Here is a 230,000-nt window from a genome sequence, read left to right on the forward strand (position 1 = left end):
GGGAATATTGCAAACAAACTTTTAAAGTAGCCTTTGGAAATGTGAAATTAATCGATATTGAGCAACTGCATGGCCTGTTTCTCCCTCGAAAGTTTTTTTGTAAATACAATTTCACGATAAAATTGGAAACTATATTTGTTTGGCACAGTAATATTGATGTAATGCAATCGCAGATGTCTGTTTATAGAGCTTTTTACAACGGCTTTGAACGTGGCTCAGCCAATCGTAATCAAGGACTGAAACTATCCGTCTTATACTGTGATTCTACGCTTGTGATCTCCCATGAAAATGCATCCAAATATAGCAAAATTGAGCAATTTTACTGTATTTTTTAGGACATACAGTAAAATATTTTACTTTAACAAATACTGACACACCCTTTTGCCTTCACTTCTTCTCACGCTGCAGTGCCCCCCACACACACAGTTAAATCAAATAACAATAACAACAATCTAAGTCAAATAAGAATATTAGTGTAACTCTGACAGTTAAACTAATACTGGGTATTGTGCCGTCAGGCAGGTTGGTTGGTAGACCGCTCGGGGTCCCTCTGTCTCTCACCACCACTGTAGCTGGAGCTCAGTGATTTACACGCTCCACATGTTCAGGTTAGGCCCAGCGGCCCCAGAGAGGTGTAACACATTGTATACAGTACATGTACATGCTTAACTGTGTGTCTGCGGCTTTCGAGGCAAGCCCTTCTCAACACGCAATAAAACAGTATACGTCTAAGCCTTGGGAATGGGCCCTAGCTGGGACACACCGAGGACGGCGGCTATTCCTTGCATTTTACAGTAGCAGCGGTCCAGCGGCGCGGTATCGTCTGTGAACGCCACATACGGCTCTTCAATAAAGTGAAAGGTTTTTTCGTGAAAGTCAGCTCTGACAGCGAGGAATGTGACATTGTGCAGACGGGAAGGAAGGAAAGACAGTAGGAAACAGGTACCAGGCCATGTAGTACAAGGAGAAACATTGTACGCGTTGAGGTTTTGGAGGCCGATCGGGCCCTGTGGGGGTTTTGCAAACCCTGTCCAGCTGTCCAGCTGTCTGCTCACATCGACGTCGTACGTAGCGTAGCGCTCTATGTCCTGCTCTGTGTTACTGTAACAGGTCAATAGTGTTTATTATTTCTGCTTACTGCCGTGGTGTAAATTGCCAGGACCGTGGCACGTATACCGCAGTGGAAATGTGCCTCCCAGACTAGATCCTTATATACTTCCTCTACTCTCTATCTCTCGGTTTTCGGTCTCAATGCATTCTACTCAAACCCCCTATCCCTCCCTTCCCTCATTTCTCATAGCGTGTTAATGTTGTTCCAGGTGTGGAGAATGTTTACAGAGCAGATGCCGTCAGTCACAATACAGAATATATCTCTCCGGTGACACATTTGCACGAAGTGTTATGTCTTCTTTCTCCCTTTTATAGCTTACAGTGCTCACATTGCTACCCCCCTCTCCCCCCCCTCTCTCCCCCCTCCTCACCCCTCTCCCCTTCTCTGTCTCTTTTCCATTCCTGCGGGTCCCCCCCCCCCCCCCCCCTTCCTCTCTCTGACAGGCTTTACCTGAAGAGTCACAGTGGGACCGCAGGCCGACAGAGCAGCCTGGTGATCCATGGAGCAGACTTCAGCACCAAGGACATGGATAATGACAACTGCATGTGCAAGTGCGCCCTCATGCTCACTGGAGGTGAGCGCATAACATCTACATTCTAAAACAATTAAAAGTATACACTTCTAAAGGAATTTATTGATGTCTATGCACTGAATTATAAATGCATGTATATAATGTTCCTTATACGACCCACATAATTATAGTCATAAGAGAGGGAGAGAGGAAGAGCAAAGTTAGAGGGCTAGAGAGCCAATTCTTTAGGATTTCTGGTGATGCTGTGATTGTTAGGGTGATCCATTGAACTGCCGTGCACTGAGACTAGGGTTGCGTGCAATAACCGCCATATCGCGGTTGTGTAAGGCATACCGTGGTATCGAGTTCTGTGATTATTTCTTGCGCGAGCAGAGCGCAAGTACTGTTTTCGGCTGCGTATTTCGGTGGATTGTGAATTTTTGGTGTGTCCCCTCGGCCAATCAGGGATTGTTTATTTGTGATGGCGTCGCTCGGCCAATCAGAGCGCAAGTTGGCAGCTTGCCGCGTATATGTCGGTGGCCATTCATGGCCTACTTGTGTGCAAAGCGCAAGTTGGCAGCTCGACAGAGTGCATTTTCTATAGTTATTTTTGTATTTAAATTTTCATCCCACGATTTTGTATGCCATTTTTCATCTGGTGGGAATTGCCTAAACTGTAATACTGGGTGCTACCAACCTGGGGAGAGCCCCAAACTGAGCTCATGCTTCCTTCAATGCATGATATTATATATTGTTTTTTATTTAATTCAAAACAACATTTTTTGCGATATGGTTCAATACCGGTTCAAAACAGTGATTCACTATCGCGATAAAAAAGCCATACCGCCCCAGCCCTGACTGAGACAGTACTGTAAGTAGATTATAGCTGAAGCCCTTACAGTGGTATTTATGATGACATAAGCATTCTATCAACCAGTCCAAAAACACTGCTCACTGATTGGCCTATACATGGCCAGCTCCACTGTGTCCGTTCCCAGCCGCTGCCTTAGGTCATCAGCACAACGACCTGCGCTTAGAGGCACACATTGCATGAATAAGGCCAATTACGGCCCTAGATTTCCTCACCATATAGGCTGCATTCTGCAAACGGATCTCCACGTCAGCGCATTGTGGTTTGAAACCGTGCACACTATAAATGTCCCTGGGCCGGGCACCAAGTGTCAGAGAGATTTAGAATGACTCTAATTCTCCTGCTGGGTAAGCGGAGAGCTCGATGACCCAAGCTGTCACAAGTATGGCAGGAGCCCTATGGCTGCGTGAGCCCCCCGACCTGGTACTAATCAAGCGCCTCTTGACTGCAGAGCACAGATTTAAGGTCAGTTTTACCTCTTAGGTCATCGCAACAGTGACGGGTCAAAGAGGAAGTGGCGTGCCATCGTAGATCAATGACTCTGGTTCTGAAAAGGTCTGATAAATATGACCTGGGCTGGATTCTCAGCCCGCCATATATACGGCCGGGCAATAGGAGCAACACGCAACCCTTGGGCCACGGCCCGCTCGCTTTACCAGCGACCAAATGATCCCAGGCCGGGCTCAGCGCTAAGTATAGCTCATGTAGATTTTGATTTATCTCGTGCATTTACAGGACTGGGCTCAGGGTTTGATACACAGTGATGTAAGTCTCTGGAAAAGTTTGGAGAAAACACTTCTCTGCTATATTTATGAGCACAGCCGGAGTATGTCACATCGCTCGATATGGAGGATGTTGTCATTATATAATGGGCTGTTATATAAAGGACAGCCACAGACAAATGGGACACACACACACGGTATTGTGTGCATCTGAACGTACTGTAAAAAGCAGTGGAGAGAGGGGGAGAATTCAGGGTCAGCAACCCCAATGTCCTGAAACTAGAAAACCTTTTTAGACGTTCTGTTGTTCTAAGGGAAGACACCCCGAATGTTTTTACCGCCCGGAAGCTTGAGAGTTTGCCCCCGTGTCTGTTGTGCTTGTGAGTTCAAGAAGGAGAGAGAGAGAGAGGAGAGAGGGAGAGAGAAGGAAAGAGAGAGAGAGGGAGAGAGAAGGAAAGAGAGGGAGGGAGAGAGAGAGAGAGATATGTGCATGTGATAATGAACCATGAGCCAACCAGGAGGACGGGGCACTGGGATGTCTGGTGAAATGTCACGCACCACACTGGTATTCAGGTCTGTGGGGGAGAAACAGAAACAAGAGTGTGTGGGTACGTGGCCCTGTTGTCTGTCACATGCCGTAGATGGTCTACTGTCTGTACACAGTATTGTGTGTGTGCGTGCATTTATGCATGCTTGTGTTTGGGCATGTGTGTGTGTCTGTTGGAATGGAAAGTATAATGCTGGCACGCGTTCAGGAAGTGTAATTTGTGTAGATTGTAACAGGCCATTCAGGCATACTGTAGTTTGCAGCGCACTGATACCCTCCATGCAACCATTCTCTAAAATATGTACCAGGGGTTCATGAAATAAGAATATTGGCACCTTGTGAGTAAAATAATAGCCCTCTAAGCCACTCACTATAATAAAGTCCCCTTTGAGCCCATGCAATTTTACGCTTTCTTTAAATAGGATATAGTCCCTACATCAGTTAGCAACAGGTATTCGCAGCCCAGTGAACTGCAACATAGTGATAGCTTTGAAATGTGGTCTGAACCACTGCCAACGCTCATGGAACACTTTCAACCTTGCCATTACTAAAGGCACTGACAACTTGTGGGGTAGCAGCACCTTTGGTCAATCACTCTAAAACAGCCATATGCATTTCTGGTTCAAATTAGTTTATCTGTAAATGTTATTGCGAATATTTGGGGTTTCACATTGTAATTAAAGCTGATCCTGAATGAAACATTATTTGAACAAATCTATACTTTATGTCACCATGGCAGGAACGGTTACACTCAACAAAGGTTATGGTATAAGGTGCTGACCTTCGGGAACAGACTTAAACGAAAAGAAAAGTGTCGCACACTTTGGCTCGATATGCAGCAATCTATTTGTTGGCCAACATGACAAAACCTTAATCAAATAAATGAGGTGGAGGTGGTCTTCCTACTCTCCATAGAATGTTTTAACCCTGGTGTACTGACTGAAGGTCATAAGCACAATATCACCAATGACCCAGCGAGGAGTCTGTCTCGGAAAGGTAGACATGTAGTCTCGACTGTGGCTCAAGAGGTAGAGCAGGTCGTCCAATGATCCATGGGTCGGTGGTTCGAATCCCGGCTCCTCCTGGCTACATGTCGAAGTGTCCTTGGGCAAGACACTGAACCCCAAATTGCTCCCGATGTGCTGGTTGGTACCTTGCATGGCTTCCGCCGCAATCGGTGTATGAATGTGTGTGTGAATGGGTGAATGTAATGCACAATCTATGTAAAGCGCCTTGGATAAAGGCGCTATATAAATGCACCATTTACCATTTACCATTTAGTCTCTCATGTGGCAGACCTGGGTTCAAATCCCTGCATGTAGCTCATACAAGTTATGGATTTGCAGCTTTTGTTTCATTTGAAAGGATTACAAGTACAGTATCGTCAGTTTTCTCATCTCCTCTGTTCCCCACTATAGGCTGGTGGTTTGATGCCTGCGGTCCGTCCAATCTCAATGGCATGTACTTCACTCAGGGGCAACACGTGGGAAAGCTGAACGGCATCAAGTGGCACTACTTCAAGGGCCCCAGCTACTCGCTACGAGCTACAGCCATGATGATCCGACCGCTGGACTTCTCCTAGAAGAACTCACATCCTCTGAGCTTCTTTTCCCTCCAGAGGTTTGTGTAACGCCTTGGAGGAACACTTCCTGCTTTGTTGACCTTGTTTCATCTCATTACACTGACCATGGGAGTGATTTTTGTTTTCATTTCAGAAGACTGATTGTAGATTGGTCGAAAACGTCTGAGCTACAAGCAGCCAAGGCGCCGCCATGTGACGCGTTGTGAGCTTGTAGATCAGTTATTTTCGCCATGCGATGGCCATCGTCCGATAGAGTATTTAAGCATGGTAAAGCTGGTTTCACAAGCAGAGCCGCTGATATATCGAGATCTAAAGCTGTCGTTCCGATACGCTGCTGATCCCCCGTTAACAGTTTTACCTGGACTGCACTCGTGGCAGCCGTGGAGATGAAGAGAGGGGCGAGGAGGGCTTTTGGATTAAGGAGACATTTCACAGAGATGATTATCTGCACCGGGGGTATTTGGCAAACGGGCTCAAAGTATTAAAAAAGCGTTTGAACTCGAGCCACCTCACTCTCTGGACGAATTGTGTGCTATGAACATTCATTAATGTCAAACAGAAGATCCCCCGGTGAATTGTGGGACCCAAGACTCTTGCATCAATGTTTCTACTTTTGACCTGGACTTGTGTACAGTGGGTGTAAAGGGACTGAACCGAGCGCTTCTGAAACGGCGTGCAGATGTTGCATCACCGTATGGCGTCTCCACAGGACTCTCAATGAACTTCTCTGGAATGTTACGAAGACAGAAATGGGAGCCGCTGCATATATGTTTTGTATTAAAATGTTGCGCACTAAAAACAAAGACCATAAAAGTCACATAAATCATTTGTATTATACAGCGCGTTGTTATTTTTTGTAATCAATATTGTGGTTATCCCCGTTGTTGTATTGTGTTCAATGTGGGGCTTTACATCGCAAAGCCCTGATAGTTAATTTAACTCCAAAACTGACCATTTTTTTAAACACTCTGAGTTCAATTAAAACTGGTGATTTTGCAGTGTATGTATCTTTTGTACATGGTTTTATCTGCCTAATATACAAGAAAACACATGCTCACGTACATGTTAACTTGGCGTGGGTAGTCAAGTCAGTTTAAGCAATGGTTGGAAGGTCACTCGAGGTACTGTGCTCTGCCACTTACAGTAAATACCTGCTCTCTTGCCAAAGTGAGCTGTTTGTTTTCAAAGTTCAAGGTGTCATTATTATTGGATTAGGCCCTGAACTGGGAATTATCAGAACTTTCTTATTGGCTGACTTATGACCAGTATATGCCAAAACTCAAAGTTTGGTGATCATATTGCCTGTTTAGAATATGAAAACGGAGTATATTATTACCAAGACTCATGTAATCATTGTGGTAACTATTACAGCTGTGTATACATGGGAAACAGAAAATGTTATGTTCTTTTTTTTTTTTACCTTTTCTTTTTTTCTTTTTCAGTTGACAGCTGCAAATAATTGGAGGTATCCAAAAACATACAGCTCATAACTGTGGAATAGAGTACATCCCCATCCCATGCATATTGAACATTGTAGCATATGTTGCAAAAGTTTATCCAGAGTTTTCCTTTAGATGTAAATGTCTTTTTTTTAAGTTGGTACTCCATGTATGCAAAGATTTTGAAGGAATGTGGTTACAGTTGATGTATTGTATCTCATGTCTGACTTTACCGGCCATTATAGGGCCCCTGAGTCTGTCGCTGTCGCACGTGTCTGTCAGTATCGTGATGTTCTAACCACCGACCAAAAGACAAATCACTTACAGAAAAAACGCTAATGTTAAAACGCACCGAATGTTCTTCATCATCAGCTGAAGACAACTGCATCTCACTTCAGCTCGGCATCCAGGCTACTTCTGTCTTTCATCAGCGCGCCTTTAGAAGGAGGAGGAACGATGGGAGAAGAAGCATGAAATAAATGATTCCTGCAGTGCAAGAGATCCACTGGACTTGCATTGCATAACTCCCAACTTGAAACAACAAGGAATCTTTCGTGTGGTATTTACCAAAGGTACATGCAAAGGCGAGAGATTGAATGTATCTGGAACTTGTAAAAGTATGACGTGTAAGATACAGTACTTCAATGGTGTAATTTAACATGTGTACATGTAATGTACGTTTTCCTGAGGAAAGGTATTCATATTCTAGTTTTTATTTCTGCAGAAATCACAATGGTGTTGTTGGTTTTTTTTTTTTTTTTTTTTAAGTTGAGCATGAAACATAGAAGTACAGTTAATCTGAGAAAGGAATGTGCCTGGATAACTTCTGCTTTTACCTCATTCAAAAGAAAATGTAGATTTGCTGATTTATTTAAACTATTTTCTTTTTTTTGTATCCTGGTCAATGTTGTGTTGTTAGGTTAAATAAATACAAAACATGTGATGCACTAATGTGTTCAATCTGGGTGTAGCCTGAATGTCCACCCCCCATACACATGTGGTACATACATACAGTACTGTACACTATTGATGATGGACAAAGTCATTGAGTCAATGCTTCCACAAATCAATCTCATCACAGCTCTGTGCGTGTACTTAACGTCATTGTGGAGCAAACTCTAAACTCCCTTTCATGAAATATCTTCAAAATCAAGGCAAATAGTGCTTTGCACATGCTATGCCATGCGCAGCACACGCGGCGATGCAGAAAGACACGAGATAAACGGAGGAGATAGTCTTCGACAGATGTGAGCGCCCTGTTCCGTCTTTCAGGGCACAACCAGATGGCGCAAAGATTAGGCTTTCTTTCACGCCTTTTCAAGCAACGCCATCGTAGCCGTTGGCCCTCACTGGCTCGTTCCCTTGCTTGTTCACTTGCGTACCGCAGTGACAGATTGCCAGGGTGTCAAGCGATGCTGTCGGGACCTCCAGCGTCTGTCCATAGTTGACATTCCTGGGCCTAATCAGAGGTTAAACAAATTACTGCAGCCATGCAAACTGCCGCTTATCCCTCAGCGCCTGCGCTGACCCGACACCCTGGCAGGAATGTGTTCTGTACAGAGTCTAGACCAGAAGAGGGTGACGAATGTCCCACCACTCACTCACTCACTCACTCACACAATGAAGAGGATTGGGTCCGGGTTGGTATAGCAACTATAGTGGCAAACTTGATGCCGATGTTGGTCCGGACGGTGCCATGTCCTCCTTCGAGGTGAGGACACTCAGGAGACCTGGAGAAAAGAACTCAACAAGAAGAGAGCTTATAATACACATTTTATTTAGATTGGGAAAGAAAAGTGTTGTGTATTCCAAAGGAAAGGTTTAGACCACACTCCAACATCACTCACAACCGTGGCTAATCCCCAAAATATGCACACACGTACATTACAGTATGTATGCATGCAAACGCGCGCACACACCCACACACACACACACACACACACACACACACACACACGCACACACATGCACACAGTACAGTAACAGTATAATCACCGCAAAGCCTTTTCCTCCATGGCCAGTTGGCTGCGCTGAAGACAGACCATTTCCTGCATGTTGGAAGGAGGGGGCGACCGTGGTGGTGTGATGGGACTTCCAGAAAGACGGGGTCCGGACTGTAGACGGACAGTCCTGGGCCCCCGGCCAGATCAGATAATACAGAATACAGTACCTATAGTGTGGAGGACCCCCCCCCCCCCCACACACACACTCGCCCCCACACGGACACACAAGAGACCACCTACTCACATGGAGAATAATGAAAGACATGGGACAGAGATCCAAGAGGACGCGCGGACAGTTGCTCTGTGAAATCAGGACATCTACTACAGCACAAGTAGATAAATGTTTAGAGGCCAACATTCCATCCTTGATTCCAGTGAAGACAAAGTGACAAAATGACATGTAAGAGACCAGGGAAAAGCTGTTGTGAACAGCAAGTGGCCGTAGAGATCTAATGCCATGCAGCAGCACAAATCAGTAAGCTATAGCAGCTTGTTGCACCTGCTGCACCCTTTGTTAGTATGCAGGAACCAAACCCCAGGGTCTTGTTCCTATTTGGGAAAATAGCAGACCTGTCCTGTCACGTACATCACATGTTGACAAGAACGGATAAAACGATTCTCCGCTTATCGGTAAGCAAATTAAACAGCACTGAGTACAATAAAAATTCTAAACAATTTAAATACCTAACAACTGTTCAACTATAAATAAGACACCGGGCTTGACAAAGAAACCATGCAATTCCCAATGTCTTGTCACTGTACTGGGGAGTCTGGGGCATTACAAATCCAGAGATGTTTCGTGTAGACACCAGTGGACCTCCCATAGTGGGACAGTGAACCTGGGTTTGTCAAATTGATTGATTGATTGATTGATTGAATATTTCATTAACATTAACAACTGGAAAAGCACAGGGAAGTACAGTAGGCCTACAATAGGCTACAGGGTCTGCTAAAAGGATGAATCCAAGAAAGCCTTTCGGCTTGTTTCCATCGAGGTCCTCATGTACTCAATTCATCGAAAAAGGACAGAGACAGATCAAGTATGAATGCAAGGACAGAATGCAGGACAAGGCTGTTCTCGAAAGTAATTCTCAACTGTTCACTACTGCAGAACAGGAATGGTTTCAGTGAGAACATAAATGAGATTAGTATAGGCTATTCAGGATTCAATGCCGTAGCCATTTATTTAGCGTCAAATGTAAGCACCACGAGCATGAGGCCAGTTTAAAACACATGCATGCTGACTAGTTGGACTGAACATGTCAGCAACTTTAAAATTGCTTCATGAGTGTGAATAAAACAATATTTTACTTGCATTGGGAAACCTTTGGCTTTACATGATGAAGTAGTGTTTCTGACATTAACATGCTGCGACGGCATGATTTATTTTTTTGCATTGTTGTCTTATCAGATTTTGACTGTGCACACTAATTTGGTTACATCAGTGGGTTAAAATCGTTTAACCATAAGCAGCTGTTTGTGGAAAACCCCTGAAAATACAAACGGGTGAGTATGTTCTTGTGTGACCTTTTTATTTGTGCTGTAAAAATAGATTCTATGAACACAGCAGAAATGAAAAGAAGCTTGCTGTGCTTTGTGAGGTCACCAGTTCTTGACCAGACTGTCACATTCAATATGTGCGGCTGCCACAGGACAGCGGAGAGAGGGTTGGTTGCCCAGGGCTCAGAAACAGTCAAATGTTGAGCAAACAGTAAAATACAGGGTGATAATTTACATTTAGCCGTGCAGCATTGATATTTGGATATTTTGATCCAGTGGTGGATGAAGTAGGCCTACTCGACTCCAGTAGCCTACTTGATTATAGATACTCAGTCAATATTGTACTGGAGTACCTTTAAAATGCTTAGTATATTTCACTTTCAAATAATAATAATACATAAAAATCACGCCCCCCTCACGTATTATTAGAACACTATTAGAAGGACAGTGAAATATCCCTTTAAAGGACATTCATTTTCATTTATTTTTCTTTTCCATTTTTTTCTTTTAGGTTTTATGACCTCAATTACACCCCAAAAAACTGAACTTTGAACATTCAGTGGATTTTCTGTGGTCTGGAGTTTTCTCTGGGGTTTGGAAGCCTTTTGAGCTGCAATGAAAAGAGGCAAAACAGTGACGTATGCTGGCAAATCCCATTGACATATGGGATTTGCAGGCTGTGACATCACAAACAGCAGGAAAATCAGAGCACTTGTTTGAGCCAGCCAAAACCCCAGACCACAGAAAATCTACTGAATGTTAAAAGTTTTTTTGGGTGCAATTGAGCTAAAACATTGCGGCTCACAACATGCCGCAATGTGACATGCTGTGAGTTTATAGATCTGGTGTTTGTACACATGGGTTCATTTCCTTTGTCTAGCAGGGTTGGTATTGGTCAAGAAGCAGAGATAGAGGCGGGACCTGCAAATACCTGCAGTGTGCACAATGATGACCAATTCACCTCACCTGCTTGAGAGAAGCCAGGAGAAGGTAGGCATTGTTAGCATGAAGCATTGTTTTGCGTCTTCCTTGCCTTCAATTGCATTGAATTGAATTGCATTGAATTGAATTGGATGGGGCATTGGGTTGTTGTGCTAATTCGCCTATTTCCATCGCTCAAAAAACATTTTTATCCTCTCTTCATAATGTAAATAGTATCCCAAGCGGCACACTTTACTACTTATTTCGATGGAAATAAGCAAATTAGCACAAAAACCCAACCCCCATTGAGGGCTTATATGGTAGGGGAAATAGCCAATAATGCACTTTTGCACAAAATAACACCTGGACCTCTTTGGTGGGGACGTAAATACAAATAAAGGTAAGAAAGCCTTCTAGTCCAAAATTCTCCTTTAAGACTTATGCTTGTTTTTTTGTTTAGTTTTTTCTTTTTGTGGCAGGGGTTTCCCTTACGCTTGGTTTAATAATCTGAACATTAATGGTCTGATTTTGGAGAATAATTATACCAAAGCTAACCAGCTATTAAAGTCACTCAATCAACCAACCCCTTAACTGGCAAAGTCTACAGGCGATTAAGAAAAAACATTTTAAAAAGCTGCCATAAAACAGAATCGGGCTAAAAAGGCACAGGGGAATGAACTAATAAATTCATCACTTGCAAGCCAACCAGAAATTGTTACATCTAGTATTGACATCAATGCATACAATTCCAAATGGTTCCCTCAGTCATTCCAGCAGTTTGGTGAAATCCAAAACCAACCCTGTGGTCCCAGCAGAATTGTTAAGATGAGGTGTTAGGTCATGCACTTTCCGTTAATGGCTCTTTCTTAGGAAATAAAGAATCATTGTTTTTCTCCAAATGTGCTAAGCCATTTTTTTTTTAAATAAGACATTATCCATATCAAGTTAATGCATTCTGGAGAATTCCAAATCTAGCCTATTGGATCTGGACCATGGGTGAAACAATCCTCTGTCTCGTGAAACGGCACATTGCTGAATTATTGCGACACCAAAGTCTGCAAGTGAAATGATCTTTCAAGACAACCAAAGGTCAGTTATTCTGCATCCTAACTCTGTGACATTTGTTAAGAGTAAGAATGGTTGCTATTGGCACGGCATATTGTTTTTTAGGAATAATATATATTCTGTCCAACCATGGGAACAAAGCTCATGAGAGCACCGTGCAAGCATTTATGAAATGATGTGGGACTGTACAACGCCAGATTTGAGTAAAAACATTGTCATTTAGCAAAATAAATGTAAAAGAGTGAGAGTGTGAATGCGGTAGAGGTGAGAGACTCCCCCATGTAGAATACCTCAATAGGTGCTCAGTGTGATGGATGGCTTGAGGTAGTGGGAGTGACAGTTGGTTTAGAGAGAGTGCGTGAGGCAAAGCGAGACTCCTGTGGGCCCAGGCAGTATAGTAGCTTCTCGGAGTTGGACTAATAATATAAAAAGCTCTCGGCTGGATGAATTACCATGCAGCTTAAAAGCATCGGCAGTTAATTTCATGTCTCTTTCCTACGTGTTAGTAATGCTTGAATGAGACCCCTGGGACCCCGGGGAGACTGTGAATCATGTTTAAGACTCTGCTGTGACATGCACAGTTTTAGCAGGGAGCATTTAGTTTGTTGGTGTAATTCTCATGACGTAGACTTCTGTATAATAATGTCTCTGATGTTCTTCTACATTGCAAAGGCTCAAAACTGCAGAGAATGGAACAGGCCTAACATTAATCACTTCAATGTCAACGATAAAAAGTGAAACAATGAGTGGACGGGTGAACATTTTGTAGAGCAGACCAGGGCCTATTTTGGGATATTTTACTTCAGGGCTCCGCATTTATAACATTTTCATCATCATGAAGAATGAGAAGTGTGTAGCTGATTATGAAATGCTACAGAGATTTCAAACAGCCCAGCATATAGTCAGAGATAATGAGGTGTGATTGCTGACTTAAGAGGCACAAGCCAAAAGAAACACCTTTTTTATTTTAAGACCGATGTTTCTAAGACCAAGTCTATCAGCAGCTCTGAGGAATAATGGTGGCGTTTTTCGCTTTATAGAGTTGGTCAACGCAGTTGGTTGACAGAACATCTAGCAGCTACACAACACTACACAGGGCTGGACTGGCCACAGGTCGTACCGGGCATATTCCCAGTGGGCCGCGACCGTAGGGGGCCGCCATGACAGGCAGGCAGGCCAATAGGCGACAGGCCACCAGGAAAGGTCCGGGCGTGCTGCCATTCTGCCAGTGCCATCATGATAATTTCACTGTACCTGTATCAGTGAGTGACAAATAAACCCTCTACAAAGGGTTGTGTAGTTGTCTGTTGGTTTGTATCATTTATGTTGTTCTGTAAAAGTGGTGGTATTAGGGCTTGTTTGTTTGTGTGTGCCTCGACGGAGTGGGCGGTAGTTTCTGCTATCTGCGCGCTGGTTGTGGTGGGCTGGTCTGGGCCAAATTCACGCGAAAATGACCGGGCCGTATTTCTGTCCCAGTCCAGCCCTGACACTACACCAAGTAGGTGTGGGGGCTAAATATTGTGCGTAGCTAATAAAGTGGTTTGTGCATCTTCAACACTAACGTCAACAGCTTATATTGTATATTTGTCTTCCTTCACATGATGCAATGTTGACAATTATTGTACATGGCACATGCAGTTAGGGATGTAACAATATACCGTTTAAAGGTATATTACACTGTAGTAGATCAAGCAACCGTAGTCCTGAACCGCAAGGCCCGTAATACCGTGCCCACTGTATAAATTAACCCTACATTTTTATTATGTAAATGTTGCAATACTTTAATGCATGAGAGATGCAGTTTAAATAAACACATGCACAGGCATGCACACATGGTTTCAGTTCTATAAAGCACTTTTGTTTTGGGCGGTCCATACAGTATGTTTAATTAAACCATTTAAGCCTGAGGCCGCTTCTAATAATCACCTTCTAAATCCTGATCCTGATTCTGAAAACCTTCAAAAATGACAAAAAATGTATGTTGCTATATATTGTACGTAGCAACAACTACCCCAAAAGAAGTTCCCATCCTGAAAGGTATATAAAAAGAGGTTCCCATACTGGGTTAAAAGAGGGATACATGTAATGTCAGGAAATACCATATACAGTACCGTGGCATTTTGGCAGATACCATGCTGTACTGTAAAAGTTTCATACCATTATACAGTATACTCTGCAGTCCCTACAGTCTGTACCTGATATTCTTGGATGAGAAGTGCTCGTATTCATATTCACTGGCACATTTATCAAGCAACGCTGCAAAAAGCCAGGCCTGTATACTGTACGTTATTAAAGCCGTCATCCAAAACCCTCCCAACAGCGAACATGTTTTAATCTTCTTCAGTCTTCAGCCCCATTCGTATTCCATCCACAAAAGAGAGAAATCCATCACGAACAAGGCCTATAAATCTAATTTAAGCAGCTTTAGCACTTCTTCCGACTGTTAATGAGATCATCTGGCTTCAGAGTCTCTCTCAGTCATGCTGTCGGTCTCCCTGCAGGGGATGATGGGATATTCTCTCTGCTTCCTGGCCAGCCCCGGCCCCTGCTGACCCTTGTCTGTAGCTAAAGCTAATTTACTTTATACATCTTTATTTATGTGGGCCAAAATGTAATCAATAACACACAAGCTTTGGAGTGAAGTATTAGTCGATTAATGGAGCGCTCTTTCATAAAAATTGATTCCCTGACAAGGTTTACTTTTCCTTGGCCAGGACACATGTATTTGTGCGGCTGCCATGGCTCTTCTTGTTGGGGTCACCACCGGGGTGGATGTGCGGTGTAGTTGTGTAGAGAAACAAGAGGATAACATTTTTTTAAATGCAGTTGGTCAAGTTCGCGCATCCAGATGATTTGTCAACAGTGTGGTGTTTGACAGTTGTGGATGTTATTGGAGATGATACCAAATTCATCAGAATTGGCTGTGTTCAAAACAGGAAAGAACACCCTTTGATTCCTGGATACAGCTGTTGCATTCCCTTCTACTGTAATTCAGTTGCATGCTGTTGTGAATAAAGCTCACCATTTAAGTGCAGAGAGGGCTCTAAGCATCTGTCACATGTTCAGACGTTAACAATCATGTTAATTATTGGCTGATTGCAGCAACAGAAATACAATTATCTTCAGGCCGTCCGCTCAAACCACCTCACAAATCAGCATCAGTCTAACGCGAGGGTCCAGAGAAAGAGAGGCGGTCACACAGTTTCCAGTTCTGCACAATTAATTCAGATGGCCAAGCCAAACAATACCACGGGCTAGTTGTGCACTCTGAGGAATACAAGATAAACAAAAAGGAGAATATCATCAGAGTTATTGATATGCACCAGGAAACGCAGGTGTTTCTCCTTCCAGTTCTGGAGGTCGATGCTCAGCTGGACGTTCGTGTGAGGGACCACACAAAAGTCCAGGTGGACCAATATAGGCCTAAGTGGCCTCTCATTAAAATATGTGTAGCATTTACACCTGCAACTTACAATGAAGCACTGCTAAATGGGATTAGACTTAGGTTTGGGGCGAGGGTAGATATGGCTGTAAGCAAAGTCTAAAGGGTAGAAATAAGCAGATTTCTCCGATATCGCTATTGTTTTTGGACGAGTTTGATATGTTCTTGCAGTCCAAGAGAATGCACGCACATATGAATAAAGATTTGAACAGGTGCAGGATTAAACAAATAAATAAACAAATAGTGTAAGAGAAGATAGGATATCCGCATACTCCTTTTGATGCTCCCGAAGTGAGTTTTATTAAAATGTTTGTTTCAACCAAAATGTTCTTCATCAGAGTTTGTGACTCTGATGAAGACCGTGCAGGTTCGAAACGTTAGTCATTTCTTTTTGTTCTAGCACCTACAGTACATAAAAGGCTTGAATTGTCTGTGCTGCTTCAGTGTCTTCTACTTCTTCTGAAACTGTTGTCCCCTGATGCACCGGACCAGCTGTTCCTGGCTTGAGGCACGTTGGTAGATTCCCTTTGTTCAGGGTACTAGTACCCTTGGAGGTACTTTGAGGTACTTCTGGGGGTAAAGAAAAACAATATCGGTTTTGTCTGATATTGGTTATGACCAATGTATCCCTTGTTCAGATTTTTTTTTTAATCTGGAAAGTAAAACTATGATACACGTTAGAAATAGTTTTTATATGCTATGATACAACCTCTTGCCAATTCACGTCAGCCCGTAGTAAATCCAAGTTGCCAGCTAACTTACTGCAATATGAAATATGAAAGCCAAAATAAAAAAATATAAGTGGTTGAGACATACAACTGCAACCAAGGACAACGAAGGAGAAGGGGGGGGGCATTAAGCTAATTTCCAGCAAGATTTCAATCTTTTATATAATGGGATGAATCTAGAGTTGCAATACCCTCCATTGACTCCCTACTCATCCAATTTGCGTTTGCGATCTGCTTGTATTAAACAATGTTAAACTCACCATCATTGCAGCTCTAGGCCAAACTTGAATTATCCTCTTTCAATCTGCCGAGCTTTTGTTTCATAAAAATCCACCGTAGACATGTTATGAGCTATACTTTCTGTCAAGAAATTCTAAGCATGTGATTCTTTTTCTAAGTGTTGCAGTTTGGAAGCACTCGTTTTTAGTAACGGGTCGCGCTGCTGCCTCCTGCATTATGTGCAAATTCGAAACCGGTGGTTCAGTGACTTACGAAATTCCGGGGCGACCGTTCTTCACTTTTCGCGGGGGCGAGTTGGAAAAGGGGCGAGTGTACCTGTTACCGTAGGGAGTCAATGGAGGGTATTGCAACTCTAGATTCATCCCATTATAAAAAAATCTAGAGTTGCAAATTGCGGCTAGGCAGGTAGATAACTGCCCACAGCCCACCACTGAAAGAAAATGGAAATGGTACCAGCAATACCTAGCACCCATTGTAATAGATTAGGTTGAAAATTATTATTTGAGATATTTGTACTTTACCTGAGTATTTCCAATTTCCAATACTACAAGTAAGACGCGCAAACGCGGGAAGCGAACGCAGCTCGTAAATTGCAATAACAACAATTAGAATAAATTACGTACTTTTTAAGGTTTTTTTAAGTTAAGTTTTTTTAAATTAAATGTTTTTTCAAGTTATTTTTTTAGTGTGTGTATGTGTGCGTGCGTGCGTGTTTCTTTTTTAGGTTTTTTTTTTTTAAGTTAATTTTTTTTTAAGTTAAGTTTTTTGTGTGTGTGCGTTTTTCCTTTTGAAGTTTTTTTTTTAAGTTAAGTTTTTTTTTAAGTTAAGTTTTTTGTGTGCGTTTTTCCTTTTTAAGTTTTTTTTTAAGTTAAGTTTTTTGTGTGTGCGTTTTTCCTTTTTAAGTTTTTTTTTTAAGTTAAGTTTTTTTTTAAGTTAAGTTTTTTGTCTGTGTGCGTTTTTCCTTTTTATGTTTTTTTTTTAAGTTAAGTTTTTTTTTAAGTTAAGTTTTTTTTTAAGTTAAGTTTTTTTTAAGTTAAGTTTTTTGTCTGTGTGCGTTTTTCCTTTTTTTTTTTTTTTTTTAAGTTAAGTTTTTTTTTAAGTTAAGTTTTTTGTGTGTGTGCGTTTTTCCTTTGTAAGTTTTTTTTTTAAGTTAAGTTTTTTTTTAAGTTAAGTTTTTTTTTAAGTTAAGTTTTTTGTCTGTGTGCGTTTTTCCTTTTTATTTTTATTTTTTAAGTTAAGTTTTTTTTTAAGTTAAGTTTTTTTTTAAGTTAAGTTTTTTGTGTGTGCGTGCGTGCGTGCGTGCGTGCGTGCGTGCGTGTGTGTGTGTGTGCGTGCGTGCATGTGTGTGTGTGTTTTTGTGTGTGATACAGCTGCGCCCTCTGTTGGTGGGCGGGTGGTGTTACAGCGTGACACACAGACACACACACACACAGACGTGATCTGCTGGGTCTCATAGTAAATGCTCACTGCGTTCGCAATCACTGCGTTCGCAATTACGTCTACTCCACTACATCTCAGATCCAAATATTGTACTTTCACTCCACTACATTTATTTGAAAACTTATTTATTTAGATTTTTATTACAAAACATACTTTAAACACTTCAAACCTATATATTTCTGCCATTTGAAAATAGCAGATCTAGAAGCTCACAAAGTGTCGCAAAGTGACCCTATTTTCAAAATATTTGTATACATTTGAAAACTTTGATACAACAGGTCGACATTCTGCATAAATGAGTAGGCCGTACTTTTACATTTTCGTGTCAATACTTTCGTACTTTTACCCAAGTGAATTCCAGAATTCCGGACTTTTACTTGTAACAGAGTAGTAACAGTATTGGTACTTTTACTTAAGTAAAAAATCACACCTGTGTGAAGTGAGGGGCGCTCTTATCATACATCATACAAAATCTCATTCTGGCCAATCAAACTTGCGTCCTCCCTTTGTCTTTAATGTTTGTGTATACGCAATGTCTGTGTTTACACAAACCTTCAAAACTGGCCATTCATTGTCAATGGCATTCAATGTTTACAATGTTTGTGTTTACACAAACCCTCAAAGCTGGACATGGGAGGGCCTAGCGCCCCTCAAAAATGTGAGTACTTTACCCAGCACTGCTGAGATGTAAAGAAGCAGTTGGACCCTCTTAATGCTATACAGCCTTCCAACACTGACCCTATGCTGACCTCTACTGGTGATCTGGCTCCCTCACATTCATTTCTTGTGAATCCTGTGCTCATGACTCTGAACAGTGATGGGAAAAAATACTCCAATTCTTTACTTAAGTAAAAGTATCAATACTGTAATATAGAAATACTCTGTTTCAAGTAAAAGTCTGCAACTTGATTAAAATTACAAAATTATTGTCATCAAAATGTACCAAAAGTAAAAGTGCACAGAATGTCCCATTTAAAGTTTTCAAATGTATAAAAAATCAGATCTACAAGCTCACAATGGGTCACATCGTGATGCTGAAGGACTGAAGTGGTTAATGTATGTTTTGTAATAATAATCAAAATCTACAAAGTAACTAAAGTTTTCATATGTAGTGGACTAAATGTATAATATTTGCCTCTGAGAAATATATAAAAGTATTGGAAATTGGAAATACTTAAGTAAAGTACAAAATACCTCACAAGTACAGTATACGTAATTGTACTTTACACCATGATTCTGAATTCTGCTGATTCTGCCCCTCAAAAATAATAGTTATGAACTCATTTTCATGTTTGTATTTTTTTCAGGATGTTGAATGAAGATGCAAGGAGAGTATTTGACACAAGGAGGAGTGCTAAGTCTTTCTCTCTCAGGTAGGAAGAGGACACGGTCACACTGATAGTGATAGTAAGCTCTGCGACACACTTCCAGTCTGCAAGACAGACTGCATGCCAACAGCTGTCACTTGACACGCACACACACACACACACACACTCAAACACTATTTATACTCAACTTGTGCACGCAGCTATCGAATTCTACACTACACTACATTCTACACAGAAATAAACATGTCAATGTTAAATTCATGCTCTTAAACCGGCACTTAACACTTGAACCAAACCTTAATTCCTCAGCCTGCTAATAGACAACATATATATGATATTAATCTACAGTAGCAGGCATGACACGCAGCAAAGGCCATCATGGATCAGGACTCGAACCTGCGATACGCTGTATTGCAGCTATAGGTGCCCGCACCGCTACGCCAGCAACTCAGGCAGAAGATTGAATACCGGTACTTAAAAGGTAGCAAAATACTACAATCTAGAAATGTTCTCTTTCAAGTCCTGTATTAAAAAAAGAAGAAAAAAAATCTTGAGTAAAATTACAAAATGATTGACATCAAAATGTACTTTTACAGTAGCAAATGTAAAAGTTGCCTACTCATTATGCAGAACGACTCATATTATTGGGTAGCAGTCACTACTAATGCATTAATGTGTTCACCGCTTTAATGTTACAGCTTAATGACATCATGTTTAAACTATCATAATATGTAGGCTAATAATAATGTAAATATGCAAAGAGTAAAACATTCTAAGTACAAGTACAAGTAAAGTGTAATTACTTGTAAGTATTTACTCAAGTACTTAAGTAAATGTACTTACAGTAGCACCACTATCCAATTACAGTACAGACACTGTCTCAAATGTGGGGGTTTGCTACAGTATGTCAGAGTCTGATATAAAGCCTGATTTAAAGCCTGATTCATTGGCTGATCTACAAGCTCACATCATGTCACGTTGCGACACGTTGTGAACCTGTATATCTGCTATTGTTTTGTAAATTAAGCATAAGCCTATATCTGCTTTCAGTGGCCTCTACTTGTGCGAGGGAATGATGATCTCACCAGGTGCGCTGCAAGACTAAACCCTGCTTGCGTAAGCAGGCACTCCTCGTCTTAGCTCCAGGTGTCACATTCTTTCCGAGTGAAAAAAGAAAAAGCCCATGCACCTTTTCTCGCCTTATATTAACCCATTTAGACCTGAGGACGCATGTGTGTCATATTATAGCTTTAAACCCATTTTGGGCGGGAACCCCTTTTGGTGTTTTAAGCCTTACGTTAAACTTTAGCTATTGAAAAATAGCAGATCTACAAGCTCATAGCGCGCCACCGAGTGGCGCGCTATGAACTTGTAGGTCTGCTATTTTTGAAAAATCGTTAAAATGTGCCTCAAATCTTTCCGAAAATTGTCATGATTTAGAAAACTTTTATTTTTAAATTTCGACGTCAGGCCTGCATGAGTTAAGTGTCTGCTTGTCAGATTAAGTGTCTGTGTGGCACTGGCAACCTGTGTGACTGGCAGACAAAGCTCCCGTCGTGCAGCTGCATGCTTCCCCAGCCTGCTGCCTCCAGCAGCGGCACCGTACAGAATTACAGATGAGTGTGATTGTGTTCGTTATTCAGAGGCTGCCTGAATTTCGTCAGGTGATGTTTGCGAGGAATTGTCTGTAACAGTGGAATTGAAGGTGGGAGCACAGTACATTCATATATCCCCATCATGTTAAGTAGTTGGGTTTGCTGTTCCGCTGCCTCTGGTTGATGATTATTATAGAGCGGTGCCCGTTGGGCACAGGACTACATGGAACGATACAAGTTGGAAATACATGCTTGCCCCACCCAGATATTATGTGTTGGAGCCTCTACAGCTGTGCCTGTTGGGCACTGGCCTACTTGGAACGATGCAAGTTGGCAAATGGATGCCCCACCCATGCAGATTTATGCCCATATATGGAGTTCTTTGTCAGTCATGCCCAAATATGGAGTGAATATGGAGTCTATATGCAGATGTCAGAATGATGTCAGAAGTTGGTGGGACAAACCCGTATTTAGGCAATATGGAGTCTGACCCGGGCAGAGACCTGGTGATGTCAACTGTGTCCCCTTGTATGCCCATATATGGAGTTATTTGTTAGGCATGCCCAAATATGGAGTCTGGCCCAGGCAGAGGCCTTTTGTGGCGATAGTCTGGCCCGGCCGGGCAGAGGCCTTTTGTGACGACACTGAGTTACGTGGATTAGAGACATACAGACGTACAGAGACTTGGTGCATTTATAGTTAGATAATTATTATTACCGTATTATTATTATTAGTAGTAGTAGTTTCTCAACCGGCGTGAAAATTAAGGCCCGGCCCAACCTGGGCCCTCATCAAACCCTGTACACTCAAGAGAATGTCCCCGCTACCACCCTTACATCTCCATATACTGTATGGAGCTCACCTGTTCTGACATTCCATATGTTGATTTGACCTCATCAAACCCTGTACACTCAAGACATGCTCCTTATATGGCCAGTACAGAATTCATTCCATGTTGATCTGACCCCCCATGCCAAAGCGCCAGCGTCCGCCCAGCAGTCTGCCTCAACGAGGCAGTTGCGTGCACGCGACCTCGCATCTCGGGAGTTCTCGCCCTCAGGCATCTTACTGGTATTAGTATTATTATTATAATCTCATGTTATTTTGTCACTGGCAAGAAGCTGCAGTAACCTGGCGTCAGCATTTCCAACTGTTGCTGTAAATATTTGATTTGTCCAAGATTGAAAATTCTACTTCTTGGCCATCTACAGTAACTCCATGGATATCAGAAAGAGGAGATAGTATACTGATAGTGTTGTCTTGTCATGTGGTTCTCTGCGTCATTCCACACGTTAGTACAGTAAGAGCCCTATGCAGTGATATTATTCTGGCATGCCAGGCTATAAGAGCCCTGGATGGTTCAAATATATGATCTTCCTTGCCATACTTGATACATTCAGACCAGGATAACAGAGCTGCCACACAGGATCATTCCGTTATTGATGTATACGAGGTCATCTGGACTTTGATGGATGTCACACCTACAGAGAATGTTTTTTTCATTTACCGTAGATAGGTGTTGTGATTTATACTTGGCTGCATGTTGTGTCTAGCACCGGAAAATAGCAGTTATTTTTGGTGTCGGACACCGCCATGCAACTAAAGTATAAATCAGGCATTAGAATCCTCTGTTGTGAGCACTGTTGTTGGTCCTTCCTTCCTACAGTGTCGCACAGTGTCGCACAACATTTCTGAAGTTCATTACACACATTTGCACAAGCCACATTATATGTGTCCAGAAGATACAGTGTGAGTCATGGCTGATACAGACCTAGGCAGAAGTAGGGAATTGTCATGGAATTCTGGATCAATCAATAATCGATGAGGCAATATAGGAGTCGAGACGATATTCTCAGGTGGTGATGGTTATGCTTTATGTACATGATATCATGGGTAGTAGTATACAATAATACTCAGGTCAGTGGTACCGTAGTTCTGCCAGGAGAACAGGGCAGAGAATCATAGTTATACTGTGGATGCTTCAAGGACAAACTGAACCATAACAAGATGGGCTGTAACATGAACAATGGCTATTAGGCTTATTAGGCTTCGGTAGCTTGTAAGAGCCTAGGGGCCCTATTTTTGTCAGTGCCTTACCCCTTATCCCTAAAAAAACATTTTTTAATAGTTCAAATAGCCAATCTACAAGCTCACAACATGTGGATGTAGATCGGCTAGTTGAACAATTTTAAAATGTTTTTCAAAATATTTAAACGAAGTTTAGGGATAAGGGGTATATCATGGCGAAAATAGGGCCCCTAGGCTCTTACAAGCTACCGAATATCACAAGTCATGAGTAATGGTAAAATATAAAGGCTAGATATAAGCAACCATAGAATTCTTCCACAATATGAATAGACATAGAAAACGTGATGTTCTAATAAGAGGATGACAGTTTAAATTCAATATTGACACTGTGCAAGTATCTTGATAAAGGAGAGCACATGGCATCAGAAACATAATGTATCTATATGTTTAGTTAGTTAGTTAGTTAGTTAGTTAGTTAGTTAGTTACTTTATTGACACAAATGTATAAAACATTGGGCCCAAACAATAATAAAAAACCCATGAATCAAAAACTTTAAAAGGTACAATACATTAAAATATACAATACACAATACAGAATCCCTTTAAAACAGGAGGGTTCTATTGCTCCACAAGTGACAGGCAGGCATGTAGCCTGCCTGTCACTTGTATGTTTACATACTGAACCTTGTGAACCGTGTGTATTACAACAACAGGTGATGGGCCTACACAAATAAGCAACAGCTGGTCTGATGTGCAAGTGTCATATACTGTAACACAAGGGACTTGGTCTTGAATCCCTGCATGGCTAAAGTTTAATTTGTGCAATACTACATGCAATATACTGTATAGCAAAGATGGATTTGTATGTGAATATTATTTTTAATAACATTTTGGGGAAAAAACTAAATCACTAAGAGAATGTGGACAGATTGACTTTGCACATGTTGCAGTTGTCTGTCTGCACATACTGTGTTGACCCAGTCCACTCCTGCAAGCTTGGCACCTCCTCTCCTCTGTCTGGTCCTTTGCCCATGCTTGCCTCCTCCGGACATGGCTCCACAATCATCTGTCTGGTCCTTTGCCCATGCTTGCCTCCTCCGGACATGGCTCCACAATCATCTGTGATGAAACGTGAGCCCTCTGGGTCAACGAGTGTCAGGGAACAACGATCAGGTTGCTTGCCTGGGATGACCGAAATACTTTCCACCATCATGTTAGTTTCCTCTCCCCATTTCAGAGCCATTGCTGCTATAGGCTGGCTGCAGTGGGCAACACAGCCAATACAAAGAATGAATGGAATGGAGACCGCACCTTCATGAATTTCGGAACTCTCAGGTGATGGGCAGCTGGCAGGGAAGACCAGGAATTTTACGTAGACTCATTAAACCACAAAGTCATGTCCAGGTCACAGACTACGCAGACCTGTGATAGGAATTCCCCTTCCAACACAAGCATAAGGAAACTCCGTTCGTCCAGAATGGTGTGCAACCTGACAAAGAGCTGGCAAACTTGGGTGAGTGAGAGCGAGGGCAAGGAGGCCAGTGAACCCTGTGGTTGGCCTCCGACTCCGCCATGTCTGGGAGAAGCAGCGGGGGAACCCCAACAGACATGGACGTCCAGAATGGTGGTGTCTCTGACACCTTATCCCCACCCGGACCAAGCAACAGCTGCTTCTCGGAATCACTTCCAAGTCCATCCCTTGGAAAATCAGAAGACATCACCTCGTGCACAGGAGTTGTCCCAAGATGGTTCCACTCAGGCAACAGTCTGGCCACGTGAGACTAGGTCAACTCGGACAGAGGGGGAGGTTGAGGGTGAGACCTCTGCAGTGCCAGTGGTGGAGTCCCGTGTCAAGACCAAGAAGGTGGTGAAAACGGTGTCCACTGGGACTCGGGAGAAAAGTGCCAGCACTGGGAGGATAACTAAAGAGCCTTTGTCATCCAGTGAGGAAATCGACAAGATGAATAAACAGAGCTCACCATCGCGCCGCACAAAGTGTTCCAAAAGCTGGAAGCAGGTGGAAAAAGAGCAAAAACCTGTGGAGGATGATGAACTTGAGGAAGCAGACAAGAGCCTGAAGACTGAGGCAGGACAAAAGACTGAGGCAGGACAGAAAGATAGAACAAACTCCTGTATAGAAACAGAACACAACGGCTCACCCAAGGAAGATTCTGAGTCGGTGTGGGTAAAACGTCCATCTTTGCCAATGTGAGTATTAACCTCAGTAACACTTTAGAATTGTTGTGCTGCCTTTTCCAGGACTGATGCTGTTAGAATAGCAGGAGGAGTTTACTTGAAATGTCTGTTGTTAATCAACTAACAAAATTCTCAGACATTTGGAAATAGTTTACTAATAGCTTGTTCAAAGGTATGGTTTTAAATAATGAACAAACACACACAAGTAATTCATAACTCATTAACAGTTAGTGAATTGTCTATTAACTATTTATAAGAGATCATTTTTCTAAAATGTTAAGGGCTTTTCACACCAGTAGCGACACCTGTGTTGATCTGTGAGGTAGCACTGCATTGTTTGAACACAAGTCAAGTCAACGCTTGATGCAGGCACAGGTGTGTGTATGAGACGAGCAGGAATGCAACGATTTCGTGTGTGCGTGTGCGTGTGCGTGTGCGTGTGCGTGCGCGTGCGCGTGCGTGCGTGCGTGCGTGCGTGCGTGCACAATGTGCGCCCCAATGCTGCTGGGTGAGTGTGTTTGGCAGCATTGGCACTTGAGTACGCCAATGCTGCTGGGTGAGGTGTCACTGTTACCTAACACAGACCAGCACACACATGCACGCACACACAGGCCAGGAATGAGGGTTCATTACAACCCCCCAAAGCCACCGCTGACTTCACATTATGGTGTGATTATTATTTACATTTTTTGGTGTGTGTGGACTGGACACACTGAACGTGTTTCTTCTTCACAGATACAGAAACAAGGATGCTGAAGATGTCAATAAGATCAATGCACTGTCCAAGAAGTACAGCGCCGTGGGCAACCTGAAGAGTCGCTGGCAGAACTGGTCCTCGGAGCACACCGACAGCCAAAAGCTGAACCCCTTCAGCGAGGAGTTTGATCAGGAGTACTCCATGTCGCAGCGTCTCCACAAGGGCCAGGAGGGGTACGGGCACGCCAAGGAGGGCACCATGACAGCGGAGAGGGCCAAGCGTGCCGAGCAGCACATCCACAGCGAGATTGCTGACATGTGCTACTATATCAGGACTATGAAAGATCCAGATATGGACGGCAGGACGCGCGTCACCTTTAGAGAGCTGTTTGATAGATACGTGCGTATCTCTGACAAGGTGGTGGGAATACTGATCAGGGCCAGAAAACATGGGAAGGTGGCTTTCGAAGGGGAGATGCTCTGGCAAGGCCAGGATGATGCTGTGATCATCACACTGCTTGTCTGATGTGATCACAAAGTTTTTACTGAATCATCTTTTTGGATATTCATTTAAATGGATCTGGTACAGTGGAATTTATGGAATAATCCCAACATGCACTTGTCCAGGAACACTGGCACTTGAACAAAGCAAGGAAATGCAAAGTGTTTTCAAATACAACTTGACCTGGATATTTTCTGTGGTGGGCAAGTGCAAAACGAAACAGGACAAAGCTGTTGAAAAGAGACAAAGGCTATTAATCACAGTCAAACTTGCATGGAAATGGATTATCTGAAGGTTGTTTGTTTGCTGCTGTATACTGTATGTGTATTATGTGAAGACTGTCAGTCATCCATTGTGAATATTATATGTAATTTGAAGCTGCTGAGTTTGCTTAAATTATTATTGTTAGATATGTGCGAATCTAAGATTTCAATGAATGCCTAACTGAAACATACTGAAATATTGTATCAGATACAGCGGTAACTGGACAATCTGTGCAAGCTTAAAGTGGATGAACAGTCTCTGTGAGCAACCTCCAACATGTCAAACTTACAAATCACCCAGCAAACACAATACAACTGCACAGATGGTGTCATAGAATTCATTGCTGAGATGACACTGGTGGTTATCTGGTCATAAAGGAAAAACCACACCCGTGTGAAGTGAGGGGCACTAATATAAGTCTAACTCATGTTGATTAGGTGATGTAATGGTGATATAAAACAAACCAAATCAAAAATTCTCTTAATTGTTAATGGCATTTAATTTTTGTGTTAGGGACAAGATGACGTAAATTTTCCCTTCATTGTCAATGGTGTTTTTAAAACAAACATTAAACCTGTATCTAGGAGGGGCTAGCGCGTAGCACCCCTCAAAAATCACACCCGTGTGAAGTGAGGGGCGATCTTATCATCGTACATCATCTCATTCCGGTGTTAAGCAATGTTTGTGTTTACACGGACACTCAAAATTGTCCATTTATTGTCGATGGGATTTAATGTTTGTGTAGGAGGAAGTTTTTAGCACATACACTAAAAGCTGGACATAGGAGAGGCTATCGCCCCTCAACAACAGCTAGCGACCTTTATCATTCAACATAATACCAACAACGGTGAGGCCTGTCCGCCCGCTAGCAACACCTGTTGTTCTCAACTTCTCAGCAAAGATGAATAATTGATTAATTATAAGCGTTGATAAAATGGTATTTTCTCATTGTCTGCGAATAAAGGCTGATGTGATCACCCAGCATTCATTGTAACCAACCAACCAACGCTGGCCTGAGGTTGGATAACCTCAGGCCAGCGAATGCCCGGGTGATCATCTGTGTATATTAAGTTAAATATATATTGGATTGGGTTTCAAGGAAATGGACAACTGCCTGCTCAGATAGGCCTACACATTGACATATGTCATATGACTCATAGACAGTTGAGAGCTGTTTTTCCCACAATGCCACAGCATGCCAGATAAAAGATTGAACAATTGGATAACAATTCCTTGGAATGCCCCTGAAGCCTAATTCAGACAGGACTGCATCAATGTCTTGGTACATTGTCCAGATGTTATCTGCTTGTTTTTCATCATTGACATCTCTTTAGATGGTCAAGAATATGTGCAACACAAATAATAACAGATGTTACTTGGTATAAAACTCTGCAATGTCAACACTGATGCCAACATTCTGGAGTCAATACAATATAAGGCTATTGATTACAGAGAAAACGTTGAAAGCAATGTTCATGAATCAAACATTTGGGGTATAATTGCTTTGAACTGAGTCATGGATTCAATCAATTAATGACTCAGTGCCCACTGTCCAGATATTGCATAGACGTAATCACACATGTATGGTTAATATTTACAGAACACATTCATAAAGAATACAGGTAGGTTCTGCTAGAGTTGAATTACATTATTATGCTGGTTGTTTCAGAATCAGAATCAACTCTATAAAAGAGAAATTTGTTTTTGTGCAAGCTCCACCGCTTTTAAAAAAAGGTTTCCATAAGAAAGTGAAGAAGATCAATAAACAAACAAATTCTATACATATTTACACATGGTACCGGATCTCTATCCGGTGTGCTAAGTACGGTACGTGATGTAAGACATCACACGTGTATGTCTTGCATAAATAGCAGCCAATATATACTGTACATGATATATGCTATAGACCAGGGGTGCCCACACATTTATGACGTAAGATCTACTTTCAAAATGACCAGCTCAACAAGATCTACCCACTGAAAAAATAAGTGTATCATTGCTGAAAATAGTTTAAATATATAATGTACCTGGGGGGGCTTTGGAATAGGGAGAAATTATGACGGGCAGTTTCTGCTGTCAAAATATGTCCCCCCCGTATTTAACTTAAACGCCCAATGCATTCTCAATGGCAATAGCACAAACTTTGCCATGCGACTAGTCCTACATACTTACACCTAGAAACCCCATTCAAACCTATTTAGGTTCATCTTACGGTGGACATGTTTTCCTGAAAATAAATCTTTGAAATGTTTCATAGTTTTAGAAATATAGTGCTTTCAAATTTGAGAAATGTACAATGGGGCTCAATGGCAGCTCTATGGCACGTCAAAACATTACTTTCACCTAGAAACTCTATTCACACATTTTATAATTCAGCTTACTGTGGAGACACATACTGGAACTTTTTACTTTGAAATGATTTGTAGTTTCCGAGTTATTTAACTTAAACGCCCAATGCATTCTCAATGGCAATAGCACAAACTTTGGCATGCTACTATAGGTTCATCTTACGGTGGACATGTTTGCCTGAAATGGAATCTTTGAAATGTTTCATATAGTTTTAGAAATATATAGTGCTTTCTCAAAAACAAAATCACATCACATTATTTAGCTGCGGAAAAGATGATGTACTGGGACCCCTGCATAACAGGAGGATTTGTCAACATTGGTCGCAACAGTGGATCTGCCATATTCAAATTGTCGAACAATAAAGTAGGTCCCTGGCTCCCCGCCTCCCCGGACCCCACTTTCAGAACCAGTGGTTTAGAAGAAGATCTATTTAGTTAGACATATTTTGTTACTTTTGTAATCATTTTATTTATCTTTGACAGTATCTGGCTATCTGCAGTGGTAATCAGAACAGAGGTGTGTCGTTTCAATGACAATGTGAACAGTGAAGCCTGATTTGAGTATAAATTAAGTATGAGGCTGCAGACATTGCTGTTTTCACGGCCACCAGATTAGAGCATCTTTTGGTTGGCATTTATAGTAGGCCTAGACACTTACTGGTAATCTCTGATACTTGAGTATTTCGTCACTGTCATGTTTCTATTTAATATAACCAAATGGACTATTTCAGTTACATTTGTAACACTTACAGTATACACTCTCAGTCACACTATATATGTATACATTAATGCAGAGGATTTTGTAGTGTATAATTTGTATGAATTAAACTTGTATTAATTTGTTTTTGTTTTGTTTGTTCCAAAGTGCATCGGTGAGCTCCAATGTTTTTAAAACGATCACTAACATACAGTATTTAACAGCTTCCCCTGCAATGTATCCCTTGGCTACAGCACAAGACAATTACTCAGACAGGTAAACATTTCTAAGGTTCTCTTACTTTGCATAGCATTTCATCTGTGACTGTGACATACAATATAACGATATAGAAAGTTTAGTATAGTTTCTAGTACTGTACTGTGTACTTGTTATGTGATTACTGCATCATCTCTATCTGTCTATCTCACAGAATGCAGTATACGTTGTGCGCTTTGGTCTGCTCTTTGCCACGGTTTTGGTTGACCGTAAGTGCTCAGATTACTAATTACTGTGCTGTACTCATGTCATGTCATGTCAGATACAGGGGCTGCTGCATGCTGTATGTGACCCTGTTAACTGTTAAAGAATGGGGAAACAAACACAAGGGACTATCTCACCAAAGAATCTGAGCAGGAAACAGTAGCCACTAACAATCACCTTTTAGTCATGCTATAGGAATCTGTGCTGGAGGTTTATCTGTGATGAAGTCTACAGCTGAGTTAGACAACAGCATACAGGTACATATTGATGCTACACGGTGTGAGAGTGCTCTGTTTATCCTGAGGTCCGGGGGCAAATACACACACAGAGATTACCCACTACCAAAGCTTTGATCTTCTAAATCATTCCACCGTACAATGAAAGGCAGAACTCAGTGTTACCGATTAGCCCTAGACCGGCATATATTTATTGGTTACACGGGGGCATTCCCCTGGGATGAATAAGAACAGCATCTGAATATGAATAACATATATACGACCTGTTATTTCGCGAATCATATTCGCTCCATATCAGCTCGTCGGTCGGGGCCCCTGGAAGCAGGACAGAAGGCTTGTTCTGTCATGGAGAATTCTGACGTGTCTTCCCTTTCTCAGACACTATATAGAAAATCTGTCTCTCCCTCTGTGACCTTGCTGGCTCGCAGCTAGTGTGTACACTCTTGTAAGTAACGGTACTTACTGATAAAGGTCACTTTTATACCACCAATATGTTGCATGCTGTTAACAACGATGCAATCTGAAACTTATTTTAATGAACGAATAATATACTGTAACTAGCAAACTGACTGCAGTGGTTGGGGGTGGACTCCGTGACAAATTTAGAATAGACCCTTTGCTATGTTTTCGTTCTTTGTGGTCACAAATGTGTCAAAAGTGAAGACGTTTACAAGAATACATTTGATGCCTGGAGTAAATTTACCTGCCATATGATGAAAACACTACTATATTTTATTGATAAATGATATAATTTATACAAATCTGGTATTGTCAAGTACTGTATCACAATATACAGTATGCCATGGAAATAATGGAAAACTAGAAAAAGTGCCCTTCTGGGCACAGGTCTCCACCAGGAGGATAGGAGTGTGTGTGATGTTTGGCAAAATGTTTAGGAGTAATATAATCATGTTTGTGTGTGTGTGTGTGTGTGTGTGTGTGTGTGTGTGTGTGTGTGTGTGTGTGTGTGTGTGTGTGTGTGTGTGTGTGTGTGTGTGTGTGTGTGTGTGTGTGTGTGTGTGTGTGAGACACAGCTTGGCCTGTTGTAGCGCCACCATGAGGCTGATTTGAAAACTGTCAAGTGGCATTTCTTCCTCAGCCTAGTGGGAATATGCATGCACAGTTTCACCGCGATCGGATGCTGCGTTGAGCGATTTGTACAAAACGGGTACAAAGCGGGCTACTCCTGACAAGTTTAGAAGCCAATCCTAGGCAATGAAGGTGGATTATGAGAAATCAAACAAACCCGTCTTGATCACATGACTATGGAGAGCATGTGTACCGATTTGCGTGACATTTGGATAAAATCTGAAGGAGTAATATTAGAAAATGTGTTTTACATATGTCGGCCTCCTGGTGGCGCTATAAAGAGCAGATGTGAAAAATTCCAGGCAAAGGTTTTTCCTTGGCCTCTAGGGAGTTGGCATACAAAGTTATCCACAGATCCGTGCAGTTAGAGGTAAAAACACTTTTTGGCGAGTTATAGCGCCACCATGAGGCTGAGTTGAAAATGTTCACGTGGCATTTCTTCCTCTGCCTAGTGGGAATGTGCGTGCACAATTTCACGGAAATTACACGATGTGTCCAGGATTTGCAGCATTTTGTTTGAAACTGAGCACTCCTGCAAACTTTGGAAGCCAATCTTAGCCAATCAGGATGGAGTCTGAGAAATCTGAAAGACGCGTTTCGTTGAATGGCTATAGAGAGACTGTGTACCAATGTGCGTGATGTTTGGACAAAATCTGTAGGTGTACTGTCCAAAAACTTGTTTTGCACAAAGTGGCCTCCTGGTGGCGCTATAACAGGCTGTTCTGGAAATTCTGGGGCAGAGGTTGTGTGCAAAATTTGACATCGACCAGGTTAACGGTGCCGTAGATTAGCTGTTCACAGACGGACGGACACACACACGGACGGACACACACACACGGATGGACGGACGGACGGAGTGCAAAACATACTCTCTCCCCATGCCTTCGGCCTGGTGGAGACAATAAGACCATTACTACTGTGAAAATGCAGTCTAAGTTGTAACTACATGGTTATACGAACAGATGGCAGCAATTCTCTCTAATTAGAAAGCAAGGCCAGTCCTACCATGGGAGAAAAGTGTCCACACACACAGGCCTACCTCGTTCTTTTTCATGTCAAGGACCCCCACATTAATATGTATTTGGCCGTGGACCCCCATCTGATAATATGTTGTACTATAGGGAGGGACCCCCATACAAGATTTGTGTTGAAAAAGTATTTAAAAACTATTTCGACCGTTTCATTTTAGTTTCAATATGTTGGGGAACCCCCGAAACCCACAAGTTCACTAGAACTAACATGATGTTACAATGTTAGAGCCTCAGGGTCAGCAGAGAGGTTTTGGGAAGTGACCTGATGTACTTCCACCCCCCTACTCCACCCCCCCCCCCCCCCCACCCTGCGCGTGCACGCACGCACACGTTTTTTTGTTTTTTGTTTTGTAGGTAACTATTGTATAATCGCAATATTACTCACAAAGGTGTGCTTTACCATAATTATTGGCACTTCAGTGATGCTTGGGACCTCGACTACGTCTCGTTCCTGACAGCATCACTGTCGTGCCAATGTCACGGTAAAGCACACACTCTCGTGTAATATTGCTTAAGTGAATGGACTGAGGTAACATTAATACTAGTTGAATCAACACACAAATAAGTGCACATGCGCATGCACGTATGCATGCATTCACATTGTTTGATTAAAACATCGTATTGATAATTATCATATCATTTCATTAACTTTTACTTGGTGTTGGTTCTTCATAATGGACAGTCGTGAGGATTGAGTAACTTTCGAGAGATGATGAAAGACTGTGGTCACCTCTAGCTTCCGTTAGTATAGCCTACTCATTGTGCTTGGTAGAATGTCATCTCATATCCGCGGAACAGGTTGTATACCACAGAGCCTAGCAAAGGAGTGTGTGTGTGTGTGTGTGTGTGTGTGTGTGTGTGTGTGTGTGTGTGTGTGTGTGTGCGTGTGCGTGTGCGTGTGCGTGTGTGTGTGTGCGTGTGTGTGTTACTCTGAAGGAGTAATATTAGAAAATGTGTTTTACATATGTCGGCCTCCTGGTGGCGCTATAAAGAGCAGATGTGAAAAATTCCAGGCAAAGGTTTTTCCTTGGCCTCTAGGGAGTTGGCATACAAAGTTATCCACAGATCCGTGCAGTTAGAGGTAAAAACACTTTTCGGCGAGTTATAGCGCCACCATGAGGCTGAGTTGAAAATGTTCACGTGGCATTTCTTCCTCGGCCTAGTGGGAATGTGCGTGCACAATTTCACGGAAATCACACGATGTGTCCATGATTTGCAGCATTTTGTTTGAAACTGAGCACTCCTGCAAACTTTGGAAGCCAAGCTTAGCCAATCAGGATGGAGTCTGAGAAATCTGAAAGACCCGTTTCGTTGAATGGCTATAGAGAGACTGTGTACCAATGTGCGTGATGTTTGGACAAAATCTGTAGGTGTACTGTCCAAAAACTTGTTTTGCACAAAGCGGCCTCCTGGTGGCGCTATAACAGGCCGTTCTGGAAATTCTGGGGCAGAGGTTGTGTGCAAAATTTGACATCGACCGGGTTAACGGTGCCGGAGATTGCAAAACATACTCTCTACCCATGCCTTCGGCCTGGTGGAGACAATAAGACCATTACTACTGTGAAAATGCAGTCTAAGTTGTAACTACATGGTTATACGAACAGATGGCAGCAATTCTCTCTAATTAAATAGAAAGCAAGGCCAGTCCTACAATGGGAGAAAAGTGTCCACACACACAGGCCTACCTCGTTCTTTTTCATGTCAAGGACCCCCACATTAATATGTATTTGGCCGTGGACCCCCATCTGATAATATTTTGTACTATAGGGAGGGACCCCCATACAAGATTTGTGTTGAAAAAGTATTTAAAAACTATTTTGACCGTTTCATTTTAGTTTCAATATGTTGGGGAACCCCCGAAACCCACAAGTTCACTAGAACTAACATGATGTTACAATGTTAGAGCCTCAGGGTCAGCAGAGAGGTTTTGGGAAGTGACCTGATGTACTTCCACCCCCCTACTCCACGTATGCATGCATTCACATTGTTTGATTAAAACATCGTATTGATAATTGTCTCCACCAGGCCGAAGGCATGGGGAGAGAGTATGTTTTGCACTCCGTCCGTGTGTCCGTCCTTCCGTCCTTCCTTCCTTCCGTCCTTCCGTCCGTCTGTGAACAGCTAATCTCCGGGGCGATGCCAAACTTTGCACACACACTCCCTGGATGCCAACGATGAACCTCTGCCCCACATTTTCCAGAACGGCCTGTTATAGCGCCACCATGAGGCAGCTTTTCACATTTTGTACCTAAAACTGCACCGATCTGCGTGAAATGTTGCATGCACACTCCCTAGAGGCCAAGGACAAACCTTTTACCTGCATTTTCCGCATCTGCCTTTTATAGCGCCACCAGGAGGCCGACTTTTGTAAAACACATTTTTTGATATTACTCCTCCAGATTCTGTCCAAAAATCTCACAAATCGTTACACAGTATCTCTATGGTCATGTGCTCAAGTCGGATCTGTCTGATATTTCATATTCCATCCTAATTGGCTATAATTGGCTTTCACAGTTTGCAAGATTGCCCCGTTTTGAACAATAGCCTCAAATCATGAACGCAGCATGCAATTTACGTGAAATCTTTCACACATTTTCTTACTAGGCTGAGGAATATATCCCACCCTTTTCACATTGGCCTGTTATAGCGCCACCAACAGGTTGATTTTTGCAAAACACATTTTTGGAACAAAATGCCTCAAATCGGTACACATGATCTCTGTAGTCATGTGATCAAGACGAGTCTGTTGGATTTCTCAGATTGTACACTGATTGGCTAAGATTGCCTTCCAAAGTTTTCAGGAGTGGCCCGTTTTGTACAAAATGCTGCACATGTCCTGCTCATCCAGAATTCTATCCTCAGAGATGCTATGAGTGATCTGGCTCTGCATTTCCTCAACAAAATGAAGGAAAAAAAATCCTCCTAAACATTTTGCCAAACATCACACACACTCCTATCCTCCTGGTGGAGACCTGTGCCCGGAAGGGCACTTTTTCTAGTTATCATATAATTTCATTAACTTTTACTTGGTGTTGGTTCTTCATAATGGACAGTCGTGAGGATTGAGTAACTTTCGAGAGATCATGAAAGACTGTGGTCACCTCTAGCTTCCGTTAGTATAGCCTACTCATTGTGCTTGGTAGAATGTCATCTCATATCCGCGGAACAGGTTGTATACCACAGAGCCTAGCAAAGTGTGTGTGTGTGTGTGTGTGTGTGTGTGTGTGTGTGTGTGTGTGTGTGTGTGTGTGTGTGTGTGTGTGTGTGTGCGTGTGTGCGTGTGTGCGTGCGTGCGTGCGTGCGTGCGTGCGTGCGTGCGTGCGTGCGTGCGTGCGTGCGTGCGTGCGTGCGTGCGTGCGTGCGTGCGTGCGTGCGTGCGTGCGTGCGTGCGTGCGTGCGTGCACGTGATGTACAGACGTGTGAGTGTGTGTACGTATGTGTGTGTGTCTGTGTCTGTGTGGTTTATTTTCATTGGTGCACAAAGAGTGATCTGTCACATGTGAAAGAAGTGCCATCTACGTTTAGGGTAGTGAGGATACAGTATATCTTCAGTGTGTTGTGAAGAGGTCAAATACTTGCAGGAAGAATGAAGTCATAAAGGTACAAATGGCTGTAGCGAGGCATTCTGAAAACATTGAGGTCCAAGATGAAGACCAAGACGATACAAACTACGAGAATGAAACCACCGTCACTCCAAGAAGAACTAATATAGAAATGTCCGAAGAAGGACATTATGAGTGTCTTGATCTGCAAAAGAAAGACGATGCAGTCTATGAAGATCTTCGTGCCAAGACCTGCAGGAAGGACAAAGGCCTACCGAAGAAGATACGGCAGTCTGGTGAGATTATTGAGACAAAAAATGCCCCTTTAAAAAAGCGTTAAACTTTTAAAGAAGAGGTTCAAAGATTGTAACTCATCTTACTTCCATTTAGCAAAATGATGCGTAGCCTTTCTGTGAGCCAGTTCAGGAAGATGAGTCGCAGGGTCAGGGACAAAAAAACAACACAAATCTGAAATAGGCCTAATAATTCAAAATTTGATCTTTCAAAAGGACTTCATACAAATAATTAATAGAATTAAATATATGGGGAAATCCTTGAATAAAGTAGTGAGTACTTTTCAGAAGTAGTGAAAATTGTTAATCTACAAGCTTACAACGTGTCGCATTGCAACGCATTGTGAGCTTGTAGATTGTCTACCTTCACTTGTTTGGGTCCCAGGGAGACATCAAATGTATACGTTTTGGGTCTCAAGCTAAAACATTTGGGATCTACTTTCAATGTGCTGAGCAGGGATAGCAGAGACCGCCAAGATAAAAGAATATTCACATTGTTGCATTTACATTTTAAATGTTTTATCTATTTGTGAGTTGTCTGACTGAGAACTCAACATTTAATTATAACTACTTATCATGTAATGTGAAATTCTGCTCAAGCTAACGAGGACAGGGGTGTAGCCTAATATTAAAGATGGACATGGAGACAGAGGAGACATGAGGGACACTGAGACTGAGGACAGTGGACAGTTAGAGAGTGAATAATGTAAAAGTATTGTTGGAGGTCATTTCAAAGCACTTTGGTCTGGTTGCGTTTAGAGTAGACTCTTATCTTGTTTTTGTCAAACAGGGAGAAGGCCTTTCAGAGTGGTTGCTGTGTGTCTGGGGATGCTTATACTGCTGGGTGTGATCATAGCCCAGGCTGTGCTCTGTGAGTTTTCCATGTCACTAAACTACCACATCACTCACTCAGGGAGTTTGTTGTCTGATATTTTGTAGCTGTGAGTATTAAAGCCACCACAGTATTAACCCAGAACTTGTGACTTATTTTTATTTTCTCATCGTTTCTTTTTGTGTGTGTTATTGCATGCATCTGAAAAGTATTATGAATAAAGTAGTGCTGACAACAAGTAACAATGCACATTAAAAAAGGTTAAATTAACAACATTGAGTTTTTCTTCTTTTCAAATCAAACTTTCCACACACATGCTTATTGACCTCATCATGAACAGTAGCAACAACTGTCTTTTTCATCCATTTCTGTCCTTCGCAGGTCGTTCACCCTGCAGTAACATCATGACCAACGACACCCTGGTGCATCATTATAACACGCTGAAGTCCATCAATGATACCCTGACCCAGGAGAACAACCGGCTTCAAAGTGAAGTAAACCATCTGAAGACACAGATAACAGGTGAGAGAAGATACAAAATAACTGTTAAATAGTATATTATTGACATTTGAATTATTATCGGGCATATAGAGGTAGGAAATCTTAAGTCATCACTGCTGGTGTATGACAGCTATCATAGAACAGTAATTATTCTTAAAGAAGCACGTCACCCATTTTCAAGCTCATCTTCATATAATATATTGGTCGTCACTAATGCTCATTATAATATAGACAGCAGGTGAGAGAAGATACAACATAAATATGAAATAGTGTATTATTGATATTTTAATTAATATATGGGATATAGATCTAGAAAATCTGAGTAAAGTATGGTCGTCACTAATGCTCATTATAACATTGCATCATTTCTGTCTACTCACTCTGTGTCTCATTGGTGGGCAGTGTGGACAGTTCAGAAACCTGTCTACCAATGACATCATCAATGGGGATGGCTGCTACTTTACAAATCTAAAGTAACTAAAGCTATTAAATAAGTAAAAACTACAATATTTGCCTCTGAGATGTAGGGGAGAGGTATAGGAAGTATAGGCTTATCACAAAATGAAAATACTTAAACTGAAGTAAAAGTACCAGAAATCTTTACTTGAGTAAATTTGTGGTGTAAAAACCCTCATATATAGATGAATAGTTTTACCCTCCACTCCACTACATCTGACTACTATTATTATTACAACTATATCTGTTAGAATTGTTTATCAGTACAGTGAAAATCCATCAGTAAATCTCCTGTTTGGTGTTTTTAGTTTTTAAGTCCTGTGGATGTCCCTGTGGATGGACGACGTTTGCAGACAGCTGTTACTACAGAACTACTGAATGGAAAACATGGCAGGAAGGTAGAGATTACTGTCTGACTCAAGGAGCTCATCTGGTGGTCATTAACAGTAGAGAAGAACAGGTTAGTGTGTGTGTGTGTGTGTGTGTGTGTGTGTGTGTGTGTGTGTGTGTGTGTGTGTGTGTGTGTGTGTGTGTGTGTGTGTGTGTGTGTGTGTGTGTGTGTGTGTGTGTGTGTGTGTGTGTGTGTGTGTGTGTGTGTGTGTGTGTGTGTGTGTGTGTGTGTGTGCGCGCGCGCGTGCGTGTGTCCAGTGTCCATCATCCTGTATTGGATACAATCAATGATGATCCAATCATGTACAAATAATCAGGTATTCATCAATGGATTGAACCCTGGGGGTTATGCATCATCATGGATTGGTCTGACCAGGACTGAGGGCAGATGGACGACGTGGCTGGATGGAACACCACTGACAATAAAGTGAGACATTTGACATGTTTTTATATTGTAATTCTATCAAAGTCACTGTATGTGAGTGACTGAGTGGATGTGGTTCAATACATTGTTGTTTATTGTGCAGCTACTGGAGAAGTGGATATCCTGATAACGATGAAGACAAGAACTGTGCAGCAGCCTACGGTTACCTGATTTACACTGGAAAATGGATTAATGAGTTATGTTCATCTACAAGGATGTCAATTTGTGAGACTGAGAAATAATGTTTGTTTTCACTTCATTGATGAAACTGCAGCTCAGTTCTGCTACAGTAGTAATTAGTAGTGAAAATGATAAAAACTAGCCATAATCACTTTATCCCATTTAAAATCTGTCATTTTAGATTTAAGAATGAGATATTCAAAAATAGCAGATGTACAAGCTCACAGCGTGGCACCCTTGTACATGCTATTTTTGACCATTTTCTAAAGTATTTTTAAGTGTTAGAATGACTGATTCACTCACTCTTTCTGTGACCATAACGTCTTTAACATATTTTTAAGTGGTGCAACCACTTCCTTAAGTGACTATGTGTGTGGGTGGCTGGCTGGGTGGCTGGGTGCGTCTGAGCACAAAAACAGCATGGTTGTTTTTCACCACCTGTGCGCAACCTAACACACACACACACGCACATATTAACTGTATATATGGTGATTTCGGGTGTGACAGTACAGTACAGTGACAGTACAGTACAGTACAGTAGAGGGACCCCCACACGGTAACTTTGTCATTTCTCAACCGTTTCGGACGCGGGGGCTATGTCAGTGGTGCTCAATTATCTGTATTTGGCCGCAGACGCCCATCTGAAAATATGTTGTTCCAGGCTAAAAGTATAACATAATGCTTAAAACACCTAAAGGGGTTCCCGGGTTAACGTCTTTTTATATTTTTATGCACACAGACTAGCCTCGCATCCACGTACCGTAGGCGGGTGTTCTTTCGCTAGAAGACGATTTCATTCCGTTATGGTGGGCAATTACATTTTTCCCCCCTTCATTCACTCCTGTTGTAAGTCTTTAACAGCGTTCTTTCTCAGCTTCGTTTCTCCATCCGCACCTGGGTTGGCAATTAGGCGATTGTTGTAGCTCAATGAAAAATCTCCTCTGCTTCACAGTTATAGCAGCACCGAAGGAGCCCTATATAGGGTGACACGAACATGGCGGATTACGACTTCCAGTTAGCGGCTCTATAGTGTCCTGGTCCATTCATTTTACAGAACGCAACTCTGCTGTGCGCATGCGCGGCACGTAATTACTGCGGTAGGCTTAATACAAACCACCATTGAACTATGATGCTGTTTATTCATTTTGCTTTCACAACTTGAATATGCTGGGGGAACATTTACCGAAAATAGCAGATCTACTGTAGAAGCTCACAATAGGTCACAACACGATGCATTATGAGCTTGTAGATCAGAGGTTTATTGGGTGAAAAAAATATATTGCCTCTTTCTTAGGTTATTTGACAATTTTGCCAATGTTTGACCCGTTTTTATAATTTTCGTTTTTGATTCGTTTTAATGCAGAAAATGTTTTTTTTGTGTGTTTTTATTTTATTGCTATTGTTCATATACTGTAGTAAGCTATCACAATGCCACGTGTTGTTGTCGTATTGTTATTTTTGATCTTTTTTATATTTCTGGAATAATATATGATTGAAATGTGTTTAAAATGTATGAATATTCATTATTATGTTTAAAATGTCTGAATATTCAGGAGGTCAGCTATGTCCCGTAACATTCCACTGTTCTGAAATACTTAAAAGTATTGTGCAGTTTGAAAGTATTGTCTTTTACAGAAGGTCCTTGCATTTATATAGGCTACCTGAACCTGAATATATTCCTGAACGAATTGCACTGATCTGTTCAGTACCACCTTGATAAAAAAATAAACAATATTTTGTTGCTTAAGCTTATGTATTTATTCACTATTTATTGCATTCACTCGTATACCAAAATCCACTTGAATTGAAAACAAAAGGCTTCTCAGGTCAAATATTAATATGCGATTAAAATGGGATTCATTTTGATTAATTAAAGCCTTAAATTGGTTTCAGGGTCTATTGAATGTGAAGGAGGAGGTGACAAATGAGTCTACGACACACAGTATGGCAGCACTATAGTTCCAGGTGTTCGTTCAGGCACACAACGAAATACTGTGGCCAGATGTAGGCTAATTTCCTGGGGTCTAGTAGGACTGTAGTAAATAACAAAAAATAAATCACCCTACATTTTTCTAAATAAAGACATTAGCGACTTGTTCGAATGCCCCCGCCCCGAAAGAAAGAAAGCAGCAAATGAAAAAGATTTAACACTCACCTTTTACTTTCTCTATAATAACAACCTAAAACATGAACCTTGGTTGAAAGACCTAAAGTTGTCTCCACTTACCTCAAAGGAAATGTTATACTTCACTACAATTATTTGACAACTTTAGTTGCTGATTGATTGATTGATTTATTGAATACTTTAACAGTTTGCAAGTTACTTTGCAGATTAATCAAAGTAGCATATCAATAAAAGATAGACATAGATTTTGAATTGCATAAAGAACAGACCTGAATACTAGAAAAAGTGCCCTTCTGGGCACAGGTCTCCACCAGGAGGATAGGAGTGTGTGTGATGTTTGGAAAAATGTTTAGAAGTAATATAATCGTGTGTGTGTGTGTGTGTGTGTGTGTCACGGCTTGGCCTGTTGTAGCGCCACCATGAGGCTGATTTGAAAACTGTCAAGTGGCATTTCTTCCTCAGCCTAGTGTGAATATGCATGCACAGTTTCACCGCAATCGGACGCTGCGTTGAGTTGTTGTGGCGATTTGTACAAAACGGGTACAAAGCGGGCTACTCCTGAAAGGTTTAGAAGCCAATCGTAGGCAATGAAGGTGGATTATGAGAAATCAAGCAAACCCGTCTTGATCACATGACTATGGAGAGCATGTGTACCGATTTGCGTGAAATTTGGATAACATCTGAAGGAGTAATATTAGAAAATGTGTTTTACATATGTCGGCCTCCTGGTGGCGCTATAAAGAGTTATCCACAAATCCGTGCAGTTGGAGGTAAAAACACTTTTCGGCCAGTTATAGCGCCACCATGAGGCTGAGTTGAAAATCTTCACGTGGCATTTCTTCCTCGGCCTAGTGGGAATGTGCGTGCGCAATTTCACGGAAATCACACGATGTGTTCATGATTTGCAGCATTTTGTTTGAAACTGAGCACTCCTGCGAACTTTGGAAGCCAATCTTAGCCAATCAGGATGGAGTCTGAGAAATCTGTAAAACCCGTTTTGTTGAATGGCTCTAGAGAGACTGTGTACCAATTTGCGTGATGTTTGGACAAAATCTGTAGGTGTACTGTCCAAAAACTTGTTTTGCACAAAGCGGCCTCCTGGTGGCGCTATAACAGGCCGTTCTGAAAATTTGGCATCGACCGGGTTAACGGTGCCGGAGATTAGCTGTTCACAGACGGACGGACGGACGGACACACGGACACACGGACGGACGGACACACGGACGGACGGACGGAGTGCAAAACATACTCTCTCCCCATGCCTTCGGCCTGGTGGAGACAAAAATCAATTGAGCTATAAATGTTCAGCCAGTTGGATAATTGTATTCTATGTTTTGTCCATTCGTTTTGGTTTCGTCTGTTATATTTTAACCTATTTTGTCTGTTCTGTTTCACCTATTCTGTTCTGCTCTGTTCTCTGTTTTGTTTTGTTTATTCTATATTCTCTCTCTCTCTCTCTCTCTCTCTCTCTCTCTCTCTCTCTCTCTCTCTCTCTCTCTCTCTCTCTCTCACTCACTCAGCAGACAGTCCCCAGTGAGGGAGTCATCCAATTTTTGGCTGGCAAGCAATGAGAGAGCCCCCTCTGCTGGTTATGAAACACCACTGGAAGATGTAGGAAGGTGTAGTTGTACTGGCTCGAAACCTGGGTAAATGGGGAAGTTTGTAAAACACAATATAATAAAGCCCTTTAACATTGTTTAGATTATTTGTTTTCATCTGATATTTATGTTTGTGTTCGATTAAAGATTCAATCATTTGAGAGCTACATTAGCCTAAACTGCACCAATGCCCGGCCTATACCCTCTGTTGTCATTCTACACCTGAACAATGAATGGTCTCTCCTTCAAACAAGTTTACCTCCAGGTTGCTGATGTTATGGCCGACTGTTTGGGTCCAGATATCGTCATAGCATAAGCATAGCTAGCTCAGCTGACAACTGAACTGGGTGAGACAGATGCAATATGCTATGGATTTGTATATGCTGTAATCTTATCTGTTGTCATTATTGCACCATGACAGACAGACGGACATACTAATAGACTGCATCCACTAAAATGTCAAGTAGATGATCTTACTGAAGGTGCATTCTACTTGGGAGCTCCCATACTCGCACCGTGATGCGACCATTCCCAGATATTCTGTACCCGAGTCCCCCACAGCCAGGGTGTAGGAATAATTAGCTGCTGGAGCTGTTGTGTACACAGTCAAATTTAAGTCAATTTAACCAGTACAGTGGTTGCATTATTTTGTACACTGTCACAGTTACAAATTAATACAATTACCGTGAAGAATGTACCCTGGCTTATGGGATTCATTTAGGCACTTTCAGAGTCCAATTTTGTGTAGACTCAAAAATATAATGGCATGCATGCAGCCTCTCAGTTCTCTAACAATCATATTCCATTTCAAGTCATTCAAGAAGAACTTCCCCACACAATTACTGTACAATTTCAATAAGAAGATGTGCTGAATGTGGGGGGAAAAAGGAGACTGAGAAGAAATTTAAGGACAGCAATAAAATAACAGATGTATAATTTACATGTGTACTGTATGGCAAACATACAGTATGACACCTTTGTATTGTAAGTTATAGACTATCATAGACCTAATTATCAGACTCCACTCAGTGGAGTGGGGGTGGTCTATGGTCTGGAACCATGCTATGACTAGTACTACCACCAATTATAATATATAGAATTGTTGTGAATTTGTGTTTTCTTATTTTCATTATAGTTAAGTTAACTCCCTAATCCTAAATTGGATTGTTCTACAGTGGATGTGAGGAAAGGAATTTAAGGCCATGTTTCTTCCCGTGAAGATTTCACTGCCTTTTAGAGCATCTTGTTTATAGCAAACAGTTTGCTGCAAGTCATGCATCAAACAGCAGAATGTTGTTTGCACTATTGTTCTTTGCAAGTGTGAAAACACGGTGTGCGGCAGTGGCACACAGTGTGTATGAGGAAGATCAGCCTTTGTTGACTTTTTGTGAAATGTTTTCCACAAGATTCTGGATAATTTGTCACTGTACTCGTCTCGAGAGGTTTGAAGATGCATTGTGGCTTTGCTGTGAGAGATGTTTGTTTTATGATGAAATGTTTCACCACGTGGAAAATACAACAGAAAGGTGTGTGTCATCACTGTCTTATGGGATAGTTTCACTGGAGAAATGAACACCCAATTCCAAATTATTCAGTTCTTTTTTGCTGGAAGTTGCTGATTTTTTTCTTTCAGTCTAAGCATGCTATAATAAACAACAGTTCAGTCAGACAACTCACGAATGGTTAAACCAATATTTATTGCAGAATGAGTAACAAGTGTGCATATGATATTAGACTTGGCGTTCGGCTCTGCTGGATTTCTCCCTGCTCGGCATGGTTAAGCAATAACACAGAATATAAAGAGCAGGGAGATAGATATACAATAACCCCCCATGGGGAATGATGTAGCAGAGCCCAAGGTGGTGCTGGGGAGGCGGTGGGAGCAAACGGGCGCATGCCAACAGACCGGGGACAATGACAGCAGGAAGATGACAGCAGGAAGAACAGAGACTGAGGTGAGCTTAAATAACATGGCAATTGGTCAGCTGACCGCCACGTCAACGTATAGCAGTAGGAATGAGCATGAGTGTAGTACCTTAGTAATACACGTGTATATGCGCCCGTGGACGTGGCAAGAACCCCCTTGAGTGTATCTGCCTGAACTAACTCCGCGAGCTACGTCTCATTTCAGTCAGACAACTCACGAATGGTTAAACCAATATTTATTGCAGAATGAGTAACAAGTGTGCATATGATATTAGACTTGGCGTTCGGCTCTGCTGGATTTCTCCCTGCTCGGCATGGTTAAGCAATAACACAGAATATAAAGAGCAGGGAGATAGATATACAATAACCCCCCCAACACACCTACTTTCGGTGAACTCTCACCGTTGATCCGGGCAGGTGACCCACTATGGATACACAGTGACGAAATGCAAATATGCATTTCTGGAACCTGCCGGATATGCCAACACCCCCCAACAAAGCAGAACCGGAACGCCCTACGGGAATACTCAACCGGTACACATCCGTGCAGATGTCCCACTGAGAATAGTGACGAAATGCAAGCTATGCATTTCTGGATTTTGCACGGATATTTTAACTTTTATGTGAGCTATGTGTAGCCATGACTGCACGCCGAGCCGTGAGGCTTACCTCTTGAGAAAAAATAATGTGTGGGGCCCCGGCCGATCCCCTTTTTTCTTTTCTTTTTTCTTTTTTCTTCTCCCAGCTGAGAGACAACCATCTGGGATCGGCTGGGGCATACTAACCTTAAGCTTAGCTGAAAAAGGCCTGCTTGGCTGCGCTCGCCGATAGGCCATTCCTCTATTGCCAATAGAGGAATATTCTACGCTGCTGCGCGCGTGTAGTGCAACCATTCACCGTTATGCCGACGTCCTCAGCAAGAGGAACGCCACCGGCCCTCTGTCAGCAAGAGGAACGCCACCGGCCCGCTGTTTCTCAAGCTTGAGAAGAGAAGCGGTATGCTGCTATAGCCATTTAAGCTTGAGATAGCGACCTGTAAGCATTTCACCCAGCGACCACCAAATATGCAGAAACAATTTATTGTACTCAGAAGAGAATATTACGGAACACTTGTACTCATTAGGTTTTGGGCCAGCACAATCTCTGCCTGGTTTAGGCGCACGTAGCGTTCATATGCATCTGAAGACCACCGCCCCAAGGATTTTAGGGTGGCGACCGGCACTTTCAGGGCTGCTGTAGTGGCCGCTCCAATGCGAAGGGAATGAGGAGAGTAGAGCTCGGGAGACAGACCACAGAACTGGCACAGCAACTTCAGCTTTCCTGCGAACCAGGACCTCGACATGGGTTTTGCACCGGGGGTGAGGAACAGGGGATCATGGGGGCGAGCCGTGGCTCGGTAATGCAGGTAGGCGGACATGGAAGAGAAGGGGCAGAAATCAGAATTAGTTCTAGAAATAACGACCGATACCCCTTTTTTACCTATATCGGCTTTAGAGTGCTTAAGAAACAAAGTGAACAAATTTACATCGAATTTAATATCAGAAATAGTGAGGTCATGCTGAGAATCGAAAGAGAGAGAGAGGGTGGTGAATTCCCCGCACCTTAAGAACCCATAAAAAGCAGTGAGAATAATGGCTTCTAACATTTTGTCCTCGTAGATAGAAAAGCACCCCAGCCTAAGCTTACACACCAGCTGGTGCACCAGAGTGAGAGTAAGAGGCAATCTTTTATCTTTCCCTTGAGGTTGGTCTTTTTTGAGGCCGTTGAGCAGCAGGCGGATGGAAGGATGGCTGAGAATGCTACGTGAAGCGGGGTCCAGGCACCGAAGATGGAATTGGACGCCGGCTAACATGGCTTTGATAGAGGAGGGTTGCAGTTTGCGAGATTTTGAGGAGTGCACTATGAATGCGCATATGATGGGGATGTTTACTGGAGTTGTATTAATAGAGAAACTTGAACAGAAAGAGGAGAAGAAGAACCATGCGGAATCGTAACTTTTTAATGTATTTTTTGACAACCCTTTTCTCATGATCTTGGCAGCGGAGTTCAAAAGATCTTGCAGATAACATGAGTTTAGTCGAGGATCGCTCGGCAGAATGGAGGGCACGGCAGGCTGGTTGGATTGGCATTGGGGCACAGCGCTTTGAATTCCTGGAATTTAAAGCGGGACAGAGCATCGGCTATAGAGTTTTTATGGCCCGGAATATGAGCAGCGTGCAGAATGAAATTATCGTTGATACAAGTCCAGGTCAGTCTCCTAATTAATCTATTAATAATGGGCACGGAGGAACGGCCTTTATTAATGATGCTGACTGCTGCCTCGTTATCACATAGAACCAATATGTGTTTGCGCTTCCATTCTTTTCCCCAGATCAAGCACGCCAGGACGATAGGGTACAATTCGTAGAGTGCGATGGATTTTTCGTTAGGAGCCAAAGCTGTGATTTCGGGAGGCCAATGCTTAGCAAACCATTGATTGTTGAAAAACCCTCCGAACCCGACGGACGGGGCGGCATCAGTGAAAAACCGTAGCGATGAGGAGGACTCGACGAAATCATTATAGAAAAACGAAATGCCGTTCCACTGATCCAGTAGCGCGGACCAGAAGCGGATGTCGGATTGGCAACCTTCGTCTAGAGTGATTAAATCATGAAGATTGGGAGCTGATTTAGCCATATCTAGGAGTCGAGAAATAAAAGAGCGGCCCTGGGGAATGATTCGCATAGCGAAATTAAGGTGGCCTAGGAGGGAAAGAAGCTGGCGTTTTGGCATGGAAGTTAGCTCTAAACTATTTTTAAGAAATTCCCTGGTGCGAATTAATTTCTCGACGGGCAGAGAAGCTTGCATGAGAATGCTGTCTAGAGAGATGCCGAGGAATTCTAGCCTAGTGCGAGGGCCTATGGTTTTTTCCTCTGATAGAGGGACTCCTACTGCTTTAAATAGGTCCCTCAAAATAGAGATGCAGCGAGCTGGAGGTGAACGAGCGAAATCTACGACCAGAAAGTCGTCTAGCAGGTGGAGAACAAACGGCAGTTTGAACGTGTTTGACAGAATCCAACATAAAGCCTCTGACAGTGAATCAAAAATGCGTGGGCTACTCCGGCACCCGAAGGTTAATTTGACAGCAAAATAAAATTTCCCACGCCATTTCACCCCGAAAATATGCCACTGGGAAGGATGAAGAGGCATGACTTTAAAGGCGTCCGTTATGTCTGCTTTACCCAGCCAGGCCCCTGGGCCTGCGGACTTGATCATTTGAATGGCATGGTCAACAGAGGCGTAATAGAGGGAAAAAGGGTGCAAAGGAATTAACTCGTTAATACTAGGAACTGAGCTATCATGAGGGGCGGATAGGTCGATGATCATGCGCTTTTTCCCAGAATATTTGCGAGTTGCTACTCCTATGGGGCTGACTCTGTAAGGGGAAAAAGGGGGTTTAATAAAAGGCCCGATCATATGACCTTTTTTAATTTCCTTTGCGAGAAGCTCGTCGACTACGGTGGGTTCTAGAACCGCGGACTGGAGGTTTTTGCAGACGTGGGATATTTTGGGGAGCCAGCATAAACCGGCCAGAAACCCTTGGACTAAACCAGACAACAAATAGTTCACAAAAGAGCGATTGGGGTGGTTCTTGAGGGCCTTGGACAAAGCATGAACGTTCACAGGCGTGGATGGATGCTCCTTTATTATTTCGCTGATTTTACAGGTGGGCGGGCTCTCCGCGGGCAGACTGATCTTGGGTGGGCATCCCCGCACCAGCTGCAAATATGCATATATTTACAATTATTATAAGAGCATACATTTTCGTTGAAGTTGATGCAGATAGGCGTGTTCATCCCTGGCGAATAACGCACCTGTTTCTTTGGGGTCCAGGGTTTTGCGGGAGAATTATCTGAAGTAGGCCTATGACTGTTACTGCAAGCCTGGGGCTGCTGCTCCGCCTTTGGCTCTTTGGCGGGCATGGTTCTGGGGCAAAGGTTGGCCGAGTGGTTAAAGGAACCGCAAATTTGGCAGGCTAGCATTTTATGGCCGGTGAAAAGTCTACTAATTAGAGTCAAATCAACCACTGCCCAGTCCACGCGCTGGTTAAATTTCTGAATATACAAGGCTGCTTTGGCGGAGAAAGCTTTGTGGTACTCGTAAAACAGAGACCCGCCGTATGTTAATGCCAGATCTGAAATAATGGCCAGATAGGTATCCAGCTCCTCTCTGCGCTGGGGGAATACGTCACATATACAGTCTCTATAGACGCCAAAGGCAGAAACAAATTCGGCTAGGGTGAGGGACTTGGTCAGCCTGGGATCCGATTCTTTTAACAGAAAGGAGATATCTCCGCATTCCACCAGTCTCCTATCAGACGCATCCGCGTTAATCAGGATCTTTACCAGGTTAACGTCAAGCCCTGTCGAAAAGCGGACAATTAGAGGCGCGCTTTAATACACAAAACTTATGCAGCTAGAATAACGCTCAGCTCAATGCTTTACCTGCGAGGATATGGCTCCTGAGGCCCTCGGGGATAGCGGCAGCTGGAGGGATGAAAGGAGAGCCTGCGAAGGGGGCCGGAACCGCTGTTCCCCAAGTTTTGCGTGGACACACGCCGGTGAACGAGCTGTGAGTTGGAGCAGCAGGACTGACGGGTTGGAACAAAAAAGGCGTGGAGATGCTAGCGGCTGCCGGGGAAGCTGTAGCCGCTGGGAGGGAGCCTGCGGGCGGCATAGGTGGCCCGGACGGCCCTGGGCTGATGTTGGCAGTCTCGAGTGCGCTGATCCTGGTGTTCACTCGATCTAGCGACGATTTTAGGCTTAACAGGGTGGCCACGATGATGTCATCATTATTCCTGCTGGTCACTGGAGCCGACACGGATGGAACAATTTTGCTCTTTTTTGCCGCGGCAGCGGGACCGGGGGGGCGGCCTGCTGCGCGTTTTTTCACGGGGCCTTTCCCTTTGCCAGCATACGTGGCGGTGGGTGCCGTGGCTTGCTCGCCGGCACGGTTCTCCTGGACCTGATCCTCTTCTGCGATGACCAGAACCTGCAGGAGGTCTTCGTGGCTCAGGCCTATGGGGGCGGGAACGCTACGGGCGTACAGGCTTTCCAGAATCCGTTCGACCGGCCAGTCGGCTAATTTCTTTAGCACCAAGCGGGAGCTGCGTCTTGGAGCCGGTTCTATTATTTCGACCGCCGTTGCCGTGACTAGCGACGGCGTTGAGGTTAAATCGATACCGGCATCTTGATCTTGGCCATAAAAAATAGCGTCGGGATCAGGATCGATTATTACGCCGCCGTCGTCCGACTCGGAATGAGCGGAAGACATGACGATGGTGAGGATAACTAGAGCTATAGCAAACGGGCGCATGCCAACAGACCGGGGACAATGACAGCAGGAAGATGACAGCAGGAAGAACAGAGACTGAGGTGAGCTTAAATAACATGGCAATTGGTCAGCTGACCGCCACGTCAACGTATAGCAGTAGGAATGAGCATGAGTGTAGTACCTTAGTAATACACGTGTATATGCGCCCGTGGACGTGGCAAGAACCCCCTTGAGTGTATCTGCCTGAACTAACTCCGCGAGCTACGTCTCATGTATCTGTGGGCCTATTTAACGATGCCATTTACTTTTCTTAGAAATGCTGGATTTCCTTAGACCACGACACCAATGCCCATATGTTAACTACAGGTAGGCTATGACACTACAATTGTTTGCCAGCTTTTTACCTCCATATTAAAAATGTTGACCCCTGTCTAAATAATGTGTTTTGTTTTTCCTGTTCTTTCTTAACCTATGCCATTCAGTTGGAACTTATGTTTGTGGAATAATGTCTTGCCAAATATTTTTCTAGTGTAGAAATTTAGGCTTGTGTAATTTGTGTATTTTCTTAATTTTTTCTTTTTCCTTTTAGATTATTTTTGCTTTATTAGTTTTCCTCTGACTCTGGACCCCAGGCCTAATACTTGGTCAGCTCCTTTTTTTCCCCTGACAATTGGTCCAGCAGTGCTGGAGATTACCTGCTAACAGTCACACCGACAGAAGGACGGACATAAGCAAAATAATCTATAGAATGATATTTGTGGCAGTGATAGTATTGTTTTTGAGCGGTGCCTCCGCTCCAATACGCAGCTATGTGTGTCCCTATGTATGTCTGTCTGTAGTAGGCTACAGCATAGAGTAAAGTGGCACAGATTACACTACAGTACGAGCCCTGGCCCCTGGGTGCGTTCCTGGGGGTCTGGATGTTCCGGGGACCGCCAAACGGACCCCCCGGGGACCCCCACACGGTAACTCTGCATTTCTCGACTGTTTCGGACACATGGCGGCTCGCTGGAACCAGCTGGCCGGCACCCTGGCCGTGTTCCTGGGGGGCTGGATGTTCCGGGGACCCCCACATGGTAACTGTCATTTCTCGACTGTGTCGGACGTGGGGCGGCTCGCCAGAACCGGGCCGGGCCTGGGCACGTTCCTGGGGGCCTGGATGTTCCGGGGACCCCTGGGGGACACACGGTAACTCTGTCATTTCTCAACCGTTTCGGATGCAGGGCGGCCCCGTCGGAACTGGACTGGCACCCCGGTACCGTTCCTGGGGCACGCATGCATGCACGCACGCACGCGCACACACACACACACACACACACACACACACACACACACACACACACACACACACACACACACACGTCATGTGTGTATTAATATAGCTACTAAGAAAATGTATTTACTTTGCACTTTGAGTAGGAGTATTTACGTTAGTGTAATTAGTAGCCTATATACTTTGTCCATCAATTAATTCAACATGTCCTGATGAGAAGCCTTGATCGTGCTGTGAGCATGCAGTGAGACTACACTCCCCAGAATGCTTTGTGAGGTGGCGGCAGGCAGCTGTGCGCTCGAGCTTGCTGCCCGCAGCAAAGTGCTCATAAACGTGCGAAACAAGGTAATGAGAGGAGAGCATTGACTTAAACATTTCCTCAGTCAGCTCCCTGCGATTCTGCGAATGATGCTCAAATCTATGGAGTAGCACAACAATGGCTGTCGAAGGTAAGGCTCATTCATTTAAGCGTTTCAACGGACATTGTCAATTGCTTTATTGGCGCTTTATTAGGAGGTGTTATTGTATCATGAATGATGTGAAATAAATAAATAAAACGGAGAGCTGCGGCTCAATAAAGACGCGCTGTGCACAATCAAGTCAGCTGTGATTGGATGATGTTGCAGCCTAGTCTGCTCTCCGCGTTTAAGAATGGCCCTGGTCATTTTTATCACTGTGCAGTGCACCATTCATGTCTCATGATGGACTTCACTGTGCTGCTGCTGCATGCATGTTAAATTTCATTAATTGGCCGTACAGTACATGCCATAATACAGAAGATTGGTGGTGTTAACTCGGCTCAAGCGTCACTTTTGTTTATCTGTGTGCGTCTGTGTTCAGAACGGAGTGGTTTGACTAGATAGATTGATGGGAAGACAATTTGCTTTAACAGGTCTGGCAGAGACAGTGTTGCGGGTTCATTGGGTTCATATAAACGAGACGAGAGCAAAAACATTTAATTGCATATGTGAAGTAGGCTATTAATGGTCTCTAGTCTTCGTCTGTTTTTCATGAGGATTCCGTGGAGTCGTACGTGGTGAGACCAGAGCGCACGACTTCCGAGATAAAAGAAAAGAGAACGCACTAGGAAAATAGCCGATCTGCAAGCTCACAACGCGCGGCAATGCAACACTGTGGTCTGTGGGAGCTTGTAGAACGGCTATTTTCGACGATATTGCACCGCCCGTCCTACGACGAAGTATAAAGTAAACATATCATTGTTTCCATTTGCAACACGTACGTACAGCGCAGTCTCTTTCTCTGAGTCTATTCAGTTTCTTGGAGCATCAGTCAGGGTCGGATACGTCTCGCAGCAGGTGGCATGGACAAAAAGTCACATTGTTGTCAACAACAATTCTCGTAAAGGACATAGAATAGTCAATAGCCTGTTATTGCTGCTGTTGGTGAGAGATTGAAAAGTGTCTACTCCTGCTGTCAAACAGTGTCAGACATTTCTCCCTAGTGTTCCGGGATGCTGGGCCAGTCCCCTCACCTTGTCGGAGGCATCTTGTGGATTCAAAATCCAATGAGAGGTAGGCTATGTGAACTTTAGTGGTTCGGTGTTTGTACATTCCCTAAAACTGGATTTTCGTTCTTTGTTTTTGGTTTGCTCAGGAGTCAGGTACGTTTGGTATGTGACAGTTGACAGCCCTACATTAATCTCTCTGGCTGACGGCGACAATGAATCTGCTTTATTTGTCCAGTCTTTGTAGCCCTTAAACTGTACGATGCTATCAGTTTCATTTGAACCTGTCTCTCCTGTTCCTATTTTTTGTTAGAAGTGAGCCTGCAAGCACACCACTGTTTACCAGTTAAATATTTACATGCACTGATTGGAGGCTTGCAAAGGTAGATGGAATGTCGAGATGCATGCACTGCTCTCTTTGCTCTCTTTCTTCTAAAGCCACACAGTAAAATCCTCAGTGTTTTAACTCTGTGTAAAAATGGACCCATAATGGTCCCGTAGAGCAGTGGTTCCCAAACTTTTTCATGTCAAGGACCCCCAAATCGACACTCATTAGCCCGCAGACCCCCATTAGAAAATATATGCCAAGGACCCCCAAAAGAGAAGATCACTAACTGTGCTTTTCAACACCCATGCAGGTTTGACCTGATCTGAATTAGGCTACGGCCCCCATTTAATGAAATTTCTATCTCTGCGACCCCCAATTTATATTGTAAAATCAATGTTAATGTAACTCTGAGAGTGTACAAATGGAACCAAATGGACCTGTTGGGGTCCATTTGGTTCCATTTGTACACTCTCAGTTACAGACCCATAAGGGTCCATTTGGTTCCAAACTATAATTTAGCTGGGGACCCCCTGGAACTCTCTCGGACCCCTGGGGGTCCCCAGACCCCACTTTGGGAACCACTGCCGTAGAGCAGTGGTTTTCAACCCTTTTCATATCTAGGCCCATTTATTATTGGGCATTTTGAGCCACGGACAACCATTTGTTGACATTTAGCCTTTCAGACCCAAAACTGTATTTACCAATAATAATAATAATAAACTTATATAATATTTATATAGGACCTTTCATACATAAATGCAGCTCAAAGTGCTTCACAGAGCAGACCACAAAAATAGAATACAATAAAACACAAGCAAATAGTTAAAATGATAGAACAATGGCAAAGATCAAAATAAAAGTGTAAAAACAGAAGAAAACTAGAAAAAGTGCCCTTCTGGGCACAGGTCTCCACCAGGAGGATAGGAGTGTGTGTGATGTTTGGCAAAATGTTTAGGAGTGATATAAACATGTTTGTTTGTTTTTTGCAACACTTTTCTTCATTGTGTTGAGGAAATGCAGAGTCAGATCACTCATAGCATCTCTGAGGATAGAATTCTGGATTGTGTCATGTCGTCCTCAGCCCAGTGGAAATGTGAGTGTATAATTTCACGGAAATTGCACACTGTTTGTGATTTGTGGCATTTTGTTCGAAACGGACCAATCATGTGAGCTTTGGAAGCGAATCTTAGCCAATCAGGAAGGAAGATGGGAAATGGTGCAGATCCGTGTTGATCACATGACTATGGAGATAGTGTATACCGAATTGTGTGATGTATGGATAAAATGTGTAGGAGTAATCTACAGAAATGTGTTTTGCCTAAATCGGCCTCATGGTGGCGCTATAACAGGCCGTTGAGGAATATTTGGGGCAGAGGTTCGTCGTTGGCATCCAGGGATTATGTGTGCAAAGTTTGGCATGGATCGGGCCAACGGTGCCGGAGATTAGCTGGTAACAGACGGACGGAAGGAAGGAAGGAAGGAAGGACGCACACACACACGGACGGAGTGCAAAACATACTCTCTCCCCATGCTTTCGGCCTGGTGGAGACAATAAAACAACATATGCAGCAAATCAGTCAGGACAGAGTAGGAACTAGGAACGCAGATATTAAAACTTAATAGGAGAGATAACAGGCAAACGTTTATGAAAAGAACAATTCTTCTACATTTTTCCAATTGTGTAAACTTGTTGTAAATTAAGTAATGCAGATGTTTAACAATAATGTAACTCTTGAGAATATAAAATTAAACCAAATGGTGTCATTTTACACTCTCAAGAGTTAAAAGATCTAATAAGGGTCCATTTGGTTACCAACTGTCAATTTAGACCACCAGGAACCCCCTCAAGCACCACTGTTGGTCCTCGGACTACTGGTCGAGAACCACTGCCGTAGCGTAGTCAATTTGTGCACTCGTCCGGATTTCACTATGCGTTGATTTAAAATCAAAACCATCTTATTCAGGCCACTCTTGGAGTTAAAGTGTAATCTATCTAACATTAAATAGCAATGTCAAAGGCATGCGCTATTATCTTTATCATTGCTTAGCTTTATCAGAAATCACCGTTCTGGGCTTTCCTTCACAGACATTCTTTGTCCTCTGATCTGTTACTGATCAGTGCTCATCCACTACTTTATCGAAATAAAGCCCTTTTTATATTTTACCCAAGACAGTGAAGTCTATGCTTTAGTGCACTGGTTCACAAACACTGCGTTGGGACCCATTTGTGGGCCGTGGACACATTTCTATGTGTCCCTTCATTTTTTGTTTCCTATTCCTATACATATTGTTTTTAATTATTATATCAAAACATTTTCAAAAAACATTCCCAAAAAGCAAAGTTTTCCATGAATTAAAACCAAGTTGAAAGATTTTCTTTCAGTAATTTCATGGAGAAATCAAAACAATCAAATAAATTAGAAAACAAATGTTAAGTAGTGAAAAAGGCCGATCTACAAGCTCGCAACGCAGCGTGAAGCGACACGTTGTGTGTTTGTAGATCTGCTATTTCCACTAAATTGGGTCCAGGGCAAACGTCTAATCTCTCTTTCTATTCTGGTCTTGGCCTGAAACGTTTGGGTCGGGAACCACTGCTGTAGTGTACTTGAGCCTGTGGCCTGGAGTTTCTTTTAAAATGTTGCTTTGCAAACATACAATACTCATAACAGTGCGGCGTTGAGTCAATCATGCAGATTTAGAGAACAATTCATTGAATTGCAATACGATTCACTGCATCTTTGGCAAAAATGGATGAGATGTGCCATTATCCACTGAAGCTGCAATAGTTAAGTGTAATGCCATCTGCCATGGATGAGCACAGAGTGCAGAAAAACTGCCTTTCCAAAGCGACAAGGCCAGATCATATTTTATCAGAATAGCCTAAGCATTTGTGTAATGCATAGTAGTTGGAATAGGACACCTTGAAGTCTGTTCTTGTCAGGGAGTGAGGGGCCATGCCTCAGAGAGAAACTGACACATTGACCTGAGGTGACAGTTATTATAATATTTGCCCCTTTTTTGGAACTATAGTGTTACCAATGCATGGAGCTGCCTCTTGTTTTTTATGCTTTGCTTTTCTACTAGGGATGGTCCGGAAATTTTTGGGACCGATCCCGATCACCAATTGTTTTTCTCATGATCGGCAGATACCAATACCGACCTTGTGCGTAAGGGGAAAATTTGAATATTTCCATAATTTATGTCAAACCCATGTCAAAACTGTTCCTTGTGTGTCGGGAGGAAGAGGAGAATGTTTAGGCCTGTCAGAAAGATGCAAAATGATATTATACTATATATATCTGATTGACATTTATACCACTTGAATGGTGTAAAAGATCGGTTTCTCCAGATAGGGTAAATTGCCGATCACCGATTGAGTCATTTGGAGTGAATATCGGCTGATCACCGATCGGTGGCCGATTATTGGAGCATCTCTATTTTCTACAATGTAAAATCCTCAGTATTGTACTTGTGTATAAATGCGTGTATACATAAAAAACCTCTTGTGTGTATAAATACAGTCTCGGTTAAATTAAATCTGCAATCTCTAAATTTCATGTCTTGTGTACTGTGTAGTTTGGTCTCCCATGATGTGTGGGAGACCAAACTTGCTGCTCTGTCAAATAGGCATCCCTGCTTTTCCAGGGGAGATATTGTGCTTGTGAGTTTCAGGCAGTGCTACCTTTTCAAGTCGTCGTGCTAGTTTATGTTGGAGAAACAGTGTAAATTGATCGGCATTACTATGTGCCAGAGTTTAACAAAACAATTATTGTTCCTATTTACAGTATAGACTGTGCATGATAAATTATAGGCCTCATTACATTGTTTAATTCTTCAAGACTGAAGCAAAGCTGACTTATTGTATAGTAATAGTTATGATGCAGTGTAGATAGAAGAAAATCACTGCAGCATTTTGCGGCGGTGCTTTTATTGACCATATGAAATTTCATAAAAATTGTAATTCTGCAGTGTCACTGTTTCTCGATGTACCATTCTACCAGCCCTTACGTATAAGACAGTGAATATAGGGCAAGTGCATGAATCATTAATAACGTATGAGAAGACAATTAAGCCTACCTCTTCAGAGTCCTACAGCAGCTTTGTGGCTTCTTTGCTGCATTTGCATTTGTCATGATGTGAGCATTAGAGTATTTTGAAGTTCACCGCTGCTAAATGTAAAGCGAGGGTTTGAAGGGGTCTGTGTGCCTGTCTTCAGGCAGCCCCATGAGAGTGTGTTCTGGGTTAAGCAAGGCTCACATTGCTAGAATTTTGGGATGATTGTACCCCCGATTCAGTTAAATTTGAACTTACATTGTACCGCAGCCTCCGCTGTAGGCTACTGGTGTGTACTTGTAAAATGGTGGGTGAGTTACAACCTCTGTCAAAACGAGAGCCTTGGCTTGTGAACTGCAACATGATGTGTGTCAAATTGCACAAAAGGCAAAGAAGTTTAGGGATAAGGGGTAAGGCACTGGTGAAAAGAGGGCCCATAGACCTTTTTTTTTTTAGACCTTAAAGGACCTCTTCACCACTTGAACCTATCTTCATATAATTGGCCCACTCCTTACTAATCATGATAAAATAGCACAATTATTTTCTACTCAATCTGTGTCTCATAGGAGGGCTGTGGGCAGTTCAAACCCGTCCACCAGTGACCTTCAAGCTAATATAAACTGCATGCTTTCTATTCCTGAAAAGTTGCAATGCGAAAAAGGAAGCCATCGTTCTCACGATAATAAAAGTCTATAAATATAACAACTCCGGGACCGGCCCACACTGTGCCATCTGCGGCCGAGCCTGCCTCACACTTGCTGGTCTTCGCAGCCACAGCAGAAGCTGCGTCAAGACCTAACTCCCAGGCACAAGATATCTATGGTCTTCCAAGACTGCGATGGGGATATATATATATATATATATATATATATATATATATATATATATATATATACACACACACAAACAAAATCTACCTAACGATTATGTCACTGGTTTCTGAACTGCCCGCAGCCCTCCTATGAGACAGAGTACTAGAAACAAATTGTGGTATTTTATCATGAACATTAGTGAGGACCAATTATATGAAGAAGTTGAAAAGTGGTGAGGTGGTGACAGTCCCACCCCCTGCTATTCATTTCAATGGAAGTTACTCAGTGGCGTTTTGATGCACCCGGAAGAATGCTCTACTTCCGCAGTTGGCAAATGCAGAGGTGCAAATGAGCGCTCAATGTTAAACCCCAGCTGTGCAGGGTTTCCTCATGCTCTATGCACGGGCCTGCCTGCAGTTCCAGCTTTGACCAGTAAGCTTGATGGCTTAAATGTTGGCCAGTCGTTCTGGGGGCTTGGTTTACCCCTGTAGCTGAGATCTTTAAAGGGACACTTCACCCTTTTTGCAAAAAAATACATGTTAATGACGTTTAGAAGATTTAGAACACTTTCCTGGGGGTCTTTATGTGGTTTTAGATATTTTAGCAGTGAGCCCAGTGTCTCTGATGTCATGGACACTGGGCTCACTTCCTTCCTGGACTACAATTCCCATAATGATTTGGTGCACTGCTCCTCCTTGTGGATAGGGGGAGGGCTGTCTTACTGAGACAACATGTAGTCCAGGAAGGAAATGAGCTCACTGCTAAAATCTAAAATATCTAAAACCACATATTACACACATAAAGAGTCTCCCTTTAAGGTACCTCCACCAGCCTGTTTGCTTCGCCTCTCCAATGTCCTGCCCTCTCCTGCATGTCTGTGCATCCATTCAGAAAGCTCATTCTGAAACCATCCTCGGGGATGTAGCTTAGCAACAGAAGTAAATTACATAAACCAAACCAAGTGGGTTTGGTGGTTTGATAGATTATATACATCTCTTCAGTGGCAGTGGTGCTATTGGATTTCCTGGAAAGTGTATCTACGACAAGCAAATGCAAACTTACAGTATAGTCTTGTCCTTCCAATTCTACCGGACGGTTCTTCCTTCTACCGGACGGTTCTTCCTTCTACCGGACGGTTCTTCCTATTCCCAAGTCCAGAATTCAAAATGTAATGAGTAAAAGTACAAAAGTATTAGCATTAAAATGTACTTAAAGTACCAAACGTACTCATTATACGGAATGTTTTCAAATGTATACAAATATTTAGAAACTAGCAGACCTACAAGCTTTAATTTGTAATAATAATCCAAATCTACAAAGTAACTACTAACTAAAGTTTTCAAATCATTGTAGTGGAGTAAAAGTACAATATTTGTCTGAGATGTAGTGGAGCAGAAGTAAAAGTATTGGAAATTGGAATTACTCAAGTAAAGTACAAATATCTCAAAATTGTACTTAAGTACAGTACTTAAGCAAATGTAGTTGGTTACTTTCCACCACTGCCCCATGTGTCCTAGCTAGTTCAGCTGGTCTGACTGACTGTCCGCTTGGGAGGGGAGAGGCAGGGAAGGACCCAGGGCCTGGGCTGATGATGAACATGTCAGGCTATTTTGTTGTCCAGCAAGTTGGTTTCTTTCACTTCATTTAACCCAGGCTTTGCAGGGAATATAGAGTCATATCTTCCCCACAGCACCAAGTGTGCTGTTCTCTAGTCGTCCATGCTCTTTGAGTTTTACGTAACATTCTGCCTGCAAGTTGGTTTAGTGCGGTATGATAGATGTGTGCTGCTTAAGCCATTAAAAATATAGAGTTGGTGCATGCACATTTTCTACAGCAGTGGTTCTCACTTTTGTTTTTAGGCCAGGACCCCCAAATTGATGTGTTTTTGGCTCCCATCTGAAAAGAGTCTTGTGGTGGTCCCTGGCTCTTATGCCAGGGCCAGAGGACTAGGAGCAAATGTGTGTTACATCTTTCAAAATGATTTCCAAACTTTTTGAAAATGGCTGATCTACATCTCATCACGCCTCGCTTCTTGACTGCATGGTGTGTGATGTTGAGGTATAAAATAAAGGATAACCGGTTTTTGATGCATGCGCTGTAACCCCAGGGGACAGCCACGTGTCCCCTTAGGGCCGATTCATACTCCTATTTTACCGCTGTTTCGGCGCTGTAGTGCCGAAATGATTTCGGCTCGTCAGAAATTTTCAGTAGCACCGAAGAGCCGACTTTAGGACGGTACCCGCCTCCCCGAACCTCAAATGACGTCATATTGTAGGCTCTACAGAGCCGAACCGACTTTTATTCGGCTCTAAAATAGGAGTATGAATCGGCCCTTACCCCACTTTGAGAACCACAGCTGTGTCCAGGTGCTTGACAAAGGGCAGGTCAACAATTTAAAAAAAAAGAAAAGAAAGTTCACACACCGTTTATCAACATCACTTATTTACTGATGCTTAATGTCTTATCACAAGATCATCACCAAGAATTAACAAAAAAATCACACTTGTGTGAAGTGAGGGGCGCTCTTATTATACATCATCACATTCCATGCTCAGCCAATCAAATTATCACATTCTGTGGTGCAAACACAATGCTGTGCATAAAATTGATACGTAGCTTGCAACGTTAGTTCAGTCAGGAGGGTGTAACAGATAATACGCTGCATTACTATGTGGGTATATACAGTGTTATGCCAGACCCATACATCATACGCTGACGTGGCAATCAGCTGACCAATTGGGCAAGGTATTTAAGGCCACTTACAGTAAATCTGTGTTCTTCCTGCGTACCTTTCTACCTTCAACCCATCTCCTCGGAGTTGGTTGTTTGCGAAAGCAGCCCAAAAGCTGGTGGTAAACTCCATCAAAGACTAAAACGCCACCCTAGAACTACCGGTGGGCCGCTGCCCGCCACCCTAGCACCACCGGTGTGGGCTCTGCTATTCCCCATGGGGAGGGGGGGGGGGGGGGTTGTTATTGTATATCTATCACCCTGCTTAATGTTTAATGGCTGTCTAATTGAGCACGGAGATAAAAAAAATCAAACCTGTGTGAGGTGAGGGGCGCTCTTATCATCATGCATCATTCATTCATTTCTGTCACAATCACAATCACAATCACAATTTATATTTATATATATTTATATCTATATTATATCCACACTTGTATTCTCATTCTATAATAAAATCTCATTCTATAATAAAATATTGGTTCAATCTATTCGTGAGTTATCTGACTGAACTAAAATTCCTGCTTAAAAAAAAACATAGCTTAACTGCCACAGCTTCACTGCTTGTCAACCGTGGCAGGGTGACGTGCAGTAGTTACAGGTAACGTGCTGGTTTTCTACACTTCACTCAGGACTGCAGCTGCTCTGTAGACGTGTACCAATGGAACAACCCAAGTGGGACACACACCACCGCACAGCAGACTTGTACTTCTTGTGCATTTGAAATACCTTTAGAAAATGTTGGGTGGAATATTTTTTGTGACTTTTATGCTTTCCAGCTTTGAAGATGTCGGCAGATATTATGCAGTCCTGTGATAGATTCTTATGGTTGTGGAACAGGAATAGAATGTAACTTTTAGGCTTAGAGGAATTGAATCAGTTTCTAGGTTGTGAGGGGAATGGGGAAGTATGGGTGGGTACCTCTGGGAATACGCAAGTGTCACTTAGTGTGATATAAAGCTACTGAAAAAAACATTGTTTCTATATTTACCATATGAATCGTCAGCACCTGCGTCAGTGCTCAATATGAATTAAGTAAGCCACATGTTGTGTTTTACACTCCACTCAAAATATATTCATACTGTGGTAGAATCACAAGGATGAAACCGAACGGGTGTCTACTGTATATTTAGACCTGATGAACAAGCATTTGAGGCCAGGGAAAGCTGCAAAATAAGCCACTTCCAGTGCCCTTCACAGTATTAGGCCAGTAATCCAATTTCTTCACAGGGATTTATTGACAAAGTAGCTCATAACATGTCTACAGTGGATTTGTATGAAACAAACACTTTTTGCTTTTTGTACAGCTGCAATGTTGGTGAGTTTGACGTTGTTTAATACAATCAGACTTTTCTGTTTTGATGTATGGGCTGTAAATGGCAAATTGCGTTTACAGTAGTTGCCACCCTGCCATTAACTTAACTAGAGCGGTGTCCGTTTGAGCCCTTTATGCCCATATATGGAGTTCTTTGTCAGGCATGCCCAAATATGGAGTCTATGCAGACGTCAGAATGATGTCAGAAGTCGGTGGGACGAACTCGTATTTAGGCATGCCGGAGTCTGGCCCGCAGGCCAGCTCCATTTATGGACACTGGGCAGAGGCCTTTTTGTGGTGGTTCTGGACAACCGTGGGTCCGACTGACTCAACACCGTGCACTGCACTCCCTGTGGGTGTGTGGAACGTGTGTGTCGAATTTGAAGTCGGTGGGCCGAACGGTTCTTGAGTTACGTGGATTTCAGACACACACACAGAGACTTGGATGGCAAGATGGCCGTGGTCTGCATAAAGTAAATTGAATTCAGAACATTGCATTGCAAACACCCATGTCCCTGATGACCATGAATTTCAATGAACTCTGTACAGCTGACTGATTAAGGCCACTGAAGTGTGACGATTGGTTGTCACTGATATTACAGTGGATGTGGAAGGAAGAGAAGGGGTCAATGTCAGGTGAAGTGAGTGTCGTGAGTGCCTAGCTTTATAACGGCTTTAAAAAGGGATAGTTCACAATTTTTTTAACTTAAGTTGTATGAAATACTTGCCATATAGTGGTTGCAAGTTGCAACTGTATTAATTGATTGCCCGAGTTCTGTGGTGGGAGTTCTGCTTTGGCTTTTGCTAAACACATTACTCATTAACAGATCTTTGTCACACACACAAGTCTCTTTATATTCATGTGATCAAGATGGATCCTTCCCATTTTTCATATTCCATCCTGATGGGCATCTAAAGTTTGCAGGAGTGGCTCGTTTTGAATTTGAACAAAATGCCTCAAATCATGAACGTCCAATTGCCGTGAAACTCTGCACGCACATTCCAATTGGAATGGAAGAATGGCCTTTCACATTGGCCTATTATAGCGCCACCAAGAAAACATGGGGTTAAGAAACCCCATGCCCTTCCATTTCTGATGCAATAGCTCATGGCACTTTGAGGTTTCGCAAGTTGAGTTGAATTGTGTTTTTTGTGAAATATTTATAGCCTTTCCTCATGCTCCAAATTACGACAATTCTATTTTTATTGTGCATACTCTCTGCCTTTGATGCAGGAAGCGTTAATAACTATGTGTGGGTTCTGTGCTCCCTGGTGGACCAGAGTGTACAGTAGTTAAATTTAGCTCATACTTGGTTCTGTTAAAAAGTGGGTAATATTTCTCTCTCTACTGTACAGATTCTTTCCCATTTTCTCCAGATGTTCTTTTGTTGCTTGCTTCTGTCCACCTCCCTGGTCTCCATCCATTATCTGTCTCTCTTTCCCTCCTATACGTTAAGTTAAGTTGGTGTCCATCAGATTATCACTTAGAATAACTATAAATAGCAAACCTTTTCATGTAAATTACATTGGACATGATAAACTCATTAAAACGCGGAAGACAATTAATAGAATTCTGTTACATAGAGTTAGTATAGAGTATATGTTACAGTCTGTGCTGCCATAACACCAACACTGAATCCCCTTTTATATGATTTTATTTGAACACTTGCTACCAACTTGCTAGACTCAATTATGTGGTCCAGGAACCACCAGGTTCTTTGAGGGAGTGCTAGGGGTCCTCTTAATAAACGATTGATAGTTAAATAGGAACCAAATGGGCCCTTGCAAGTCTGTAACTAAGAGTTTATACACCATAAGAGTCCAAAAAAAGAGTGAGGTTTTAGTGTAGATTGAGGTTCTCGGGATAAAAATTGTATCAATTGGGTGTCCATGAACTAATGTTTTTCACTGTTTCCCAAACTATTTTGTATGGGTTGTATGGGTAAGAAATGATTAAAACACCTCATTAAAAGGCAACAGCAAACACACAGACCGACCAGTACCTTCCAAAAGCAGCGCTGTGACATTCCAATCTGCGTATGCGGACTCATGTACTGTACCTTTGACATGAGCAATGACCCACATTTCTCTGTGCCAGTAGACGACAAGCTGCCCTTTCGATCTTATCCGCCGCTAATGAGGGAGAGGACAAAAGTGGTGCCAAACCACCTCTCTCTGCATTATTGTTTTTAATATTGCAGTGACCGTGTTGAATCATGATTCTTGGAGCTGTGACAGAAAGCTGATCTGCTCTGGTCTCGTCTTGTGTTATGCAAGTGTACCCGGGCAATGTGAATCATGGCCAGTGGGGACCAGGCAACCGTATTCGGAAACGGTTCGAATGAAACGGACTCAGTCCGTCTCGGTGTGAATCCCCTATCAGTCTCACCCACCTGAGGCCGAAGCATTTTTTTGGGTCACTTAAATTTTTTCACTTAAATTCATTTTTTTAAACGAATCCCAATATGAAATAAAATAAATAAAAACACATACATAGGTACATAGGCACTTCATAGGTACCTCATATGTCAATATCTTTTGTATCTGATCATGTATCATTTTCCAAAAATCATCCATTTTGGGACATTTCCAAAACGCATGTGAGTGATCCAAATTTACATCTCCACAACCTCTCCAACATTGTATCCGTTTCTTTAACTGTTTACTCTTAATCTTTGGTGTTATAAAAAAGAGAACTCCCTCCATATCCGTGAATTGGTATTTGGTAGATGGGTGGTGAGGCCAAAGCATTTTAATGCAATTGCAGGACAAAAACAGTTTTTACAATACATGTAACATTGACTCTGATAGTTTCTGCATCACCATTTCATACAGTACAAATTCTGTCCCTTTTCTGGCTTGAACATTCAGCGAAAATACCCAATCTACATGCTCACATTCGTGACGTGCTGTTTTCGGCAAAGAAAAAGAGAGGGCCAGGGCCTAGACCCTGGGGGACTCCACCTCTTTAGAAAACAGAATACATTTTCAGTTCAGGATATTTTATCTCACAAAGACCATAACCAACTTCAATGTTATAGTGTTCTTGTTCCAGTGTTGTCCTGCCTCCTGTATGAGTTGAAATCCTACTATAAATGCGCCACGTCTCTGCGTGCGTGCGTGCGTGCATGCGTGTACGGTTGTAATGCACGTAACTCGAACCGTTTGCCCCACCGACTTCAACTTCGACACACGCGTTCCACACCCCCGCAGGGCGCAGGTCGGACCCACGGTTCTCCAGAACCACCACAAAAGGCTCTGGTCAGGCTCTGCCAGTGGGCCTAATGAGCTAAAGTCCCCTCACCTGTGCAATTTCCAGCCTCTGCCTCAGCCAATTGATTGTCATGGCAACCCCACACCTGCAAAGATTACTTAACCACTCCACTTTTCACAGTCAGTTTGCACCCTTAGTTCAGACACAGGCAGACTGGCAGATACAGAGATCTCCATATACACTTATACAGTATGGGGTAACACTTGCAGATACGGTTCATGAACTAATGATTAACTAATGATTAACTAATACATTAGTTAAGCATTAGTTAATCATTAGTTCATCACAATTCATCATGAATCATGATGAATTCATCATGATTCATGATGATGATGATTCTGATGATTCATCATGAATCGTCATTAGTTAACCACGATTTGTAGATGATTTATAGATCTAATTTTTCCGCCCAAATCTATGCCCAGGATGAGTGCTCATAGGCGGGTAGGTCTCTCAGTCTCTCTGGAGGTCATTCCTGGTTGTACCCATGGGTCATTTTACTCAATTCTTTGCCCACGATGGGTGCTCAAAGGTTGGTAGGGGTCTGTCCGGAGCTCTCCCTGGTGCTTTATGGATCATTTTTGGACCCCCCCATTTTGCCCAAATCTATACCCAGGATGAGTGCTCATAGACGGGTAGGGTTAGTGAGCAGACTCGGTCTCTCTGGAGGTAATTTTTCTCAATTCTATGCCCACGATGAGTGCTCAAAGGTGGGTAGGGGTCCCTGGTGTTTTATGGATAATTTTTGGACTCACCCATTTTGCCCAAATCTATACCCAGGATGAGTGCTCATAGACGGGTAGGGTTAGTGAGCAGACTCGGTCTCTCTGGAGGTAATTTTTCTCAATTCTATGCCCACGATGAGTGCTCAAAGGTGGGTAGGGGTCCCTGGTGTTTTATGGATAATTTTTGGACTCACCCATTTTGCCCAAATCTATACCCAGGATGAGTGCTCATAGACGGGTAGGGTTAGTGAGCAGACTCGGTCTCTCTGGAGGTAATTTTTCTCAATTCTATGCCCACGATGAGTGCTCAAAGGTGGGTAGGGGTCCCTGGTGTTTCATGGATCATTTTTGGACTCACCCATTTTGCCCAAATCTATACCCAGGATGAGTGCTCATAGACGGGTAGGGTTAGTGAGCAGACGCGGTCTCTCTGGAGGTAGTTTTTCTCAATTCTATGCCCACGATGAGTGCTCAAAGGTGGGTAGGTCTCCCTTGTAGAAGTCTCCCTTGTAGTTTATGCGTAACTTCTGGACATTATCATCATGAACTACCATTACATTTTACTTACTTACTAGAGAGTTGGACTCTATTAATGATTAACTATCATTAGTTAATAGCTAGTTAATTGATATTTGCACCCCAAAGTAAAGTGGCAACATTATCATCATGAACTACCATTACATTGTACTTACTTACTAGAGAGTTGGACTCTATTAATGATTAACTATCATTAGTTAATAGTTAGTTAATTGATATTTGCACCCCAAAGTAAAGTGGCAACATTTTCATCATGAACTACCATTACATTGTACTTACTTACTAGAGAGTTGGACTCTATTAATGATTAACTATCATTAGTTAATAGTTAGTTAATTGATATTTGCACCCCAAAGTAAAGTGGCAACATTTTCATCATGAACTAGCTGTAGTTAACAGTTAGTTAATGGTTATTTGCACCCCAAAGTAAAGTGACAACATTTTCATCATGAACTAATCATGAACTCATGATTAACTAATCATGAATTCATCATGAACTGGATATATGGACACAAAGTCACATCAATATAAATAATAGTGAATGCAAAACAATACAATACTAACAATACATTACAATCTGAATCCAAATGTACAATTACAAGCCACCTTCAATATTGCCAATTTTTGCCATTTTTTTATTTACAGCAACCCCCCCCCCCCCACCACACACACACACACACACTCTCTCTCTCTCCCCCCCCACACAGAAACTAAAAAATAAAATACACTTAACACAAACAAAAATATACCACAAAATAAATAAAGTATTATACAAAATACAAATGTAAAATACAAAAGAACAACAAAACAAAAGCAAGGAAGTAGGCAGAGGAAACAGGCCGAGGGGCAGGCCGACACCAGCCACCCGGGCCAACAGCGGGTGAGCTAGATACAGCCCTGGCGCAGACGCCAATGGACTGGCATCCACACATCTGGCCCACCTGCTGCCCGCCAAGGCAAGGCCTTTAACAAAGCCAACAACAGTGCTTATCCAAATCAGCAGCACAATCTTTCCTCTCAACTATAAAACTAAAGTACTTGTTAAGATCATTGCTTATCCAATATGGTTTGACACAACTATGAAACAAAATGACCTGGCTCTTATAAATATAACACAGTCAACAATGAATAGTAATTACATGGCCACTTATTATTACCAAATAGACATAGAAAAATGACTACAACAGTAATATGAAAAATAACAAACAAAAAGAAAAGCCGGAAAAAATATGAAAACCCTTAGTTCCCAAAGTTTGTTTTTGTTCTCGTTGGGGCTCTTTTATCTGAACTGTGACAGTGTTCGATTGGTCTTTGTCCTACCACACAAACCATGGATCTCGCCACCCAGTATGCACTGGGAATCTATCTGGGGAAACGTTGGGTATGGAGACAGTGGAGCCTCACATGCACCTTGGCTCCTCGATGGATGGGAAGGGAACCGCTGTCCTCTTCTCCACGTGAGATGCTCCAAGGGATGAGGATGGGATCTAAAAAACCTGACCTATGATAGATCAGACAAGATCCAAAACCCCACGAATTAGCATAAATTAACACCTTTTTAACTTGCATTAATTAGCTTAATCATGTTCTTTCTATAGTAATCATGTATTTAAAATACATTGAAAACCATTCAAAATAATTCAAAACACTTATTTTCTTTTACAATGTTTAATATTCAATGAACTGTTCCTTTTCCACAAAAATAAAAATAGTATGAAATGCTCCTTTAAGTATCACAATGTAATGAGTTAAATTGCATAAAGTGCACATTCAAAAGGTTTACAGGGTGTTTTGTGCAGTAACTAGGAGGTATTTATGACGCAAATGTGCTTAGTATGTACCCTTAAAATGTACCTTCAGTCAAACCCACAATTCTCATGTACATGCATATTGTATTCCTTCAGTAACAAACTGTCTTTCAAAATGTAACATGAACTTAAATACTTAAATGTAACAATAAATCATTGGCAGGATGTATTGTGGCTAAACACCATTTAAGATAACCATCTTTGTTCTACATTGTCTCACTCACCACTTCATGAATGCTGAGACTGCAATGTCACCTGGCTGCTCAGTGATTTGCAACACTCTCACACTGCTCTGCAAAGTTCAAAATGACACAATACACAAATCAGGAGTTGCCTAACAACATTAAGAATGTGAATGATTTGAATTGGAAGATTATGTTTTAGTCTTACCAGGCAGATTGCAAAAGATTGTCTCTCTGTGTTTGTTTACAACAGCACATGAAGAACCAGCCATGTGTTCAATTGAACAGGGAAAGGACGTTTTCCTGCTTAAATACTAACAGGAAGTAGAATCACTGGTAGGCTGGACACAAATGCTTACAGGCTCACTGATTGGCCACTGGCAATCACAGAGCCAGGTAATTTGAATCCTTTAAAACCTGTTAGACACCCTGTTTGTTTTGCATTTTTTCTCTTTCGTGTAAATAGCTTGTTTTGTATTTTAAACAGACTTGTGGAGCAACATTTTAGAACTTAAATGTGTGTTATTTCAAAAGCATTTTAGATCGTTTTTAACACTTGTAAATTGGCTGCCTGCTTTCAAGCCTGGGTAGGCTGAATTAAAAAATAGTTAATAGGATACATACGTTCATTTCAGTGATTTTTTTTACAGTGAATGAATGCATTTAAGTTATATACAATATATCTAAAATGTTGCTCTACAAGTCTGATTAAAATGCCAAGAAGCTATATACATGAAAGGGAAAACAAACAAACAAACAAACAGGATGTCTAACACGTTTTTGCAAAGGGTTAAAATTACCTGGCTCTGTGATTGCTAACCTAAGTGGCCAATCAGTGAGCCTGTAAGCGTTTATGTCCAGCCTACCAGTGATTCCACTTCCTGTCAGTATTCAAGGATAGTCTAAGAAGGATAAGACGCGAAGACCGTACGGGCGACGCCATGTTGCTTTGGAAGGAAAGAAACATGCGCAATGGGCTATATGCAGCCAACACTTCCGCGTTCAGCTTCCTTGGTCTCAACTGCGCATGTTTCTTTCCTTCCAAAGCAACATGGCGTCGCCCGTACGGTCTTCCCGTCTTATCCTTCTTAGACTATCCTTGTCAGTATTTAAGCAGGAAAACTCCCCTTTCCTGTTCAATTGAACACATGGCTGGTTCTTCATGTGTTGTTGTAAACACACACAGAGGAACAATCTTTGCAATCCACTTGGTAAGACTAAAAAATAATCTTCCAATTCAAATCATCCACATTCTTAATGTTGTTAGACAACTCCTGATTTGTATATTGTGTCATTTTGAACTTTGCAGAGCAGTGTGAGAGCGAGTATTGCAAATCACTGAGCAGCCAGTAGTACAGGTGACATTGCAGTCTGAGCCCATTTATTCATTGATCAGTGGTGAGTGAGACAATGTAGAACAAAGATGGTTATCTTAAATGGTGTTTTACATTTTGAAACACTTATTCCTGTACATGAGTATTTTGGGTTATGGTGATTGAATGTACATTCTTAGTGCATCTCTCACCTGATGCTAGCCAGGGAGAGATATACTAAGCACATTTGAGTCATGAATACCTCAGTTACTGCACAAAACACCCTGTAAAGCGATTGAATGTGCACTTTATGCAATTTAACTCATTGCATTGTGATACGTGAAGGAGCATTTCATAGTATTTTTGTGGAAAAGGAACAGTTCATTGAATATAGTGAATATTTGAAACATTGTAAAAGAAAATAAGTACTTTGAATTATTTTGAATGGTTTTCAATGTATTTGAAATGATTACTATAAAAAGAAAATGATTAAGCTAATTAATGCAAGTTAAAAAGGTGTTAATTTTTACTAATACATGGGGATTTAAAAACATTTTACACAGAGTGTGTGAATAACATGCTATTGGATCTTGTCCGATCTACCATAGGTCAGTTTTTTTTTAGATTGGGTGATCCCCATCTTCATCCCCTGGAGCACATGGAGAAGAGGACAGCGCTTCCCTTCCCATCCACTGAGGAGCCCAGGTCCATGTGAGGCTCCACATTCTCCATACCCAACAATTCCCCAGATAAATTCCCAGTGCATATTGGATGGCAAGCTAACGGATCTAAGTCTGGACACTGATGGTGCAACATTGATTCCCCTGCCTCACGGTTTGTGTGGTAGGAAAAAGACCAATCGAACAATGTCACAATTCAGATGAAAGAGCCCCAATGACAACGGAACTAAGGGTTTTCATATTTTTGCTGGCTTTTCTTTTTGTTTGTTATTTTTCATATTACTGCTGTCTATTTGGTAATAAGTGGCCATTTAACACTTTGTTATTGATATACATCACATTTTGTTTTTAGTTTTCTGTGTGGGGGGAGGGTGTGGCTGTAAATAAAAAATGGCAATATTGAAGGTGGCTTGTAATTGTAATTTTGGATTCAGATTGTATTGTATTGTTAGTATTGCATTTCACTATTATTTATATTGATGTGACTTTGTGTCCAAATTTCCAGTTCATGATTACTTCATGATTAGTTAATCAAGAGTTCATGATTAGTTCATGATGAAAATGTTGTCACTTTACTTTGGGGTACAAATATCCATTAACTAACTATTAACTACAGCTAGTTCATGATGGAAATGTTGTCACTTTACTTTGGGGTACAAATATCCATTAACTAACTATTAACTACGCTAGTTCATGATGAAAATGTTGTCACTTTACTTTGGGGTGCAAATATCCATTAACTACAGCTAGTTCATGATTAGTTCATGATGAAAATGTTGTCACTTTACTTTGGGGTACAAATATCCATTAACTAACTATTAACTACAGCTAGTTCATGATGAAAATGTTGTCACTTTACTTTGGGGTACAAATATCCATTAACTAACTATTAACTACAGCTAGTTCATGATGAAAATGTTGTCACTTTACTTTGGGGTGCAAATATCCATTAACTAACTATTAACTACAGCTAGTTCATGATGAAAATGTTGTCACTTTACTTTGGGGTGCAAATATCCATTAACTACAGCTAGTTCATGATTAGTTCATGATGAAAATGTTGTCACTTTACTTTGGGGTACAAATAACCTTAACTACAGCTAGTTCATGATTAGTTAATGATGAAAATGTTGTCACTTTACTTTGGGGTACAAATATCCATTAACTAACTATTAACTACAGCTAGTTCATGATGAAAATGTTGTCACTTTACTTTGGGGTGCAAATATCCATTAACTACAGCTAGTTCATGATTAGTTCATGATGAAAATGTTGTCACTTTACTTTGGGGTACAAATAACCATTAACTAACTATTAACTACAGCTAGTTCATGATGATGATAATGTCCAGAAATGACCCATAAACTACCAGGGAGACCTCTGAAGAGGGGAGTCCAAAATTATCCATAAAGCACCAGGGAGAGCTCCGGAGAGACCCCTACCCACATTTGAGCACTCATCGTGGGCATAGAATTGAGAAAAAATACCTCCAGAGAGACAGAGTCTGCTCACTAACCGCTACCCACCTATGAGCACTCATCCTGGGTATAGATTTGGGCAAAATGGGGGAGTCCAAAAATGATCCATAAAGCACCAGGGAGAGCTCCGGACAGACCCCTACCCACATTTGAGCACTCATCGTGGGCATAGAATTGAGAAAAATTACCTCCAGAGAGACCGAGTCTGCTCACTAACCCTACCCGTCTATGAGCACTCATCCTGGGTATAGATTTGGGCAAAATGGGGGAGTTCAAAAATGATCCATAAAACACCAGGTGGTTTAGGTGGGTAGGGGTACCCACCTTTGAGCACTCATCCTGGGTATAGATTTGGGCAAAATGGGGGAGTCCAAAAATGATCCATAAAGCACCATGCAGGGAGAGCTTCGGACAGACCCCTACCCACTTTTGAGCACTCATCGTGGGCATAGAATTGAGAAAAATTACCTCCAGAGAGGCCGAGTCTGCTCACTAACCCTACCCGTCTATGAGCACTCATCCTGGGTATAGATTTGGGCAAAATGGGTGAGTCAAAAAATGATCCATAAAACACCAGGGACCCCTACCCACCTTTGAGCACTCATCGTGGGCATAGAATTGAGAAAAAATACCCTTGGGGACAACCAGGAAGGACCTCCAGAGAGACCGTCTGCTGACTAAACCTACCCGCCTTTGAGCACTCATCGTGGGCATAGATTTGGGCGAAAAAATCTGATCTATAAATGAAATCATGAATTCCATGAATCATGATTAACTAACTACAGTTAATTCATGATGAAGTCATCATTAATTCATGATGAAATAATGATTAACTAATGCTTAACTAATGTATTAGTTAATCATGAGTTAATCATTATTTCATGACCCTTATCTGCAAGTGTTACCCAGTATGGGCACAAAAGGGACACAGACAGATAGTTAAAATGGGTGCTATGACAAGTTGACAACGGGTATTATTAGGTTCCCAAGTTGCATCGTTCTCAAGTAGGCCGGTGGCCGACGGGCACGTACAGGTATAGTTGGATTAAATTAGTGTCCTGAACGGAAAAAGTATTTACCATTTACTGTGTTTAAGGAGCTGGAGAGATGGAGACACTACAGAAATGATTGCTATCCGTAATCAAAATACATACAGTATAATACAGTTATGGCCATACTGTTAAGAAAGCAAGGGGAAAACTGACCATGTTGGTGAATGTTAAATGGTGATAGATTGGCATATATTTTTACAGTACAGTATGGAGTACTAGAGAGACATAATGTGTGTTTGGGTAACAAAGTTGTTGTCCTAATTTATCTCTGTGCCACAGAGACACAAGCACCTGACTTGTGTAGTTTTGCTATTTTGCTGACATAGCTTTGCGGTCTCATTTATCTGCAAAGAAAGCTGATATAACGATATTGTGCACACAGTGTCACAGATAATATGGATAGCTATAACAATAAAGTTAACTCACTCTGCATCTTGGAGAGAAGAATCACCCACATAGGAAATTCACTTCACGACAAATGAGCTTAACTTACCTTGGGAAAAGCGCCCACGTTTAATCTCATGTAGTTTCTCACTGTAAGCAAAATAGGATGAAATATATCTTAATTAATTTCCCTCTGTCTCCCTGGCTTTGAAAGCTATTTTTTAGAGAAGCATCCTGAGGTAGACTCCTGTGAGGCACTATAGGCCTCTACTGTAGAGTTGCTGCCCTGTGCAAAATGGCAACATGAAACGGCAACAATGGAGCGATAATGTGTGTGGCCTGCGATTGCGAACTACTCCAGGCACTCGAGAGGTTAACTTAAAGGGCCACTAGTGCAACCAGAGCTTATTTTAATGATGTTTAGTACACAAGAAACACTTTCCTGTGGTTTTTAATGTGCTTAAACGGTTAAACCTAACCTTATTCCTAACCTTAACCTCAGTAAAACTATGCCTAAACCTAACCCTATACCTAAACTTAACCACAATTTAACTATGCCTAACCCTAAATTCAGTGCTTAATTTCAGCCGGAGATTGGCTAAAAATATTCCCAAATTATTCCCAAAAAGGCCTCCACCCACACTGCGCAAAGAACTACGTTCAAAGAACGTACAGCTACGTTCTTTGTGCAGGGCGGGCGCAACTATGTTCTTTGCGCAGTGAGTTTACGCTGCTCATAAAGGTGGAATCTTCCGTCACTCAATAGCGTACCTTAGTGATCAGAATCAGAACAAAGTTATTATTCCAACCACGCGGAAACGTCCCCCTTTCAAAGTATTTTTGCTTCGTTGTAATCGGTTCAGGTTCAGACCGGAGAGTTTATTTTTAGAAAACAACACGGAATCTATCAGTCATCATGATTGAAGCGACTTATCCGTTCGTTCAGGATATGAAAAAAGAAAAGGCTTCAGACTGAACTATACGGGCAGCAGCAATCAGGTAAATAAACTGTCAACTTGCAGCCTTGCAGTGTTCTGTGCTGTGAATGCCGGTTGTTGTTACTTGTTACTTGTTCCAAACGGAGTGGAATCGGGTGGTCAAAGTGTGTGTGTTTATGTGGGGGGGTGAAGGTGTTGCGACTCACAGTGAATGGTGGTGACACGCCTGGTGGTTGTTGTGTGTTGTACAGGCTGAGCCACGCTGGTGGCTAGCAGTCGGGCTAGCACAGCAGTACTGCTGCTGCAGTTTGTAATCAATAATCATCTCTCTTATGATATGAGTCTTATCATGACATGGTGACTCTGTGGCTAGCCTGTGCAGTCTGATTTGTGAAAAAGTGTTTGGAATACCTACTGTCTGGCTGTCACTCTGGGGCGGAATTACCACCAAATAACCGGCATAAATACCCCCAAACCCGACGAAAAAACGATTTTTCGGCACATCCACTGGCACGCACGCGCACGTGCGTGCGTGCGTGCGGGAGTTGAGCTCCGGCATCCATTGAGTTAGAAATTAAGCACTGCCTAAACTTAATTCTAACCTTATTCTCAGTAAAACAAAATAAAGAATACAAGAACCGTCGGACCGAGCGGTCGGCGGAAAAAACGAGGGGCGAGATGGTTTAGGGGCGACCGTACCTGATACCATTTGTATAAGTGAAATGTATACTTGGGGAGTAGGGACAACATATTCCTCCTCAAACACAAGACTTTATATCTTTCTCTCTCTCCCGCTCATTCCATATCTCTCAATGTTCCAATTTGCACTGATGGGAAGAGATAACAAGGGTGTGACTGTGTGTGATCATGTCTCTGGTGCTGCTGGTATAGACACTGGAAGGAAGAGTGCACTCCTGTGGGTCCTCAGGCCAGGCAGCGGAGCACGCACGCGCCCACGCACGCGCCCACGCACGTGCACACGCACGCACGTACGCACACACACACTCTCTCTCTTTTGGAATGAGGAGCGGATGGAAGTATTTCACAGTGCATACCAATTTGCATACTTTTACTGGTAACTGCTAGGCGATAATGAGCGGTGCAAACTGTAAGGGTTGATGATTTATGGTTCTGCTTCATAATGTTTTTCAGAATACCTCTTTGTGAAAGCCCGTATTCAGTGATTTACTTCCTTAGCCTACTTATAGCGTGTATAAGAAATATACCACTAATCGGTCCATTGATTTGTGAGATTAGCCACAGACAGAGCCTCTTTCAGATGGCTTGCCTCCTATGAGGCACGCTCTAAAAACAACTCCTTAAATAAATAAAAAAGAGGGGACAGATTTCCATGTAAACCTCCAAAGCTGCTGTTCTTGCATATCAAAAGAGCAACTGCTGAGTAGATGTCTGCTGAGGTGTCATTTTGCTGATGCCCTTCCATGTTCCCTGCCAGCTTCAAAACCCCCGAGGGCCACAGTTGGCACTGTCGGCAGAGCCGGGGGAACAAACGCACCCATGTCCTTTTCGTTCTGTTTCTTGCCTCCTTGTGAATCATGATTGTGTGTCACCTTTTGGCTAAATATCCCATAAACTCATGGTGGACCGTGGAACAGGGGGCCGCTATGTTTGTACTACACCGTTGTGTGACAAAGCTTTAAAGCAGTGCCTAAAAAGGTAATTGATAATAATAATAAACTTTTAAAGTGCTTCACATACAATACATAAACAGGCAATTCAAATCAATGGAAATTAACAAAAGCAAAAGGGCAATAGTAAAAGATCAATACAAAAATAATTAAAAATAAGATGATAAAGAGAAAGCAGAAACTAGATGTTCATTCAAACTAATTAAAAGCCTTTCTATAATAATGAGTTTTTAAAAGTCTTTTAACTCTTTGAGAGTTTCAAGGATTTCTATATAGTTTTTAGACTTCTCTATGGCAGAATGGCGTTTTTGAATGATTTATTGAAAATTCTCTGTTGTGAATGTGTGACAACGAAAGACCTTCAGAGAAAGCTTGGCTTGTCTGCTTCCAGGAAAAAAATTAACTGAGTTGATAAAATGTTTAGTTTTTGTGTTGGAAGCCATTTAAAAGAGCCTGCATTTACACTGGGTAGTGTTTCTAGGACAACAAAAAAAGTTATGCCCGGTTGAAGTTTTATTTTCTAAATAACTTTTTTTCTGCTGGGCGTACATAGCCATGCAATATCTCATTTTAAAGGGTGAGTTGTCTAGTTCAATTAAAATAAAATAAAAAGTTTCTCACATGTACCACTGTAGATATTTTGCCATCTATAAATAGCATGGTCAGTCATGATCAATCTGACCTATCCAGCTAAAAGTCCCCCTAGCTCTGAAATGGAACATCATATAAACTCAATTCTTTTTTGGGGTAAAATTAGACATTCTAACGCACATTTTGATATATACCATGTTTACATAGTCTTACCAGTACCTTGTCTATTCATGCATGTATCTCAAAAACCTGTTGTGAAGAAACAGTTTTGATAAAAAACACATCCAAGGACATTGTTTTGATATGACTTTGTGCCCATGATATGTATCAAAATATAGACTTGAATGTATACTGTATTATAAAAAAAAATTGGGTTCTTACCATCTACCGTTACAGAGTAAATCACAGTTGAAACTCGCTTAGTCAAACCATAAACCTCAGAATAGTGAACAAAATAGCCATGACAGGTCTAACTCATTGTAAAAGCGTCTTTTATTTTTTATGACTACTAACATAATACAATTATAATAAATATTACAGAAAATAAATAGGCCTACATACAAAACAGTTGTCCCCAAACTCCCCAGTGTCCCCAAACCACTGCATTCCAGTTGTTCTTGACGGTGTGTGTGTGTGTGTGTAGGCTAAATTAAAAAAAAACAACAACTGAAATGAATGAATGCATCCGGTTCAGTGTCGGAGAACTCCATCGCAGTCTTGACTCTTCGTCTTCATCATCATCATCATCATCATCATCATCCTCCTCCTCATCTGATGCCAGTTCTAAATATATAAAAATAAACATTTAGCTGTAGTCAGCCCGGCCAATAGTCAGTGGGGGGGGGGGACGGGGGACGTAGGCTATCTGACATCATCGTCATCATCATCATCACACGGAGACACACTAAACAATGTACAATCATGATTGTATACAATATACAATGAATGCGATTATCATGCAAGCTCAGACGTCAATGAAACGTCATACAGATCTTATATAATACGCTACTGTTAGCTTCACTCCCCGTCCCCCCTCCGATCCTTGTAGCAAGGTCATCATAACCACACGTTGCTTCAGTAAACGATGCATGTTTGTTCTCCGTCTTTGTAGACAGTAAATAAAAGGAGCGAACATTACTCTAAAGATCAGATCGCCTATAAGGCACGCTACAATATAAAATACTTGTACTGCCATGCGTGCATGCCTGCTACGATACATTTGTACTGCACCAACCAACCGATCGACACCAACCCCCCCTCCAGCCATTAGCCAGCACCAATGCACCAACCCCCCCATTAGCCAGCACCTTTGGTGCTGGCTAATGGCTGGGGGCCATCGTGGTGAGTCATTCTGGCGTCATGATCTGACTAGTAGTAGTAATTATCCAAGCATCTATTTGTAGCGATCATCTTATGATTTCTGATCACTATAGAAGGGCATTTTCTACAATAAGATTACCTCAAAACATTCCGGGTTGATCGTCTTCTTCAATGGTTTCCCGGTATAGCTCATCGGACGACGATGGGGAGACAATGAAAAAAGGAGGGAGGGAGCAGCGAGTCTCGCTGTAAGCACTGGACCAGGGCTACTCCGCCTGGAGAAGGCGACTGGGACGCGTATGGATCAATACTACTACCACAAAACTCGCTCAAATAAATAGTACTGCTTTCAACTTTTTCTGCTAGAAAATCGCTCGGGCGAGACGGCAAAACAATAAACTATGAAGACTCCCTCTGCCCCCACTGTTTACAGGGGGTGGGACCAGCTTCCAATGGCAACACGTACACGTGTGTCACGTGACACGGGTTTTCTGGGTAATGTAGTTGGAATATAAGCTCAGGAATTTAAACAGCGCTTCGGAGCATATTAATATGTTTAGATTAATCAAAAACTCTGAAGACGCCAATTGGCGTCATTGATCATTTACGGAATTCTGATGAAGACGCCAATTGGCGTCTTTCACCTTCTAAGGGTTAAAAGTGGACACTGACGTGGTCTGTCTAATTTCCAGTGGTAGTTGGTTCCACAGCACAGCCCTACCAGCGAAAGCCCTGTCACCTTCCGTCACCAGCTTTGTTGGGGGGGACAAGTAAAACTTTGTCTGCTGATCTAAGATTAGTCAAGATAGTTATGTTAATAAATAAGGCTATGGGCGTGTGATGAATAAATTGTTGCCTGACTTTTGTTGTTATCCAACCTCGGTCATGGCTTTATTAGATATGCCTTCATTTGGATACACAAACTCAGGGAATCGACTACGAATAATCCCATGCAGGAGACAATCTCCCTTGGTCGATCTACCAATCTATTGATGGATCGCTGCAATTCCCTTCTTTCACTGCCCAATGCAGAAACATTCTGGTGTGTACAGACTACAGGCCACAATGTATACCCTCTCTCCTTTGCACCTGACAAAACCTGGTCAAGAGTAGATAATCCCACTGTATATTGCTGGGACAAAGGAAATTGAGATGAAAACAAAAAATAAACCCCAACATAATTTTGTATGCTGATCACATACTTGCATAATGGCCCCCTGAAAACTGGGCCATTATCTTCCAAATGCTGAGAGATGGCGGTGCCTGTGTGTTGGGAACCATATCGTCACTCTGGCCCAAGCCATCAATCTGTCTCCCACCAAAGATGGTGAATAGCGCTGCAGTAAGTAATACATCCATGTGTAACGTTCATTCAGTTTCTCTCCCTTTTTTCCTCTGCATTTATGCCGTCTCACTGAGGTATGGAGAAGAAAAAGGACATGGGAGGAGGGAGGGAGACTTTCTTCCTCATCTGATGTGTTCCTCTTGCAATGCACGTACACGCGGCGCATGTCAGGAAGAAGGAGGGAAGGATGAATGTAATGCTGCTATTTATAGCAACTGTTGCTAAAAAAAAAGCATTCCTATCTCCTAGCCCCCAGCAAACCCCATGTTGCCCCCCTTCCCCTTCCATTCATCAAGCAGGAGAGAGGACTGAACCCGTCTTTCCCCTATCGGTCTGCCCTTGCCCCCTCGTCTTCTTTAATCACAATCTCTCCGTCTCCCTTCATAACCTCCCGGTGCATTGTGTTGTCTTGTTAGAGGATGTATAATTCATTTCTCCTCCAGAGTTGCTGCACACCACCAGTCATGCGTTGAGTTAGGGTGATGCCAGGATGGGGATGAGGAGTGGAGAGAGAGTGAGGGAGCAATGCTTTCGTGCCGTGCATCTCAAGTTGCCTTTGGTTGAAACATGGCTTACTCATGCGCGTTTTCCTCTATAACTCAATAATTCTCAGAGGCCCTTGTGTAATTTAAACGAGGCACATTCTCCTGTGAAGTCATGCTAGTTTTACTGTGAGAGATACAAATGTAGTTGAGGGAAATGAACACAGAGGATTGCACTGTGCAGGAAGTTGTTCATCTGAACTGTCTAGGAACAGAGATGGTTCAGGGGGAACCGGTTTGAGAAAGCAGGGCTGGAAGGGATTTGGAGACATGGGTTTTGTTTTCACATTTCAAGGAGTGACTCTGCTTGGCATACTTTCATGTGTTGAGGTCTTTTGAGGAGGAAGCTTTTGCTACCTAAGTTTCATCAGTCAATTTTCCATTTCTCAGTTGGTCCATTCAAAAGTCTTTACCACCTAAACCCCATATGTACTTAATTAACTGCATGGGGTCCCCTAAGGCAGTGGTTATGGCCCAAAGGTGGACCGTTAGGATATAGCAAAATAGGCCCCCAAATAATTGGTAAAACACTAAGATTGTAATGATATTATAACATTAATTTAAAACTAAGTGGTATTTTAGTTTTTTTTTTAACCTTGAAAAATTGATTGAGTGATACCGGTAAACGTATGCTACGTTCAGTACCATTTCCATTTATCCATTTATTCCATTTATCAAAACTGGAACACGATTGATCATTAAATTAAACAAATGCTCTGAAAGTGCATGTGGTGTGGCCCACCCATCTGACCCTCTTGCCGAAAACAGCTGATCTACAAGTTCACAAGGTGTCGTGTTTTGACACCGTTTTTGTTCCCTGAAATTTGATTTCTTCCAGAATACATTGAGACAAAACGAATCAATTCTAGAGATTAGGACAAGATTCCCCCCCTACCCCCACACTACCACCCGATAGTAGCCTTCATACTGTCTCTTTCATCTGGAACAGTTTTGAAGTTATTGTTTACAAACCGTTTTGAATTATGTCAGGCTTGCGGTCAGTAATTGCCCAGCGACGGTGGCCTGTAACGAGCCCTTGAGTTGGGCTGTGCTCCAAGGCTGTGTGCGTGTGCGGCCCGCCAGCGCGGCAGGGCTGATTTATGGAACTGTCATCTTTTTCATCTATATGCCATTGCCAGAATCCTCACGGAAATTAATGCAACCAGACATCCTCACATTTATGCAGCCGAGACGTTTATTAAATCAGATGGTTTACTCAGCTCATCGTCCACCCCAGAAATAGCCATTGGTCATTATGAATTTAAGTAGTGTGTGTGTGTGTGTGTGTGTGTGTGTGTGTGTGTGTGTGTGTGTGTGTGTGTGTGTGTGTGTGTGTGTGTGTGTGTGTGTGTGTGTGTGTGTGTGTGTGTGTGTGTGTGTGTGTGTGTGTGTGTGTGTGTGTGTGTGTGTGCAACCCGTTTAAATGCTCACCTTCTCACTTTCTGCCTATTACAGTAGCTGGCAAAAATGTGCAGCCCAAAAATGTGCAGCCTTTCAAAAATCTTACTTTGACCCCTACCCTGCAGGGTAACGGGTATGGTCGCCCCTTTTCCATCTCGCCCCATTACTTTACCTAGCTGTAAATAACACACATAATTCATGTTGGTGATTATATAAAAGGTATTACCATATTAATTTATCATTGTTAAGTTCACTCTGTATATCGACGGGCATTGATGATGCCATTACAAAACATGGGCTACATGGAAGAAATGTGTTTAATAAAACCAAATTAACTGCTAGAAGGTCCTAAATTAACTTAATTAAGCAGTCACCGTCTCTGTGTCATGTTGTTCTTTCTTAATTTTACAGAGTATAGAGATCGACTACTATACAATCAAATAAATCTGTATACAAGATAATTTCAGAGAGGGAGGAAAATACTAAATTAACTGTTAACTACATTAAAACATTTCGTGGGGGCGATGTGGTAAAGGGGCGAGTCGTTTGGTATTCCACTGCAGTACACCATAAAATCTGTAGTGATCATTTAACTCCAAGTGGACCATTAACGGCTCCATTTGGTTCCATTTACACTCTCTGAGTGAGGAGCTGCAGGCCTTTCCTGCAAAAACAGCATTTTGCTTCCACACAAAAGAGCTGATGGTTTGATGATGGAACGATGTTTCTTTCACTTTCACCTGGCAGCTCCCTGCTAACATCCTGTTCTCTCCTCCATATCACGACCGGAACTAAAACAAGGCCTAAAAATAGGTGCCTGTAAATCATCAAAAGAGTAAGTGTAACAACCTTGGCTGTCAGCATTGCAAAGCACATCAAAGTGCTGTGAGAAGTGAGAAGTGACTTCCAAAGTGATGACACCTTGTACAGTATGATGAAAACCTGATTGTGTGGTTTTTAGCCTGGATCCTGTCTAAAGGCTTGCTACAGATGGTGTCTGCTCTGCTACAACATCATCTCTGCTCACTACTGGGCTTGTTCATCGTTTTGATTCACTTGACTGAAGCTGTTTTCCATTAATTACATTTGATGCATTTAGATCAGTGGTTTTCAACCAGTGGTCCGGGGACCACCAGTGGTCCTTGAGGGGGTTCCAGGTGGTCCACAGCTGCGGAGAGTTGGTAACCAAATGGACCCTTATACTGTAGATCTTGTTCTCTTGAGTGTAAAAAAATGAAACCAAGTGGACCCTTACCCCCCTTATCCCATTTGGTTTCATTTTACACTCAAGAGTTAAATTATATTGGCCTGCTTAAGTTAATTTACAAGAAGTCTATACAATTAGAATGTATAAGAATTGTTATTTTGATCAACGTTTGCCTGTTATCTCTCCTATGGTACCAACATCAATACAGCATGGAATGTGGACATATTTTGTAGTTTTGGTTCCGAGAGTTTTGGTTTTGAATAAATAATGGGCCTTGATATGAACGGGGTTGAAAACCACTGATTTAGATGACAGCCACACAGTATCATGCAGATCCTCTTTAGCAGCAGAAGAATGAGCTTAGCTGTGTATGAAAATGTCTGAGATTTGTTTGGAGATACAGGCAATGTGTATCAGATAAAGTGAGTTCCACAGCCATGTTTACAGCCGCAGGGCTTATATTTTCAATGATTATAGGATAACATCTGAAATATAACCAAATAACTTCTGGTTTGAGGCCTTAATTTATGCATTGATTGATTGATGGTGAAACCTAGACAAGCTACTCTTCCACCATCTAATGCCATCTGGCGCCATCTAGTGAAATTTCAGCAGTGTGACATCTTTTGGCATAACTTCTGGATGTGTGATGACTGAGAGATCGTCAGAGTTGATTAGGCAACGATTCACTCAATTCATGATACGGTTCGAATCACGATATTAGGTTCATGATGAAGATTGTTCAAGATTTTTTTTAAACAAATTTATTTACTAGACAAAATTAATGACCGATTATCATTTCTGAAATCCAGTATTTTTTTTCTTTTTCTTTTACAACACCGTTTGTTTTCAATACTGTAGCAAATGAAAATAAAATTTACAATATTCTTACCCTATTTTCAATCCTGAGGTGGATAAGCCAACTGTACTATCCTCTTTTCAATACTGTTTTTACTAAATCGATTTAAATTGTCACCAGTTTAAAAAATAAATAAAATGATATATATATATACATCTACTGACATTATTTACCTCTCCCTCTTCTTGTCCTGCCTCAAATTCTTGCTCTCTTTCCTCTCTTCCTTTCTCCTTCCTTTTCTCTTTCTTGTCCGCCATCCCTACTTCTCTCACTCTCTCCCTCTTTTGACCTCCATGTCCCTCCCTCCCTCCCTCTTTGTCTCCTTGTCTCCTTCCCTCACCACCCTTGCATCTCTCCTTTCTCTCCTTACAACCAGCTGTTCACTGCAACCTGAGCCAGAATGGGATCGACCACCAGATGTGCCCCGAGGACAACATGACTTCACAGCTGGAGGAAGAGGAGGAGTCCGTGGACCAAGGATCCGTGTTGCTGTTGGAAGACGACAGCCCCCCGTACCGGGAAGGCAGCCCCCCCGAGTACCCCCCGTACCGGGACAGCAGCCCCCCCAGGTACCCCCCGTACCAGGACAGCAGCCCCCCCAGGTACCCCCTGTACAGGGACGGCAGCCCCCCCGGGTACCCCCCGTACCTTGACAGCAGCCCCCCCAGGTACCCCCCGTACCAGGACAGCAGCCCCCCAGGGTACCCCCAGTACCGGGACGTCAGCCCCCCCAGCGGGTACCAGCGACACCCTCCACCACACCGCTCCGTCTCGGAGTCTGAGCTCACACGGGTAAGAAAAACAAAAGCAGCCTGAGATGTTATAACCTCATTAACCTTAACCTTAATTTTAAGTTTTAAGACAACTTTATTTTTTTTGTTCTCAAATGTATTTTGTATTTATTTCTTTCTAGAAATTTGCTGATATACAAGCAATATTGCAGATCTGCTATCTTCCCTATTTGTCAGACAAAGTGTAGCCAAAGGATTCAATGGTTAAATACCAGGTCTTATGACTTAACTTAATACTTTCAGCGCCATTGCTGTACATCTAGGTCAATTGACACTACGCTTACAGCCATTGCCGTTGATTAATGGCAATTGCGTTTTTATAGTGCATTCGATCGATCGAGCCATAATGCTACTTACGTTAGCCGGTTAGCTAGCTATGTTGTTAACACAGCACTGGATCGCCCATCTTAGATCGTCGTCGCCATAATAATCCATTCTATCTGTTTCTTTCAATCGCCTGTATCTCCTATTCCTTGTCCCAGATGGCATTTTGGTCAAAACAACGTTTCTTTGACAGCACATAGCCGACGATGTGGAGCACTCCAGTGCCCCGGTTTGGATTCATATTGTAAACAAGGCCTGCAGGCTCCGTTCAGCGTCCTAGGTTAATACTACTTCCGGTAGACTGGAAATGTGGCTTTTCAAAATAAGAGCTCGACTGGAAGAAATGCTGACGTGAATTAGATCCTAATGTTTCAATAAATGCTAGCTCTGTAAGGGTTAAGACATGGAGGCGTGACCAATGCGATTTGGCCACTCAAAATAGCTAAACAGCATTTACCACGTCTTAAATTAGACGTGGTACTTAAGAGACACAAAATAGGGCCCTTAACCTCTCACGGATCTCCCATGCATGCACTCATCTGAAAGTTTTTGGTGTGTGTGTGCACAGATAGACACTAGATGGTGCTAGAGCACCTGCCCGTTGCCCTCTGGACAGCAATGTGCCCTTTTTTTGTACACTGTACAACAGTATATGGCCCATGATGACATTGTTTCTTGATTCTTATTTATGCCCCAAATCTATAAATCTCACACTATTAAGGCAACCGGTCGGTTCCATGCGCTGCACAAGGTGCCCTTTTTTACTTTTTTCACCCTCTAAATGTATGTGCACGCCACTGGCCGGAGCTGAACCAGATTAGCAGCCTAGGTACCCGGACCGCTAGGCCGGCCCGGGCCACATCAGTGGTTTTTAAAGTGGTGTCAGGTTTTCTTGGAGGTTCCAAATGGACCCTTACAGGTCTGCAACTCTGAGATTGTAAAAATTGAACCAAATAGACCATTACGGGTCCATTTTACACTCCGAGTTATGGGAGCTAGTTGAAATTGAAACATTATTTTGAGAACCATTGCTGTAAATGCAATTTCCACTCCCCCTAACGGCCAGAAAATGCCTTTCCTTTTCGGTTTATTTATCCAAATTGATGTGATTGAGATGAAGGGAGATTAGGTCTGGTTACAGTAGCTTGCTCAGTATGATGATACACTGAAAGGTGAAAATCGACTTTTTGCATTTTTGATCTGGTGTAAACTAGGAAGTGAGCAAGGATGTAATATGGAACGCTGCGGTTTCTGGCACTGCGTGCTTCAATTGTTCCTCTTCCTCATTGTTACTAACTATAGATCAAAGGTTTCATCAGAAGCGATACAGACTGAGTAGCGTATTTCCTCTCCAAAAATAGACTGCGGTTGGGATGGTGGGGAGAGATGAGTGTTCATAATACACACCGAGATACAGAAGCGTGCGCGCGTGCACACACACACACACACACCACGATCTACCCGTCTTTCTCGTCCAAGAAACCAGGAGTGACAGTTATAATTGGCTGTCAGTCAAGCTAACTGGAAGTGCGTTCAGTCAAACTGTGTCCTTTGTGTAAACCCTGGACGAGCCTTTGAAATGCCAGCCTGTAGAACTGTGTTCAGTTATCTCATACATACACACACACACACGCACACATGCATGCATGCAGTCACACACACACACACACACACACACACACACACACACACACACACACACACACACACACACACACACACACACACACACAGCACCCTGTGTCATGTGCCTATTGTAACTTTAGGGTGAGTCTGTAGGAGCTCAAACACTAAAGAAACCATTCTCTTGTGTGAATTTGCTACGGGTGTCATGGGATCATTCTGTTAGGAAGGAGTGCAAACACAGATCCAGTGATACTACAGTATACAAAAACAATTGCGTGTAAATCTGCATTTTCTGTGCTGGGTGTTCGCCCCTCAGAATAGAGATGTTTGGTTCAATGCAATCAAAAAAATAAATAAATGAAGTAGAAACAGGAACTCATGACTCCTTCGCTTTCTTAACCCACTTCCTCCACGGGTGCTCTTTGTGTATTCCTACTAACAACAGCACTACATGTTTAGGGCAGTGGTGCTGACAGATTCTGCTGTTAGCACAATCTGTCTTGAGAGATCAGGTTTCACGTGGTTAGTCTTCCGCTGTCTGTTACCTTTTCATCTGCTCTCCATGTGGTCTGTGTTGCATTGCATCATGGTTCAAAGGACTGCATGGATGAACATGGTATGACACATTCCACTGTGTGTAAACTAGACCTGGCTATAATGCTACTATAATACAACTTACAATACTTACTTTGTATAGTAGTTTGTTTTGTCACACTGCCGTGTCAGCTGGGTGGGGTTGGCCATATACACAGTAGAATTTCTCAATGACACTATTTCCAGTGTCAACGACCGGATTAAGGTTAGCGAACATGCGTAAAGGTTGGCGACCGGATCAAGGTTGGCGACTGGATCAAGGTTGGCGAACATGCGTTAAGGTTGGCGAACATGCGCTGCTCCGTGCTTGCGGTTATGGTTAGGTTAGGGTTTCAGGTAGGTTGTCGTTGTCGGACCAATGACTGGTCGGAACTTAGTACTGCACCCGTGTTACAGTATAAGCAGATTATAATGCATTATACATTATTTTTAAGTGGCTGTAAATAGAATTTGATTCATATGAATCCATAACTAGAAAAGCAGTTCCTGCAGAAACTGTGTGGGCTCGCTGAAAACCTGCAATGTATATTGTACAGTAGAAAATTCCCTGATTCCCAGGTTTGAATGTGTTGTTATAGCAACGCTGTATTCGTTGTTCTAGCAACCACAGATACCCTCTGTGTGAACCTAGAAAGATCTGAGCGTTCCTCATGCAAAAACGTTTACAAAATTAAAATTAGCAAAAAGAAAAATACAAGCATAAATAACTGCATAAAGCTGAATATATTAAATTGAAGTATGTGGAAGTAGTTAGATGCCAAAAAATAGACTTTAGGGCTATCTACAAATCTGAAGGTTCCCTGTTCAATCCCGGGCCCCCTCTGGCTGCGTGTCAAAGTACCCTTGAGCAACTTGACACTGCTCCCCAATGAACAGGTTGGTAACTTGCACGGTTGCCTCTGTGAATGGGTGAATGTAATGCACTTTGTAGTGCTTTGGAGAAAGGTGCTATTTAAATGCACCATTTACCTTGCAGGGCCATTTCAGCTTGACTCACCAACACTTTGAATGTAGAATATAAAAACCAAGCCCCAACGGCTAGTTGGATTTGTAACCAAGCCCACACAAACGAAAGGAGGTGTCATTCACTGCTGCCATTTCCCCTCATTTTTCTCCTTTGTGCATCGTGTTTGTATTGGCTGACTATTGTGTAAATGTTTTATGCTATGTTGATGAATACTTTAGCTCCATTGAACTGACTTGAATACATACAGTGGATTCCATTACCACAATGGAAAGTAAGTATTTTTTGTGTTATCCTTTTAGCCTTAATGTCTTACTGTACCATGTGCTGTTTGCATTACTTGTAAAGTATTCACTCATGGGTCAACTCACACTGACAACATCATACGTAAAGTGTTCTTGGTTTGACACTGTATTAACTTGACTCTGACACTGTAATTGGGTTGCATTTGTACCCTCTAAACTTTACTAATGGATAAATGAACACCAAACATTTTACTGTGCACCCCGTGTGTTATGGACCCAACTAACTCCCAAGGTCAATGAATTACGTTCTTTGATGTGCCTCAGTGAATTCGGCAGTGCCTGTAAATCCAATTTCAACCTGAGGCGTTTTTTAAAAAGGCTTATTAATTCAACCAGCGCAGTGTTATTCTCCCCGCAACCCTCCACACACACACACACACACACACACACACACACACACACACACACACACACACTTGCACTGCATGCACACAAAAACACAGTCCCATCCTTATTGTCAACCCCAGTCCCTGTGTGTAACAGAATAATTAAGAAAGGGACTTCTCATCTCCTCGTAATGCTGTCACGGAGAGAAAGGGAGAGTTAGATAGAGACACAAAGAGAGAGCGAGCAAGAGAGAGAGAGCTTAAAAGACAAGAACAGAGATATGGAGCGAGAGAGAGAGCCATATCGCAGTCATTAATTAACTGGGTGCTGGACAAAGTTGGAGCTGACACGAGGCCTCCTCCATGTCTCAATGGATATTTACTCTAGTAGTGCGTGTTTCTGGACACTAGGTGTCAGTATGCAATAGTGAATATGCCTTCACCATGGCAGCGGATAGCCCAGACGAATTCTCCAGCCAGGTACTGCATTATGGAAGAGAACAAGGCTTTAATCAATGTGACATCATATCATGTAGCCTAGACAGCATTTAGTCACCCTGATGAAGGCAGTTGTGCCGCAACACGTATACGTGCATTTTAATCGCAATGCATTAGCCACTTTTTTTTTTTGCATACATTTTTTTGGACTATCCTCAAGTGGAGTTGAGGTGAATCCTTTACTGACCCAAGTTGTGTTTGTCCTTAAGCTCTTAAGTAGAAAGCATCACTCAGCCTGTTGTTTTAACCCTATATTCTTAGTTGGCCGGGGTCCCATAGATCCTTTCCAGTGGTTTTCAACCCTTTTCATGTCAAGGAAAAGGCCCAGTTTTTTATTAGGCATACCACCATTTGATGAGATTAAGCCTCTCAGACTCAAACTAAAGAATATTTTGATATAGTTGGATACGATTTTGTCCACAATTCCATGGTTTATTGATGTGGCACTGGTACCATAGGAGAGATAACAGGCCAACGTTGATCAAAATAACAATTCTTCTACATTCTCTAATTGTGTAGACTTCTTGTAAATTAAGTTATGCAGATGTTTAAAAATAGTGTGTAATATGAATTTTACACTCAAGAGTTAAAGGTCTATAAGGGTACATTTGGTTACCAGCTCTCCATCAGCTGGGGACCAACTGGCCCCTCTCAAGGACCACTGGTATTTCACTCTACGCCAAATAACCTTTGCCAAAAATAGCCGATCTACAAGATGGCTTACAATGTGTTGTGTGAGCTTGTAGATCTGCTATTTTCGCTGAATGTTGGCCCCAGAATAGGGATGCTAGGATTCAAGTGTATAAATGGTGTTGGAAGAGAGGTTAAAGAAGACCTATTTTACTGCTAACATTACAGTGTATTTTACTGCTAACATTACAGTGTATTTTCCTTAACATTACAGTGTATTGAATTAATTGTATCATGTGACGTTTAAATTGTGTCAGAAGATAGAACAACAAAACATTTCAGTCTTGTTTTAGCACTAAAATTACATTTTAACATCTAATTTTGTTGTTTAAATTGTGTCAGAATGTCAGAAGAGAAGTCAGAGAAGACCCTTTTGTCTGGTTTAACACAACATAATTAGGCTAGATTTAATTTTATTTCATTTGCAATTATATTCAGTTTTACTCTGTTCTGCTACCAGAGAGAGTGGTTGGAATAAATACATCCACAGTGATCCCTCAATTAGCACTCATATCAAATGAATCTCCAATCAATTAAAAATATATATGCACCAGACCTCAGATCAAAATGTATCTCAAATCAATTCAATTCACACCAAACCTCAGAGCCCACATTCCTTTTCAAGGTAGAGTATTAAATTATAACCATTCTGCTTCACTTACTACGTCTCTATTTCTCAGGTATATCTTGATAATAACCTTGTTCAAAAGCAGAAATATCAAAATATCCACTGACCATCATCCTTGATATTGCTTTGCTCTGAAAAGAGGGTAAAATTATGTCATTATTATTTGAGTTCCCTCTTCGATATGTGAAGCATCTCTTTCTTTTAGGATGTATCTGCCGGGCTTGCTCCTCAATTCAATTTCTTTCTTTTTTCTTTTTTTTTCAATCTTTTCACTAAATGGATTTCCTTGAAAATTTCAAAACTCTATCTCGGTGCCGTCAAAAGAATCCTTGTGTCCGATCTAAGAAGAAATGGCTCTTATCATTTCTGGAATGGAACAAAAAGACAATAGTGACCCCCTGGCCCTTGTGTCAGCCTATTACCGAAAAATGATGAGAAGAGCGCAATGTGTCTGGAGAATGGAGAATGGAGATATGGTTTGCACACACATTCAGTAACCGCGGCCACTCTTGTACAACAGTTCAACTGGGGAATTTACTCTGGGAGTCACGTGACCTTCATATCTGGAAAGACACAGACTGATCTATAGGCAACATGTCTTTTAATTAACCTCAGCCCTATTTTATACTTTTGTCGTATGTTGGTGTAGCGCTATGAAACTAGCTGATCTACAAGCTCACAATGCATTGCAAGCTTGTAGATGCTACTTTACCTATTTTTTGGGCGGAATATTTTTTGCCTGTAATGAGATTTGTGCCTGTAATGACATGGCCAAAGTAGGGACGACAGGTTTGAAAGTGGTTAATTACTCCATCACCACTCTTATAAAAGAAGCATGTGGTTGTCACGTTATTAATGTTCCCCGAGTACATCCATAATGGATATTTAAATGGTTATCAGCCTAATTGCAATTATGGTTAATTATGAGCATCATGCGTGTTTCCACAGTGGTTGCTACGTGGTATAATGTTTGTGCCTCTGCGGTATGGCTCTGTTTCCCTTGTAGCTTTGTTTTGTTGTTGTTGTTTTCTTTTCTTTTTTAATGTCCTTGCTCTGTTGCCAAGGTAACATGAAGAATACGTGAACTGAGACTTGCGTACCGGTATATCAATTAAGCCAAGCAAGGACAGCGTGTCACAGAAAAAGCATGTTGATGAATAATGTGCATGTCTTGTTTGTCTTGTGTGCGTGTGTGTGGGTGGTTGAGGGGTGTATAAGTGTGTGTGTGTGTGTGCACATGCTGCTTCTCTATGCGTGTGCACATGCTGCTTCTCTATGTGTGTGCAGTGTGTGCACATGCATGCTACTTCTATGCGTGTGCGTGCGTGTGTGTGCATGAGTGCACCACCCATCCTTACGCGAGTATGCACTATGCACTATGAACGCCCTGCTCCCAGACATATTCCACTTAGAAATAAAGCAGGCTTCTTCTCTCGCCCCCCCTGAGCTGTCAGTCAAATCTCTTAATTGGGCCAGGGTCTCTTGAACGTAGCTCGCTGCTCATCACGATTGTGCCGTACTGTTTTCTCTTCTCCTCTCCGGCATGCAGGCTGGCAGGAATAAGGCTCACCTATTGTACCAGCCAGCCTGCCTCAGGAACACTACACAGCTCTGGGCCACGTACGTCATGGCACAATGTAAAACACAGATGGCCATTGACTCAGGAATGAGTTCATAAAAACAAAAAAAAGAAAGTGAGAGAGAGAGAGGGAGGGAGTCGTTGGCAAACTCTTTTCTTTGCAATCTGGAACTTATTGTAATGAATAAAATGTTATTTCTAACAAATCTATGTGGTAGAGTAGTATGTTGAAGCTGCTATAAGCAATAGTATGTCAACATTTTAATGACTTTTTTTTTTTTTTTTTCGTATTCAGACAGCCAGCAATGGGTAGAAAATGTAGTCTCTGTGACACATTTAGGGGCCGCAATCTGCATTCAAATATTTTCCTAGAAGCTTTGTCATTGGTCGATTTGCCTGTCTGCTTCCTGATTGGTTAGTCATTGCGACCGGGTTTTTTTCGACCAATGACAAAGCTTCTAGGAACATCTTTGAATTCAGATTGCGGCCCCTAGATGTGTCACAGAGACTACAATTTTTTGGGAGCGTTCTACCCATTGCTGGCTATCTGAATACCAAAGAAAAGGGTCATTAAAATGTTGACATTATTGCTTATAGCAGCTTTAATACAACATCATCTGCTGTGGTTGGAGGTGGTTCTACCACTAGAAATGTAGACCCTGGTGTTGTCGGGTAGGAAACCCACTGGTTGAGAAGTAGTCCTGCCGGAAGCTCATAGGCCCAATATCTCATCGGAACAGGTGGGCGTCGCCGCGCCGCCCCTCGCATGAGCTGTAGAAACGTGGCGCCTCGTCCTGGGGAGACCTGCGTTCGGATCCCGGGGTAGATCGTGATAGTTACGGATTGCAGCTTTAACTCTGAACGCTCCGGATTTTGCATGCAGTCACTTCCTCCTTCACACAGTGTGTTGTTTACTCCGTCCCCTCTTCTCTCTCTCAATGCTTAAAAACATGCACTCATAAATCTCTGGCTCTCTCTCTCTCTCTCTCTCTCTCTCCCACCAACCATCTCTCTCTGCCTTGCTCTCTCTCTTGTCGCTTCGGGCTAGCAAGTCGGGGTTAATTAGCATTGAGCTGAGCTGTGTTTAATGGTTAATGTGGTTTTCTTCCTGCAACAGCATTAAGCTTCCTGCAGCGTTGCTCAGCGCGGAGCGGCCGCTCCCTGCAGAGCCTGTAACTATGCATGATGTGCCCAGCTCAGCATCCAGATCATGTGGCCTTACCTGCCTCCCTAACCCTGCAGGGGTTATACCAACCACCCCCGTGCCACGGCCAGCATGCAGAGCAGCTCCCCCATTCTCATTCTCTCCCTAGGAAGCCATGCAGGTAGAGATGAGTCTGAGGGACACGTTGTACTGTGTAATAATAGAGGGGGGGCGGGCGGGCGTGCAAGGCAACACGGAGATGGCAAAAGATGAAAGATTCAATGTGAGTGCATATGAGGGCGGGGGGGAAAGACAATGTGATAGATTTGACAGGGACAGCGAGCGATTGAACACGGGGGAGAGATGAGAGATGGGGAAGTAGCTAGGCGGCAGAAAACAGAGGAAATAACTGGCAGTGCCTGTTTTTCAGCCTTCCCTAGGTGGAGAGAGAAATGTCTTTTGATTGCCATTCCACACCAGGCTGCAGCCAGAGAGAGACACAGAGAACAGGCTGAAGTGAAGGGAGTGGATGTGAAATTTTAATCACTTTTTTTCTTCTTCTTTTCCAGTTTGTAATTGCATTAGCCTCTCAATCAAAATCATAAGCACGCACTGTGAACGCTTTGAAGTCAAAGTGATCCAGTTGCAACGCAGCATGCCTGCCTGCTCTAACTCATTGTAACAGGAATACAATAGCGTGTGTACCGTATGCGTGTGTGTTTGTGCGCATGTGTCTGTGTGCATGTGCGTATACCATTACATGCAGTCCTAACATAGATTAATCAATACAGGGCATGTTTTTTGTCCTGCTGGATTAGCGCTACAGAATACTTGACTATTTGGCCCTATCATGTTCCCCAACTACCTCACTGGGTCACAAGACACTGTACTTATATTGGGATGCTATGAATGTCTGGGTTAGTTCATACATTTCTGCATTACCTCGAGACTGAAGCAAGACATCTTTTTGTTTTTGTTTTCACTTATTTGTTTTATTGAGAAGAAAGGAAAAAAAGACAAAAACATGGGGAAAAAAACAGATTAATATTTGAATTCCTCATACATTGACCATGGGCTGGAGGAAGAGATCCTACTTTCCCCACTGTGTGAAACATATCCTCTCGTAGTCTGAGGCAAGACGTCTTCTTAAATAGAAAATGGGTGAGATAGGTACTTTGTTGAACCCAGAAGGGATGTCGGGCTGTCCCACAGCGGATATATCCAATATAGATTGGACAGATAGAACAGTACAAGCTCTTAAAACGCGACATGAATAGACATGTGCACAATCAGAAGCAAATGACCACAATAATCCCCTGATAAGAGCAGCAAGTATGCACACAGATCATTTAACAGCCTATATTAACGCAATATTTGTCAAATCTCGGGTTGAATCATTTATACCTCCTTTGCCAATCCGAGAAATCTCAGGTTTGATATCATCTTAATTAATCTTTTTTATAATTTTTTTGTACTTTTTTTGTACTACATCCGAATCCTCCGTGCACGCGGCTGCGAACGCAGTTATTAGTGCTTTTTCTGCTCAAAATGGGACGAAGTACCATGTTTGGGAGTTTATAAAACATTAATCCGTAAAAGAAAAAAAAATAAAATGTATCCACCGCGCGTTGGTACAGTGAGGCTATAGACTACAGCTATGGAGGACAATCACTTCTGGCTCGGGCGGATGAGGATCTTCTTCTTTGCTTATTTTGTGCATTACACTGGCACTGGCCTCACAACCCCGCCTATGGTAACGGGAGGGAATGACACGGTGTTAATGACACAGTGGTTGATATATTTTAGAAAACACTGCACCCATAATATTGCATCGTACCATTTTGGTGACCAAGGCTAAGTCATTGAATTTTTTTATTTATTATTTGTTTCATGTCATATGAAAGCCGGGAATCATAGCTTCAAATTTACATATTGTTTTTTCTTCTGTGGACTAACATTACACCTAGCTACATGTTTAAGCGTTTAAGCATTTATTTCATATTTACATGTCGATTTCAGCTCTGACATTTATTTCAGACATGCTCTGGTATGTGAAGAGTCTATGTGCTATTAACTCACTTTGGCACAAAAAAGGGATACAAAATAAAAATAAATAAAAAAGTCTCCTCTGGTAAAAAGTTGGAGGCTGCTTTATGGCAGCCCCTCAGTCAAATGATCTGGTCACATTTGATGTATGGGAGAAACCGTACCGCCAAAAAAGAATATGGCAGTTCTACATTCACTATGGTTGATTTTCTAAACTCTTTGTTATAATTTAACAGTGTTCAAACCGATGTGTTTCCTCCAACTAGTCGTCCTCCAGTAGTCTGCTGTGTGTCTCTGAATGTTGTGCTGAAATATTGACGCCAGTGATGTCACTGGAGATAATTTTCTGATTTGCTACTGCATTGTTTTAGCTGCTACCCTCAGTGGCCATGACATTGTGTTTGCTTTTATGACAAAATGGCGATCTTGACCTCCTATGAGGAATATGAATCAGTTGCTGTAATGGCGCTATAGAATGTATCTTTGTACCAGGCCAATCCTTGCCCATGATACATCCCTACTACGACAACCACCATGGAGTTCGGAGTGTTAGACCGGGGTCTCTTTGCACACGCATGCTCCAAATAATTCCACATTTTCCACAAATCTTCCTCAGTATTCTGGCTGTTATAATAGCCGCATTCTGCAGCCTTGGTGTACTTCCACCATGTCCAGTAAGCATAACACTGCCTTATTACGCAATACTTTCGCTGGCTACTTCCTGAAGTGGTGGAACGTCATTTTCGTCATCACTTTCGAGCTTGAGTCATGGGAATTGTAGGAACACAAAGAAAGGCATAAATACTTATTTCTGTCAATATGGATTGTATCATACAAGTTTCTATAGATTATGATGATGTAAATAAACATCAATAGATAGTATCCCCTCAATAGATTATGTCTTCAAGAGTGGTTGTTTTCTTTGTCTGCTTGCAGCCGGGGAACGTGAAGCTGTCCAAGCCGGTGGCCCTGTGGACCCAGCAGGACGTGTGCAAATGGCTGAAGAAACACTGTCCCAACCAGCACCAGATCTACAGTGACTCCTTCAAACAGCACGACATCACAGGTACCACCAGCCAAGGCACCTACACACTAGGCTACATTGATGGATTCATTCCTTTACTCTAGTGCCACCCAAAGGCCAACATTCCCACTTGAACACACAAAAAAGAAACAAGGATGACGAGTCCTAACTGCCAGGTGCAGAAAGCTCTCGTTTATGTACATCTACAGTATATAATCAGTGTGTGCCGCTGCTGCAGCCTCTACCACAGATCATGGCTTCACGTTGCAGCGTTCAGAGTATGCAGCCAATATGGCTTCACGTTGCGGTGATCAGAGTATGGGTTTTATGCCGTTCAGACTATGGGTTTTATGGGTAAGTCTCCCATTGGCTTAGAGGCAGCCTAGAGACGAGGCAGCCAATCGTGAAAAAGTGTCCACTACGGTCGCTACCAGAGGTAGTAGTGCATGTAGGCCAGGATGCTTTTCAAGCACCTGGCAAAAACAATCTACTGTCTGCGATACTTGTTGAGTAATTTCATGCTCCCTGGAGAACGGCCATATTGAGTGACCCCCATGACCTTTCCTTTAGTGCCACCATTTATTGGCATTTCGAGCCAAGGTTCTTCATCGGGTCAAAACTGGTTGAGTTTTGACCCGATGAAGAGCCTGGGCTCGAAACGTCGTCGATACATTACGTTGGAGCAGATGAGTGTGCGGGTTTATTCTTTTTCTCCTTTCAAAATAAGGCATGCATACATATTCATAATGACATGGTTGCAGGACAACAGCAGCTCACATATCATGCCAACACAGATAATAACATCTATTATAATATTATCACCCACCAATTATACATTCAGCTTTCAGTCAGTGTGTCCAGTGAGGCATATAGATACTGCCTGAATGCGTACTAGGGAGCAGGAGTATAATACAGCCATCGTCACAAGTCGCCCATGCACACCAACATCCTAAAGCAACGCTGTCCATTTTTAGCTCGGATCTGATCTGTCATACAGCCGGCCCCTCCAGTCCGAGTGCCATAGCCTTCCCCCTCTGACTGAATACAGAAGAAGCCATAATTGTCATTTCATGCTCTCTGTGCAGCTGGAAGTCATTCATAGCAAAGCCAGGTGCTCTCTGCACCCGATGTGCTCCTCCGGCTGTCGTGCCCGCCCGCCTCGCCACAAAGCCTTCCCGTCTGTCCGTCGTCTGTCCCTCCATGCCTCCTGTCACCGTCACCGTTGACAACCGTTACCGCGTCAATCATCCCTCTTTAACGAGGCCATTCAAGGTCAGTCCTGGCGCTGCTAACGACTCTCCAGCCACATAGCGAGGGGACGGCGGCTAATTGCCTCGCGTTCTACCTCTCAGGGCACGACGGAGCCCATTAATATGTTTATTTGCTGCTTCCAATATCCTCATTGACTATGCTGGCCTGATGAATGGCTCAGCGGGCGATGATGATCATTATACTGGTTGGAAAATGCAGCCCCCCTCCCCCCCATATATCTTTGTGATGTAATGCATATAATTGGATGAAGGACAAGGCAATGAAGTCATGTCAAGAACAGCAGCAGATGAGCCTGTGTCATCCTGTCATGCATTTGGCAAAACCTTCCCTCGTGAGGGATGTATGTAAGCAAAATTAATATGACTTGAAAAACACTTTAGTGTACCTGATGAGCCTAATGTATTCTTCTGTAGTCTGTAAATAAATTAGGTTCTCTCTTATTAGCCTTTCAGCAATGGAAAAACAGCAACCCAGCCTCCTAATGAAGTATTAACTTAATGACCTGTGTTTGTTATTGAGGTGTGGTGGTGTTACAAGGATAGTAATAGTGCAGAATGGGTTAACTAAACGCACGCGCACGCCCTCGCGCAAAAACACACAGACACTACAACCCCAATTAGGAGATAATGACATGCAAAAAACATGCGAGTAATTCAGTTTGTCGTCGCATCAAGCATTAATTAACAGAATGCAATTAAAACAGGCCAAGCCATACCAATTGGGCTCCCTCACTCTGCAATTTGCATCGCAATCAATCTTTGAAATATCATGCAGCTCTTTTCTCTGCTCTTCCACTCTAATAGAATAAACAAGGGAAACAAATGATGAATGGAATATTGTGGTGGAAAACAATCATGTGTACACAAACATACAGAGTATGAATACATTTATGAATGCACACAGGCATACATCAGTGAATATCTATTTATTCAATGTGCTTGTCATGCTCTAGATGGGACTCTCAGAAAGTGGAAAACTGTATGCTTGCGTGCAATCGGCTGCGTGTGTGTGTGCGTGCGTGCGTGCACGCCATTGCCGGTAGATAAGACTTGTGTTTTTGATTCACAGCTGTTGGTCTTCCCTGGGCCATAGGATTCCTCTACTGTGTCCGTTCCTGTCCGTTCCATCCATAACAGAATACTCTTTTTCCTGCTACCAATAGCACTCCATTCTACTTTGTCTTGGCCACATCACAGTACTTTGAAGTAGTAGTGAATCAATAAACAGTCTCTATTTCAGATCATAATTCAAACAGCCATCTTAATTGTCAGAGATGGCAGAGAGGGAGATGCACTCTCTTTTTACTACTGTACGACTGGGGGCTGTACAGTACAGTACGTCTGCTTAATTTATAGCCGAAAATAGCCGATCTACAGGCTCACAACGCGGCGTGATGCGACGCGCCGTTCGCTGGTAGATGATCTATTTTTGTCATGCGACACCGTTGTGTGACGAGGTATAAATCGGGCTTTAAACTTTGAATGGCCTCAGTATGCAGCAGTCGCCTCTCTGCCAGCCCCCCCCGCCCCCCTAACCTCCAGCCAGAGAAATCAATGTTTCCTATCCTTTCCCACTAGCCTATGCTGCCAAGAAACACCCTCCCTCTCAGCCCACCCCGTCACTTTCCTCACCTCCTCAGTCCCCGCGGAGACAGCCCAGAGCCTGACTTTAACACCAAGCTGTCATTAAAAATGCATTAAAGCATATTAAGGCGTAATTAGATATTAGTCCGTAATCCTGCACACAATTACAAAAGGCAAAACTCCTTTTGCACAGGAAGATTGCGGCATTGCAAATGAGTTGAGAACACAATTCACAATCACCTCAAGTGGAACCAGTGCAGAAAAGGTGTGCTGGTATATACAGTATAATACAACAGAAACAAGAGGGGTTATGTGACAGTTGAATTATACTTTTCTGTCATGGAAGAAGAAATTGAATTAGAACATGGAAATTCAATCGACTCTCTGCAGGCATACAGAGATGAGAATTAGATGCAGCTGTAGCTACAAGCCTGTCAACTAGCCAGCAAGCCAGTCTCTCAGCAACCAAGCCAAGTGATTCTGCCATTTGGCCAATTTGTTAAAAAAAACAAAAAACAGGCAGGTCTCAGGATTATAGTGCAAATGAAAATGGCAACGTGCGAATAGGGACCGGGGTACTCGGAACCCTCCATCCATTCTAGAAGACCACTCCGAAGGAATAAATGGAAAGCTCAGCCCCCATAATATCCGTTGATGTATGGTGTTATAAGGCCTTACTCTGAATAATTAATAGCCTGTAATATTAGCGGTTTAATGAAGGGCAGCCTGTATCCAGCAGTTCACAGTACGGCGGTTCAGACCTTTAAAGGTCTGTGCTAACCCACCTCCCCACATCCATCCACCCCCCAACCCCCCACCCCACCCCACCCTGGGTGCCAGAGATCCATCATCTCTCCAGTAAGAAAATCACAGCAGCCTTGTGTAGCTCTGGACGTGTTCCTCTTTGTGGCCCTGGTCTCAAAAGGGTTAGCAAATGTATATTTGATGAGCCCATGGAAGGATGAAAGGTGAAAAATGCCATTTTTAAACCAGCCCATGACACCGGGCGATAGGCCCCAAAACAGCACTTGAGAGATGGGACGAGGAGTCCCGCAGGCGTTAACGCGGAGTGACCTCCATCACTGCCGCATTGATGTGTCACCGAGGAGCGGACGGGCGCACCGTCAAAATGGTGGAGGGGGGGGGGGGGGCACATGGCTGCAACCATTAGCTTGCAGGGCCATGAAACGACTCCGCCGGTGGCCATTGTTTTGTGCTTCTCCGGAAAAGGACACTTGAACAGCTCTCATTTGATGAGCTGTCTGGGGAGCCGTTGAGCTTCCAGACAGACGGGATGGAGCCATGGTTAGTATAAAGACTGATTTGTACTTTGTCCTACAGAGGACGGTGACGTGTCCCCCACCAAATATAGGCCGCGTCGCAACGCAACGCAAGTTTGTAGATCAGCTATTTGGGCCACAGGGCACCATCACTTGACATACACAGTATAACTTGAGCATAACGCTGTTGGCAAGGTGATGCCACTGATACACTGTAGCTACTCTCTGGCATATTATATTTTGATTAGATTATTATAATGGGATGTTTAGAATGTGGCTGCTGGGAAATACAGTATACATCAGTGCAGTTAAACAATTACAACAGACTGTCCAATCTTTGAATGGCCTCGACTCAACACTAGTTATGAATTCTATAAAAATCCAATACCGTAATATAATTTTATTATAATGTACAGTATATCCTCTGTCAGAGGATAAAAGAGACTTATTGTTTTGATGTGCATTTTAGTTAATTATTGATGGTCATCATAGTCTATAGAACCAACAATATTGACTATGCAATCAATAATTAGTAAATTGTATCAATAAAATGTTATAGTTTGATCCCAGCACTTAACATTGATCCGGTTGCTATGGCAACGCCCCGTCACCACCAGCTATGGGCTAAATCTTAAGTCCATTTACCTCGGTTACAAGCAGGATTTTCAAACCTCCATAAGTCGGAATTTTGGAGAGCTGTCCTTGGTTCTGCCATCCAAAGTTCGGATGTCATTTGTGACTTTGTACCGCATCGCTCCTGACATTGCTCCCGACGTTTCTGACGACAGGTAAACGGTGTGCGCTGGCGCTAATGATAGCAAAGTGTGTGTGTTGAGTGTGTGGGGTGGGGGGGCGGGCAAATCCCTTTTCTTAAAGTGTTGGCACAGCTTAACTTCATTCATGCTAATAGCTAGCAGCAGAGAAATAATTAAGATACGTATACAGTATGTTTAAAATGTTGCATACAAACTCACACATGCTTTGGTTTTGTGACAAATCAGAGGATATGGAAGAATGGATTTCAACGCTGCAGCTGCAAAGTGGCTTTTACTCACCAATTGTATCTTTTATGTCAAATATGGAAAATATCCCAACAGGATGGAACATATTGTTTCTGCTTTAGTTCAATAGTGAACAGTTAGGAAAGTGTCTACATTTGTGGGAATCAGTATATTATTCGTGTATACAGAGGCCAATGTATGAAGCATTGTAACATAATCAGTTACCTTACCTGCATTGTAAAACACACACACACACACACACACACACACACACACACACACACACACACACACACACACACACACACACACACACACACACACACACACACACACACTTATTGTTCGTTATTACTTGTGTACTGTATCTCTTTACCCATACCTGTATCTGTGTTCCATGCCAGTGTGGTGCTCCTACAGTATGCGTCAACTGGCTTTTCCCCAGGATCAATAATGGGTCTGTCTAGCTATCTACACATTCCTCAGTGACCATATTAGACATACCCTACTAGTCTTAGCTCATGCAACACTGTGATTTGATCACAGTCTGGTCACAGCTTAATTCAAGGTGATGGGAAGCACCTGTGAGGCTGTGACAGCTGGTTATCTGAAACCGTAGCCTGCTAGTCCTTTCGTAACGACCACAGTAAGCCGTGATTGACTGTATGGCGGGCTTACGGGCCGTGTAATCCCCGCAGCGATTGCACACAGTGATCTCTGTAGCGGATCTCCATAATCCATAGTGATCTCCCAGTGCTGTTAGCGCCCCGCTGCGCTGTCCACAGGTTGTTAGCGGTGGCTAACCAGGAGAGGCACTGTATAATGATCAGATAGCTACAGTGGAGATAGATCAGTGCTAGTGAAATCAGCATGGGGGTATACTGCTGCTGAGAGGAGAGAATAAGCTTTGAGGCACCTTGGTGTGTGTGTGTGTGTGTGTGTGTGTGTGTGTGTGTGTGTGTGTGTGTGTGTGTGTGTGTGTGTGTGTGTGTGTGTGTGTGTGTGTGTGTGTGTGTGTGTGTGTGTGTGTGTGTGTGTGTGTGTGTGTGTGTGTGTGTGTGTGTGTGTGTGTGTGTGTGTGTGTGTGTGTGTGTGTGTGTCCCACTTCTCTTTCCATATTCCTCACTGAGTCTGCCCTAGTCCCCCAGCTTGCTGTGGCCCGGCTCCATTGCTTAGGATAAACCTCGTAAAAACATAAACAAAGACTGTGATCAAGTCGCTTTGCAGGTTGCTGATCCAGTCTGGATCTAGAGCGGATATAGAAAGGGTTTGTGTGAGCATGTGCTCTTATGTTCCATATAGCTACTGCTGAAAGCCTGGTGGTGACGTGCTCTTATGTTCCATATAGGTACTGCTGAAAGCCTGGTGGTGACGTGCTCTTATGTTCCATATAGGTACTGCTGAAAGCCTGGTGGTGACGTGCTCTTATGTTCCATATAGCTACTGCTGAAAGCCTGGTGGTGACGTGCTCTTATGTTCCATATAGGTACTGCTGAAAGCCTGGTGGTGACGTGCTCTTATGTTCCATATAGGTACTGCTGAAAGCCTGGTGGTGACGTGCTCTTATGTTCCATATAGGTACTGCTGAAAGCCTGGTGGTGACGTGCTCTTATGTTCCATATAGGTACTGCTGAAAGCCTGGTGGTGACGTGCTCTTATGTTCCATATAGAAGGTACTGCTGAAAGCCTGCTGGTGTCGTGAGGTTATCTTCAAGATAATAACTGTCCTTTTCTTCTGCAGCCAGGAATAGCATTAGCATCTGATCACAGGAGCTCAGTGGCTGCACTTTGCTAGGTGGCTAAGGTGGCTGATAATAGATAATTAACCATTCACATTCTAGTTATAAATATTAAACTTGAATATCTAAGGAGTTTAAAATTTCACATCTGCTTTGATTTATAGGGGGGGTAGCTACATTCTCAGGATTTGTATTCATAAGTTATACTCTGATCCGTCCCTGGCCTTTTTCTTTTGCTGTCGTCGGCGAATAGTTTTTTGATAGCGGCTCACCTGTAGAGCACTGAGGGGAGTGTCTTGCGTCATGGCTCAAAGATTTTTGCTTGGTTTGCTTTTGTGTAGCTTTTATGTTGAGCATCTCACGTTGCTTCTGTTTCTGTGCCAGAGTGACTGTGGTGCCGTGTTGGGAGTGGGTAGCTAACCCATTAAGAGCTGGAACGCATTTGTGTCACCATAGCTTTTAACCAATTTAAGCATTATTTTAAACTTTAGCTGTTTTCTACAAGCTCATAGCTCAAGCTTGTATATCTGCTATTTTTGAAAAATCGTGAAAACGGGTAAAAAAAATCTTTGAATATATATTCTTTCACAGCAAACGTTTTTACCTCGTATCTTCGCTTCTGGGTTGGTCCCTCGAACAACATTTTCAGATGGGGGTTGGCGGCCAATTGGATATAATTTTGGGTGTCCTTGACATGAAATAGTTTGTGAACCACTGTTATAGAAACATTCAGAAAACTGTTATGATTTAGAAGATATTTGTAGAATGTGGTCTCAGGTCTCCATGGGCTAACCAGATGCTGCTCGGTGAGACAACTGTCCCAGAGGACAGTACTGACAGACACACACAGCTGCCGCAGGAGTACTGAAATATGTGTGACCATCATGGAAGATTCACCTGGGGAGGTGAATTCATATAGTGGCTGGAATACTAGTCTGTTCCTTCTATTCTCAGTTCACCCAGCACGCATGCCCAGAACATGTCACTTATGAAAAAGGGCTATACAGTGGAAAGGAGAGCCTAGGTTAATCTGCTGCCTTCGTAGTAATGTCCTCTATCGTAGCCATGGTCCTCACAGCTGGATTTAGAATGGTGTGTGCGGGCGTACATGCGTGCTCACGCGCGTGTGTGTGTGTGTGTGTGTGTTCAGTGCACACTTACCATTTTGCACTTTCACATCCAGTGTGTGTGTGTGTGTGTGTGTGTGTGTGTGTGTGTGTGTGTGTGTGTGTGTGTGTGTGTGTGTGTGTGTGTGTGTGTGTGTGTGTGTGTGTGTGTGTGTGTGTGTGTGTGTGTGTGTGTGTGTGTGTGGTGCATGTGTGGTGCATGTGTGTGCATGTGCGCAATAGGTTCTCCCATTCATCAAAGCTGTGGTTGACTGTGCCAGACCATAGCTGTAGATTAATCTGCCCTCAGCCCAACACCGAGGGAGGCCTGCTGTCCCACCACTCATTAATCTAATTCCCTGGGAGAGTGTGTGTGTGTGTGTGTGTGTGTGTGTGTGTGTGTGTGTGTGTGTGTGTGTGTGTGTGTGTGTGTGTGTGTGTGTGTGTGTGTGTGTGTGTGTGTGTGTGTGTGTGTGTGTGTGTGTGTGTGTGTGTGTGTGTGTGTGTGTGTGTGTGTGTGTGTGTGTGTGTGTGTGTGTTCCTGTGAACCACCAAATTTATAGGTCTGCTCCAGTCTGCAGTTGTTGATACATTAACAGTGCCACAGTGCAGCCTGACTCTCTGATGGAATTCAAGCTGTTGGATGATATGGCATCGAGAGAAACCGCCGGTAAAAATGGCAAACTGCAGTACAAGAAACATGAAATGAAGGAAGCACACAGAGTGTCTAAACAACTGACAGGTGGAGCACGTTTTCACACAAATTCCTCTGGCGAGGATGTGGTGAATAAATAACTTTCCCTGGTTCTAGTTCAGAAGATGTGTTTCCTCGACTCACTGGCCTTGGAACGTCTCGGGATCCCCCAGGAGGAAGTCACTAATGTTGCTCTGGAGAGGGAAGTCTGGAGCACTCTGGTGGAACTGTTGCCCCCGCGACCCGACTACGGATAGGTGGTTGAAGATGGATGGATGGATGGATGGTTAGTTCAGAAGAGTACACAGAAAAATCCTGAGTGCTACATGGACACCTGGCTGATGTTCCTCCTACAGTATGGTCTATACTGTAGGTGGAAAATCAGCCATTGTTCTGATATGAGGAGATCAATATTGTTTTAAAAACCACAACCTATAGCCAGATAACGATACCCAAATGCCTCCTCTCCTACTCCAGTATGACAGTGTTAGAAGAATGTTGTTGGGACTCAAGTATGAGAAGAAATAATAAAAAATATACAGTGAGAAACAAATGTAAGGCACATTAGCTTATCAATATGCAGCTGTTCCAGAAGCCTGGAGGTAATATGCATATGCATACATATCTAACTGTGCAAGTAATTTGTATGTACATATCTAACTGTGCAGGTAGAATAGAATAGTTATTTTTGTTACTGTAGACCTACGCTGTAGAGTGCATTGCTGGAATTTGGCAGAAGTACAAATCTGTTTAGATTGAACAAGTGTTGTGATTAGTCGAAAAATATCGTATCCGGGGGAAATCCATCTGACGGATGTTCCGGCCCTGACCTCCTCACTGGGGTTGATGTTCCGGCCCTGACCTCCTCACTGTGGTTGATGTTCCGGCCCTGACCTCCTCACTGTGGTTGATGTTCCGGCCCTGACCTCCTCACTGGGGTTGTGGTCTATATGTTCCGGCCCTGACCTCCTCACTGGGGTTGTGGTCTATAAATGTTCTATATAGATGTTCCGGCCCTGACCTCCTCACTGGGGTTGATGTTCCGGCCCTGACCTCCTCACTGGGGTTGATGTTCCGGCCCTGACCTTCTCACTGGGGTTGATGTTCCGGCCCTGACCTCCTCACTGGGGTTGTGGTCTATAGATGTTCCGGCCCTGACCTCCTCACTGGGGTTGTGGTCTATAAATGTTCCGGCCCTGACCTCCTCACTGGGGTTGTGGTCTATAGATGTTCCGGCCCTGACCACCTCACTGGGGTTGTGGTCTATAGATGTTCCGGCCCTGACCACCTCACTGGGGTTGTGGTCTATAAATGTTCTATAGATGTTCCGGCCCTGACCTCCTCACTGGGGTTGTGGTCTATAAATGTTCTATGTTCCGGCCCTGACCTCCTCACTGGGGTTGTGGTCTATAAATGTTCTATAGATGTTCCGGCCCTGACCTCCTCACTGGGGTTGTGGTCTATAAATGTGTTCCGGCCCTGACCTCCTCACTGGGGTTGTGGTCTATAAATGTGTTCCGGCCCTGACCTCCTCACTGGGGTTGTGGTCTATAAATGTGTTCCGGCCCTGACCTCCTCACTGGGGTTGTGGTCTATAAATGTGTTCCGGCCCTGACCTCCTCACTGGGGTTGTGGTCTATAAGGCCCTGACCTCCTCACTGGGGTTGTGGTCTATAAATGTTCTATATAGATGTTCCGGCCCTGACCTCCTCACTGGGGTTGTGGTCTATAAATGTTCTATATAGATGTTCCGGCCCTGACCTCCTCACTGGGGTTGTGGTCTATATGTTCCGGCCCTGACCTCCTCACTGGGGTTGTGGTCTATAAATGTTCTATATAGATGTTCCGGCCCTGACCTCCTCACTGGGGTTGTGGTCTATAAGGCCCTGACCTCACTGGGGTTGTGGTCTATAAATGTTCTATATAGATGTTCCGGCCCTGACCTCCTCACTGGGGTTGTGGTCTATATGTTCCGGCCCTGACCTCCTCACTGGGGTTGTGGTCTATAAATGTTCTATATAGATGTTCCGGCCCTGACCTCCTCACTGGGGTTGTGGTCTATATGTTCCGGCCCTGACCTCCTCACTGGGGTTGTGGTCTATAAATGTTCTATATAGATGTTCCGGCCCTGACCTCCTCACTGGGGTTGTGGTCTATAAATGTTCTATATAGATGTGGTCTATAAATGACGGATGTTCCGGCCCTGACCTCCTCACTGGGGTTGTGGTCTATAAATGTTCTATATAGATGTGGTCTATAAATGACGGATGTTCCGGCCCTGACCTCCTCACTGGGGTTGTGGTCTATAAGGCCCTGACCTCCTCACTGGGGTTGTGGTCCCTGACCTCCTCACTGGGGTTGTGGTCTATAAATGTTTGGTGGTTATTGTGCCCTGTATTGTCTGTCTTGATGAAGGTCTAATCGACCGAAACGCCGACCCAATAAAGAGCAACATTTTGGCAAGTGTCTGACAATGTGCAGGACCTTTTCTTTGTTTTTCAAAGATGCCCTTTTTAATGGATGTTCCGGCCCAACACTTCCGGCTATGCACTCTCTGCCTTATAGCTTGTGACCAGGCTTTTCTCTTCGCAGATGAGTAAGGCTGGGTCCGAGTCTTGCTCGGTGGCCCGGGTCGGCCTAGCGGTCCGGACACCTAGGCTGCTAATCCGTGTCGCGGGTTCAACTACCGATCCCGACGACCTTTCCTGCGTGTCACTCCCGATCTCTCTCCCCCCATTTCCTGTCAACGTACTGTGAACTATCAAATAAAGGCAGAAAAAGCCCCCCAAAAAATATCTCTCTAAACAAATTTAAAAAAAATCTTGTTCAGGGACACGTATAGACACATTGCTGGCCTGTCCTGGAATCGTACCTGGGACAACCAGGGGCTCTGTCTCTCCAGGCGGGCTCACTAACCACTCAGTAATGTGCATATACTGTACATATCTAACTGTGCAAGTAATGTGAACATGCATATCCTAATATAAATGCACCATGTCTCTGTGTGTAAACATACGTACGTGTGTACGTGATCCCTGCTTGGATTGGCCGAGCGACGCCACCAACAATATACAATCCCTGATTGGCCAAGGTGACCACCTAAATTCACAATCCCTGATTGGCCGAGCCAGTCACGACATACGCAGACGAAAACAGTACTTGCGCGCTCTGCTCGTGCATGTAATAACTGGGTGGGGCATGCAATTCCAACTTGCATCGTTCCAAGTAGGTCAGTGCCCAACGGGCACCGCTCTAGTACATAGAATGAGAGTCATTGTCAGTACCGTTAATTTTTTTTTTTTGTCCATATCTTGGTGTTACAGTGAAATTGGTGACCTGCTGAAATATCTGACCATCTCGTAGACTTCTCATTGTAATAAGTGGCCTAAATACATCTAATTTAAAATTTGTTATTGAACAAACAGCAGTGATTTTGACTTTTATGTTTGAAGTCCACAAGTCAGCAGGTCACCAACTCCAATGTAACACCACCATGCTGGAGGACGGAGGAGGTGAGTATTGGGATCTGGCCTTGCGTTGTCGTCTATGTATTTCTCAGCTAAATGGAAAAGATAACATCAAATACATAGAGGATTCAACTGTGTAGGGCTAAGTAAGTATTAAGTATACACCACTATCAGTTTCTGAAGTATTGACTTCCTTGTCTATCAATCTAGGTGAGTTTTCCTAGTCCAATTTATACTGTGAATAACGCTGGAGAAACTGGACAGAGACACAACTATTTGAGATTACACCCTCTGTATCACTGCTTCAACCCTCTGTATCACTGCTTCAACCCTCTGTATCACTGCTTCAACCCTCTGTATCACTGCTTCAACCCTCTGTATCACTGCTTCAACCCTCTGTATCACTGCTTCAACCCTCTGTATCACTGCTTCAACCCTCTGTATCACTGCTTCAACCGACGGTTCTGAGATGACACCCTCTGTATCACTGCTTCAACCCTCTGTATCACTGCTTCAACCGACGGTTCTGAGATGACACCCTCTGTATCACTGCTTCAACCCTCTGTATCACTGCTTCAACCGACGGTTCTGAGATTACACCCTCTGTATCACTGCTTCAACCCTCTGTATCACTGCTTCAACCGACGGTTCTGAGATGACACCCTCTGTATCACTGCTTCAACCGACGGTTCTGAGATGACACCCTCTGTATCACTGCTTCAACCGACGGTTCTGAGATGACACCCTCTGTATCACTGCTTCAACCGACGGTTCTGAGATTACACCCTCTGTATCACTGCTTCAACCGACGGTTCTGAGATTACACCCTCTGTATCACTGCTTCAACCGACGGTTCTGAGATTACACCCTCTGTATCACTGCTTCAACCGACGGTTCTGAGATTACACCCTCTGTATCACTGCTTCAACCGACGGTTCTGAGATTACACCCTCTGTATCACTGCTTCAACCGACGGTTCTGAGATTACACCCTCTGTATCACTGCTTCAACCGACGGTTCTGAGATTACACCCTCTGTATCACTGCTTCAACCGACGGTTCTGAGATTACACCCTCTGTATCACTGCTTCAACCGACGGTTCTGAGATTACACCCTCTGTATCACTGCTTCAACCGACGGTTGAGATTACACCCTCTGTATCACTGCTTCAACCGACGGTTGAGATTACACCCTCTGTATCACTGCTTCAACCGACGGTTCTGAGATTACACCCTCTGTATCACTGCTTCAACCGACGGTTCTGAGATTACACCCTCTGTATCACTGCTTCAACCGACGGTTCTGAGATTACACCCTCTGTATCACTGCTTCAACCGACGGTTCTGAGATTACACCCTCTGTATCACTGCTTCAACCGACGGTTCTGAGATTACACCCTCTGTATCACTGCTTCAACCGACGGTTCTGAGATTACACCCTCTGTATCACTGCTTCAACCGACGGTTCTGAGATTACACCCTCTGTATCACTGCTTCAACCGACGGTTGAGATTACACCCTCTGTATCACTGCTTCACCCGACGGTTCTGAGATTACACCCTCTGTATCACTGCTTCACCCGATGGTTCTGAGATTACACCCTCTGTATCACTGCTTCACCCGACGGTTCTGAGATTACACCCTCTGTATCACTGCTTCAACCGACGGTTCTGAGATTACACCCTCTGTATCACTGCTTCAACCGACGGTTCTGAGATTACACCCTCTGTATCACTGCTTCAACCGACGGTTCTGAGATTACACCCTCTGTATCACTGCTTCAACCCTCTGTATCACTGCTTCAACCCTCTGTATCACTGCTTCAACCCTCTGTATCACCGCTTCAACCCTCTGTATCACTGCTTCAACCCTCTGTATCACTGCTTCAACCCTCTGTATCACTGCTTCAACCCTCTGTATCACTGCTTCAACCCTCTGTATCACCGCTTCAACCCTCTGTATCACTGCTTCAACCCTCTGTATCACTGCTTCAACCCTCTGTATCACTGCTTCAACCCTCTGTATCACTGCTTCAACCCTCTGTATCACTGCTTCAACCCTCTGTATCACTGCTTCAACCCTCTGTATCACTGCTTCAACCCTCTGTATCACTGCTTCAACCGACGCTTCTGAATTGTATTATCTGTGAAACGTTAACCCGTTTAGACCTGAGGACGATTCTACAAATGTCTTCTAAATCCTGACAGTTTTCTGAAAAAAAACATGTTTCTACAGTATGTCAGTGGTTCTCAAACATTTTGTCAAATGTCAAGGACCCCCAAAATTATATGTAATTGGCTGCCGACCCCCATCTGAAAATATGTTGTTCCAGGGACCACCCCCAGAAGCAAAGTTTTGAGTTAAAAATGTTCGCTCTGAAAGAATATACGATTTTTCAAAAGATAGCAGATCTACAAGCTCGTAGCGCGCCACTCGGTGCCGCGATATGAGCTTGTAGATCTGCTATTTTTCAATATCTAAAGCATAACATAATGCTAAAACACCAAAAGGGGTTCCTGCCCAGAATGGTGGACAGAGTGGAATGTCATCCATGAGTGAAACACATGCAGTATCCACCTAATGTTATGTGGATGTGTTGAGTATTCTGAAGGCGTTCAAAAAAGGGAAGGGAGAGAGTGGATGAAGGTAAAAAGGTGATGAGGAGACATCGTAGGTGTTCATAGCTTGGTAAGCAGTGAGTCAAGCACACGGCTCTGTGGGAGCCCCTGCCTTGGAAAAGGCCATCAATGTGAGAAGTGAAACACTGGGTGAGAGGGTGGGAGTGGAATTCAAATCCAATCAATATTGTACAAGCGAAATAGGCTAAAGTACATTAAATTATTTTCTCAAGTCAATTGGCCAAAGATAAGCGCGTGGAGGCGAGCGAGAAGGGGGGCTTTGTTCCTATCATAGAGAGGAGATGAAATGATTACACACACACACACACACACACACACACACACACACACACACACAGTATCAGAAGTAGCTTACTTACAACTCAGTCATGATAGTGCTGGGAAGTAGGCAGTAGTACTGTAGCAGTATGTGTGGGAAGGTCTGTCTGTCTGTCTGTCTGTCTGTCTGTCTGTGTCTGCACGTTTGCGTGTGTATGGGGCTCCATTCGTGCCAGAACGAACGTTTACGCGGCGCATAAACGCATAGATTTCTTTGACGCGTGCCTGCCTGCCTGCCTGCCTGCCTGCCAGGACTTAGTGTCAAGTGATTTTCTGTCATGTCTGTTTCTATGTGAGTCGACCCACTGAATGAACTGACCCACGGAAGTGACAGTAACGCACTAGAAGGTCCCAGCACACCATTAAGTGGTTGTTATATTTCTTCTGCTGCAACCAAGCAGCTAGTATACAGTAAGACACTCTGCTGGTCGGTCGGTCTGGCAGTCAGTCTGTCTGTTTTGGGGCGTCAGACAGACAGTCTACCGCCCCAAAACGTTCAAGCACTGCCACAATACAAACCCGTTGATCGGAGCCCCTGTGTCCCGATTGGCTGAAAGGGTAGTACGCAACATAATAGACCTGTATTGATCCCATGAGGGAAATTCAGTCGTCATATAGCAGCACTGCAGAAACACAGGACGGATACAGATTAGCACAAAGATGTTATACTATTAACTAGTAATATACCGGATGTAGAAATAAGATCTTCTGAGATGTATCTCTTATAACCTTTTGTATGTGAGCCATTGTCTGTCTGTGTATTGTATCTGTAGTACAGTATGTTGTTGTGAATGATTAGTGCTAATGTGGTGATGGGGATCCATAATAAATTAAAGTTAAGTCAAATTAAGCTTCCGTCAATTCCTTTAAGTTTCAGCTTTGCAGCCATACTCCCACCGGCACCCAAAGACTTTGGTTTCTTTTCGTCTGCACATAAACCGGCTGTGATTTGCATGAGCTGAGCTATTAACCGACTAGGAATATAAATGTAGTCAAAGTATCAGTGAATATTCTGTCACCAGCAGCAGTATGGAAAAATATTTAGAATCAATCTACATTGGATATAAATGACAAATATATCATCTAGAGTGTAGAATCTACACCAAACGTTTATAGCAGTTTGCCTTTAATCCATTTTGGGCGGGAACCCCTGTTGGTGTTAGCATTATGTTATGCTTTAGCTATTGAAAAATAGCAGATCTACAAGCTCATAGCGCGCCACCGAGTGGCGCGCTATGAGCTTGTAGATCTGCTATTTTTGAAAAATCGAACGACTCAGAATGACATAGCAACATAGCTTTTTCAGAAAACTGTCAGAATGTAGAAGACATTTTTAGAATCTGATCTCAGCTCAAAATGGGTTAAGGGACTCTCATATTCATATTTTACCATGTCCCCCCCCGCCACCCCGCTGAATATGTCTACACTTCACTTCATTTTTGCATAATTTCTACCCTCTCTTCTTCATCCACTTCTCCCCATTATCTCTTCACTGCTCTTATCTCCCCCCCCCCCCCCCCCCCCACACCACACACACACACACACACCCGTGTCTTCTTCTGCTTGTGTCCATGCTACACTGCTTTCTGTATTAATTATGGCTTTTGGAAATTGGTGGGATTTTTTTGGAGCCAGTGACTCAGAACTGCAGTGGGGAGGGTGTAGGCCAGGGGAGAACGATGGAGAAGGAGCGAGTCAGAGAGAGACAGGAAGTGCATTTGTGTGTTGGTGGGGCTGAGAAAGACCAGAGAGAGTTAGAGAGGAATTATGCTTAATTTATACTTCATGGTTGCGGGCCAGTGTTGCATGCTGACCAAAGCAGATCTACAAGCTTGTACTGTATAGATCAGTTATTTTCGGCATGCGATATGGCAACCAAGTATAAATCTGTTGTTTTTCTGGTGTAGGCTATGAGGAGTTAATGGCAGCAAATTCCTTGGGACCATCATTTATTCTCGTCTTAAATGGAGTTTCAATGCAAGGCTTATTGTAAAGATCGCCCATCGATTGTTCTTTCTGAGACAACTCAAGACGGTTCAGGTGTCAAAGGCAGTTAGCCTGGGGTTCCAGCCTGATTTGCTGCATTCCACGGACCTGAAAATGTGACTTCGCAACTCCGTCTGGACAGTCTCCTAATCTCAAACTTGGTAGGCGGGACATATGAAAGGTTGAAATGGAATGGAACCATGGCTTCTGATTGGTCTGTGGTGTGGGTTGAGGAAAAACACCAGTTTGACGTATCAATGCGCACTGTACTGCTGTTGTCCTGCAACGTCCCCTTATCATTCACTAAACTCACCCCACACAGCCATCATTGTTTTTGTACTACTGAATCTGACAGTGGACTACTGAATCGTTTACTTTTTACCATCGTTTTTGAGTGGTGTAAACCACTCCTACGACTGGCTTTGTTAGTTTGTCTGTCTGTCTGTTCGTACCAAAAAATGAGCATGGTTGCTACGGTCACCCAGTTCACCCGGGTGTGATTTCATTACGTCAGACATGACGTCAGATCAGAGCTGATCAGGCTATATAATACCTTACACCACTCGGTTCACACGGGTGTGATTTTTTATTTATTTACTCTCACGTCTCGAACGGCGCTATTTTTTGCAGTGAGACAGTGGACAGCTTCTAACAGTGAGAAGCATGGACAGAGTGGCGCTGGCTGATGACATATCAGCAACAACGTGGCTACGTAACAGTTGATGTTATGAAATGCGAGTCAAGCAGCCTCTGTCCAGACTGAGTAGCGACTCAGCGAGTGATGATTTAGAATCACGGAACGCACGATTCAAGCTAGAAACGAGTGACTCACATCCTCTATCACAGTTTGGTATGGAAACTGGCAACTGCTCAGCTGACACAAGAAGGACCTAAATAAGGTAGTAAAGGCGGCATAAAAAAAATAAAAATAATCAGGATCTGCCAAGCATCTGTGATATTCATAACACCTGCATTCTAAGGACGGGTCTGAAGATAATCAGGGACAGGTGTTTTTTGTTCCACTTCCTTCAGGAAAAAGATTACAAAGCATTAAGAACAAAACTACCCACAGCTTACAGTATAGGCTACAGTATCCTGACAGAGTTAACCTCTCATCATTAGTTCAGAACATTAACTGAACTTGTTTGGGATTTTATTTTTTAATGCACCAGCGTTTTCATTTTTTATACTATATTATATACTATTGTATTGTCGTGTCCACTGAGCTCGCACTAAATCAAATTCCAATCAATGTCTCATTGAAATGGTAATAAAGTATTGATGCCCGAATCTTCATTCACTTCATGAATCCTGGAATTCCTGAAATAATTGGTCCCAAAGCCGAATTCTGAATCCTGTCCTGTGTGTTTCAAACCAGAGTTTCTCCAGAAATATGTGTACATTCATAGGATAAGGATACAAATCAACGTTGAATATTCAGATCTATTACAAATAAAACATTAGACATTAGAAAAAATCAATATGGACAATATAACAAGAAAAGAAAACAGCAAGAGCATATCACAATAGTAAAAGTTTATATCACAAGACAGTAAACCTCTAGGGAAAATATTGAATGCACCCAGGTTAATTTGGCAGACCATATGGAAAGTATGTGGTGGTTAAGTGATTTTAGAACCTTACTTGAATTGGTGAGAAGATAACTAGATGTAAAGGCAAATAATTCCAAATATTAAACCCTCTGAAGCCTGAGTTTGAGACATTAAGGCCTTTTCAGGTCTTTGAATGTTTGTTCATGATTGTCTTCATTTGTCACTGTCCAACGCACCTGCATCTGCATCTGAAAGATATACGAATACTTTGTTTGTTTTTGCAAAAACTCTTGAGTGTAAAATTGGAACCAAATTGAAGGAGCCATTATTTTCGTTCCATTTGTACATTCTCTGAGTTAAACTTACACTACAGGTCCACTAAGGGAGTTAATTTAACAATGAACATGATTTGATTTTGTACAATTCTTGCGGTGCTACTGCCATCTATACCGATTAATAATGTTCTTATAGTTATTAGGCTACTGTCCTTTGCTTGCCGGCTGTTAATAATATTCTGTGTTCAGCTCGGTGTGACTTAAAAATGCATTTATTTAAACCACAAGCAGCACTCTATGTGGACGCATTAAGCATAATGAATGGATATCGTGTCTCTCCTGATGAGAAAAAAATGTATCTGAACGTACCCTGTGGAGCAGGTGGAACGTCAGATTGACGCAACACCGATTGTGATGCAACGCAATGCTCTTCGAGCTGGCCATGCCTGGCATATAAAGAGTACAAATCTTGGCTTCCTTACAGAGGCGTTCCATCCCACTGGTATCGCTCTGCTGCCTACCGACCAGAAGGACTAGCGCGTTGGTACCACCTGCCAAGAACCTGGCAGCTTGTTCACAAATCGTCAGCATGCCTCCCATCTTTCACCACACTGCCCACACCTACACTATACTCATACCTTCCATTAGCTGTTTGAAGATCTTGTCAGTGATTTATCCCTATCTCTATGACATGCTTAGAAATGGTGTTGGCCAAGAATCACATGGTGAATGAAATGTACAGTAGAGGGGAAAGGGGGGGGTTTAACCACGTATATACCTAGTTGACTGAGTCCCCCAGGGGGGTCTGTAATTGGCCTCCCCCTTTTAGTGCTCAACACTATCTACGGCAAAAACTGCTATTTTCACTGAATGTTCGCCCCCAGAATTGCTGCTCTATTTGCTATTTAAATGTGATCATGTTTTGGATTAATGAGGCCAAATGTTCTTTTGGAGTGGCACTAAACAAAGATCAATAAAGAAGCCTTGAACTGTGTGTGTGTGTGTGTGTGTGTGTGTGTGTCTCTCTCTCTCTCTCTCTCTCTCTCTCTCTCTCTCTCTCTCTCTCTCTCTCTCTCTCTCTCTCACACACTGTGTGTGTTGTTATTATTAAAGATGGTTATTATCGAAGCGTGGAGAATGTGAGCCTCTGTTGCCATGCCGATCTATCTTTGGTTACATGATGAGGTGCCAAGTGATGGTTGGTCAATATTTATAGAGCCATAACAGCATGCTTTGTGTGCACAGTGGTTGTCTCTGCCAGACTGTATCTTGTCTCTTCTAATGCTCATCGTTTCTCCTTTTTCTTTTCACTCCCTATTTCCCTCTGTCTCTTTTTTCCTGCCCAACTCCTCACTACTAATCCCTGTATCTCAGTCCTTCCATTTAATATTCCTTTTCTTCCTCACTTCCGGGCCTTTGCGACTGGAGTTAGCTCCCCAGTGTTTTTGTAATGGGGAATGATCAAGCCATTTCACGTCGGAGCATCTTAACTACGCTTGGCATTTTGCCCCCATCTGGACTTGTGCTGAGTAAAGTGCTTCTTTTGTTAACGGCAGGAAAATTGGTCTAACACAGTCAACTCTAGTGTACTTCTAACACTTAAGGGTACTTAGCTTTCCAAACGGCTCCCCTTTGTACTGCGCCAGCATGCGCAACGTAGAATGGGGGGGCACTGTCCTCAAAGAGCCCACAATAAATCTTCAAAACAAGTCAATAGGCATGAAATTACAATGTGTGTCATTCTGTGTTGTGCCGTTCATAAGGAGGCACATTGAATAAGAGTGAGTATACCAATTTACGGATGAAAATTGGATTCTAATCTCACGCCATTAACGGCTTCAGTGGCTTTTTTTTCCTGACAAGAAATGGAGTCACGGAATGAGCCGAGGCAACCGGAGAATGAACCCTCACTGTGAGAGACACTGTGTAGGAGAGACTCAGGAGCACGCCATAACACCAGACACAGACACCAGGGAGAGAGAGAGAGAGTGCACTGACAAATATTTCACGAAAAAGGAAGAGAGAGGCAGAGAAACATATGGGAGAGAGAGAGCGAGAGCACCAGTGGTGAAAAAAGTGCAGTTTTTTTTACTTAAGTAAAAGTATCATCAATACAGCATTGTCGAACTATTCCGTTACAAGTAAAAGTCCAGAATTCAAAATGTACTTACCGGTTAGTACCAAAAGTAGAAAGTACTCACTATGCAGAAGGTCCCATTTCAAGTTTCCAAGTGTATACAAATATTTTGAAAATAACAGATCTACTAGCTCACAATGCGTCGCAATGGGTCTCATCGCGACCCAATGTGAGCTTGTAGATCGGCTATTTTCAAACGGCCACAATGCATATAGGGCTGAAGTGGTTAATGTATGTTTTGTAATAATAAAAACTAAAAAGTAATTAGCAACAAAAGTTTTCAAATAATTGTAGTGGACTAAAAGTACAATATTTGGCACTTAACCCATTCTGGGCGGGAACCCTTTTTGGTGTTTTAAACATTGTTATAATTTAGCTATTGAAAAATAGCAGATCTACAAGCTCATAGCGCGCCACCAAGTGGCGCGCTATGAACTTGTAGGTCTGCTATTTTTTTAAAATTGTTAAAATGTGCCTGAAATCTTTCAGAAAATTGTCATGATTTAGAAAACATGTTTTTTTTTAATTTCGACGTCAGGCCTGAATGGTTTAAGTAAATGTACTTAGTTACTTTCCGCCACTGGAGAGAGAGAGAGCAAATATTTCAGGAGAATGGAAGAGAGCTAGAGGCAGAGAAACATCTGGCAGAGAGAAAGCAGGAGAGATCTACACGGTAGCATGTGGCCGTCGGACTGTGGCAGCCCCGCTGTGAGACGATAAACCACAAGAGTTTAATGGGCCCGTTAGCCTATGAGGAGTGATTGGCTGTCAGCCAATCAGAGGCTCTGCCTACTGGGGCCCTCATTAAGGGGCAAAGGAGTAAGGGGATCTGCAGGCAGGGGTCCGACCTAACGCACAGTAATTACTATGAATTATCTTCTTATCTTCTCCTCTCTATCCTACATTCTACAAAGCCACCCCGTGACAAGCATTGTTAATTAGACCCTTCTCCATTTTCCTTTTTATCAGCAGCAGAAATCCCGTTTACAGAAAACGATTGGGAGATTAAATTAGTGGATTTCAAACGAGTTGAAAATTAAGAGAGAGACACAAGAGGGTTTTTTTTTGTTTCAGGGGATATGCAAATTATTATGTTAAGATGAGAATTGTGTGCCCTGCTGGGAAGAAAAATCAGATCAGAGCAGTTCGATGTAATAGCAACAGCCAGTTTATATATAATTCAGTGCAGGACTTGACAGCATCAAGAGATTTGTACGACTGAGGGAATATTGTAGGTTTGGGCATGTAATACAAGATTTATTGGGCATTTTTTCTGTCCTTGCATCATGTGGGCGAGCGCTTGCTGCTGCTGCGTGCGTGCGTGCTAGCATGCGTACGTGCGTGCGTGCGTGCGTGCGTGCATGAGAAAGCGCCTGCGCCCACCCTTCCTCATACATTTCCTGTGGTGACATAAATTCTTTGTCTACATCTTTCTGCCCTTAAAGGACCACTTCACCACTTTTCAACCTATCTTCATATAATTGGTGCTCAGTAATGATCATGATAAAATAGCACAATTTTTTCCTATACTCAAGTCTGTCTTCACCACTGGTGGAAACAGATGCTTGCCTACCCCCTCCCTAATACTATTACCAACCAGTAGGGGTCAGCAGCGACAAGAGTCTATAGTACAAGGGGTCTATATACAAATATTAAAAAAAAAATAATAATAATATTGTGTAAATAAATAATGTAAATGTAGATATTGAATATTGTTGAGTGTTCGTTATTTACGAACGCGGGGGGCTGATTTCCCCCCGCGGAATAATAAAGGTATCTATTTATCTATCTATCTAACAATGTAACTAGTTTGGAATGTGAAGACGGAATGTTTTTGTGTGTTCATTCACAATGAATTTTGTAAGTGTTATGGCGTAAACGTCATAGTACTGTTGTTGATAATGATGATGGAAATAAACTAAATGAACAAACTCACTCGCTTCCCTCCCTCACTGTGTCCGTCTGTCCTGCAGGGCGAGCTCTGATGAGACTGACGGACAGGAAGCTGGAGAGAATGGGCATCATGCAGGAAGCCCAGAGACAGTACATCCTGCAACAGGTCCTGCAGCTCCGCGTCCGCGAGGAGGTCCGGACCCTTCAGCTCCTCACGCAAGGTACCAGAGCCGTCCTGGACGGCAAAAAAACACGGCATTAAGCAGTAGAACTCATGAAGGAGTCACGGTAGATGGTAGATGAATGAATGGGTCCACATTTGGTTTCATATTTGTACACCCACACTCAAGTTCAGTCAGACAACTCACGGAATAGATTTAACCAATATTTATTATAGAATGAGAATAATAGTGTGCATATGATATTTATCTTGGCGTTCGGCTCTGCTGCATTTACTCCCTGCTCGGCACGATTAACCATCATAAACATTAAGAGCAGGGAGATAGATATACAATGAACCCCCCATGGGGAACATAAATAGCAGAGCCCACCGGTGGTGCTGGGGTGGTGGTGGGAGCAAACATCACATAACAACCGGGAACCATAGCAGAAGGAAGGCAGGAAGAGCGTGCAGACTGGTGAGCTTAAGTAGCCCGCCCAATTGGTCAGATGACTGCCACATCAGCGAATGACGTGTGGGACTTGCACGCACTTATACACCCACATAGAAATTCAGCATGTTAACCCCTTGAGTATAGAATGCGCCTTTGAGTACAGCATGAATTCCCTCGAGTGTAACTGACTGAACTAACTCTGCAAGCTACATGTCATTTATGATGGATGGATGGATTCACACTGAGGATATTTACTGTGTATTAGGGCTGTTCGATATGGCGATAAATATTGTCTGGACGATACAATGTCTCCACGATATGGCTTTTTAGAGTTATCGTTTCCATCACGATAAATTTGCTGCATCAGATGCAGTGAATGCACATTCTATGATGTGTACTTCTGCAGTACGACGGTTTTGTTCACCAAATATAACAAATCTACAAGCTAACAACGTGCCGCTACTGCACCGCAATGCAAGGCATTGTTTGCTTCTAGATCGGTTGTGTTCTGAGCACTCCCAAAGCACCCGCCCCCTTTCTTCTGGGCAGAGAGGGAAACAGGAGCGCATTGCGCACTCATTCACATTTCACTCACTGGCACTCAGGCACTGCGCTCTGCACAGAATAATATGTAAAGAAATGGACGGCCAATTATACTCCGATGTCGAGCGAGTGGAGGTTGAGGAAGGGCTAGTTGAAGGTTCCCAAAAATAACTATGTCAGTGGTATGGAACTATTTCGGATTCTCGGTAAGGGACGAGGACCAAACGAACATTTTCAAACGGCGACTTCATGCTTGCATAAAGTGTGTGTGTGTGTGTGTGTGTGTGTGTGTGTGTGTGTGTGTGTGTGTGTGTGTGTGTGTGTGTGTGTGTGTGTGTGTGTGTGTGTGTGTGTGTGTGTGTGTGTGTGTGTGCGCTGTTCACCGTCAGTGTTCTCCTCAAGAAACTTTCATAATGACAATTTAAAGTGAATCCTACTTGATGTGACGTGCGTCCATTGATGATACTGCTTGTAAACTGAGTTTCAAAAACGCATCCAGCAAACAAACTCCTCAGCAAAATGTTATAGTATTCCATGGAAGCAGATGGGATCAACACTTGCAAGGCACATAACATTTTAAATCCCTTTTAGAGGGTAAAACCACAACATAAACCGGAGTTTCACTTCACTAAGGAATTTTTTTTTGCCTGCAGTAAATGAGTGCAGTAAATGAAAGCAGAGTGTTGTCAAAGCTTTGATTTGTTTTGCCTTGAAAATCATGAAAGGCAGACGTTTTGCATGGCTCTGCTGTGCTCACTCAAGTACCCCTAAATTAATATGTATTTGACTGCGGACCCCCATCTGAAAAATATGTGTGAGCTTGTAGATTGTCTATCAAATAGCCAATGTGTATGATTAAAGTGGTTAAATAGATATTTATGATATTCATAAATGTAGCTTGGGACCCCCTGGAACTGCTGGACCCCACTTTGAGAACCAATACCATAGAGTGTAGGACAGGTTAATCACTTTTTTAAAAGTGATTATATTATATCATATTTTGCATTTTTTCGCAACGTTAGCAAATTCCTACAATTTTGCCACATAAATTCACATAAAACTGCATATTCCATTTCCATCGTATAATCAAGGACTTTTGCCCGCGTTTTTCTGGAGGGTCTACTAAATGGTATTTATTTTAGTTTTTTGTTACGTTGTACTGTTAAAGGAGAATTCCATGCTAGAAGGCTTTCTTACCTTTATTGTCTCCACCAGGCCGAAGGCATGGGGAGAGAGTATGTTTTGCACTCCGTCCGTGTGTGTGTCCGTCCGTCCGTGTGTGTGTCCTTCCGTCCGTCTGTGTACAGCTAATCTCCGGCACCGTTAACCCGGCCGATGCCAAACTTTGCACACACACTCCCTGGATGCCAACGATGAACCTCTGCCCCACATTTTCCAGAACGGCCAGTTATAGCGCCACCATGAGGCAGCTTTTCACATTTTTGACCTACAACTGCACCGATCTGCGTGAAACGTTGCATGCACACTCCCTAGAGGCCAAGGACAAACCTTTGACCTGCATTTTCCGCATCTGCCTTTTATAGCGCCACCAGGAGGCCGACTTTTGTAAAACACATTTTTTGATATTACTCCTCCAGATTCTGTCCAAAAATCTCACAAATCGTTACACAGTATCTCTATGGTCATGTGCTCAAGTTGGATCTGTCCGATATTTCATATTCCATCCTAATTGGCTATAATTGGCTTTCACAGTTTGCAAGATTGCCCCGTTTTGAACAATAGCCTCAAATCATGAACGCAGCATGCAATTTACGTGAAATCTTTCACACTTTTTCTTACTAGGCTGAGGAATATATCCCACCCTTTTCACATTGGCCTGTTATAGCGCCACCAACAGGTTGATTTTTGCACAACACATTTTTGGAACAAAATGCCTCAAATCATCAAAAAAAAAAAAAAACATCCTCCTAAACATCCTTGCCAAACATCACACACACTCCTATCCTCCTGGTGGAGACCTGTGCCCGGAAGGGCACTTTTTCTAGTTTGTAGTTGTTACGTCCCCACCAAAGAGGTCCAGGTGTTATGTTGTGCAAAAGTGCATTATTGGCTATTTCCCCTTATAATATAAGCCCTCAATGGGGGTTGGGTTTTTGTGTGAAAATAAGTAGTAAAGTGTGCCGCTTGGGATTTGATTGATTTGATTTTTGAGCGATGGAAATAAGCGAATAGCACCCCAATGCCCCATTCAATGCAATGCAATTCCATTCAATTCATTGAGGGCTTATGTTAGGGGAAATAATGCGCTTTTGCACAAAATAACACCTGGACCTCTTTGGTGGGGACGTAACAACTACAAATAAAGGTAAGAAAGCCTTCTAGCATGGAATTCTCCTTTAAGTAACTTGAAAATAACCATAAACGTGCGAAAGATATCGTGATAATATCGTTTATCGTGATAATACTTTTGTCCATATCGCCCACCCCTACTGTGTATCATCATCTAAGCCGTGATCTTACTTATCATAATAAACAGCTTTGAGTCATCCATACATTTTATAGAACCATTTTAAGATACCGATATATTTTTTTAGGCCTTATTGATAGTATAGTCTGACAGAAAATGGAGAGAGAGATGGGGTGATGAAAGGTCGTGGGGGTCGGGACTCGAACCAGTAACACGCTGTCAGGCTGGATTACCAGCCTACAGTAGGTGCCCAGACGGCTACACCAGCTGTCCGGACAGGCCAGAACCATTTTATATGTATGATTTTGTTATTGTGGATTACACTGAGATATCGGTATGAGTTGCTAAGCAACTCCTTGTGTGTTACAGAACACAGCTCTCTGTCAATTGTATTGCTCCTTCTTGATCAGAACCCAAGGTCAAATAAAGACTATAACGTACTGTATAAGCCTACAGGCTTCACATGTCACCATAACATGATACATCTAGTATACTATATGAGCCTACAGGCGTCGCATGTCACCATATGATACATCTAGTATACTGTATGAGCCTACAGGCGTCACATGTCACCATAACATGATACATCTAGTATACTGTATGAGCCTACAGGCTTCACATGTCACCATAACATGATACATCTAGTATACTCTATGATCCTACAGGCTTCACATGTCACCATATGATACATCTAGTATACTATATGAGCCTACAGGCTTCACATGTCACCATATGATACATCTAGTATACTGTAGCCTACAGGCTTCACATGTCACCATATGATACATCTAGTATACTATATGAGCCTACAGGCTTCACATGTCACCATAACATGATACATCTAGTATACTGTATAAGCCTACAGGCTTCACATGTCACCATAACATCTAGTGAAGAACGTACTGTATGTAAGCCTACAGCGGGGTGCATGCTTTAGTTCCGACATACCATTGGTCCGAACGACAACCTACCTCAAACCCTAACCTAACCATAACCGCAAGCACGGAGCAGCGCATCCCTCACCAACCTTAATCCGGTCGTTTTAACGCATCCCTCACCAACCTTAATCCGGTCGTTTTAACGCATCCCTCACCAACCTTAATCCGGTCGTTTTAACGGATCCCTCACCAACCTTAATCCGGTCGTTTTAACGCATCCCTCACCAACCTTAATCCGGTCGTTTTAACGCATCCCTCACCAACCTTAATCCGGTCGTTTTAACGCATCCCTCACCAACCTTAATCCGGTCGTTTTAACGCATCCCTCACCAACCTTAATCCGGTCGTTTTAACGCATCCCTCACCAACCTTAATCCAGTCCGTCCAATGCTATGTCGAACCAAAGTCTGCCTCCCCCTACGTCGGTCCCCAAACTTTTTGGGCCACGCACCCCCTGTTACCTCCTGACCTTGCTGACGCACCCCAACACCCAGTTTCGTTGTATTTGGCCAAAAAAAATATATTTTTTAATATTATACAATAATCACTGCACTGAGAGACATGCAGCTGCTGTATACTCTTGCAGCTGCTCTATACATCTCCTCACAACAGTGTTTTACAGGATTTTGCCGTTTGTAATAACACCATAAAACCGCCATTAGCCTTTTCATGTGACGCACCCCCTAGAGGGCGTTCGTGCACCACAAAGGGTGCATGCACCACGGTTTGGGAACCCTTGGCCTACACTACAGGCTTCACATGTCACCATAACATCTAGTATAACGTACTCACTGTGTAAGCCTACAGGCTTCACATGTCAGTGTCACCATAACATCTAGTATAACGTACTCACTGTGTAAGCCTACAGGCTTCACATGTCACCACAACATCTAGTGGAGAACTAATACTCCTTAAAGCTGCAATCAGGGTACGTATTTGAATGAATAAAACGTTGTTTTATTTTTAACCCATCTATGTGGTAGTGTAACTAACACATGTGCAAGTGTAACTAACACATGTGCAGTGGTAGCAGGTGGTGGCTCTCCCTACACGACTTGGTGTCGGGTAGGACACTTACAGTACTGATTGACAATGACACGAAATCAGTGGTGTAAAGTAACATGTACTCAATTACTGTACTTAAGTAAACATTTCAGGTATTTTTTACTTTACTGTGGTATTTACAAATGTCTGTACTTTTACTTTTACTTCTACTCCACTACATCTCAGAGGCAAATATTGTACTTTTACTCCACTACATTTATTTGAAAACTTTAGTTATATACTTTGTAGATTTGGATTATTGTACGTTTCAGGCATTTGAAAATAGCCGATCTACAAGCATAATGAGCATATTTACTTTTGGTACTCAAATTTTTACCTGTAACAGAGTATTTCTGCATTGCAGTATTTGTGGTTTTACCCAAGTAAAACATTTGAGTACTTTCTTTCCACCACTGCACGTAATACTGCCTGAAGCCCATGCACAATATCTCCCCTGAGCAAGCAGGGATGCCTTCTTGTCAGTAGTGGTAGACATTAAGGTCTCCCACACGGGAGATCTGGGATTCAATCCTGTGTAGGACATGACACTTACGTATTGCATTTTTAAAACATGGATGAGGTCTGCATGGAACTCATCTGGTTCTCCTCTCCCTGACAGCGGTTTCACCCCAGGGTATTGCCAGCTTACATTACAATACTTTGAATTCACATGCCAGCTGTTGGCCTAGAAATAATTGCTTTGTTTTTGCATGCATCCCTTTTGGAACATTTGGTCTTTACTCATCATCGTATAGTAGCTGTTGTGTATACCTTGATTTTATTTAAGAAAAATAAATTAAAACATTTGCAAAACATCACAACGGTATGACAACTTGAGTGACACAATGATTGTGTCATGGTGTTCCATAGCTGCTGCTTTTTATACTGCTGTGGCATCTCATGCACAATACATCACTACGCACTAATATCCTCAGTGTTCATTTATCTGTTTGTACAAATGCCTTACGGGTCCATTTGGTCCCAATGCACCTGACGAGATACATCACACGTAATACATTATTACCACTATTTAATACCACAGCTCACATTATTAATATCACATCTCTGCATAACACCAGTGCAACCGCAGTCATCGAATCCCCTCAGTAACATCCACTTCACAATAACGGATAACATTTCCCCATGAGAATCAGACCTCCTCCATTCTGTGACAATTTCACCCAAAAGCATCAATAATTTTGTGAGAGCTGAAAATGTTCCAAAATGTATCCATAATGTGTCTCTCTCTGCACTCGCCAGCATCCTGCCACTTACCACCATAACACCTCATTTTCTGTGGTTGCCAGAATTCATTGGGCAATAACATCCACTGCACATCTCAGAATAACAGCCAATCAGCAACACTCTCCCTCTCTCACGTCCAGCCTTTTCCACTTCTTCCATCTCAGGCAGTCATTCTCGGCAACGCATCCCATTTTCGTTAGCATCTCTCAAATTGCTACCTCCGCCCCCACTGCCACCACCAACTCACAAAATACCACATTACCATCACTACTATTAACAAAAGATCATGTCCACAGAGAGACAACACTACTATTACCAATATTAACCCTGAGCGGCAAGGACAGAGTTCTCCGTTCAATCAATTAGTAACGCCCAGCGCTCAGGACAGAGATTGATAAAAAGGACGGAGATTATTGATATAAAAACCGATCGCATTGCTCCACAGGCTGGGAGCGTCTGTTGTGCAACATTCAATGTTATTTTCCGTTGGGACGTCATCGAAAATGTTCCCCCCCATTTTAGCCGACGAGACTGAAAATCTTAAAACGTGAATAACTCTTGATCTACCGGTAAATCATTCCGTCCAATTGTAAGCAAAGATTATGTGTTAGACGGCCCATCATGGTCCCGTCGCTAGTCGCGTTAGAATGAATCATACCTCCCGTTGTTGTTGTTCGCCTCGGGAGTGTTTTGGCTACATCAAGCTACTTCAGCTACATCCGGGATAGCACCTGGTCCGTCTCTAAATGTGCTCCACTGCTATAAATCGATGGGCGCTCTGATTTAATGGATTAAATAACCCTGGGCGTTCGGGGTGTTAGCGCTTGTCCACAGACACACACAACAGACATTACCATCACTACCACTAACAATATTAACAAGCGCTTGTCCACAGACACACAACAGACAACATTACCATCACTACAATTATAAAGAGCCTGTCCACAGACGCACACAACAGACCACGTTACCATCATTATCACTAACAAGAGCCTGTCCACAGCAGCACTACAGAGACTACATCATCATCATTAGCATTAACAAGAGCTTGTCCACAAGTCCTCAGTTTCAACAGGCTTCACCGGAACACTCCCAAGACAGTAAATAGCAATCATTTGGCATTCAGTTGTAGAACACGATGTTGACATAACGTATTGTCACTCGCCATGGTTTGGCTCCCGTGTCGCATGCACACTGCAAAATCCAGAATGCCAATTTAACTCTGAGAAAAACATAACCGCGGTTAGATGAACACGAGTACATTTGGAGAGAGGAGTTAGTTAGCTGTCTTTCCAGCATCCCATCTCCCTCCTCTTCTGTTCTCTCCTGTCCTGTCCTGTCCTAATCGGAGGTGACGTTATGGGAGGTGACAGGCCACCAGGCCCGGCAGACACAGGGCTCCAGCCTCAGTAAGAAGCTCTGTTAGTGGAGTCGGCCTGGGCCTCGGGGAGAGTGGGACCGAGGGACAGTGGGGATGCAAAGGGCAATGATAGATGGTGGGGGGGAGGGGGGGGGGGGGGTAGGAGGAGAGGGGGGTGGAGAGAGAGAGTATATATGAAGAGAGACGGAGCAAGAACGTAGTGTGTGTAATCGAATGTGAGGGACCAGGATGCATTTGGCGGCTATTAACGTGTCTGCACACTGCTGCGTTTTTCCGCAGTTTTACCGAAAAACGCGTTCAGTCTGCAAGGACCTTAATAACTCCCGTTTTGTGGTAAAATAAACACCACCACCAAAAAGAAAAGAAGAAATGTTGAGAATTATAAGGGACAGAGGAAGAGGACCAACAAACATGGGGGATTCTTAAGCTGTCGCTTGTGGAAATGCTGGTGGGTGAATGAGGAATAAAAGGGGAAGGAGGAGAGACAGAATCGTTTCCAGGCCCAGGGCCCGCACTTCCTGTTGCTGTTGCTATGGGGAAATTCTCCCGTAACAAGTCGGAAACTGAGAAAGAAAGAGAGAGGGAGGGAGGGAGAAAGATAGAGGATGAGAGAGGGGGGGGGGGGGGGTATAGGTGGTGTAGTGATGGGAGGAGAGATGGAAAGAGAGAAGATGGAGCTATAGTACTGTAGTTGGGAAGTTGTGCCTGGCTGTGTGCGTTCGTGCGTGCGTGCGTGCGTGCGTGCGTGCGTGCGTGCGTGCGTGCGTGCGTGCGTGCGTGCGTGCAAGCGGTGGGGGTGAGAAAAGTAGTAGGTGAGAAAAGGAGGTCCTCGTTCCTCCTAAATGCTGGAGGATTGAAATGAAGACTGATACAGGAATGACAGAGAGACTGGTCCACTGGGGGGGTGCTCTATATGCACACGTGTATATGTATATAGAGCGAGGGGGGGAGGGGAGAAAGAGAGATGGATAAATGATGGGGAAAGAGAGTGACAAGAAGGTGCAGACATGGACCGAGAAGCAAGAGGGAAAGATAGACAGACAGTGCTACACTAATAGAGCAGTGATTTTCAAACGTTTTAATTCCAATGAACCTCAGTTTGATATGCATTAGGCCACAGTCCCCCAATGAACCTCAGTTTGATATGCATTAGGCCACAGTCAGTCCCCCAATGAACCTCAGTTTGATATGCATTAGGCCACAGTCCCCCAATGAACCTCAGTTTGATATGCATTAGGCCACAGTCCCCCAATGAACCTCAGTTTGATATGCATTAGGCCACAGTCCCCCAATGAACCTCAGTTTGATATGCATTAGGCCACAGTCCCCCAATGAACCTCAGTTTGATATGCATTAGGCCACAGTCCCCCAATGAACCTCAGTTTGATATGCATTAGGCCACAGTCAATGAACCTCAGTTTGATATGCATTAGGCCACAGTCCCCCAATGAACCTCAGTTTGATATGCATTAGGCCACAGTCCCCCAATGAACCTCAGTTTGATATGCATTAGGCCACAGTCCCCCAATGAACCTCAGTTTGATATGCATTAGGCCACAGTCCCCCAATGAACCTCAGTTTGATATGCATTAGGCCACAGTCCCCCAATGAACCTCAGTTTGATATGCATTAGGCCACAGTCCCCCAATGAACCTCAGTTTGATATGCATTAGGCCACAGTCCCCCAATGAACCTCAGTTTGATATGCATTAGGCCACAGTCCCCCAATGAACCTCAGTTTGATATGCATTAGGCCACAGTCCCCCAATGAACCTCAGTTTGATATGCATTAGGCCACAGTCCCCCAATGAACCTCAGTTTGATATGCATTAGGCCACAGTCCCCCAATGAACCTCAGTTTGATATGCATTAGGCCACAGTCAATGAACCTCAGTTTGATATGCATTAGGCCACAGTCAGTCCCCCAATTTATACCACTTTGTATCTCTGGGACCCCAATGAACACTGTACAAATCGTCTGTGTTCATTTAACTCTAAACGTGTACAAATGGAACCAATGGTTCCATTGCCCTGTATAGACTGTGACAATTATGGACGCCATCTGTAATAAATTGGGACAATCTTTTCATTTTGCTTTCATCATTTGGTTTCACCCTGGAACACCCTCAGGGACCCTTGGGGGTCCCCAGACCCCACATTGAGAGAGAGAGAGAGAGAGAGAGAGAGAGAGAGAGAGAGAGAGAATCATGGCAGAAGAGCGGGGAGAGAGAGGTAGATTATAGACAGAGCGAGACAGCAAAAACCGAGGGAGCAGCTAGGGAGCGATGTGTCGTAATTACTCCAGTGTAACCAGACAGAATTAGCCAGACGGACAGAGATTAACCTTTAAGGGTTGCTGGTCCACAGGAGGAAAATAATTAGATTTCCCCTGTCTCCCCCTGCATGCCAGCGGCTGACGGCTGGGAGCGGAGTAGAGGCTCATCCTTTATCACTTACAGTCAACAGAGACAGGGAGTTACAGGCACTCCAAATGGAGAGCGATAGCCCGGACGATGTCTGAGTGACGAGGACATCTGGCTCAAGTCGAGCAGATTCGCTGACACTTGCAAGCACACTCTGGACATGACGAGTGGCACGGTGCCAAGATATGGTGGAATGGCCAACGCGTGCATGCTGCCTCTGAAATGGCACACTAGTATATTGTGTCATACACAGATTTGTATTATTATAATTGATTCCCCTTTATTGCCTGTTAAATCTCATAGGAGCATCCTGCTGTACAGTATCTAGGGTATGTATGGTTGGTTCCACGCGTTGCATCGCAGCAACGCGTTGGGTGCTTGTAGATCGTCTGTTTTCTAAAATGGTGCTTATGGTGTAGTCACGTAAAAAAGTACATGTCTCTACTTGTTAGCTAAATGTAAATGTGATGAATCTGGTCCTCTGTGGTGCTTCCTCTTGAAACCTCCCTTGACACCCTACCCTCTGTCTCTCTCTCTCTCTCTCTCTCTCTCTCTCTCTCTCTCTGTGACAAGTTCCCACCACATTCTCAGCGATCTAGAATGACTAATCGTTTCCTTGCTCGCTCTTTAAAAAACCTCTCTGGTTTATTTACTCCTCCCTTTATTGACCCCTCTGTTTGTTTAAACATGGTGTGTACTACTGTCTACAGGCCTATTTATGTCAGTTATTGTCTGCATACCAGACAATAACGGGGTTGACCAGGACACTACCAGCACAAATCTCTCCATCCCATGCCTTAAGTTATCCATAGAAGATTGCGGGTGCAGTCCTCTATGAAATGCACACCCACCACTGTCCCACGAGCCTCCAGGATATGCACACAGTGGTGGAAAGTAATTAAGTACTACATTTAATCAAGTACTGTACTTTAAGTACAATTTTTAGGTATTTGTACTTTACTTGAGTATTTCTAATTTCTAATACTTTTACTTCTACTCCATTACATCTCAGAGGCAAATATTGTATTTTACTCCACTACATTTATTTGAAAACTTTATTTTCTAGTTCATTTATTATTACAAAATTTGACATTGTGAGCTTGTAGATCTGCTATTTTCAAAGGATTTTTATACATTTTGAAAACTTGAAATGGGACATTCTGCATAAAGAGTACTTTCTACTTTTGTTACTACATTTTGACGCCAGTACGTTACAATACTTTTACTCAAGTAAATTTGGAATTTTAAACTTTTTGCAATACTAATGCAGTATTTATACTTTTACTTAAGTAAAACATTTGAGTACTTTTTCCACCACTGCATATAGTCTGATCCATCACAGACACTGGCCTTCGCGTTCATGGTCATCTCCTCCTGACCACCCCTCGCCTCGCATTGACTGTTGAGCTTCACTGAACCGTATGATTGACCAAATGGATAAATGGATAAATTATCTGACTTGTCTATTGTTCGCAATTCCATCCAATATTTTAGTTTAAATCAAGCTTTTTTTTATATAAACCTTGACAAATGAGTTTTCATTGCGATATTGCTAAATAGGAATTATACTATGTTGGTTACATTGAATAAGGTTGCGAATACAAGCGGACAAAATGAGAGATAAGGTGAGAAGTTCAGGCGGGAGAGACTCGGAGTAGAGTAGTAGTAGGTGGTTCGGGAATCAGGTTATAGGATGCCTCTCGAGCCTCTCCCTAGGGAGGTCCTCGAGTTACTTCCCATTGGGAGGAGACCCCTGGGGCAGACCAAGGATGAGATGGAGGGAATACATTGATTCACTGGCCTTGGAACACTTCGGGATCCCCCAGGAGGAAGTTACTAATGTTGCTCTGGAGAGGGAAGTCTGGAGCTCTCTAGTGGAGCTGTTGCCCCTGCGACCCGACTACGGATAAGCGGTTGAAGATGGATGGATGGATGGTTCCATTGATCCAAGCTGTAACATGTTTTGTGTAAAATAAACATGCTCTGAAAATGCATGGGGCTCACCCATCTGACAACCTAACGCTTTTGAGATTTTTCAAGAAGGCCCTGATCCAGAAAAGTTTGGGAACCAGAACCACTGCTGTATTATGTATATTGTATGGTCCCACTGTGACTGAAATACAGAGTTTCCTAAAGGAATGAATGAAGAGCTTTTATTGAATTGCTTTTTATAATGAAAAACTTAATACTGAATATGAAATGTATTATATGAATTGAGTGAATTGATTTCACAAATGAGACCCAGCTGTGATCTGTCGCTTAGCTAGCCTATATATATGTCTTCTCTGTGAGACATACCCTAGTTTGAAACGCTGAGGAAGGCCTGCGTGCCGAAACACGTTCGTTTCTCATTATCTAGATGGACTGATCATGCTGCTTGTGATGTCATGAAATAAAGAAACTCAAACTTTATTAAGAGAGTGCGGATATTCCCCTTTTTCCCACTGTGACTGAATTTCAGTCAGTGGGAAAAAGAGGAATATTCAGTGACTGAAACCACCCCCATGGTTTACCTAGCATCACCTAAAAACTTCCCTGGCATTCTGCCAAGTGGCAAGCGCTGTGTGCGCCACGTCCTATCTATCGTAGCGCCGAACAAAACTTGTAAATCTCAGTGCTGATGGGTTATGTCGTCTGTGGTTGTGTACAACTCAGAGAAAACTAGGCGTGAGTGGTTATTGGCCGAGGGTCCATTTGTGTCCATTTGTGCACTACATTCTAGAATGTACAATGGCCAATATGAAAAGTAGCTACTGTCAACAGATGATTTCCCTGAATTTATGTAGCATGACATAGTAGCGTCATGTCCAGGGGGTGTATCATGTCCAGTATCAAGCTGCCTCACGCTACAGAAACAGGAGATAGGCTCCTACCCTATGGGCCTCAAGGCTCGGCAAGGCTTACTTACTTTTTACTTATGTAGCATGATTAGAGATTGAAAATCTTTGGAAACTTCTCAATAAAAAAAAAAATACATATTATTAAAATACATTTTATATTTACATAGACACAGGCATCATTGCTGTCTCGCAGGCACCGACCTTATTGGGGGGGCACCAAATGGCAGGGCATAAGACGCAGAGAGACGGCAGCACCTACAATATGGCTTCAAGTCAACTATGAATAGAAGTGTGGCCTGGCAGACAGCCCAGCATGCCAGTGTGGCGAGCCTGAGCAGACTGCAGAACACGTATAGTCACCACCTGTCCTCCTCTGTACAGACCACCTCCAGAGGCCAGCCTCTTCCAAGTGGAAGAGGCTGGGCGCGGGCACAGCGGCTACACCACACTGAGTTGGACATTTGACAATGATAGGCGAAAGAAGAATATCCCATTAAGAGCTGATGACCCGATTCTACAAATGTCTTCTAAATCCTGACAGTTTTCTGAAAAACATATCAGTGGTGCTCAAACTTTTTCATGTCAAGGACCCCTAGCATTATCTGTATTTTACGATGGCGTATTACTGAAATCTCTCCCCAAATCATACCTTAGAAAGAGTCATATTTTGACAGCAACAACTGCCTGTCATAATTTCACCCCCTCCCTATCTACAGTATTAGGATGTTGATATTCAATTTGTATTTATCCTTAGGGCCCCAAATCACACCTTAGTAAGCATAAGTGTCTATTTCAAACACAACGTGTTATTTCGACAGCAGCAAATGCCTGTCATAATTTCACCCCCTCCCTATCCAAGTATTGGACAGAATTAATATGTTGATCTTTAGGGCCCCAAATCATACCCTAGAAACCACTAGTGTCTATTTAAAACACAAAGTGTTTTTTGACAGCAGAAACTGCCTGCCATATTGAATTTTGTATTCATCTTTAGGGCCCCAAATCACACCTTAGAATATACATTAAGACTGCCACCCGGCAGTCTAGATCTACCGGAACGCACGGCAGCTGCCGTCTTGGCCAGCACCACCACCCGTCAGATCTGAGCATGCATTCATATTCCTATATTATTTCTGAGGTCGTTTTGTAAGCAATGCATGCATTATTATGCATTTTCACGGTTTTTTACAACAGCTAAAGTTTTAAGTAATGGTTAAAGTGGTTAAAAGAGAGGCGTTCCAGGTCTTAATGGGTCGACCTATGATCTGTGAACACATGGGGCGAGACGCTGTTCAGTCGAAGCCCATGTGTGATTAACTGCTGCAAACTAAATGGGACAACATTGACGTTAACAACAGTATGTCAGACAGTATAATTATTATTATTACTGAAGCGGAAACCCTGCATAGATTTGTGCTCCACTAAGGGCACCTTTTTACTTCTATATTCAATTTCATGGTAATAACCATTTCAGAGTTTTTTTCAATAGCCTCCCTCTTTATTATGGACAAAATAATAAATATGCCAAATCATTACTTTTAGGGATGCTTGAATTACACAGCTGAAAGAATTTTATGAAAGTGGTTACAGGCTATACTGTGTTACCCTCTGCATGCAGTATACTAATAAGGAGCGAGTTGAAAAGGAATGACAGAATTTATCGAGAGACAAAAGTTTCAAAATACTTTATATTGGTTGAAATAAGCTCTGCAGCACACCTAGATATGGTCACATGGGAAATCCTACATTATGGTACTATAAATATAACTTCACCTCTGATTAGAAATAGCAGTGTAAGCTAAACTAGGCTATAGCCCGCAGTATACAGCATAAACATGTGGAATTGGAAGTGATGAAGCAAAACATATGAGTATACTCATTTTGAACCGGAATACTAAATGTGTGGGGTTCTCCCTCCTGATGGTATGAAATTGTTATCCTGGCTTGAACATAAAGCTTTAATTGTGATAGGCCATAAGATGATGGAGAAAAGACACAGCCTGAATGAGTATGCCTCAGTTAATCCATCCATCCATCTCCAACCGCTTATCCGTAGTCAGGTCGTGGCGGTAACAGCTCAACCAGAGAGCTCCAGACTTCCCTCTCCAGAGCAACATTAGTAACTTCATTCTGGGGATCCTGAGGTGATCCAAGGCCACTGTGGAGATATAATCCTCCCATCTTATCCTTGGTCTTCCCGGGGGCCTCCTTCCAGTGGGGCGTGCATCGAGGACCTCCCTAGGGAGACGCTCGAGAGGCATCCTAACCAGATGACCGAACCACCCAAGCGAAGAACCAACGACTCTACTCAGAGTCTCTCATGCGTGTCTAAACTTCTCACTATCTCTAAGGGATATGCCAGCTACCTGCATGAGAAAACTCATTTTGGCCGCTTGTATCCGCAACCTTATTCTTTCGGTCCCACACTTCAGTTAATGTAAAACATAAATAAATAAATTGCAAAAGGAGGATTTCTTTGAAACACAAATTACAAATTCTTCTCATCTTTCAAAATCCCCTTTAACTCATTTCAGTCTCAAAATATGTTTTGCGGTTCTTTTATTATGTGAAAATAATAGTACTACTAGTAGGATTAATAGTACATTTTCTTAATTACTTATAATATTTTGCTCTTTTGATAATGCAATGTGTGAACCATTTTTCCCTCTTTGCAGCATTATAAAACATAATATAGAATGTTAGCCGAAGGGTATATAGGCTAAAGTTCTATCCTAAAATGGTAGTAGTAAGTGCCCCATGTTTGGGTTTAAAACTTAATGTAAGTTGCTGGTGCGGTTTTAGTGGCTTCCCACTGACAAGAGAAGCAATCTTGAATAATAAATGTCTAATTGGAGTCTTGGGGAGAAAAGGTTTATGAACAGCTTTAGTAGAATACTTCTTGAGCTCACTGTGGCCTGGGGGTAGTAAGGGAAGGGAGCATCATGCGTAGTTTAGTAGACAGTAGTTCCTTTGCTCTGGGCACTAGGATGAATTATCTATTTTTCTCCCATGGTTTCTTACAGCAAATGTCTTTAGTTAGAAGATCTTTAGAAAACAAATGTTTCATGCCAGAATCTTTTTCTTTTCAGTTAATCTACCATAAGAGATTTGTCAGATTAATTCTTTGTCTTTAAAAAAAAACTGAATTGAATTTGTGTAGTAGGTACACACAAAGTGAGGCAGTGAAAAAAAGAAAAGGCAGTAAATCCAAGATATATTCTTGCACTGTGCAGACGTGATCATACATTCTGGTCACTCACTCACTTATTCACAAGGTTGGTACAGTTTTTAATGCATTTCATAATGTATATTTTATATAATCAATATCTAAGCCTAAAAAACATCAGGCCCATGAGTCATACTAGACGTGTTCTGTATCCACCAGTGTCGCCACCTCATCTGTCAATGTCTCGGTGTACTTGAGAAAGCCTGCACTGTATTGTGCTTCACGCTTGTTAGTCCCTGGGAAAAATGAGCAGTGCTTTTTGTTTCTATTTGACACAGTATTAATAGTGTTGACCTTTACATAATATTGTCTGCCTTGCCTGTCATCATGCTGGAAAATCAAAAGAAGTACTAATAACCTTGTAATGCTAACAGAACTACGTTGCTATTGGGTTAGCTGTATCCCCAAGTACCTTGAAAACGTGTATGTGTACAGTATGCATACTGTAGTATTAATTTTACTTCATGAATACTGTATACTTGGAGTTCTTTAGTTTGCAACTGTCAGGTGCCTTTACTCATAGCTAAAGTCTCTGCACCTTAGGCTACACTGCAGAAGTTATGGTAGGCCTATAGGCTAGAACTCACTCTGGGGTCTTCAGTCAAAGGAGGCATTTTCAGTAAATTAGATGGTGGATGTCCATTTGAAAAATCTTTCAATAGTGTCCCTGCTGCAAGGCCTATAGAGAATGAGAGTCACTTTATATGCTTAAGGAGCCTTTGGTGACTTCTATCCTTCCTTTGGGCTTTTTAGTGAATGGGATATCTTGCTGTAGAGTGAGAGGAGCTGAGTGGTCTCATTATCCAGGCGCTCAGCGGGATCTTGCCCTCTTGTGGAGGCACTTCCTCTTGAAACCTCCCTTGACGCCCTCTCCTCCAGCCACCCCCCCCCCCTCCAATTCTCTCGTTCTTTCTCTCTCATTCTCTCTCTCTCTGTCTATCTCTCTCTCTCGTTGTCTTTTTCTTTCCCCCCCTCGAAAGGAAGGTCAAATTAATTCTTTTTCATAATTTCCTGTCAGTGAGATTCCCCCCTCGGAGACTCTGTCTATGGCTCAATGCTTTAAAGAAGTGATTAAGAGAGGTGTGTGTGTGTGTGTGTGTGTGTGTGTGTGTGTGTGTGTGTGTGTGTGTGTGTGTGTGTGTGTGTGTGTGTGTGTGTGTGTGTGTGTGTGTGTGTGTGTGTGTGTGTGTGTGTGTGTGTGTGTGTGTGTGTGTGTGTGTGTGTGTGTGTGTGTGTGTGTGTGTATAAATTGTATAACACCATTTAGCTGCATAGCAAATCACACTTGTAAAAGTCTCCCACAATTGAATTTTCAATTTGAATGTGAACAAACTGTGGACGCCTGGCGTAGGTGACTCTGCACATTATGGATTTGTACGTGCAAAGGTTGCGTGTCTTTCAGAAGCAAATGACTGTACTGTTCAGAGGACATGGTCTGCCCTAACGTTGCTCATTAGCACACCGCGTGTCACCAGAGGTCTCAAAGCCTGGTTAGCCACACACTCAAAAGGTAGCTGCACACCTCAGACTGTAATAGTCGTTTGAAATACCGAGCATACTGTACGTACGGTAATTGTGTCTCCTATTGCGAAGTCAAAGGGCTCCGTCGGTTAACCCATTATAAGGCCTGAGACCACATTCTACAAAATGTCTTCCAAATCCTGATGGTTTTCTGAAAAACGAAAAACGAGTGGTGCACTGGTGCTCAAACATTTTCATGTCAAGGACCCACAGAATTATCTGTATTTGGCCGCGGACCCTCATCTGTAAATATGTTGTTCCAGGGACCCCCCAGAAGCTAAAAACGTTAAAAATGTTCGCTGTGAAAGAATATATAATTCAAAGATTTGCACGTTTTTCACGATAAAAAAAAAAAAAGAACAGCAGATCTACAAGCTCGTAGCACGGCACTCGGTGCCACGCTATGAGCTTGTAGATCTGCTGTTTTTCAACAGCTAAAGTATAAAATTAATTCTGGTTAAAGTGGTTAAACGCTGAGGTGGCACAGATGCGTTCCCGGTCTGCATGGGTTAACCCATTTAGGCCTGACGTCAAAATAAAAAAAACGTTCGCTCTGAAATAATATATACCTATTCAAAGATTTGTGCCGCATTTTTACGATTTTTCAAAAATGGCAGACCTACAAGTTCATAGCGCGCCACTCGGTGGTGCGCTATGAGCTTGTAGATCTGCTATTTTTCAATAGCTAAAGTATAACAGAATGCTTGAAACACCAAAAGGGGTTCCCGCCCAAAATGGGTGAAGCCGAGCTTGTGTGTGAACCAAGACCGCTCCTAATAATGTTCTTACTCAGGTGTTTTTAAATGCCAAAGAATTTAAATGAGGCTAATTCCTGTGCGGTATTAATTTCCCTTAATTTCATAGTCTATAATGCCAATAAAAGACTTTTCCTCACTATCCAGTCTCCATTGCTTCTAATGCAGGCCATTCTCTCTCTGTTGCGAAACGAGCAGGGATTGTAGTAGCGTCATTGTTTTACCCAGGGAGAAACACAAAATACAAGAATTCAACAAACCTGCTCCCCATCTATCTATCTCTTTTTCTTGCTTTCTCTCTATCTCTCTTTCTCTCTCTCTCTCTCTCTCGCTCTCTCTCTCTCTCTCTCTCTCTCAAGGTCATCAGAGCGGGACGCAGACACGCAGTCAAGCATGTACATCATGTGCGGATGTCTTAATGAAGCTGAAAGAGAGAGGGGGCATTGCTAGAATTCAAAATATGAAGAACAACATGGGGAGAGCCATAAGAGAAAGTAACAATATACGATGGCCCTAATTTTCAAGGGAGTGTATAAACCAGCGTCGATCCGAGCCCAGGAATCATCCCATCATGACGGGGCTCACGTGTGATACTGTGATTCATAAAGCGGTCGTATCCTGTCGATCACAGATTGTAAGAATGAACGGTGTCTGCACTGCTGATTTAAATATCACACCCATCAAATCAAAGTTTATTTACCGGTATATAACACATTTTGACCGAGGACAAACCAAAGTGCTGAACAAGAACATGTAAAAGCAATAAATGACGTAAAAGAGCAAAGAGAAGGAGACGGCTGTATATAAACAGGGCTGCACACAACTTTTTTGGTCTAGTACTCAGAGGAGCACCTGGAGGAGTTACTTGGTCCTCCTAAAATGCGGCGACCCGTCTCGCCGGATGGATAAAAGAGGGATGCATGAATAACTTATAGCAAAACGATATTTATTGGGTGATAATAATTAATATTATGAGTGGGGAGTCAATAGATTTTTTTTATAATGGGAGGAATCTAGTTTTCTCCGTAGTAAACTCCTCTCGTCCTCCTCCTCCCAGCAGCGAGCAGAGCAGCATGGAATCCTCCCTCGTTTGAGTAAGGACGTGCTGTGATTGGCCACAATGGCCAGTGCACTAGTACAAGACGTGCTGTGATTGGCCAGTAGCCACTTTGAGTGGCAGTCGGTGGGAAATGCTCTCGCCACAGAATGTACTAGTATTCTGGCCATAATAATCATTCTGGGCGGCCCCAGCTGTGGTACGCAGAGGCGCTTCCCGGCGCTTGATTGACAGCGCAGAATTAATTTTGACGACGCATGCGCACTGGCAGACCGCCTGTGTGCAGCCCTGTATATAAAGGTATATGCATAGTCAAACAGCATTAAGAGCCAGGGAGAAAAAACCCTTGTTTCAGAGGCCTCGCCCTGCGACTTTTGCCGAGAAAGTATCGAAAGCCAATGAGAAAGCGCTAATTCTCTGGTGGAATATAACCCCTCCAATCATATGAGTGGCCTCACACACACCTACCATAATTTGCATACAGAACCCAGACGGGGCACAGCAGAGTCCTAACGGCATCTGTCCAATGAAACAAACTATGGGGCGGCCATAGCTGAGTGGTTATAGTGAGCCCGTCTGGGGGAACCAGAGCCCCTGGTTGTACCAGGTTCAATTCCAGACCAGGTCAGGTCAGCAATGTGTCGATGTGTGTCCCTGAGCAAGACTCTTAACCCCGAATTGCTCCCTGAGCGTCGGAATGGCTGCTCACTGCTCCTAGTTATAGGATGGGTTAAAAGCAGAGGACGAATTTCACCTATGTGCATATATACTATATATACATTTAATGTGACAAAAAACACCCCCAAAGGAGTGGGGACTATTCCATTCTACTATTCTAAACTATACAGTGTCATAGTCAGAACAATGTGGTGTGGAAGAAAATCATTTGGTCATTTACAACTAGTAAATCACTAACTAATAGCCATCATTGACAGTTTAAAATATATAGACTATCCTCCTATTATCTCCTGAAACACGTGTTACATGAATAAAATATATAATAATCTTTAGTAGTTGCCTATCACACTATGCATGTTAATGCCTGGAATATGTTTTGAATATTAATGTCACCCAGCTGCGTTGCGCCTTGGAGACATCCGTGGGCTGTGTTTATAAATTAAAACCGTACTGTAGATCTTCTTAATGGAGTCGGGCGACGAGATATCCGAATGACTGAATGACCGATTACGCATCTAACCTGAGACGATAGATTGTTTTAATACCTTGATTGTCACCGGTTAACGCCGCAAGTGCAACTATACCTATTTATGTTGGGGATAGATATAGTTAGATATGATTAGATACGGTACATGTTTAACCCATTTTGGGCGGGAATCCCCTTTTGGTGTTAGCATTATGTTATGCTTTAGCCATTGAAAAATAGCAGATCTACAAGCTCATAGCACGCCACCGAGTGGCGCGCTATGAACTTGTAGATCTGCTATTTTTTTTTAATCGAAGAACCACGGACATAGAAACATAGCTTTTTCAGAAAACTGTCAGGATGTAGAAGACATTTTTAGAATCTGATCTCAGGTCAAAATGGGTTAAGTGAATGAGTGGCTGCCGCACGTTTAGATACCTGTCAGATTGTCAAGCAATGCTGCACTGCATGTCTATACATGGGCAACCTTCACTTTATGCAGCCCCCAGGTCACTATCCCAATGCTGATATACAGCATTATTGATTTCAGCTATTACAATTCCAAATATGCAAACATGACCCTGCTTAAATTACTTCAGTCTATATCCGTAGCTTAATAACTAGTAATAAAATGATGTTGTCTTTTTTTTTGTCCAATGTATTTGTATTTAAAGGTATATTCAGTGATTTCACTTAATTCAAATATCACTTCTTTTTTTGTTTTGTTGTGATAATCCTCCCAACTATAGAGTGTGCTGCTAGAGGGGCCTTCCGCCAATCATGATCGAGCAGAGGCGGGCCTTGGTGTGCGTGCTGTTGGCCTGTTGTGTCCCCCCCCACTGTAGAGCGTGTGCATGTGCACATCTTGCTACCGGGGAAGACCGGAGGGTTTTCCAAATCACCCAAATCACTGAATGCTCCTTTAAGTTCATAAGGTATACATAAGTATTACTAAATGCATTTGAAATTAAATGAAAATGTCTTCTCTTTAGGATTCCAAAAATGGCAAAAGATTCCAATTAAAAAATAGCAAAAATAACCTTAATCTACAAGCTCAAAACCCATCGTGTGAGGCGTTTCGAGCTTGTAGATCAGCTGTTTTTGCTACTTTTGTGTGACAGAATGACGAAGTAGGGCATTAATTTATGAGAAAAGTGACAATATGCAGATAAGAGGTTTCTGCCTCTGGAGTGAGTGTGAAAATATAGTGGCCCTCTCCATCATCAAAGTTGCCCCTCCCCTGTTATATAAATATAGTGGCCCTCTCCATCATCAAAGTTGCCCCTCCCCTGTTATATAAATATAGTGGCCCTCTCCATCATCAAAGTTGCCCCTCCCCTGTTATATAAATATAGTGGCCCTCTCCATCATCAAAGTTGCCCCTCCCCTGTTATATAAATATAGTGGCCCTCTCCATCATCAAAGTTGCCCCTCCCCTGTTATATAAATATAGTGGCCCTCTCCATCATCAAAGTTGCCCCTCCCCTGTTATATAAATATAGTGGCCCTCTCCATCATCAAAGTTGCCCCTCCCCTGTTATATAAATATAGTGGCCCTCTCCATCATCAAAGTTGCCCCTCCCCTGTTATATAAATATAGTGGCCCTCTCCATCATCAAAGTTGCCCCTCCCCTGTTATATAAATATAGTGGCCCTCTCCATCATCAAAGTTGCCCCTCCCCTGTTATATAAATATAGTGGCCCTCTCCATCATCAAAGTTGCCCCTCCCCTGTTATATAAATATAGTGGCCCTCTCCATCATCAAAGTTGCCCCTCCCCTGTTATATAAATATAGTGGCCCTCTCCATCATCAAAGATGCCCCTCCCCTGTTATATAAATATAGTGGCCCTCTCCATCATCAAAGTTGCCCCACCCCTGTTATATATTGGCCATTGTGCACCAGTTGGTAGTCCTACATGACAGGTTGTGTGTGTATGTGGTTCCTGACCCTTGAGCCAGGGTGTGAGGAAGCAGATTGCTTTTGACAGATCCACTGATGTCCTGTTCATTAGCCTGGGTCTCCCTTGGCATGCCCGGTGTGGTCAGAATAGCTTGACACATTAGCTTATGTCCTATAATGACTCTCTGCCATTGTGGGAGATTTTAAGCGAGCATAGCCACATAGACACGTTGGTATAGATGTGAGCTCACGCCAGAAAGGCCACGTCTCAGTAGAGGCTGGAAAGAGTCAATAATCTAGACGTAATAGAGTTCATACATCTTCCTACCAGGATTGAACTTTGCGGAACGGGTACTTGGCGAGAAAAGTCGCGGCCTGAACTTTGCAACAACGGGCGACCCCACAGGTCGATTGAAAACCGAGCGCTCGATATAGTTTGTTCTATTATCCCTTTTTAAATCAGCCGGGGCGGGTAGCGGTTTAATCCATTGAGACCTGGAACGCATCCATGTCACGTTAGCGTTAGCGTTTTAAACATTGTTATAATTTAGCTATTGAAAAATAGCAGATCTACAAGCTCATAGCGCGCCACCGAGTGGCGCGCTATGAACTTGTAGGTCTGCTATTTTTGAAAAATCGTTAAAATGTGCCTCAAATCTTTCCGAAAATTGTCATGATTTAGAAAACTTTTTTTTTTTAATTTCGACGTCAGGCCTGAATGGGTTAAGTTTCGCCGCGCGGAGCCACATTCATCAGTTTATGGCGAAATGAGGAGGCATTAAAAAGTCATTGCGCTGCTCGGCTGGCAGTTTGGCCGGTTCCACTCAGTCTGCTGCCGTCTCGCTCCAGCCTCCTCCCCGACCACCACCACCACCACCGGACACTCAGGAGCCCAGACGGTATACAGACAGGCCAGACTCCTGGGCACACGCCTTCAGCTTCCCAGCAAACCGCTCACGGTCTTACCAACCTGGATCGATAGCCCAAGACACTTACTGTACTCTGAGACCAGGCAATTACCCAATAAACATACTCCAGCACTGGCTCCAGCCATGGAGAGGATAATGGAGAGAAGTAGAGGCCACTCAAGCTGCAGTTGTTTGGTTTGTTGTTTGTTGCCATGGTGGCACTAATGCAGTTTTTAGGTAGATTGGCGGTTGGCAGATTATCAAGTTATCATATATATATATAGTTGATAACTTGATATATCAGCCAATCTACCTAAAATGTGTTGTGTTGTGTTGTGTTGTTTAATCTGAAGAGGCTCACACAAAGATAGCCTATAGAATATTGAAAACATTGGATTTTGATATGAAACGTTTGGTGTCTGGAGGAAAGGGATAATTATTCATTATATTATTTAATGGCAAGCTGGGTGTAGCGTGGCCGTGGACGTCTGTCGAAACACGTTGCCGAACCTGCAGGCAATGTCTGTCAAAACATCTGACGGACATAAAAAGAACATTTGTTCATTGTGTCATTGTCAGTTTAGGAAGCACTAATAATCGTCGTCTCCTCAGGAAGCCCAAACACATTAGCATAGCGAGAACGCAGAGAGAGCTCAAGGACATTTTGCGGGGAAATGAGGTGCATCGAGTAGGAGCATAAAAGGAAATGATGTATATATAATGCCAGTCCTGGATCACGGTTTGTGTATCAAGAATTGATAGCAGCATACGTGGTGACAGGCCTACGCCATTCCTGATCATCCATTGTTATTGTAACATCTCTCTCTGTAGGGTCACACATGATGGATGGCCAACTGTTAATGGCTTAGATTTGAAATGATTATTAGCCCAGCAGATGAAGGTCACATGCTGAGTAAAGATGCGGTCTTTGTAATGTCTAAGAGTAATTTAACTTCTCATCCTTTGAGTGCGGATGTGCAGTATACATCAGCAAGAACATCAGCGACAAAACAAAGAATCAAGACATTTAAAGATGGAGTGCCTTGATTTTTGTACATTACTCTAATAGCCCCCAGGTGTGGTTATAATATTCAAATATGTCTTTCCTGTGTATTTTAGGCCCGATCGAAATCACACCACTTTTGTAACATCATAACCCTAAGCCAACCCCTAACCCCTCCCACATTATCATACACATCTGTGGGCGAGGCTTAAGTTCAGGTGGGTGGTGCTAAGGTGAAAACTAGGTGTACTTAATGTACTGGTGTTTTTTTTTAAAACATCCTCCTAGTATAATCATAGTACGATCATGATTATAGATCATGTTTTTGGAAATCACGGCACTCCATCTTTAAAAATAAACTACAAGGTTCATCTCATACTCTGTTATCCTTGAAGTCCTTGAAATGTTTTTATATACCGTACTTTTAATTTTACATTTTGTACCCTGTTTTCCATCAGCCACACTATGCACACTATGCACACTATGCACACTATGCACACTATGCCTCCTTGGTTTGAGTTGGTCATCGGTATAAAGTGCATTCCTAGCCGTGGTAGGACAAAAGACTGTACAGTCCTACTCCTTGTGCCCTAGACTTCACTCCTTGTGCCCTAGACTTCACTCCTTGTGCCCTAGACTTCACTCCTTGTGCCCTAGACTTCACTCCTTGTGCCCTAGACTTCACTCCTTGTGCCCTAGACTTCACTCCTTTTGCCCTAGACTTTAACACTGGATGGGTCTCAGCTTCACTTTTGTGTTACTTCATCCCCCCATGTAGTACGCAAAATACACACTCTCACGCACGCACGCACGCACGCACGCACGCACGCACGCACGCACGCACGCACGCACGCACGCACGCACGCACGCACGCACGCACACACACACACACACACACACACACACACACACACACACACACAGCTCAGGCTGACATTGAGTTGTAACTTAACACTAAAAACAAATCGTTTCTTGAGTAAAGCACATTGATCAACAGCCCCATCATCAAATGTAATTGGTGCTTAAGTGCTTTTACTATGTATTGTTTTCATGCTTGATCGCCTGACAAAATGGCAAGCTAGCTATCTTTTTTCTTTCTGTCTTGGTGAAATATTAGTAATTTACACAATTGTCTTCTTTGGGACAAGTGACAGTCTGAAAAATACAAACAATCAAAAAACGTTTTCCTGCTATTAAACAGTACAATTGCACAGGCTTGTATTTGACACCATGCCTCTTTAAATTGTGTGAATAAACATAACAGGTCTGCAAGCTCACATGTCTGCTTGGATCGGCTCTTTTTGTATTGGAGCTTTGGTGTGTAGAGGGAAAAAAGTATGGGGCCAAGTATAGACGCCTGTTGGACCCCGGTCAGAATCAGAACTTTGTTGTCACAGCAGTACCCGTGGATTGAATCCACTGCGGTGCATTTGGCTTTGTCAAGCGTCCATGCAAACACAATTGGCCCGTGTTCGGGGGTTGGCCCCCGAGCGGAGAGGGTCATACAGTATTTGTCACTGCACATACTGCTACAGTCTGGGGCGGCGCCTGTCAGCGGGGAGTGGTGGGCGGGAGGAGAAGATCGAAGGCTCTATGTCCTCCTCCTAATGGGGGCTCCTCCCCACTGACGGATAAAGCAGCAGTGACGGATCCGAAATGTGTGTGGGGAGGAATGAATTGGCTTAATGGCTAAATTGGGGAGAAAGAATCACAGGTTTACAGGTGTAAAGAAGAGCTTGAGCTATATATATATATATATATATAGTTGTATTATTATTATTGTTGTCTCCACCAGACCGAAGGCATGGGGAGAGAGTATGTTTTGCACTCCGTCCGTCCGTCCGTGTGTGTGTGTGTGTGTGTGTGTGTGTGTCCGTCCGTCCGTCCGTCCGTCCTTCCGTCTGTGAACAGCTAATCTCCGGCACCGTTAACCCGGTCGATGCCACATTTTGCACACACACTCCCTGGATGCCAACGATGAACCTCTGCCCCAAAATTTCCAGAACGGCTTGTTATAGCGCCACCAGGAGGCCGCTTTGTGCAAAACAAGTTTTTGGACAGTACACCTACAGATTTTGTCCAAACATCACGCACATTGGTACACAGTCTCTCTAGAGCCATTCAACGAAACGGGTCTTTCAGATTTCTCAGACTCCATCCTGATTGGCTAAGATTGGCTTCCAAAGTTCGCAGGAGTGCTCAGTTTCTAACAAAATGCTGGAAATCATGAACACATTGTGTGACTTCCGTGAAATTGTGCACGCACATTCCCACTAGGCCGAGGAAGAAATGCCACATGAACATTTTCAACTCAGCCTCATGGTGGCGCTATAACTGGCCGAAAAGTGTTTTTACCTCTAACTGCACGGATCTGTGGATAACTTTGTATGCCAACTCACTAGAGGCCAAGGAAAAACCATCTGCTCTTTATAGCGCCACCAGGAGGCCGACCTATGTAAAACACATTTTCTAATATTACTCCTTCAGATTTTATCAAAATTTCACGCAAATCGGTACACATGCTCTTCATAGTCATGTGATCAACACGGGTTTGATTTCTCATAATCCACCCTCATTGGCTACGATTGGCTTCTAAACCTTTCAGGAGTAGCCCGCTTTGTACCCGTTTTGTACAAATCGCCACAACTACTCAACGCAGCGTCCGATTGTGGTTAAACTGTCCATGCATATTCCCACTAGGCTTTGGAAGAAATGCCACTTGACAGTTTTCGAATCAGCCTCATGGTGGCGCTACAACAGGCCAAGCCGCGTCACACACACACGTTTATATTGCTCCTAAACATTTTGCCAAACATCACACACACACTCCTATACTCCTGGTGGAGACCTGTGCCCAGAAGGGCACTTTTTCTAGTTTTCTCCTGCACCCTTCATCATTTTGTAGTTTTCATGAAAGGGAGGAAGGATAGAGAGAAAAGCAAGGACAAAAAGCACAAGATAGAAATGGGTAAAAAAAAGAGAGAAATTCAAGACATGTAAATACAGCACACTGTAAATACAGCACACTGTAAATACAGTACACTGTAAATACAGCACACGTAAGCATAAATAATAGCAGCGAGGTTAGACATGAGGTGCAACAATAAGGTGAGGGTAAAAATAGCAGTACATAAGATTCAGCACTAGCAGTGACAGATGGCAGTCTCACATGCAGGTGACATAATCCACACGGGGTAAAGTCCACCTATAGGAAAGCCAAAGAAAATTCACATGAAGGATAATCTCTCGAGAATAATCTCTCGACAGATTCAGAGCAGCGCTACTGAATCTGTCGGCAGGGGCATTCAGAACATCGCGTATACGTTGTTGTTAGTGGTAATGAAAACATAGGCGCCCCACCAGAAGAGGAGGGCTCAGGGCGGACCAAACGGTCCAACATCATGTTAGCCACATTCTATTGGGCGGCACCCCAAGGGACCAGTGAGGCTTTCCAACGTTGAAGCACCGGCGAGCTTCGCGCCAGATCAGTCTCTATCCTTTTATATACTCTATGCGGCACCCCCAGAGGCAGATTCAAATGGAAACAAAGCAGTTCCCAGATTGCATGAAGGAAGGTATCCAACATAAGGACAAGCAGTGTGGCAGGCCAGCCTGATGGTGGCCGGGAAGAAACTGTTCATAAATGTGGTGGTCTGGCTCTTCATACTGCGGTAGAGCTTGTCTGTCTGTGGTGGGAGTTGCGGCGTGAACAAATTGTGGCTGGGGGGGCTGTCCTTTATGAGACAATGAGCTTTGACTACGCACTGCTTCTCAGACAATTCCTGGAGGGATGCAGCTCACCTCCCACGATGTGCTACGTCCACTCCACACTACACTCTTTGACTCTTGTCAACGAATTATAGGGTTTAAGTGTTTTAAGACACAACATTGCATTCACGACAGCCAGTTGCAGTACATGTACATTACTTTGCTGTCATTACAATAAGCAGTTTTGGTCCATAATATGCATACTGTAGGCTATAGAAGATGGAGCTTCACCTTATCACTAATTAATTAGTTTATCTTCTTTAGTTATTTAGCTATTATTGTGTGGATTCACTGGATTGCATGCATATAGTAATAGTCATACCGTAGGTTTTATATCCAAGTAAAGTAGCAAAGTAGCAGTAGTAAAGTCTTTGTATCACCTACAGCAGGGGTTCCCAAACTGGTGCATGCACCCCGGTCCCTGAGCCTTACTCATCTGGTCCCTGAGCCTTACTCATCTGGTCCCTGAGCCTTACTCATCTGCCAAGAGAAAAGCCTGGTCACAATATAAGAGAGTGCATAGCCGGAAATGTCCGTCAGATGTATTTCCCCCAGATACGATATTTCCCGACCAATCAGTCAATCAAGTCATTTTCTTGAGTGGTACTTCCGCCAAAATTACAGCAATGCACTCTACAGCGTACAGGTTGGTGTTGTCCAGCGTGGTATGCGTTCAGTTTAATCTATGGCTGGCAGTTGGTTGGCACGTACGGTACTGTTTATTGACAAGGCATGGGCATAGTGAAAATGAAATAGAAAGATCTGCGCACCAAATAGCTCCCAGCAAAATTATTTTTCAATACAAAGAGTGATAAGGCTCTTCCTCAGACGTCTTGTTATTGTACATACACAGAGGCATGGCAGACTTTTAATTTAATTTCTTATCTGGCCTGTGGGTATCCATCTATTGACCCTGCGCGCCTCCTTGGTTCATATGAACAATAACATTATTCCCCCAGCATATTGGAAACAGAACATGCTTTGACCTCTGGTGGGGTTTTAAAAGAATTTATAGTAACTGAGCTGTGCTGCTTTTCACTATCTACAAAGTAACAAAAGGAACCAGTAGATAGTGCCCTGAGGGCTTCCAAGACTTTTATTTATTGACTTTTATTGTCTTTATAAATATTAACAACCCAGTAATGGCAGGAGGGTACAATATAAATTATACTGATATTTTGTCAATAACTGATGACATGAGTCTCCGTGTGTGTGTGTGTGTGTGTGTGTGTGTGTGTGTGTGTGTGTGTGTGTGTGTGTGTGTGTGTGTGTGTGTGTGTGTGTGTGTGTGTGTGTGTGTGTGTGTGTGTGTGTGTGTGTGTGTGAGACTGCGTGACTGCATGTGCGCGCGCCTGCAAACTTTTTCCACATGCTGCATTCTTGTTTGTTTGTTTGTTTAATGCAATACATGAGCCAACATAAACAGTCTCTCTCTCTCACACACACACACACACACACACACACACACACACACATACACACACGATTCTCATCTATCTGTCATATACTGTATACATTACATTTCCTCAAAGCTGAAGTGATGCACATACTGTGTCTGTTGTCCGTGTGTCTAACTGTATGTGCGTGCGAGTGACCGTGAGCTAAGCTTACCCTCTATGAAAGATTTAGCTTGTTCACAGAGGGGAGTTATTAGAGGCTGGTGGGTGGGGGGGGGGGGACTCCAGGGCCACATCAGGGCCAGTTTGTAGTATTATCGGGAGATTAAAGCCAGTTCATTGAAAGGTCTCTTAGCTATTCCACCAGATTGATCTCTCCCTCTCAGTCAGTCCGCTTTGATACACAGCCACCAGTGCCAGCTTGTTCTTTATTTTCTTACCCCCCGTTTCCATTTCTCTCTCTCTCTCTCTCTCTCTCTCTCTCTCTCTCTCCATCCCTCTATTCAGCTCCATGCACCGTATCTATTCCCTCTACCTTTTCATTGTCACTTCTCGCTCCTCCGGCTGTTTCTCCTCCCGTCGTGTTACAACAGCCGCCGTGTTGTTGCAGCATCATCTCTGGGACTGCTGTGAGGCCAAGTGAACATTTCTACCTCATCCTGCCATCATTGTTCTGCCTCTCTCTAGCCTTTAACTCCTTCTTCTTCCCATCCTTCTGTTCTCACTGGACAGACACGCTCCAGCAACAACAAAAGGGTGACACATCTCTCGCACACATCTGTGTCTGCATTTTGTGCTCACTCTGTTCTCTTGCTAATCCCTCTCGCTCTCTCTCTAGCCATGCTTCCTCTGTCACTCACTCATCTGCTTTTCTCTCTCTTGTGGATACATTCTGTCTGTCTGTCTGTCTGTCTGTCTGTCTGTCTGTCTGTCTGTCTGTCTGTCTGTCTGTCTGTCTGTCTGTCTGTCTGTCTGTCTGTCTGTCTGTCTGTCTGTCTGTCTGTCTGTCTCTCCTAGCCCTTCAGACACCGCTACTGCAACCACTAATGACTAATGAGGGATGCCTGATGCTTCCCTCTGGCTAAAGATTTGATTCATTGTTTTGCTGTAATTACACCTTGGGCTAAGTCTTCTAAGTGTGCATATACACTTACACAGTAATGGAAAAGCATTCCTATAAATTGTGTACCTGGGAGATATCACTGCCTTTCCTCAGGAAATCAAGGCTTAAAATGAACTCACTGCCTTTCCTCAGGAAAGGCAGTGAGTTAAGTTTAAGCCTTGATTTAAAAGAAGACAAGGTTTGGGCAGACCTCAAGGCCCAAGTATTGCTGAGGTTTGTACCAGACCTGAGGTGCATAGAAAATTGAAAGCTGAAAGCTTGAGTATGTTTGGTTCTGACCCTGGGGACAGTGAGCAAACCTGTCCCAGATGATCTAATAGCTCTGGATGGCTCATAACAGAGCAATATATCAGATATGTGGGCCTCAATCCATCCAGTGCTATATAAGGCATTAATAATATTTGAAATTCAATTATTTTGATTGATTTGAAGCCGATATAGCTGTCCTTTTTTGCAGAGACCTGTAAGACAATACTACAGGCTGTAATCAAGCCTGCTATAAACAGAAGCATGAACGGGATTTGGGTGATTTGGGGTTTGAAAAGTACTGGCATTTGATTGTTCTTTTTTTGGCACCAAAAAATGTATAATTCTGGCACACTCAATAATGTATTTATTCATTGCATTGTTCAGTAACTGTATATGGGTCCATAACCATCTGGATTTTTTGTTATGTTGTTTTCCAAAATGTGAACTAGTGGTAATAGCTAGATAGAACCAGTGAGAATGGACCCTTGGGGAACTCCAGATGTCAGATTTGTACAGTTGCTGGCAGTTGGTACAGAGTAGTCTCTATGCTTCAGATGGGATTTAAACCTGTTAAGGGAGACTCCCACACAGGGTTCAGTCCAGTAATATCTTGTGGTCTACTTTTCTGAATGCATCACTGAGACCCACCAGTACTAAAACAGAGACTTTGCATTGTGTGTTTAAATGGATGTTGTTTAATATTTAGCAAGTAATAGATAGCAGTAATTCTGCAGTGTGATGTCAAAACATTTATTTAGTGCCAAGAAGTATGGATGGACTGGGTACATGATTAACAATAATACTAATTCGTATAAACGTTTATTTTTAATATATATATTTTATATATTTGTTACTCATACAATACTACACATACATTTCCACATTTATATGCATTCATTAGTGCTTGGTTCTAAAGCGAGCAAGACGCACACTATTTGTTATCTCAGTGTCGACACAGTATCACTCCTGAATTTCCCTGTGGGATCAATAGGCCTGTCTATCTTATCAGCATGTCAAAAGTTGCAAATAGGCAGGGAAGTATTGCTATTTTGGTAATGATTTGGTAACAACTTTTTTTTTGTCTGCCGTTTCTTAGTTCTAAAGTGTGCTGCTCACACAATATTTGGTGTTCTATTGGCTCGAACTCTGAATGGGGAATTCCGGGGAAAACACATCTTCTTTCTTTTGCCGCTTTTTTGTTTGTTTGTCTACTGCAGCAACATTAAGACGTGCACCGTGTGTGTGTGTGTGTGTGTGTGTGTGTGTGTGTGTGTGTGTGTGTGTGTGTGTGTGTGTGTGCGTGTGCGTGTGTGCGTGTGCGTGTGCGTCACGTGTGTGTGTGTGCGTGTCACGTGTGTGTGTGTGTGCGTGTGCGCGCGTCTACTGTGTTACTACTACTCTGATAACGGATATTACACCAGGAATGACAAATGTCATTCCTTGTTTTGCTGGGAAATAAAACCTGAAACAGGTGAGAGTCATCTTATATTCAGGCCAATACAGTACAGGTACAGTATAACAAAAACAATGTGATACTGTACAGTGCGCGCGTGTGTGTGTGCGTGCGTGCGTGCGTGCGTGCGTGCGTGCGTGCGTGCGTGCGTGCGTGCGTGCGTGCGTGCGTGCGTGCGTGCGTGCGTGCGTGCGTGCGTGCGTGCGTGCGTGCGTGCGTGCGTGCGTGCGTGCGTGCGTGCGTGCGTGCGTGCGTGTGTGTGTGCGTGCGTGCGCCTTCATAACTAAAAGTTAAAGTCTTCCACCCAGCTTGATGAATATGTACAACTATACCTGGCTTTCATGTTTGGAGGACCATCACCCTTCTCTGACATTGATTCATGACCAGCTCTTAAGGCGATCTGACAATGATTGACAGGAGACAGCGACTTTTGAAAAGATTGTGTAGTGTGTGAATTATGTTCAAGGATCTAATCTGACAACTTCACTTATCCATCAGACACACAGACAGGCAGGCAGTTTGATTAATTTGTGCTGAATTTGAAAAGGAAAAATGGGATGGCATTGGTAGCAGTGATGTAAATAGGTTTTCGATGTAATGGGTCCCAGGACCCATTACTTTTAGATGGGTCCCATGGACATTTTATCCCTGCTTCAACGACGTTAGGACTAATGAGTCATATTTTGTCAATTTTACAAATTGCAGCATTTAACTCACATTTCATCTAGTATGGTTATAAAATGGTTATATTCATGTATAAAATGTATACCTGAAAGAAATAAAGACAATTCTAAATCTGACAATTGCAAAGAGTTATGCAAACAACAGTGCAAAGTATATGCAAACATAAAGTAAATTATATAGCACCAAATTACAGTACAGTAGTGCGTCCATGGGACCCACAGATGGGTCCATTATCAATAATCTGTGTTTTAATGCACCCTATTAGCATCACTGTGGTAGATGAGGGGGTAAATGGAGCTTGTACAAAAATGAATTTCACCCATTGATTTGAAGACAAAGCAAAGAATCTACTTCCTTCGCCGTCTAAGATCCTTCTGTGCTAGATTCTTCTTTTGTTCTTCAACCACTTCAGAGACTATACATCCACATCTGATAACAGCATCCTAAGGTTAGCAAGGAATATCACCTCAAACACTAGCCATGTGATGTATGGAGAATATAGGTTTCTACCTTCAAGAAGGAGATATGGTGTCCCAGCATACAATAAGGTCAGACGAATGAGGTCCTTTGTCCACCAGTCGACTTTGAGGCTTAATCAGGAGTTGTAGCCAGGGGTTATCTAGGCGGTGGACATTGCTCTTGTATGTATGTAATTTTGTTTTGTTCTTTGTACTACTGTATGTCAAATGTGTGTATATGTGTTCTGCATACGTACATGGCTGCTGGGTCGCAAGACAAATTTCAGTGTGAATAAAGTACTATATCTTATCATAATCATATCATACTAATTATGTCATTAAGGCTCTGTTCCATTTAGTGTGCAGTGGCTCTCAAACATTTTAATTTCAAGGGCCCCCATAACTCTGAGAGTGTACAAATAGAACCATGATTCCATGTGTACACTCTCAGAGTTACACACCCGTACGGTATGGAACCCACTCAAGGACACTTTGAGACCCATTGAGGTAGCAGAGTGTTTCCAGTGAGCCAACATCCACAATAGCAGCACCCTGACTCTGTTTGACCAGGATGGAACAGAGCCTCCTTTAGTATCAGCGGTAACACCTGTGAAGGAAGTTTAGGAAGGGGCTCAAGTTCTTTCCAAAATGGCGTGTGTGCATAGAGCCCATTGGCCCCCGTGTTCAGGGGAGGGGAAGGAGGGAAGCCAGCCGGTGGACGGTGATAATTGTCATTGCAGGTACTACTACGAACTACGGGCTGGCTGGAGCGGCACATGTCAGCAGGGAGTGTTTGCGGGGAGGAGTGGGAGTGGGTCCCGGTGCGACTCCTCACTGATGGGGGTACAAGAAACTGTGTGTGGGGAGGAATTAATGGGCATAACGACTTAATTGGGGATTTAAAAAAAGGGTCAAATCAATTGTCTAATTTTAAATGAAGTATTAGAAATAAATTGAGTATTAGTACATTTATCAATAGTATTAACACCTTGGAGGCGCAAGACGGAGATCACCGTCAAGTTCAAGTGCACGGTCAGTTGCCCGAGACGGAGATTGATTAATCTCCGTCAAATTAGTGCTATGAAAACTGATCGCATCGCTCTACAGCCTAGATGCGCTTGTTGCGCAATCCTCGGTGTTGCGCAACAGTGACACGTCATCGAAAATGTTCCCTGCCTGTTTAGCTGACGACAACGAAAATCTTAAAACATTCATAACTCGCGATCTAAATCATCCCGTCTAATAATTATGAAAAAAGATCCTGTGTTTGACGGCCCTCCACTGTCCAGTCACTAGTCGCGATAGATTTATTCTTACCTCCCGTTCTTGTCGATCGACTCTAGAGTGGTGTGGCTTTTGTTAGCTGCTACACACACATTCACAACAACTTCCGGTCCGCCGGTAAAAGTGGTCCGGGCGCTATAAACGATGGGCACATTTTATTAATGGATTAAATAGGCCCGAGCCCTCAAGGTGTTTACAGCCTTAGTAAATGTAGTAAATGTAGTAGTAACAGCAGTATAGAAGAGGTAGTGGAAAAAAATCAGTGTGAACTGAGTGGTGTAAGGTCTTATATAGACTGATCAGCTGTGGTCTGACGTAATGTCTGACGTAATGAAATCACACCCGTGTGAACTGGGTGACCATAGCAACCATGCTAATTTTTTGGTACGAACAGACAGACAGACAGACACGTAAACTAACAAAGCCAGTCGTAGGAGTGGTTTACACCACTCAAAAATAAGATGAACAGATTTTTATAGCGGATTTACAAGACAGGTAACACAGTAATACAGGTGGTAATGTTCATGTTTATAGTGTGTGCATAATGCAGCACAATTGATGGGTTTGCACATTTTCCACAGAGCAGCGATACTTGTACAGCTGGTGCTAAATGGCAGGTGCACAGAGCTTGGCACATCATCTTCTGGCTATAGTCAAGTAGGAGGGAAGTGTGGAGTGCAAGATAAATTAACCCTTTTTAGCAGTATCTGGTCCGTGAAGTTGAATGCTGTCTCATGGAAACAGGTTGTGGGAATACAAGGTTTGTTTAATTAAAGAGATTATAGTAGCATGACAAAAATTACTATTGTATTTCCAGCTAACTGGAATGACTACGTGCTGTATGCACGTAGTATCTCTACTTTGAAAACCTATCCTTCCTTACTCATCCCTTTATTAAATATAGACTGCTGTGTATTTAGTATTTACTCTTGGCCTAGTCAGATGAAGTGTGTGTGTGTGTGTGTGTGTGTGTGTGTGTGTGTGTGTGTGTGTGTGTGTGTGTGTGTGTGTGTGTGTGTGTGTGTGTGTGTGTGCGTGCGGCCTCCAGTAATTACATTCGGTATAAATAAAACGTGTGAATGTCAACACTCAATTACCTTTTTATTCACTAAGTCAACTCTCTGACATTAGGAAAAAGAAACACTGTGACACATGACTTGTACATAACGTATAATTATATTACATGAAATTAATGATATTATTCATCATCGTGTACTGTGGTAGCATGGGGTGCATGCATCTGTCTGTGATCTTTTCCGTGGCTGCCAGCAGTTTCCTGGCCTCGCAACTGCATCTCCCGCTAACTTCATCGCACGCACGCTGATATTCCTCATCTATCTATGCACCAAGTGTCTGTCTGTCTGTATGTCTGTCTGTGTGTAATCCATCGAGAACCGTTCGAGCCACCGACTTAAAATTTGACACACGCGTGCCACACAACTGCAGGGGGTGCAGTGCCCGGTGTCGAGTCGGTCGGACCCACGGTTGTCCAGAACCGCCCCAAAAAGGCCTCTGCCCGGGCTCTGGACAGGGAACATGCCCAGGGTCCATATATGGAGCTGGCCTGTTCTGACATCCTTCTGACGTCTGCATAGACTCCATATTTGGGCATGCCTGACAAAGAACTCCATATATCATCATCATCATCATCATACTATAATCATCATCATCATCATACTATAATACTCCCACTTTTCACACAGTCATTGACCATAATAATATGGAGTTCCAGTACCACAGGCCAGTGCCCAACGGGTACCACTGTAGAGGCCCCACGGGCACCGCTCTAGTGTATATAAGGACATCTGCTGCGTCAGCCTACAGTCTGTCTCAAGAGATTACTTTTTATCTGCAGTACCAGTTCTTGTGGATCAGAATTACACAGTGCTATATCTGTCGATAAAGATGACGTCATGTGTACAATTGTGTAAGTCAGAAGGGGGATATTACTGTGTGCTCATTAGGTCATCATTATTGTTATTAGCGTTAAGAGAGCATTCATGTTTTTACGACGTGGCGGCGCCTAATGCTTGAGTTAGCACTTTATTGGGCACGGGTGTTATGTGCCAAAAATAGCAGAATCAAGAGAATGTATTTGTCACTTACTTAAACAGGTAAGATTTTACATGTAAGATCTCTTTAATGAATCAACGTGAAAACTACAAAACATGGGGGAAGGGGACAAAGAGACATGCAGCGTCAATAATCACAAACAAACATTTCCAACTCCTGTTGGGCCGGCTTTAATATAGTCATTTGGTCCCAGTAGCCTACCTTCCGGAAGACCTTTCAAATTAAAAGCTTTTCCATTCCGGGTCCGTTACACACAGTAGTGTGGCGAGTTAAAGGTAGGGTAAGTGATTTTTTTAATAACCTCTATATTGTGATTGTACTCATTGCTATAGAGTTTTTGTTCAGTAACAGGAGTCTCCATGTCTCTTCAGCTTTTTATTAATCAGAAAATGCATTTTCAGGTCAGGATACCATTTTTTTTGGTGGAATTGTAAGTGATGGCACACAATAAGCCTATCTCACAGAATTTCCCCGCCCCCTTTCGGGGCTAGTGGTGATAGCGTGACGTCACTCCATAGACACTACATGTTAACAGAGGTTATTTAAGAAGTCTACAACTTTTGTTTTCTCAAGGTAAGGTTTGTTCTATCTGTTCGAGCTGATTTACCATCTTGTTTGCTTCATAATAATATTGGTCTGTCACATTTTTACATTAGAAAATGTACTTAGATTCTCCAGAGAAAAAAACGTGTAAATGCTAATGTTAAATGACACCACTATCTACCGGAAGTGGGCGTGGAAAGCGGGCTGTGAGATAGGCCTATTAGAACTGAAACACTATAAAAATTAAGCTGATAAATGGCTACTCTCTCCTGATTGGCTGACATTTTGACACCCACCTGAACATGTGCTTTCTGTTTATTAAAGAGCTGGAGAGACAGGGAGACTTACTGAGCAAACACTATAGCAATGATTACTATCAGAATATAGTGCTTTTGAGATTTTCAAAAGGGGACGTCATATCCCATAGGTCCGTATATATACGGACCCCGGCGCTAGGGGACGTCATATCCCATAGGTCCGTATATATACGGACCCCGGCGCTAGGGGACGTCATATCCCATAGGTCCGTATACGGACCCCAATGTATACTCCGTCTATATAATGGTTGAGTCCCACGGCGGCTTTTAACATTGGTCCGGTTGCTATGGCATAATGTGTACTTTTCATTTTGGTACTTTAAGTACTTTTGTACTTTTACTCGAGCACATTTTGAATTCCGGTAATTCCTTGTAACAGAGTATTTCTATATTGCAGTATTGATACTTTTACTTAAGTAAAAGATCACCCCCCCCCTCCCTGTGTCCGTTCCATTGAGTGGGCTCACCACTGCATACACAGCAGCTTTTCCACAACAGTGTGTGGGCGTGTGGGCGTGTGTGTGGGCGTGTGTGCGTGTGCACGTGCGTGCATGCGTGCGTGTGAAAAAAAAATGGTGCTCAGGGTATATCATAAGAAATATTAAAAGTAATAAAATTCACTTTGGGAGCAGCAAGAACGGCATGCGGATAATCTATTATTTTCTTGTACTATACAGTATAATAATTTTTTTATCCTGCTCCAGTTTAAATTCTCGCTTGGGAGAATCCAACCCAGTCTTGGACTGTGTTTAATGCATATTCTACCTGTTCTGCACCATAAACAATGTGTGATACAGTCTAGCCCTTTCTCTCATTTAGCATAGGAACATATTGGCCCATTTAGGACTGAAGCCCATTAAAAAAAAAGTCTTCTAAATCCTAAAAGTTTTCTGAAAAACCTATGTTTCTATGTCAGTGGTGTTCAACCTGTTTCATGTCAAGGACCCCCAGAATTATCTGCCGCGGACCCCCATCTGAAAATATGTTTTTTCCCCCCCAGAAGCAAAGACTCAGTCGCTCTGAAAGAATATATATTCAAAGATTTGTTTCACATTTTAACGATTTTTCAAAAATAGTATAGATCTACAAGCTCGTATATATAATTATTTCTACTGTATGTGCAGTACCTCTCCCTGCTAGTTGTAAGGTCCAGTGTGTACAACATGGGTGTCAGTACCTCTCCCTGCTAGTTGTAAGGTCCAGTGTGTACAACATGGGTGTCAGTACCTCTCCCTGCACGTTGTAAGGTCCAGTGTGTACAACATGGGTGTCAGTACCTCTCCCTGCACGTTGTAAGGTCCAGTGTGTACAACATGGGTGTCAGTACCTCTCCCTGCTAGTTGTAAGGTCCAGTGTGTACAACATGGGTGTCAGTACCTCTCCCTGCAAGTTGTAAGGTCCAGTGTGTACAACATGGGTGTCAGTACCTCTCCCTGCTAGTTGTAAGGTCCAGTGTGTACAACATGGGTGTCAGTACCTCTCCCTGCTAGTTGTAAGGTCCAGTGTGTACAACATGGGTGTCAGTACCTCTCCCTGCACGTTGTAAGGTCCAGTGTGTACAACATGGGTGTCAGTACCTCTCCCTGCAAGTTGTAAGGTCCAGTGTGTACAACATGGGTGTCAGTACCTCTCCCTGCTAGTTGTAAGGTCCAGTGTGTACAACATGGGTGTCAGTACCTCTCCCTGCTAGTTGTAAGGTCCAGTGTGTACAACATGGGTGTCAGTACCTCTCCCTGCAAGTTGTAAGGTCCAGTGTGTACAACATGGGTGTCAGTACCTCTCCCTGCTAGTTGTAAGGTCCAGTGTGTACAACATGGGTGTCAGTACCTCTCCCTGCAAGTTGTAAGGTCCAGTGTGTACAACATGGGTGTCAGTACCTCTCCCTGCTAGTTGTAAGGTCCAGTGTGTACAACATGGGTGTCAGTACCTCTCCCTGCACGTTGTAAGGTCCAGTGTGTACAACATGGGTGTCATATTACCAGTGGTGGAAAAATGTACTGACATTTTTTACTTAAATAAAAGTATAAATACTGCACTGTAAAAATACTTTGTTACAAGTAGAAGTACGGAATTCAAAATGTACTTTGAGTAAAAGTACAAAAGTATTGGCATCAAAATGTACCAAAAGTAGAAAGTACTCACTGTGCAGAATGTCTCATTTCAAGTTTTCAAATGTATACAAATATTTTGAAAATAGCCGATCTACAAGCTCACAATGCCTCACATCGCGACGCACTGTCGTCTATTTTCAATTGGCCGAAATGTATATAGGGCTAAATAAGTGGTTAAACTATGTTTTGTAATAATAGTAAAGTACAAAAACCTCTAAATTGGACTTAAGTACAGTACTTGAGTAATTGTACTTAGTTACTTTCCACCACTTACTGTTACTGTAGGACATCAAAGTCCATTGTCTACCACGTGCCGTGCGTACGTGCGCGTGTGTGTGTGTGTGTGTGTGTGTGTGTGTGTGTGTGTGTGTGTGTGTGTGTGTGTGTGTGTGTGTGTGTGTGTGTGTGTGTGTGATTGTGGGCCCACACAACGTGTGTGTTTTTCCTCCAGTTACATTGTTGCTACAGTTTCATATGGTTATAGACAGTAGACTTAGGTCTCTATTTGGGTTAGATTGGTTATGGTTGGGGTTGGGGATTTGGAATGCATGGTCAATGCATTTTGCCCATATAAGTCTGTAAGTCACACAGTGTGTAAATACTAAAAGACACTTCGAAACGCAGCTAGAAGGAGCTGGATATCGAACCGGGAATCTTCTGATTCCGAGACGCTGGATTCACTTGAGACAATTCTATGTCTGTGTATGAGAGAGAGAGAACACTGCAAGTGCAATGCAACACTGAAAATTGTAAAATCACCACACACAGACCCACACACACGCACGCGCGCGCGCACACACAAGACCACCACGTTTTACATGACTCTTTAATGTCTTTCCATCTAATGGTACAGTCACCCATGACAACTTTATTACAGCTGTAATGTTGAACTTAATTACAGCTTGGTATCAGTTATGTTTGTGTGCGCGCACGCCTATCCGTGCCATGTCGTGCACACGTGTGTGTTTGCGTATCTTCGCGTGCGTGCGCACAAGTGTGGTCTGAAGAACTCTCCCGGGCTGTGAGGGGGGTTTAATTTCTTGTCCACCCTGCACACCACAGCTCTGTGTCATTAAAACGCCTACAGTACATAGTAAAAACCTCAGTGTTCATTTATCCATTTCTAACTCAAGAGAGTCTACAAAGGGACTCTTACGGGTCCATTTGGTTACATTTGTACACACTCTGACTTAAATGAACTCTCGGGATTTCACGGTGTAGTGGCGGGTGCGCTTATTGCAGAGGAAACGCTGTTAGTGTTTAGAAGCCTCAAAAATATCAAAGGACAGTCCATGACCTCCTCTGGCTTGGACACACAAACTCTCTCGCACACACACACACACACACACACACACACACACACACACACACACACACACACACACACACACACACACACACACACATTCACAGTTGGTGGTTTCCTGGTTGTAATTATGCAGATGGAGAGAAAGTATGTGGCCAGTGAGCAAGACTTTAATTTGGACTGTGCCTTTCACCCTCTGTGTTCCTCTAATAGTTCCATTTATTGTAATTTGTTCCGCCTGAGGCACTGAGTCATAACAAAGGCATTTGGATGTAAAACAAATGGAAGACCCACACACATCGTGTGCGCACACACACTCGCATACATTGGTTTTGCAAACTTTTTACTTAGGACATTGCATTGATTTTAACATTCATTCTATATCCTCTAACTGTAGTCGTAACCCCAATCCAAACCTAAACCACTACCCTATGAATCTTAAGTAAAATCTAATTGAGGTTATAGTCCTATGTGTCACATACATACTCGCTGTATGCGAGATTTGTTCTCCGCATTTGACCCATCTCTTGGAGTGGTGAGCCACAGCCGTACCGCGCTCGGGAACCATTTGTAGTTGATCTAATCTCCCCCCCAATCCAACCCTTGATGATGCTGAGGCATTGGATCCCCTTTATTCAGTCTTTGGTATGACCCGGACCACGGATCGAAACCCGACCTCCCAGTTTCAGGGTGGACACTAACCACAAGGCCACTGAGCTGGAGGACACTAGTTTATCTCCGATGTGACAATGTTCCTGACATGCTGTAAAAACTCAACTGTTGTAGTATATACGGGAAGGCTGTGTTTGAAGTGGTACTGCCCTTTTGAGCAAAGAATGTAGCTCTGGAGGACTCGCAGACAAGGTCATATTGACCTCAGAGGGCACTGAAGGCTAAATTGAATATAAATCAGCTGTGTGCGTGTGCGTGCGTGCGTGTGTGCACGTGCGCGTGCATGGATGAAAGCACAGGGTCGCTGGATGTGCAAGCGCGGGCGAGTTTCTGTGACTGTATGCGTGTACACAGCGCTCTCTGTGTTGCTTGTACAGTATGTGCATGAGCTGATAAATGTATCCAGGCCATGTGGTACTAGAGACAAACACCCCTGAGACTTGACGGAACGCCTCGTGGGTCCGTCATCTAAATAAATCAGCATAGAAACATCAATGTGCTGAAGGCAACGAAAAGTGACTCAGTCACACTGGTGTGTTTGTACGTTGTGCTCACACAGGCACAAACTAAGACGAGAACAACAATGATTTAATAATGCAATAATACAGAATAAACTTTCACTCGGTAAGAGCAGAATAACCTTTCACTTAGTAGGCGTTGGCTAGCTTGACAATGGCCTCAACATGTGGTTTTGGGAAGATTGTAGACAGTACGTAGGTGTCTCACTCGTATTTTCTTTTTTCTATGCTGCATCTTTGCTCTCAGTCACTCCAAAGGAATGTGCACAAGTCAAAATTTATAATAAATTCCTAAATTCAAATAATGGCCGTGAAACAAATCCTCCAAAAACGGTGACAGATTGAGATGAAGTCATCTCTCGAGGTATAGTCTGGTTCTGTACAGAGACCCACGGAGCCAAAACAGTTAGTTTTAGTGTTAAAGCTACTCAAAAAACATGAACAAGTTCCAACGCCGTAATAGGCTAATAAAACTGCAGGGGGATCAAAAAAATACAGTTTTTGAGAATATTTGCGGCAAAAAAGAAAAAAAAAAGAATACCCCAAACACTAGCCTAATATTTCAAATGATGATGATTTAATGTGCGCACAATGAAAAATAATATATCCCTCATAAATATTTGCCCGCGAGGTTTGCTGTCATATGCCTCCAGTGTGTACGAAGCCAGGGCCGTAAATGGTTGGCATATTGGAGTACGGCCTTCCTGCCTCACTCTAGCCCTTATGGGTTCTCTGGGCCACGTTTTATAGTGACGCCACTTAAAAACACTGACATGCTATAACTCCACATGTTCCACCGCCAAAAGCTTAAGCACCACGCAGTCGTGTGTGTGTGTGTGTGTGTGTGTGTGTGTGTGTGCGTGTGCGTGTGTGTGTGGTTAATGAGAAAGTCGTGCGTGCGTGCGTGCGCATACCGTTCTCGCTGCTTTCAATGTGAATAACATAAGAAAGAAAGTAATAAAATTCACTTCGGGAGCAAAGTTATTTTCTTGTACTATATATTTTGTATTATTTATTTATTATTTTATCCTGCTCCGGTTGAAATTCAGGCTTGGATGTGTGTGTACTACTGTATCTTTGACTGTGTTTATGCATATTTACCTGTTCTATACACCATGAACACCGTGTGATACAGTGTAGCCCTTTATGTGTTTAGCATATGAACATAATGGCGTGCGTGCGTGCGTGCGTAAGTGAACATTCACTGAAATCTCCAAGGACATAGTGTTGACAGTAGGGATTCACGTCTACTGCGCAAATGTCCTTAGCAATTATATTGATTGACAATAAATAGTGTTTTGTCCATCAGCAGCGTCTACTCCGCATTTAATAGATCTTATTCTATGGGTCACTCTCGTCTCCCTATAGAACCAACCCCCTTGGTGATTGGCTTTGCCATTTCTTGCTAACATACTGTATCTATGAAAGGCTGTGGGCCTATAGCCTACCATGTCTGTGGTATTGCTCCATAGTTATACCTTTTATGTGGAATTACATTAGCAACATAACCAGGGGTGGAAAGTAACTAAGCAATTTACTAATTTTACTTAAGTACTGTACAATGTTGATTTTTTTTCCCATCACTGAACATAACGCAGTTTACCGTTCTTCACATCTTGCTTTATTGGGTTCAGAGGGTGTTTTGCAGGGATCTCCATCTTGGCATTAGTTGCAACGCAGCGTGTTGTGAGCTTGTAGATCTAGCTATTTCCGGTATTCCTCCCATGACAATGTACTGTATACAGTATATGGGGCTTTTGTTACATTATTTAGTAACGTGAATGGAAAGTGGAAACCCGGGTGGGCCGAGGGAAGAGTGAGGGTCGTCTCAGGAGATGGCGGCCGTCGCAGCTCTGCTCCTGAGGGTCACACCACGTTTAATGTAGCGTCTCACCCATTCTAATGTTTAATCAAACACTAAGGGAACCTCTTGACCCGGCCCGCATGCTTAATATACTCAGTTGCAGCCACATGGTTTGCTGTTTGACGAAGCAGGCTGTTTTGCATTAATGAGAAAGTCTACCTAATAAAGTTGCCACTGAGTGTGTTTTAGAGTTGGATCGTATTGTCTGGCCGTGAATTGGACACCATAATTAAAAGTAGTGTTAGAAAGTGTTCTTTTTAAGTTTGGTAGAGTAGAGGCAGTTCATTTATTATGGATGGAATGGACAGGCAGACAGAAAAGATAGACAGAGCGAACAGACAGACCTTTATTAATCCATCTGTCTTCATCCACTCATCGGTTGTGGGGTTCGCTTTAGCAGTTCGAGGAGTGAATTCCATACTTCTCTTTCCCCTGGTCTACCTGGGGCTTCCCGGTGTTCCTCTGCCAGCATGATGATATCATTCTCCTGCATTTGCCCTGGTCTGTCCCACCCCAATACAGTCTCTCACGAGGAGCGTATTGAAAATGCTGCTAGCTACCTTAACCCATTCTGGGCGGGAACCCCTTTTGGTGTTTTAACTAAGCATTATGTCATACTTTAGCTATTGAAAAATAGCAGATCTACAAGCTCACTCGGTGGCACGCTATTTTTGAAAGATCGTGACAATGCGGCACAAATCTTTGAATATATATTCTTTCAGAAGACTTTTTTTCTTATTTCGACGTCAGGCCTAAACCTCTTAAACCTCTTCAGAATCTTTTTACTGGATGCGTGTCATGATGACGATGCCAGCCAACTGGGTGCGTGTCACGATGACGATGCCAAACGTGTATACCCATATACTGTATGAGGTTTCTAATTGAGTCTGATGTCAGTGCTGGATGTCGCCGTCGTCCTCATAAATGGAGCTCTAGGCTGTCTCCCTATATGGAGCTCTAGGTGAAAGCCTTCGTTACAACCATCCCTAAGGGACGGAAACCAGACACCCTCCAGAGGAAAAAATAAAAACATTTTGACATAATTATTGTACCAGCATTGTAATGACCATCATTTCATGTCCAGACTAGGAATGAAGTAAGTGAGTGAGTTCCTGCGGTTCCCTGCAATGAGTAACTTTATTGATCCCTGTGGAGATATTCAGCTTTCATAGCAGCATCACAGTAAGAATGACACAATAGAAATTTAACCTATTGAGACCTGAGACCAGATTCTACTAATGTCTTCTATATCAGTGGTTCTCAAACTATTTCATGTCAAGAACCTCCAAAATGATATGAATTTGGTGACCCCCATCTGAAATTATGTTGTTCCAGGGACCCCCCCGGAAGCAAATATTTGAGTTAAAAATGTTATTTAATATATAAGATTTGCGACATTTTCACGATTTTTCAAAGCCGTGCTGAGCTTGTAGATTTGCTATTATTGAATATAAAATAAAAAAATGATAAAATAATCATAAAAAAAAGTGTTAAAGTGGTTAAAAGTTAAGGTGACACAGATGCGTTCCCGGTCTTAATGGGTTAATAAAGATATTAAATCTGATCTCCATTTTACTAATAGACAACTCGCTGTGGATCCATTGGGAGTGTAACAGAAAAGCAAGGCTTGCATAATTAAGGAATTGGATTCGGTATTGAAGCTGCATATCATTCACATCCTCATTATTTGCCACGTTATTAAAAGGTGAGGCTTACAGGCAGAGGTTATTCAAAATTAAAATGAGAGTTTCATTGGAGAGCAGTGGGGTGTCATCATTTGCGCTCGTTCTGGCTTGGTTTCCCAAGAGCTCATAAAGGTGCCCTAGTAAAAGGAAAAAACACTTTGTTGATCAATACTTATTAGTGCTTGCTGAGGACGCATTTAGTGGACCAGTATGAGACCTGAGAGCAAACAGAGAAGGAAGGAAATATCAGATGCAGAGCAGCAGACACACACACACACACATTTAAATTTCTTTATTTGAGTCCACATTTATAAAAAACATTATCAAGGGCACATCATGGGTACAAAATGCACCTTCTCCTCCAAATAGATTGACTGCCTATAATGGAGGAGATTGAATAGTATGTTGCAAGCTGCTTTGATTTATACTTGGACAACCCCATAATCCTCAAGTCTCTGACCACCAGCCTGTGGACATGGCCCAAGCTGCCAAATATAAAAACAATGAGCCGACACGTTTAGCCAAGTTGTATAATGCCTTGTACGTACTAATGGTTGGTATTTTACTTGTTTAGTAAGAAATGCTTCCTCTAAACCTGAATCAAAAGCACAGCCAACTTCCAATAGAAAAACCTGCTGTTCTTGTCAATTACAATGACATCCAGTGTACTGTATTTTGCCATTCGCCGCACGCACGTACACACTCGCGCGCACACACACACACACACACACACACACACACACACACACACACACACACACACACACACACACACACACACACACACACACACACACACACACACACACACACATCACTGTTTGATGCGCACTATACACACATTTTAGAATCTTAGGATCATCATTATTTCCATGACACTTCGATTGGCTGGTTTACCATAATGAGGAACCTCATGATATTCTCACAATTAAAGAGGACTCGGAGATGTAGGATTCTTAGTTGCCTAGTTAGGCATTCTTTATGATAGACAGAGATTCAGAAACTACAGTCCTTAAATTTGACGTACTGTCTGACAAAAAGTTGTATAACCTGTACTAGTATTAGTATTGAAGTATTGGGTTGACTGGAAGTACAATATTCATCAGTTCTGTAATAAATCATGATTTGGAATTCTTCTATACAATACAATATACATTTTATAAATCATACACTTGCCGTCAGCTTTATCTGTTATCAGTTTGTATGCCCTTTCACACAAAGAGAACATAGAAGAGTAACAACTAACAAACAACAGGGAGAGCCATATTTCACATGCGATGTGACACAAAAGAAAGGCTCTGAATTCCCAGTGTGATTCAGATTGATAGCCATCAGCTGTTATTATGTACCGCTGTGGCAGCTATCTATCCTTGTTTACCATCACCGGGGAACACGGGACAAATGTCAGGCAGATGCTTCAAAGTTCATCCCAATAACCCCTTTCATGACGTGCACACGCACATGCAAAGCACACCAACAGCAGCTGGTTTATGTACTCTTTATCAGCTTCTTCTCTGTTATCTACAGCCTTTCATAGATGCTTTCACAAGCTTTTCTGTTGTTGCTCCGTAAATTGTAAACTGTCAGTTCAAGTTCTGAGGTCTGTCATCAGGCGACCTTTTACAGAAATCCAGGGAGGAATGAAGTAACGGGAAGAATCCCGGTCACGCAGCTGCGTAGTCTCATCCTGCATATCAGCCAACAATGTGGACTTATTCATCACCTCCAGATTTACAGCCCAGACCTGAAAGGGAGAAAGTATTTCAGGCCCCCCTTCGCCCGACTCCAACGCTCATGTCTCATGTGCAACGCTTTTCATCCTCTGCAGAAGAACACGAGACGTGTCTGTTTCCTCCCAACGCGTTCCAGCCAATCTCTCATCGATAATCCTTTTTGAAATGCCTCTTTTCTCTCTCCCTCCCTAGCCTCCCTAGCCTCTCTTTCTCTCCTGTACTTCTGAACTTTTCCCCCCTTAATCCTATTTCCTAAAATGGCCCTGTGTCTCCATTTGGCTTGTCCGAGCAGCAGCACGAGAATTAGAAGCCTGGCGTTCGCTCTCCAGTCATGTGGAAAACAACAGACAGGCAAGGGGAAGAAAGGAAGGGAGAATTGGAAGTAATGGGGTGGGGGGGTTAAAAGAAACAGACCATGACAACTATAGATGGGAGGGTTATGAGAAAGAAATGATTCAAGCTGTTACAATATTGATGCTATCCTCCCTGAAGCTCCAACCTTTTCTCAGTGAACATCTCTCTCCTGTTTCATACCGTCATGGACGCCTTATTCACTGGCTCCACTAGTTCCAATTGTCATTAGAGGGCCATTATGAGGGGCGCATTTCCCCTGCGCTACATGCTGTGCGTTCACGTGTTTGCACACAGGTGTGCACATGTGAACGGGTCATTTTCTCCCATTTTCCTTTGTCCCATCAGACGTGTCAGAGGCATGACTGCTGTTTCCGTGACACGGTGGCATGTCGTGAGACAGCAATACTGGGATAGAGAGAGAGCTGCTGAGTGTAGCGGAGAGAGACAGGCGGAGATAGAAGAAACATACAGTCAAGCAAGGGAGGACGACGTACCAAGAGAGACATGGCAACAGGCTCGAGGGAAATCTTAGCAGGCAATATCCAAAATCAAGGTGCTCTGCATCGCCACCATAGCCCCACACAATTACACTGCTATCTGACAAAGATATTGAGCACAGATCCCTTGCTAGTTCTGCTGATGTGCACAGCCAAATACAGCCTGGGATTTCTTTATATACAGTAAACGTACCAAAAATGGCATTAATGCTTATTGAAAAGAGTATCCAGCCAGGCAGGCAGAGCAGGTCACAAGGCTCTCTGGGATTGTTCTCTCCTCTGCAGTAGCATAGCATGGCAGATATATGGCCAGCGCCAGTTGCTTTAGGTTGGGGTTGTTGTTGCCATTCATACTTGCTCGGAAGGAAGTGGATTTGCAGCGTGGTGTTGTGGTATAGAGTTGGCTGGGTTGGATTTCCATGTCTCTGCCAACGTCTCAGTTGACCTGGAGAGGTTATAGGCCAGTGCTTTAAAAACAGCCTCAAGGAGCCTGTGAGGTCCTTGAGGGGTTTCCAAGGGGCCCCCAACTAAATGATTCATAGTTAAGGAACCTATGGGACACTTACTGGTTTGCAACTCGGAGAGTGAGCACATGGAACAAAATGGACTGATTAAACCATTCAGAATCACTTCAGGTTTCAGTTAAACATTCGGGTTATTCCCTGCTATTCTGCTGTTCTCTCCAGAGTGGCTAGTTTTCCAACATCCTTAGCTTAGTAAGTTATTACCAATCTGTTCTCTCTCAGTTTCAATCCTTTCGTCTCTCTCACACTTGCTGTGTGTACACGAGCAAGAAACGGTGCACATTATTTCAGTCAGTGCAGACATGCACTGTTCAGGCTCACCCTAGGCCTGATCAGAACTACAGGAAATCAGATACACACAGTACAAGGTAGGGCTACTGTATGGAAAGAAAACCACATAATCATCAAGGTGTCTCATATCTCTTTCTCTCTCTCTCTCTCCCCCCCCCAGTGTCCCTCTCTCTTAAGATCTCCTCTTTCTCCCTTCTCTTGATGAGTCAGCCCACTTTATGAAGTTCCTGATGGGAGCGAAGGTGGGCCATGAATCACATGCGATCGTTGTTGCAGTTTTTTTTTAATTTAGGAAGCTGTGTGCCTGCGCTAAATCACTAAATCACTGCCTCAATAACGGCCACCGAAGGACAGGAAGTTCAGCCAACGCTGAAAGAAATGATGACGGGGCCACAGCAGGGTGTCCTGGTGGCTCAGCACCATCTAGGATGCATGTTTACATGATGCAACACAACTGGCTTTATACTGTACATAGGATGCATGTTTACATGATGCATCACCACTGGCTTTACGTCTAGGATGCATGTTTACATGATGCATCACCACTGGCTTTACGTCTAGGATGCATGTTTACATGATGCAACACCACTGGCTTTACATCTAGGATGCATGTTTACATGATGCAACACCACTGGCTTTACGTCTAGTATGCATGTTTACATGATGTAACCCATTAAGACCTGAGGCTGATTCTACAAACTAGAAGCTCTAGCGCTACGTGGCAAAAAGTAACGCAGAAACCTGTGGCCTGTAGAATGATGTTACCATAGGTGCGCGTCGCTGTTTGATGACGTTGCGTAGAGTGGTCCTAATGGGCTAAAGAGGTGGCAGAAATGTGCCTGAATAATGCGTTTTATACAATATGTACAATATGTGAAGACATTGTGGGATAATAAGCCTTAGAACCTTGGCAGAGTACTTGAATGAATAGTATGTGGAAGCCAGTGTGGAGGCCAGTGGAGTGCTGGTAAGCTCGGCCCTAGCAACCAGACACCACGTCGACCCTATTCTGATTCTGGTAGTGGGATGGGATGTCTTCTGACAGTTTTCTGAAATATGTATGTTGCTACATCAGTGGTTCTCAAACTGTTTCATGTAGGAGGACCCCATGTCAAAATATTTCGTTCCAGGGATCTCCCTGCAGCAAAGATATTTTTGAATAGCCAACCACTGTGCTATATATAATATATTATATATAGCTAAAAATCCCAAATGACAGATGCTTTCCTGGTTTTAATGGGAGCACTTCTCAATCTCAAACCTTTCAATCATCAATTGCTCCTCAATAAGGCTCATTATAAGATGGCACGGATTCCGTTTGCTCACTCTGTGTCTCTGCGTCTCTGGTGTGCTGTTCACAGTTCAGAAACATGCCAACCGCTGACATAATCAATGGGGATTCCAAGCTGATAGAAACCACAGCCTTTTACTTGCATGTTAAAGTGGTCCTTTGACATGTGCTGTCTACACTGTGAAATCCTCACTGTTCATTTAAAAAATCACTCCCGTGTGAAGTGAGGGGCGCTCTTATCATCGTACATCATCATGAATCATCTCATACTGGCCAATTAGAATGCCTGTTGCCACACATTTACGTCATATTTGGCGGACATTTGACCTAATTTGAGACGTGTGTGGACAAGATGACGTACATTTTCCCTTCATTGTCAATGACATTTAATGTTTGTGTTGCGGACATTTTGTGGGGACAACAGCTGTATATAGGAGGGGTTAGCGCCCCTCAAAAATCACACCTGTGTGAAGTGAGGGGCTATCTTATCATCGTAAATCATCTCATTCTGGCCAATCAGAATTTGCGTCATCACCTTCGTCTTCAATGTTTGTGTTACGCAATGTTTGTGTTTACATGAACACTCATTATTGTCCATTCATTGTCAATGGGATTTAATGTTTGTTTAGGACAAAGTTTGTGTTAGCACATACACCAAAAGCTGAACATAGGAGGGGGTATCGGCCCTAAAAAAACAAAACATCAGTTACAAATGGATAGAGCATTGAGACTGAGGACTTTGCTGTATATAGGATATTTCTATGTATAACACCATAAAACATATAATTTATAAAAAGGAAAAATGTTCAGTTAATCTAAAATGAACATTTTATCCAGAGGGATTTAGAATAAGTGCAGTGTATCCCCAGCGTTATAATCAGCCTTTTGGCTGATTATAATGTTATAATTAATTAATAATGGCAAGGAGACCCTGGATCAAAGCTATTATAGTGCTCTAAAAATAGATGACACAATATAAAATAATGAAGTAATCAAACGTCAAACATGAACATAATCCAATGCATAATTATTTTTATTTTTTTAGGAATCATCCAAACGCACGATAATTGTGTTTTGGAGGGGCGCCAGAATGTTTGTCTTTAGTTCAATGTTGGTTTTGTAAACACCATTGACAATGAAGGGATCATTTACGTCATAATGTACCTCATAACGTCATATTGTCTCTTTCTCAATGGTCGCTAAGGACTTATTTAACTTCTTTTTCATGATGTCCTGGAGCGCCAAGGACATGTTTTTTCGTGTTTTATAACATGGTTTTTTTAGACCTTTTTTTTTGAAAAAAATTTAAATATATAAAATAAAATAAAAGATATATGGTGGCGGTCTGGGACTTTTGGCGCCCCCTGGTGGCGGTGAATGAGTTTAATGGCGTTTAATGTTTGTGTTGGCACCGTTTGTTTTACATCACCATTACATCACCTAATCAACATGAGTTAGACTTTAATATATTCGCGCCCCTCACTTCAAACGGGTGTGATTCTTTAATTGATGCTGGCTTGTGTCACTTTTTGTAATGCAATGAATCAGGAGATTTTCTGCATATTAGGTCTGTATTTTGGTCCCCTCTGTTTTTCCCTCTAATATATAGAGATATAATATCTCTTTGTCAAAATAGCCAATTTACAAGTCCAAGTTGTGAACTTGTAAATCTGCTATTTTCACCAGAATGTTCACTTATGGCACTTGAACCCTAGTCTGGCTAATAAGCCAGACCGAATCAGCCGTTGGCAAAAAAATAATTGCCTGCCGGCGGATTACGGTCTGGAGAGGCTCAATTGTACACCCATTTCCTACACCAGAGAACTGGTGTGGCCAATCGGGACACAGTATGCAATATGGGCGGGCTTTGGTACAGTGACCTTTGACTGACAGTAGCTCTGACCAATTGCGTCAAAGAGAAAATGTTTGAACCCGCCCTCCGGGAAACAAGATCCATACACAGCATCTCCAGACTCAAATACCACACGACAGTGTGATTTGAGTCTGGCTTATTAGCCAGGCTACTTGAACCCCTTAAAGCAGGGGTTTCAACAGGTGGTCCGTGGACCACTGGTGGTCCCTGGACGTATTGCATGTGGTCCCTGACCATTCATTTAGTAATGTATAGGATTTGTTGAGGTGTAATTTTCCATTACTACCTCGTGCCTCACATCTGATCTCTCTTTAGAAGCGTTAATATTCCAAACGAGATGCTTGGCTAAGTCAGAAATGAGGAAACATCGGCGTTATGATCAAAACCATGGACAGCGATGTAGATTTAGAGATAATGGACAGTTTTGTTGGGCCGTAAACACGGAAGTGACACTTGTGTGAAGTGAGGGGTGCTCTTAATACATCGGTAAATGGTAAATGGTGCATTTATATAGCGCCTTTATCCAAGGTGCTTTACATATATTGTGCATTACATTCATACATTCATACATTCATACATCATTCATACATCATGACATCATCATTATACATCATCATACATCACATTCCGTGCTCAACCAATCAAATCATCACATTCCGTGCTACGGACATACACACTCAAAGCCGTGCATAGGAGGGGCTGTAGCACCCCTCAAAACGAGTCCTTTTTACAACACTGTCACTCATCAGACTTCCAACTCAATGCATTCCTCAGGGAGGAGAGCACCCGATAAGAGCTGCATGCACAGTGCTAATTTAACACTACTGTATAGTGTATAATTTAGAGGAAGCGATATTCTATACATTAATTAAATGTCAAATCCAGTACAGTTGGGTGGGCTCTCTGAAAGGCCTTCATTATTTTATGCTAAATAATGAATGAGATTGTATATGTCAGGGGTTCTCAACCCGTGGGTCGCGACCCCTCGGGGGGTCGCCAAATTATTTTAGGGGGTCCCCAAATTATTTTCCAAATTTTTTTTAATTTTCACGATTTTTCAAAAATAGCAGACCTACAAGCTCTAGTTTAATCGTGTTTAAAATGATATACTAGCATTGATGAGCTGGATATTAAATGACTGCATGCTAACAGAGATGACTAATTGATGAATGTGTCCTTATATTTACACACCCTGGTACCATCTGGATTTGAGGGCAAATCACCAAAGGGCTCAGAAGTGTGTGTGTGTGTGTGTGTGTGTGTGTGTGTGTGTGTGTGTGTGTGTGTGTGTGTGTGTGTGTGTGTGTGTGTGTGTGTGTGTGTGTGTGTGTGTGTGTGTGTGTGTGTGTGTGTGTGTGTGTGTGTGTGATTGTAATGCTTACATCAGGGAACCCTTTGATCCACACTGCTCCCTTTGCACAGCAGTAACACAATTAAAATTGTGGTGCGTGCATGTGCACACTGCATACGCACATGTGTGTGTGTCTGTGTGGGACGAGTGTACTGCGGTACATACAAAGAACACACATCTGCTACGGCTTGAATTATGAATCTTCTTCTCTTGGCCATGGGGTGAAATATGAAACACCCCTGCTCCCACTTGTACCCCCCCCACACACACACACACACACACACACACACACACACACACACACATGGACGGTGAACACAGAATGTTCACCGATGGACTATATGCACAGAATAACTCTTCCTACTTCCGGCCGAGCCGCTTTCCTACTTCCTTCACAGGTGTAAGTTCTTTCCATAATGGTGTGTGTGCATAGAGCCCATTGCGACACGCCCATCACACCCACCCATCACACCCACCCACCCACCAGCAGCAACAACAACACCCCCACATTCTCACCCGAGTGCCATGACTTGAGGCGCTAAGGTGGGATGAGGAGGGTCACACAGAGGGTGGGGTTAGGAGGAGGGGGGAGGGGGGGTCTCTCTTCAAGGGCTTCAGAAGCTCAGCGTGTGTTGGAACTCAAAGCCCTGTTAACCCCCATTACCCTCTCTAGCGCTGTACCGCAGGATTAGTAGAATACAAATAGCCCCCGGTGCGCTTCGTGCCCCGTCCTCCGCACGCCAACCTCCGTGCCTTCGAACCCCCCCCCCATCCCTCCTCGATATCCCCCACACCCCTGGAAGAGTTGCTGACGAAGGGCCAGGGTGGGGGGAGGAAATATGATTTGGGGCCAAGCACAGGTGTTTATTTGAATGCTAAACGCTGGGCCGTGCTGCTCATTTATGCGCACGCCGTAATGATGGGAATACATTAGCGGATGATTTGAAGGAAGAGGAGCTGCAGAGTGATGATGGCGAGAGCCTCCGGTAATGTGTTGCTACTCACTGCTTGGTGGTGCTGTGGCGGTGGTTGTGTGTGACCTTGGGTTGCAGAGGCTCAAGACCGTGGTGAGAGATAGATGGAGCGTTGAAATCGCCTCAGGGACGTGTGGTTAGTTAATAATTGATTAGTCCATGTTATTTGTGTCGTAGGCGGTCATGTCTCGACGAGAAGGCACAGCGGGTCAGCGTGAAAGAAAAAAAGAGAGCACTATATACCGAGAAAGAAAACAATGACTGTTGATGCTTTTAACACTCTTGTGTAGCTTTGAGAGACCAGGGGAACTTTATCACATTTTGCATTGCTGTAAATAGCCATTTTGTTCAACACGTTAATAGGCTTACAAGGCTGCCTTGTAATTACAGTAGTACCAGTAGTAATTATATTTTGTAAAAGCGATGTGTTGCTTTGTCCTCCAGACCATGAGGGAGGTGAAGTGAGCTGGCCTCCCTATATTCACTAACTAACACATAACAGGACATTATTATCAGGCCATTTTGTATTGATAGTTTATTAGACAGAATTAATGAACAGTCAGACACTCAGTCCAAAAGGGATAGCACAAAAAAGGTCCTTGCGGTCTTGTTTCCATGTATGCCCTTTGCAATCAATTCATAGACATGACATGAACAATAACAAAATTCAATATCACAGGTTAAAAAAAAACGGAACAAATGAATGAAATGAAATGGACTCACTACATTTAATTAAATCATCATGCTGCTGTAGATGATTATTGAGCATTATTATTATTAGCCACAGATGGACCAAGCCCATCACACACATCTATGGAAACAACAATGGCCTAAACAAAAAGTAGAAATATCTTTTTTTGTTAATCCTTTTTCTCCCAATTGAATCATTATGCAAATTCCCAACCAACTTGTATACTTCACTTTTTGTGTGCCTGATTCTCATCTGAGATCTCCATCTCTCCCCTCTGCTCTCCTCCCCCCCCCCTCTCTCTCTCTCTCTGTTTTGTTTGTCTGTTTTTCTCTCCTTCACGGTAGCTCAGGCCAATACGAGACAGACCCATATGAGATTTCTGGGTTGATGGAAAAGTACAGCCACTCAGTCACACCGTGTGTGTGTGTGTGTGTGTGTGTGTGTGTGTGTGTGTGTGTGTGTGTGTGTGTGTGTGTGTGTGTGTGTGTGTGTGTGTGTGTGTGTGTGTGTGTGTGTGTGTGTGTGTGTGTGTGTGTGTGTGTGTGTGTGACTGTGTGTGTGTGTGTGTGTGTGTGTGTGTGTGTGTGTGTGTGTGTGTGTGTGTGTGTGTGTGTGTGTGTGTGTGTGTGTGTGTGTGACTGTGTGTGTGTGTGTCCAATTGTGTGTTTATCACACTGACTGCAGACCTCTACAGGACAGTGACAGTCAGGTTAATTCTATTTCTACAGCAGACAGAGATGCTCCAGATAATACTGTCCTGTGAGGTACGGTACACTGCAGTCAAATCCTGGGTCATAATAAGACCCTTATGAGTCAATCTTTACACCTCCAGAGTTAAACTAACAGTCGGGTCACAAATTAACTTTCAACAAATTACGTTGCGAAATGCGAACAGTGGTTTGCAAACTGAGGGTTGGGACCCCCAGAGGGGTCCCCAAATGATTTGCTTAACGTCCAACATTGTTTTCTCTCACTCCGTATAAACAAACAAATTGAGCCAGGGTATCTGTGCACAGGGTGGAGGGTCCCCAGGGTGGAGGGTCCCCAGGGTGGAGGGTCCCCAGGGTGGAGGGCCCCCAGGGTGGAGGGTCCCCAGGGTGGAGGGGGTCCCCAGGGTGGAGGGTCCCCAGGGTGGAGGGTCCCCAGTTCAGATATGATTATTTTGGGGTGTCTGAAAGGTTTGAGAAGGTAAGCATTACTCATTTTATTTATAAAGCGCCTTTCAAAACAGTTGTTACAAGGTGTTGTACAATAAAATAATAGAATAAAACAAGAACATCACAATCGGAGATAAACCAACGATAAAATAAGAAACAGAGCAGCAAAAGCAGTACATAGAAATAGATTAAACAAAACATACTCTCTCCCCATGCCTTCGGCCTGGTGGAGACAAAAAAACACCTACATAGAAATCAACATGGCATAGAAATAATCACTATAGCAAACCAAAGTGTTTACGGCACAAATTAGTTTTAGCAGCTTCTTAAAGTTCTCAACAGACTCAGCATTTCTTAAGTAAAGTGTTAAGTCATTCCACAGTGTAGGTGCAACAAATGCATAAGCTTGATCCCCTTTAGTTCGCAGCTTAGTAGTCGGGGATAGTGAGAAGGCCTTTGTCAGAAGACCCGAGTTGTCTCACATTTACCTTGGGGTGCACCAGTTCACTTAAATAAATTGGGCCCAGCCCATGGAGAGATTTATAAGTAATTAATACAAATTTAAATTGAATTCTGGAGTCAATTGGTAGCCAGTGTAAGGCAACGCACGCACGCACGCACGCACGCACGCACGCACGCACGCACGCACGCACGCACGTACGCACACACACACACACAGACACACACACAGACGCATTTGAATTTGAATGCACTCTGATTGTGGTTTACTCAGGAAGAAGATTTCCCCGCGCGCGCGTGTGTGTGTGTGTGTGTGTGTGTGGGGGGGGGGGGGGGGGGGGGACAGACAAGTGGGAGCAGGGGTGTTTCATATTTCACCCCATGGCCAAGAGAAAAAGATTCATAATGCAAGCCGTAGCAGATGTGTGTTCTTTGTATGTACCGCAGTACACTCGTCTCACACACAGAGACGCACACACACACACACACATGTGCGTATGCAGTGTGCACATGCACGCACCACAATTTTAATTGTGTTACTGCTGTGCAAAGGGAGCAGTGTGGATGCGATTTCCACAACTTTAGCAATACATTTGGGCTCATAGATGCATTATAGAATCTGAACACCCTGCGACCCATCCGCACATATCCCCTGGAACAGAAAGTCCTAAACTGTGTCACCGCTCGCTGCATGATCGACTGCGTTGTTGCCACCTCGACTCAAATATGTACATGTATTTTCCTTGCGGCTATTAATCATTGTGGCATCGTAGGCCATTTGTGCTGGCTTATTCTGCCGCGTGTTTCTGTCCGGAGACATCAACTCACTGCCACTTGAGGATTAAATGCACTTATCCTCAACACTATATGGCTCACACATGGCAGCGATATTGAGTGTATTTCCCTCCAGAGGAACGGTTCATAAGCTAAATCTAATTGTTTACAGCCATACACCAAAGTAAAGAGCAAATGGCATCAGTCTCCAGGGCCCCTAGTTTAGACTTTGTTTTCTCCTCAAGGATATCTTTAAAGAGAAAGTCATCGCCACACGCGTGCAGGAAATGCGCTGCACTTCAGTGCCACAGAATTGTGCGGTCGTGTTTTGTTTTTTTCTTTTTCTTTTGTTTTTCGGTGCAGTGTGGTAGACTGGCTGCATAATTCCCACCCATACTGGAATAGCTTCTTTGGTATAACATATACCACCATTTATGGCGTTTGGTTTCTCTAATGGCTTTCAGGTGATAGCCAGGCTATGCTGGTGGAGACAAAATAAACTCTAGATTTGTACTATCTAGCTTCTGACAATGCCAACATTGACCCTTCCATTTGTTGAGCACAATGAGCAGTACACACCACTCCGTGTGTCCCTATGTGTCTATATATGTGACTAAATTTGACTGAGGGACTGACATTGGATTTTTTTGAATTTTCGTTTTTTCATGTCATATGAAAGCAGGGAATCATAGCTTCAAATTGACATATTGGTTGGAGATATGGCTTATAGAGTAATGTCTTGCAGAACATATTTCATATTTACATGTCGATTTCAGCTCTGACATTTATTTCAGACATGCTCTAGTATGTGAAGAGTCTGCCTGTGCTATTAACTCATTTTGAAAAAAAAGAAAAAAAGTTTTTCTCCTCTGGTGAAAAGCTGTAATTTGCGCGATGGCAATCTCTCAGTCAAATCTGGTCACATATGTCTGTCTGTTTGGGGTATGAAGAGCTGCAATACCGCTGGGTGACCTAAAGTGCCACTGTTGAGCAGCCTACAGGCCCATTCACACTGAGAACTATAACAATAAAAGTATAACTAACAATACAACTGTACCGTAGAGTACAGTGCAGTAACTATCACAATAAAAGTAGTGCTCACTGCTCAGTTCACACAGTTGCAACCTTTTTTCTCTCTTTGGCTGTCATGCATGGTACATCAAAACTAAATGGCATTCTCCCTCACAACCTAATTGGCCACGTCTCTGTTGTTTACACATGCTCGCCTATAAGGAGAGGGCCTAAAAACCAAACGGGGTGTTCCTCAGAAGGTTCCGTCATAAGAACAGTGGGTTTACTTAAGTCAGCATTCCTTTCTTGATTTTGTTGTTTGACGCGCAGTGCCAATTTCTTCAATCTCCCTCCCTTTCTTTTCATCCCGGGTGCAATGGTGTCTCGATGATGATAGCAGCCCAGTTTATCGTGGCAGTTTGCAAATTACCCTTTTGTAATTGCATGTTGGAGTGAGAGCAGACCTGAATCCGTGCGTGCGTGCGTGCGTGCGTGCGTGCGTGCGTGCGTGCGTGCGTGCGTGCAAATGGAGACAAAAAATCAGCAAGATGTGCCTGTTATGTGTATCTCTGATATTGTGTTAGTTGTGCCGCTGCTGTTTGTGTAGTCTTGCATAGCCAGACTTTCAAAGAGCTCCGCCTACTGGTGTGTGTACTCAGCCATATAATGTATTCACATTTTAGTTCTGCGTGTGTGTTGGCGGGCGGGCGGGCGTGCGTGCGTGCGTGCGTGCGTGCACATGTGCTGAGTCGACCATGTTTTTGTCCAGTGTGCCTTAAATGCTCCTTAAATGGCCGTTTGAGCCGCTGACTTCATCACACCTGCACACTGATTAAGATCTTTAGGCTCCAACAGTAATTACCTGCCAGCTTGGTGTCTTTAACACGCCAGAGACCCTCGAGAGGAGGAGGGGGAGGGAGAAAACAAGACAACAGAGAGAGAGAGAGAGAGAGAGAGGAGAAGATGAGATAACAGTTATAATGGCTAAAACGTCGAGATGGGAACATAAGGGCTGGAGCAAAGATGACAGAGAGGTAGAGAGGGAGCTGAAACTCGGAAGAGTATAGGAAATTGAAACGGGATGAAATGGAAAGATGGTGACTGAAGCAGAGAGAGAATCTATGGACAAAAATAGAAGAGTGTGTGTGTGTGTGTGTGTGTGTGTGTGTGTGTGTGTGTGTGTGTGTGTGTGTGTGTGTGTGTGTGTGTGTGTGTGTGTGTGTGTGTGTGTGTGTGTGTGTGTGTGTGTGTGTGTGTGTGTGTGTGTGTGTGTGTGTGTGTGTGTGTGTGTGGACAGCTTGCTGTGTTTCAGTATTATTATTTTACCCGTCTCTAGCACCCCAAACACTCCCCCTGCACAGCCCTCCCCCCCTCGCACCATCAACTGGCAGCCCCTGTTTAAGTGAACAATGGGAACCCTTCGCCCATTTATACTTCTCCTCTTGTCTTCTCTTATCTCCACCTCCTGCGTTGCAGTTCCGTCAAGTGCCTCCTCCTCTCTCTCTCTCTCCACCCTACGACAAATTAGGGCCTGCATTCACACATCAATCAGAGTGCCGCAGTCTCAAGCAAGGAAAGCGGATAGAGAGGCAAAGGCTGCCATTCGTATTAATACATCACCTCTCCAGCTCTAAATGACAGACTAACTGAATTGCCTTGAGCTTATATACAGCGGATGGTGTTTCGCTTGTCTGGAGGACCTACACCGCATTTACAGATTGAGGTTTACAGATTGTTATTTTTATGGGAGAGTGTAGAGAGACGGAGAAACTAAGAGTAGATAAATGAGAAACAGGAGATTGTAGGCTAAGAGCAGAGAGGGGAGAGACAAACACAAGACATGACCGTCAGTCAGATTCTAACTTGGTTCCTCACGTGGCACTAACTGGTTGAGGCCCACAGTTTACATGTTTTTTTGTGGTAATTTGTAATTTGTTGGCTCGTTTGGTTGTCGTTTGGGTCGTGAGATGGTCTCGTGGTGATGGTGATTTGAACATGCAGTACATCATTATAAGACTTAACCCATTTTGTGCGGGAACCCCTTTTGGTGTTTTAAACATTATGTTATAATTTAGCTATTGAAAAATATCAGATCTACAAGCTCATAGCTTGTAGGTCTGCTATTTTTGAAAAATCGTGAAAATATTTATTTCAGAAAACTGGAGGATTTAGAAGATTTTCTTTAAATTTCGAGGTCAGGCCTAAATAGGTTAACTTTACTTAGGCCTCCCATACCACCCACTTCCCATACCACCCACTTCCGACCCCAGGACATGAAAGAGGGGGGAAAAAAATCAAATAAGAAAAGTGGAGGGTATAATGATGAGATTAGACAAAAGAAAATCAAAGGAATAATAGGGACATAATAAATAGGAATAGGAATAAATTGGCATAGAAAAAAGATAAGGAGCATCTTTGAGTTGAATTGAGACAGCATCCAAGTAGTTCAAGAAGGGCCATTTAGGGAGATAGAGAGAATATCATATTTTCATGTTTAATGCACAGTAACATTTCTTTAAGCCCAATTCTCATATAATGGCTGTCATCTCATCTTCATGATGTTGTACCCTAACTGACAGACCGAGTCACAGCTATAGCTTGTAGCAAATTCTGTTTTTGTGGTCGTTTCTCTCGACTCAACCGTGTGTGTGTGTGTGTGTGTGTGTGTGTGTGTGTGTGTGTGTGTGTGTGTGTGTGTGTGTGTGTGTGTGTGTGTGTGTGTGTGTGTGTGTGTGTGTGTGTGTGTGTGTGTGTGTGTGTGTGTGTGTGTGTGTGTGTGTGTGTGTGTGTGTGGTGTGTAATTGCTAGATTTCTTTGTGGGGCAATTTGGTTGTCAGTGTGGTGTGAGATGGCTGGTACGCCCATGCTGCCTACTCACCCTGCTGCTGCCAATGAACCATTAAGACAAACTCATTTTCTTCTGTTAATGAAGAGTGAAATCCTTTAGTTTAACACCAGTGGGCTTAGTGCATGTCTGTCGTTGCTCCTGTCTGCTCTCAGAGCAGGCCCAGTAGCTATAGCCTTAAATGCCTCTTGCTTTCTCAATATGACTGATGATTCATTTAAAGAGGCACCCAAGCAAATATTGTTAGCTTGCTGCTTTTGATAGAATACCTCATAGCTCACAGTCACCGTCGCGCACGCGTGCACACACAGACACGCACGCACGCACACACACGCAAACACACACACGGACACTTCTTCTCGCTGCGTGTCATTTCACAAACGTACGTACGTCGTACGCATGCACGCATGTAGTGGTTTTACATACTTATGGGCTAAATGCATTGACCATGCATTCAACATTCCCAACCCCAATCATAACCAATCTAACCATACCCAAGTCTACTGTCTATAACCATATGAAACTGTAGTAAAAATGTAATTGGGTACTTCAAACTTGTCACCAATCACACCAATCACTGCGTGTGCGCGCACACACACACACACACACACACACACACACACACACACACACACACACACACACACACACACACACACACACACACACACACACACACAAACTTTTGTTTGCAAAGCACGAGCGATCTTGTGCTATGTCAACCAATTTACTGATTATTATAGTTGTTGTGATATAATGCCTCAGTGTTCAAATGCAACTGTTTGTTTGTACTCATAAATTAAATTGCAAGTTCTAAACCCGCAATTAAAACAACAAAACTTGGCTCATTGCATTATTCCCACTGTTAACTTACTGTAGCCTACTTTTTCCCCCTCCAATAGATTGTTTTTTTGTTTTTAAAGATATTTTTTGGGCATTTTGCCTGCATTGATAGGGCACAGTAATAAGACAGGAAAGGGGGAGAGAGAACGGGGGGAAGGCACGCATCAAAGGCCGACGGGCTCGGGACCCGAACCCGCAACACGCCGCCAGGCTGGATTACCGGCCTAGGTGCCTGGACCGCTCAGCCGCGGCCCGGGCACAATAGTTACTGTAGTTTTAAGGAGGCAGTAATATGCAATAGTCCCATTCCTTCCTATCAAGACTGATAATCACAGCAGGTGCTTAATTACTTTTATCTTAAAGGACCACTTCACCACTTTTCAACCTATCTTCATATAATAGGTCCTCACTAATAATCATGATAAAATGGCACGATTTTTTTCTACTCAGTCTGTGTCTCATAGGAGGGCTGTGGGCAGTTTAGAAACCGTCCTATGAGACACACAATTGTGCCATTTTTCATGATTATTAGTGAGGACCTATTATATGAAGATAGGTTGAAAAGTGGTGAAGTGGTCCTTTAAGTTCTGTCTCTACTTTGCTGATCTCTCCCCACTTTGACCGACAGAAAAGCCCCACCTGTACAGGAGAGGGATGTGTAATGGGTTCATAAGGGCAGTGGATTGTGTCTAATGCTCCTGTTTCTCTCTCCCTCCCTACTTCCAATCGCCTATTCTCCTACGCAGGGGGTCAGTATTTGCTGTTAATTTTCAGTGTTTATCTTAGTTACTACAGCAGGGCATTTCAGGTATGGTCAAATAAGCTATTAAGTTACAGGGAAGTTTTCTAAAATTTGACTTTCCAATACTTTTGTATGATTTACTTTTTAGCTTTAGCATTATAGCTGAAAGAGAGATTAGACTTTCCAATATGTATTCACAGCCAACCCCAGATGCGCCGCTTGAATAGACGCACCTCATTTTCCCATTCATGTAGATCGGCTATTTTTGATGCGGTATAAATCCGTATAAATGAGGCTTTAAAATATGCCCGATGTTTGGCTATAGGCTTCCATAGAGCACAGCAGCAACATTCTTTTTTGTTTTTACATTTTTATCGCACGATTTTTGCAACCCATTTCGTTTTCACCCAGTGTCAATTATCGAATGTAATCTTCGATAATTAATCGGGCGCTGCACTCCCTCTGCCAACCTGGGGAGAGTAATGGACTGACCCCATGCTTCCTTCAATGCATGAGGAGTCCAAGCCGCTTCTTTTCACCTGACAGGGTGTAGTTTCCCCCGGTTAGGCGTAGAGTGTGGAAGGAACACGTTATTCCAACCAGTTCCTTTCCCCTCCATCAGGAGGCTGTGGATCAGGAGATCGAGCAGGTCCTCCAATGATCCGTGGGTCGGCGGTTCGAATCCCGGCTCCTCCTGTCCACATGTCGAAGTGTCCTTGGCAAGAGACGGAACCCCACATTGCCTCCAGCGGTTGCTACCTTTGGTGTGTGAATGTGGGAAGTGAAGACGCTGGCGTTGACTGTTCGGCGCTTCACCTCCCAATGTATGAATTGATGGACCATTGTAATGCTTTGAGTAAGCACTATGTGCATAGAAAAGCACTATAAAAATGCAATCCATTATTATTATTAATGGATTAATCTAACTCTGGAGTCTGGACCCATTTTTACAGCCTCAACAGTTAAATTAACACTCATAGGACTTTGCTGTGTGGCAGTGTTTACTATTTGTTTTAGAATTAGACAAAACCTAAACGTGTGCGCTTCATTCTAGAGACATCCACCTCCCACTGTCCATGTCCTGACCTCCTGTATAGTACAGTATGTCCTGAATTGTCACTATGGCAGTCCCTGGCTGGGAATAATATAGGACAACCACATGGTCAATCTGCTGTTATGTCTCTGACTGTGTGATTAGTCACTGTCAAGTACAGTAGGTGGCGCAAGCAGGTGTCACTTTTTGTGTGCGAAGTGTGGAAAATTATTTCACCCACTGTTTTACGCGTATTTAATCCATAAAATGTGCCCATCGTTTATAGCGCCCGGACCACTTTTACCGACGGACCGGATGTTGTTGTGAATGTGTGTGTGTAGCAGCTAACAATAGCCACAACACTAAAGATGCGATCGGCAACAACGGGAGGTAAGAATAAATCTATCGCGACTAGCGACTGGACCACGGAGGGCCGTCAAACACAGGATGTTTTTTTATAATTAGGCGGGATGATTTAGATTGCGAGTTATTCATGTTTTAAGATTTTCGTTGTCGTCAGCTAAACAGGGGAGGAACATTTTCGATGACGTGTCACTGTTGTACAACACAGAGGATTGCGCAACAAGCGCATCTAGGCTATGGAGCGATGCGATCCGTTTTCATATCACTAATTTGACGGAGATTAATCAATCTCCATCTCGGGCACATGACCGTGCACTTGAACTTGACGGTGATTTACATCATGGGCCATTAAACTGTTAAGTAAACCTGCAAATCGATGTGACAAAAAAAACATTGAAGTTGATGACGTCTTTTGACAATTAGTCATCTAATTGCCCTTTAATTGTTTCCCAGCATCCCTTTCCCTCAAGAGCAGCAAGTGTGTCAGGATTGATGTAATTACTTTTGGAAGACGTCTGTCTGTCACATTACCTGTCACACTGAAGTCCTGAGAACAGAACATCTGTCCCTTGTTTTGGGTGTCAAAACCCCTTAAAGGACCACTTCACCACTTTTCAACTTCTCTTCCTATAATTGGTTCTAACTAATGTTCATGATAAAACACCACCATTTTTTCCTACTCAGTCTGTGTCTCATAGGAGGGCTGTGGGCAGTTCAGAAACCCGTCCACCAGTGACATCATCGATGGTGAATCCAAGCTAATAGAAACGGCAGGCTTTCTTTTCCTGAAAAGTTGCAATGCAAAAGTTGAAGCCATCGTTCTCACGATAATAAAAATCTAAATATATTTTAAAAGAAATCTTGTTAAAAAAAAAATCTGCCTAATGATGATGTCACTGGTGGACGGGTGTCCGAACTGAGTAGGAAAAAAATGGTGGTGTTTTATCATGAACATTAGTGAGGACCAATTATATGAAGAGATGTTGAAAAGTGGTGAAGTGGTCCTTTAATATGCACCCTGTAGTGTTTTTGTGAGAGTCAAAACCCCTTATGCACCCTGTAGTGTTTCTGTGAGAGGCTGTGCATAACTGTACAGAAAGCATGATTTTTGTCCATGTGACTTGATGACAAAAGAGAAAGTCTTCCACCCAGCTTGATGTACAACTATACGTGGCTTTCTTGTTTGGAGTACCATCAATTCATGACCAGCTGAAAATGATTGACAGGAGACAGCGACTTTTGGGTAGCTTTGAAAAGATTGTGTAGTATGTGAATTGTGTTCAAGGATGTTTCATGTTCAATTATGTTCAAGTGGCGTGCGTGTGTGTGTGCACGCGTACGTGTGCGTGTGTGCACTTATGGACAACTCCAACACAGCTGTGGATGATTATTGGAATTATTGGCTGTATTTACTATCGTTGGGTTATCGTGAGAAAGGTTCTTGCGACTGAAATATCGATCTATTTTAATAAATCATTATTGCAATCGGTGTGCAGTAATTCACTTAAAAATGTATAGCATTCATCATTAACTTTAGCGTTCATATACAGTTGCATTTGCTACATCAACCGTAGTCAGTCCAGCTAGCTAATACCAGGGTACTTGGAGGACAATAAATAGTATAGCCTTCAACTGACCTGATTAAAATGGAAATTCCATTAATTATAATAATTGAACAATTGCATTAATCTCATGGCCTCAGACAGTTCAATCAGGATTTGTGAAGACGAAAATGTTTCTGTATGAGCCAGGAAATGCTATTTAATGTTCTAAAGCTATTTGAATGTTCTAAAGCTATTTCCTTGGCAATAGATGAGTAGCTAATTGTGTGCACTGAAACGAACATTATAGCAAATCCAGTTCTGTTGCTGTGGTGTAAAAAATAAAAAGAATAAAAATTGATTTATCCCTGGAACAAAACGATTTCATTCTTCAGTGAGCTGTACTTCAGTGGATACTCAGAGGTCAGGGTTCGAGACAAACTGTTCTCTTATTTCCAACTTTTCAAATAAGTAGTACATTTAAACCATCTTGGCTAGTATGTCAATTGTTTACTGTATTGTTGCTAGGGTTGCCTTGTTAACCCCACTGGCTGTGCATGCCTGATGGACTGGCAGACAAAGCAGCTGGCCAACAACTCATTAGCCTGATTCATACGTGGTTGTGTGCTGTTGTCGGCGCTGAAAATAGCCGGTTTGCGACGACGCGTCGTGAGCTTGTCGCATGGCCACCTCCATACGACAGCATACAAATTGAGCATTAGCCTCCCTCTGCATCCAGAGCACAATGTTGACTCATTGCAAAGCTACAGGTAGACACTGGAGAGAGCTACTGCCCCGCAGAGCACAGCAGCCACTGCACACACCCATAAAACACACACACACACACACACTCACACTCACATACACACACACACACACACACACACACACACACACACACACACTCTTACACATGGAAACACATACCAACGCTACAACGCTGCATGTGCATATAGTCGAACACACACATGCCAACATGTACAAACCCTCAGTATAAGACTGCCATTACTATCCTGACTAAAACTATGCTGGGACCTGCATGGGGCTTTGCAGCATTAGGCCTAGTGGTGGTTAGCAACTGAACTGCATAGTCTTGCATAGCCAGAACTACTCACACCTCCCGCAATCTGAGTAATCTGTTTGTCATTTCCATTCACAAAGATATATTTAAAAAATATTTTTAGATCTTATTTTTTCATTTCCATTTCTAGCAAGCTATATGCTTTTGATTATTTTTAATTTATATTAGGATATATTTGAACGACGAAACAGAAGTGGGGTGGAGGCTTCACTTCCGCTTGCTAATAGAAAGCGCTTCCGTTGACCGGGAAGCATTTAAAGATTTTGGGAGGCAACAGACTGGCCACGCGAGACTAGCAACGGTCTATCAGCCCCAACCAGGTGGTACTTCACCACCTTACTATTTGTGTGTCAACGTCAGGCCCTGTGAATATTCATCACATGCCTCCGCTGCAGATTAACCCCCCCCCCACGCCACGCCACGGTGCCACCCACGCATCCCCCATATCCACTGGGACCGAGCCACCCTGACATCTGACATAATACCATTTTACACACATCCTGCTTGGTGTGACGTGCATTACACCGTGTGTGCAGTGTTCTAAAGGTTAAGGTGTCTAGCTCAAGGGCAGTGTGGCATTGAGGCGACAGGTACTGTATGGTCCCGCTGGGAATCCAGGGGGGCCTCTTCATCTGTTCAGACCCCCCAGCTGGTAAATGTACTGTATTATGCTGTCTGCTTGTTGAGGCCACGCACCAAATACATGATCACTTAACCCTGATTTAATTTTGAGGAACTGCATGCACTTAACATGCGTACGTTGCATGCAAGTGTCAACGCACATGGTGCCAACTGTCACTTCTTTTCCATAAAAATGCCATGAGGGAACTTGAGCTCCACCTTAAAAATAAAGAACATTAGAGATCAAGAGTATTGCAATAGTCTGTAATCCTGCGAATGTTACATTTTGCCGCCATCTCTGCCATCTAGTGGCAGGGTTCCTTTCCCGCACACGCCACAAATGCAATTGAACGGTGGAGCGTCTTTTCAGCCATTCACTGACAAACAAAGGACCAGAAGTGAAAAATCGGTTATGTAACGTGACCCGCGAATGTTATTTAATTCACGCAAAACATACGTTTTGCCCATATATGGTCAAGTGCCTATATGGTACCAACCAACTTCAGACTCGGCCCGGTACGTGCATCGGCAAGGACTCAAGGGAGTGTGGTGCCCGACATCGATTGGTTTTGCGGTTGTCCAGAACCGCCAATCTGACCGATATGTCCATATTATATCTAGATATTCCTCTTTTACGTAAATTAGTTTGTACAATTACTACAAGTAAACAGTTAGTATAGTTAGATATCGAGACAGAATGTAGTATACCTTTTATTGAAAGGATGAGCCCCTTGAGATGCCTCATCTCATTTTAGAGAGTAATCAACTCAGATAGATGTGATAGAACGTGATAATTATGTCCAAAAATATGCACTGTTTGTTGCCTCTGTCTGCCAAGTAAAACTGGTGAAATCATTTGCAATCAGCCTCACCCACAACAGAACACCCACATAACACACATGTGCGCTCAGATTATTCATTAGTGTTCACACGTACACCTCGTGCACACATCAAGTGCACAATCGCACAAAGACACGCACATATGCACCCAGAAACAAGTACCATTAGCTTGCTACTGTGGAACTAATTGTTGGTAGAATTGATTTCTTATTTAATTACAAGACGAGCAAATTAGTTTAAACTAGAAAAACCCCGGAGCCGCTCAAGGGGAATAAAAGTGAAAAGTTTTCAGTAGAGAGGAAAATGAAATTTGCTATGCACGGCGGTTGGTTTATATGGCTGAGTGGGAGGATTTTATTGTTCCCGTTTCCAAGTTTATCAGTGTGTACACAAGCGCACCCCGGAGAGAGACTCTGCTGGATCATTTTGTTTAATGCACCTCCCATTTAGTTTAGATTGAAAAGGGATATTAGTTTAGTTGCCTGGGCGATCCGGGCCTCCAGCTCAACGATGCTGTTGTTGCCATGGCGAGGGAGGATAACGATGCTGTCAATGACGATGGCGTCGTAAGGGACAGATGAATGCACCGAGCAGCCAAATTAAATGGAAACGCCGGGCGAAAACATGAGAGATAATGTCTTGTCGTCCTTGTTGAAGTATGCCAAAAGTAATTTCTCAAATGCAAAGTATGATTCTACCCCCAAATAAACTGCCACCGTGTGTGTGTGTGTGTGTGTGTGTGTGTGTGTGTGTGTGTGTGTGTGTGTGTGTGTGTGTGTGTGTGTGTGTGTGTGTGTGTGTGTGTGTGTGTGTGTGTGTGTGTGTGTGTGTGTGTGTGTGTGTGTGTGTGTGTGTGTGTGTGTGTGTGTGTGTGTGTGTGTGTGTGTGCGTGTGTGCGTGCGTGCGCGACTGTGCGTTCCACAGTACACCGTACAACGTCCCCAGTGTTATTTGCACTTGAACGTGAGACAATGCTAACCGCTGTGTCCTATCCAGGGGGCAGATGTTAGTCCAACGTACCAACAATCTGACATATGTGGCCAGTTAAAACTCACCCGTAGCTCCGACATGCGTGGCCGGTTAAGACACATGCGTGGCCGGTTAAAACTGACCCGTACCTCCGACATACGTGGCCGGTTAAGACACATGCGTGGCCGGTTAAGACACATGCGTGGCCGGTTAAGACCCCTACGTGGCCAGTTAAAACTCGCCCGTAGCTCCGACATACGTGGCCGGTTAAGACCCCTATGTGGCCAGTTAAGACACATGCGTGGCCGGTTAAGACCCCTATGTGGCCAGTTAAGACACATGCGTGGCCGGTTAAGACCCCTATGTGGCCAGTTAAGACACATGCGTGGCCGGTTAAGACCCCTATGTGGCCAGTTAAGACACATGCGTGGCCGGTTAAGACCCCTATGTGGCCAGTTAAGACACATGCCTGGCCGGTTAAGACACATGCGTGGCCGGTTAAGACTCACCCATGGCTCCTGCGTGCGGTTAGGGTTAGGTTTGGGTTTTGGGGTAGGACGTCGGACCAAAGTAGTGTCTGACTGTTAGTACGTCGGACCAAAGACATGCACCCGTCCTATCCACCATGATCTACTACAGAGATACTAGTACACGTCATAATCCTGAGCATTATTTTGACCCATATGGGTGCATTTTTTTCCACTCTTTAGAATTGGATAAACACTCAGGATTTAACGGTGTACTCACACTTGGCAGAAGAAGCAGATGGAGAGAGGAATGATAGATGTCAATGTGAGGTCATCAGCATACACGCCCACAAACATCAAGTTTGCCTTATAGTGCTAGAGAGAGAGGGAGAGAGAGAGAGAGAGAGAGAGAGAGAGAGAGAGAGAGAGAGAGAGATGGAAACTGCTGAGTACGAACACAGTTATTCCTTCCTCGTTGGGAGACCCCCGCCCCGCCGGTGCCATCCACATCACTGCCCCGGTTGTCGACTCATCACATTTCTGTGGAAAATGAGATTCGCTGTACTGTGAAGACTGATGATCTCCCTTTAACCTCGGCTACTGAAGCACTTTTCCTGCTCTAAAACAGCAACGGAGCCTTTTTGTCTTTTCGCCCCCCCATCGTGATCTCGTCGTTGGAAGAGCCTGTTGACTTTGAACTATACGCCCTCGCTCGTACTCGCCCGGATGATTTGAAGGCGGGGTCTTGTTTTTGAAACGAGGTTTAAACATGCGTAACCCAAGGGCAAACGGGAGTGTGGTGTGATGATACATTGTCTCTTTGATACACATTGTTATCAATTTGAGCTTTAAGGGCATATTGGTGGCCCCATAGGAGCTAATTGGACCATGCAGTGTCAAAGTGCAGTTGTGCAGCTAATGAGCGAAGCATGCGGTTCTGTCATGGGACCGTGCTTTTCAACCATTATTCATATGAATGTCCATTATTTATTCGGCATTTGAGCCACAGACCACCATTTGAAGAGATTTTACCCAAAACTAAAATGATATTTTGCTATCGTTGGATGAGATTGTGTCCACAATTCCATGCTGTGTTGATGTTGGTACCATTAGGAGAGATAACAGGCAAACAGGCAAATCATTATTTTATATTCTCTAATTGTGTAGAGTTCTTGTAAACTCTTGAGAGCCGTTTAGGTTCATTTTACGCTCTCAAGAGTTAAAGATCTATGGGTCCATTTGGTTACCAACTCTCCATCATTTAGCTGGGGACCACCTGGAACCCCCCCAAGGAGCACTGGTGGTCCCCGTACCACTGGTTGAAAACCACTGAATTAGGACATCTGAGCTCACACTGTGTTCTGTTGATTGTGATTCCTAGTAGGTGAGAATGAACGGGCGCCGCTGAATTCCTCTGCGAGCAGGACGTTTAGAGACGGATGAGACAGCAAGCACCACATTTGAAATGCAGTGAGTGATAGATGAAGTAAGGGAGAGAGAGTATATCGTAGTTAAAGGAGCATTCAGTGATTTGGGTGATTTGGAAAACCACCCAGTCCGCCCCGGTAACAAAATGTGCACATGCATGCTCTACAGTGGGGGGGAAGTGCAACAGACCAACAGTACGTGCACCAAGGCCCGCCCCCACTCGATCATGATTGGAGGAAGGCCCCACTCATCCTGATTGGATGAAGGTTTTGCCACCCGCCACCAAAACTGAAACTAGGGTTTTTTGACCCCAGGGGCTCACTGGGGACAGGGAGGAACTCCTTATATGGTCAGCACACTCTATAGTAGGGAGGACTATCCAGAAAAAAAGAAAAAATAAGTGATATTTGAATTAAGTCAAATCACTGAATATACCTTTAAAGGAGAAAGAGGGAGAGAGAGAGAGACAGACAGAGGAAAAACTATTCTCTCAGAGCACAATGGTGGATGGTGCGCTCTCCAGCTAAATAAATTATCACGGGGGGGCTATTTTTAAGCTGAAGTGTAAATGCAGTAATCCTCGGTGCAGGAGCTGTGAACAGCGAACAGAGAGAACCCACATGAGGGAATACAGCACTCTCTTTCTCCTACCCCCTCCCTCCTCCCCCATCTCTTCTCCACTCTCACCGTCTTTTTTTCCGCGTCTCCACCCTGTATTGGCACCTCCTATCTTTTCCCTTCTTTATCCGTTCTGCTATTCCCCTCTTCATTTTTTTTTGGTCCGTGTCTCTTCCTCTCTCCTTTCTGCGCTACGCTGCCTTTCATATGGTAAAGCCCTCCTTTCTGTGTCAGAGTATTTAGCTTATCGCGGAGTCCTCTTTGGGGACTCCACAGACTTCCATTGTGATAAACAATAAGGGGCCTTTTGAACAACACAGGGAGGGGAAACATGCAAGTGGCAGAAACGCAGAAAGAGCAGCCGGAGCGGTGCGGAGGGGGTTGGGCCGTGCCAGGCGGTTTCCGGATCTGCAAAGCGAATTGTTTTGCAGCCCTATGTATAATGTAAGGGCCTGATGTTTTTCAGCCCGGGTCCCCTGGCCTATATGGGATCAATGCTCACTGGAAAGCTCTCTCTCCAAGACGCTGTCGTTTTCTTTTGCAGCATTGTGCTGTTTTGGTATGGGCGAGGGGACCCTCCTGTGCGGCTGTTTTAATAGCACATAATGGGGTGTCGTTAATCACCAGGCGTGGGCTGAGGTTTTACAAGGTTAATGATGGCGTAGCCGAGCTCTCGACGGCCTCCCATTCCTCAGGTATTTATCAGTGTCAGGATAAACCTGCGAGCTTGGCGTGGTTCATAGCTCTCTCACGCTGTGTCGCACTCTCTCTCTCTCTCTCTCTCTCTCTCTCCTCTCGATGACTCTGCCCCCCCCCCCTACCCCAGCCCTTGTTCCTGCCTCTCTAACTAGCATATAAAAGAGCGAGAGAATGAACTGGAGCTTGAACGGATTCCTGTGACGATGATGGAGCACTCGGCGACGACGTGAGCTACAGCTCCAGTCTCGCAATCAACGAATTAACATTTTCTAACTTGGAACAGCGGGCTGATGCGTAGAGGCATCCATCCATAGTGCACATTCTTCTTTGAGCATTGGGCTGAAACCGGAACACGAGAGCTAAAATGAGCTTTGTAATTCAATATATTAACAATTAATCCCAGCTTTAGTCATACAACCACAAGTCATAATATTTGCACACACACACACGCACACACAAACACTTGGGTGGCTCCCCTACGGGAGCCATTCTCTTCTCCGCGAGCAACATGCAGTAGTATATTCTGCACATATACGGCTCATTGTGATGACAGCACTCGGGTGAATTGCGTCAATGTGGTAATCATGGTAAAATCGGTGGATTCTATGCAACACCATCAAACATCTAACGACCAGCACTGGAGGCACGCACGCACGCACTTGTGCGCACGCACACAACGCACATATGCGTACATCTGTGCTATCTGTGATGAATTTGTTTATATCGTTACGCTGTTGTCTCTTTTTTCCATTGCCATGTTTAAGTCCTGGAGGCCACAGTGAGGACGATTTCCTCTCGCTAAAAGCAGTAAAATTAAGTAACTGTAATGAGCAAAGTAAGAGGGGCCCTGCTGAGCAAGAAAAGGAATTGGCATCATTGAGCCATGCTCTGTGTGCATGTGCTGAGTTCTACAATAACTTATACGTTTCCATTTTCTATCCAGTCTTCTTCAACTAACCACCCCGTCTTCTCACATCCCTCAAACAGTCAGAACCAAACAGGTGCATAAAATATAGGAGTGTTTGCCTTCATAGAAGAAAGTGCCCTTTTTATGTCTGCATAATTCCTCCCATTTATAATATTTCTCCTGCCAAACCACAGTTGCTTTCCACCCTACTCTCATTCAATACAAAGACTAGGGTCAACGTTGTTTTGTTTTCCCCTCCTAATAAGTCTGTTTAGTTTTTTAGTGGGGAACAAGGCCTGGCGTGCTCAACTGTGGCAGTTCAGCCTGCCACTAACACAGAACTTAACAAACAGGGTTGAACTCTGAATTATTCTTTATGGTTTATGTTGCAGAGAATGAGCTTTGTTTGACTTTATGTATATTGTTTCCATTTGTTTGATGCTTGATTGTTGATTGGTTGTTGGCTCCAGTTTAGGGAGCATACCAACTGTGGGTTTGTGTGGGGAACATACCAACATTGGTTTTGTGTATAGTGGTAAATTGAGTACTCTAATTGTGTTTATATTGTGTGGATATTTTGAGTAATGTGTGACACTCTAAAATGTGTATTGAGAAATGTAATGTCTCTGGACATGGTGAAATTAACTGGTGTAATTGTGGATTCCGTTAGGATTTGGTATGGTCCAGTGGGAGGGGCTTAGCCTATAAGTAGGGAGACCTGCCACTGCCAGATCAGTCAAGGTATGACTGTGGAGGTGTGAGACCCAGGCCAATCGTTCCTGTTGTAAATGCTTTCGTTTAATTTTGATCCTCGGATCTATGTGTGTAAAAGGTGAATAAAACACCCACCTCGTTTCTGCACCAGGTACGCTCTGGCCATCTTTTTCAGTGATTTTCCAGTGTTTTCACTATTTTCAATCAGTGCCTTCTGGCCTAACATACTACACACACTAGGCAAAGTGTGACATATCAACTCAAAGAGTATGACGGGTGCCGACCTAATAAGGCACAAAAATAGCAAATGAAGTTGTCAGAGCTCGCAAATAAGCATGCAGCACAGCATAAGCAAACAGACGTATTTAAAGCTGTAGACCTTCCTCAGAGTTTCTGAGACATATTTAGTTTGTGTGGGTCTGAGACTTGGTTGTAGGACATTGCCAAGTCATTAATTCAATCAATATCTTCCATATTTTTAACTTAGGTTTTTAACTGCACTTTTGCTTGAGTGGGTCTAGATCGTTTAGCTTCCCTGGAGTAGAGCTCTTCACGGGTCACCTGATTCCGAAAAGGAAAGTGTGCGCGCGTGCCTTGACTTTGCAGCGAGTGTTCATGACGGTCTATAGTTGGTGAGTTGTCGAAAATGAGCTCCAACAAACGGCTATGGTGCATGTGACTGAGTAGATGGAATAACAAAAGAAGAACATTGACAACAAACAACACACACTCTTTCACACACACACACACACACACACACACACACACACACACACACACACACACACACACACACACACACAGAGAGAGACGCAAGAGAAAGAGAGAGAGATGCAGTACATGCATGCATAAAATAGACTGATTTACTTAACCTCGCTGGGTTATGCTGATGTGAAGTTTTGTTTGAGAGAGGGGTGGGGGAGAGAGAGAGAGAGAGAGAGAGAGAGAGATGGGGGTGGGGGCGGGGGGATGGAGGAAAACTTCCTGTCAGTTGTTTATGTTTGTGAAATCAGGGCAGGAAAAGAAGGAAGCGTGCTAGCAAGCAAAGCAACCGCAGAGAGAGCTCGATGACCTATTTTGAATGCAGTCTGAAAGACGAGCCTCCCTAAAACCCTATGTGAGGGGGGGCACTGCATGAGGCTCAAAACAAAACCCTATGTGAGGGGGGGCACTGCATGAGGCTCAAAACAATATCCCACCTCTTAATGCCTCCCTCTGCGTGCGTGTGTATGTGACGCAATGTGTTACATGTGGGTGGTGTGTGAAGGCGTCTCTGTGATGTGATATGTGGGCGAGTGTGAAGGCGTTTGTGTACGAGTGATGTGTGCAACTCTGTCATATTATAGAGTTCCTTCCTAAACATATTCTCTCAGAGCCTGAGAGCATACAGTACAGAATGTGATGCAGATGAACTGCAACACGCCTTGGCTGCGACATCTACTGCTGTCACGGAGAGCCTGTAGGTCTACTGGACTGTTTCCCAAACAGTGGGTCGGGACTATAGAGACTGACACGGGAGTGGATGTTCACTCCTGTCCCAGCCCACTCCCACAGGAAAAACTCCCACCCCGTCCCACTCCTGGTAGAATGACTCCAGATCCCATCCCGCTCCCACTCAAAATGACTCCCACTCCCCATCCTGCTCCCGTTGTTGTTAGTTTATAGTCATGAGGAAAGGCAATGGATTTTGTGTTCTTTTTAGATTACTGTGTTTCGTGCAGTTTTAATTTAAAAAATATGGTACCAGCAATTGAAAATAACCGATCTACAAGCTCACAATGCGGCGCAAATCTTCTCTTAAGTTGCGGTCCCGGGGGAATGTATAATTATTTCTCTTTTGGGTCACAGGCTAAAATGTTTGGGAACCACTGCGGCTTAGCATAATGGTGCATATATCGGTTACAGCCATCATGTCCCTCTGAGGTCAGACGCTTAATCCACGGCCACACCTGAGAAGGCTTTGTTGGGAAGGACCGACAGGCTAGCCATACCTACAGCAGCATACCTTTTCAACATTGAAGACAATGCAGAAAACATAATACCGGGTGCTCCACTGAGTAAAAATCACACACCCGTGTGAAGTGAGGGGCGCTCTTATGATCATACATCATGCATCATCTCATTCCGGCCAATCACAATTTGCGTCCTCGCTTTTCCGTCTGTTAATTATAAAATATCTCACTGCTTGTATGAGTGAGTGACAAATAAAGCCCTTTTGATCTATATTCTGTCTCCTAAGTCACATGTTCCCATATGCGACCATAGCGACCACCAGTAGAATCTAATATGATGGTATTAAGACACTGATTCTAAAACCCTTGTACCCCCAGTTCCATACGCTTTACGTAGACGATGTTCATCTCAGGGACTCCAAACTACACTGTAAAATACTCTGACAGTGGAACCAAATGGACCCCATCACGTTGAGAACCAGCCAACAAACCACTGGAAGTCGCTCTCTTCCCAAACTCCCTAATATCACAAGCCTCCTCTCCGTGCTCCTCGTTCTCTTGGCTGCATCTGCCGTCATCTCTCTGCTTTCTGCTCTGTGGCGTCGTGAGGCGAGATCATCACAGAGGTCGTGGTGGGGTGTGTTGTTGAGGGCTGCGTGTGTCACACTGCTGCTAATGTGTGGCTTTGAAGTGGCTGATTTCAGGGGGCATACAGTTCTAGTCAGTGCATGGGGAATCGAGTTTATACCATTAGCTTTATCCGTCATCTTCTCGGGTCACGAATGTCCTTTGTTCTGTTCAGCTTTGTATTATGCTTTTTTTAAATCACGTATATACAAACATCAACAAAATAGAAACGCAAACACAGATCACAGAATTTCAAACATCAAACAATGAACTTGTGCAGAGCCATATCAAGAGAAAACACTCGTAAAACACCACAGGGTGATTTGTGATTATGTTATTAATCCAAAACTCAAGTAATCAAGAGTAACCGAAACATGGGGGGGGGGGGGGGGGCTCTCACAGTCACGGCGGGGTGCCACTGCAGCCATCGGGCGCCCGTCAGCATCGTGTCATTGTCAATGCAGGGATTGTCCCCTTTTAAAAAAATGTGTGTGCAGGTTAGCGTTTGGGGTAGGGGGTCGGACTAATGAGGAAACACTGCCGCGGCTGTTATTGGCAGTTGGCCGCTGCTGGAAAATGCACTCGCTCTCTCTCCAGTCGTGAGTGATAGGGAGGACTACAGCAGTGGGTGGGCTCAGTATGCAACCATGGGGAACTCCTATATTGAGGGTGAAGGTGCCGGTGGGGTCCTGTGCACCTGGGGTCTGGCAGACAAGAAGTCATGGACCCAGGCACACACCGCAGGATTCAATGCTAGGTCCACTACTTTGAGAGGTTTGAGAGGTGAATGTGATAAGTGAATTTAGTAGTCCCCGCGCACACACACACACACACACACACACACACACACACACACACACACACACACACACACACACACACACACTTGTAGACATGACACGTTTGAGTGTGCATACAGGCACACACTTACACACACATGTCGCGCACAGTCAAATCCTCAGTCACACACTGACCTTTTTCATGTGGGTTTTGCAGATTATACAAATCTTTGTAAAGAATGGAGCTGGAATTCATTTCCAGACTAATTTCCTCTGTTTTGTCCTTGAACATTGAGACAGGCAGCACACGTTAAAATCCTCTATGTTAATTGAACTCCTGAGAGAGTGTAAATGGACCGTAAGGGTCCATTTGAGTCCAGACTTAAATTATCGTTTTTACTGTGCACTGGACAATAATCACCACCTTTTTAGTAGGCTTTTCCCAGGTTCTTTTATAATTAAAATCTAGTTCATGAGAGATGGTTTATAAGATTAGTCTTGTAAATGAAATGGCCCCATACCATAGTATCACAACAGCAGCTGCATGTTTTTCATGAATTATAATAACAAAGTATCCTTGAAATTTAAATGCAGAACATTTTTTTTTGTGTTTGTGGGTGTTTGTGTGTGCGTGTTTTTTGTTTGTGACTATACTGACTAAGTGTTCCTGCACAATTTCTATGCATGAGAGAGAGAGACAGAGAGACAGAGAGAGAGATTTACCTACATTGACATGAATTGGAAATACAGTTTGTGTCACTGAACGTTGGCTGCTCTCCATTCACCACTACCTCAGGATAATTTGTCTATACATGTGTAGCCAGAGAGAAAACATGGTATGTTTGTGTGGGGGCGTGTGTTTCTACTGTATATCTGTAAGCAGTCATTGCACAGCATTAGTAAACGATATAAGAAGAACAAAACAAAGTAGGGTCAAATGTAAAATATTAAATTAATTTATAACATAACAAAACAAAACATAGATAGTTTAATGATGGAAAGGCCTTCCTGTCCAATCGTTTTTGATAGTAAGTTACTAATAATGTGTGGAGATTTGTGAACCACAGGGTTGAACCGATTCGGTTCTTTTTTTTGAACCAGTTGAGAGTTTATTGAACCAGTTGAGAGTTTATTGAACCAGTTGAGAGTTTATTGAACCAGTTGAGAGTTTATTGAACCAGTTGAGAGTGTTTCCACTGAAAATGAATTGGTTTCGAACCCTGAAAGTTAGTTCGGAACTGGAACCAAAAAAAGCCTGTCCTTCCTGTTCTGACATTCCATATGTTGATCTGACCTCATCAAGCCCTCTACACTCAAGACACACTCCATATATGGCCAGTACAGAATTCATTCCATATGTTGATCTGACCTCATCAAACCCTCTACACTCAAGACACGCTCCATATATGGCCAGTACAGAATTTATTCCATATGCTGATTTGACCCCCCCATTCCAAAGCGCCAGCACTCACCCAGCAATCTGCCGTCACCCAGGCGGATGCGTGCACGCGACCTGGTTGTACTTTTAAGACTACTTAAAGTAAGTAGATAGACTAATTTAGAAGTAAATAAGTAAGTGCATTTTATTTATAGAGCAGCTTTCACAGACATCAGAGTCATAAAGTGCTTCACAACAAGTGCTTCACTATTCAAAATGTTGACTTTTTACTGAGTAATGCAGACTAATAGTGTGATGATGCGGCCATGCTCTTTTTCTTTTCCCTTTTTAGTTTATACACAGTTAGCCACAGTAAGACCACAAACAACTGATACGTGTGACATCGAGGCCGCTTAGAAGAAACAACATTTAGGCTGTTTTTTTATCAGCTTGCTTGATCAATGATCAGACTTTCTAGTCTAGTCGCGTGGTGTAGTGGCAGGATTTTCATGATTGCCTGGCCTCTAAGCCAATGGGAGACTAGCCCTATACGGCCAATGGGACACTAAGCCCCACGGCCAATGGGACACTAAGCCTGCTCTGCTCTCCCCCACCACACCATGACTAGAGACTGAAAACGCGACTACAGAAAGCCCCACTATACAGTGACTATGTAACACATGTGTAGGTACTCGCTATTATTCCTATAGTCCCAGACCCCACTAAACAGGCGCTCTGACAACTCTGCAGGAGTCTGTTAGTCAGCGACAGAGATTGCCCTCCCTGCCTGCCAAAGACTGGCCAATTGTATTCGGATGCACCGGTATGAGCATTCAAACCCCACAGTGGTGGGCAAGGACAGGATAATCTCACTGCTGCGCATGCGTGCGTGTGTGCGTGCGTGTCCAGAGTTAACACCTTGGAGGCCCGGGGCGGAGTTCTCCGTCCAAGTTCAAGGTCATGGTCAAGTGCCCAAGCCGGAGATTGATAAATAGGACGGAGATTAATGATAACAAAACCGCTCACATCGCTCTAGAGCCTAGGAGCGCTTGTTGCCCGATCCGATGACGTGTCAAAAAGTGACACGTCATCGAAAATGTCCCCTGCCTGTTTAGCTGACGAAAACGAAAATCTTAAAACGATCATAACGCCCGATCTAAATCATCCCGTCTAATTCTGAAAAAAGATCCTGTGTTTGACGGCCTTCCGCGGTCCAGTCGCTAGTCGCGATAGATTTATTATTACCTCCCGTTGTTGTCGATCGACTCTAGAGTGGTGTGGCTATTGTTAGCTGCTACACAGACATGCACACCAGCTTCCGGTGCGCCGGTAAAAGTGGTCCGTGCGCTATAAATGATGGGCACATGGATGAAATGGATTAAATAGTTCCGGGCCTCCAAGGTGTTAACAGCTCAACCTATCCTTAAAATGTCGATACTGAGTGACTAGACTACAGTATGCATTCCCTGTGTGCCTGTATTTCTGTGTCAGTGGCTCTTTGAGCCTCTAGTTTGCATGTGGTAGTGGAAGCCAGAGAGCCAAGCCTTGACTATTCTCTCCGGGTCCTTCGGGGTGGGAGGGATGGAGGCTGGATTTAAAGAATCTCACCAACTCACTGACAGCTTGTCAAGACCCTCCTACGGACTGTGATGAATTTCAGCCCATTGTGTGTGTGGTCCAGACACTCAGATAATCTCTGTGTGTGTGTGTGTGTGTGTGTGTGTGTGTGTGTGTGTGTGTGTGTGTGTGTGTGTGTGTGTGTGTGTGTGTGTGTGTGTGTGTGTGTGTGTGTGTGTGTGTGTGTGTGTGTGTGTGTGTGTGTGTGTGTGTGTGTGTGTGTGTGCTTACATACATGCTTCACAAGCAGAAATGTGGGCTTTATTCGGTGCACTGTGGTTTGTCGATAATGATGATGAATTTTATGTGGAGCAATCACTATGTGTGTGTGCGCTCACGCGCATGTAGGAACTGTGTAGGAAGGCTTCCGCATCCATTTGTAGAACTGTTTCTGTTGACATGATTCTCCAGTGTTTCCGTTTTTATTTTTGCCTTGCTTGAATTTAATTATACGTGGAATATCAAATCTGCTTCATCCTATATAGAGTATTGTGCTCTCTTTGTGCTGTCTGTCTGTCTGTCTGTCTGTCTCTGTCTCTCTTTATCTACGCAGTCGCAGTCATCACATACTCTGACAGGAGTCTGACTCATTCTAAACTTGAATGATGCTGTGCGTGCGTGCGTGCGTGCGTGCGTGCGTGCGTGCGTGCGTGCGTGCGTGCGTGCGTGCGTGCGTGCGTGCGTGCGTGCGTGCGTGCGTCAATGGTTCTGTATGCACTTGATAGACAAGCTATAGCTGTCCGCCCCCTCTGTTTGCGCTGCCCGCGAGCACAATGATGCCCGCCGTTATCGATTTCTCTCCTGCCATTTTATAATTATGTCTCCTCTCCTTTTTTATTCTATCCCCGTCTGTCTTTTATCCTCTCTGTCTCTTATCTCTCCCTCTCCTCCTTATTCTTTTTTCCCCCTAATTGCCCCTCCACCACCCCGGATCCATTTTTCCTGCCTCACTGTGACCATGGTTGTTATCTCGGCCCCCTTTCGTTTGATCTCCACTCCTTAATTTCCTCCCTCATCCACGTCAACTTGCTCTGTTCACCCCTGTCCCCGTTCATCCCCCTCTTCACGCTGCTTTCTTTCAATTTGTTTTGTTTTTTTTGTTATTTAATTCCTTTACTTCCTCATTCGTCAATTCAATTCTTCTCTCATGTTCTCAATGCATCTGTCTTTCATCGTACATCGGCTTCGCTCTCCCACTTCAAACACCTCCATTTTTCATTCCATCCTTCATCTGCTCCCTCCCTCCATTTCTCCGTTTCCTCCTCACTCTTCTTGTCCTCCCTTGTCCTCTGTCTCCCCCCCCCACCCCACTCTCTCTGTGTGTCCCCCCTCTCTGTCTCCCCCCCCACCCATCTCTCTCTGTGTGTGTCCCCTCTCTCTGTCCCCCCCCCCCCCCCTCTCTCTCTCTCTGTGTGTGTCCCCTCTCTCTGTCCCCCCCCCCCCCTCTCTCTCTCTCTGTCTGTGCCACAGCTTCTCTGGAGTGCTCTCCAGGTTCACCGTAGAGTGATGGACCAGAACAAACCAGCCAGCCACCACAACAAGTACCCAGATGGCCGTCAACCTTTACACCCTTCAGGTCACGGATGTGCTCCAGCCGGACCTTGGATCCGCCTCCTCCCTGCCCTCTGTCCTTACCCTGGATGTGCAATCAGCACTCCTCACTCCGTGACCACTGGCCCCCCTGACCCCCTGACCCCCCCCCCCCCCCCCCCCCCCTCCTCACACAGCTCTTATCTAGAAGATAAGTGACGCTCGGTTACAACCCCACAAACAAGTCCCCACACTGTTCTCATGTTCTGGCTCGAGTATTTCCTCAAGAGTCCAAACGACTTTCCTGGAACCCTTTCCTGGAACCCGACCAGTAGTTTCCATTACATTTGTCCCCACGCTATGACATTTCCAGTAAACCTTCCAACTGGAATTCTTCTCCTATTCCTTCTACACCTTTCCAACACCCCCACCTTTAAAGAAGCAGGCCAGCAACCAGGCCAACACCCCATCCACATGGATTCTGCATTGGCAACCGGCATCAAAAAGCTTGGCTGGAGTTTCTAAAAGCACTTTAGACCATTGTCTCACAATTGAACAAAACGTATAATGTCTGTGTGCTGATTTGCTTTTAGGAAGAAACCACTCCCACACTGTGTTAATGTTGAGAAGGGGGACACGTCACCATCCATCATGAGCATAATAAACATAGTTTCCTGGCCTTATTCCCTCCCTGTATGTTCCTCTATATGTAGCACCCTGATGTACGTATGTAGCACTTATTGTGTGTTCTAAATGGTAAAATAAATGGTAAATGTGCATTTATATAGCGCTTTTATCCAAAGCGCTTCACATGGATTGTACATTACATTCACCCATTCACACACCGATGGTGGAGGAAACCATGCAAGGCACCAACCTGCACTTTGGGAGCAATTAGGGGTTCAGCATCTTTGCTCAAGGACACTTTGACACTCTCTCCAGTTAGTGCATGGTGGTGTTATTCACTAATCACTACTGAGACAGGGTCACTATACCCTTCCATGGACGTTAAGTAGAAAGACTTTGGGCCGGTCAGATGTTTTGTGGGCCACTCTCTTGATCGTTCTTTGTCTGTATGTCTTTCGATAACGATACTGCAACAACGGTACAGTAGGAGAGTGACACATTTTTCACATCAATGTGTGTGTTATTGTCTGCTCTCTCTTTCTGTCTCTCTCTCTCTTCTCTCTTTCCATCTGTGTGTGTGTGTGTGTGTGTGTTCTGTGTACCAATTCAGTAAACAGTGATTGAGCTTGACTGTTGAAGTGTCTCTCTGCTTGACTCTGAAGTTTCTCCCCATCTTGCTCGAATTCACTCTTTTCTCCTACTGCTGCGTTTGGTCATCTCTGGATCACTCTGCTATGGAGTAAACAGCAAACCTGTCCGTTTGGGAGAAATCCACTGTGAAAGAACTCCACTGTGAACGAACTTCACTGTGGAGGGAAAAAGGCAACAGTTTAAAAGAAAAGAAACTGGCAACACACAAGGTACTGTATGGTTAAAAGATGAGTTGACTCCTCAAAACAAACTGTATGTATTGTGAAACACGAAGCGGGGGAAATGAAGCAGAGACATGAAATGGGTTTGAGGTGTGAGAATGAAATTCCCTTGGTGACCTTAAAAGGACTCGAGGTTTGTGAGTGAAATGATTTGCTGAACCGAGTGTGGGGAATAGCTGTTGAAGAAAGGAACTGGCAACGCATAAGGGCTTGTGAACCAAGGGACGTGCCAATTCATTTTGCTCTGCAGATGAAGACAAGAAAAAAAAAGTGAGATTACAGACAACACCTAAATCCTCTTCGAGTCTTCGTCTCTTGCCCCTACAGTATCCCTCTCTCTCTCCTCCTCCTCCTTCTTTTTCTTTGTCGCTTTCTCTCTTTTTTTCTGTTCTGATCTAGCTGCTCTATTTTTAGATATGACAAAATAGTAGAAGGGAGATGTGCCGTGTGCAAAAGCAAATCATGAAAATGTTGTCTGTACATGTTGTTTATCTCTGACAAGAAAAGGAGAAGTAAACTCTGAAATCTCTTCTGTTAAGGTGAATATAATGGCCATTCACTGTTGATGTACTAGGCATTGTAACTTTACTTTAAAGCACACTGAAATAAAAAGCCCTGGGCCAGTCAAGTCCAATTTCATTCAAACCGTTGTTTATTGTCGAAAGACATTGAGGTCATCCTCATTTGCAGTGTCGCCGAGATACACACAAACAAAAACAAAACAGAACAGTAACATTTCCTCATCGCGTGACGTAGCATATAGGCTATGTTTAAAAACTGTTTATAGCTTTGACCTCTAAATATAAATGACTTATATGACGGTATGCTTAAGTATGACATGTGTCCACCTAAAGTCCATGCTGATATTGTCCATTGTGACAGCAACAACGGCTTCTATTCCCAAATGTTGCATATAGCAGTCGGGTCAGTCGGGACAAATACGTCTGTCAGCGGAGTCACTGTCATAGTATGAAAAGTTAATTGAAGAAAAACCAATTTAAGCAAGTTGTTTGGTGTATCTGCTTTTTTTTCTTTCTTTTTTTAAGCTCAGGAAATTGCCTGACGGATTGAATTTCACATGTAAGGACTCTTTGAAATATCTCTCCCAAATAATATTTTTTCAGCTTGCTTTAAAGTCTCACTTCACTTACAAATATATTTTTTTGTACAAATTGTTATGTTAGCGAAACTTACCGTCCGGCCCGAGCACCCTTTTTATTGGGTAGTTTGGGTATATGCAGTGGTGGAAGAAGTACTTGTATGTTTTACTTAAGTAAAAGTATCAATACTGCAATGTAGAAATACTGTGTTAAAAGTAAAAGTACGGATTTCAAAGTGTACTTGAGTAAAAGTACAAAGGTGCCCATTATGCAGTATGGCCCATTTCACAAGTTTTTAAATGTATAAAAATCTTTTCAAAATAGCAGATCTACAAGATCACAATGCGTCGTATCGCTTGTAGATTGGCTATTTTCAAATGGCCGAAATGTATACATGTTAAGAATCACAATCTACAAAGTAACTAGTAACTACCGTAACTAAGTATTGGAAATATACAGCACTTAAGTAAATGTACTTAGTTACTTCCCAAAGTTCCCACCACTGGAAGCTCTTCATCTCCAGAACTTAACTTAAAAAAAAACTTAACTTAAAAAAAAACTTAAAAAGAAAAAACTTACAAAAAAAACTTTAAAAAAAACTTAAAAAACACACACACACACACACACACACGCATGCACACATACACAATTACACACACTAAAACATAACTTAAAAAAAAATCTTAAACACTTTTATAATAATAAAAAAAGAGAACTTAAAAAAAACCTTAAAAAATACGTAATTTATTCAAATTGTTGTTATTGCAATTTACGAGCTGCGTTCGCTTCCCGCGTTTGCGTGTCTTACTTGTATCAGTAAAGACAGTATTTTTTGCATACTTTAAGAAGGTGTCTGGAGTGGGACTTTTAAGATGATGTTAATGATGTTAAATAATGTGTTGGTGCAGGTTCTAAACAGTTAAATCCACTGTGCTATTTAACACAGAGTGTAAAAGCGGACCCTTAGGGGATTTCACTGTGTTGCCCCTGAGAGCCATTGGGTTATAAAGTAACCATCCATTTATTGTTTGGGTTGTAAGTAAGTAACAGTTGCGTAATGTGGAATGATCCTGCTGCTGGCAGATTGAATAGTATTGATCAAATTCCCATCGGGATTACAATACCCTTTGCTCTGGAGCTGTGTGTGTGTGTGTGTGTGTGTGTGTGTGTGTGTGTGTGTGTGTGTGTGTGTGTGTGTGTGTGTGTGTGTGTGTGTGTGTGTGTGTGTGTGTGTGTGTGTGTGTGTGTGTGTGTGTGTGTGTGTACGCATGTGCAGAGATAGGGTTTCGTTGTCACATTGATAGTCACATAGCAATGGAGATGTTCAGGGTAAAACACAAGTGGCTATTTCACGGTTGGATGGAGATGCCGTGTCAGTGACTGTCAGGGCCATAGGGGCCCGGCTGGCTCCGTCTGCTTTGGAACGCTCCGCTCCTTGATTTCAGATTGGAAACTGTCAATATGTGAACTGGAAGAAATTGTCTTTAATCCATTTTGGGGGGGAACCCCTTTTGGTGTTAGCATTATGTTATGCTTTAGCTATTGAAAAATAGCAGATCTACAAGCTCATAGCGCGCCACCGAGTGGCGCGCTACGAGCTTGTAGGTCTGCTATTTTTGAAAAATTGAAGAACGACTGACATAGAAACATAGCTTTTTCAGAAAACTGTCAGGATGTAGAAGACATTTTTAGAATCTGATCTTAGGTCAAAATGGGTTAATGGTTCTCATGGTTCTCACTCAACGTGTTGTTGAGAGTCGCATGAATATGATGCCGGGCCTCATTTGGACAAAATGTTATTTGAGAGATGCAACAACAACAAAAAAGAAGGAAAATAAAGAAAGGAATATTACTAATAAATACAAAACATAACTAGGTTTTGATTGGAGAACATTGGAGTCATGCTTTATTTAACATTTGCTTCATTAAGAACAAGACAAGACATTGCCACATCCACATGCACCATCCACATGACGCCGAGTCATACATATTGCCATATTGCACCTACCTTTATTTTTCTAAATATTTATAGAAATGATGATTTCTTTATAGAAATGATGTCCATTGAATCCAGTTCCTAGAAATGCCCGCACTGATCTAGGTACAGCCTTAGTTTTTATAGTTGTTATAACTCTTCTTTCTTTTCAAAATCTTTTTATTCAGGTTTTGTAACAGTAGCCCAGGGGCAAGTATTAAACAGACATATAAAATATAAAAATAAAACTCAATCCCCTATCCCACCCTCCCCCCACCCACAATCCCAAGGATAGTCGGAAAAACAGTCTGGAGGAAATAAAATAAATATATATATATATATATATACACACACATACACAAAATACATGCATACATATTACAAAAAATAAAAATATAATAAAATAAAATGCAGATTTTTCATAGCAGAGCAGATTTTGTTTCTGTTGTGGTTTGGCGTTGGCCGAGGCATAGGCACGGCACACTATGCAGTTTGTGTGTTGTGGTAGAATGTCATAAACGGGCCCCAGGTCTTGTAAAACGTTATAACTCTTCTAAAGCTTCAGTTCTATGTGGCTCCCAAAGGGTGGATCTCCACGAACCTGTCTAATGTAGGATTTATACTGCCATGTCATGCACCGTGAGCTTTTAGCAGAGCTGCAAGCTCACAACACGCTGCGCCGTTACACGCTGTGAGCTTGTAGCTCTGCTAGTTTCGGTGTGCGACACCGGCACGCAACTATAGCACTGTATAAATCAGGCTTGACAGAAACTATTCCCTTCCTAAACGTGTGTCCTCTCATGAACTCTGCTCATGGTTGTTAGACTATGAGGCTCTCTTTAAACCTCAGGTTAGTGTCTAAATCACACACACAACAGGACTGTTTTAGAGCGTCACAGTTCTGCCCCTTTCATGACGACGACAGGCCCAGGAAATAATTCCCCATGCATTTTTCCCATAGACATTTCAAAAAGTATTTATTTAAAGACCTTTAAAGCCTCGAACAAAGCCAACTCGGATCGTGACAAATCATGACGTCAAAATCAGCCAAACAAATATTTTGGGCCGAACAAATAATTACAAAGAAGAAAAACAACAACAAAAAGTGTCGTACCCTGCCCTTTTTTCTTCTTTCTAATTATTTGTTTGGCCCAAAAACTTTGAATTAAATTTGTCACAATCGGAGGTGGCTTTGTTCGAGGCTTTAAAGGTCTTTGAATAAATACTTTTTGAAATGTCTATGGGGAAAATGCATGGGGAATTATTTCCTGGGCCTGCCGTCGTCATGAAAGGGGGCGGGACTGCAATGCTCTATTGAGGTTCCATTTAAACCTCAGGTTAGCCTCTAAAACACAACGGGACTGTTGGGTTCCCACGTGACAAATGTAGCAACATGTTGCTGTTATCCTCCGTCCTGTTAGTCCCTGGGAGACTGCGTTCCTTGTTTTCAGCTGCTATCCACCGTCCCTGGGAGACTGCCTTCCTTGTTTTCATCTGGTCTGTTATCCACCGTCCCTGGGAGACTGCGTTCCTTGTTTTCATCTGGTCTGTTATCCACCGTCCCTGGGAGACTGCGTTCCTTGTTTTCATCTGGTCTGTTATCCACCGTCCCTGGGAGGCTGCGTTCCTTGTTTTCATCTGGTCTGTTATCCACCGTCCCTGGGAGACTGCGTTCCTTGTTTTCATCTGGTCTGTTATCCACCGTCCCTGGGAAACTGCGTTCCTTGTTTTCATCTGGTCTGTTATCCACCGTCCCTGGGAGACTGCGTTCCTTGTTTTCATCTGGTATGTTATCCACCGTCCCTGGGAGACTGCGTTCCTTGTTTTCATCTGGTATGTTATCCACCGTCCCTGGGAGACTGCGTTCCTTGTTTTCATCTGTTATCCACCGTCCCTGGGAGACTGCGTTCCTTGTTTTCATCTGGTCTGAGTAAAAACAAAAACACGAGCACCATCGTTGCAGGCGGTACAATATTGATTCTGTGTAATTCCTCTACTACATCTGTATTTAATAGTTTCATTGGCAAACCAGAAATGTAGTACACTGTAAAAACCTCAGTGTTCATTTAATTTAAGCTATTGTAAGGGTCTGTCTGGTTACATTTTGTACACACTCCCAGTGTTGCAAATGGATACATTGAAACTGAGGATTTTAACGGGTAGATTTCTTGCTGCAAAGGCTTGAGGAAAAACTTTCCACCCATTGAGTGTTCCTGGCGCTGCTAGCCTGGCACTGCCAGCTCATGCTTATTTGGCACGCTGTGCCAAAGTGTCCGAGGGCTTGCCCGAACTGGCTCAGCCACCACGCCATCTCCCAAACAACCGTAAGGGGCTTGGAATTCGCTCACCCACACCAGTGCACTGTTAAGACAAGACAAATGCCAGGCGAAACCTCACACAACGTTATTGCACAAGACCTGCCACACGTGAGGCTGCATTCTCACACGTAGCACGCACCCGAGCTCATTCAAAGTAGATACTCTTGTAATTCAGTTGTACTTCAAGTACTTGCTTTAAAAAAACAAAATAAACATAGTATGCAAAAGCATATGCTCTTTTTAATATCAATGCATGCACAACAAATATCAGCTATTTTTACTATAGTTCAATTCATAATGTAGCCTACTTTTTCCACTTCTGGTTTATAGCCGAGTCAAAAGTACATAATTTGTCTTTGAAATAATAGTGGATAGCCCATAAGTACTCAAGTAAAGTACAGAATGTACTGTACTTAGGTACAGTACTCAAGTAGATTGTTGCGTGCGTGCGTGCGTGCGTGCGTGCGTGCGTGCGTGCAATCAACGCATGTGTATACACATAGTGGATTCCCAACACACATACTGCACACTCAGCCAGCGCACACAATGCTGAACAAATAAGCAGCAGACAAAATCACAGCAGTTCACCCATTGGCTACGCACACACTATGCATAAACTAATAACCTCAGCAGTTCACCCATTGGCTACGCACACACTATGCATAAACTAATAACCTCAGCAGTTCACCCATTGGCTACGCACACACTATGCATAAACTAATAACCTGCAAGCAAGTGACATCCATGTGTAATCAACACAACGCAACCGTCATCCAAACTATGATAAATGCATGTCTGATGTTTCTGTCAGGGTGACGACAGCATGTTTCATGTTCCGGGTATTTCACAACACACAGGCATGCAGACCAATAGTAAGAGAAATCTTTGAAAATCTGGGAACTAAATCGTTACCAAGAAATTTCTTCACCAATGTGTTGGTGAAGAAATGTGAAATTTGGAATGGATTCAGAATCATGAAAACACCCTAGTTTCATATGTCACATGCTACTTAAAGAATGATGAAATTTGGACTTTTTTGCCTTATATAGGATGTTAAGGGTATGGTCACATAATATGCTAAAAACTCAATTTCCCACAGGAGTTGAATTTCAAACTTTTAGTACATGTTATTAGACACCTTTATAAACACATTGGTGAAGAAATTTCTTAGTAACGATTTAGTTCCCAGATTGGTCAAATACCTGATAAAATGCCCTTACTAAATGCTCTACCCCCTTCTATCTACGTATAAGGTGCCTAACGATATGGATCTTAATGGTAATATTGATATTATGATGAGGTGTGTGTGTGTGTGTGTGTGTGTGTGTGTGTGTGTGTGTGTGTGTGTGTGTGTGTGTGTGTGTGTGTGTGTGTGTGTGTGTGTGTGTGTGTGTGTGTGTGTGTGTGTGTGTGTGTGTGTGTGTAAAATAAATGGATAAATAAATATAATGTGTTGTATACATGGCTGTCTTGTTTAATGTTTGTGTTCCTCCCATAAGCTCGGACTGCGTCAGAGCCATAGAGTACGACAACTCCGTTCACTTCATGGGGCCAGTCCAATGGCTAATCTTACTTAACTTCTATTGGCGAAGAGTATTTCAAAGAGTGGCGGATGCAGTACTAAGTTCTGACCATGAGTCATTGGTCCGACGAATACTGGACAACTCACCCCGGTGCCTGCCCGTTTTTCCTCCCGGAATTTCCCCCAGTGAGGGGGATAACTTTGTAATATGCTATTGGCTGTTTGTATTCTTTTTGGAAAAATATAAAAAGATACTCCTGTGGAAAGGCTATATTATTTTACTTATATTGACCCTATAAACAATTTAGTATTATTTAGTATATGTAAGGTTTTTCCCACTCAAATGGTACCTCGTCAGATAATACCCACATAGCCTACAACAACTTCTGTGAACAGACTTCACTGTAGTAGCTTTTCATAAATATATTTGTACTTAGGCTGTCTGCTGTCGTGAATGTTTATAGTTAGAGAAACACACAAAATCTGCTCTCCCACCGACGTCATGTGTCCGTTTATCTCCAGCCGTACAGACTCCATTTGACGCGTCTTATCTACTTTAATACCCACATAGCCTACAACAACTTCTGTGAACAGACTTCACTGTAGTAGCTTTTCATAAATATATTTGTACTTAGGCTGTCTGCTGTCGTGAATGTTTATAGTTAGAGAAATTCAAAGTCCAGCCGTCTGCTGTCCAGCCTCTCCCACCCCTCACTGGGGAAAATTCCGGGAGGAAAACGGAAAAGGGGTGAGTTGTCTTGTTACCGGTCCGACAACCTCAAACCCTAACCTAACCATAACCGCAAGCACGGAGCAGCGCATGTTTATTGTTCGCCAACCTTAATGCAAATTCGCCAACCTTAATCCGGTCGTTTTCCGCATGTCAGACCAATGACGGTCGGAAAAGCGTACGGACCCCAAGAGAGACAATGTCCTGGACCGGAAGTCAGGGACGGCTCCAGGGGGGGCCCCCCCTAAGAAAACAAGCCCAATTGACTTTCTATGTAAACCTAGATGCATCTAGCATCTAAATAGCCAGCACCCTCATAGCACCCCCAGTCACTATCTTCTGGAGCCGTCGCTGCCGGAAGTTTGCAGAATGCACTGGACTCAGGCAACAGCCCAGCTTTAATGATCTTAAATCCCTTTATTTTTGATCGTTTTTTTTGTAATAGTACGACATAAACATTACAGAGACTTTAGTTGTCACTGTGCAAAACTTTAAAACAGTTGCACACATGCCTAAACATTGCTGATATTTTTTGCCGCCTTTGTTGATAACAATGTATTTAAAACTCCAGCTTGTTAAAGCTCCAGGCTGCAATGAACAGCACTCGAGCGCTCAGTTTTCTGCCCCCTCAATGTCATAACTCTAGTAATTACATTGATTCATCAAACACAGTAGCTGCAATCAGCTACTATGGAGTCATTAAAGAACCATTCCGGTGTTGATGCATGTCGTTTTCTATGGCTGGCTGTGGCCGTGGGATTATGTGCACTTTTATTATAGTTTTTATTGTTATTATTGTTGCTGTCCATCTTTCTGCCCCCCATCCCTCCCTCACTCCCTCTCTCTCTCACCCCCCAACATGGTCGAGGTAGATGGCCGCTTGGTATAGGGCAACAGGTAAAGGGACAACTTCAAATATTTACATAATTATACACCACTGTATCAACACTATCAGTTGCTTTTTGTCTCCACCAGGCCGAAGGCATGGGGAGAGAGTATGTTTTGCACTCCGTCCGTCCGTCCGTGTGTCCGTGTGTCCGTGTGTGTGTCCGTCCTTCCGTCTGTGAACAGCTAATCTCTGGCACCGTTAACCCGGTCGATGCCAAATTTGGCACACACACTCCCTGGATGCCAACGATGAACCTCTGCCCCAAAATTTCCAGAACGGCCTGTTATAGTGCCACCAGGAGGCCGCTTTGTGAAAAACAAGTTTTTGGACAGTACACCTACAGATTTTGTCCAAACATCACGCAAATTGGTACACAGTCTCTAGAGCCATTCAACGAAACAGGTCTTTCAGATTTCTCAGACTCTATCCTGATTGGCTAAGATTGGCTTCCAAAGTTCGCAGGAGTGCTCAGTTTCAAACAAAATGCTGCAAATCATGAACACATCGTGTGATTTCCGTGAAATTGTGCACACACATTCCCACTAGGCCGAGGAAGAAATGCCACATGAACATTTTCTACTCAGCCTCATGGTGGCGCTATAACTGGCCGAAAAGTGTTTTTACTTCTAACTGCACGGATCTGTGGATAACTTTGTATGCCAACTCCCTAGAGGCCAAGGAAAAACCTTTGCCTGAAATTTTTCACATCTGCTCTTTATAGCGCCACCAGGAGGCCGACATATGTAAAACACATTTTCTAATATTACTCCTTCAGATTTTATCCAAATTTCACGCAAATCGGTACACATGCTCTCCATAGTCATGTGATCAAGACGGGTTTGTTTGATTTCTCATAATCCACCCTCATTGGCTACAATTGGCTTCTAAACTTTTCAGGAGTAGCCCGCTTTGTACCCGTTTTGTACAAATCGCCACAACTACTCAACGCAGTGTCCGATTGTGGTGAAACTGTGCATGCATATTCCCACTAGGCTTTGGAAGAAATGCTACTTGACAGTTTTCTAATCAGCCTCATGGTGGCGCTACAACAGGCCAAGCCGTGTCACACACACACACACACACACACACACACACACACACACACACACACACACACACACACACACACACACACGTTTATATTGCTCCTAAACATTTTGCCAAACATCACACACACACTCCTATCTTCCTGATGGAGACCTGTGCCCAGAAGGGCACTTTTTCTAGTTGGATATAATTTACATGGATATTACTTAAAATTCGAATAATTCTGATATTTCACTTTAATGACACCATTACGTTGAGAAAGTTTGACTGTGCTTGGTATAATATTGGCCTATAAATGTACATTGGAAACGTTTAACATTCTAAACCAGCTATTGCTGAAGCCTATACTGTTAAATATGATTGTAAATGTATAATGATGGAAAAAGTGTCCCTGTATTTGTGGAGGTAATATTACATCGACTCCTGATATCACAGCCTCAAACATAAGACATTTTGGGGGCATACATATTAAAGTATTATTTTCTTTTATTTAGCATTTTCCTTGACATAGTAACCAAATGCACCCATTGGGTTCTCTGTTATAACATAGATGACTTGTTGTGATTTGGCTCTATAATCATTTTTTTAATTCACAGTTTTGGCCATAAATTCCTGTCATTAAAATGCTATTTCAGTTTTTTTTAAGGTCTAATTGTGTGGTTAATAGTCACAAGCCTAATTTCAATTTATCTCATAATTACATCTTTTCTCTACATAATTTGCTAGCATTTTTCATTGTTTTCAAATCAATCCATTGGAACAATTATAACCTAACTTCAATTCAAATCCAATGGCTTCCTTGAAAATCAGAACTGTGAGCAGAACTATGTGTAACAGTTTTATTGGGTTCTACTTGCTCCATAAAATGGCACCATGTAACTTCTTTTAATGAATAAAATGTATTTTTGTCCAATCTGTATGTTAATACAACATAACTTTAACCCAATAATAATTGGGTTGGTTGTATGGTATTCTGTTTCCCTGCTTTTCTATTGAGAGAAATTAGATTGTGTGTAGAAGTTTATGTCTCATCAACCAAACACTGGATCTGACATACATTTTTACCTGATTTCAGCACTTGCGCAGGAAACTATATATAGGTTCAAATCCAGGGTAGAGAGGAAAGTTAAAGTGCAGCTTTAAGGCCAAAATGGTGAGTGGGCAATACCTCATTGGCAAACACTGTCCGTGCCATTTAACATGATCATATGCCCAAGGTAAGACATGTCATGTGGCTCACAACACATTTTTTGAGTGGTGCAACCACTCCAATGAACAGCAATGTCCGTGTTCACCTAACTAACTATGTGACCACTATGAGTACCAATGAGTACCAAAAGTGGCGCTGTTGTGCCAGAAACGGAGAGAGAGCAGATAGTGCTGCACTGCTGCCTGCTAATGAGAGACAGAGAGAGGGGGGGGGGGGGGGGGGGGAAGTTGCACCACTCAGTTCACACGGGTGTGATTTTTTACAAATTACCAGTTGTCATGGACATATAGGCCTACTTGGCTGAGTCGTGCTGCTAATAAACTAGACAAGGGATAATTAATGGCTATAGGTGGTCATTGTTGTAAATAAATCACTGACGGGGTGATTAGCCACGGATGCGGAGCGGAGGTGGCATAATCACCCTGAAGGGGACAAAGGGTTGGATTGGAGGTCAAATCAACTAATGATTCCCGAGCACGGCGCACGCTGCGGCTCACCGCTCCAAGAGATGGGTCAAATGATCACCGCTCCAAGAGATGGGTCAAATGCGGAGAACACAATTTTGTGTGTGATTAACGTGTGTGACTATAATCTTACGACTTTAGTCACTGAGCTTTATTCGACAGACACCAGTATTATATGGGGGTCCTTTAAGTCCAGCAGTCCACTTTTGATTGCTGACTATTATACCAAAATACTATGAGAAATACACACATCATGCATATACCATAATTTTCTAAACCTTACTACGACCCCATACAGAATTTATTCTGGTTCAATAATTGTCTGTTGGTGGAGATGAGCACAGATGGTGGACAAAAGGTGTGTGTGTGTGTGTGTGTGTGTGTGTGTGTGTGTGTGTGTGTGTGTGTGTGTGTGTGTGTGTGTGTGTGTGTGTGTGTGTGTGTGTGTGTGTGTGTGTGTGTGTGTGTGTGTGTGTGTGTGTGTGTGTGTGTGTGTGTGTAGTGTCTGTGTGCATGCATGCATGTTATGTGTGCAACAGATGCATGGCTGCCTGAAGCATTGGCGTACGAGTGTGTGCCAGCACATAATATTTGCACACGGTATGTATACACTACTGTGTGTGTGTGTGTGTGTGTGTGTGTGTGTGTGTGTGTGTGTGTGTGTGTGTGTGTGTGTGCACGCACGGTGTCAGATGATGGTGGTTGGTGGTGGTAGCGTAGCAGGTATACCATGATGGTGTAGCAGCATGCTAACAGTCTCCTCTATAGTAGCCTACGCAGCAGCCTGCGCGGGGCCCCGCTGGGGCATGCTGTAAATCACAATTGGAAATGACTGCCATTTCTCACACGCTGTATGTTCACTCCCTCACTTGGTGCGCGCACACACACACACACACACACACACACACACACACACACACACACACACACACACACACACACACACACACACACACACAGTGACACACACTGTCACACACACAGTCACACACTCATTTGCCAGGCAGGCTCCACTGGTGTGTGTCCAAAATGGACCAGCTTTACTCTCTGAGATAAATTATAGGAAGAACATTGTCAGATTTTCCAATCCCATTCTTCTGATGCGAGGAAATCAACAATATTGTGTGCCACGAAACAATGACATCAAAGCCGTCCTATCGCTTCTCAGTTCGGGTGCACAGATTATATTATGCTGATGATGTGAAACGGAGGAACGTCGTCGTTTGTGACTGTGTAGCTTGATTTCGCCACATAAATACAAAGACACATGGCAGTATATGCACACACGTGCATAGCAGGCGTGCAGAAATGCTGATTCAACAAACATCCATACATGCTCCAGCACATACGGTACACATTATATGGTCGCTGTTGGGCACAAATGTACGTCCAAAACTGAGCTGGTAGTCTTGTTGTTTTTGCCACTTTTGTGCAACAAAGTTTAAAATAGGCCATTGATTTATAAAAAAAAACTATACCAAAAACCAAACAAGAAAGAGTAAATATGGACAAGGTTACTGATATATTCTATCTCTCTCACACACACACACACACACACACGCACACGCACACGCACGCACATGGGCTGTGCAGAAAGCGGCTCAATCCCCACCAGTATACCCGATGCTCAAACTCCCGTAAGCAGGGCCATGCTGCAGAGGAGAGGTGGAGCGAGGGAGGAGGAGAGCAGAAGTGAGGGATGAATAAAAAGAGAGATATGACAGTAAATCACTAGGGCTCAGTCCAATGTCTGCCTCTCCTGAGAGACCTGCAACACACACTCTGACTCTCTCTCTCTCTGCGTTATGCGCTCTTGCCTGCCCAGAATATATCGTATGTGTGTGCATGAGCGTGTGCGTGCGTGCATGCATGTCTGTGTACACGTGAAAACTCCCTCCTCTGTTTTCTGGCTTTCCCCTATCCCACTTTTTTCCATTTTGCTGTTGTAATTCTATCCATCACTCCTGCTATCTTTGCCAACATCTCACCATCTCTCCCTCTCTTTACTCTCTCTCTCGCTTTACTCTCTCTTTACTCTCTCTTTACTCTCTCTCTCTCTCTCTCTCTCTCTCTCTCTCTCTCTCTCTCTCTCTCTCTCTCTCTCTCTCTCTCTCTCTCTCTCTCTCAGCTGGGATATCTTTCTTTCTCTTTCTCTCACTTTGGTTTGTTTCCGTTTAGCCCCATGTCTTGTCGTCTTCATGTCCCCGTTCTTTCTCGTTGCCGTGGATACCAGTACAATGTATCTTTCCACTTTCATCTCCCCGTTGTTCTTTGTGCATCGTTATACATACCAACACACACACTCCAGCCTCCCCCTCACATATTTAAGCTCCATCCTATCTCTGTTGCATGTGTCTAAAGTCTTGTTTATACTTAGTCGCACGCCAGCGTGGCTTGCCAAAAGGAACTGATTTTAGAACACGGTGACACAGCGCATCATGAAGTACAGCCTATAAATTAGGCTCAAGTGCATCCACATGCATCTTTCTCTGTCGCATGTGTCAGAGCACGAGCAGGCAGCTCGTATGAATTAAACATCTTGGGGACAACACAGTGCTCGCTGAACCCCCTTTGGAGTGTCAATATGAGAACATGACTGAGAACTGAAGCAACAGGCTTTGACCACTGTGTGTGTGTGCATGTGTGTGCATGTGTGTGTGTGTGTGCATGTGCGCACGTGTGTTTTATGTCATGTTTCATTATCAGGGGCAGAATGAGAAAAGCGGCATTTTTTCATCACCACTTCTCCTCTTTGTCGAAGGCACAGCCCTCTACTCGGTCTCGAGCCTCCCCCCCTGTGTGTGTGTGTGTGTGTGTGTGTGTGTGTGTGTGTGTGTGTGTGTGTGTGTGTGTGTGTGTGTGTGTGTGTGTGTGTGTGTGTGTGTGTGTGTGTGTGTGTGTGTGTGTGTGTGTGTGTGTGTGTGTGTGTGTGTGCGCGCGCGTGCGTGCGTGCGTGCCCCCCCCCCCCATGCCTGCATCTTATCTTTCCCTGACATCTCTTATCATCTTTGACGTCTCTGTGTTTTTTTTCCTCTTCCCCCACAAGTGCTGTGGTTTGTGTGAAGGGTTTCAAGTGTTTTTGCATCTCCCCTTTTTCATGATGATGTAAAACATATTCCCCAATCTGTTGTTTACCCCTTGAGAAAACGTGTGTGTGTGTGTGCGTGCGTGTGTGTGCGCGTGCGTGCGTGCGCACATGTCTGCATGCCACATGTGCTTTTATGCACGTGCGCACAATCCACTTTTCCTATTGCCGGTTATTTCTGTGTCCGGTACGTTGACGTCATCCTGGCATGCGCCGCGCGTTGGCCATGCAGGTGCGACGCACATGGCCGTCCCTCCTCCTCCATTCATGAACAGCAGGGCGTCACACCACCACCACCACCACCAGGCTCAGGCCTGCAGCGCTCTTCTTCTTATCAGCACTTAACGGCTGTTGATTCAGTATAGAGATCGGACTGACATTCAGCCAGTCATGAACGTCCACTGACTCACGCTCCAGACTCCCCCTCCTCTCGTCTGCCTCAGTGGCTGCACGGCTACACTTATCATGCCCAGCGCGTTGTTTCCGCTAAGCTCTGTGTGACGTCCGTAATTCCCTTCAGTCTATTAATTCCTACACGAGAACCTCTGTGAGTTCCGATGTGTTTGCGAAACCCCTTCTGTTTTGTTCTTCTTTTCTTCTTCCCTGTACAGAATCAGCCTTGAGGATATACGTGGAAAACGTTGCTACATATTTTTGCTTGTATAGATCACACTGTCGTATGAGGAAGTATACATAATGCTCGCTCTGGTGTCCATGGGTTTATCTTGCTTGCTTTTGTGCCCGAGCCCAGTGTCAGCACTGTGGAGGATAATACATGCCTCCGTTTCCCACTGATTCAACGTGACATTTCAAAGCTGGAGGGATTTCTTTTCAGGTCAAACAAAAACAGTGCGCTTCTGCTATACATGCGTTCATCACAGGGCCCCTGTGATTTACAGAGAGAGAGAGAGAGAGAGAAAGAAACGTGGGAAAAATGCATGTTACATCCGCTGTGGAAAGAATTGTATTCATACAAGGAACACACATTCTATGCTACCTGTTCAGGACAATGCCGTCCGACCTTCACTGCAAACAATATGACTTCATTCAATATGACTTCATCTTTTAGATCCGGCAAATACCAGAGACTGCATAGTCTCCAAAGCAGAGAGCAAAGCGTTTGAAACTCATCTTACATTTGAGTTGACTATTTACTGAAACTGGGAGTCCTTGATGTATCTATCTATCTTATATATCTCTCTTTTCTCAATCTATATCTCTCTCTTTATCTCCTTTCTCTCCATACATGCATGCACACACACTTTACCTGTCTGCCTTCCCTCCCTGTTTCTTTCTCTCTTTGTCTGTCACACACACACACTCACACACACACACACACACACACACACACACACACACACACACACACACACACACACACACACACACACACACACACACACACAGACATGCGCGTGCGCACACACAAATGCGCACACTCTGTATTTCTCTCTCTGCCTCCCTCCCTCTCTCTCTTATCTGCCTCCCTTGTTGTTATTAGAACCAGCTCCTGTTACTGCTCAGCCCAGGAGCTCTAATCCTCTCCCCCTTTTCAACTATGGATTCAGAGGCGGCGTGCATGGCTTCCCCCCTCGCCAGTCCACAAGAAAAGGTTCTCTCTGGGGCATGGTGGCGCAGTCGGTAGCGCTGTTGCCTCACAGCTAGAAGGTCCTGGGTTCGATTCCCGCTGGGGACGCTGTGGGCGCTGGGGGGGGCGTGTTCTCTCCCCCACGTCATCAGTGCCCACACCCTGGGTGGGGTTGGCGAAAGGGCCTTTCTGTATGGAGTTTGCATGTTTTCCCCGTGTCCCCCTAGGGTACCCTCACAACAAACATGCATTAATCCTGTTCTATACTGCCTCTCCCTGGCCAGCCGGGGTGCCCGATGGAGAGGAGAGGAGCTTGTTGGAATAACGTGTTCCTTCCATGCATTCAACCAACCGGGGGGAAACTCCCCCCCTGTCAGGCAAAAGAAGCGGCTTGGACTCCTCATGCATTGAAGGAAGCATGAGGTCAGTCCGTAGCTCTCCCCAGGTTGGCAGAGGGAGTGTATAGCACCCAGGATTGCATTAGATAATTGACACTGTGTGAAAAAAAAGGGTTGCAAAATCGTGCAGGATAAAAAATGCAGACATGCGGCGCATGAGATGCAACCGCAAAGTATAGGCACGGCGGTAACTTTTCTCCCGCCGCTGCCCCACGCACGCAGCCGTGAGCTCTGACTGCCGCCTGACTTCAAGGGGAAGCCGAGGTTATTACTGCTGTGTTTATGTGTCAGACAGAGTCCATTATGCCACTGACGGCGCACGGGGTGGGGGAGGTGGGGTGGGGTGAGGTAGGCGGGGGGTGGAGCAGAAGCCGTAAACCTTTCTTTTCCCAGAGGCTATGTTTGAGTGTGTTTCTATACACGTGTGCGCGTGCGTCTGTGTCTGTGTCTGTGTGAGCGTGTGTGTGTTTGAGCTTGTGGGCAAAAGGTTTGTGCACGCACGCTCGTTGCGAGAGCGTGCGCTAATGTGCCGGGTGCTCCACACGTGGTTTTGAGAAAATCAATGTGCACATGCAACAGCCCCCCGACCTACCTTTGGCCATGATGGAACAGGCCAAAGCCCCTCGGTGGGGAGTTGGGACCTGGGGGCCTCCAGCTGGCAGGCGCCACTGAGGATGGAGGGATGCTGTGAGCTCGCTCGTTAAAAACCTCCCGCGCCCCGGCCCTAATGATATCCACCAGTGCTCTCTCTCTCTCTCTCTCTCTCTCTCTCTCCCCTCCCTCTATAGGGCCCCCCGTCCCTCCACCTCTCTCACCTCCTCCATACTACCGCCTCACGACGCTCTCTGCCCTTCCCTTGCCCTCTCCGTCTCTTTCCCTTCTCTGATCTTCTTGCGGTCTTGCTCCTGTACATGTCTCGTCTCCTTCGAGATTTCCCTCTGCAGCCCTAATTGTTCCTTTCCTTCCACGTCTTCCTAGTCTATCTCTGGCAGTCTCCCCACTGCTCCCCATCTCTCTCTCTCTCTCTATTGTTGTTTCATGCTCTTCCTCTCCCTGTGTTTGGATGAGGAAGTATAAATCTGTGTTGTGTGTGTGTGTGTGTGTGTGTGTGTGTGTGGGGGGGGGGGGGGGGGGGGGGGCTGTGTCACATGCAGTTGAACCCCTCTAATGAGCGGTTTGCTCTGCGTGCCGCCCAGTTCCAGACGGAGACAAAATGGCTGACACATTTCACACTGCTGCGCCTGGTTCTGTTCAATCTGTTGGGGGGCTCTGGGACAACTGGTTGGGATCGTTTTACTCTGTGATAGCGTGTGTGTGTGTGTGTGTGTGTGTGTGTGTGTGTGTGTGTGTGTGTGTGTGTGTGTGTGTGTGTGTGTGTGTGTGTGTGTGCGTGTGTGCGCGTGTGTGCGTGCACGTGTGCGCGTGCGTGTGCGTGTGGACAATAAAAACCTGATGTAACACACCGTCTTTAGTGGGAAATCTTCTATTCCCATTTCCACTGTTCCACAGAAGTGGGGCAGGGAAAAGATGGCGTATACATCTCTCATGTCCTCCGTGGGGGTTGATAATATAATAAAATAAAATAAAACAAGAAGAATTTGCCTCCCTCGTGTCCTCACGTCCATCCAGTGAGCATGAGTCAGTATTCATTTAGGGACTTTTCACTCTCCTCTTCCCCCACCTGAATCCACCTGAATTGGGGTATTGGATTTCAGGGTATTTTTCCACTGAAAGAGTGACCTGTCGTGTGATGCTTTGTCACTGTGCATATTTGTCTTGCCGCTTCAAGATCAATAGGCAAAGGTACGTCTAAGGTCAGTACGTACAAAAAAGAAAAACAACAACAACGTGCATTTATAGATAATGGCACAACCAGTTATGCAATGATTTTTTTAACGCGGAATTATGTCTGTATTCCTTTTCCGGATGTCGGAACACATTGTGATGTCATAACAGGTTAAATGAAACGGTGAAAATGAAAACCGGTTTGTTCCTGTTCCGTTCTCATCATCTCAGTCTTTTTTTTATTTTTCTCATATCGATATTGTTTTCAATGATATTGTTATTGTTCAGTATTTCGTTTCCCATCAAGGTCAAGGCTCAGTGACAGGTACAGCGGTTGTGGTTGTGTACATAGGTGGTTAGAACAAACATGAACTCTGAGAGGATTTAAAAAAAACTCCCATTAACTCTGAGAGGATCCCAAATGGACCCTCATGGGTCCCTTTCCACTGGTCCCAGGGTGAAATGAACACTGAGGGTTTTGAGGGTGTGCCTCGCGGGTTGTGCAACCCTCCTGTGGATTCTGGTAAACCCATGCAGCGAGTTCTCCGAGAGCTCCAACTTCTCAGAGATTCTTGGGCAATCATTTACAATAACAGTTGGGATTATTATGCAATCCCTTTGCAGGCAATTTATTAAATACCCCCCCCCGCACATTTTGAAATCAAGACATTGTTTGTCTTTGCCAATAATAAGGGATTTGTAACGGTTGCAGGGGAATGGCATCGTCTGATACACACAGAGGGAACTGAGTCACCACAGAGTTCTACTGTTCAGCAGCGGTGACTGACTGGGTGTGTTTCAAGGAAGGTGCTGCTGGGCAAATGCACCCACTGCGTGTGTGTTCCTGTGCACTTTATACTTTACTTTATTATGGAGCCCCATCAGCACTTGCCTAAGCATGGCTATTCTTTCTGCGGTCCATTTAAATAAATAATGTGTACGCCTACATGTCAGTGTGTTCGTCCCTTCGTCTCTTTCATTTGTAGGTGTGTGTGTGTGTGTGTGTGTGTGTGTGTGTGTGTGTGTGTGTGTGTGTGTGTGTGTGTGTGTGTGTGTGTGTGTGTGTGTGTGTGTGTGTGTGTACAATATGCGTGTGCCCGTGTATGTGTGTGTGCCCCTGTAATCCCTGTGGCCACGCGCCAATCATACACAGAAATACCAGGACTTTCTCACAGTCGGGCAACAAAGGAGAGATGGCAACAGGTCCACACCTTAGAGGGCAGTTCCAACAACAGGCTCTGTGTTCCAGACAGGCCAAATAACAACAGCACGTCTGGCTTGTTCTTCACGATAACTAACGACGACAGCCTTCATCCAGTGGTGGAAAGTAACCAAGTACATTTACTTAAGTACTGTACTTAAGTACAACTTTGAGGTATTTTGTACTTAACTTGAGTATTTCCAATTCCCAATGCTTTTACTTCTGCTTCACTACATCTAGGGTCCAAATATTGTACTTTTACTCCATTACAATTATTTGAAAACTTTAGTTAGTAGTGACTTTGTAGATTTGGATTAGGCTATACCGTAACCACTTCAGCCCTATATACATTTCGGCCATTTGAAAATAGCAGATCTACAAGCTCACAATGCGTCGCATTGTGAGCTTGTAGATCTGCTATTGTCAAAAGATTTCTGCACAATGAGTACTTTCTACTTTTAAGTACATTTTTAAGCCAATACTTTTGTACTTTTGCTCAAGTATATAGGCTACATTTTGAATTCCGGACTTTTACTTGGAACAGAGTATTTCTATATTGCAGTATTGATACTTTTACCACCACTGCTCTTTACAATAACTATATAACGATGACAGCTATTCTTGTGCTCTAAGGCAATTAATTGGCACCATTTGGCCTCCAGGTGCGTAGTTACACATAATTGTTGCCTGGCATCGTGGAACAATAACCTGAGGAGCTCATTATAGCTCTATTAACCCATTTATACCCAAGTTAAAAACATTCACTTTGAAAGAATATATATTCAAAGATTTGCGCCACATTTTTACGATTTTTCAAAAATAGCAGACCTACAAGCTCGTAGCGCGCCACTCGATGGCGCGCTATGAGCTTGTAGATCTGCTATTTTTCAATAGCTAAATTATAACAGTAGTGTTTAAAACACCAAAACGGGTTCCCGTACAGAATGGTTTAAATCATCGTTACTCAAGGTTATCTTTCAGTGACTCTTAAAATTATATTCTGCCCGACACAAAGCCAAGGTGCAGTAACTACGTTTCTGGACATCCCACCGACTTATTTGTGTATCCCTAAAGGTCAAATTATAGCCTTCGTGATTTTAGGGGATATAACAATATATGGACATTATTTACAGTTAGTTTAATATCAATTATTTGCCGATATCTCATTTGACTGACCATGGTTGAAATAAAATAAAATAAATCCCCGTAATTACTGTTATTGTTTGAGGATATCCATAAAAAGCTTAAAAAGTTGTTGTTAAAGGGACAGTAGCATATATGTTGATGGTTATCATACAGTCTATATAGAAACCATATCTGTGATACAATCCGAATTGATAGAGAAAATTCCCCATTTTGGTACGTCTGTGTTCCTACAATTCCCATGATGCATTCTGCAGACAAGCACCAGCATGGCATGCCCGTATATGGTCCATATAACTGCCATTGCGTTCTTGTGGAAAACATCCTCAAGCTAACTTCTCTCAAGTTTGCTTGAGCATTAATTCAGCTGGTTGGTGCAAAATGCATTCTAAATGCATTCTGGGATATATTTGCCTGTCCAAAGTCCACAGGAATCACCTCAATTCCTCTCAATTCTCAATGCATCCTAGTTAAAGTGGCGCCAGCTCAGTTTCGCATCCCGAAATTTGGTCTGTGAAGCAAATCTTTTGAATTGGGACAGGTCTGATGACGTTTCACAAATTCACCAGAACACAAGTACAGACAAGAACAGACTATTGAGAAATGGTACAGTTCTCATTAGGAACGGAACGCTCTGGCTGTCCTTTTTTTAATGAAGGAACAGTGTTGGCAACAAAACAGGGAACTAACGATATTTATCTACCGCAGATCACCATCTTTGTTGTCTCGCTGGCCTACATGAGTCATTCTCTCTGGCCAACAACATCACACTCGTGCTTATCTCTCCATCGGCCTCCTAATCTTGCCATTATGCCATCACACTTCCTACCTTGCTAACAATCAATTGGACACCCTATGCACACAAGTGCGCGCGCATGCACTTTTGGCTTAAGACGGCGTTGAGCGAGACAATTGATTTATTGATTGATGTCGTACGTGGGCCTGTGCTGGTGCACTGCAGGGAGGAAGAGAAGGATTATGTGGCACCAGTCTGATGTTGACACTCCTGTTGCTTCCACATCTCTCTGACAACATGCCAGGGCTTGGGTGTGTGCCCAACATGTGCTTGTGTGTGTGTGTGTGTGTGTGTGTGTGTGTGTGTGTGTGTGTGTGTGTGTGTGTGTGTGTGTGTGTGTGTGTGTGTGTGTGTGTGTGTGTGTGTGTGTGTGTGTGTGTGTGTGTGTGTGTGTGTGTGTGTGTGTGTGTGTGTGTGTGTGTGTGTGTGTGTGTGTGTGTGTGTGCGACACGATTGATAGGTGGAGCGAAGGGAGCAAGATGCGACATTTGTGTGTGTGTGTGTGTGTGTGTGTGTGTGTTGGGGCTGAGGTCTCGAGCCTGGCAGGCCAGCTGGCAGTAATGCCAGCTTCTGACTCGGCTGTGCCCCGTGGGTATCAGGCCTTGGCACGTTGTCTTCACTGCGACAGCTGGGACCTGGGAGCCAACCAGGACAGTGCTGTTCTCTCTCTCTCTCTCTCTCTCTCTCTCTCTCTCTCTCTCTCTCTCTCTCTCTCTCTCTTACATGCACTTACAAATAGTATGCGTGCGTATAGGTCGGGCCCGGGGCCAAAAGAAACTGACCGCTCATTAGATGCAATGTAAAACAATGGTCACAGCAAATCCCATCAAACTTTCAGATGCTGTTTTATTCCCATTTTTGGAAGAAGAGGGTTTAGGATGAATGTTTCTGTGTTCTCTCACTATTGAAATATATACATTGGATTATGTTGTGTCAACTTGTGTGTAAACAATTATAGTGATTCTCAAAGCAGTTGTGCGTCTGCCTCGCTAGAAGTGTCTCACCAACCAAAACAAGAGGAAGTTGAATGAACAAAAAGCAACGCTCCCCAAAACAACAGGTTTGGGGATCTGTTGGATTACAGATGTACACACAGACGTACACACAGAGAGACGTGGTGCATTTATAGACAATGGATAATGGCACAACCAGTTATGCAATGATTTGCGGAATTATGTGTGTGTCTGTATTCCTTTTCTGGATGTCAGAACACATTGTGACAGGCCAGCTCCATATATGGAGATCTAGGCATGATCAGGTGTTTGGGCCCTGTTCAGAGAGTCTTTTGTGTCAGTGTGATGTCAGAACAGGCCAGCTCCATAGAGGCTTTTGTGCTGGTTCTGGACAACGGTGTATCCGACCGACTCGACACCGTGCACAGCACTCCCTGTGGTGGTGTCGGACGCGCGTGTCGAATGGGGCGAACGGTTCTGGAGTTACATGGATTACAGACGTACGTACGTACGTACGTACGTACGTGTGTACGTACGTACACACGTACACACGTACGTACGTACACACGTACGTACGTACGTACACACAGAGACTTGGCGCATTTATAGATATAGATGAAACCGGCAAACGTGCAGTCTCAATGTTTGTATTCAAACCTTTTAAGTTTACATGTTTAATTGTTTTTATCCATAAAATTATGAACTGAGGTAGCTGCCCGAACCGATTTGTGGAATCCACTTTGTTCATGTTAAAAGTGTGACTTTGAGACATATTTCAACATGCAATATTCTGTCAATGAGAAATTATTTTAACTTAAATTTTTAATCTACAGAGCAACTACTGAAGACATCTCGCCAATACTTGCCCTTTCAACGTGGCAAGGTAACACAACTCAAATCTCTACCAAAGTTTAAATGTGCATTTATGGAATTTATGGAATGCATGTGCTAATAAAAAAACATTTATTACTTCCTACGGTCAATATGAGCATCAAAGCAATATTTTAAATACTTTTTATTAACACATTTTATTAACACAATCCATAGGGCTGGACCACACATGACCACAAATGATCATCATCGTTGCGACACGAGTTTTCCCTAATGAGTGAAAGATGAACTATTTGTAAGATATGTAAAATATGTAAGGCGTTTTTAATTTTTAATTATAGTTATAGAGGGCAAGTATAATGTATGCAAGGCATTAAGTGTTATTAGCCAGATATCCTTTTAACACCTATACATACTCTTCGATGGCATTTCCGCGAGTTGTTCCTCTGTCATGTGACATGTGCTAAACTACCAACTGGGGAACTCCAAAGGAGAGGCCAGGGTTTTTGGAAGGCAGGGCAGTAAACGAGTATAGGTTGAAGCGAGCCAATGGAAGCGCTGCAGAGGGAGGTCAGGGGTTAATGGGGGTGAACTGGCCAGCTGGAGAGATGAGAGAGAACTTTATTTTAATTTTCCGCCTTTTCGACATCGCCTCATTTGTCAGCGACCTCAAAAGCGCACCCTGAAAGGTGTGTGTCTGTGGCGGGGGCCAAATTGAAAGTACTTTGTCACAATCCAACACAGTGCTGTATTCCACGATACGCTATACTTGCCAAAGCCTCCCCTGTGCACACTACTATTGTTGTAGTACAATTGTGGTCATTTCTTGTCCCTCTTAAATCATATCCATCCTCCAAAAGGTGTTTGGTGATTGTTTTGTTGTTGTTGTACAGCAGCATTGTCAGCTTTCATGGCGTGCCAATGTGATAAGTTGTCATCGTTTTAGCAGCGGGGTAGCCTACAAGGAAATACAGACACATCTCCAAATTGCTACACAAGTATGAGAAGCAAGTCAAGCAGAGAATGAAGTGTTCCCCAAACAGTGGTTCGCAACCTATGTTTGGGTCACACAACCACCTAATATAAATGCACTTCGCCTCTGTGTGTACGTATGTCTGTAATAATTCGAGAACTGTTCGCCCCACCGACCTCAAAAGCCTCTGCCCGGGTGCTGGACAGGGCCCCTGCCTATAGGCTCTGGACACAGAGCCCCTGCCTATAGCCTCTGGACAGGGCCCCTGCCTATAGCCTCTGGACAGGGCCCCTGCCTATAGGCTCTGGACACAGAGCCCCTGCCTATAGCCTCTGGACAGGGCCCCTGCCTATAGGCTCTGGACAGGGCCCCTGCCTATAGGTTCTGGACAGGGCCCCTGCCTATAGGTTCTGGACAGGGCCCCTGCCTAGGTTCTGGACAGGGCCCCTGCCTATAGACTCTGGACAGGGCCCCTGCCTAGGTTCTGGACAGGGCCCCTGCCTATAGGTTCTGGACAGGGCCCCTGCCTAGGTTCTGGACAGGGCCCCTGCCTATAGACTCTGGGCAGGGCCCCTGCCTATAGGCTCTGGACAGGGCCCCTGCCTAGGTTCTGGACAGGGCCCCTGCCTATAGACTCTGGGCAGGGCCCCTGCCTAGGTTCTGGACAGGGCCCCTGCCTATAGGCTCTGGACAGAGCCCCTGCCTATAGGCTCTGGACAGGGCCACTGCCTAGGTTCTGGACAGGGCCCCTGCCTATAGGCTCTGGACAGAGCCCCTGCCTATAGGCTCTGGACAGGGCCACTGCCTAGGTTCTGGACAGGGCCCCTGCCTATAGACTCTGGACAGGGCCCCTGCCTAGGTTCTGGACAGGGCCCCTGCCTAGGATCTGGACAGGGCTCCTGCCTATAGGTTCTGGACAGGGCCCCTGCCTAGGCTCTGGACAGGGCCCCTGCCTAGGATCTGGACAGGGCCCCTGCCTATAGGTTCTGGACAGGGCCCCTGCCTATAGGCTCTGGACAGGGCCCCTGCCTATAGGCTCTGGACAGGGCCACTGCCTAGGTTCTGGACAGGGCCCCTGCCTATAGACTCTGGACAGGGCCCCTGCCTAGGTTCTGGACAGGGCCCCTGCCTAGGATCTGGACAGGGCTCCTGCCTATAGGTTCTGGACAGGGCCCCTGCCTAGGCTCTGGACAGGGCCCCTGCCTAGGATCTGGACAGGGCCCCTGCCTAGGATCTGGACAGGGCCCCTGCCTATAGGTTCTGGACAGGGCCCCTGCCTATAGGCTCTGGACAGGGCCCCTGCCTATAGGCTCTGGACAGGGCCCCTGCCTATAGGCTCTGGACAGGGCCCATGCCTAGGTTCTGGACAGGGCCCCTGCCTAGGATCTGGATATCTCCATATGGAGCTGGCCTGTTCTGACATCGCAATGCTGTTCTGAAATCTGCATATACTCCATATTTGGGCATGCCTGACAAATAACTCCATATATGGGTTATGTGCATAAAAGGGACACAGACATACTAACTGGGTGGGACCAGGGGATGGGTGAGTGACGTCAGGACTTCGGCGCTCTATGGATCGCAAGTAAATATTCTCTTTTTGTCCATTCGCAGGCTGCCTCTCTCTCTCTCTCTCTCTCTCTCTCTCTCTCTCTCACACACACACACACACACACACACACACACACACCCTCCATCCAATTCATGCAGATCCATTTTCTCTCATATTGTGAGGATATTGTTCCTGACACTTCTCATAAAGTGAGATGAGACGGCTCACCAGGCAGCCAAGCACGCTGTAGTATAATATGCATTATCAATGTGATCTGCTTTGACAGCTCAAAATACCTCAGTATTAAATTTGACTCAAAGTGGGATGAAACAGCTCGGGCGTGGGGTTAGATCAACTTCTCAATCTCATCCCTTACTCTCAGAAAGATTAACACACACACACACACACACACACACACACACACACACACACACACACACACACACACACACACACACTACACCAGACAGACACACACAATGGCACCTATACCTATGCATGCGCAGATGGACAGCGGTATTCATTTTTCACACTCACACCCACATGCACATTAAAAATGACGCTCGGGCCGAGCGATGACACCTATATATACAGCATGCCGTAGCCTACTAAAAATAGCACCTGTCACATTCTTATACCTGCCAAAAATGCAAGCGCGCGCACATGCATCCCGTGCACCCCCCACACGCTGTGACTCTGCCGCTCCAAGTCCCTCTAAAGTGGGGGTGGAATGAATTTGTTTGCCGCTGACAAGCGCAGTGATTTTTCTTCAAACCGCACAGTGACAGACAGGCATTCACACATGCAGACAGGCCGTGTGGACGGCGAGTTAACCATCATACAACACCGCTTTGCAAGGCGACATTCAGGCAGGCAGGCCGGCCCGCAGGTAGACAGGACGGCAGGTGGACAAACAGGCAGTATTTATAAAGCTGCCTCATTGCCTTGGGTATAGCCCT

The 230,000-nt window shown here is 43.5% G+C and overlaps 3 protein-coding genes and 1 long non-coding RNA gene across 8 annotated transcripts in view; 3 read left to right on the forward strand and 1 right to left on the reverse strand.

Annotated features, from left to right (window-relative positions):
• Nucleotides 1–7,678, forward strand: part of angpt1 (angiopoietin 1) — an 80,115-nt gene extending 72,437 nt beyond the window's left edge. The window contains exons 8-9 of the mRNA XM_079522817.1: nt 1,555–1,685; nt 5,181–7,678. Coding sequence (XP_079378943.1) covers nt 1,555–1,685; nt 5,181–5,344 — 295 coding nt within the window. The 3' untranslated portion in view covers nt 5,345–7,678. The remainder of the gene's footprint in view (nt 1–1,554; nt 1,686–5,180) is intronic.
• Nucleotides 7,679–24,022: 16,344 nt separating this feature from the next.
• Nucleotides 24,023–26,751, forward strand: abrab (actin binding Rho activating protein b). The gene is made up of 2 exons (XM_079522278.1): nt 24,023–25,281; nt 26,005–26,751. The coding sequence occupies exons 1-2, from the start codon at nt 24,470–24,472 to the stop codon at nt 26,489–26,491; spliced, it is 1,299 nt and encodes a 432-aa protein (XP_079378404.1). The 5' UTR covers nt 24,023–24,469; the 3' UTR covers nt 26,492–26,751.
• A 25,059-nt stretch (nt 26,752–51,810) lies between these two features.
• Nucleotides 51,811–203,239, forward strand: samd12 (sterile alpha motif domain containing 12). Of its 5 annotated transcripts, none has more exons than XM_079522599.1 (5): nt 51,811–51,914; nt 83,827–84,242; nt 95,902–96,031; nt 119,012–119,152; nt 201,923–203,239. In XM_079522599.1, the coding sequence occupies exons 1-5, from the start codon at nt 51,902–51,904 to the stop codon at nt 201,952–201,954; spliced, it is 732 nt and encodes a 243-aa protein (XP_079378725.1). In that variant the 5' UTR covers nt 51,811–51,901; the 3' UTR covers nt 201,955–203,239. The 5 variants fall into 5 exon arrangements, with proteins under 5 accessions (XP_079378725.1, XP_079378724.1, XP_079378727.1 ...); XM_079522598.1 differs by lacking the exon at nt 51,811–51,914 and adding an exon at nt 52,878–52,997; XM_079522600.1 differs by lacking the exon at nt 51,811–51,914 and adding an exon at nt 73,085–73,196.
• LOC306938424 lies at nt 67,553–68,960 on the reverse strand. Its single transcript, XR_013791721.1, has 3 exons — nt 68,900–68,960; nt 68,734–68,801; nt 67,553–68,202 (listed from the first exon to the last, which is right to left on the reverse strand). It is a non-coding gene; the product is annotated as an uncharacterized lncRNA (long non-coding RNA).
• Nucleotides 203,240–230,000: the final 26,761 nt, after the last annotated feature.

This window comes from Electrona antarctica (genome assembly GCF_951216825.1).
Source record: "Electrona antarctica genome assembly, chromosome: 15".
NCBI lineage: Eukaryota > Metazoa > Chordata > Actinopteri > Myctophiformes > Myctophidae > Electrona > Electrona antarctica.

What these genes read in the sequence shown, in the direction of transcription:
- abrab (XM_079522278.1), top strand. Translation starts at nt 24,470, where the DNA reads ATGTCCAGGTCACAGACTACGCAGACCTGTGATAGGAATTCCCCTTCC. An exon ending in AAACGTCCATCTTTGCCAAT is followed by an intron (nt 25,282 to 26,004) that starts GTGAGTATTAAC and finishes TCTTCTTCACAG; the next exon opens with ATACAGAAACAAGGATGCTG.
- samd12 (XM_079522598.1), top strand. Translation starts at nt 52,937, where the DNA reads ATGCTGGGCCAGTCCCCTCACCTTGTCGGAGGCATCTTGTGGATTCAA. An exon ending in CAAACAGCACGACATCACAG is followed by an intron (nt 96,032 to 119,011) that starts GTACCACCAGCC and finishes TCTGTCCTGCAG; the next exon opens with GGCGAGCTCTGATGAGACTG. An exon ending in CCTTCAGCTCCTCACGCAAG is followed by an intron (nt 119,153 to 201,922) that starts GTACCAGAGCCG and finishes TCTGTGCCACAG; the next exon opens with CTTCTCTGGAGTGCTCTCCA.